This window comes from Pezoporus wallicus, unplaced genomic scaffold, assembly GCF_028554395.1.
Source record: "Pezoporus wallicus isolate ANWC-B61680 ecotype Strahan unplaced genomic scaffold, APGP_CSIRO_Pwel_v1 contig_5261, whole genome shotgun sequence".
NCBI lineage: Eukaryota > Metazoa > Chordata > Aves > Psittaciformes > Psittacidae > Pezoporus > Pezoporus wallicus.
The window spans coordinates 8,404,289-8,620,000 of record NW_026642423.1 but is presented as its reverse complement, the minus strand read 5'-3'; the positions used below and the strand labels follow the sequence as shown (position 1 = coordinate 8,620,000).

At 43.5% G+C, this 215,712-nt stretch overlaps 9 protein-coding genes across 33 annotated transcripts; 6 read left to right on the top strand and 3 right to left on the bottom strand.

Annotated features, from left to right (window-relative positions):
* The first annotated feature begins 26,355 nt into the window (after positions 1 to 26,355).
* STEAP3 (STEAP3 metalloreductase) lies at positions 26,356 to 47,683 on the top strand. Of its 2 annotated transcripts, none has more exons than XM_057430241.1 (5): positions 26,356 to 26,377; positions 38,221 to 38,704; positions 39,145 to 39,672; positions 41,206 to 41,370; positions 47,324 to 47,683. In XM_057430241.1, the coding sequence occupies exons 1-5, from the start codon at positions 26,358 to 26,360 to the stop codon at positions 47,612 to 47,614; spliced, it is 1,488 nt and encodes a 495-aa protein (XP_057286224.1). In that variant the 5' UTR covers positions 26,356 to 26,357; the 3' UTR covers positions 47,615 to 47,683. The 2 variants fall into 2 exon arrangements, with proteins under 2 accessions (XP_057286224.1, XP_057286225.1); XM_057430242.1 differs by lacking the exon at positions 26,356 to 26,377 and adding an exon at positions 26,458 to 26,601.
* On the bottom strand, positions 41,870 to 73,434 carry CUNH2orf76 (chromosome unknown C2orf76 homolog). Of its 5 annotated transcripts, none has more exons than XM_057430249.1 (6): positions 73,404 to 73,434; positions 71,548 to 71,700; positions 69,776 to 69,826; positions 66,031 to 66,068; positions 65,819 to 65,900; positions 62,587 to 62,772 (listed from the first exon to the last, which is right to left on the bottom strand). In XM_057430249.1, the coding sequence occupies exons 2-6, from the start codon at positions 71,678 to 71,680 to the stop codon at positions 62,696 to 62,698; spliced, it is 381 nt and encodes a 126-aa protein (XP_057286232.1). In that variant the 5' UTR covers positions 71,681 to 71,700; positions 73,404 to 73,434; the 3' UTR covers positions 62,587 to 62,695. The 5 variants fall into 5 exon arrangements, with proteins under 5 accessions (XP_057286235.1, XP_057286232.1, XP_057286234.1 ...); XM_057430251.1 differs by having other exon boundaries at positions 73,401 to 73,429; XM_057430248.1 differs by lacking the exon at positions 73,404 to 73,434 and adding an exon at positions 73,134 to 73,261.
* A 388-nt stretch (positions 73,435 to 73,822) lies between these two features.
* Positions 73,823 to 76,977, top strand: DBI (diazepam binding inhibitor, acyl-CoA binding protein). The gene is made up of 4 exons (XM_057430253.1): positions 73,823 to 73,861; positions 73,988 to 74,105; positions 75,887 to 75,949; positions 76,675 to 76,977. Exons 1-4 carry the CDS (start codon positions 73,853 to 73,855, stop codon positions 76,746 to 76,748), a joined length of 264 nt encoding a protein of 87 aa, XP_057286236.1. The 5' UTR covers positions 73,823 to 73,852; the 3' UTR covers positions 76,749 to 76,977.
* Positions 76,978 to 85,288: 8,311 nt separating this feature from the next.
* Positions 85,289 to 87,189, top strand: TMEM37 (transmembrane protein 37). The gene is made up of 2 exons (XM_057430246.1): positions 85,289 to 85,390; positions 86,355 to 87,189. Exons 1-2 carry the CDS (start codon positions 85,370 to 85,372, stop codon positions 86,925 to 86,927), a joined length of 594 nt encoding a protein of 197 aa, XP_057286229.1. The 5' UTR covers positions 85,289 to 85,369; the 3' UTR covers positions 86,928 to 87,189.
* A 6,640-nt stretch (positions 87,190 to 93,829) lies between these two features.
* On the bottom strand, positions 93,830 to 112,596 carry SCTR (secretin receptor). The gene is made up of 13 exons (XM_057430225.1): positions 112,552 to 112,596; positions 108,553 to 108,688; positions 105,774 to 105,884; positions 101,738 to 101,841; positions 101,344 to 101,441; positions 100,539 to 100,671; positions 99,140 to 99,293; positions 98,988 to 99,048; positions 98,377 to 98,446; positions 95,626 to 95,717; positions 95,393 to 95,531; positions 95,175 to 95,216; positions 93,830 to 94,182 (listed from the first exon to the last, which is right to left on the bottom strand). The coding sequence occupies exons 1-13, from the start codon at positions 112,594 to 112,596 to the stop codon at positions 94,006 to 94,008; spliced, it is 1,362 nt and encodes a 453-aa protein (XP_057286208.1). The 3' UTR covers positions 93,830 to 94,005.
* A 3,852-nt stretch (positions 112,597 to 116,448) lies between these two features.
* On the top strand, positions 116,449 to 140,826 carry CFAP221 (cilia and flagella associated protein 221). Of its 5 annotated transcripts, XM_057430237.1 has the most exons (26): positions 116,449 to 116,511; positions 117,201 to 117,227; positions 117,686 to 117,784; positions 118,713 to 118,884; positions 119,341 to 119,441; positions 120,420 to 120,506; positions 120,617 to 120,712; positions 121,200 to 121,300; positions 123,690 to 123,793; positions 125,908 to 126,067; positions 126,713 to 126,836; positions 126,923 to 127,034; positions 127,255 to 127,363; positions 127,948 to 128,035; positions 129,739 to 129,828; positions 131,177 to 131,272; positions 132,726 to 132,816; positions 133,828 to 133,955; positions 134,399 to 134,479; positions 135,449 to 135,556; positions 135,699 to 135,872; positions 137,335 to 137,493; positions 137,916 to 138,010; positions 138,524 to 138,613; positions 138,818 to 138,937; positions 139,557 to 140,002. In XM_057430237.1, exons 4-26 carry the CDS (start codon positions 118,746 to 118,748, stop codon positions 139,678 to 139,680), a joined length of 2,577 nt encoding a protein of 858 aa, XP_057286220.1. In that variant the 5' UTR covers positions 116,449 to 116,511; positions 117,201 to 117,227; positions 117,686 to 117,784; positions 118,713 to 118,745; the 3' UTR covers positions 139,681 to 140,002. The 5 variants fall into 5 exon arrangements, with proteins under 5 accessions (XP_057286220.1, XP_057286221.1, XP_057286223.1 ...); XM_057430238.1 differs by lacking the exons at positions 117,201 to 117,227; positions 117,686 to 117,784 and having other exon boundaries at positions 116,459 to 116,511; XM_057430240.1 differs by lacking the exons at positions 116,449 to 116,511; positions 117,201 to 117,227; positions 139,557 to 140,002 and adding an exon at positions 140,222 to 140,826 and having other exon boundaries at positions 117,451 to 117,784.
* A 21,523-nt stretch (positions 140,827 to 162,349) lies between these two features.
* ESYT3 (extended synaptotagmin 3) lies at positions 162,350 to 195,154 on the top strand. 4 transcript variants are annotated; one of them, XM_057430067.1, is made up of 23 exons: positions 162,350 to 162,676; positions 168,729 to 168,770; positions 169,655 to 169,789; positions 170,324 to 170,400; positions 176,762 to 176,828; positions 177,424 to 177,513; positions 178,551 to 178,606; positions 181,247 to 181,307; positions 182,323 to 182,496; positions 183,014 to 183,096; positions 183,552 to 183,600; positions 184,236 to 184,325; positions 185,192 to 185,254; positions 185,349 to 185,417; positions 186,966 to 187,031; positions 188,151 to 188,237; positions 189,000 to 189,149; positions 189,678 to 190,120; positions 191,283 to 191,372; positions 191,875 to 192,006; positions 193,380 to 193,485; positions 194,034 to 194,083; positions 194,950 to 195,154. In XM_057430067.1, the coding sequence occupies exons 1-23, from the start codon at positions 162,392 to 162,394 to the stop codon at positions 194,984 to 194,986; spliced, it is 2,502 nt and encodes an 833-aa protein (XP_057286050.1). In that variant the 5' UTR covers positions 162,350 to 162,391; the 3' UTR covers positions 194,987 to 195,154. The 4 variants fall into 4 exon arrangements, with proteins under 4 accessions (XP_057286050.1, XP_057286049.1, XP_057286048.1 ...); XM_057430066.1 differs by having other exon boundaries at positions 181,187 to 181,307; positions 186,969 to 187,031; XM_057430065.1 differs by having other exon boundaries at positions 181,187 to 181,307.
* CEP70 (centrosomal protein 70) lies at positions 194,363 to 207,081 on the bottom strand. 9 transcript variants are annotated; one of them, XM_057430088.1, is made up of 16 exons: positions 206,946 to 207,081; positions 206,386 to 206,485; positions 205,956 to 206,079; positions 205,461 to 205,641; positions 204,977 to 205,146; positions 203,728 to 203,787; positions 202,979 to 203,078; positions 202,496 to 202,638; positions 202,065 to 202,139; positions 200,878 to 200,980; positions 200,009 to 200,179; positions 199,225 to 199,371; positions 198,536 to 198,704; positions 197,861 to 197,975; positions 196,842 to 196,921; positions 194,363 to 196,454 (listed from the first exon to the last, which is right to left on the bottom strand). In XM_057430088.1, the coding sequence occupies exons 1-16, from the start codon at positions 206,952 to 206,954 to the stop codon at positions 196,393 to 196,395; spliced, it is 1,809 nt and encodes a 602-aa protein (XP_057286071.1). In that variant the 5' UTR covers positions 206,955 to 207,081; the 3' UTR covers positions 194,363 to 196,392. The 9 variants fall into 9 exon arrangements, 6 of the variants coding, with proteins under 6 accessions (XP_057286071.1, XP_057286072.1, XP_057286075.1 ...); XM_057430089.1 differs by having other exon boundaries at positions 202,496 to 202,584; XM_057430092.1 differs by lacking the exon at positions 196,842 to 196,921.
* Positions 206,940 to 215,119, top strand: FAIM (Fas apoptotic inhibitory molecule). Of its 5 annotated transcripts, XM_057430099.1 has the most exons (6): positions 207,595 to 207,664; positions 210,005 to 210,054; positions 211,280 to 211,415; positions 211,768 to 211,996; positions 212,670 to 212,719; positions 214,885 to 215,119. In XM_057430099.1, the coding sequence occupies exons 2-6, from the start codon at positions 210,011 to 210,013 to the stop codon at positions 215,032 to 215,034; spliced, it is 609 nt and encodes a 202-aa protein (XP_057286082.1). In that variant the 5' UTR covers positions 207,595 to 207,664; positions 210,005 to 210,010; the 3' UTR covers positions 215,035 to 215,119. The 5 variants fall into 5 exon arrangements, with proteins under 5 accessions (XP_057286085.1, XP_057286084.1, XP_057286083.1 ...); XM_057430102.1 differs by lacking the exons at positions 207,595 to 207,664; positions 210,005 to 210,054 and adding an exon at positions 206,940 to 207,048; XM_057430101.1 differs by lacking the exons at positions 207,595 to 207,664; positions 210,005 to 210,054 and adding an exon at positions 207,183 to 207,278.
* The last annotated feature ends 593 nt before the right edge of the window (positions 215,120 to 215,712 follow it).

The window sequence follows — 215,712 nt, the reverse complement described above, 5'->3', positions numbered from 1 at the left end:
ACTGGAGATGACAGTAAATGAGATTCAGCAAATCTTGCTCTGGTGGGTTCCAACACCATCACTCCACTCGTCTGCTTCAACCTATCCCCACAGTCACTGCCATGCAGCTGGCAGAGGGGAACTGGTACTGGTCCCCCAGCACCTCTGGCTTCTCAGATCACATCCCACAACTAGACAAAACTGCCCCAACAGGGACTGGCTTCTTGCAAAATAAACTTGTAAGCCAGCATCCCTGAAGCCCAGCATGTAATGCAAATGCAGGAGGAAATCAAATTACACTGGTCAGAGTCTCTGGCCTGGCCATGGGATACTTTGCCCCTGGAAATACATTTGAAGTCAAACAGTTTGTCTTTTCCTCTGATGTTTAAAAGCAAAGGATTTCTAAAGCTTCCTGATGAAGAACTGTACTCACCCCACAGGGCCTGGGAGATTCCAGGGTGAGGGCAGCCAGCAGAAGTGGGAATTTAGGCCTCAGAGCCCAGACTTTGCCACTTTGGGTGATGGTGAGCAGAACGTGGTGCATCTTGCTAGAGAACCAGCCCCTAGAGGGAAGCATGAACTAGGCTTTCTTAGCTGGTTTCCCTGTGTCCTGGGCTCAGCAGTAGCAGTCATGTTTTTTCCTTTGTGGTAGCTGGTGCAGTGCTGTGTTTTGACTTCCAGTCTGAGAACAGTGTTGGTGAAGCTGATGTTTTCGGTTGTTGCTGAGTGATGTTTACCCTGACCAAGGACTTTGTGAGGCTCATGCTCTGCCAGGGAGGAGGGGAAGCTGTGAGGAAGCAGAGATGGGGCACCTGACCCGGGCTAGCCAGGGAGGTATTCCATACCACAGCACGTCATGCCCGGGGTGGGGGGTAACTGGGAGTTACCCGGAAGGACACGGGCTTCCAGGTGGGATTCGTTTCCTTGGCCGGTGGTATCGTATTCTGTTTCCTTGTTATTTTCCCTTATCATTGTTGTAGTTGATAGTAGCGGTGGTGATTTGTGTTGTACATTGGTTGCTGGACTGTTCTTGTCTCAACCCATGGGAGTTGCACTTTTTCGATCCTCCTCCCCGTTCCTCCGGGAGTGGGGAAGGGGAGAACCCCGGTGGGGGGGGGGGGGGACACGACACGGACCTCGATTGTTGTCAGCTCGGCACCACTCACTGAGAGTGAGTGAACAAGTTACCTGACTGGGTTTAAACCACGACAGTTCTTTTTGGCGCCCAACGCGGGGCACGAGGGGTTGAGATAAGAACAGATCTGACTGGATTGATAGCCACTCGTCACAATGCTGATTTATTGGCTCTCAAGGTTGTTCCTCTTGATCTCACAGTTTCAGTATATCGTATCTTACGTCCATCCGGTATTTTCTGTATTAGTGTTTTTCAAGTGTGGGGCTTGGGCTAAGGTTTTTGTCCCATTGTACTTTATGGTAATAACTTGTAATACAATAGAATCATTGATCATGAAACTGATCTGGCTTATGTTCCCAGTGTGGTCACCACCTTTATACTTTGGGAGGTATATGATGGAGGTGCTTAGCAATTACACATCTTTTTTCTCCTTCTCAGGTGCTCAACCTGTGAAGGAGACATCCTTTTACCCTCCCAGTCGTCCCCCCAGACCATTTACATTTGAGAGTTTTGAATTTTTTGAATGGCCTTTTAATGCTGTTGAGACTTGTTTGCTGATGGTGATGGGAATCACCATGCTAACACGCATACAGAGTGTGTTTTGCCCACTACTGATTTCAAGAGTTAAGCAGAGTCAGGTTTGGGTCTTGTCTGGGGTCAAATGACGATGTAGGAGGACCGAGAGATTTTCCCTGAGGCTGGACAGCCATGAGTGGCAGGGTGTGTGGGATAGTATGGGCAAGTATCTAGGTCAGTGGGCCCCTCCAGTACTTTGAAATTTCACCACCGAACAACTGCAAAATCCAGAAGAATTAGTAAAACACTTAAATGAGGTGTGTGGTCATTCTGGCCATACCAGAGATGGACAAATCATGGCAACGTGCTGGGGCTTGGCCTATGCTTACAGGGCCTTGTTCGACACTATCCAGCACCTACAAAAGGAAAAGAATGTCGGCGGATCTGAGGGCAAAGCGACAGTCGCTACTCAAACTTTGGCTGCAATGAACAGCACAGCTACCCCAGCGGCAAATACAGCAGCTGCTCAAACTTCAACTGCAACAGACAGCGCGGTTACCCTAGCTCCAAGCACAGCAGCTGCACCAACCCCAGCGACAAGTACAGTCGCTACTCAAACTTTGGCCTCAATGAACAGAGCAGCTACCCCAGTGGCAAGTACAGCAGCTGCTCAAACTTCAACTGCAACAGACAGCACGGTTACCCCAGCTCCAAGCACAGCAGCTACACCACCCCCAGCAACAAGTACAGTTGCTACTCAAACCACAGTGATAATCACTGCAGCCAAACCAGAGGACCACTTTGTACCAATATCGGTTGCCCCTGTACGCAAGAGAACAAGCAAAAAGGAGGCAAAAAGGGTGAAGCGAGATGAAGAACCAATGAATTCACCACCCGGTCCAGAATCTGATCAGGAGTCATCATCACATGACGAAGAAGAAGATGAGGTAACTTCTCGACCTCGGACCTCAACCGAGCTGCGGAATATGCGAAAAGATTTTACCCGTTAACCAGGGGAACACATCATCACCTGGTTACTCCGATGCTGGGACAATGGGGCCGATGGTCACGAACTAGAAGAAACAGAAGCCAGGCAGCTGGGATCACTTGCTAGAGAAGGGGGAATTGACAAAGCAATCGCAAGAGAGAAAACGTCCCTCAGCCTTTGGAGGCGGCTCTTGGCAGCTGTGAAAGAAAGGTTTCCGTACAAGGACGATGTTACGAGTCGTTCGGCCAAGTGGACTACTATAGACAAAGGCATCCAGTCTCTGAGGGAATCGGCCATCGTAGAGATGCTCTATCACATCAAGCCGAATAACGGGGATACACCTATAGATCCAGATGAAGTTGAATGTACACGACCCATGTGGCGAAAACTTACACGGAATGCACCGTCATCATATGCCCATTCATTGGCAACAGTAACCTGGAATGACATAGTACCACTAACAGTGGATGAAATGGTTCATAAACTCCGAGAGTTTGAAGACAACCTCACCCCTTCCATCATCTCAGCTGTGGAAAAACTGTCCCAGGACCTCAAACAATTGAGGGACGATCTATCTGATTTATCCAGCTCCTCACGTGTACCAACACACGTCTCAGTTATTAACAAAAGGCGTCCTATTGTTCAAGAGAGGAGATACAGGAGGTATACGCCACGGGGTACCCTATGGTTTTACCTGCTGGATCACGGAGAAGACATGACAAAGTGGGATGGAAAACCTACTTCAGCTTTGGAGGAACGGGTGAGTGAACTGAAGAGGGGAGCAAGGGCCAAGACTGATCGTCCCATGAGAGCTACGGCTTCAGTCTCTGGTGAGCAGTTTCCCAGATGGAATTGAAGAGCTGATTTTGCTCCAGCTCCTGTGATAACGAAGAATAATCCTTTTCACCACGACTTAAGTGTCCAAAGCTGTGACGACCATTAGAGGGGCCCTGCCTCCAGCCAGGTGGAGGTAGGGGACAATTGGATTTACTGGACTGTGTGGATCAGGTGGCCTGGCACATCAGTCCCACAGAAGTATAAGGCTCTAGTAGATACCGGTGCACAGTGTACCCTGATGCCATCAAGCTGTCAAGGGGTGGAATCCATCTATATTTCTGGAGTAACAGGAGGATCCCAAGAGTTGACTGTGCTGGAGGCTGAAATCAGCCTGACTGGGAGGGAGTGGCAAAAGCACCCTATTGTGACTGGTCCAGAGGCTCCATGCATCCTTGGCATAGACTACCTCAAGAGAGGGTACTTCAAAGACCCAAAAGGGTACCGGTGGGCTTTTGGTATTGCTGCTTTGGAGACTGAGGAAATTGAGCAGCTGTCCACCTTGCCTGGTCTCTCAGAAGATCCCTCTGCTGTGGGGTTGCTGAAAGTTGAAGAACAACAAGTGCCAGTTGCGACCACAACAGTGCACCGGCGGCAATATCGCACCAACCGAGACTCCCTGATTCCCATCCATCAGCTGATCCGTAGACTGGAGAGTCAGGGGGTGATCAGCAGGACCCGCTCACCCTTTAATAGCCCCATATGGCCAGTGCGAAAGTCTAATGGAGAATGGAGACTAACAGTAGACTATCATGGCCTGAATGAAGTCACACCACCATTGAGTGCTGCCGTACCGGACATGCTAGAACTTCAGTATGAACTAGAGTCAAAAGCAGCCAAGTGGTATGCCACAATTGATATTGCCAATGCATTTTTCTCCATTCCTTTGGCAGCAGAGTGCAGGCCACAGTTTGCTTTTACTTGGAGGGGTGTCCAGTTCACTTGGAACCGACTGCCCCAGGGGTGGAAACACAGCCCTACCATTTGCCACGGACTGATCCAGACTGCACTGGAACAGGGGCAAGCTCCAGAACACCTGCAATACATTGATGACATTATTGTGTGGGGCGATACAGCAGAAGAAGTCTTTGAGAAAGGGAGGAAAATAATCCAAATCCTGCTGAAAGCCGGTTTTGCCATAAAACGGAGTAAGGTCAAGGGACCTGCACAGGAGATTCAATTTTTGGGAATAAAATGGCAAGATGGACGTAGACAGATCCCCACAGATGTGATCAACAAGATAACAGCAATGTCTTCACCAACTAATAAGAAAGAAACGCAAGCTTTCTTGGGTGCAGTGGGGTTCTGGAGAATGCACATCCCGAATTACAGTTCGATTGTAAGCCCTCTCTATCATGTGACCCAGAAGAAGAATGATTTTAAATGGGGCCCTGAGCAGCAACAAGCCTTTGAGCAAATTAAACGCGAGATAGTTCATGCAGTAGCCCTTGGACCAGTCCGGACCGGGCCAGATGTAAAAAATGTGCTGTACACTGCAGCTGGGGAGAACGGTCCTACCTGGAGCCTCTGGCAGAAAGCTCCAGGGGAGACTCAAGGTCGACCCCTCGGCTCTTGGAGTCGGGGATATAAAGGATCTGAGGCCAGCTATACCCCAACTGAGAAAGAGATACTGGCAGCCTATGAAGGGGTTCGAGCTGCTTCGGAAGTGATTGGCACTGAAGCACAGCTCCTTCTGGCACCCCGGTTGCCCGTGCTGGGCTGGATGTTCAAAGGCAGGGTCTCCTCTACACATCATGCAACTGATGCTACATGGAGTAAATGGGCTGCACTAATTACACAACGAACTCGAATAGGAAATCTCAGTCGTCCAGGCATTCTAGAAGTCATCATGGACTGGCCAGAGGGCAAAGATTTTGGAATGTCACTAAAGGAGGAGGTGGTGCACACTTAAGAGGCCCCACCATATAATGAACTGTCAGAAAGTGAAAAGCAGTATGCCTTGTTTACTGATGGGTCTTGCCGTATTGTGGGAAAGCATCGGAGATGGAAGGCAGCTGTATGGAGTCCTGGACGAAAAGTTGCAGAAACTGCTGAAGGAGAGGGTGAATCGAGTCAATTTGCCAAGGTGAAAGCCATCCAGCTGGCCCTGGACATTGCTGAACGAGAAAAGTGGCCAGTACTTTATCTCTATACTGACTCATGGATGGTGGCAAATGCCCTGTGGGGGTGGTTGAAGCAATGGAAGCAGAGCAACTGGCAACGCAGAGGTAAACCCATCTGGGCTGCTGCCCTGTGGAAAGATATTGCTGCCAGGGTGCAGAACCTGGTGGTGAAGGTACGTCATGTAGATGCCCATGTACCCAAGAGTCGGGCCACTGAGGAACACCAGAACAACCAACAAGTGGATAAAGAGGCTAAGATTGAAGTGGCTCAGATGGACTTAGATTGGCAACATAAAGGTGAATTATTTTTGGCCCAGTGGGCCCATGACACTTCAGGCCATCAGGGCAGAGATGCAACATATAGATGGGCCCGTGATCAGGGGGTGGACTTAACAATGGACACTATTGCCCAGGTTATTCATGAGTGTGAAACATGTGCTGCAATTAAACAAGCCAAGCAGTTAAAGGCTCTTTGGTATGGAGGACGATGGTTGAAGTATAAATATGGGGAGGCCTGGCAGATTGACTATATCACACTGCCACCAACCCGCCAAGGCAAGCGCCATGTGCTTACCATGGTGGAAGTAACCACCGGGTGGCTGGAAACATACGCTGTGCCCCATGCCACTGCCCGGAACACCATCCTGGGCCTTGAGAAACAGATTTTGTGGCGACACGGCACCCCAGAGAGAATTGAGTCAGACAATGGGACTCATTTCCGGAATAACCTTATAGATATTTGGGCCAAAGAGCATGGCATTGAGTGGGTATATCACATCCCCTACCATGCACCAGCCTCTGGGAAAATCAAACGGTACAATGGGCTGTTAAAAACTACACTGAGAGCAATGGGTGGGGGAACTTTCAAGCATTGGGATACACACTTACCAAAGGCCACCTGGTTGGTCAACACCAGAGGATCTGCCAACAGGGCTGGCCCAGCCCAGTCAGAACTTTTACATATTGTAGAGGGGGACAAAGTTCCCGTGGTGCATGTAAAGAATTTGCTGAGGAAGACAGTCTGGGTAATTCCTGCTTCAGGTAAAGGCAAACCCACTCGTGGGATTGCTTTTGCTCAGGAACCTGGATATACTTGGTGGGTAATGCGGGAAGATGGGGAAGTCCGATGTATACCTCAAGGGGATTTGATTTTAGGGGAAAACAGCCAGTGAACTCAATTGTATGCTGTTGCCTGCTGTGTAATGCTTTTATAGCCCATCAACTAGATGTCTCCAGGTCACCAGCGACTGGCCCTGACTTCCCTCCAGCCATCATCCCAACAGAGAATGAACTTGGAACATCATGGACCGAATGGACTCGGCAGCATTGTAGGGATTGGTCCATGCACTAAGAAAATGATCTTTGCCTCTTGGTCTGTATGTATATGGATGTATATATATGGGAGAGCGATGGTATATTGAAAATGTGGGATCTGAGCACGACGTGAATGGTATGGAATAAGGGGTGGATAGTGTCCTGGGTTCAGCAGTAGCAGTCATGTTTTTTCCTTTGTGGTAGCTGATGCAGTGCTGTGTTTTGACTTACAACCTGAGAACAGTGTTGGTGAAGCCGATGTTTTCGGTTGTTGCTGAGTGATGTTTACCCTGACCAAGGACTTTGTGAGGCTCATGCTCTGCCAGAGAGGAGGGGAAGCAGGGAGGAAGCAGAGATGGGGCGACTGACCCGGGCTAGCCAGGGAGCTATTCCATACCACAGCACTTCATGGCCGGGGTGGGGGGTAACTGGGAGTTACCCAGAAGGACACGGGCTTCCGGGTGGGACTCGTTTTCTTGGCCGGTGGTATCGTATTCTCTTCCCTTGTTATTTTCCCTTATCATTTTTGTAGTTGATAGTAGCGGTGGTGATTTGTGTTGTACATTGGTTGCTGGACTGTTCTTGTCTCAACCCATGGGAGTTGCACTTTTTCGATCCTCCTCCCCGTTCCTCCGGGAGTGGGGAAGGGGAGAACCCCGGGGGGGGGGGGGGGGTGGGACACGGACCTCGATTGTTGTCAGCTCGGCACCACTCACTGAGAGTGAGTGAACAAGTTGCCTGACTGGGTTTAAACCACGACACCCTGCTCTCTCCAACCAAGACAAATCAGGCCCATCTCCAGGCTTTGGAAGAGCGTTCTCTAACAGTCTTTTGGGCTATCTCCTCCACCCTCACTAGCACCACTTCTGCTTTTTTTGTCGTTGCTCCCCATCTAATAACGTTTTCCCTACTTGAGCTGTGTTCTCACCCCAGTCCTCCCTTCTCCATCCTCTCTGCTCCACCTCCATCTTGATTCTCTCATACTCCAGTTCCCATCCCAGCTCTTCAGGCTCCGCACCTCCTCACACTGTGCCCAAATCCAATGAGATGTGTCCCCTACAGCAAACCTAGCCCCTGACTCTCATTTAACACTTTCATCCCTCTGCTCCACACACCTCTCAAATGGCAGTATCCTGACATGGTCCATCCCTCCTGCAACAGAGACCACTGGAAGACAGTCCCCAGGCTGAACCCAGCATCCCAAAAGGATGGGCAAGGAGGGGGAAAGCCTGGTTTATCCCACCATCCTCTGGAGCAGCGCACACAACACACAGGGTCTGTGTTGGGCCCTGGCAGAGTCCCTCGGGAAAGGAACTGCTGGGCCCTCTTCCCTCTTTCAGGTTTATCGCTTCACCCAGACTGGGTTTTTAAGCAGGAATGGTACACCCTGGAGAGCACCTCTGCAGTCAGACTTGGGGCTTCCACTCCAAAGCACAGAGATTCTTCTAGTCAAAACACTTGACTAGCAGTTTCTAGAATATAGAAAAATCATCTGCTTTTCTCTAAATTTATTCCCAAGAATAACTGCATTCTGTTAGCTGAAGATTTGCATTGCTGCATACAAGCAAACATAGTATGACCATGTATGGTTTCCATACACAAGCTGAAAAACTTCCCTGCAAAGAGCTAATGTTTGATAAAGTTATAGTCAGATGAAAACCATAATCTTATAATGAAAAATGTTTAGAAATCTTAATTAGACATCACAGTCGGTATTACAACACGATAAGGACTAATTTCTACGTCATTCTGTATCACAGAGAATTCTGAAAACAATGTTCGTATTTAATTTATTATTTACTCATCTGAAACTCCCTTTCAAATCAAATCAATGTTAGCTAAAAGTAATGTTTTGCCACTAAAATGTGATCTTCAGATTTGTTCTGCTTCCATCATTTCAGTTATGCTTTTCACAATTAGTTTGAATGATATCCTGCAAATCTTACCTTGCTCTACAAAACTGCTCAGCATCTCCCATCTCCTGCCTCTCTGAACTCATCTGTTTTCCCTCTGCTGTTACCTCATCAAACTGTGCAACATGGTCATCTCTGCCTCTTCTATAATGCACACTGACCCAGAATGAATAGAGGGAAAATGTTAGTGAATGTGATTCTTTTAACTGGGATTTTATGTGTGCTCTCTAAACAATGTCTGATGCAGTGTGTATATAGATCTGCCTTTGAAAATGTCATTTAAGGGAGGTGCCTGGAGGATCCCCATTCTCAGAGTTTGCTGACACCGCCGGCATTTCACTACAAACACATTTAGACAGATGGGTGGGCTGGATGGTTTTACTGACTCCCAGCCAGGACTTCTGCAAAAGCTGCATTTGCCTGCTTAACACTTATAAAAACAGAAAAGAAGAGGCTGGAAAACATAATAAGTGATCCATGTGCATTACTGAGCAGTTTTACTTGCTTGCACATTGAGGCTGGTGCAGTGGTACAGCCCTATGAGGGGATGGGGGGCTTGCAACTGTGGAAGCACCTTTGTGAGCCCCACAGAGCCACCACAAAATCCCACCTTGATTCCTGTCCTCATTAACAGCAAAATACATAGAGCAAATGTGCTGAGTGGGCTTTTCTCATTGACTTGTCAGAGGGGTTGTGTACTACACAATGTAAAAATCAAGTTCAGCTAGTTCAAAGACGTGGGATCAGATCCCCATCTTGTCCCAGCTGCTCTGCTCCCAGGTTCATTTGATGTCTTGGTTGTTTGCTGACAGCCCGATGGGGTCCACGGACACCCTCGTGGCTGATTTCAGTACCATCCTTGTTATTCATTATATGCAGTTCTAGACTAAGGCAGTGTTTTACAGGACACATAAAGCCAACGCAAGGGGCTTGTCCCAGTTAAGGAAGGGGCTGTGACCCTGCAAACACCAAATCCCATCACTCTGTGACTCCAGCACAGAGAAAAGGCAGATGGCATTTTGGATAAAGGCTGTACAGCACAAGGACCTGATTCCCTGACCCCTCCTCAAAATCCTATTGTATATTCATCTACATATTGTGTGAATATATATATTGTATATTCATACTGTGTTATTCAACCATGCATGAATTTCTCGCCCACTTCAGCCTCCATGGCAAGGCATGTGTTCTGACTCCATGTGACAAGGCTCCCGGTGCCACTATTGGTGAAGCCATCTCCTAAAAATACCAAGTCAAATCCATCTTCTGACTTCGTTTGGAGCTTCCAAGGAACTCGAGCAGAAAAAGTATCAAAGCAAAACCTAAGCAGGACAGCAAGGTTTGCACCAGCGGCTACAGTCACACTGGAGGGCACAAAGGAGGCGCAATTCTGCACAACCAGAAGAATGACAAAACACAGGACATCACCACTGTGCCCACAGCAACTCAGAGAGGGATGCAACATTACCTTTTGCTCTTTCCAGCTCCGGGCTCTATTTTATACCCCACTACTGTTTGCTGCTGTTGGCTTATTCAGCTCCCTTTCCACAAGCGTTCAGGCTACGGGGCTGCATTGTGATCCCACTGTGGCTGCTTGCTTATAGGTGATACTGTAACACAAACGGGAAAACCTCAATGTTTATTTCTTCCACAGGTATTGCTTGTGGGTTTAGGGTGATGAAGGTATGACAGATAAAATTGCCCTTGACCTCAGTTCAAAGATCCAACTCCAGTTACAGTTCTCCAGGCAGGGTGATGTACATGCTTGACAAATCTTGGTTTAGGTGCTTCAGCATCGAAGTGAGAAATAGCTTGAACATATGATGGAGAAACGGGAAACATTTTATACCGCCAATAATTTGAGTGTTTATTTCCAAAGCAGCATTTTAAAATTAAGATCTAAGGGGTCAAGTTCCTGATCATTTAGATAGCCTCTCTCCTTGCAAATGTCTTGCAAGAATTAAAAAACAGGACTTTGAAATAAAATACTAATAAAATAATAAAAACAAACAAATAAATGCTGCTGCAGTGACAAGACATTTCACTGGTCACTTTAGTTTCATGAGTTGTGCTCAGCTCCATGGCCAGGCAAACACAGGAGACAGCTGTGACTCGGCTGACAGGACCCTGAGAACAAGAGGAAAGAAAAGGAGCTTTTATTGTCCAAATCCCCTGCATTTTGGCCTCTTGGCACACTGGTTGTCAGCAAAGGGATTGAGAGGCAGAGGGCAGACAGCAGGCTGCTCCAGAAGGGAGGGAGCTGGGCACAGGTAAGCACAATTCTCCAGCTGTGGTAGTAAGGTGCCACAGAAAGACAGGATCTGTTGTCGAGATGTCACTGGAGAACTTCTCCTGGACTTAAGCCTTGTTTTAAGAAACCAAAACACCTGTATTGCTGCTCAGGAGACCGTGACATGTCTGAAGGCTGGCAGTGGCACCAGTCGCACGTCACTCAGCCTGTACGCAGAGCTGTGAGAGGCTCCCTTTGAGTGACAGCTCTGCAGCAGGAGCTGAGCTTTAAAACCTGCCCCCAACACAGGTATAAAAAGAGAGACAATGCGCTGCAGATTTGTCATTGCCTGTTGCTCATCTGTGTGAGCTGCTTGCACTTTGCTTTAGCACAGCAATATCCTCTGGGGTCTCCTTATAGAAATCCCTGGGGAGCCATGCCTCCTGCACTGTGGCCATTCCCACCCCAAAACCCTCAGCACCTGCAGCAGGGCCGCTGCTGAGTCTCAAATCCTCCTCTCCTTCTCCCAATATCTGTAAGAGATGTTGGCCTTAAATCAGTGCTGACTTAAATGTTTAATTGCCCATGCAGAGCTCCTCCTCCTGGTTTCATCAATTCACTGACAATTTGGGATGCTTTGCATATCAACAGAAGCATACATATCAGTGCTACATTACACGCTGGCCATCAGGGGTTGAATTTGTCACAGCTGCATCCCGTGTATCACACCGGTAATCCTTTTCCAAGTTAATTGGGCCAGCCGTGCTGCACACGCCATTCCATAAAGCTCTGGGTTTACCTTTCTGGCAGCATGAACCAGAAGCTGGTTTTGCTCTTGCAGATGTCCTTACACTGGCAGTGTGGAGCCTCCTGAGCTTCTGTCAGACACCCTGGTACACTCACAGCAAGCAAGCCTGACACAGTACAGGAAGCCTGGAGGGCTGGGTATCAGGATGAGCACACACCACTAAAAATAGCTCAGAAACTTCAAAACCAAGGCATCCACCTGGACACCAAGGAAGTGACTTTCTTCCTCCTGGGGATCGCAGGCAAACAGTGTCCCTGCAGACTCACAGGGAGAAGAAGGATAGTTCAGAACACTCACATCACTGCTGTGATGTTTGGGGGGATGCTTTGGGGGAATACCTATCCATAGCCTATAGAAAGACCCCAAAACCAAGCCTTTAAATCAGGCACTTGTAATCAGACAGCACGAACAGTCCCTGCTTTTATTTACTGCATCCACCACTTTGCTATTCAGTACATAATTGTATTTAGTACTTCATATTAGAGAAAAAGAGTCATGAAAAACAGTGCCAGAACACCTCCTTACACTTCTCAGGCTATGTTTCATGATAAACTTGGCTGGCCAAGCCTTCACCTCAGCTACAGAGAGATCCCAGCCCACACACAGCCTCTCTGCTGGGCCTCTTGGCAGTGGAATTACACCCTTCTTGGTGCAGGCTGCCAGGGTCCTCACTGCCCAGTGAGATACCCTGGCATCACATGTGTTGTGGTGCTGTACTTCGACATCACACCTCTCACCAAATCATTCTCAATTTCCTCAGAGTCCTCATGTAGTGCCAAGCAAGTTAATTCAAGCTTTTAAGTGTCTGTCAGAAATAGTCTTCTCCTCCTTGGTCACAGATTTTCTCCCCATATAAAGGCATAAAAGAGTATATTTTGAACACACTGATGCACATCCATAGGTGAACTGTATATCATCCTATAAATTGGGAATTAGATATATAACCCAATAGCACCGAGACAGAAAATCCACAGAGGTGAATCCTTTTTTCTGTTTCTCAATGCATTATGCTTGCTTAAATCACAATGTCTGGTAATCACCCCTGCCATGTTTCCAGTGGTACCAGCACTTACAATGTGGTCATGCTAACCTGCAGAGCTGGGCACCTCCAGATGCCTGCAGAAGGACTGTCTCCCATGCCACTTGGCCAAGCAGTGATGTGACCCGGTGACTCTGACATGGCTGTGGAGGGAAGAGGGGAACTCCACTATGGGGCTGCGAAAGGCTGCATCATATCTTTTCCCTTCCAAACCCATCAGGACCCCAAGTGAAGCGTCTGATACCTATCAGTGCTTTGAGACTTGGTGCAGGCAGCTGAGAGCCACAAGGGCTATTGCAGCCACTCCATGCTTCTGATGCTCGGCCATGGGGATCCTGGGCGGCCCACATTTCCTGATCCTCACAAGCAAACTCTGCAAGGAATGATTACTAGTCCATTGCAAAGGTCATGCTCTATGAGGGCTCCCTGTTCATTGCACTGAGATGTATTTTCTTTACACTTGCATTTAGCTGCCAAGGCTCCACTATTTTCATGCATTGTGTTTCTGACAAAGTGTTTCTGTTGGTAAATACCCACCACTTGGTGCTACGCACAGCCTCAACCACCCTCCCTGCAGTCGTGGGAGACGAGAGGATTCAGCTAAATCCACACCCAGCCACCTGACTGGGTGGTTTCCAGGGACAGAGGGGATCCCTGGACTGCAGAGGAAAGGACACGCAGGAGCTCAGCCCGTTCTCAGATGCAGCATCTGCTCTGCAATAGAGGTGGCACATGCACTTGACTGTCATCCCCACTGCTTGATCTAGCACTGGGAAGTGGAATTCCTCAGTGTACTGGGTGGTTTCGGTTCTGAGCAGGCGAGTCTTAATATGAGCAGGAGGAGAATCAGCGCTTTAAAATGGAAAGCAAAGATGAAGAAATGAGCGCTTTTAAGCTGCAGCCTGCAAAGCCCAGTGATGGGGTGCCAGGGCACCCTAGGGATTAGGACACTTCCTCTCCTTTTGCCGATGCAGCTCCATGAGCAAGTGGGGCAGCTCCTACATGACCTGCCCCTAACCTCACTGGCTCTGCAATAATTTCTCCTGGAATCTTCATTTCCTCTCCTGTCATCTTGCTGTTAAGTCGCTTTTCTGTCCTTTGATCCTCTTTTTTCCTCTTCCAGCTACAGGATGCACTGCTTTCCCCCTTTGCCAGCACAGAGGCCTTGTTCCCCAGCAGTAGCAAGCAGAGATGCTTGTGTGGAGTGCTGGTGACATGTTGTGGCTGGCCTGGTTAATCACACATATTCCCAAGAGCTACCCAAGCTGGTCAGATCTGAGATCTGATCTAATACAAAATACTCATACTGCCCCCCAAAACCTATGCAAACCCTGGAGGGCGGTGGTTGTCCATGTGCTATAGGCTTAGCCTTTCTACCTGATACGGTTAAAGGTTAAAAGGATTTTACACTCTTATGCATAGCTATATACATGCATGGAATATTACTTAACACAGTATCTTGACTTTAAAAACATTTTGACTTAAGTTTGAACCTTATGATATTTACATATAAAATTCTCAATTTACCACTCCTGGCAGGCCCTACAGCTCAGTAACAATCTTAATTAAGTCCCTGATAGGGCTTGGTGTTTAAGGCTATGCTTAAATCTACTGACTTAATAAAATTAAATATGCGTAATTATTTATTGCTGACTAGTGTAGACACATATGTAACCTATGCTGTTCACACTCACCCTATGCACTTCTGGAGCCAGACCCTGGCTTTGTGTTTAACTTGTGTATTGTCAAATAGAATGGGGGGGCAGGTTCTTAGATACTGTAAGTAAGATAATCATTTAACTGACATCATTGGACTGATTTGAGGCAAAAGGACTTCTTGCATGTTAAAGCACATGAATAAATTGTTATCAATTTATTTATTAATTGTTGTCAATTTTTCAGGCCTGTGTTTATGAACCTTTCCAGTTCAGAGCCCAAACATACCCCATGTCAGCGGGTCGGGTCATCTGCAGCACCTGCAAGTGCTTCCAGAACATATTCAGGCTACAGCATAGCTGCACAGCTGTACAAAGAAAATATTCCAGTCCTTCCTTGTGTCCTTATGCCAAAATGCTGTTTCAGAACTGCGATACCAAGTCATTTAAATACTGCCAGTTTATGCAGCATCTCATTTATCCTTTAATATTATACTTGCTTTTTTCTCTGAAGAGTTGTGTCTAATCACATCAGGATTTTCTTCAGTAATTCTGCCTCTGGGTAAAGAGTATTTTTTTATACAACAGGGATGGATCTACATGGCTTTAAGAGGCAGATTCTCCTAACACTCAGGGCCTGGCTTAGAGGAGGCTCCTGAACTGATTCTGTCAAGAAGAGTTTGCATTTTCTTCAGGGCGAGTTAGAAAAGGGAAAAAACCTAAATGGATTTTGACATTTGTATTTCAAGTGTTATCTGTCAAATATGCCAGGACCAGATCACAAATTTCCTAAAGACTGTTGTGGCTATCCAGCCTACCAGTAGCAATCTAGAGCTCATATACAATCCAGGCAGAAAGGCACATTGATAGAGTGCGATGACAGATTTCACATTAGGACAGAGGAGGAATAGGGGCAGCTAACAGCATCTTTAAAATTGCACATGGGTCTTGGATGTAAGTGAGGTCTGACAGGCCAGTCTGCAAAAAACAGAGAAGAAACAGAAACCAGAAGGTTGCCCAAGGCCATGTTACCTGGAGCTGATCAGTGGCTTCACCACATGGGTCCTTTGTTCCTTAAGTTTCGTGCTGCTGTGCACAAAATTACTCTCAGAAGCCTTGACCTTTCACTTCCTATTTAAATGTTATTTTGGATCAACCAATCTCTTCCAGTCCCCATTTCTCTGAAACCAGCTAGGGGCAGAGACACTATGCAGGGAAAGGCAAGTAATGCCACTGAGGGCTGAAGGATGCTGAGGAGCAAAGCCATACCAGGACAGGTATTCCCACCTCCTGCAGAGCCCCAGCCCCAGAAATGACTGCAGCATCAGCCTGACTACCTGCTCTGGCAGGACAAATGGCACTTATGGAGGATACCCAAGAGCAGCCTTGCATGGGCCAATTCAAAACGAGTGGCAGCAGAGGACAGAGGCTGCTTAGGTTTTACATTGCTTCATCTCTTTAGTCCCCTAGGTTTGTTATTGATTCCCCCTGTGACATTATGCAAAAACCCCCATTGACTAAAGGACCTTGAGGATGATTTCTGATACTCCAGCAGCATCAGATTAGATCAGCTTCAAGGTGATCTGCCAGCTCTGCCTCTCCATCATACAGTGTCTGGTTGTTTCCAAAGCACTCTATTCTAACAGTCTGATTTAATACCATGTGAAGGGGAGATCTACAGGTCCTGTTATTATATGAAATTAAAATTCATTATGCTGGTTACTTTTCTAGTTTTAATGTATTGGCGCTACTAGCAAAACAACCAGAGTCCACCAAATACAAGATGCCATGTGTTGTATTAGCTACATTGATTTGTAGATGAGGAATGCACAAACTGATGCACATTGTACTCTATTTTGAATGCACAAATTGAGGCACATTGTACTCTAATATTATAACAAAAATGCCAGTGAAATGGAATACTGTGTAGAGAGATGTAAATTGTTCCAGGGTGTATTAATAGCCAGGCTGAACTGGGAGGAAAATGGGTTGGTGTATTTGCTGCTGAATGTTTTTGAGATCCTGTGTGGTAGATTGATACAGGTCTGTTTGACCACGAGTGATGTTATCCTTACCAAGAACTCGCTTGCCCCAGGTTTTCCAGGGATTGTCAATACCCTGAGTCCTGCTATAGGTGCTGTCAGCCATTTAATTATGAATGCTTAATCACCAGTGGTGGATTAGCCCATGGTCTCCTCCAAACACAAGCATGTAAGTGCAGCAAAAGCTGAGCTTCAGAGCCCAGACAACAAGCTCCCACACAGATTTAATTTCCCATAAGGCTACTCCTGCACAATGAATGCATTTCAATCACATCCAGGTGAATGGGCATGGGCTTCAGTAGGTGTTTGCTTCTCACATAGTGAGTCTTTCTTCAGATATGGGTTAGAGCCCACAGGAAATATCTGGCAGTGGACTGCACTTTTGCAGGGTTTGAGAGATCACTTGCCTGTACACTGAATCTTAAAAGCAGTTGACACTGAGCACCAGCCATTCTTTTCCCTCCCATTTTAATTCCAAACTGGTCCTGGCAGCTCCTGGCCCAGCAACCTCTAACTTGCACTGCACACAAACATTAAGCTTTTGTAATCCTTGCTCTCCAGTGGGTCAAGATATTAATCACTGACACCACAAACAGGAATCACTAGCCCCCACAAGATCGATGGAGTCCCAAGAGAGTAGGTGGGATGGTGAGGTGACATAGAGAATGGCTCTTAAAATATAGCTACCATCTATTTCATAGTTTTGATAGATTTGAATATCATCTGTGTACCTGTTATGAATAGTTTACTAAATTTAAGGGACTTTTAATACCCATGTTTTATCTGCTATTCCACTTCCCTCCCAAAATCTAATATATTCTGAATCCTGTGTCACAGCTAACATAAACAGCTCCTGTTTCTCCAGTCAAAAGAGGCAAAAATAACCCATCAATAATAAGGACTATAAAGGGTAGATTCATTTTTTAGCATCAGGATGCCAGAACCAAGATATAGAAATAGATGTGAGTGCTATGGCATGGGAAAGCAGAATAGAAATGTTTCTCTTTTTTTTAATTATTATTATTATTATTTTGGAATCAGAGGGTTTTACAGGCACCATATCCACTGGGAATAAGCCATACAGGGCAGTAAGGGGCAGCCAGGGCAGGCAACCCTGCACCTTCCAGGGCTGCATCATCATCAGCCCAGAACTGGCCTTTGGGCTCACCCAAACAGACCTTGAGAAGTATGCGACCTCCAGAGAGATGTGTCAGCAGAGGAGAGTGCACCCACAGCCTATAGGAAAAAAAGGGCACAGGATGAGCAATCTGGGACATGTCACTGTCACTGGACCCAAATACCATCTTCTCTGAGTTGCAGAAATGGCCCCTTGCTCAAGATCCCAGGGCACAAACCCTGAGGAACAGGACTGACTGCATAGCTTCAGGAAATCCCTTGCTTCACAGCATCAGCCAGGCTGAAAACAATGGTGACCACCACATATGCTCCAGGTGTCCGTCTGTCCAGCTGCAAATACACACAACCCCAGTTCACATGAATAAGGCAACTCCAGAAATCCTCAGCAAGGTCATCCCAGGACATGTTGTAACCACCTCTAATGCCATGCTAGTGGGTCAGATAAATATTAGTTTTCTCACTAGCTACTTTCAAAACACCCAGATCAGTGGGAAATGTGCTCTGCAGCCCACCAGGGAGATATCAACATGTTGGGTAGCACAGAGCTTGCTCCTGATGGTAAAGAAGAAGAATAGGCACCCTTGGGGATGAAGAGATGTCCAGCAGCATGCTGCGAGCTGGGTACTCAGCACCCTGTACCAGCCATATGGGCTGGGAGATAGTCCCGGCCTGCTCCGCCACCACTGAGCTGAGCTGGGGACTCACAGAGGTACTTCAGTATCTGTTTGAAAACACAGTGAAGCCCTTCCTGTTGATGGGCACATTTGCAGTATAGTTATGTCCTCTTTATTTCACTCTGAGGTTTAATTAATATATAAATCAAACGCTTATAAAACTCACAAATGCTTGGGAAGATGTGAAATTTAATTAGTTTGCCCACACAACTCCATATGTCAACTGTTAGCTCAATTACTCCTTGCCATGAAATACTGACTGCATTTTCCCATATTGGTAATTTCCCCTCTATCTCAGAGTCGTGGTTAACAACACCCTGAACTCAACGCACGCTCTTGTGTTAAATATTGAGCACAAGGAGCAAGAGCCCCTTTATCCAAATCACTGCTGGGTTTTGCGCAGAAATGAGATTCTCATGCAATACTGGGCAGATTATAATCTCTGGAATGTGGGGCAGGTTATTGCTCCTCTCTGGGATGCGCTACCAGACCAACTTGCAGAAGGTGCACCACCATGCCCATGCTCTCACCTAGAGCACTGGGGAAAATACATCCTTGTCCGGGTTTTCTCTTTTCTCAGGATGGCAGAGGAGTGGAGCTGGTGCCAGTCAGGCAGGGACCAAGGCTGGGGATGAAGCACATGGCAGGGATGGGTGAGAATGGGCAGGCAATAGATAGGCTGTGACTGGCTTATGCACGTACAAAGTGCAGGTGTGCAGCAGTTAAAGATGTTCTCCCATTTTACTTTACACAGTTCAGATTTATAGTTTCATAGTATAGATTCATAGTATGGAATCATAGTTTCAGATTTAGGTGAGAGCCCCATTTCCCCATGCACTGTGATGGTCTCAAAAAAACCCTGTAATTTTGAGCATAAAGCGGCCATGGGGGGTAGTTGCTGGTGGAGGGGGTGTTAAGCCATCCAGAGCTGCAACACAGACACAAAATAGAATCATTTTCATGCTCTAACTTTTCTTCAGGCAATCGGCTTACTTCTTTAATTCAAATTGGCTCTTCATACTCAAGTCTTATTTAATCTTATTTTTCAATTAAATTCAATTGTCTGTGATCGTCATAACTTCCTATACTTCCCTGCATGTCTAACATGGACAAGCTTTGCCTTTGTTCATTTTCCTTTTTTTTTTTTTTCAAGCTGGTGATGTGCTTAACAAAACCCTCTTCTGGCAAAGACAACTGGGTAAGAGCAGAGCCACAGCTTGGACAGATCCTGAAGCACCTCTGTGTTGCCCATACACAAGGAGCGGCTACTAAAATGATGCTGCTGGGAGGGGGGAGTATGTTTTTCACCAGTCAGCTGCTTTTGCTTGACATCAGGGTGTTCGTGGTCCCAATGGGCAGGGAGGAAACCTAGAGACATGGGATTGTGAGGCTGGAGCAGGCTTTCCACCTTCATTGGTCAGTGTCAGGTTAGAGGGAAAGGAGCACCCCTCTGCTCTTTGAAGTGACCCTTCAAAACACAGCTTTTACCTCTTTAGCCTTTCTAGAGGGATAAAAGGAAATGTTTCATGAAAAGCATGTTGTCAAACATGGGTTACAAGTACCTGGGGGAGTTCAGACAGAAGTCAGACTCCTGATTTCAAGTGTCCAATATTCAAGTGTATTCCAGTGCCTGCTATGGAGCCACAGGGTAGCTCCAAGCTATACATGATGTTTTTTCTTGAGACACCCTTTGACAGAGACTTCCCCAGGACTCTCAGCACTCCAGCCACACAAGCACAGCCCACATTGGATCAAATTCATCCCTCCTGCACCAACTCTGCAGTCTCACATGGGTCTCTGCAGCCAGATTCTAGCCCTAATCAGAATGGGGGGACCTGAGGAAAACCAGGGCCATTCACCAGAGAGGGAAAGCAGCTGTCAGTAGAAAGATTTTTAGGGACAGTTTTGTCATCAGCTGTGAAGCACCCAGGGAGCAGGAGAACCAACCACCTTAAAGGTGGTAAAGCTGCCATCCATCAAGAAAACTGTTGGCAGCGGGCACACTTCAGACAACACTTAGAAAAGGGATAATGCCAGGAAAGCTGCAGCAGCCAAAGGGTAAACCTTAATACATGCAGAGGTGATGTATATTGTCAACTACACCTTTATCTGCCACTTCTCCTATGCAAGTGTATAAAAGACAGCTGGGAACACCCTGCCCTGCCCAGCAGCTGCCAGTCCTGGCATCTGCAGGAGAGATGCTCCCGAGGGATTTGCTCATTTATCGCATTAAGGGTGTTTTGCTGCTGTAGCAAACCCTGGCTGTTTCACCACTGGTATCATCATGATGCTTTTAGCACTTCTGGAAAGGTTACAGACACCAGAGGACCAGTGATCAGGTGAGACATTCAGTTTCTGCCATCTTTTTTAAATACTAATAAATGCTTATTCTCTCTGGCTATGATGAACAGCTAGAAGCAGTCCCCAAGTGTATTTCAAAAATTGAAAGACCAGAAGGCAAAGAAAAAGGCCACCAATTTTATTATTTTGCATAAGCAGAGTATAATTGGAGAGCAGACGCTGTCTGTAGCATTCTGTCACTGGGGACTCTGGATTTCTAGTAAGAAATCCATGGGAGAATTAGATGTTGTTTTGGTGGTGTTGTAGCTGATTTACAGGGATGCACCTGGAATCAGAATCCATGTCCTGAGTCACTGTACTTCACCAAAAGCAGAAAATATAGACACTGTTTGTAAAACCCTGGAGAAACTGGGTCTGCAGTGGAAACAGTGATAACCCCTAATTATAGCAGAGCTTGTGGGGACTGTGATAATTAGGAGTTTCTGGTGTTCTGGAAATCAAAGTGGTTTCTATTCTTTTCTTTAATTAATTCAGGCTTTTATCTGTGAAAGTAGAGATGAATAAAGGTTCTGCCCTGGGCAAAGTGCAATGGTGCTTGTGCGGACCCTGGAAGGGTGAAGCCACCAGAACCTGGGATTTGGGCAATGTCCCTTGCACAGCAGCATCCCCGGCCTTTGGTTCTCAGTATTTTGGGAACACGAAGGGGAAAGGCCAGAGGGAGACATGCCCTGAGCAGGACTCCACATCACACATGTATTGCAGGGACCTGCTGCATGGGGATGTGCGTCCGTGTACCTGCAGTGGAGGGCAGACTGCCTGCCAGCAGGAATTCATGGGCAGCAGATAACAGACACCCAGCATTATCTCCTTCCCACACTGGAAAGGGTGAGTCAAGCTGGTCTAAAAATCATGGGATTGTTATGTTTTGTTGCTGTTGTTTAAATCAATGTTATAGGTTCCTTTCATTTCACCCTGGGAGGGGTTGATTTTGAGAGGCTTTCTCTGGCAAACCCCTAGGTCTGGGAAATAACTGAATATCCATATGACTGTTCAAAGACGACAGTAGTGTGGAATTTGTGGTAGAATCATGTGATATGACCAGATGCTTCCATGATGTGAATTTGCACATGCAGGGATAGAAAAAAGTTTTTAGCAGTAAGTAAAACCACCAGCTGAGGGGACGACTTCCGTGCTGGAAACAGGAGCATCTGCCACCCACTACAGCTGAAGGAGGCAGCCCAAATCTGTATGTTGTAATTAACCCACACAGCTAATTAATCAAATCCATCCCTGACAATGTTATCAAGACCTGCCTGGAAATGATCCTTTATGTCAAAGTCTATTTTAAGATTCAATAAATCAGGACTCATTCTGCATAAGCCATGCTCCAGTCTAGGGATCTCCATGCCTCATCATTTCCCACGCAAGGAATTCTCCTGCAGGCTCCCAGCCCACGGGCTCGACATTAGAGCTGTGCCCCAGAGCAGTTTTATCTTGGAATAAGCTGTTCCCCTGAAAGAAACTGCGTTTCAGCATCTACCATCATGCGGTTTTGGTCTTTTTCTCCTTTTCCTACTAGATGGCGCCTGCATGACAGGCGGAGACGAGCTTTCGCAGCGCCACCGTGGAGTATCTCTAGCAGGTCTACTTCATGAAGACCTGATGGAACTCACCGAAAAGACAGGCAGCTGAAAGCGATCACCTTCCTGGAGCTGACTAGGAGCAGGAAGCAGTTTTCTGGTAGCACTGCTTTAACTGAGCTGTCCCATCCCCAGGGGATGCTGGCAGACCCCTGGGGAGGCACAGTACCCAGCCAGAAACTGAATTTGAGGTAGCCCAGGTGTGCATAAGCCCTCTACAGACACTTCCAGCACAAGCACCCCCCTGTGTTGCCAGGGTGCTCAGGAGGGTATTTCCCTGGTGTTTCTGGATCGTCAGCAGAAAACACACAGCCGATAGAGGGGAGCAGGGAATCGGTGTGCATGCAGACCCCCATCAACTTTTACCACGGTACAGCCACCATCACCCCTGCCCAGCCCTCAGGTGGGAGGAGGACTGTGGGGATACAGACCACCCCTCCTCACCTAGGATACTCTGAGAGGGACACGGCAGTCCTTTGTCCTGCCTGCTACCTGCCCTCTACCTGCTCCCTCCTTGCAGCTCCATGGGGATATATATAGCCAGGTCTGTCCCCAGTGCCATCAGGATTCAGGAACAGCCTCAGTACTTCCAGATAACCCCAGCAGGATCAAGGGACAACACAAGCTACTGTTTGTCACCCAATAAACACACTATTTGCCCAACTCCAGCATCACAGAGCCATTGCTGCTCTCCCTCCACCCAGTTTTGCAGCCCCCAGCTCATTCTCCCTGCACATGCTTCCTGTTGCACAACAATGGCAATTTCATTTCTGGTCTGCACTCGATGGCAATAACTATATGTTACTAATTCCACCTCACCTGTGTTGGACGTGTGCCCTTCCAGCCTCTCTACCAGCTCCTTTCTGGGCTCCGTAGGTTTGGCACTCAGACCACATGCCAATCTGGAACACCATGTCAGCAAACCCACCTGACAATCCTGTTGTGCTTATAACCCAATTTCCCAACATAAACATCACAGGGCCCCAAGAAAGCAGCTGCCAGCTCAAAACACAGCTCTGGAAAGGCCAGAGAAAGAGCTATATTTACTGACCACCCTTCCAGATAGGTTTGGTTTGCAAAGAGTAAGTTTGCCAGGCACTGTCCCTGGATTTCAGGGGAAAGCGAAGCCCATTCCCTTGTCATGGCATTGGGGGTGACAGGGTGAGACCATGTCCCTGAGCTCAGCTTTTGACAGTGTACTTGCTCAGGTGCAGCTCCCACTGCTGCATTCCTCGTGGCCTCCAGTGCACACCAGCTCTTGGCAGGCACATCTCTGTGATGCACCTAGGGGAACTGGTGAGGAAAGCATCACAAGGAGGCTGAGAGACTACTGCCTTGGTATCTGGATACAGCAAAGCCTGGGCATGCACTGGGACAGGGAAGGGCGTCCCACATTGTTGATTCGGAGGTGAGCTGGCCCTGTGCACCCCTCTATGCAGCCACTTTGGATGGTTTGAGCATCCCAGCAAGAGCGCCAGACACAGTGTGGGATGTGGAGGCTCCCCATGGCTCCCTGGCCTGGCAGCCAGGAGCTGCCAAGGTTCATCTGCTCACCCATGCCATGCTGAGCTGGCACATGGGCACCGGTGGAGCCTGCCAGCCCCAGCCCTGAGCAGATCCAAAGCAACTGTTTGGCTCCGCAGCGGGGAAGGCCAGGGAGGAGGGGGCACAGGTGGCTTTGTGGCTGAGGGGACAGCAGGGGCCCAGCCAGCTGGGCACTGGGGGACAGATGGTGCTGCTGGAGAGTCGTAGCTCTGACCACAGTGATGAGCTGGGAAGGACTACTGCTGGGAGAAGGAAGGTCCATCTGACACAGGGAAACCTTTGCTCAGGACCAGCAAGAGGATGTGGAATGAAACCAACAGATAAATACACAGAAACACTGGCCAAGTCCAGCACAAGCACTAAACACTGGGTAGCTCTGGGTAGAAATGAAATGAAGCCACCTTGCAAGCCCGTAACAGGTCACCCCATCAGACTCCCAAGGGCATTTCCAGAGCAACCAATAAAGCCAGTCACAGACCAGGAGCTGGGGAGGCTTTAGCTACCTACCGAGGCACCTGCAGGAAAAATGGAGCTGCAGGACTCAAACCATCCAGTAGATGGATAGCCTGGACAGGGCTCTCGACAGGTTTGAGAAGAGGGAGACATATACAGTGTGTGTTCATTTTGAATCACTTCTTTGTGACAGAGGTGGAAGAGCAGAGGATGTTCTGGTGAAAATGGTGGGAAAAAGAAATCCATTTGCTATTCTAGGAAAATGAAGTGAAATAGAAAAAAGTAGATTTCAGCGCTTCAGAATAAAGGAATCCCAGAGGGCTGGTCATTACCCAAGGAAATGACCATAAACCTGAAAAATAGCCTTGCTTCATGCAAGCGAAAGGGACAGAGGGAGACCAAAATGGTGCAAATACAGCGTTGCAAAGACCTGAAAGATCAAAGCAGAATCATGTAAGTAGTTGTAATGACCAGAGCAAACAAGGCAATGACTATGGGCTCTATAAATACAAGGCAAAATTTGTCCATTACATAATGCAGGAGTGCAGGTAACAAGATACAAAGTGCAGGAGAGTTTCTTTCCTTCAGTCTCCTCAAAGGGCTGATCGCAGTGTATAAATTAGGTATCATTAAGATACATATGACGAGGCAGGGGCCACAACAGGGAAGAAGGGGGTAAGGAGTAATCCAGGTGTCTCAGCTTCATCGAGTCACAGATGGACTTCACTGAGGCATGATGAAGTACAGACATCCCAATGATCCTTCTCCTAACCATGCCAATAGGTATTCTCGCCTCTCCAGTATTGCCCAAAAACCAGGGAACTTGCAGCATCTCAGAGTTTGCAGCCTGAACATCCTTAGCCTCTGAAACTTTCTCTTATACAAGGTCCAGCAACCAAGAGTCAACAATGCACCCCCAAGCAATCCCCATGTCTTTCCCATGTTAGCAGGTTTCTGTATCTCTCACCCCATTGATGTGATAGTGGATGTAGGAAGTGATGGGAACACCAGGCTGGGAAAGACCAGGCTGGCAGTGGGCCCCATCTGCAAACAGCACAAAGGCAGGAAAGGGGGGACATCTGCAGCAGTCAGCAATGAGAATGGGCTGACATGGTTAAAATCACAGCCTGCTTATAAAAGTTGTGGCTGCCCCATCCCTGGCAGTGTTCAAGGCCAGGTTAGATGGGGCTTTGAGCAACCTGGTCGAATGGAAAGGTGTCCCTGCCCATGACAAAGGGTTTGGAACTGGATGATCTTTAAGGTCCCTTCCAACCCAAACCATTCACACAAGGCTCAGTTAAGAGGGGCTGCACATCCCTCTGCACAGGCTTCAAAATCAGATCACACCAGCATCACCTCAACTATGCTGTGGGTTAGGGACAGATGAGACAATTCCTTCATGTCCCTCCCTGTTGCTCTAACAGATAACCAGTGTTCCAGAGGTATTTTATTTTTAATCCCTGTGGGTTTGACCCAGTGTTTTTACCTGAAAGCACTACTTTCAGTGCCAGCTCTCAGCAGCCTAACAGCATGGTACCACTGGTCTACCAGAGCAGGACCATGCAGCTGATTAGGGGTGCGTGCAACATTCAACTCCTTTCCCGGTGCGGTGCGGGGTAAAAACCATTATCTGCTCCACACCCCGTGGCACAGCTTTTAAGAGCAAGTGCACAGCCCCTGATAGCACGGAGAGAGGCGCACCAAGCCGCACCCTCCCGCGAAAATGAAACACTGGCTGGCTCCGAAATGCACTTCTAAATAGAGAATTAAGGTCTGCCTTCAACTCCCACTTGTAATGGATACCGCCTCCCCTTGCAGCCCTGGCAGCGATGCCCTCCAGCCCCGGTGCGTTTAACCTCGGCACGGCAGTGCCACCCGGGCAGGCGCAAAGGGGAACCGGCCTGTCGTCGCGGCCAGGGCTGCTGCGCTCCTGCTCTCAACCCTGGGCCGGGCAGTGCTGAGCTATGCAGTGAGCCTGGCTGGGCCAGGCTATGTCACGCCAGGCTGTGCCGCGCCGGGCCAGGTTGTGCCATGCTGTGCTGCACCATGAGGTGAGCCCGGCGGTGCACAGCTGTGCAGGGCCAGGCTGTGTCGTGCCGAGCCGAACTGTGCCGTGTCGCGCGGAGCCGTGCCGTGCAGAGCGGTGCGGTGCTGCGCGGGTGCCTTGGCTGCCGCCGCCGGGCACATGGGCAGGAGGGCGGAGCACGCGGCCTGACATCACCGTCTTCGGCTCACCGCTACCGGACGGCTCCGCTCGCCCTCCCGCCGCCCAGAGGTGAGCACCGCGGGGAACGAGCACAGCGGGATTCGCCCTTGGGCTGACGGCGCGGCGGGGCTGCCAGCGGCCGGGGGCCAGCGGCGGCGGGGCTCGAGCAGGCAGGCGCCGGGCCGCTCCGGGCGTGCAGTGCGGGGCGGGGGTGGCGTGGCTCGGCTCGGCTGGGCAGGGAGGTGCAGGCGGGGGTGTCCCCGCTAGGGATGACTGTCCGCTCGGCCCCGGGACACGTCCCGCCGGCTCCCCCTCGGCGGCGATGGGGAGCAGGTTCCGGTCCCGCTCGCGGCCGCTCCGCCACTGGGCTCTGGCAGGGGGTCCGAGCCGGCAGCTGGAGTGGCCCCCAGGGCGGTCTTGGCTGCGGCCGCCTCGGTGCGAGTGCTGGGTTTGGGGCTGGGGCCAGGTCCCGGCCAGAAATTTCCAAGGGCGTCGGTGTGTCTTAAATGCTGTGATCAGAAATAAAAGGCCGGTGGGATGCCCGTCCCTGGCCGGTGCACACGGCTGCCGTGAGGGGTGTCTGCTGGAGGCGTTTTCCAGGCGTTGCCGAACACGTCCGTGCAGGTGGAGGAAACCCGCTGGCACGGGGCACAGACCTGCCTGAACCGGGGTAGGTTTTGCTGTTCAGATAGACCCGTGTTGTGGTCCTGCTGAGTAGGGCGGGGTGGCACATGTAGATAGATGTGCAAGTAGGGTTGCATCCCTCATGCAGAGGGCAGTTTGCACTTAGGTTTCACTTTTTCATTCTCAGCTCTACATATGCTCTGAGGAGGTGAGTGGCTTTATCCAGCCAGGGGGAAATCAGCACTGAGATACAGAAAACCTGGGGAAAATCTTGGCCAGGGCCCACAGTCCCTCAGGTGACCAGGGAGCAGACATGGGTTCTGTAGCAGTGTCAGAGCTTACACGAGGTACAAGGGTTGAGTGCTCTATGGGGGGACTGCATGGGAACCGTGTTGGAGTACAGAAGGATGGAAGCTGTGAAGGAACTGGAGAGCTGACTTTGTAATAGGACCATCCTACAGGGTGTAATGTTTGCCCTGGGGGGTGCACGAGGCAGTGATGAATAACAGAGAGCTCAGGGGAACATTTGGGATTTTAATGCCTGCACCCCACTGAACCAAGCAGGGGGACGGACTATTACTGAGGACCCCAGATAATGTCCCTCAGTGTAGTCTAAATAAAACTAACACAGAGAAAATTGCCTGCCGTGGCAAGAAACCAAAATTGAGACAGCGGGAGAGGAAGGCCATTGCCTCCCACATCAATACTCCTGAGGGCTGAGGAGATGCAGTATTTAAATCTTGTTAGTCCTCCATCAAGCTTAAGTTTTCTCCTCTTCTAAAATCACATTTACTATGAAATAAATGTACAGAAATACAAGATCCCATAGTCACTGCACATATTTGATTTCCTCCGTGATTGGAAAGAAGAAAATGTTGATGACTCAACAAGTCTTTGTTTAAAAAAAAACCACCAAGCCCCAGGAAAACAAGTATCTGGAAAGCATAATATTTTTTTCTTTTTGCTTGTTTACTTTGCTTTTTATTTTTGTTTTTGGTTTGTTTTGCTTGTTATTGTTAGGAACTGTGCTTTGACTGTGACCTTGTAACATCACACCCATAAATAGAAGCAGGTTTAGATTCAGGGGAAACACATTTTTTCCGATGGTGGAAGAAGTAGGCCAGCCACACCAACTCTCTTGAGAGGCAGGAAAGGCACCAGCAGCTGTGGTAGGAGATGTCACATACCAAGAAATAATATACATCAAGAACTAGTGTATGTCACATACCACAAATTTGTAACTATATGTTTCCCAACACTGATTAAAATTAGCTTTTTGTCAAGCCCATGATAGAGGAAAATGCTTATTATTTTCATATTTTAATTTACTGCTTCTTCCTAGAGTAGTTTTCCCCACAGCCCTCCAGTGGATTGAGCAGTTTCCCATCGTCATCTAAGTTAAAGTGAAATGTAGCATAACTGCAAGGATAAAACATTTTGAAAGCACGACGTGGGAGCCTACATCACATTTCCAAAAGCCCTTAGGTACTCTGGGGCCTAAATCACTTGAACATTTTGATGAGTTTGTCCAGGGTTTAAGGAACTGAAACAGAAATTCTTCTGTCCTTTTTCCAGGTTCTCAGATTTTCAATGAGTCTCTCTAAAGCCTTGATTGTGGTAACACGTGCATTTCCATTTAGTTCCTATGAGTACACCATTGTAGTCTTTGGAAAAAATGTTCTGAGAGCTCCCCATGGACCGCAGGCTTCAAGAATCAGGGTCTGTACCTAATGTTTTCACCACTGAAGTACGCTGATACCATGATCATGTGCAAGCACTAATAGATGCCAACATGTATTGCTTCAGGTACTTAGAGTAAGAGCTCGTTTTGAAAAAGCACATTAAAGAGCATCAAAGTGGGATCCCAGATGGACAGAACTGACCAAGCTGACAGCATTAATTACCTCTGCAGCAGTCAGCACAGCTTTGCACAGGATGGCTCACCTGAGTAGTGGTGAAATAGGTGGTGTTTGTCCTCATCCAGCACACGTGGGTCCCATTAAGTTGTGGAGGTCCTTGGGGGGAAGGCACACTGTGCACACCTGCTTGTGTACATGTGCAAACGTGCACTAGAATCCCTCTTCCTGGAAAAGGTACCCTTGAGTTGGAAGCTTCTGCGGCTGCTGCTTTATACCAAGGTATTCTCCTTCTCAGACACCTCTTCTGCTCAGCACAGCAGGTATGTCAGTGGCATGTCTTGAAGCTGCCCAAGGGAACGTAGTCTGCTCAGGCAAAACAAGTGCTATATTCACAAGGCAGCATGATCACCATATTCTGTGGTCCTTTCCCAGTGAAGCCACCTGATGTCTACCCTTGCTCTTCCTCCCATCTTCTCCCAGGTCAGTAACATTTCCCTCTTCTTCCTCTTCCTGTTGGTATCACCCACTTGAAGGAGCAAAGAAAAGTAGAGAGAAGTGTAAAATAGATGGCACTCAGACAGCAAGACATCAGTGGCTCAGTGTCCCTCAACTGAAGGGTCCAGATGTATTCATCTCCCTGGGCTGACCTGCAAGATCCCTGCCAGTACAAGGGAAAAGGTGGAGTGATCTCTGCTCCCCAGGATGTTGGACCAAAGGCTTACATTTCTGCCAGGCACAAGCAAACAATGGGGGTAGGAAGGGGAAGGCAGTTAGCTGATCTCTATCTCCCATATGTCTCCCAGCCACCTGGATCCCCAAACAGGATCATGTGGTCTGCTGGTTGCATTTGCCCCTTCTCTCCCAGCCGCTTCCCAGGAGCTGCTGGGAAGTGCAGAAGCAGCAGAACGTGGCCCTACATTAGGACCTTTCCTGGGCAGAGCACCCCATTTTCACTCCTGTGTTTATTCAGAGCTGGCTCAGAGCTGCTTCTGTGCACTGTGTGCTGTGCTTGTGCTCTGAAGGGAAACAAGAGATCAGTAGGAGCTGGTCTGACCCTGTGCCATAGATTGCATCTTCCCTCCACCCCACGCTGCCTCCTGGGCTGTCTTCTCCCCCCATGTGGTCCTGTGCATCTTCTGAGTCACCAGGAGAGGCAAAACCAGAACTGTGAGGGAATGCTGGTCTTGGAGACCCTTCTAACAGTCGCTGCAGTGAACAAATAGCCAATCCAAATATTTCCATGCACACACAGCGGAATTCGTCTGTGTCTTTCCTGGAAAGCAACAAAGAGGTTTTAAACAGCTGGAGCCTGCCAGCTCCCTGCAGTGACTGCTGAAGTCAGGTCTTACCATCTCTGAAGCCCTCAAACTCCTGGCAGAACAGCACACGCACTGCCCGGAAGAGAGCAGAAGAGATTTTCTCCAGCTCAGGAGCTTCTTTCAGGCAGGAGCACCTCCTCCCATCCTGTCTGGCTGCAGGGCATTATTAGATCTATCTGAGAAGCTTCCACCATTTTGGCCTTCTGGCTGCTTCCCTGCTCTCCCTGCATTTTGGGGAGGGGAATGCTCGGAAATGGGTGAGATAGCTGTTAACTTGGTAAGAACAGCAAGTGAATTAAGACCCCAAAAGAAAGCAAGAGAAGCCACATAAGACTTAAGTAGAACACCTGAAGTTGTTGTAAAACCACCCCTTTATGTCACTTGCTAACTGTGAGATGACAAGCAGGAAAAATAACCCATCCTGTATGATATGTCAGCATCAGCACTGCTGTAGCAAAACCCTGTTTTGGTTCAGCTGTGTGCTCTCCATGGGCTTACAATGAAGACTCTGGGCTTCCCAGACTTTCAGATTCCCATTTTATGAAGTTTCATTGCAGGGCAGGTCCTTCTCAGGCTTCTCATTACTCTGTCAACACAGCAGGCACAAGCAGCAAGATCTTTGTGTGGAAGAGCAGAGGAAACTCTTCAGACAAGGACTTTCCTGCAGAGAAGTGGTACTGCAAAGAGGAGCCCCTTGCCTTCAGAGACAAGTGTGGGAGAGGAGAGTTTGGGGACTATCTATCATTGAGTAACTATGCTTAGTTTTGTTGAAAATAACAGGGCAAAAGTTTGTTTTCCAGTTCCACGTCACAGGCGGGTGTTTTTTCTGCTCAGCATTAATATTGCCTGTGTAATCTTGGGAAATTGTCCCTGCAAAGTGACCAGAGACTGATATATTTCTATAGGAAAACTGTACCCAAAATCTCTGAGCATCTGTGGGAAAAAGAGGTTATTTTGCCTCCATGGGAAAACTTTGGTAGCCCTTTTTCCTCCACTTTCTCTGTTTTGAAAGATGTTTTTGAATTTTGGCGATGGTGAAGAACATCTTGTGGTTAAGGACATGCCTTTGGCTTCACCGCTGGCTTCCAAAACCAACATCCTCAGTATCAATGTTTAAACCGGAGGGTGTATGGAGCAGGGAAGGTCAATGCCTGTCAGCCCATGTTTTCATTAGTGGGTGATGGAGAAGGGAGGCACGTACTGAATTTGTAGGTGATACTGAGCTGTGAGGGACTGGAAATATTTTAGAGGAGAGACTAAGAATTAAAGATTGTGGTAAATGGAAATCTGGTCCAAAAAAACAGGTCACGTGTTATGCCCTGTGTGGTAGGACTGACCGTGTGGACGCTGGGTGAGTGACCAGCCAGGCACTGGCCATGACGAGCCAGAGAATGGGGTGATGGGCACTGGGGCTCATGAGTCAACAGTGTCACACAGTTCTGCAAAAGCAAACAGCCTGCTGGGGTGAAGAAAGAGAAGTGATACTTCGGGGAAGTGGCATCTCTGCTCCAGCTGGTGCCTTTCAATGGCTCGACTGGAATATGCAGCTCTGGGAGTCCTCTAAGAAAAAAGAGAGCAAGGAAGAGAAGCTGAGTTTTGGACACTTGGCAAATACAGCTCTGAGGAAAGAGTTGGGTTTCAGTTGTGCAGGAAAAACTGATGGAGATGTGAAACCCATTCTCCAGATGCAGAATGTGTCTGCAGAGAAGGGGGCAAATGATTTGCTGTGTCCTTTGGGGGTACAAGAGGAAGCAATGAGGTTGATTGGATAAACATATACAGAGGGAAGAAAGCTGGGCTCTGTAGGAGCTTCAGTTTTAACAGAAACACTTTCCCTGGGCAGGGGGAGGGATGAGGACCTGGGAATGCAAAGTTCATCAGGGTGGAGAGCAGTGTCAGGGGGACATGTAGCAACCCGACACGTCCCACAGCAGGTTTGGGGTCACAGCAACCTGGGGAGCCTGCAGCAGATCTGTCCCCACAGTATCACAGGGGACAACCTCAGCACCCAGCAGTCACGGTACAACCATCTCTCCCTGTTCCACCTCCCCACCCTGCAGTACAGATGCAGGGTGAACCCACCTGTTCCCCATCACTGCTCCATGCCCCATGTGCCCCACGAGTGAAGAGGAGGAAGGATGTTGGCAGGGGGAGCACAGCTGCCAGCATTTCCTCATTCTTAAGGCCTGGCAGGTGTCCTGGGTAGGTTTGCAACACAGCTTTTCTGACTGAATGCTGAAGGGTGATTTATTCCCTTTGCCAGTTCCTGGTTTGTGCTCTTGGGGAGTTCCTTCTGCTTTGGAATGAGAAAGAGGAAAAGGGGCAGCAAGCCTGGTTTTCCCCTTCCCTGCAGAGCAGAGGGCTTATTTCCAGTCAGCCTGGGCAGGACCAAAACGTTTCCTGAAATGTGCACCAGAGCTGGGGTTAAAGCAGCTTTGGATAAGCCCTTTTCTTTTTTAAATCTGTTCCAGTCCCAACAGGTACACAGTACTTGCTGTGCTCCTTGAAGGGGCATTCCAAGTGTGGAAAAGAGTCTGAAATGCTTTTATTTTCCCTGGTAACAAAACAGCTGTAGACAAAAAAAAAGTATTTCTGCTCACAGTAAGACCTGAATTGAGACTTCAGGCACTGAGTGCTCCTTGTCTGCTGGGGCTTCTCAAGGGTTAATGCAGCAGGGAGATGCTTTGCAAACAGAAGCTGTAGGGCAGCTTCATGGTTCAAAGGTCTCTCCATGCAGACCAAAAGTCCTCTGGGAGCAAAGATCACTCCTGTTCCTCCAGTGTGTGTGTTTGTGGGGCCATGCTCCATGGAGCTGGGTGGCAGTCATGGCTGGCAGCACCCAAAGGGACCATCCCGGTGCAGAAAGCACAATGTTCCTCTGCAATGACTTAGCCAAGTCCTTTGCTACATAAGCTGATTCTTCATGCAGCTTGCTGGTCTTTCAACACACATGCTCATTAGGGGATGTGGGTGATAATAATGTGCTTTATCTCAAGTAACTCCCGATGCAGAAGCTGAAGCACAGAGCAGGCTCTGTGATGACCTGTGGTCAGGCTGAATTCACAGTGACTCAAGACTCAAGACAAAAGCTAACCTTGGGGGAAGACACAAAAGCAGTTGTGTTAGCCAGGGTACTGCTGGGTCAGACTGCCTACATGAGGCTGAGCTCAGAGACGAGCTTCTGTGCAAATGGGAGCCAGTTGCACTGGGCAGGACCACTACATGGAGCTCCTTATGAGATTGCTGCCCTGTATTTTGGCACAGTTTGACTCAGCTATATGTTTAAGACACTGCCTTTTTTGTGAGAGTTGGGGTAACATTGTCTTTTATCTGATAAATCTGAAAACCAAGACACTAAAATGGGTCTTGATTTCTTTTGGCCAGAACTGAAGCTTGTGCCTTGCCCCAAGTCCATCCTTCTTCAGGGTTTGTAACTCAAGCACCTCCAGACTGCGAGTTGCAGGAGACAGCTAGGCTATCCTGCTGTACCAGAGGAAGTGAAAGGGGCCCAAAAAGGTGGTCTCGTTGTTAAAGATGTGGTCAAAAATATCTGGCTCTTCCCAGGCAAACTTGCTGGAGTCCTTTTCTCATCAGTATCTCGGTCCCCCACGTCTGTCAAAAGAGGATAACGACTGAGCCAGCTCCCCGTTAGTGGTGGGGGGTGATCTGCTTGGCAGATTGACTCTTCTGTGAGCCCAAAAACACCTGAGTGGGCTCCTGCAGCCCAACTCCATCCCATCCTGCTGTCCTGCTGCAAAACCTGAGCAAGGGCCCTCAGTGTGGGCAGGGAAGCAGAAAAACCTTGTTTGCCTGGCGCCGAGCCTAAGCTAACAGCCTCAGCCAAGCCTCAGGTGCAAAACACATCGAATTATCCGTGTTTTTCTTCTGTGAGAGCCCCTCCCTCCCTTCCTCTGCCTGGGCAACAGAGATTTGACTGCTTCTTTTCACCCAGCTTTTGTCTGTCTGATCCCATTCTCTGGGGCAGGCCAGGCCTTCTGGCTGGTTTTGGTAGGGTGTCTGGCAGAGGGGAGCTCCTCATCTTGCTCATTGCCATTACTGCTATTGTCCTGCAAATAATAGCAGTAATTGCAATGCAGTCAGTGAACCACACACAGGAACAAGAATGCTAGAGCTGGACATAGCATCCCCATGCAGTGATATAAGGGGTGTCGTTAATAGCCTAGCTGAAGGGTAGCTTTACACTGCATTAGATACTTTAATTAGGGTATTGCTTCCCAGTTAGGCTTGAAGGTAGTTTACTTCCAGAGGGCTGTGCTTTAAATCATTTTGTTGCTTCCTTGGTGAGAAACCGATCTTGAATTGCATGTGCTGTAACTCAGAAGGGCTGCAGTACCCTTGATAGGGAAGATCAGTAAATGAGGTTTATCTAAGGCTGCAAGATGATAAAGATGTGTCTGAACACCATGGTATTCACTCTTGACCTCCTTTGCTTCCAGGTGGCTCTGCAGCATCCTGGCCGCAGTGCTTTGCACTAGCTTTGGATGGGTTGACCTTGCCATGAAGAGTTAGCTTTGGAAGGGAGAGTTTTAAGCAGGTAACACATTGCCCATACATGCAGAAAAAGCGGTGTAGACATGGTAAGCCAGGGGTGGCAGCAGGAGACAGGGGGTCTGCATGCTCTGCAGAGATATAGTGAAAGAAACTGTTGCCTAATCAGACACCCCATTTCCAGGAATCTGTTAGGCAGAGACCACAGCATTTATCTTGGCAATGTGCATTTACAGTGAAAGAGAGATTTTCTCCTCCTTCCTTGGGAGGATTTTGGTGCATGGCAGTGATGGCAGGTGGCAGCCAGCAGCAGGGACCACGCTGTCATCCTACCAAGGGCTGTACATCAGGGATGGGTCCTGCTCCAAAGCTCACACAGTCAAAGCATGACAAATAATAACACCAAGATCCACATAAAAGATTTTGAGGCTTCTTACTTTTCAACTATCCTGCTGACTTCAAAGGCCATTTACTTCTGTCATCCTTTTTAATCAAAATAACTGGAGACAGCAAAGCTGTTTATCTCCAAACATTGCCAACATCTCTCTACATGTTCAGTGTCAGTTACAGGACAGAGAAAACACACTACAATAAAATTAGCTTGCAGCAAAATTCATGTCCCAGTGGGAGCACAGAGAGTGCTTCTGAGGTGCTTTAGATCGATTATGAAATGTGTCTGCAGGTAACAACCACTTTTTCACCCTGAATGTTGATTTCTCTCCCCTTGGCTGAGAGCCAGAGATGCATCTCTCTGTTTTGAGATAACAGTTTGTGTATACAGGTGGTGGAAAAGGAGGTGGGGAAATGTGTAGGAAAGAAAGCTCATTAGGCTGAACAATAGAGTTGGCCCTGGAACAAATAGTCCTGGTCACAAATAAATTTAGGTGCAACAAGGTTTCTAAGAAGTAAAGCAGTGAGCTTTTGATAAAGACCCTTATAAGAAGGAGCCAGGAAAAACAACCCAACATCTTTTCAGATAGTGCTGCTTTACTTTACACTAGGCGTTTTGCAGCGTAGCTGGTTGTGGACAAAGGACTGGTGTTTCCATGATGCACTCCAGCAATTGACCAGAGCTCCATTTGTGAGGTTGCTCTTCACCTTGAGAAGGCCCAGGTGGTCCCTTCTCCCTCCTCACCCATGTGTTTTTTTTCCAGGCTGACAGCCCTTTTCCAGACTGGGAAAGAGTGACACCCACTCTTTCCCTATGGCTTTTTTCTAGGCTTATTCCCTTTTTTTGTTTGCAGTGGAGTGAGCAGAACTGCAATGTGCTGTTAAGTATGGATTTATACAGTGGTATAGTAGCATTTTCTGTGTTGTTTTGTATGCTTTTCCTACTAATTCCTAGATGACTAACATCCTAGTGACTGGCAGGGGTCTGTGCACAGGCAGCTGCCTGGGTTAACCAACCTGACACAGCCAGCATCACCAAATCAGCCTTGCAGCACTGAAACCTTTCTGCAGGTCTGGAACATACTTCAGAGTGAAGTATGAGTAATTCTGAGTTTAACAGGACTTTCTTATCTAGAGCATGAAAGAAAGTCTATGTGATGTGTCAGGAGCAGAGGTAAAGGGGAGAAGTCTGCATGTCTTTCTTTGGCATTTGTTTTCTCCTGGAAGCACTTCTTCCATGAACATCTTTGGTCTCTGGGACAAAGGATATTTGGTGAGAGGCAAGGAGAGCAGGCAGACCTCTGCCACTGAAACACTACTGTCACTGAAGCTGTGATTTTTTTTGTATCCAGGATAGTGAATCATACAGTTTTACCATCCATCTGTTGAAGGTGTTTTGTAGGCTTTTCATGAGGAGCAGGACTGAGATTTTCATACCTGTGCAAGAGAGCTTCTCCTCCAGTAACTCAGGCTCTGCTTGATACGTGCCTGCCTGGGAGCACCGAGCTGGTATTGCCAGAGTAATACAACCTCAGATCATTTTTCTGAGTGATCTTAACAGATTTACAGCTCATTAAAGTGCACATATATTTAGGGGTGAGGGGCTTATGCCCATAGGCAGCTCTTGCCCTGTGTCAGTAGTGAATTTTGGTGCTCGGGCACTTTGAATGAGGAGATACTTCCGCGAATTCTTCACCAGTAATGATTGACTGGCCTACGTGATCATCACGCAAAAACTTTATCTTCTCAATATTCAGTCCTTTTCCCAGACCGCTTATGAGCATGTTGAACAACACAGATCCTCGGGGAAATCTCTTGATAACCTATACCCATTATGAAAATTATTTATTTCTTCTTACCCTTTGTTTCCCATTGGTAACTATTCACGCAGAAATGCCCTTCCCCTTTGCACCACTACTGTGCCAATGGTGAAAAGCCTTGCGTGAAGAACTTTTCCAAAAGCCCATGAAAAATACAGCCTGTGCCACGAACCAGGTCACCCTGTCAGAGTGGTCACCTTCACTTTGAAAGAACTTGACTAGCTATAAGGCAAGACTGTACTCTGCCAAAACCAAGTTGTCTTGTTCCCCATTCCTTAAGGGCAAATTTGCCATTCCTTAAGCCAAGAGGCAGATTTGAACAGCTGGTGGCAGCAGCCTGGCAGTTCCCTGAGCTTGTGTTGACCTCCAGGCCTGCCTGGTATGCTGTCTGTGAATTTATTGATCTGATTTAAACCTCTCTGTGGCTCAATATCTAATTTGTTAAGGAGAGCAGAGTGTTACAGGGCAAAATTCATTAATGTTTGTAAAGCTCATCAAGATCTTTCATGAGCAAATCCCATCATATTTTAATATATTTTTTAAATGTCATGAGTAAATTCTCATTACTCGTTGAGGAGCGGAAGCAAACAGCACTCGCCAGACCCAAATATTGAAACAAGCAGAGGCTGTAGCTCTCTTCATTTACCTCTTTCAGGACACTTTCATTTCAGCTGAAACACCCTGCCTAGATTCTGTTTCTGCAAATCAGAAGCAACCCATCTGGTTTTCCCAAATGCAGGCTCAGAGATCCCCATGGACCCCTGGCTCTGGGCTTTATGAAAGATGCCTGGTAGCTTCACGGGGGTCTGAGAGTTGCTGGCCCTGGTCGCTGTTAGCATTGCCCTGGCTTTGCAATGTGAGATGCCAGCATGAAGAACAGCAAAGGATGGATGAGTGTATCCAGCAGGTCCTGGATCACACATATCCAAGAAACCCTCCTAAAACCCTTTGCTTTCCAACCCATCGTGGTGCTTGTATATTATCACTCACTTGCTGGTGGGTTTGGTACCCACCAAGTGCTGGTGGGTCCTGGGCTACTGGGACCAAAACCACATGCACTTTTGTTTAAGTGGCCCAAGTGACGTTCTTCCCCATGACCGCAGATGTGGTTTGGATCTCTGTTAGAGCTTCACAATGAACTTGCATTTCCCTTTGTTTTCCTGCCAGGATGTCTGGAAGAGACATGGCCAAACCCCTCCTGGGCCATCAGACCACGGAAGGTGACCCCAGCACCACACCTGCGGCCGGCCGCACCATTGGGGTGCTGGGGAGTGGGGACTTTGCGCGGTCATTGGCCATCCGCCTGTTGTGCTCTGGGTTCAAGGTGGTGGTTGGCAGCCGCAACCCAAGGCGAAAAGCTGGCCTCTTCCCTTCCGCAGCAGAAGTTACCTTGCAGGCTGAGGCGGTGAAGAAGACGGATGTCATTTTTGTGGCAGTTTTCAGGGAACATTACTCCACCCTCTGTGACCTGGCTGATGTGCTGGTGGGCAAGATCCTGGTGGACGTTAGCAACAACACCGAGATCAACCATCGCAAAGAATCCAATGCCGAGTACTTGGCTTCCCTGTTCCCAGCCTGCACTGTGGTCAAGGGATTTAATGTGGTTTCTGCATGGACACTGCAGTCAGGTGCCAGGGATGGAAATAAGCAGGTACTGTTTTCTTCTGACAAGGGCCAAATCCCAACTTTCAGCAGCTGAGGTCTGGTAGCACCAGCAAATGGCCTTAGTCTCCAGCAGAAGGGGCCTGAGTGCTAGCTGTGGCACCCAGAGACCACCCCATAGCTTCCACATTTCTTTGCTCAGAAATTAAGTACCCTCACTTACTTCATGCTCTGTAGTCTTTCGAGGCTCTGCCTAAATGAAAAGTATTTATTTATTTGTTTATCTAAACACAACCAGTAAAACAAACTGGTGATGCACACATGAAAGGAAGCCTATCCATGAGAGAGGGCTTTGGCAGCCATGGTAAATTCCCATATGAAAGCCTGCCAGGAAGCATAACATAGGCTCCCTTAATATCCTTGCTGCCGCACTCAGTCCCAGCAGCCTGATCTCTCTTTGTCCTGTGTTTATGTTTCTGTTCATTGCAGGTTCTAATTTGCTCAAATAACCAAGAAGCCAAGCGCACCGTAGCAGAAATTGCTCAAGTCATGGGATTCACCCCTGTAGATATGGGCTGCATGTCATCAGCCTCTGAGATCGAGAACATTCCACTGCGCCTCTTGCCAGCCTGGAAAATCCCCATCTTTTTGGCTCTGGGGCTTTTTATTTGCTTCTTCACTTACAACCTGATCCGGCAGGTCATCCACCCTTACATCAGGGAGCAGAAGAACAAGTTATACAAGATCCCCATCGAGGTGGTCAACACAACACTGCCTTGTGTGGCCTACGTCATGCTGTCTCTTGTCTACCTGCCTGGGGTGCTGGCAGCCTGCTCACAGCTCTATTATGGTACCAAATACAGGCGCTTTCCAGATTGGCTCGACCAGTGGCTCCAGCACCGAAAGCAAATTGGTCTCCTCAGCTTCTTCTGTGCAGCTTTGCATGCTGTGTACAGCTTCTGTCTGCCCATGCGCCGCTCCCACCGCTACCAGTTAATTGAGACAGCCGTCAAGCAGGTAATGTGGGTACTCTTCAGGTCAACACCTGTAGTAATCTTCTACACACATCGGGATGTCAGGTAATCGGCTTAGTACCTTGGCTTTTGCATTCATTTTCCAAAGTATGGGTGGGACAGTGGGAATAAGCTGTTACCTATACAAGCTCTTCCTCCATGGGGCAACCGCACACCATGCATCAGGCACGTACCTATCTGAACTGAGAACCAGCCATCTTAGCAGGACCAGGATCAAACTCCCCTGTGCCATAGCTCCCCAGAAGCATGAGCAAGCCCTTGAAACCAGCCGTACCTGGCACCCGGCATGTCTGAGACTGGTGCAGAGGCAGGAAAAATGCTAGGAGAAATCCAGTACTGGAGGAAGCAGAGTACTCCTCAAATTTTCTTCCTAGATTTTGGGATAGCCCTGTTTGCTCACACTGACATTCACAGTAGGTGCCCGCTGGAGTGACCAAGTCATAATTAGGGGAGTGGGAATTGTTTTGTAGAAGGTGTGTCCTCACAACTTGCCTCCAGGAGTTTCACAACAGGATGGTGAAGAACTGGTCATAGTCTAAGAGAAGGAGGAAATGGAAAAGGACTTTACTGCCTTTTTGAGACTCTTGTCAGTGTCCATCCAGTGTGAGAGTGCTATCTGCAGACAACTCAGCCAGCTCTGTAATTCAGCAGTATCATGAGGAAATGGCATTCTGCCCTTCTCCTGCCCCTGGCTTCTTTCTGCTCTACCCCACTCTCTCATGTGATGGCACAAGCTTTGTGCAGCTGAGTGGGGAATCTAATGAAGGAACTGCCCCACAATCAGTCTGCTTTCTCTACTGGGATACCTGCCTCAGGAGGAGGGAAAGGGCTGTGGGTGCAGAGGGGAGCAGGATGGCTGGTTTTGGCAGCAATGCCTGTCCAAAGCATCCCTCAAACAACATCCCCAACCTCTCAGCTCCAGCCTTGAGCAGGTCCTTCTTCACTGCCACAGTCACACATTAATCCCAGACAAACATCCTGTGTTCATTTCCCTCTACCTCCTGTTTTCTAGCAACATCTTTGTTTAGTAAATTAAGCCCATTTAATGGGCTGAAGAGGACAGTTCTAAATGCTCCTCTTTGCCATGCAGCACAGAACCCATCTTCCATTAGCATGAATAATTTCCCCCCTAAATGCACTTAAAACAAAAGTTATTAGCAGAGTACTGCATATTCAAGCATCTGTATTTGTTTTCATGGCTTTAAACTGACTTCTCATTCTGATTATTTTTCCAAATGCAACTTTGGGGCTTGCTGCTGTGGTTACAGGCTATGGGAGCTGAAAGCATTCAGCAATTGTTCCCAGTAGGCTTCAAATCAGGTCTAGCTTTGGCCAAATGGTGGTGGGATAGAACAGCATTTCCACACCTCCCAAATAGACAAATAGTGCTGGTGGCATGAATAGGACCAAATGTTCATCAAGGAAACCTGCTTCCAAAACCAAAACAAATACAGATAAAATTCAGCTCCTCTATTCCTAAGCACTCCATTTTAACAAACCTTCATTGTCATTCCAGGCTGTGGAGAAGAAGATGAATATCTGGGTAGAGGAGGAAGTCTGGAGGATGGAGATTTATATCTCTGTTGGAATAATTGCCCTGGGCTTGCTGTCGTTGCTTGCCATCACTTCACTTCCATCCATCGCGAACTCTCTTAACTGGAGAGAATTCAGTTTCATTCAGGTAAAGTTGGTATTTACCGATGCCAGAGAGTGATTTTGCAAAGTCTGGCCCTCACACAGACCACAGAGGGTAGAAGTTGAACTATCATCCCAGTACATCTCTGCTCCAGCACGGCAACTGCAAGCTGCACACCAGTGTCAGGGGCAAAGCCTGCCACTCCACACGTCCCCGTGCACCCTGGAGCCATGGACACCCTGCTCAGGAGGTGACACCGAGAAGCAATAGCAGAGCAGAGGGATGTGGGTGTCCCGGGGGGGCATACTGCTCTCCTTCACGGCTCACCCTGTCTGCATGGGGTGCTTCTCTCAGGGGGAAAGGTAGAATGTAATGTGCCATGGGCACCCACATGAGGATTAGTGGCAGGCTTAGCAGTAGAGAGTCTTTAATGTCTTGGTTTCTCACCCTGCATTTGGCAGTACTACTTAGAGATCTTGAGAAAAAAACAGCATGGGCTTTGCCTGTGTGACACCCACCTGCGGAGTCCTTTTCTGCCTCAGTGGCTGGGAGCAGCACTGCCATTCATAGCTAAAAACCTCCTTAAGTCACACAAAGTAGAAAGGCAGAAAGCCTTAGGGTTATTTTGAGATGGCAGGGTTGTTCACTTCCGTGGGTAAGATTCCCCTTGGAGCCAGTTGTTTATCAGTCATGCACAACATGTTGGAGCTGCCGTGGAGAGTTTGCACCAGGCTGTAGAGGGCAGGCAGGTAACCTGCCATGGAGATGGTTGGCTGGAAGACACGGATCTGCCCTTGCATTTCAGACAGAGTGAGTTTCTGTAAAGGAAAGCATCTGGGAAAAGAGCAGGGGAAGGTCAGGTTTGGCAGAGCTTGTATGCACCCAAATACTCAATAGACAGGTTCAAAAATGCTTAGGCTGGTCTATAAAAGTGCCAGAGCCCAAGAAGCACAGAGAACTGAGTATGATTTGAATGAAAAGACCATGTCTGATACTAAAAAGTAAATTAGGAATGTAATTTTTCTTTCTCCAAAATCAGTCAGTGGTTTAGGAGCCTTCTTTCCACTTGCAGCAATGTCCAAGCTCTCAAGAGCCAAATTCCCTCAGTGACCTAAGTCCACTATGTGGGACATTCACAAACTCCAAACTCCGGGGCTGCAGCATTCCAAGGGATGTGCTTGGAACCAGGCTTAGGGCTAACTAAGGATAGCAGGGAATGACTCCTCAAGTATTACCTGCATATTAGAGAGGATTTTGAGGTCACATTCCACTCACCATGTCACTGTCATATCCCATAGCCCTAAAATCCCTTGTTACTTGTATCTCCTACATCACTGCTGCTTTGCATGCACCAGGCTTCTCGCTCTGCTGCAGTGACACCATGAGACACCCTAACATGTGTGAGCTCCCACGGGACCCCATCCCCGTTATCTTCCCTGCAGACCCTCTCTGTGCATCACACCAGCACACACCTAAACTTTCAAAAGGGGAGGGCAGGGTTCACAGGTGCAGAGGTGAATATCTATCATGCTGCCTCTCCTGTTGAAGCTCTTCCATGCCATATAAATAATTCAGTACTCATTAGAGCAGGAGTTTGAAGCCTGCTCCCTCCAATTCCCCCACAAATGCCCCAATCACCAAACAAGCAAGTCAGTTTTTGTCTTTTTTCCCCTCCTGCTGTGGGCTAGCAAGTAATTATTTACACTGATCAGAAAAGCCTCACCAGGAGAGCTTGATCCCAGGAGACTGTCCCTCAGGGAGACAGGAGACCCAGCTTTAAACCTCTCTTTCAGATCGGACAACAGGAGCATACTAATTCTTGCCACCATGTCTCAGGGGAGAGCTGCAGCTGCTGGTTCGTTGGATAAATTGATCCTGGCTTAGGCATCCCATACCAGGAATCCCAAACAGTCTTTCCTTGCAGCCTGGAGTAAGGCATTAAAACCCCCTGCATTTCTTTTTGCTTACCCTGGCAGCCCTCCAGCACTCCTGGAGGGTGATGGCATTGTGTCATGAAATATATAAGTTGTCATAGAATCATTTAGGTTGGAAAAGACCCTCAAGATTATCAAGTCCAAGTCCACCACTAAACCATGTCCCTAAGTGTCACATCTACACATCTTTTAAGTATTTCCAGGGATGGTGACTCCACCACTTCCCTGGACAGCCTGTTCCAGTGCTTGACAACCCTTTCAGGGAAGAAATTTTTCCTAATTTCCAATCTAAACCTCCCCTGCTGTAACTTGAGGCTATTTCCTCTTGGACTATTGCTTGTTATTTGTTGGGGCAGGTAGGGCTGCCATCTCCTACCAGTGCATGTAACACAACTGTTGCATCTGCCCTGTAGGACCTTTTCCTACATCTTTCTAAGGGTATGTCAGCACTGGGACCAAATACACGATGGTCAGCTCCAAAATAGCTCTTGGCTGCCCTGTATGGGAACTGGCTGGCCTAGTTCATGGAAAGATACTCATGCCTATTTCTATCCCTGTGGGATAAAGCATGACAGTGCAACATGAGCTTCCAGCTGATCATATGCAGAAGAGGCACAGCTGGTATTGTGCCCTACTGTGGAAATGTCATATCAAAAGAGCAGGTTACAGATCTCTTAGCATGTTAGCTTCCGGTTTTGGTTGGTTTTTTTTATTATTTGGTTGTTGTTTTGTTGTTTTTTTTTAATGAGGACTCTTCTAAATTATTTACTCTTCAATAAGTTTCTTGAAGAAATTAAAGCAGATACAGCTACTGCTCCCAGCCTCTAGAGGTTAATATTCACGTAGTGTGATGTGATCCTCCCTGAATTAATGCACAGCAGCAGCATGTAAATACAAAAGGTGAAGCGTGAGGCTGCTTTCTCAAATATTTGGGATGTCTAGCACTTGATCTGCTTACAGTGGATCAGAGGCATTGTGGCTTCCCGTGCCTGGGAAAATGAGAAAGAGAGGGAAAATGCAGAGCACAGCTGCCCCAGCCATACGTTTTCCAGAAAATACAGCAATTCATTGTCATCTCAGTTGAACAGCCTGGAGTTTTTGAGACACTGCACCAAGAGCCACATTCAAGAGAGGGCTGGGCCTTAATATAAATTCAGGAGCCACTTTGGTTCCCTCCTTATCTGAAGCTTCCCAAGTCTGACATTGTCCAGAAGCAGTGTATGCACCTGTACTAGTGTCATGGGATACTGCCATGCTCTTAAAATATACATCTGTTGCCTGGTGGACTGAAAATCCTGTTTGGATTGTTGCTAAGGTTTTAGAAACAAAAGTGATTAATTTTTGTAGTAGTTTCTGCACATATAAAAATTTCAATTAAATATTGTTAAATTGTTCCCCGTATGTCCTGTTTTGATTAACAGAAAATGTACAGAATCTAGACACTGGATAACAGGAACGATTCATATGTAATTCAACTTATAGGAGACATCTTTAATGTTCCCCAGTGATTTACAAATCAACTCTAATTGGCTGAGAAGCAAAAACGTGTATGATTGCCTTCACCTTCCCATCCTGAGAAATCCTCCTGGAATTTGAAGGTTGAATTGACCTGGTTTCTTTATTAGCTTATGTATTTCAAGATATAAAGAATCTGTCATCAGACCTTTCCTAACCCTCCTGTTGATGGACTGTTAGCGAGAGCCACTTCCATGGAGCTAATGACTTCATGGGACTGATGACAGCAGAAGTCAGAAATGTATCTGAGTCAGGAAGGGCTGCTTGCTTTGGATGCTGCCTAGACATTTCTAAATGAGGCACATGTGACTGAATCACCTTCACAGGGAGTCTCACAGTCACCAGGGAAATGGGGAAGATAGAAGAGTTAATACATAATAGAAAATACATGCAAAGCCCACATTAGGAAGATACCGTTTCCATACAGCTGTCTTGCAGAGGGCCTTAACACCTTACATGGGTGGTGGCACCACATTGCCCATGCTGTGACAGTACAAAAGAAACCCCTGCCACTGTTTAAAACAAAAAAAGTAAGATTCATAGCCAGGATCTGCATGGGGAGGATAAACGAGAGCAGAGCTTCAAAACTCAGTGCAGTGTCAGGGCTAAGCATGTTGGCAAATCAGCTCCCATGGGGTGCTCAGCAGGCTCTGCACTGCACTACACAGAGTATATATTGAGCTACATGTACTGAGCCAGGCTGCCATCAGCTAAAGTTTTGTTTCTCATGCACTTACAGCCCAACCTGTACACAGCTGACAGCTTGCTTGGTGGGTGCAGCCATGGGACCCTGCTGACCGCAGGTCCTTCAGCCAACATCAGCACTGGGACCCTTCCCAGGTACCCTCTGCTCTCACCAGACAGCCCCTGTGTGTGTTACAAGTGGATCAGCCCATTGCTGCTGTCTGAGGAGCTCCCACCACTGTTTCCAGCCACCGGCAGTTTATCCACGTTTTTTGACAATTAGCTTTTTTAGTCTCATGTGCCCTCCCATCTGCACACAAAGATGGGTCACTGAGCACCTGTGATGGTTTGTCACCTTTTGTTCCAGTAATTCCCACTCCAACTCTCCCCCATTACCAGCAGCGGTTGAAAGAGGAACTGCAGAGGAACAAATTATTTCCAGCTCTGACATGTCTGCTATGCATAGAGCCCTGCTTGGGCTAAAAAGCAGCCTCCACCCAGGGCAGAAAACATCTGTTGCCCTTGGACTTCACTCTGTCCCATTTCGTCTGCCCTGCTTTACATCTCTGCTCTGCCAGATGAGGCTCAAGCTGGTATTTACAGCCTTTTGCCACCCAGGGATTGTTGTTTGCCTGTTGGAGAAAAGCTCAGAGTAGCTCAGTATGTCTTCCCTGGACATACCTTGAGGAAGACCATGCTTCTTGTTGATCTCTGCAAAGGCGCACCAAGCCAAATATTTTGATTTGTAAAGGCTTTCCTTCCCTAAGTTAGGGACATCAGCAGCAAAATTTTCCCTGTCTAGGCATCTTGAAATTTGGTTGTTACTGCAGGCTTAGACCAATCATTCAAGGTTGGGCAGCAGAGCAATACTCCTGAGTTTTTATATGAAAACACAGCACCAAAGGCTTACACTTCAAGATGCCTTCAGAAGCGAGTACCTGGCTCCTGCTGAGTGCCAGCAGGCAAGCTCGGGCCACCATCTCTGATGGTGGCAGGAAACCACCAGTGAGGGGACCACAGTTTAAAACCCCTCTTGCAAGCAACCTTTAAAGGGAGCTGGAACCATTCAGGCAAAATATTGTCTCTGCGTGCTTGGGAGCCATGGTCTGAGCTGAAAATGGGGTAAGTTTGTTTCTGCAGAACAGGGGCTGGGCTCTTGCTGCTTCCTTGAGTGATAAAGGGCTCTTGACTCTCCATTTCAAGAATCAAGTCCATCACACAGCCTGATGCATGACAGACTGAGTCATGAACCAACACAGATCTCTAGGACAAAGAAGGAAAACCTTGAGGGCTGTTGCCCGTCTCAGAACAGAGCACTTCTGTCTCCACAGTCTCATTTCCCTGTAGATGATGGCAATTACCTGAAGGTATCTTTGCTCTGTGTGAAGCTGCAGCTTCACCAGCGTCTGACAGTGCCAACTGCTGGTCCAGAGCCACGATGCTGAAGCTTCACCCCGCCAGTCAGCAGCCTCTTGCCAGCCATGGACCAGCAGGCAGTGGAACTGGCAGCTGCAGCTTGGGAGGAGCATTTGCAAGCTGCCCACACTTATGTGCTTGACAGGAGCTGGGGGCTGCTGCTTCACATGGAGGCAGACCCCACCTCTCAGCCAGGTTGGCAGCATCTTCTGGGAAGCTCCTGCTGCGTTTCTAATATTACACTTAACCTCTGATTACAAAAAGAAAACTGCAGTCTGGAGTGCTACCCAGGAAAGGCTTCCAGTTGTGTTTTATTCTGTCTGAGAAATGCAAAAATACTCACTGCTTTCTCTGTGCTACATACGTTTACTAAATAGTGTAAAAAAATATAGGAAAATAGCCAGGCACTAGATCCTCTGCTAACTACCACGTGTTCCTCTTCCCTTTAGTCCACCCTTGGATTTATTGCCTTGGTAATCAGCACTCTGCACACACTCACATACGGATGGTCGAGGGCCTTCGATGAGAACCAGTACAAATTCTACCTGCCTCCAACCTACACGCTCACGCTGCTTGTCCCATGTACTGTGATTCTAGCAAAAGTCATCTTCAATTTGCCCTGCATCCAGCAAAGACTTCAGCGAATCAGGAGGGGCTGGGAGAAGGGGAGATATGTGAAGTTTGTTCTGCCCAGCGCAACAGGGGAATATTCAAGTGGGGAGACCTCTAGCAATGTCTAACGGAGCCCTGGCTATGACAGAGGATTACAAAGCACTATCAACATTTATATAAAGATGTTTCTTTTTTTTTATATATATGTATGTTTTGGTATAATTGTGGGAAAATAATAAAACCTGGTGACTTTAGAAAAATGGATGACCATGAAACTAGTTTAGACTGTAGTAGTTAAATTATATTGCCAATTTGCTAGGACAGTTATTGCCTTAAAAATGACTGTGAAAGCTGAGCTAGCAGCACTAATACATGGGAAACTGATGGGCTCCATTAGTCAGATCAGTCACTTGAGGTACTGTCTGGCAGCTCCCCAGGCCAGTACTTCTCAGTTGATTCCCTAGCTGCTCTCATAAATTTCAATGCCTTTTATTTTTTTAATATGAAGTGGCACAGTCACTGCAAGGTTAAAACCTCACCTTTATGCCCAACAGAAGTAAGTTTTGCATCTCTGCTCTGCCTACATGACTTTCACACCCACGTACCCTTTCCCATCAATGGCAAAGGGATTATTTCCATGAGCAGAAGCAGAGTCAGGCATCTGCACCTACCTGAGGAGCTAGCTCTGTCAGTGAGTCAGCATGGTGCTTTTCAGATGGACACAAGCCCAGATGGACAGATGAGCCAGCTCAACATCCCCACAATAACTGCAGCTCCACAGCCTCTAGAAAAACGCTGGTCAAGTGTCTCCAGGTAATGCCTGTGCCGACATACTGTCCAGCCAGTCACGGTCTCTTTGAAGGACTGAAACCAATTCCTGCAAATGCAGAACAGCATTTCAAATGGTGCCCTTTGTAGGCGACTGATCCTTAAAACCTTTGACACAACTGTTTGTGTAACTTCTGGTTATGGAACACCGAGAAGCAGCTTGAGGAATTTTTCCGCTACCTTTTCCCTACACATTTTTAATGTGGATAGGGGGTTCAGTGAAGTTAGCTTAAAATGTACCAAAACTGGTTTTGTACTTGGAGTTTTTCTCTCTCTCTGTATATATGTACACACAGAGATATATATATTATTGCAGAACATATAACTGGAATGTAAACTCTTTATATTTTTATTTTCTGTATTGCCTACCATGTGCCTCTGGGATATGTAAGAACCAACTGAAAAGCTGTAAGAGTAAGGCCAGTTTTAATCACTGGCATCCATAGTTTATAAAAGATATTCTGAACTGATCTATATAATTATATCAGATCTTGTTTGAGTCTTTCTTCTCTTCTCCCCTTAAATAATACTATTACTTTAATGGCAGTAGTAGAGTTGTATGATTACCTAAAATTTATGGAAATAAAGCTTATTACTGCCAGAAGCTGGTAGAGTCTCATTATCAAGGTAATAAGTGACAATTATCATTATAGAATAATAGAATAGTTAGGGTTGGAAAGGACCTTAAGATCATCTAGTTCCAACTCACCTGCCATGGGCAGGGACACCTCACACTAAACCATGTCACCCAAGGCTCTGTCCAACCTGGCCTTGAGCACCGCCAGGGATGGAGCATTCACAACTTCTTGGGCAACCCATTCCAGTGCCTCACCACTCTCACAGTAAAGAACTTCCTCCATATATACAATCTAAACTTCCCCTGTTTAAGTTTTAACCCATTACCCCTTGTCCTATCACTACAGTTCCTAATGAAGAGTCCCTCCCCAGCATCCCTATAGGCCCCCTTCAGATACTGGAAGGCTGCTATGAGGTCTCCACGCAGCCTTCTCTTCTCCAGGCTGAACAGTCCCAACTTCCTCAGCCTGTCTTCATATGGGAGGTGCTCCAGTCCCCTGATCATCCTCGTGGCCCTTCTCTGGACTTGTTCCAACAGTTCCATGTCCTTTTTATGTTGAGGACGCCAGAACTGTACACAATACTCCAGGTGAGGTCTCACGAGAGCAGAGCAGAGGGGCAAGATCACCTCCTTTGACCTGCTGGTCACGCTCCTTTTGATGCAGTCCAGGATAGGGTTGGCTTTCTGGGCTGCAAGCACACACTGAAGCTGGCTCATGTTCATTTTCTCATTGACCAACACTCCCAAGTCCTTCTCCACAGGGCTGCTCGGAATCTCTTCTCTGCCCAACCTGTAGCTGTGCCTGGGATTGCACTGTAGGACCTTGCACTTGGCATGGTTAAACTTTATGATGTTGGCATCGGCCCACATCTCAAGCATGTCAAGGTCCCTCTGGATGGCATTCCTTCCCTCCAGGGTATCAACTGAACCACACAGCTCGGTGTCATCAGCAAACTTGCTGAGGGTGCACTCAATCCCACTGTCCATGTCAGTGACAAAGATGTTCAACAAGACTGGTCCCAGCACCGATCCCTGAGGGACACCACTCGTTACTAGTCTCCAGCTGGACATTGAGCCATTGACCACAACTCTTTGCATATGGCCATCCAGCCAGTTCTTTATCCACTGAGTGGTCCATCCATCAAATTGATGTCTCTCCAATTTAGATACAAGGATGTCGTGTAGGACAGTGTCGAACGCTTTACACAAGTCCAGGTAGATGACATCAACTGCTCTACCCCTGTCCATCAGTTCTGTAGCCCCTTCATAGAAGGCCACCAAATTGGTCGGGCAGGATTTCCCCTTAGTGAAGCCATGCTGGCTGTCACCAAGCACCTTGTTGTTTTTCATGTGCCTTAGCCTGCCTTCCAGGAGAATCTGCTCCAAGATTTTGCCAGGCACAGAGGTGAGACTGACTGGTCTGTAATTCCCCGGGTCATCCATTTTCCCCTTCTTGAACATGGGGGTTATATTTCCCTTTTTCCAGTCATCGTAAATTTCACCTGACTGCCATGATTTCTCAAATATGATGGACAGTGGCTTAGCAACTTCGATCGCCAGCTCACTTGGGACCTATGGATGGATTTCATCAGGTCCCATTCAGGTTCTTAAGATGGTCTCAAACCAGTTCCTCTCCTACAGTGGGCCTAGGGTCTTCATTCTCACAGCCCCTCCATCCACTTTCCAAGACTTGGGTGGTCTGGTCAGAGTATTTGCCAGTGAAGACCGAGGCATTAAGAACCTCAGCCTTCTCCAAATCCTGTGTAGCCAGTTTTCCTGAGAGCTTCTGGAGGGGACCCACATTATCCCTAGCCTGTCTTTTGTTTGCTACATACCTGTAGAATCCCTTCCTGTTATCTTTAACATCCCTAGCCAAGTTTAATTCTAACTGGGCCTTAGCTTTCCTAACCTGGTCCCTAGCTTCCCAGACAACATCCCTGTAGTCTTCCCAGGCCTCCTGTCCTTGCTTCCACCTTTCATAAGCCTCTTTTTTCCCTCTAAGTTTCCTCAGGAGCTCCTTATCTATCCAAGCAGGTCTCCTGGCCCTCCTGCTGCACTTCATTCTAGTTGGGATGCAACACTTCTGAGCTTGCAACAGGTGATCCTTGAATATCAACCAACAGTCTTGGGCCACCCTACCCTCTATGGCTATACCCCATGGAACCTTGTTTAGTGGGTTCCTGAAGAGTCACCCGTTGCTTTTTCCTGGGGGCACCAGCAGTGATCCTCTACTAGTGCATCAGCTGCTTGTTCATTTGGTGCGGTGCGCATTTCCTCATTAGTCCCCTGCAGAACTGCAGTTCTGAGGACATCAGATTTAGGAGGAAACCCCTTCCTTTTAATTGTCCTCTGCCTCCTTTTTTTGTTGGTTTTTTTTTTTCTTCACTAGCTCCCAGCTCCCTGGATTACTGCTCTCCTCCTTTTCCGTATGCGCTATGGTGGATGCCTGTAGCCCCTGCACAGTTTGGGCCTGGAGCAAGCAGTCCCGCTTCCTCTCAGCTCCCCTGACACCTTTTAGCTACTGACAGGGTGCCACAGCTCAGCCCCTGCTGCAGTAGGACCTCCACCAGGGCTCACAGAGTGCAGCCCTGCCCATTGTGCACCCTCCCCTCACCAGACCAGTGCAGGCACTCTCTACACTCCGAGCTCTGCACTGCAGCCCCTCCTCTCATCCGCTCTATCTGGTGCCGACGCTGCCGCCCCCGCGGCAGCCAGAGCAGAGCTACCAGGTTAGGCCCTGGCCCTGAGGCGACCGCTCCCCACCCAGCTCGCTGCCCCCTCGCGCTGCTGGCGTCAACTGCCCAGCCACACCCTGACCGCCGCTCCGCGCGCTGTTCCCGCGCTCCCCGGGGCGGGTTTTCCCCCCTCAGGGCGGGGCCGTCCCTCCTGGCACCGCCCCTGTGAGTCCCTGCCCGCCTCAGCGGAGCCGCGGCTCCTGGGCAAGGCCTGGCGGGGGCTCGAGGCTCCCTGGGAGGTTCTCGCCGCTCAGAACTGAGGCTCCGGGGCTGGACGCTCCTCTCTGGAGCTGCTCACCTCGACAAAGAAAAAAACCAAACCATTGCTGTGACCTGTGGTGCCAGGGCCTCAATTACAGAGTTCCTGTGCGTGTGGGGTGGCACAAGTGCGTACAGACATACGTTTTATCACCTGAGGCAGTGATACTACACAGTGCTTGTAGAACAGGATCAAACAAGCTTAATTAAGTGAACAAAAAGTGCTGTTGGTACAGAGTTCAAGGAAGAAGGTGTTCCAGATGAGGGTTTATGGGACTGGAAAGAAAAAGGGAGTTTAATACTAACAATTTGTTCTCTGTTTCTTAAGTCACTCCTCCATAGAAGTGGCATACCAGATCAACCAACTTCGGGATCTGCAGCGCTGCATTTTAATGAGCTAATTTGTAAGCTGATATTAATGAGTTCATTTAAATTCCTGTGCTGAAGATTAACCTCTGTAGGTACAGTTCTCTTGCTCCTTCTGTTTTATAATACAAAGCTTTTAACAGTGCAGTTGTTTTTTTTTGTTCTTCAGGGACTTACTTACAAAGTGATAGATCAAACTACAGTTAATCTTTAGGGGGATGCACTTGCTTCAGCACCTCAACATAATGTATTTCCTCCAGTCCCTCCAACATGGCCAGCACTGCTGCCATGACCTGTTACAAAGAGCATGAAAAGCCTAGTGGTATCCTTGAGCTCAGATTTCATGCACTGGGCTAGCAGGACCTGCAGGCCTCACCTCAGGTTTGAGGAACAAGATAAATTACTCCCGCACAGATTTTCTTTTTACCTGTTGATTTTCTGCCTTAATAAGCAGCATCAGTTTCGCAGAATTTCTGCAAAAGGTTTTTTAGTGCAAGTCAGAACCATGCATATTTTTAAGCTGAGCATACAATATACAGCAGGAAGATACCATCTATGATTAGGGACAGTCCTTGTTAGCAGGGCATGTGCAGTACTTTCATAATCAAAGTCTAAAAATAACCATTGTGTTTGGTCAGTCATGAGGATCATATGTTATAAGCCATAGTATTACTGGAACCTTTCAAAGACTTAAAGTGGCACTACTGTACTCCTAGAAAGATAATCTGCTTTAGATTTAGAAACCTCAACACTGGAGGATCCACTACAGCTGCTCTTCAGCTGGTTAGTTACTCTTGTTATCTGTCTCCTGTATCTGATCTGCAATTAGCTAGCTTCAGCTGCTGCATGCCAGCCTGCTGGCTTAAAGAGCTATCTACAATCAGATGTCAGCTTTTAAGTAGCTGTCTCATTCAGTGCTCTAGAAAACCAAGTTGCTCTGCAAGATTCAAATCTGCTTTCTGCAGAACCAGGATTATTTGATTTGGGAGGGATAGGGCAGGGGAGTAGTGTTAAGAAATGGCCATGATACTAACTGCTAGGATATTAAGCTTTCATTTCCAGATTGGATTGCTGCTTTGACTCTAAAACAAACTGATGTCCCCAAGTTGGATGGACACAAATACATGCATAGAGCCAAAGATGTGACCTCAAAGTAGTGTGAAAAACAGACCAATATCACACCTTCCATTTTAAAAGTCTCTGTTCACTGGAAGAAAAAAAAAAAAAAAAAAAAAGAGGCTTCCCAGACTGCCCTTAAATAATATGTTCCTTAGGCTTCAGGTTAGAAAGGAGGATTAAACCTTTCCAAGATGTGGAATGACAGCAGACAGCAGTAGTTCTTACAGTACTTGCTTACATTCCTGGTACATGACTCTAAGTCACCTGCCAGGGAGCAGAAATGGACATACAAAGGTAAAGTCTCATATTAATCTGTCATACTGAGCTTTTGAATGTATTTATTACCAGTTAAAACTCCCACTTTTCTAGGTAGCTGCTTTTGGCCCACTGCAAAGGAAAGAACTCTTGTTATCAGACAGAGAGGATGCTAGCAAACAAAAGGTGCAACCCATATCTGACTAAAAATACCGTATCTATAGGAAGATGAAAGCTCTATGCCTCTCTTCTTACCCACTGCCCAAACACCCACCTCTCCTCTCAGCTATCTGCCATGCACACCATGCTTCAAGATAAGGTCCTAGTCCCCAGTGAAGCAGAACTGGGTGCTGTTCAGAAGGAAGAGAAGCAAGGGTAACGCTTCCCAAACAACCTGCACCACCATGCTGGCTGCACACATACACACAGAATCAATAAGCAGTTTTTCATACACAACAAGCTGTGGTAAACCTCTAGCATGGCACCACTGCTAAGAGGGTAGAAGAAAAGAACTAAAGAAGCAGCCCAAAACAGAAACTTCCCTTTCTTCAATATTCTCCCTGGCATCTGCAAGCTGCTGCAAGAAAAGTGACAGGAATCTTAGTGAAAGCTCTGTCACACCTTGTCCCTGTGCAACAGCTCAAATTTACCCATTTAACCAGGCATCATCTGTTCACACTTCAGTCACTGGCAGCATAAAGCTGGGCACAGTGCTTGGGTTTGGGCTCTGAAACTCATATCCCATCTCAGCTAGCACCAGCTCAGAAAGCATGGAACAGAGAACACAGTGCAGTTTCTCCTTATCCCTTGTACTACAAGGAAAAACTAGCAGGAGTTTAGGGTCAGAAGCACAAAGAATACATTTGTTGTGTGTTTAAGCTGTGTTGCTGAATATGCTTTGCTCTGCTTTTCATGTGTCTATTCTGGGTCATTTACCTTGTGTTAAAAATAAAATGAAAAAAAAAAATAGGCACACTTAAAGTCTACTTAACAAAATCTCAGCAAATTAACACTGATCTTTTCCAGACAATTCTTCAAATGAATGTTCTGCAAATGCCTCCTCACAGCATGCAAAGATTAGATATGCTGGAACTCACTCTGCAAAGGATGCTGTCCAACAAGAGGAATTTAAGCACTCATACCAGTTCAATTAGCTGCTTTTTGATTTTAATATAAAAAAAAATATTTTCTGCAAGGAAAGATTCAGCTTTCATCACCAGAAACCTCATGCAGACTTTGCAGACTAAACCAATTCACAGATAAGCATGTAGACATATGTTGGCTTACAGATTGTGCAGAACGAAAGAACAGGCTGTGCTGACATCTGGTGGCTTTCTCTGCAGGCAAAGACACTTCATGGCAAGAGGTCTTAGCTTTTCACTGCTTTTTACATTCCTGATATAACTTCTTGCTTCCTTTCCAGATAGATACAAAGCATTATGGTAAAAACATTTTTGTTTCCACTGACCAGTGGACAGTGCTATCCTATGCAAGTCCTGTAAATCAACAAAGGATCCTTTGGTGTGCACTACTAGGGTAGTATAGATCTCTATTTCAAAGCATATTTCTTCATGAATACAAAAACTAAAAATGTACATTCACTGCCACTGGAAACGCTGCTATTGTGTATCAGATGAGGTACAAACCTAACCATTAAAGCAGCACTGCAGATAGCAGAGGTGGCAGCAAGAAGGAAAGGGAAGTGGCTGGGAAAATATGCAAAAGTGTTTCTCTAACTCAATAGGAAAGTAAGTAGTAAGGAAAAGTCAATGCCCTGATAACATGAAAAGTAGCACAGTTGTCTGCTGGGCATCCTTGCTTGAGTCATTAATCATCTGTAAATCTGTGCCAACTAATGCTACAAAAAGAAAGCGGTGGAAGGAGGACTAGGTACCAGCCAGGAAGACAGAGCTCAGTCCAAACTGCTTAGTAAGCAAAAGTGTGCACTTGCCTCAAGCATTCATAATGCCTCCAGCCAGCTGCCATTACTCTGAGGCCAGGATGTCATCAGTCATATGAGACCAAGATGCCATCAGTCATATGAGACCAAGCATGAGTATTGCATGTTCTGGCTTTTCATTCTTGATCTCTGGATACTGAGGATTTCTGTGGCTATTATTTTCCAAGGACAGAACCCACAGGTGTCCTGTCATGGCTGTGGTAACTCTTGGACTGTTACTTGCTAATTTTTAAGTAAATTAACTGTCAAGGGATGTGCTGAATACTCCCAGAGTCTGAAAGAGAAACACAACAGCTTACAGCATATCTCTGGATCACCTTTAAGACAGAATGGTTACATCAGATAAAGCAGTTCCTCAACAGTGGTGCATATCAGACCTTTGAGGACTTCTTTTTGCCATTGATAACTGTCAGCATTGAACTCTGCTATCTACGTCAAGCAGTTTTCTTAGCTCTTTCTTCAAGAGGCAACACAACTACCTCTGGACAGAAAAATACACAAAATCTGTTGCAGGCAGAAAGTAGTCATAGTAGTAGGGGACTCTACACTGAAAGGGACAGAAGCACTTGTCTGCTGGCCAGACCCCGTCTGAAGGGAGGTGTGTTGCCTACCGGGGGCACAGATCAGGGATGTGGCAGAGAGGCTGCCTGCTCTAGTAAGTCCCACGGACTATTACCCACTCCTGGTGTTACATGTGGGTGCTAGGGATATAGATAGTAGTAGCCTGGGGAACATAAAGAAGGACTACAGAGCCCTGGGGGAGGTGGTTAGGGGCTCTGGAGCTCAGGTGGTCTTTTCATCAATTCTCCAGGATACAGGGGAGGATCTAAAAAAAGCTAGGAGGATTAGCCAGGTTAATAAATGGTTAAAAGGGTGGTGTCATAGTCAGGGGTTTGACTTGAACACAGGACCCAAGTTCGTAGGCCAGGTCTAGTTGGGGCTGGTGGAGCTGGTCTGATAAAAGAAGGGAAAGAGTAGTTTTGGTAGGATGCTTGCCAGACTGGTCAAGGAGGCTTTAAACTAGATGTGTTGGGGAAGGGGGCATCATTCCATCCCAACACACCCAGTCAGTTGCCAGCACCTATAATAAATGCTCGGAGCAATGTAGAGATATCCCAGCCACTCCAGCCAATGAGCTGGCTTCAGTTGGAGCTCGGCTCAGATGCCTCTATACAAATGCCTGTAGCATGGGGAACAAACAAGAGGAATTAGAGATGTGTGCACGTCTACGGGGGTATGATATAATAGGCATCACAGAAACATGGTGGGATGGCTCCTGTGACTGGAGTGTTGGAATGGAAGGTTACAGGCTCTTTAGAAAAGACAGGCCCGGCAGGCGGGGAGGGGGAGTTGCCCTTTATGTTAGAGATAGGCTGGAGAGTATGGAACTCTATCTGGGGTCAGGTGAGCAGTCCACAGAGAGTTTGTGGGTCAGGGTTAAAGGGAATATAGCTATGGGAGACATTACTGTGGGGATCTGTTACAGACCGCCTGATCAAGGAGAACCTGCGGATGAAGCACTCCATAGACAGATACGAAAAGCCTCACGCTCACAGGCCCTTGTTCTCATGGGTGACTTCAACCACCCTGACATCTGTTGGAAGGATGGTACGGCCCGGCACAAGCAATCCAGGAGGTTCCTCAGTTGTGTAGAAGACAACTTCCTTCTGCGAGTAATAGAGGAGCCGACAAGGAGAGGTGCCATGCTTGACCTTGTGCTCACCAACAGGGAAGGGCTCGTTGGAAATGTGTCTCTCCAGGGCAGCCTTGGATGCAGCAATCATGAGATGGTCGAATTTGAGATCCTCAGGACAGTGAGAAGAGCGTGCAGCAAGCTCACTGCCCTGGATTTCAAAAGAGCAGACTTTGGCCTCTTCAGGAACCTGCTTAGTAAGGTTCCATGGGATACAGCCCTAGAGGGCAGAGGGGCCCAAGACTGTTGGTTGATATTCAAGGATCACCTGCTGCAAGCTCAGGAGTGTTGCATCCCAACCAGAAGGAAGTGCAGCAAGAGGGCCAGGAGACCTGCTTGGATGGATAAGGAGCTGCTGAGGAAAATTCAAATGAAAAAAGAGGCTTATAATAAGTGGAAGCAAGGACAGGTGGCCTGGAAAGACTACAGGGATGTTGTCCAGGAAGCAAGGGACCAGGTTAGGAAAGCTAAGGCCCAGTTAGAATTAAACTTAGCTAGAGGCATTAAAGATAACAGGAAGGGATTCTACAGGTATATAGCAAATAAAAAACAGACTAGGGAGAATGTAGGCCCCCTCAGGAAGCTCTCGGGAGAACTGGCTACACAGGATTTGGAGAAGGCTGAGGTTCTGAATGACTTCTTTGCCTCGGTCTTCACTGGCAAAGGCTCTGACCAAACCACCCAAGTCTTGGAAGGCAGATGCAGGGACTGTGAGAATGAAGACCTTGTGGCCACTGTAGGAGAGGAACTGATTCGAGGCCATCTTAAAAATCTGAACGTGCACAAGTCCATGGGTCCTGATGAGATCCATCCGAGGGTCCTGAAGGAGCTGGCAAATGAAGTTGAGAAGACGCTGGCCATCATATTTGAGAAATCATGGCAGTCAGGTGAAGTTCCCAATGACTGGAAAAAGGGAAATATAACCCCCATTTTCAAGAAGGGGAAAATGGATGACCCGAGGAATTACAGACCAGTCAGTCTCACCTCTGTGCCTGCAAAATCTTGGAGCAGATTCTCCTGGAAGGCATGCTAAGGCACATGAAAAAAAACAAGGTGCTTGGTGACAGCCAGCATGGCTTCACTAAGGGGAAATCCTGCCTGACCAATTTGGTGGCCTTCTATGATGGGGCTACAGAACTGACGGACAGAGGTAGAGCAGTTGATGTCATCTACCTGGACTTGTGTAAAGCGTTTGACACTGCCCACACGACATCCTTGTATCTAAATTGGAGAGACATCAATTTGATGGATGGACCACTCGGTGGATAAAGAACTGGCTGGATAGCCATATGCAAAGAGTTGTGGTCAATGGCTCAATGTCCAGCTGGAGACCAGTAACGAATGGTGTCCCTCAGGGATCAGTGTTGGGACCGGTCTTGTTCAACATCTTTGTCACTGACATGGACAGTGGGATTGAGTGCGCTCTCAGCAAGTTTGCTGATGACACCGAGCTGTGTGGTTCAGTTGATACCCTGGAGGGAAGGAATGCCATCCAGAGGGACCTTGACACACTTGTGAGGTGGGCTGATGCCAACCTCATAAAGTTTAACCATGCCAAGTGCAAGGTCCTACACCTGGGTCAGAGCAATCCCAGGCACAGCTACAGGTTGGGCAGAGAAGAGATGCAGAGCAGCCCTGCAGAGAAGGACTTGGGAGTGTTGGTCAATGAGAAAATGAACATGAGCCGGCAGTGTGCACTTGCAGCCCAGAAAGCCAACCCTATCCTGGGCTGCATCAAAAGGAGCGTGACCAGCAGGTCGAAGGAGGTGATCTTGCCCCTCTGCTCTGCTCTGGTGAGACCTCACTTGGAGTATTGTGTGCTGTTCTGGTGTCCTCAATATAAGAAGGACATGGAACTGTTGGAACAAGTCCAGAGGAGGGCCACGAGGATGATCAGGGGACTGGAGCACCTCCCATATGAAGACAGGCTGAGGAAGTTGGGGCTGTTCAGCCTGGAGAAGAGAAGGCTGCCTGGAGACCTCATAGCAGCCTTCCAGTATCTGAAGGGGGCCTATAGGGATGCTGGAGAGGGACTCTTCATTAGAGACTGCAGTGATAGGACAAGGGGTAACGGGTTAAAACTTAAACAGGGGAAGTTTAGATTGGATATAAGAAGGAAATTCTTCCCTGTTAGGGTGGTGAGGCACTGGAATGGGTTGCCCAGGGAGGTTGTGAATGCTCCATCCCTGGCAGTGTTCAAGACCAGGTTGGACGAGGCCTTGGGTGATACGGTTTAGCATAAGGTGTCCCTGCCCACGGCATGGGGGGTTGGAACTAGATGATCTTAAGGTCCTTTCCAACCCTACTTATTCTATGATTCTATAAGGTGACAAAACCAGAAAAAAAAACCAAGATGCCTATTCCAACAGTTTATGAGTTCAATGCCAAAAATTATTAAAATGCGCTGTTTCCATACCTTTAGTGCTGTAAAAAGCAGCACTACTTCATTATTTCTGTGCCAAGAGTGTTCTTCTTTTTTGTGTTTATTCAGTTACACTGTTACCTCTTCTTCCTCTTCATGATAATTCCTAATTTCCTGTCTTCTCCTTTAGTAGCTATTCTTTCATACCTCCAAAACTCCAGTCTCTCTGAAGTGATTTTTCTCCAAGAAACACCCAAGCCCCACATTCCACTACCCCTACCCCCTTCCCACCCCCTAGCTTCCAGTTTGACTGCCTTTCCCTGCTATAGTGTTATAACCCAGGAGAAGTTGTTATCATATTAAATCTTAACCATTCTATGATTCTATGTTGTTCATAACCTCTGCCGGGATACCAACTCTGCAGGTGGTTTCCTTCAGTAGAAAGAGGATTTTGTAACAACATGGGCAAAGACATCTGTCTTTAGTAATTTATTAGCCAGTGTTCACAGATTTCATTCAGTGCTCAACAATCCTGGAATAAAACCTATTTTGACACAAGGTTATACCATATCCCACCAAAAAATGTTGGAACAGCATCTATTTTAACAAATTCTTAGTTATTATCTATGGTTTTGCAGGGTTTATTTCAAAGAAGCATTATTAAAAGCCAAATTTAATTTAAAAAAAAAAAAAAACCAAAAAAACAAAACCCGAAACCAGTAAAAAAACACTTCAGGAAGAAAACAGTTTATAAGTATGGCCATTGAGATCACTACAAAAGGCTCTACTGTGCAGCTGCAGAAAGGAGCCAACAAAGTGCCACTGCCAGGGTGAACTGAGCTCACAAAGCAGTAGTTTAACTCTTCCCTTGGAAAGATAAGCTAATCTGGAGTCCAGACACATAATTCTTGAATATTTGCATTAAAACATTTGCCATTTTGTTGATGCTGTAGAATTACTCTTTCACTGTGCCACACTCGAGGTGGCACTGAACCTTTGTAGCTGTACTAGCCCAGAAAGGATAATTTTTAAAATTGGGTGACTCTTTCAAACACAAATGCCTTAGAGAAAGGGGACTGAAAAAACAATCCAAATCTGCCTGAAAGGGCTGGAGACCAAATTCAAATCCCCAGAACAGGAGGAAAAGAATGACAGTGCTTGCTCAGTCTTAGAGCCCAAGTGTGCTCACAGACGTCATCTAGATGCCTTGATAGGACAGTCTGAGTCGTCGATCTCTCCAGTATGCCATCTACTTCTTACAAAGTTACCTTCATCATTGTAAATTCAGCAGAATAAGGCTGGTATACTCTGGAGCACAATGCATTAGCTTAAACTGAGCTAATGCATCTGAGAAGATGAGTACAAACTTGTATTAGCCTGATCAATCTGTAAATATGACAGACTCTGTAAGAAGTTAACTGAGACACAGGCCCATGTATGGGGGGGCAGGTGCCAGCGACAGAAAGGAAGCCTGGACAGAAAGAGGAGGCAAGTGGTAAGTTCTCCTCACAAATCCATCAGCGCATGCATAACAGCATCTAAATCCCAAGAGAACAGTGATACATGACTCCTCTCACAAGACAGAGATATAATCGTCCGTTTAGTTGCAGATGACAAAGTGGTAAACTACTTTCACAAGAGAATAAAACTTTATTTGAAGCTGTTGTTGGTGAGTAACACCAGTTACCAAAACCAGCCTAAACCAGCAAGTTTTCAGGAAGGATGAAGAAAATGAGGTGGGAACAATACACAGAGGTTTCTTTAGCCCTACGTCTGAAGTAAAGAGAACTTTTACGTAGATACTTTGGAAATCACATACCTGCTTTTGCTATCACATGTCAATTAAAAAAAAAAAAAATTAAAGCTCTAGGAAACTGTAAGCTTACTTCTATGGAAAGTCTCTTGTGGAAATGGTGGTGTCAGCTGACACCCAGAGCTGAGCGTAGATGTGGACATCTAAAGCAATTGCACATGAGGTTTTGTTTGATTCAGCAGAGCCTATGCTCAAAAAGCCTGCTAAGGCAGAGAGCCAGCACCACTTCTACTTCACTGAAGAGAGCCTTAACGGCACAGTGTCCCATCTTGGTACCTTCTAAATGCCAGTTTCATAAGCAGTATCTATCTAAAGGTACTTTACTGGATGCATGTTTGGTTTCTTTCTTATTCTTGATTTGGTTGATGTAGTAGGGAAGCCTGGAATTTCCAAGAACAGAGCAACAGAGTATTTGTCTCATGGAAAGCAGAAAAGAATCAATTCCAGTCTTCAAGACATGTGGCTCCCAGACTGTGCCTCTACTCACAACAGTGCAATCATTCAAGTTCTATTCTTAAAACTGAAACCATGAGATTTCACTCCCTTTGGAAGAATGCCCAATTCCTGCTTATGTACACTGATGGCTTGGCACAGCTCAGGTTGATACGTCTTACATGAAGGTGTCTCCATGAAGTAAAGTTAGAAACAGGCGAGCTGGTCCTTGAACACAAAAGCCTTCCAACAGTCGTTTTCCCCTTTCAGCATGCTAAAGAGGACTGAGAGAAAGTATCAAAGAAAGCATTCACCAGTGAAGAGCATGGAACACTTGCCAGTCTGCACTATTTAAACAAAAGAGACCAAACATAAAATGTGAGGAGTAAAGCTCTGACTTGAAATAGGGAGAGTCTTGTCTCAAGCTCTCTAAAATACCCAGTGATTTGGCTGCAAAATGTTTCAATTTTCATTAGAAGTCAGTACTGTGATGAAACCTTACTGTGTACTATATACTCTCCATATGTAGCTAACATCTGATGTAGGATCACACAAAAAACATGTCACAGGTCAGAAATTGCACTGCCTGCATCCTGAGGCAAACAAAGGAAAAAGAAATGTGAGAAAGAAAAAAAGTCCCCCAGTTTTACTTCTCTCAGCATATTGACAGAAATTAATTTCTATAGGAAGGGAATTGCACTGTTTGCAAAGCAATCCTCTAGGATTTATTGATCTTTAAGAAAAATCTCATTAAGCAGAATAAGGAAAATTTACAACAGGTATGGGAAAACAAAACAATCTCTTGGGATCTTCACCAGGCCGAAACAGGATTAGCTTTGTAGTTTCTGTAATCTTCCTCACAGAAGAATGCTAATTCAGTCTCATTTGCTAGAACAAATAAAAAATAAATATTTAGCACAGCAGTAAATGAATCATCCAGCAACCAGAACCTTAGAAAACAACTAAAAAAATTGAATTTTCAGTCAAAGACAATTATAAATCACCACACACTTCACCCCCCTTATTTTTGCAAAAAAGATTCTAGTATTAAAGATGTCATTTAATGATGCTGCAAACCAAATAAAAAAGAAACAAACAAAGAAAAAAACCACACAATAAACCCAAGAACCTGAATATATAGAAGTAAACATGTACACAAACCTCCTCAAGATTTGTTTAACACAGCCTTCACAGAATTGTTTGTATAAGCATTCAACAAATTAAGTGACTGCATTTCTAACACCTTCAAATGCTAGAAAAATAATGAAGCGTGATTTTACCTTTCTTTTGTGCATTTTTCTGTTAGGAAAGGGAGAAGGAAACTATTTTTTCTATTAAATTAGCCTGTAGGTATAATAATTTAATACTTAGAGGATCAGTAGAATATTTTACAGATCACTTTACATTCTCCCTCATGACACATCAAAATATGTGTCTGAAGAAGTTAATTTTTTGCCCTGATGATGATTAATTCATGAGGCTTCAACAATATGCAAAGTGAAAGACACAAATTGGCTTCTCCAGCAATACCTTCAAATACCTCTAATTATTCACAGGGGATATGGTAGAGGTAAAGGACCCACAAAGGTTCAGAGCAGTCACAATTCTTTCAACCCAGTAGGTCAAGGACTTCCTCTTCTAAAACAATAAGTCAGCAACATTACTAATTCAGAACAGAGACAAATCTGATGGAAAGCCTTCACAATTATTAAACATGGAATTCTTTAAGGTGCTGAGCCAATAAGTTCCACATTTGTTTTTTAAATTAAACCTGAAGTTAATGAAGTCTGCCTGTCTTGTAAAAAAAGGAAAAAAAGAGCAGAAGGGGTTCAGAATCTCAACTAGAAAACAGACAAGACTGTTTGCAATGAATACTGAACACTTGATTAACATACACCCTGCTTTAAAAAAAAAAAAAAAAAAAAAAAAATCAGGCAAGCATTAACTTTGCTGGCTAGATAATAACTGTAATAATAATCACTACCACAGAGGCTTTCCCGAGGATACTTATCTAATGTCCTCATAATTTATAACTCTCTAGCCCAACCCTGTAAAGTGCCAAGGGCAATCAACTACAGCTTAGAAAAAAGTGTTCTCTGTGTCTCAGAATTTCCCAGGTTTTCTAACAGCAATTTTCTGCTTTAGTCTAGGAAATCTTGTCCAGACTAGATATTGGAAAAATGTAATATGTCAAGAGGAGATTTCAAATTTTCTTACTGATTTAAATGAAACTGTACAAAATGCAGACTAGAGTAGTATCTGCTATCAGTCCTCATTTCCTTGGTTCCACTATTTTCCACTTCTTGTTGAAGAAAAGTAAAATCTTCAAGATTTTACTATAAAGAACCCAATCCTAACTTATCTAATTCTTTTGTCAAGATACACTGGAAAAATACCAAATTCAAAATGGCAAAATGGCACACTGCATTTTACAGAATGAGAGGTTTTCTTTTGTATTACAAATACCCAGTATATACTAATGACTAACTGCTGCTAGTTATTCTGAAAACAGCTTTACATTGTTTTCTGCCCTGAATAAGCCACCACTTTCTTTGTAGAGAGACACCGAACAAGCTGGTCTACTCTGATTTCCTTTCACTGTAAAATTTACTCTGATGTTTTGACATGTTTTTGAAGATCACATCCAACTCTTTCACTGTTGTAGCTACAAACCTAGCTTCAAAGATGGATATATAGACATATATTTATCACTACCTTTTTAAAAGAAGGCAGCTGTAGACAATGTAATTTCTAATTCAACATTTAGTACTGTCATCAGTACTGAACTGCATTACCTCTTATGCCTTCGGTAGATAAAAATCATGTTTAAATGAATCTTCTGCTAACTAAATTACAAATCTGTAAGACTTGAATGCCAGTAATAGTCCTTCCTGAGGAACCTTTTTATTCTCCCCTCCAGATAAAAAGACCTAGTTTAGTACAGCCAGAGAATAACTATCATTCATATCATAGGAACACCCAAAGACTTTAGGAAAGGTGTATTTAGGCCAGTTGCAGTGCTGCCCAGAATAAAACATTAGAGAGACATCCCAAGTCACTTAAAATCAGAAAGTAAATGGGAGAAAACAAAAGAGCCAAGAAACCTGAGAAAGAAATCCCATTCACTAGCTGGGGAGCAATCAGAGGGCATTGGGAGTAGGACGGAGCTCTCTCTGTGAAACCCCTGCACTTAGAGCACAGGCACTTATGTGTTCCAGCTAGGCAAATCAGATTCAAATGAGTGAATGTCCATATCAGGGTGGAATGGAACTACATCCCTTAAGTACCCTGCTGCCACAAAGTCATTCAGCTACATTTATTAGAAGCCCAAAGGACATCCAGGGACCATCAATTTTATCATGACAGACATGTCTTTACATTATTACCAAAAGACATGCCCTATATGTAGTCCCCTGTCAAAATGTGAGAAATCAGGTCAAGCTTTAAGTCTTTGCTATGTTCAGCACATTCTGTAAACGATACTGCTTGAGTTTTCCTGAGCAATCTGGCTATCAGGCACTGTATGCTTCACATTAAACAAATCTAATCTTATTTCATTATTCCATGCTGGTTCCATTACTTACATTTCTAACCAAAACATCAGCTTAAATGTTACTGATAAGACTAAGCAGACATGGTACTAATAACCTATCTGTCAATCATTTAAAATTACTCTCAGCAGAATTATAAGCGTACCCTCTAAAAATCACAATTTGCATTCTGAACATTTGGAGTGCAGATACCTGCTGCCCTCAGTCCAATGATCTGAATGCACATTATCCCCCCTTCTTCCCTGAATAATTATCAAGTAGTGTAAAGAGCATCAGGAATAGCATTTACTTTTCAGCAGGCTATCCAAACATAATCAGCCAGTTATCAGTTTAATGACAACCACAATGAACAGCACCTTCAGTCAATACAAATGCACACCTACCTATTCCAGCTGCTTTCAGCGTACTGTCTTCTTTCAAAATCAGTTTGTCATCATCTTCCAAACTCACTACAAGTTCACCAGTCTACAAATCAGAGAACCAGAATACAAAGATAAGAATTCGCTGACTGTCTCTTCCCAGTCTTGTTTGACAGTGCAGAGATCTGCCTGCACTAAAGCATGTAAAAGGGGAAGAACACAGCTAATAATCATACCTTAGACTTGTGTGCTTGGTGAATAATCTTCATTGTATCTGAAAGAAAATACATTTTCCTAAAATAAGGCTTAATAGGCAGGAAATACTGAAAGTTGTACTTGGGGAAAAAGAGACAAAAGGATAAGGTTTGAAATCTTTTATTACTAACAATTTTGTGTATTAAACCTAAAAGAAAACATCTTAATTTCCCAGTGCTGCAGCCACAGTCAAACCAGTCAATCCAACATTACACTACCACGTCCTATTGGGCTTCTTTCTGCTGGGTGAATTACAACTAACTAATGACCATCCCAATTGCCAGTCAAAACACACCAATTTAAATGCCAGTTAGGGTGTTTTAACCTAACAGGTTTTACACATGCAACTGGGGCAGGACAAACCACATTTATGCACTGTCAACTACTACAGTTAATTTGATAAGCAGCAAGCGATTAACCTAGCCACTTCAGACCTTTCCTTGAAATTTTCCTCCTCATGAAGAAAGCACCCATGGTAGAAATTTTGTTAAGCAAGTCTATTTTCCATGACCATGTACAGCCTCTCCTCTTCTTAATGCTATACCCTCTTTAATAATATTTACCTCTGATATGTTTGTGCAGTGTGGCACTTTAAGAAATTATGCTAAAAAAAAAAAAAAGAAATATTGCTTTCTTCTGGCAGTGTGGGCAGGGCTTTGTTAACAGAAGGGAAAAACAGGGGAAAATAATGTGGTCACTAAAGCAACCAGCTGAGTGCAAAAATCCAGAGGAAATGGAAGTCAGAAGATGCCCATGTAGTGCTAAACAAAAAAACCCAAGCAAACAAGAGCAACTCCAGACAGATTCCAAAGCAAACGTTTGAACAAGTTCAGAGTAACACTCAACCCCTTCCGAGCAATGAAGCAAAAACCTGTTCTGCTTGCCTGTGCATTTGCTGTTCTAGTTCGTTAGCTCTGTTTCTAGTTTCTGTTCATTAAGTGAACACTATGTGTTGAAATACTCTGGTAAGAAAAGGATTTAAGAAAGTTAAATATAGGCTTAAACAAATTTCAAACTATCGAGAGCTAGTGTTCAGATGTTCAGAACAACAGAGATCACATTCCCAATTCAGAAGTTTGCTTCCATACCACTCCAGCCCATTTTTAGTATTCTATTTAAAACATTAAACAAGGTAAAGATGACTCTGTATTCCCACTGCAGAGGTCACTGAGAAGGCAGGCTTAGCACAGAATTGTAGAATAATTAGGGTTGGAAAGGACCTTAAGATCATCAAGTTCCAATGCACCTGCCATGGGCAGGGACACCTCACACTACACCATGTCACCCAAGGCTTTGTCCAACCTGGCATAATAATTGCAGTATTAGAAGCAAGACATACATTAAATAGCAGTTATCAGGATCCATGTTGCATAGAAGCACTGCAAAAATACCAAGCAATCACAGAAACAAAATACTGCAATCATGAAATCTTTCTACCACAGCAAATACAATCCAGCCTTTGCCCGTTAGTTTTAAGCGTCTTCACTTACTTTGTCACATTCCCTTTAATCTTTGCCCAGTCATTCTCTGAACTATTTTCTCAATTTTACTTGTTCACAAATGCAGCAGTTTACCATGTCTTCATCTGAGCTACTAAATGGCTTTTGTAACTGTTACAGAGATGAAGCTGCAGTCTCTTCTCATCCTATCTAAAGCCATGTCCTCCAAACAGCCTTTGCTATTTCATCCCCATTTAGTTCCATTCAGTCATATTCCCAAATTTTTATCATTCCTTTTCTCATAATAGATCTTCCATGACAACTGATTAAGAAATAGCTTTCTAAATCTGATTCTGTGAACTATCTATCATATTGATCCACATTCACAGAAGGAAAAAAAAAAAAAAATGAGAAGCAGCCTGTAAGACAAGTTGACACCCAGGCTGCCACCATCAGTGAAAAGATGGCAATGACAGGGTACGAAGATGAGAAGATTGACTAAGAAGAGTTTGACCAAAGACAAGAACGACATGTGTAAAGAAATTAAGAGAAATGTAAGTCATAAGCTTTGAGATGTGAGTTAGAGCACCAAATGAAGAGGAAAAATGCAATGGTATTACACATGATGCTGAGATAACAAAATGGTGCTGAATTCTGGAGAGAAGGAAGCTTAAACAGATAAAGTGAGACATAGCCAGGTCCAACTGAGATTTCTGCCACTGCCAAAGTGGAAAGAAAAATCTGACTCTCACTAGCACAATTCATGCAGAAGTCTCACTGCCCCTTCATCACCAAAACACAAGATGGACAGTAGACAACAAAAGAGATGGCAAAGACATGAACCTGGATGATGCACAGACTGAAGGAAAGGTGAGGAATTTGGCTATGATTTTTCCCATGTGTAAATCTCCACTCAGCTAGCACTGTCACAGTAAAAGTAGGCCTGCACTAACTGGTGTAACAGGTTTTAAAGTTCTGCAGTGTTTTTCACACACATTAGTCCTACACCTGCAATCAGGTGGTAAGCCACAACATATGGCTTGGGAAAAACTAAACAGATGCTCTAAGTGATGAAAGAACTGATACAACTGATAGCTGCAGTTCTAGATAAGACGCCCTCATTTAGCCAAAGCCACAGATACTAGAGGGAGGAAGGGCACCTCCAAGTTCAAACTTACAGTTACCTAGATTTATATTTTAAGAACTTAATATATTAAAAATAATAGTAACGTTCAAATCCTTGCCACTGATATATTATGGATCTTCTAACTCTTTATCTGCCTTCATTTTGCACTGTTTCATCATCAGCAAGAACACAGAATGAAATGCTTGGCTTTTCTTGATTTTGCTTTTTTTTTTTTTAAAGGCAAATAGAGTCTATTACCATTCACATGTATTAAGTAGGTTCCTCATTCAATTCTTTGAATCACTGTAGAGGAATCAGTTTGTCAACTCCAAGAACATGGAAGATGAAGGATCACTTGCAGCAAAACTCCAAGGGAATTTTTAGAATTGCCAAGTTTAGGAAAATATAAGTTACTGACATCCAAATTAACAAACTCCCAGAAAGGCAGTAATTTAATCTATTTTGAAAGTATATTCTGTCCCAAACAGATGAATTGCTTATGTTCATGCCAGTCTTCACAGACAGCAAATATACACACAGCTTTACATTAGAGGATAATGACAGCCTAAATTTCACACCAAGCTATTTCATTCCATCAGCTTGTACTTGTATTTGTATTTAAAAAGCTTTCATATCTACCCTGAGCACAGTTCCCCTGCTTCTCCTAAATTGTGTAAACTATTTAAGTATACAAGTCCTAAGCATTTTCTATTTACTGTCTTCAGTTCTTGCTTCACTATCCTTTCTGACTTCACAATTAGTAGAGACTGAAATATGTAAGCACATGAAGAACTACAATTTCAAAGCACCCGAGATCACAAGTTGCTTGCTAGAATAAAAACAGAGTTAAAAGGCACTTATACATGTAATTTAAAAGTAATACCAATACCCATTGGCATCAATTAGCAAATAATATATAACATGTAGCCTAATTAAAAGATTAATATAGAACTTCAAAATAATGGTGAAGTTTTGTAGACATGATCCCAGTGGCATAATCCCAGCTACAAGAGCTGGATAGAGTTGCAAACGTAGGCAGGCACTACCATTGACATGAGTATTCTACAGCAGTTACCCTTTAAATTCTATAAAAACTGGTATAAAATGTTACATCTGCATTTTACAGAAATTAAAACAAAGAGGGAGAGAAACAACACCTACCATACTTGTAATTTTTAAAAGGAGGAGGAAGACCTGTTCTTGAAGACACATCTGTTAAAATAAAAACACAAAGTTAATACAAAGTTGTCTTTTTTTATTTCCAACATTTTATTTTCCATTATTGTGCAATGTATGCATCCTGGACATCTTTTACATCAAAATAAATCTGCAATACATAAGACTTGTTTGAGAATCAAATACTAAAACAAAACTTTTGGCTCAGATTCTATAGTAACTCCATATCTGATTAACTTCACTTAAACACGAAGTCCCTCTAAACAAAACAGCCCATGAGGACAGTGAGTGGATGCAATCAGGACATCATCACAGGAGTCTGATCCTTCAGAAATCTGCCAGGAACATCCTGTTAATGGTTTGCACAGCATCTCTCTTTACCTTATAGGAACTGCTGACAACTGTCATTCATAACTTAATTGTTCAGTAAACACAGCCATTTGAAACAGCTAGGAAAAGAAAGCCAAACTGTAGAAAATTAACCCTCTAGCCACATGCAGGACACAGACCATAAGCAACTGTGAGAACACCAACTTCTTTCCCGGTGCCACGGTTCCCAGCGACACCCAGGGATTCAACCAGGGCCTTGGAAGGTCTAGCCAGCCATGGGGTGCTTGGCAACAAGGTGGCTGAAACTGTAATTACACCAGTAGTTTAACAATTTATCTCAAACTCTCCCTTCAAAACAGATTATAGTAAAGGAAAGAACGTATCTTTTGGACCAGGAACAGCATTATCCATCTGTGGAATGAGGTTCCAAAAAGTCTTGTTCAAGACACCAGCTTTGTCTCAAATAACAGTGAATTGCAGTTCTGCACACATCAAAAGCAAGTTTCTTAGCATTGTTTTTTATTTTCTTATTCATAACAACAGCGGTACCATTATGTTCTGGAAATGTTTCTAAAAGCATCCTAGGATCTTGCCATGCCTATCCCTGTCTAGAAGTACAGAAGCGGCTAAAAACACAATACAGACATGGAGCCCAAGACAATGTCCTAGGAGTTGCTCAGATGTTATCAGCTATAATAATTCAAGACTTGTTTAATCTGACTTCATGCAAAAAATCCAATTATGTTATTTTGCACCTTTTGAATGTCTCCGTTTAGGTGGGTAGAAATACATCTGCAAGACTAGGGCAACACCCTACCTACTGAATCACTACATGGGCTAGTCTACATTAATCTTTAGATACACTCTCACATTCAACAAGGCTTCTAAAACATAAAGCCCACTAATGAGTAAATCTACACCACAAAGCCCAAGACAGAAACAGAAACTTAGAAGCAAACATGCGCAGTGAGACTTCACAGTGTCAAAAACAGTTTTTCAAGATCCTATCTTCTCACAGATAGCAAACAGACTTGCATTCCCACATTCCACATATTGGTGTACTTCCTATGAACCAAGACTCTCTAAATTCTATTAATTTACTTCTGTTAATTTATGAATAGCTGCTTGACAGCATTACTCAAGAAGCCTGAGGCACTGAGCCGAATGCAGCAATGTCCTCCTCTCTTTCTGACTAAGCGTGGGGATTTGGGCAGGAAGAGCAGTCTATCCAAATTTAGGCATGGCACACTGACCATGGAAGCTGTTGTTAACTCCAGACTTCTCATCCAAGAGAAGAAAGCACACAAATCTGGCATCTCTACCAATGCTGCAGAATTCCCATTCATTTGCTCCCCTCCACTTTCTTGTGCAGAGACAGCAACACATAGGACTGAAACGAACTGCCTTGGGACTGAACTGCCCCTTACCATTCCGCACAAAACTAACGAACTGCTTTACTGTCTGATCCAAGTTGACTCCATGATACACCACAGGTCTGAAATTCCGGTGTTCAAAAGAACGAACAAGACGAACTGTGATGGTTGAGCTTTCTGCTGACATGAGAATTAATTCTGAATAACCTGGAAAACATTAAAGAGAGGGATTATTGCCCTTCCTCCATGTATGACCACAGCTAGAAAACAAGGTGCAGGTGGGCCTCATGCAAAGATTAAAAAATGGCAAGAAATGCAATAGCTTTATGCCTTTCAGGACATCACTTCTATTATTTCTACAGAAGCAGTAACAGGCTCTCAAAACAAACAGGGTTACCTAGGATAGTACTGATACTGCACACCAAATAGCCCTCTATTTGTAGCTGTGCTGTGTAATATAGCACCAGACTTCCGATTAAACACACAAAAACCTTACAGTTAAATGCAAGTATGTAGTTCGGTGTTTAAGTGACTGAACACTCTGCTGGGCAAGTAACTTTGTGCTATAAAAGAATATACTAACATGAACAGAACCAAAACCTTTTTAATATACTTATGTTGTAGAGAACATAATACCTTGAAAAATGCTCATTTTAATTTCCCTACAGGAAGTGGAAAAGCCTCCCCCATGTACAAATAACTCTCTACATAGTTAAGGGATTTCATTTAATTTATAATAGTAGTTCTCTAGAATGGCTCTACAGGGCTTATACTACTTCAACAAAGCACAGAATCTGTAACAGAATCCCCTTATCAACCCAAACCCTTCTTCAAACAAGCCAATGTGTGGCTCCATTGGGCTCTCTCTGCAGGAAAACAAGCTGTTTCTCATCTCTACAATCTTTTCTATTTTTGGTGCTTGGTATCCCTTAACAACCTCACTTTCTGGTCACAAGCTAAACTGCCAGGGCCGCTGCAGCAACTAGCAAGGACTGCAGACTTAAGTGCTGCAATATCAGCCAGGGGTACAGCACAACCTCTGCATTGCTTATCCTTTAGCAGCCACTTCAGTCACCATTTCCAGTCCTGCAAGGGATTCTCTTACCTATCGATCCCTCTATGTTCTTTTTGTGTGTGTCTTTCTCTCCTCACCCCACCCTTGTTGCGCGAGGGGAGATTATTTAAACTCCGCACCATCATACAGATATCCAAGTACCTTCCAGTCTGTGCTGTATTTATCCTAGCTGTATCATGACAAAGCAAACCGGCAATACTTTCTTTAAATACTTTCTGCACTGTGGGGACACAGACCTTCCACATCACAGGGCAACTAGCTTTTACATCCCCTTGGTTAATAATTCCCCAAGGTCCAATTCCATTTTCATTGTAAATAAACTGTGATAAATAAATGACACCAATAAAGAGAAGATGGCTTACACCTGAAAATAACTAGATTAATATTAAACACCAAAGATCGGTATTTTCTTGATGCTATTCTACAAGGGCGTGAGATGTATCAGCGTAAAGGGGACAGCATGCAATTCACTTTCTCCTGAACAGCATTCAAGATCGTTGCAGGAATACAGATTTGGGAGCACAGACAACTGGAAATCGCCGATTATCACATTTACTGTACAGACCCCACAGATAGATCCGATTTAGGGCTGCGACGAAGCACTACCCTGCGCCTCCTCAGGGCAGACCCTCCTTGGGACACCGACGGCCGATACCTCTTGAGAAGAGACACCTCCGCCGGCCTGCCCCGCTCCTGCCCTCCGTTAGCGGCACCAGGACCGCGGCGGAACCCTGTTCACCCCAGCACATCTACTCAAGGCCAAGCACCGGGCCCTCGGCCCTCACAGCAAAAGATCCCGCCCGAAACGCTCGCCAACATCCCGCAGCCTTACTACAGACTTCTCGCCAGCACTTCCGGGTCCCTTTCCTCACCCCACTTCATACAGTCCCACCAATCACATCCTTACAGAACCACGCACCGCGCAGCGGGATTGGCTGCTAGGCACCCCGACCCGCACCCCGACCCCGACCCCGACCCCGACCCCGACCCCGACCCCGACCCCGACCCCGACCCCGACCCCGACCCCGTCGCAGAACCGCAGCAATCCTCTCCCTCCCTCCAAAGCCCAGCCTTTGAGCAGCACCTCGGTCCACCACCCGCGCCGCCTCTGCATTGGCCCTTTGCCTGCCTTCTCCCCGCCTCCGCCGAGCTTCGATTGGCTCCTTGCTTGCCGTGGCGCTAGGATTGGCCAGCGGGCGCTCTGGCGAGAGGTGAGGCGGCCGAGCGGCAGGGGTGGAGCGCCTGGACGGGGCGGGGTGTCGGGAGTGTGGTGGACTTGTCGCTATGTCTGAGGTACGGTGCTGGGTCGGTGGGGAACGAGGGGTCGTGGTGGGTGTCTCCTTTCCCCCTAAGTGTGGTGGCAGCTGCAGCCTGCGGGTGCTCACCCTAGCCTCTCCCGGGGGCCTTTTCCCTCTCCAGGCTGCGTTTCAGAAGGCTGCCGAGGAGGTGAAGCAGCTCAAGTCCCAGCCCACGGACCAGGAGATGCTCGACGTCTACAGCCTCTATAAACAGGCTACGGTGGGCGACGTGAACACGGGTAGGTACCGGTTCTGTCCCCTACCGGGCAGGGTAATGGTGGCGGCGGTTGGGCAGCGCTGCTCCGCGACCCTTTTGGGCTCTGCGCCTGTGCTTGGGGCCCTGGCTGGCGGGGGAGAGGCCGCTGCCGTCAGGGCCGAGCTGGAGGCACTCTGGGAGGCAAAACCTCTCCCCTGTTGCGTGTCTCGCTTCCTGCAGTCCCACGGGTTAGCCAAAATGACTCCGTACCGACTTGGCATAGATTTATATGCAGGCAGGCATAAGTTGAACCGATAAGGGTTTGTGCAACTTGTGGATTTTAGATTAACCCAGCTGCGGTCTTCTAAATCGTACAGCAACAGTCTGAGAATCGTTTCTGTTATTAGTTTTGTATGAATATTAGGTTTGGGACTTCAGAAGTCCTCTATCATCAAGTAGCTGCCTAGGTTAAGGAATGCTGCCTGAATACAAACTGTTAGCAGTTAAACAGGCGTAAACAGCGAAGCAAACTATATAAGTGCAGAACTGCTGTATGGGTTGGAGGGGGGCAGTTTGTTTAAACTGGATTGGCTGCTAAAAATAGTATTGGAAAGCCAAAACAGAAGAACCGGAGAAAGTTTTTATAGTAGCTGCAATTAAATATCATCTCTTGGAAAAATTGTAGCAGAAATATCCCTGCAGGTGTCTGTGCAAAATTTCTCCTGCTACTTCTGTTACTACACTTCTGCCAGCAGCAGCTCAGCCTAGGAATAGTATTTAGAATAAAGTCTGTCTCTATTGACCTTGTGTAACGCTTGAGTGACTAGAATTAGAAAGGGGAAAAGGTCATTTGTTTGGAGTGCTGGCCTCCTGACCCAGTTGCTGGTGAAATTTATTGTGTGTTGCTTGGATTAAAAGCTGGCAATGAAGTGTATGGGACCTTGCAGTCTCTTTCCCAAGATGGGCAACATGGACCTTGGTTTTAAGATATGATCCTTTTGGTGTGGCTGGACCTTGGCATTATTAATGTTTTTCAAGGTGAAATGGTGCTCTGGAGCTGTTAATATACCAACGTTTCTATAATTTGCTGCATTCTTGTGTAGCAGTGGATAACATGAATTGCTGGAAAATCAGTCTGTGTAAGAGTAAGCTAATAGGCTTCCTGCTGCAGAGAAGCAAAGCTGCCAATTAGCTCCTCAGGTCATATTGCCAAGGGTATTTTTGTGGCTAATGTCCAGTTCCATTTGTTAAGCTTAAGAATTGTCTTTAAGGAATCACTCGGGAAGGGAGAACTGAGCAGGGACTTTACATGAAGGTAGTTAAAGTTCAAAGCTGGCACCCCTAAATGACAGAACAAAATAAGACCTATATGTTAAACACATAACATTAGCTGGATGATAATGGGTTCTAAGCTGTATGCTACTAGCTTTTGTTTTCATGTATCTGTGTAAGAGACCTTAGGGCATTTCTGCTTTACTGTGGAGCTGATGTTCTTTAATTGGATAGCTGTCACACAATAGCAGTCTCTTCAGAAAGTAGAATAAAACCATATCACACCACTGCTGCTGTTTTAAGGCAACTGGAGAATATCTCAGTTGCCACCAATAGCGTTACAACAAGCTCTCTTGAGGTGATCTCCTGACCACAGGTTAGTAAGTAATAGCTGCAAAGACCAATTGTTTTATTTTATCTTAGTTAAGAGCTAAATAGCCTTCAGGAAAGGAGTGGGTACTACACTACAGTAGTAGTATAGTACCTATTACAGTACCTACGCCCAGACCACACAAACTAATTCTTATCTATTGCTTCTCTTCTCTCTTTCAGACCGCCCTGGCATGCTGGACTTCAAAGGCAAAGCAAAGTGGGATGCCTGGAATGCATTAAAAGGTAAGTGTCTACTTAAAAAATGAAAAATAAGTAAATAAAGTCACAGACAAACTAATCAGAAAAGGTGTATGTGGTCCAGCAAGAAATAAAATAGCATTGCCTTATAAGACAAGAGTTCTGGAACTTCAGAATGCTGTGGTAATAAACTCTTTTGACTACTTCTATGAAGCAGGAGTAATCCTGAAAAATGTAGCCTGTGTGAAAGGGAATTAAGGTGCAAAATGCCCAGCTGGCCCAAGATGTTACACAAAGGAGAACTGCCACAGCAGCAGAAACCCAAATTGTTTTCCAAGTCCCAGCCTAGTACCCCAGAGACCAAGCTATCCACCCAGTTGTTTCTTTTAAAGCTTTCCTAACAGGGAGTTGCAGCTGTGCTCTCCTGTAAATGAGGAGCCAAACAAGTGATCTTATGTATGAAAATGGGATTTTTCTGGTGTTTTAAGGACTACATCTAAATGCAGCCAAAGCTGACTGAATAGCTGTCCTGTAATAATTTTGAATGGAGTTAATAAGACTAAACACTGTTACTGTCTGTACAAATATAACTTTGCTTTGAAACACTATTTCTTCATGACTGCTGAATACATTTGTTTAAAACTCTAATACTAGATTTGCAGTGAAGTGACCTTCTTGGCTCCTTTGCACTCTGGTAGCATGTGGTTACGTGCTATAGCAAGGAGTTTGCATGTAAAGGTATCTGACTGCTCCTGTCTTTTGTCCTTCAGGAATGTCCAAAGAAGATGCAATGAAAGCTTACATAGCAAAAGTGGAAGAGCTAAAGGGCAAATATGGCATCTGAGGACTGGATATAGCAACAACTTGAACACCTGAAACATGCCTTATTTCTAATATTGTGGAAAAATGCTTTCTGAGAATGACAAATAATTTTAAATACCTAGTATATTGCAGTCGGTTACACTCATGCCTGTAGTTCAGGGGAAGTTATGTAACCACCTAATGTACTGACACGGTATAAATTCCTTCTGGGAACAAAATCTGGAACTCATTAAAGTGCATTTGGTACTTTAGCGGTTGTGATGGTCATCCCTCAATTGCCATGTTGCAGCTGCCGAAGGCCCTTTGCAAGGCGCAAGGCAGCCTCTCCAGTCCTTGTGCCACTAGAGGGGGCTCAGTAATCTGTTTCGTGTAACGCACAGCATCCAGACCAATCCGGTGATGCCTGATCCTGCTTTAGCTCGTTTCTCGCGTAGATGAATGGTGACTCGCAAAACCTGGAGCACCACGAAGATTATCGTGAAAAGGCTAGGTCTAGTGCTGTGTGTACTAAAACAAGACGCTTGATATTGGTTGCCTGGGATTTTCAGAGATTCACTCAACAATTGCCAAAAAATCTTTCATAAATGCTTCTTAGAGGTATTATTTCCCAACAACATTAGGCTTCTGCAGAGAAGGCAAACACTGCAGCTGGACGCAAAACCTTTGTAAAAGAAAAGGCTCTGCAGACATCAGTGTCGATGCCCTTGATACTTTGCTGCTGTAGACAGAGAGTACTGGTGCTGCCATATGAGGCTACAGTGAGGAGCGAATCAGCTGTATATAAGCTGTCTTAACACTAGCAAGGCTGTTCAAACAGGAAGTCTTACAGTCGCCATCAGCAAGTTTTACTACAAAGCCTGCAGTTGTGACCACCTCTAGTAGGCGTTTACCTGTTTTGGTCTATCCTTGTATAGTCTCCTGGAGCTGCTGATGCAGAAAAGGGAGACTGCTTTTAGTGATGTTGAACTGTTCCAGAATAGAGCATATGAAAATCAAGTCCCAGATTTTCACAGGAATAATGTGTTCTAATTCCAGCTGTACTGGTTAACCTCTGAACAAGTGAGGGCTTCAGATAAGCACTTGATTTATAGAAATACATAGGGATGAAACCTGTTGTTACATATCTGTTTAGGTAAATACATAGTTCTGTACTAGGTTACACAGGATTTGCTGTGTGTAGTATCTAACTTGTACTTTCTTATGCCACTGGTAAGAAATGGAGAGATAACTTCTTCTCACATGCTTTCAAAATTATAAATCCCTCCCTTTGCTACTTTTAATGGGAAATGCTCTTGGAGCTACTTGCTCATCCTTAAAAATTTGTTACAATAAAGAAGGGTTTGTTCCCTGTTCTCGTAAGGAGAAAGCTGGTTTATTCTTGTTCTTCTGGGTAAGGTAAGTATTTGGGGGATTTTTCCCCCTCTCCTTTTCTATATCTGCTAGTTATTTGAGATAGTGTTGATTACATTAGAGGGGTAAAAAGAGGGGTAAAAGCAGATGTTCAGTGTGAGAGATCAGTTTAGCTCTTTGCCAGCCCTAAATTCCACAGCCAACTCCTTTTTCACAGCTGTGTTTTGTGAAGCTGTTTATCCTTGGAGGATTCTGCCAGCCTGTAGCAAACTGTAGTTTATACTGGCAAATGCTTCCCCTTCTCTTGTTTGCTGGAAGCTGATGCACTGTGAGCATGCTGTGCTTTGCTAAGATGCTTTCTGTCAAAACTGGTGTTTTCAGAATTTTTGATTTCTAAAGCAGTGGAATTGGGTTCTGTTTAAAGAATGGTCTGGGAGTAACAAGTTCTGCATCCTAGTCCTCATTTGGTTTTATTTCCCCTGTGAGACTTGTAATTGTTACAGTGCTATTTTCTCATATCCATCTGATGTGAGGAAAACATCACTATCTACACAGTACTAATCCTAGAGAGGCCTTGGCCAGGCTGTTATACATTGTCTTGTATTAAATAATGCTATTATCATTTAATTATCACTGCTATAATATGTGTATAGCAGTGACTGAGAGGTCTACCTTGGATGTCCTTATTCAGGTACTTCTTTTTACTGTAGTAACACCTTTTTCCTGCTTGCAGCTTCATCTTTCCTAGGAAAGTAACAACAGTAGTTTCACTATTTAGCTTGCCCTTTGGCAATGAAATCTATCCTTTAGCTATCAGCTGGGCATCTCAAGAGTAAGCTGAAAAATTCAAGTTGTGGAAGTAAGAGCTATGCAGTAAGAGACCATATGAAAGGGACTAAGGCAGAGACAAAGGTACTGATATTTGCACACAGTGTTCATGATGAGAAGCAGCAGCATGGAAATTGGCTGCACAGCTATTAACTGTGGGTACTGCCACTGCAGGGGAAGTGTTGGAAAAGACAACTCAGGGGGACTGATTGAGTAGCAGCAGGATGAATGTCTATAAGCAGATGGGATGTCGGACTGTCTGGAAATGTTGTTGACTTCCTGACCACGTAGTGCTTGCTAGTATGAGTGTGAGACTCCTGGGTTGCATAAATAGCACTTTGGCTATTTAGTGATGCTAGGGGAAAGGTGGTTTAAGGACATCTGCAAACAGGTTTGTAGGTAGAGGAACTGCCTCTAATAAACTTTTTTATCACTTTATTAAAGTGGTGAAAATAGACAACCATTAAGGTGTACAGCCTCTGCATTTGAAACAGAAGTGGCAAGCCTCAAACCAAAATACAGCTTCAGAACTGTTGCTCTGTCTGCACTAAAGTCCTCTTGATTGGGGAACAGATGCTTTTGATGGCAGAGCAGTGCTGCAGAACAGGGGATTGTTCTGACACCTGTTCAGGGAGTTGTTATTTCCTCTGTATTCTCAAAGAAAAACCAGCAACATCCTGATCCTTGCAGTTCTTGCGAAGGGGAAGAGATGTGTGCTGAAACAAGCGCAACACACAGGAGGTCAGAGGCTAGCTGGCATATGTGCACTCAGATCTGGTTTGCTGACTTAGCGGAGTGTGCAGAATGGAATCTGGACTTTGGATATGGCAATAATAAATGTTAACTTGCTTGTCTGATAAGACAGTGCTCCTTCTATCATGTTTCTGCTATTAGTTCTTGGACAGAGAAACTAGTTGGTTAGCACCCAGTGCAATTAGGGATAAGCTCTAAAGGGTTTGTTGTTTTCCTTGGGTTTTGGTTGCTCTTGGCAAACATACATGAAGGTGCAACTCCTCCAGCACAGATTTAAGAAATCACTACTGGTGTGCTGCTTAAGGCCCATAACTTCACAGAGTTGAAAAGTCTGGTTTTTGTGTTCAACTAAAAAGCATTCCCTGGCTGACTGCAGTGTGCACCTCTTTCTGTCACAATTCTTCAGTCCTCATCTGGAGTGATCTTGTTTCACAATGCAAGTGTTTTAACCTTTGAACTTATTTGACTGTGATGAGACTGCTAAAAATAAATGACAATTGTATTTGCTGCTGTTTAAAATATTTGCTCTGTTCCCTGAGTGTTCAGAGCAAACAGTATTGGGCAATAACACTTTGGGTCGACTAGCCATTTGAGCTTGGTGACTAGGCGTCTGAGCCATCTTATATGTTTGGTGGGATTAATTATAAATTGGGAGAGACAAAAAAAAAATCTGTTTTGGCTTGACTAAATTCCTGACTCACACAGCTGGCACCTAAAAAGGGTTATTCAGTCTTACAAACTGTCAAAGGTGCTTAGAGGTTAAGATAAGTTGACATAACAAATTTGAGAGTTGCAATAATAAACTCAGAAGTGTAAAAGTTGATAGAATCAAACAAAAGTTAGAATCTGATTATTTTTTTCCTTCTGCCCTCAAGTATGTAAGCTATCTTCCAGGCTCACATAACGGCTCCATAAATTAGCCAATCTTCAGCTGCTCATTTAAAGTGCAAATACAACAGCAATCCATTCGAGGCATGAGTCTGTCATTTATAGAATGATCTTATATTTCCTCTAGAACTAGCACATCTGTGGAAGTTGTTTGCCTAATGCAGCCAGAGAGACATCTTATTTGTCTCCACCACAGTGTGCAAGGCACTGACTTGTACCATGTTCCCCAAATGGCTTAGATGGATGTCACCTCCTCCTAACAAACACCACTCGTGAATGAGTTCTGAATCTGAAAGGTAACATACTTGTTATTTTTAAATCTGAGTATTTAGCTGCATTGGTCTGATTTTTTACTGAGAGAAGAAATGTATATCTGACAGCAGAGAAACCAAATAATGTGATTTCCCCCAGCTTATGCACTACTGAAATACTTATCCCAGTTTTTCCAGTAGTGCTAAAAGGGCTAGAGTTTTATTTTCTGTAGTGAATTTATATTTTAAAGCATCAGTTTGTCTTAATGGACAGATGTAAATATTTTGAGGGATGTTCTAAGCCAGCGTGACTATTACCAGAGGTCCCTGAATAGAGCTGAATCCAAAACAGTGAGTGAGCAAGCACCCGACATTGGCTCTCTGCAACATGCTGCTGAGGTAGTCCAGAAACTGATCAGAAGTGAAGAAACAATTTTTCCAGGATACGAATTGCATTCCTTTAAGTCTCTTCTTATTCTTTGGATTAACTGGGATAGGGCTTAAAGTCACTGTAATGGACCAGCATATTACTGGCATGTTTCTAACCCAGCTATGAGTGCCTTAACAGGTACTGTTTGATCTGGATGAAAAACAGGATCCCAGACCTTGGTGGTGGGTGTTCTCGCTACATCCAGCAGCGAGTGGGAGAACCTGGGACTGGAAGGGCATGTGGTGGCCTCTGGCTGGGTAAGCGGTCTGCTTTCAGTGGCACAGGAGAGGTGTCCAGACGGGGCAAAGTGAAACCATCTGGCCTAAGAGCTCTCTCCTCTTCATGTGCTTAACTGCATCTCTTTCATGTGCTGGGAGGAGACAGCTGTCCACTTGGCTTCAGTAACTTGCAGTGGTGGGAGGAAAATCATGACCTAAAGTAGTTGTGATAGGGGGTTGGTCTGAGCTCTATGGGCCCTGGGATAACCCCAGCTCCCCTTGTTAATTGTGCTGCCTTGGGCAATTGCTGAATTTTTTCCCCATTCCAGAAGCTCTGTTTGAGCTCAGCTAGGTTGAACCAAGCAGAGCTGAATACAGTCTCTTTAACTTGGATTTCTGCCATAAAAAAAAAAAGGAAAATAAAAATCTATAAAAGCATGGTGACACAAGGCAGCTTGTCTCGTCCTTCTTCCTTGTAACGTTTTCTACATGCTCTCTTTTTGAGGAAGACACAAAGAAAACCATTTTGTCCCTCATAGGTTTTGGGCATCTTCCAAAGTCTCAAGTCTGAGATACTGAAGATCTATTTGTCTCCAAGATCTAGTCAACTTCTGTTTTGAAAGACATCTTGAAATAGGGATTTGACAGAGGTGAGGGCTTAAATGCCTAGCCAGATCAGTTGCTATGCCAAGAGTTGAAGAGACGATCAGAAAGAATTTTATTCAACAAAAAAAATGCATTTACAGATGTAACCAGTTTCAAGATTAGATGAACCCAGTTCTGTGGTGTTTGGTCACTGGTGTTTGCTTTACCTTGAAGTGAAATACTCCTTTAGGTAACTGTTCCCTAAGCCCCTGGTGACCCTCAGGCTTCAGTCCTGACCCTTATTCAGGCTTGCTGCCGGAGAAAAGCAGGAACAGATTCTTCAGTGTTAAACTTCTCATGCCTTTAAATGAACCAGATAAAACTGTCCCCATGTTTTACAGCAGTCCCTGATAATTTCCATTATTTATGAACACATTTCCTACAAACTTTCTGTCCAGGGATAGGATGTGAAATACCCACTTAAACAATGAAGAAAAGGGACTTTCTAAACAAAATAATGAAACTGGCAATATACCAAGAACTCAACAGAGCTGAACCAAAAATACATCTGAAGTACTTTAAAGGTCACTTACTGTGTTGTTATGACGTAGGTAATGTATTTTTCAGGGGAGGGGGGAAACCAAAACAAACTTTTTTTTCTCTTAAAGCACTGAGCTCTTTCGATTGTAAAACACTGATTTTTCACATGATTTTCCAAAATAATAACCTTGAGGCATTTTCCCACAATTTGTCTTTTCAAGCAACTTTGTTGTTTTTTTTAAATCTTGGAAAGACAGAGCTTGTCTTGTTTTGTTATGAGACAATCAAGATAAACTCCTTTCCCTTTGAAAAAAGGGTGTACAGTTCTAGCAGGCTTCACAAATCCAGACACTTTTACCAGAAGGTAAAGCAACAGCAGAAACTAAGTGCTAATAAACTGTTACTGATTGATTTACACACTGTTACAATCGTCCTGGGTGACTTCAGCAAAGAGTGAATCTGAAAGTACCAATTCAACACTGCTATTGATTACAGGTCGAGTTTAATTCTGGTGTATATTTTGTATTTAGGAAAAGTAAATTAAATACAAAATATTAAAGCAATTTTGTATTTGCAGCAAAAGTGCCATCCCCAAACCACTCTTTTCCTCAATAACCCAGCTTAGCAGAAAACTCTGCATCTGCTAAGGGATCCAAGTAGGACAGGGAGCAGGTTTGGTTTCAAAAGTAACCACTTTATCATTGGACAAAGCAAATGTGTTTGCTCATCTGAGCCTTACCACTGGCTTTTACAGGAAAAAAAAAACATCTTGTTCAGTGGGAGACACCTCACTGTTAAAAATGTTATTTTTTTTTCTTTAATTGCTAAAGTCATGGGGGTGACTCCTGTTTAAAGCAGATCTATACATAATAATTTAGCTAACTGGGGGCCTTGCCTAATGCATTGCAGGACTGAGCCCATGTTACAGAAAGTGTAAGTCATGTGAAGGTTTTGCCAGATAAGAGTCGGTGTATTCTGTCTGGCCCAAGCCTGCGTTTGCTTGGTACGGTTAAGTGCAAGCAGCATTTGTTCTGTTCGTGCAGCACATGAGACAAGACTTCCTTGTGGGTTTTGAGCCAAAAAAAACCCCATAAATATCATTACATTTGGAAGTGGAAGGGTGCAATAGCAAATTGATGTAAACAGTCTGAACTCTGCAATATGGAAATGCTGTTTAACCTGGGGAGTCCCGGATGTTCATAAACCTATTCATCATCTGATGAACCTAAAATGAAAGGGATTTGGCAAAGCATCAAGTTTGCTAGCTTGGATAACATGTCCAGGAAACAAAAAATGTTGCAGACCACAAACCCACAGAAGAAGTTGTAACAACAGACCTTGCAAAAATTTACCATGTCTTGCAAAAGCAGAAAACCCCCAATTCAGTGTTTGATAAAAATATAATCTAATAAGATATACAGTGGAGACCATCAACAATTGAACCAAAGATTTTGCGCAAAGAGGGAAAGAAAAAGGTCAGAATGTATCATCATATGCATATGAAAACTGCAGTAAACATGTTTTGCAGAGCTCTCACTCTTACTAGAAGTAGTGTTACAGAAAACACCCCCAGCCAAATCATAGCAGACACGTGTATTTTTAAAGGAAGCATAGAAAGCCCTCGTGGAACTGTGTAGAGATTAACATAAAGAGCCAATCTGTATAGACAACTGATTTGTTCAGAAATGGAAGCTGGAAGAAAGGTGAAGTTATGATAACTTCTACCACCCTGTGCTGGAGAAGGAGATCCTTCAAGCTCTGTTCAACTGGAGAGGGAATGGTTGAATTCTGTACGAGGTTGAATATGTACGAGGGAGGCCCAGAGCAACAACCTGTGCGTCTGTCTGCTGGACCCTGTGGAGTTGCTACAGACCTCTCGCCGGAACTGAAATCAGAATTTGGCAGTAGAACACGAGTTTCTGATGACACAGCAAAACCCAGCTTCCTTGGGCTTTCTTTTGTAAGCTGCTTCTGACCAAAAAAAAAAAAAAAAGTAAAGCAATTAGTAATTCATTAGAGGATGGCAAAACACGAGCGAGAAAAAGATCAAGGACATAAAACTTTACGAGCAGAAACTTTTTTGCTGACGGTACACGTAGAGAGATACATAAGGTTAAGTACGCCAGTACCAGATAAGAGTGCGCGCACAGCCCAAGGTGAGCAGCTCACAGCAAGGACGCCCTGTGTTCGAATAGTTTCGGCGGCACAGCAGCGAGTTCAGATCCTGCGGGGGAGCAGGAGGGGTAGAGCAGGATGGCGTGTTACTGTATCCACTGGAGGCTTACTACTGGGTATCCTCGCATCGCACCGTCTCCTTTGTGGCCCGCTTCTGGTGAAGTGCAGCACCCGCCCCCCAACGGGCTGTGCACAAACACGGGCTGTGCACAAACACGGGCTGTGCACGCCGGGGGGATGAGACAAGCAGGTTTTAGGGCTCGTTCCCCGTCCCATGCCGGCCTGGCATCGGGCCGAGAAACAAACCTGGACCGCTCCGGCAGCCGGTGACACACGGGCAGGGGGTGAGGCTGCTGCCCGGACACTCTCCCAGGGCAGCCGTGCTCTAGACCTGGCCTGGACGAGTCAGTGCCTCGGGCCAGGGCAGCGCTACCTTCCCTGCTATGGGCCCGTCCCGGCTCCGCCCGTCGGGGCCGCGGTGCTGATTCAGCTGCGGGAGGGCCCTGAGGGTGCCGCGGTCCCGCGGGCGGGGCGGGAAGGGGGGGTGGCGGGCTGCCCACTGCCCTCCGGGGACATAAAAGGCGGCGGCCGGAGCCCGCCTGTGTCTTCCGGCGGCGGCGGCACCATGACCGCCATCGGGGCGCAGGTACGTCTCTCCCTGCTCCCGCCGCCGGGGCAGCGCCCGAGAAGGGGGGCTCGGGGAAAGCTCCTCCGGGTACCGAGGCTGCCCATCTCGGGGAAGCTGCTGCTGCTCGTCCCTGCGTGGCTGGGTACGCCGCGACCCTTCCCGGAGCTGCGGGGCGCAGCCGGCTTGTCCCTGGCTTTCCCCAGACGGATAGCAGCTCCCTAAGTCCGTAGCTCTCTCTCCCCGTCTCCGTCGGGGCTGCAGCTGTTCTCGCAGCCGCACCCGGCTCTCTGAGCACCACCGCCTGCCGTGCGGAGCTGGAGGGCGCTGCGGGGTGCTTGGCTCGGCTTTTAAGATCTCGGGTAATCTTGGAGGGGTTCGGTGAGGAAGCCGTGCGTTGTCTTAGCGGGTCCGCGATGGGTGCATCTGGACAACCCAGCCCCGGGGAAAGCTGAGCCGTACCGCCGATGGGTGAGGAGCCGGGCCCGGATCCCGGCTGCCGCTGGCAAGGGCAGAAGAGAGCCAAGAAAGGAGAGCCCGGCTGGCGGCAGCCCGAAATGGCTGTGGGAAAAGAAGGGCAGTGCTGGTAATTGGGGGCTCCCCTTTTCTCCTCCGCCGTCCATCCGTCGGCTCCATTCCCCCAGGGGCCGGTGGTTTCCTCCAGCCTTGCTAGAGCAGCAGGCTGTGCGGTGGGGGCCGCGGGGCTGGTATCCTGCTCAGCTCACAGCCTTTGTGATCTGAGGCCGGGCCTTGATGTGGAAGCGTTCATTGTTCATGCAGCCGGGGAACCGGGAGAGCTTCACCCACCCTTCCTTTCTCCCAGGTACAGTTTGTGACTGCATCACCTTCCCCTGTGAGAAGGGGGTAGGTGTGCACAAGCAGATCTTTTCAAGTACTTAAGTCCCATAGCTTTGTACCTCTGGCTTCATTTCACCCTTAATTAGTGCTGTTAACCCAGGTTTTATTTACTCCACTACCCTTTAAGGCACAGAGGCTGCTGGCACACCGGAGACCACAGAAATCCTTCTTTGAGACACTCATCAGGAGCTTGATCATCTTGTGTGTGGCAATAGCAGTGGTCTTGTCGTCCATCTCTGTCTGCGATGGCCGCTGGCTCTTTGCAAGGGGACAGCTCTTCGGACTGTGGCACTTCTGCACCGTTAGCAATGGCAGTGTCCTCAAGTGTGTCACTGACTTCAGCCTGGCCGAGGTGGAGGGGCTGAGCATGGGGGTGATTCCTGTAAGGAGCATGGTGTCCTTTGCTGTTGTGGTTGCCATATTTGGCCTGGAGCTGCTGATGGTGTCCCAGGTCTGTGAAGATGCCAATGCAAGGCGGAAGTGGTCAATGGGCTCAGTTCTCATCCTTGCCTCGTTTTTGCTGTCAGCCACCGGTGTCCTGAGCTTCTCCATCCTTGTAAAGGATCACCTCACCTTCACAGGCTTCACACTGACGTACTGGTGTGAATTCATTGCTGCCTTTCTCTTCTTCCTTAACGGGATCAGCGGACTTCACATCAACAGCCTCACACACCCCAGGAACAGGGTAGGCAAGATCTAGGTGCAAAGGATGTACTCCACCTTTGTGTAATCAGTTTTGCCAATTAGACTGGAAAAAAGAGTGTCTAATGAAGCTTGAAAAGGACACCATGTCTTAAATTGTGTGCAAAGTGGGGAAGCATGAGTCAGTCTTGATGGCTGTAGAAGACTTACCCACCCACTGGTCAGCATGAAGGGCTGCACAACAGGAGCAAAGCCAACCGGGACTGGCTGTTGCAGTGCAGTTTCTGGAAGAGTGGATTAAAAGAGGGTGTTCTGTCAAACATGTGGAGGGGTAGCAGTCTGTGATCTACAGACACGGGCTATTTTGAGGCTTATATGAAGCCTGTACTCTTATCGGTTTGGTCTTCCTACGATTTCCCCTGTACTCTGAGCCTGTGAATAGTGGCATAACTTTGGTGTGTGTCGTGGCTCTGCCCTGCCCTGGAGACAAATGATTTGTGGCTGGTCGTGCTCAGTGGCACAGAGTATTGAAAATCTCAACAGGATCTCACTCCTCCACTTATATTTCAAAAGAGCAGGCACACAGGTCTTGATCTGGTTACTCATTTTGTGTGTCTGCTGGCATGTTCCCTGTATCTGATCTGTTTTTCTGGGACACTTCTGACAGAAGCAGAGATGTAGCTGCCCTGGGACCAAGAGCAGGCTCTGGGTGTGATGCAGGTGTAGAAGGAAGGATTTTGATGTATTCCTTGGGCAGCAGTGTATGTTCCTGTGTTCAAATCCTCTACTCGCTGTCACCACTCCTCTGCTATGCTTGTAGGATGTGTGCCAATAGGTCACCCAGACTGGTTCCCTTTGCCCTTGCAGAGTTCACTGTAATGGACTGTTGCTCTTCCTGGTTTCCTTCTTGTCCACTTGGGAGAAAAGGGACAAGCTCTGCAGGGCTTCAGGTGGGCGTTGTGGCTGGGCAGACCGTGCTGAGAACATCAAACCTTCTGGGCTGTGTTTTGGTTGTCAGGGCTCCCTGCTTGGGCAATAGGAAATCTCATCCTGGAGCTGAGCCTCCTGCAGCATTTCTTCTGGGAGGTGAAAGCTCTAAATCCTCGTGACCAAAGTCCCACTCTTCCCCTGAGTAACAGTGGGCCTGGGAGGAGAAACAGTCCATGACAGCAGCTCTAATCTGTCACAGCTGGTGGAAATACAAAAAGTCTTGGTCAAAATTACATTAAGGCTGGTTCTCCTCCTGCCAGTGCCTGAATTGAGATCTCTGAAATTGCTGCAGCTTTGAAGTTCCCCATGGTGTCTGATGTAAAAGGGGAGACCTCAGAGGCTGGTTACCCTATGTATGTCCTCCTGTCTTGCATTCAGCTCTCTGTTGCCCACCAGTAATAATGTCTTCCGAGTATTTCAGGGTTTCTGGTTTAAGCTTGTATTGTGTCCACTGGTAAATCCAATTGTGTTTGTGTTCTAGGATAAATGTTTCTACATGTTTCATTGCTGTAGCTTGTCTGATAGCTGTTGAGCAAGGTTTTCATTTCCTGTGCAGCAAGTTTGCCAATTTTTCACCTGAAACAAAAGGGTCATAGCACAAAGGCCAAGAAAGCTGTGAAAGTGAGCCACGAGTAAACAGATTTGTCTTTGAAAGCTGAGAATCTGAAGTCCTGCCTAAACATACATCTACACTTGCCGGATGGGCTCCTGTGAACTTGCTTGCCTTCATGAGGATAGTCTCCATTCCTTCTCAGATCTCCATAACTTTTAAAGACAATACTCCTGTGCCTGTTTTGTGATGCAGTTTCAGATCAGGCTTGCTCTGGACACTGTCACTTGTGCTTTTGCACATGAATCTGCCCTTCTTCCTGGTGAGATAATGCACAGAGCTGTGCTACCCAGGCAGCTTCTGAAGCTCTTGCAATGGCTGGGGCTTTATTAGGCTTTCTTGACCTGCTTTTAAGGACAAGGACTTGTGCCCTTCACCTGCCTCTGGAAAACTGGACTGTGATTGTGTTTCTGTGAAGGTGCTTTTGATTTGTTGAATTGCACTGTTAAAGATGTGCTAGTGGGCTGAACTTGGACAAGTTGGTGTGAACAGTGCTGTGAATTTAGCAGAGCCACTCACCTGAGAGGGAGTCTGCAAGTTCTGGTCCCAAACTGTTGCACTTTGGAGTTACTAGGTGGTGTAGAGTGCCTTAACCAATAACTCAGTTGTGGTGCCTAGGGGTGCCTATGTCAGGCGAGACAGTTCACCTACCAAAGGTTAAGGGTGTCCATGGCTTGTCTGGAAAAGTGGGTGTAACCTCAAAGTGTCTTCTTGCTGACATCCAAAACTGGAAATCAATTCTTCATGTGCTAGCAGGAGGCTGTGGCCCCAGTCCTTTCCCTGGGTGAAGGCAGTAGCCAAACTATCCCAGCCTGATGCCTCCCACTGTGGTTAGAAGCAAGCAGTGAAATTGGCCACTGAGTTCACCCAAGACTTGGTGCAATTATGAACGATTTTAGGATGCCTTCTGCTAGCTGAAGGAGAGGCCTTTTGTTAGGGGTAGGGAATCCTCTAGGGAAAACACAATAACTTTTTTCCAACTACTTTTGTATAGTACTGCTTGACTTACTAATGCTGGGAGAAGATCTGTTTTGATAGCTAAATTCGTTGTCTCACATATATTCTTATATAAAGCAACCTGTGCAGCAATGGGTAACTGTTGATTTTCTGAAGCCTGTGGAAGTGTCAAGCAATATTCCTGAAGTTTGTTAAATAAATTTCTTCAAAATAAAAGAACTGTAATTCTTTCTTTTTATATTTAGATACTGGGGTGCAGATTTAAGGGGATGAGTGGAGTTTACATAATCTCCCAGCTGCCATTCCGTGTGTTTACCCAGATAGACGATGAAGAAATGAATGCATGGTGCTTTGCTGAGCTCTGACCAAGGGAGCTGTGGCTGCTGCACACTCCCCTCTCCTTTCCCCTCCAGAGTGTCCACACCAACCCAAGTAGCCAGATCTGCTTTCTTGTCTTGCAAAACAAGATGGGCAGTCAGCTGTGCTGCTTCATGGGAATTACAGATAACCGTGCAGGATCTTAATGATTTCCTGTTGTTCCATGTGCTCTGTTTACCAGCTAAAGAGCTCTGTCCTTCACCTCCCTTTTCCCACACCGCACCCTGTGTCTGAAGCATCCTTTCTCTTTTCCCCAGCTCTGCTTTTTTGGCCTGCAGAAGTGGTGTATGAGTAAAAATGTACTTATCCAGGTTTTTTTCCAAGCTCATTGTACTAGGAGGTTTAGTTAAATGTCAGGAAAACATTTCCATTCTTCATCACTGAATTAGTTTATGTAATCTCAAGTAAGTTAATTAGCACATGGTGTTCTCTTTCTGATGGGAGAGATTGTTGGTCTGTCTCAGATGGTTTAATATCTCTTAAAAGCAGGATAATGAATGTTACCTCTTGTTAATGAGCTGTTTAGACTTACTCAGTTACTAACTTTAATTGGAAGCTTGTGCACAAACCATTGTTTGCAGATAAGAAGGAAATAACAGTACAGGGCATGCTAGCTAGAGAAATATATTGGACTGTTACTGGCATGTTTATTTTTAAGTCTACAGTACCTTCATCAGCTGTGCTTGGAAGGACATCTGGTCTGGGGGTTGAGCCTTGATTGCTTTTATGAGTCAAGGAAAGGTGATGACCAGAGGATGTCTGTCTTCATGGGCCTTCTCTTTCCCTCTGCTGGGGTTTATGTAAGCAGGTAATGGCCCTTCCTGATCTTTCATGTCAGCTTGCATGCCTAAGAAGGTCCTCATCTCTGGGTGAAAGAAAGGTGCACCGTGGCGGGATGTCCTGGAAGGGGTATTGGCTGGATTCCTGGGGCCTCTCATCTTCTTGTGGCTCCAACCCCTTTGAACTGCCACCATCCCTTTTTGAAAAAGCTAATTTCAGCTCCCTTGATACCCAGTGAGGCATTGCACAATGTAATAATTCACTGCGCAACAATACTGCTTTTTGCTTCTGATAGTTTTGCTGGGAACTTCCTTGTTCCTGTGTTGGGAGAGTAAATCCATTAATCATTTCCTCTTAAACTCAGCCTCAGGTCTTGAACTGCTGATGCTCAGGCTGCTGGAGCTGCTGCATGCAGCACTGGTTTGCAGAGCTGCAACTGGCTTCTCAGGTGACCTGGAGTGACAAACCAGAGGCTGTCAGCAGTGACCCTGAACAATGATAACTAGTTGTCTGAAAGATGGTCCTCACGTCCTGTTTACTGGCAACAAATGTCACTGGATGAGCTCATTGCACTGAATGAGCAAGTATTAGAGAAAGGGAAGTGGTTGGACTCTGAATATGGAGTCCCTGTTCAGTTTGTGTCAGTAGTTGAAGGCCACTGATGCTGGAGTCTGCATGCCTTGCACCCATTCATCTCCCACTTTTTGCATAGCTTGCTGAGATTTACTTCTGTGTTTCTCTTTATCTGCTTATAAAAATGACAGCACTCCCAAAGCAAAGTTACTCTTTTCTTTAATATTTTTCAGTACAGTTTGTCAAAAGAGATGCCCAGCAGGGAAGGATGCTTTTGCAGCCCTTGTGCAGAAGATGGGTGAGGTGAGACCCACACCACTACGGGGGTGTTTGACAGTAGCTTTCTACATCCTGGTCACAGTATCATAATGCCTGGGAGCACCTGCCTAAAGGGTATGCTCTTCCCAAAATGATGAGGATTCCACGTGGCAGCTGACATCTAAGGGATTTTATGGAGCCTCAGCTCTTCATCCAAATGAGGCCGGTGCTCAATGCCTGAAGAATTCAGAATCTGGGAATGCTTCCTTTTTTTCCTCTTTTTTTTTTTTTTTCCTGTTTCAGGCAAGTTAAATAAAACCAAAAAGGCTGTGTAAAACAGTGACTTATGCTAGAACTTTTTTAAAAAACAAAACCCAGGATCTTTTTATTCTGGGGCATGTGATTTTCCTGTGTTTCAATAGGACTCCCGTACAATAAAGTATCAGCCTGGGCTCTACCTGACCTTGTGCCATCAGTGCTGGTCCTAACTACACACTGCACAGCTGAGCACTGGCTTGTGGGAGAGCCAGTAATTGCATCAGATCTAATTAATTGCATGTTACTGTATCTCTGAATCTTTATTTCTTCATTTATGCCGGATGGAGGCACTTGCATTTAAAACAAACAGCTGCTTTGGCTTGACTGATAAATGCTTAATTCTCTGGCAGGTAACATGCAAATTATTAAACAATTCTTGGTCTTATTTGAATGTCAGAGAGAAAATTAGGCTATTGGCTTTATCTTTTTTGGAAGTATCTGACTTGCTAAATGCTCTGGGACAGTGAACCCCCAAGAATGTTGGAGGCTCTGCTTGGCTTGGCTAAGTCAGTTGGAAGTGAGACCTTTTACCCAAACATACCCCCAAGGGGCATTCACTTCTCCCTTGGTCATGGGGCTGATCCTGTTTCTGCTCTTCCTTCCACTTGCTGTGGCTGAGTTTTAGAGGACAAAGTAAACTCAAAACCTTGACGTTTCCAAAAACTTAAGTTTAAAATAAACTCCTGGAAACGGTTGCCAGTTTATATTTAATTTTTATTTCTTGGTTTTAAAGAGGTTCAACTCTCCCACCACTGCTGGGTGATCTGCAACAGTAGGCAAAGCCAATGAGGCAGAGGAAGCCGGAGCAAACACCAAACCCTCCCTTCTACTGATGTGTCCTCCCTTGCTTGACTGTCATCAGTGCTGCTGCCTGCAGTGCAGGCATAGGAAAAAAGATATTTTTCCTGAATCTCAGGGTTTGAAGCAGTTTTAATAGCACTCAAAAACCTGCTTCTGCACAGGTAATTTGACTTTGAAAGTATGCTTTGAATTTCTCTGCATGTTTGCCTTCTAGTAAAATAGCAAGAGTCTACCACAATGGCTTGGTGTGAATAAATGCTGTCAGGGCAGTTTTGGCAGAGCAGTTGGGGAATGCTGATTGTTCCGCATTTGACATACCATGCATGGTGAGGAGGGAGAAGCATGATAAGCACCACTTGCTTTCTGTTTAGCCACCTTTGTCCTTGTAGAAAACCAGGCAAGAATTGCTTCAACTGGGGAAATGCAGACAGAAAATCAGGTAGAAGGCTTGATTGCATTTGCCAGATGGTTTCTTTTATACTTCGTCACTCAAGCCAGAGAAATTTGCTTAACAGTTTTATACTTAAGAGCATCAAGCTGTAACAGAAGCTCAGGTAACTTGTTATAGCATATTGCAGTTTACAGCTTTCAGCATGCTGAGTGACTAAAGAGACTTTTGCCAAACACTCTGTTGTTCTTCACACGATACCTTAGACTGTCCAGTTCAATTGAGTTTTAAATGTCTCAGGGGCTTTCACTGATTCCCTTCAAAGACTACCTGAACAAGTCTCAGAGGCGCAGACGCAATAGCAAAGGGCCATCTTACTGAAGTTTTCTTGTCAGCCCTTGGAATGTGCTACAATGGCTTTTTTTACCATTTCAACAAGCTACAAAGATACAAATTTGGACACTTATTTCTGAGGTCTCCACTGTTAGAAGAGGCAAAGGAAGAAAATTGTCTGAACCTGCCACTGTCACTGGAGCAATGGCTGTACAATCAGAGAGGAAACAGGAACTTAGCTGTGCTTTATGTTCTCAGTGTCCATCATCCATCAGCACAACAGAAAAATTTTGAATTTTAGGGATTAATTAATCTTATGTTTCAAGCCCATGGGCTGTGTTAATGGGTGGCATGTAACCTTAATAATATAAAATTGAATGTCCTCCCAGCTTCAACAGCAGAAAAAATAGAGAACAACCAGAAGTCACTAGCCTGGCTTAGCCTGGAACATGGACAGCCTCGTGGAAAATGAAAAGTCACTTTGAAGTAGAAGTAGCTGAAAAATACTGGTGTGGAAAGAAACACAAATGACTGTGGCCAGAAGCCCAAGAAAGAGCATAATGTTTTGGCCTATTTTGCCTTGCAAAATAACTAATGTGCTACACAGGATATAAATGAACAGATGTGCTTCAAGAACCATTGATCTACAGCCAAGTCCCACTTTTGGATACATACACAAGACTCCCAGTACAGTCCATGGGACTTAGCCATGTGTATCTGAGCATGGGGGTATCCTCCAGGCATACAGTGTTAAATCATGCTTGATCTTTGGAGTGTTGCTCTCCTGTGCCCTGGTGGGCTCGACCTCACCATCTGCGCCTCTTGAGTTAAGCCACTTCCTCCGTTACTCGCTGAGGCGCTGAGATGCCAACGCAAGTGTTTGCTTAAGTGCCACTGTCTCCATTTTCTCTGAACTTCCAGCTGAACCTAGATAGAGAGGTCACAAAATACTTAGTTCAGCTAGTCTACCTTGGAGACCCACATTGCAGAGAGCAGTGTAATAGGCAAAAGAAAGCGGGCTACCTTTGTCAAGGTTTGGATTTGTTTAACCCCTCTTTTAAGGGGTATGGATAGGGCCTGTTTCTTGTCACTTTCTAGTGTTACTGTTGTTGCAGCCACACAGTTTTCTGTTAACCTGTTTTCCTGTTCACAGAGTCTAGCTGGCCTTAGCTAGTGTTTGGTTTAGACTTTTCCAAAATCTTTGTTATTAATTATAAAATGGGACATTTTGGCACTCTAAAAAAAAAAAAAAAAAAAGCAGATTTTCCTCAAAACAACTTTTTCTGCACCCTGCTAAAGAATCAGTCAGAGTATTTCAAACCCCTCCTCCCTTTCAAAGTGACTTGTCTTCCAACCTTAGTCACTGTTTTGGTTTTATTTACTTTCAGTAACCTCAGGATCTCCCAGGTTTGGATATGTTTCCCCCCACCTCTACCAGCAGCAGTATTTCAAAGTGCAAGTTCTACTCCAGAAACCTGGGAGTTATCATATGACTAAAAGAAAATGGTCCTTCTTTGAGAAGTTTTACCTTATGAGAGTCCTAATAAACTTGGAGTGGGTACAGCTTTTGATAAATTCCCACCCAAGGATCAAACACAAAAGCCAGCCATTAGCGCAGTACTTCAGAATCAGCTGATTGTCAGTGTGCTCATGTACAGGGTGGTACTCCCACCCTCTGTTCCCAGAGAGTAATAATGCTGTATCTGATTTATGAAAGAGCTGCAATAGTTGAGAGGTGAAGTTTGCATCTGGCATACAATTAGTTAAGCTTGTCAGGTCTAGGAGGTGTTTCATGAGTGACTTTAGGTAGCTAGGAAGAAAACCCTGAGATAAAACATGTAATTCATTGGAGGACATATTCTACTGATTAATGAGGCATGCTTGAGCCATAAAAAGAATGTTATATACACAAAACTCACCTCACCATTAAGAAAACAATAAAGTACAGCCACAACAAAGCCCTGAAAGATAAAAGAACCATGGTCACAGAATTAGAACTGCAGTGTCAGATTTTGAACAGGGATGAGGCAGCTCAAGGGCAATCAGACAGCTTGATTTTGTCACTGGGACTCTGCTCTGTGGCAGACGTACATGTCTTTTTCTTATTTTAAAGAAATAAGAGCTCGTCAAATATTACCTGGAATGATCCAAGAGCCAATTCAAAAAACAGCTGAATTTCCATTGTGCCACTGCTTGCATCTTCAGGGAAAAAGGCAAAGATTATGTAGTGGACCCCGAAGAGAGGGATGAGGAGGAGTGTTGACTTTGCAAGCCTCCTGAGAACAAAGACAGAGGGGAAAGCTGACGTAGAAGGAGCAAGAAGAGCTCAGGTGAGCTGATGTGCATGAAGTCAGGACGTAAGGGACATACTTGTATTGGCTGAAATCACTGCTGTGTCCTTCAGGTGAGCTGAGCTTCCTCATCAAGATTCTTAAAATGTTGACAAAAAGAATGAAATTAATCTGGGAAAAAAAAAAAGAAAAAAAGGATGGGAAAACCCCCTCCAAAGCAAAATCACAACCAAACAGCAAAACCAAGTGCCCAGTTTTTTACACTTATGTAACTGCCATGTATCAGCAGAGCAATTGGGTGTTTAGGCTGAACAGGCAAAATAAAGAGGCTGGCCTGCCCATGTCCCTGTCCCCATCCCAGTTCCTGTCCCTGCCTCTCCAGCCTGTCCAGCCACCCCTGGGTTTGGGTGATGGCTGCTTTCCCTGCCAGTTTGCTGCAGCTTTAGTTATAGGGACGATCAGGGCATATTATCTGGACAAATGACCAAAGGGCAAGGAGACCAAGTACATCAGTAGGATACCTTATGTCTGGGGTTCAGACAGCCTCTACACAGTCTGGCCCCACTTTGGATTCCAGCAAAAAGGCAGTGCTGGATCTACCACTTGCTAAGTGGGCTGAAAATGCTGCTTGCTGTCTGCCAAAAGACACAGCATGGTTTGGGTTGATGGAGGCAAAGTAGTTAAAGGTGAGCATAGGAGAGAGTCGATACTCAAGCTCTTCCTTTTGCATTTTTCCCCTTCTCCAAGGTCTGTTATCAGATAAAAATGCTGATTGGCTGCTCAGTTTGGGTAAAGATGAAGCAATAGCTGTTTCTGCGCGTTTGACCCTCAGGCAGAGAGCAGGAGCCCCAGGGGAGACAGAGCTGGCCTGAGCATGCCTCTCTCCCATAGGCAGCTTGTAGCACTGGGGATTGATTTGGATTTTATCTGCCCTTTGCACCAGGGCTCCCAGCATCATCCTGCACCCGCACAGCCTGCAGACCTGAGCCCCTTTTGTAACACCCCGCATTGTAACTCTCCCCTGGGCCTGGAAACACCATCGCAGTGATGCATCCTCTTTATGATGGCTTGGACGTGCCTGTGGGTGTTGGAGCAGGGCTCTGAGGTGGCGAGTTTTCCTAAAAGGAGTGGGTCTGCTGTAGATGGGACAGATCCAGAGTGCCTCTGTGTTCCCTAAATTATTGGATGAAGAGGGAGCAACTTTGCCTGTGTGGTCTGGGCAGCTGAGAGTGTCTGGAGAGAGCTGGGAAACATGGAAGGAAAGAATGAAATATTTTGGGGCTACTGTGGGGGAAGGAGGCTCAGGCCTGAGGATTCTGTTTTTTTTTTTGTTCCACTAGGCCAGTGTAGGCTGAACAGGACTATTTGCTGATGAAAAACTACTGTGGAAGGGGGGACAGTGGGATTCCTGATGGGAGGGATTGCCCACGAGCAGCACAGCAATGAATGTTATCCTAGGAGTACAAAAGAGTTTATCGGTGTTGATTTTCTGGCCTTTGAACTGCTAAATACTGTGTGCTGTGAGGAATAAAGAGATTAGATCTGAATTCTGAAGGACTGGCTGTTTGTTTGTCTGTGGCTGTGGGCTTCAGAAAAGCCTCTCAGGTAAAGAGACAGAGTCATGCTGGCGGCTCTTGCTAAGCTAGATGTGATCAGGATTTTGATGAAACTTGGAAGAGGATGGGGGTGGTGGCCTTCAGAAGGTAAATGAAGATTGTGCTTTTTGCCTTGCAGGGTGCCTGGGCCTTGTTGGCATTTAACTGTTGCTGAGTAGCTCCTGGAGCATCAGGGTTATAACATTAAGGAAAATAAATGCTGTGACCTCATTAAGTTGATCCTGAATCATCTGTGTGGCCTTCAGCTTGTTCTTGTGAGGTGAAGGGTTGCTCAGTGGTAAATGGGAGCAGAACTTTAGATCACCATCTCTGCTGCTTGGGTTGCCAAAACAGCATGCAAGTGTTGCAGTTTGTGTTTTGGAAACATAATGGCTCCTACTGGCAGCTCAGAAACCTAGACCAACTCTTGGGTTCTTGCCTTGGAGTGTCAGCAGGTTGCTTGAGAGTATCTAGCACTTTGCATGTTTCTGCACGTGGGCTTTGGCTTCAGATAGATCATTGCAGAGTGGTCTGCCCCAGAGCATCTCCATTGGGCAGAACAACTACCTCCAAGAGACAGCTTCTGCCCCATGGTACCTAAGGCTCTGAGTAGCAGCAAATATTCAAACCACAGGTGCTGATTATTGTATGTACCAAACTGCTCTTGACGTTGCTACTGTCTTGTACTGGGCAGATTCACATCAAATTTGAATGTGCATGCTCATTTCAGTGAGTAATTCCATAATAGTGTAATTGCAGGCCACTAACATACGGTGCGGGCAGCATGTGAGCTGTTTTCATTGTTGAAAGCAAAAGTTAATGATCATGTAAGGCACGTTGGTTTTGGCTTTGCTGAGAGGGGCATTGACCAGGAGACACAAAGGCGATTGTACTGAAATGTACAGTCCATTTCTTTCTCCTCCAGAGCCTTCCTTGAAACAGTCCAAAACAAGCTTCCACAAGCCAGCCAAGTTCATATGAAATCAACAGGATGTGGAAACCCGATCTTCTTCAGGCTCTTGCTTCTTGGGAGGACACTCTAGCTTTCCTTGTGAACTCAGCTTCAGGGCATTAGTTACTGACTAAATCCTGCTGAGCAGAAGTTGCTTAAGCAGTATGTGTCACACCAGTTCAGGCACATGTCTAAATCAGTTCATTAGCACCCTTCTAAAGCATGTTGACTTTGTAGTATTTGAAAATACAGTTTGAATCTGCATGTCCCAGAAAAGACTTACAAAAATAGACAAAACTACAGGGCCTCTAATGATCCACCAGGTATTGGCATTAGTGTTGATGTCCCAACACCTGTAAAAATAGAAGAGAAGGTGCAGTCAGTTATCAAAACACTGGTGTCTTTTCAAAGAGGTTAAGTGTGTTTTGCACTTCAGATAGGCCACTATTCCCTTCTACAAAATTAATTTCCTGATCTCCCTTAAAGATACAACATTTCTGATGAAAAAATGTCCACTTGCACTGGATGAAAGTATACCCTGCCCTTCGAGTACAACCCCTGTTCAAGATTCTGGAAGAGAGAAGAGAAAATAAGAAAGTTTTACTGATCAAAAAGTCAAATACAGATGCTGAAAACGTTGTGGTCTGAATTTGTACTTGAAGGCCACCTCCTACCCCTGGAAATGCTCAGATCAAATCTGAGGCTCTTTCTCAGGCTGCTCAGCTGGACCTCTACTCCCACCCACACTAGGATCCAGGCTCACATCACAACAGGGTGGTGGTTGGTTTGCTTGCCTGCCAGTGCCTAGAAATGAGCAGGACCATGTGGAGCAGCCTGTGTAGGGGCTGCATGCTCCCCATGGTGTGCCACCTTCCCCACATCCACACAACTTACCCAATATTTTCATGGAGTTGCCTAGCAGTTGCCCACGCAGCCACAAATACAGATGGGGCACCTGCAATTGGAAAACCTAGTTACTGCTCCACAAGTCCATCCCAAATATAAAACAAACCCACAGCTATTCTTACTGAAAGGAAAACCAGTACCCCATCCGAGAGCGATGAACCACCAGAGGAACTTCTTTTCTGAGAAGAAGGAAATAACCAGGAGAGTGTGGAGGTACAGTCCCTCCACGAGGAGCCAGCTGTAGTTAGACATGATGCAGTACTGAAAGAAGACCATGGTGAACTTACACCCAACCTGAGGAAAGAGAGGATAATTAGCTTCTGCCTGGGTTTGCATCTACCTTCTAACAGAGAGAGAGTTGTAAATAAATCTTGGAAATAGAGATTTTATAGCAATTAGGGGACTGAATGGGTGACCTTGAGACAGGTGATCACATGATAATAAAGCTAGGTTGGCATTTGTAAAAGCATTAATCAGCTGCCTCACCAGCAAGAATCAAAGGTGTCATGGGCATGGGTTTGGGTTACTGTCTCACTTAAAGGAGGTTTCACCTTACTAGTATCAATAGCACTAATACCACCTTAAAGAAGCACGTGAATGTATTTGTCAGTATTTTTTTCCTAGAGAAAAAAGGGTCAATAAAGATAAGTTCAAATTTGCTCAAAATATTCTTGGTCAGCAACAGAAATGCGGCAAAATGGGGGGGAGTGTGGGTAAACCAACCAAACAAAAAAAGGCCTTTTTGTGATGTGGGGTTTTTGCTTCTTTCCCCCCCCCCCCAATTCTTATCTTTTGGTTTAAAGTATTGAACAACATTTACAGTGCTCACTCGCACTCCCAATTTTCAAGATATTTTGCTGCCAATCAAGAGAAAAAGACAAAAAACAATTCAAAATTTGGGAGGTTCCTTTTCTTTTCCAGGCTTTCCCAAGATATGAGTGCAAACCCATATCTTACTATCAGGTCTCACCCTGCAGTATAAGTCAGCAATAAATGTGTTCTCATACTTTTCCTGCCAGCCCCATCTACCAGGGTCTAAAATCCGTGTAATAATCTCCACCCTGGTTGTGTATCCTGTGTTCAAAGCCTGAGATACCCATGTTTAGGCATTTCTGGGTCAATGTGCTGAACACCTAGTGTCTTCTGCAGCCATCTAGTTAACACAGTCGAACTGATGAATGCAGTAATCTACTTCAGACTGACCTGGATGCCTTCTGTTCCAATATTTGTAAGGGCATCTATAGCCTATATGAGAAACCACACCTGGGTTTCTGTGTGTGTGCTCCAGCCTGGGCTGGTTTTGCATCCTCATGCCTCCCTCACTCATCCAGAATACTCCCAAACAGAGAAACCTCAGCCAGGAACTACCAGGATGTGGCATCAATTGACAGACAAGGGAAAAGACATACCTCTCTTCTTCCATAACCCCATATGTTGAATAGAAAGCTGGGATGGAGATTTCCTTTCCTGCACCCTAACTACTGCTAGGATCCTCCAAGGAAACTGAGGCATGGAGCAAACTAGAAGGAAGAGGGTTACCATGTATGCTCCACAGTAATTTATGTCTTCAGAAGAAAACAAAACGGCATCCTTGATGAAGTTGGATGAGGCTCGCAAAATGAATGATGTGAAGAGGTGCATGTGGATATAGTTCCTTGTACAGCGAAGTCTTCTGTTGCAAAAAAGAGAGAGGTCCCGTGAAGTTACATTCCTAGGTAACACAAGTAGCTTGTGGCTGTAAACAGCAGGTTTCAACCCTTATTAATGCTGAACTGACAAATTAAGGACACTGTTTTTCTGCCTGTGAAAGGAAGACTAATGAATTTCCTAAAAGGGATATCCTGGAGAAGATCTTAAAAAGTTGAAGTCACATATGCTCCACTTAGATACTTAAATAAGCTGAACACTGCCAGAAAAATTATGGTTTCATGCTGATATGCTTGTTCTAGCCTCCCTTCTTTCTGGAGTAACATGAACCAAAGGTGTTTATCCACACCTGCGTGGATTTATTTGGTTTGCTTGCATAGTACACTTGTGCATGCAACGTTTTCTGTTTTAAATCTCCACATAATCTGGGTCCAGAGGCTATGCAGCCAGAAGACAAGTTTGAAAAATAGTTGGGGTTCCTTCTGCCCTTCTGACACTTACTGTAAGGGAATTTTTTTTCACTGGATAAGTAGCAAAGTACAAATTCCAGGTTATAAGGTTGTGTGAAGATAAAGTGACAGATTGCTGCTGTCAACTTCAATTTTTTACTTGCCCTGAAAGCCAACAGAAGGATCTTGTGTCTGCTGAGATGACCAGAAGTCCTGGCCAAATGCAAACCGGAGATGCTTTTCCTCACCTAAAAGAGATCAGGACCGCTAAGGCTATCATCAGCGTCACGAGGGAGGTGCAGTATCCAATGGTGTACATGGTCTTCAGAGTCATGAAATAGGAGCGCTGCAGAGGAACATATATTCACACCTTTACCTTTGACTGCCTGGTAGAAATCAGCCCATACAAAAAGAAAGGTGTCTGTTCTTATTTAATAAACAAATTTTCTTGTGAAATCAGCTACTGAAGTTTTACCCTGAGCACCCCATTCTGATAATTTGGAGGAAGCATTTATGCTGAAAAACACTTTTAAGAGTAACCCCAACGGAGCTAAATCACAACCTCATTTAGTCTCTTCATAACATATTCCTCCCCCAAGGCTCCAGAGCAGCAGATCTTTGGTCATAGGCATTCATACTCACTCTTGCCTCATTCGTTGTGTCATTGACATTGTAGCCACAAGCAATATCAGGTCTTGGGTATGGGTCAGACCAACCTTCACTTGTACAGTTTCGATAGACAAAACCTGTGTGGTAACAACAGAAAAAAAAGACAAAACCAGCTATGATCATTTCAAATTGTATCTTTGGTCTCCTCAGGGGTCAGTCACCAACCTATAGGGTTGCTCCAAGAGTAAAGAGAACATTTTTCCCCCAGGCAATACACTCTGCATAGCTGGAAGTGAAATGCAGCTGAGCTAATTATGTTGATACTTGCCTAATGTACGGGTTATGATATTGTTTGCCCACTCAGGGATGACTGTGATGGATGTGTTTTTATTAATTGCAACATAAATAATATTGTTCAGTACATCTGGTATTTCTTTGTCAGTATTCCAAGATCAGCAAACACATGACTTGCTCAATCACAGATTCATACTCTGCAAAACTGGTACTTTCCTGAACGCTCCCGCCTCCTCACTGTGGTTTGTTACAGTTGAAAGAGAACACAAGACTTTAGATGGTCACAGCTTTTTCGTGAGATTTCAATGAAAAAATGAAAGTTTTGTCTCCATATGCAGGTCTTGGCATTATCTTACACTGTTGATTTCCTTGCTTACTTGTAAATTAAAGGCTAGGATGGGATTCCCCTCACTTAAGTTAGACTTCTGGAAACTGAATGTTTGAGTCCAACTGTGTCCCTTGTGGCTGTCTTTCTAGTCAGTGGAGAAAAAGAGGCATTTGTGGAATTCACCTCATAGACATCTGCAGAGGACAGTTTGTCTGACCCACTTCTGCTGGGATGTCTGACTTGAAGGCTCATAAGGCTGAGTGAGATGGATCCCCAGCAAGTTGTACGTGGTTGAATAAAACAGGTTTGAGCATGTCCATATTCATGTCTGGGACTAAAGTGGAAGTGGGAAGTCCTGCCCTACACACCTTAAAATCTCATTGGAATCAAATGACCCTAGCGGGCAGGCAGGTTATGTGATGAAGAGAAGAGAAACTTTTTACAAAGAAGTAAAACCAGTACCTGCTATCCTGCTCACATTAGTCTGTCAAGTAGGAGCCACACTTTAGAAACATGGAGTGAAATCCTGGCTTTGCTGCAGCAATGTCAATGCTAGCAAGACTTAGAGAGGACCTGAAATCAGCAGCCCTTCTTGGTAGAAGCCTTGCCAGAAGGCATCATAAAAGTCCACTTTTTTTCCCACACATTTGGCCCTGAAGACTCTAAGGCCATCCAGTTCCTGCCAAACATTCCCGCAGTTTTGAGGGAATGGAGGTAGATGCATGTGCAGCAGTGTTTGGCCCTGGTTTATGCTCTTTGAAGCCCTGCTGAGACTGTTGGGACAGAGTCAGGGCTCTTACCTCTGGGCTAATTCTGGTGACCTGACAGCATGTCTGCACTTGATTTGAGCTCACCTCTGTAAAACTGCAAGGCACAGCAAACATGCTGAGGCTTCCAAATGGAAAGAGCTGTGGGTGTGTCAGTAACAGACCATTATTCTGACGCTTTTATGAACATCTTGTTCCAGTTTAGCATCTTTCAAAGGGCCAGGCTTGCTTTTTAAGCCAGGTTTTCTATGTCCTGCTGCAGTGTAGCAACAACAGGAGGGAAACAGCTCTCCCAAACAGTTCTCCCCAACCTGTCTTGGCACTCAGCAAGAGAGTCATAAGGTGGTAAATTCTTTGCTTCAGCTTCAATTATTAAGACACACATACTTAACTCAGAGAGAAGTGTTGTGCTTGTAAACATGTCCATAACTGTCTTTTACCTGAGGATGTCAAAGTATATCAGACAGAAGACATTAAGTTCTGTGCTGGTGTGTGCATGTGATTGCGTTACATGCAAAGGATGGAAGATTATGAGCAAAATTTTAACAGTGGTACTTGCTTATGGGTGGCACACACACTGGGGAAGCTGCAGCATGCCCCACTCAGAGTTGACTTGGGGTCTGCAGTCCATCTAACAATCAATTCTTGGTGTTTACTGGTGACTTCGAGTCTTCTGGAGGTGCCTAGGCAGGGGAGAACATTGGCTAAAGGTATGGCTGTGGAACTGGGGACATCTGATGTGGCCTTCTTTGACTCCAAATCCCCACAGTCATTGCACCTTTCCACATTTCTTGCCTGAGACAAAATGTGCAGGTCTGCATGTGAACTTTGGTTATGTTACTGTTAGGTTACAGATTATTTTGTTTCTTTGGTCTGTTATATGGGAAGGGGTCAGACAGTCTGGGCTGCAGATGCAAGTCTAGATGTCAGCACAAAGCACAGAGACCAGGGTTTGGTCAGAGCTCAGAGCTGTCTATGTCCCTTAATGTATGGTTCATTGGCATTTGTGGCTGCCCATCTGCTTTGTCAGTGGTGAGGAGAGAAAACTTTTGCCTTTTTTCCAAGCAAACAGATCTCTGTTTTTCTTTTGCAAAATTGCTTCAAACAGGGCAATGACTTTAACAGTAATTAAACGCAGGAGTCACAAGCTACCCGCGGTATAAAATCAGAGGAGAATGTGGCTATGAGAATAAGAATAAACTATTGCTGACTTTGACCCAAAATGCCAGATCCAGAGACTGAAATAAGATGCAAATTCCAATGAACCACGTCTTGGGTTTCTGTTTTGAACACTGTCACTCTGATTATTACTTATCAGAAGCTGTTCAGCTCCTAGCCTCTCAATAAACAGGGCAACTAAAGTTTAAAGATGTTAGATGATCTCCAAGATAACACAGTGCACACTTGACATGTAATTATGACCTTTGGATGTACAAATTCCGGTTTTCCTCCCCGGTAAGGTGGCCAGAGACAGTGTGCAGTTCCCTCTAGTGGTTGTACCAGAAGGGTTTTCATTCAATGCTTTTAAGAGCTGGTATCACTACTCAAAGATTTGTGAGCATATGACAGATCGATGATATCTTCAGCAGTGATCTGTGTCTTTGTGTAGTTTATCCTCTGTCTTTAAACCAGATTATAGGACCTGATGGGCATCTACTGTTTGTGTGTACAGAAAGTAGCACAGTATTTATTTTAATCTGAATGTCTCATGTCTGCTTTTATTTAAAGAGTGCTAAGTGCTTTTCCTCTGTCTTCTCTGATATTTATTAGACAATCTAATACTTTGTCTCCCATTCCTCCCTCCATAAAACGAATGTCTGCTTTTCTGTAAGTACTAGACCTTATTAATCTGTGTCCTATAACAGAAGAATGCAAAAGTCTATTTAAATTTGAATCATTAACTCGCTCAAGAAAAATCTAAGTATGTTTCTTGGGCATTGCTGAAAAGTAGAAATGAACAGAAAGCAGACAGAAACTCCTACTTAATGGCTCATGATTACTGCAGAACACTGGGAATAAATTTCACTTCACTTCTATCTTAAAAATCCCAGGAAAAGGACAACTGTTGCTTGAGCTCATCTCTTTCTGAGTAAGTTGTTTGGTAAGCCACGACATCTGAGTTTCTGTGAATTTGTGCCACTTTTGGGGACCCTTTCACAGCCAAGGGATTAACACTCTGGTACAGATTTCCTCTTGATGGAAGCAAAAAAGGGATCTTTTACCCCAACCTGGCTGGCTGTTTTGCCAAAACTTGTGTGAACTTAATGCTGTGTGAATTTTTGTCTGTGTCAAGCTCAGCTGAGATCAGCCACTGGCTCTGGGAGTTATTAATACAGAATACATAAGAAATGTATATATAAAATACATAAACACAGAGGCTGAGTGATGAAAACTTTTTCCCTTAAGAAATCATGCTAAAAACTGCTTTTCAGGACATTTACTTCCTGCGCTTTTTTCCACCTGGTTAAGAAAAGCAAACACTTAAAACACTTTGCTACTTTAATTCCAGACTTTCCCACATTCAGTTTAGTGTTGGAAATGGAGCTGCTAAGTGAACATTGCTCTTTAAAAGAAGTAGGGACACAATTTCACTTCAAGTTCAGAACTGACAGTGGCATCTTTGTAAATAACATATTTAATAAAGCATGCCTGGGCAATAAAAGCATATCTTTAGTGTTACCTTTTTTCCCAGTCAGCATCTGGAAGAATTCAGGGCACTGAGCATTGACAGTCTGTCCCACAGCGGATGAAGGCCAGCAGCTCATATTATCCCACATTCCGGCACATCTGACTGAGAGGGCAACAGCAAAACACCATGCAGCATTTCCAAGTTATGAAACACCATGAAACTTCTCCCAGCAGTAAACCACAATGTAACAAGCAACAAAGCACAAGACAGCATCTCTCAGGGACCAAGACAGCTACAGGAACAAAGATGATGAGTACTCTGAACAGCGGAGTACCTGGATGACACAGAGCAAGACCTGTTAAAACCTGTTGACACCTTGATAGGGCAGAACAGGTCTTGCTTGCTTCAATCACCACCCCTCCCCCCCCCCCCCCCCCCAGCAAGCTGTAGGCCTGTCCCATTCTGGTCCTTGAGTCCACTGATACATACTAGCCAGACAAAGAGCAACTTGGGTCATTGTGATCTTTTTATCAGCCCCTTGACTATCCATCTGTCTTCTAGTAACTATTGAATGGCCCTGGAAAGATGAAGGAAACCAGATGTGAACTTTTTAGCTCATTTTTCAGTCTTTCTAAAGCTTCCACATATTTTTTTTCATGTGAAGCTTTCTAAAGCTTCCACATATGTTTTCTTTACATAATCCTTCTGTAAACAAAAAAAGATATAACTTGATTAAGAGTTTAAACAGCTTCAGAATGATACTGGGGAAAGGGCAGAGAGGAACAGTATCAATGTTATCCTTTTATCACCATAAATACCACTCTGCTTGTTCATCTCTTTCATTATGCCAAGACTGTATTGAAATGAACAATGCCAACAGTCTGGGCTTGGCTGCAGGGCTCAATGGCTTTTCTACTGCAGGAGAGCAAAGCTTTGCCAAACTTTGTCAGTCCTTGGGACTCTAAAGGGAAGGAATTCACATTTGCAGGCCAGGGCAAAACAGAGATATACACCAATATTCTGGCAAAACCTGCCCATACAGTTTTTCTGTCCAAGGCCAGACCTCTGATAGTATGACACAGCTGCTGGACCCATCTCAGAGCAGCCACTGAACCTAGAGCCCTGCTGGGCTCTGCAGGCACGATCCTGTGGCTCCCTTGGCCTCCTGCACTTTCTGCCAGCTGAGGCCTCTAGCAGCTGCAGGGGCTGGCTGACACTGCTCAGATTCACTGCATTTTCCGCAGCCAAGGCTGGCCTTGTTGTGTGTGATCCCCCTTCTACAGTCAGGGTGCGAGGGAGGCTTTGTGTGCCCTTGGCTTGGCTCTGTTGCCTTTTAGCAGGACTGGTAGAGATGCATCAGGCAACTGGTGTTCAGTGGAGCACAGCATGATGGTGATCTCAACTTTGACATCTTCCTTAGGTGCTACAAGCTGGAAGAGGTAAATTTTGGTCTGTGGTGCAGAGTTTTAATAGAGAAGACCTACAGCTGATGTCCTTTGTGCTACAAACTGCAACCCTGGCCTTTCTTATTTTGTTCTTCTCCAGACATAGTCTGAAATCTAGACTAGGTCCTTGTTGCCTCTGCTCACTGTCCTTGGTTTTAGCAAAGCCTTCTTTGTGTGGTTTGTACCATGACAGGGAAAAGAGAGGCCACTGAGGCATACAAGGACCACCCTATGCCTGACAGGTCCTGTTGTGTGCCAAATACCCTGCACACTCACTGAAAGCAGAGGGGAGAAAGTGCTGAATGCTGTCTTCAAACACGTCATGCTTTACAAGGCCAGCCTCCATTATCCCAACAAAGATATTTACATTTCTAGAAGTGTATTGATATCCTCCTGCACAGCAGTCCTAGTGCCTGAAAATACAGAGCTTTTCACAGCCAGGACACTTCAGCTCCGGTGCCCTCCCTCTGCCTGCCTCCTTCTGACTTCACGGGCATAAAGTCCCCAAATCAGACTCAGTGCACAGAAATACCTGGAAAAATTGGTGTTGGGATGGTCTCCTCCCAGACGGACGTATTTTCAGGTGCATTATTTCCCAGAATTACTTCATAATTCACCAAGGTAACAAGTCCTCCTTGAGCAATGACCAGCAAAAGGAAATTCCTGGGCTCTTTCTTTGAGAACCATTACTTGGGGAAAGATGTACATCTTACCATTGTTTATTCCTCTGGGGTTTCACTGCCAGGAGGTGTGTTTGCAGAGTTACAGAGACAGAGAGGGGCATAGTCATTCTGGCCACTTTCAGCTTAAAGCCTTCTGCCATGTGGGTATCCCTGAGCTCATGGCAGTATGCCTTGTTTAATCTGCCTTATAATATTAAAAGAGCAATTTTGACAGCCACTGGAAATGCTTTCTCAAAAATTTAACAAACCTGATAGTTTTAACTTCTCTTTCTCAAGATTTTGGAGAGTGGGCACAGAAGGTAGAATTATTTGACTGAACTAAAACAAACCCCTGCTAATTTATGCTAGTGCTGGTCCGCACCTGCACAGTCCTGTGAAGTTTAGTTTGTTTGCATCCTTGTCCAAGGTGAGAAGAATTGAAAATCCTCTGCAATATGTAAGATTTTGTTGCTGATGTGCTCTCTAGCTGTGAGGACTGCAGCTGAGCAGCTGAGTTAGCTCCTACATCTATTGCTGTCACAGTAAGCTCAAAATCCCACTCTGGGAGCCTTATAATAGATCTTACCCATTTTTCTGCTCCAAAATGAGAGATGCATACAAGGTGAATGCTTTCTATGGGAAGGAGTGTGGGGTTATCTGATTTTGAGGCCATCTAGCTCATCTGAAAGCACTTTTTGCCATACACATGCATTCAGCCTTTACCTGAGCTCAGGAGCAGATCATTTTCTGTCGTTCTGTTCTTTGCCTCCAGGGAGAGAGTCTCAGCACAGTTTTCTTCCTCTCTTTTCAGGACGCTCAGGAGGTCACAGACAGGTGGGACAGCTCTGATCTGCAAATTTTAAAAGCATTGGAATCACTTTTTTCTCTTAAAACTCACATCCCTTCAGCAGGGTTTGCTGTTCTTATGCTCATGCTCCCTATGCAACCCTATCAACTGATTCTGGGCAGTATTTCTGGGCAATTGAAATACAGTCATTTCTCCTAAGTAAGTCTGCTTTTTTTTTTATAGTAGCAGCAGGCAAGCACAGATTGAGTTTCTGCCTTGTCTTTTTTGCTGACATTACTGTTATTGAGAAAGATGTGTTATTCTGCTAAATTAAGTACATGAGCAGGATACTCCTCCAGAAGACTGGAGAGACATCTAAGGCACTGCTGGATTCTCCTAGAGCAACAAAGAATTAATTACTTGCCCCTGGCAGCATTATAAATAGACCTGGTGGGTCATTTTTCCAGGCACAAGTGATCCAAATATGTCCATGGGTTGCAGACCACCAAAGCCTGTTTCACTGCTACTGATCAGGAAGCTGCAGGAGCCAACCTGAAAACAAAATCTCACCCATATTTTTGTGAGAACCTAGGTAGCAATTTGTCCTAAGGTAATTTTTTCACCTACCCATCTTGCCTCATCCTCCTTTCTCACAATCTGGTGTAGGAAATGTTAGTTTTAACTTAATCCTGATGTAGTAATTAAATGCGCAGTTTATGCTACATGTAGCTGGACCAAAACGAATGCAAAAACCAGCTACCAACCATTAAAATGCCATATATAAAAAAAATCATTTGCAGGACAAGCTCCCTGTTGTCTTGCAGTCTTGCAGTAAAAAAGTACTTTCACCATTTCTGTTATGTTACTAGTTTCTGTTATTTTTGACAATAAAAATACTGAATATAAGCAGGTTCTCATTATAACAAGTGAGATGATTCCTCCCTCATGAGCAAACCCAAAAATCTTTATAAATTCCCACTGTGGAACTTACATGTACACACACATATAGATACATACGTGTATATGCACACATGCTTAAAACATTAAAAACAATTCACCAGGATATATTATTTGAAAAGTATCAATTAGATTTTTTTAATGTACTTGGTGTGGAAAAGTCAATCCAGCAGCATCATATTACTACTCAACATACTCAATCTTGTAGCATTGCTGATCACTTCCAGATTAGATTTAAGAGACAGAATGATCTCTGAAAACCTTGTAATGAGAACTATTGCTTTTCTAAAATTACATTTTAGCCCAACAGACATTTTGGCTGGAATTATTCTGGGTATTGTATTTCTGAACAAAGTCTGATCTTTTCAGCAGTGTATCATGCATCATCTCCTCAGTTGGTTGTATTTTACTTGATGATCTTTCTTCCTCGGCTTTGTGTGTCATGAAATAACTAAACTAAAAGATATTTAGTAATGATAATGTATTACCATTAATGTAATGAATTTTCTGGAATCACACATGCAAAGAATTCAGGAGAAATAAGCTATCTTCCAACACCAGGATTTAAATGTTTTTTAATTCTTGTATTATTTGAAGAAATTAGATTTTAAAAATCCATTTAATCTTAATAAAAATAGAAATATCTGACTGGAGCAACATGTCTAAAGACATGTAATTGCATTTAGTAGTTCCAGTTGTTAGCTGAAGGCTGAATTTGATAATTCCTAAAAATGGACAGATTTTTTAATTGTGCATTGTCAATCTCTATTTTTATGTATTTTATTACCAATAGTAAAGTAATTGAGTACATTTTCAGAGTTCAAAAGTACAAATGTGCCAGTTAAGACCTACAAGATACTTCTGTGGTATCTCTGCCCAAAAGTTGCCTTGAAAATACATTAAAAACAATATTAGTGCTGAGCATTTGAAGTGGCCAACAGAACCGGTCTGGTTTCTACACTGGTTATTCAAGATGATACTAACATACGTGAAAATAAATGTTAGCAATCTCATTAGTAACACTCTCAGAAACAGGAAAATTCTTCATCTTAAATAAGCCTATACATCTTGTGGGCACCATTTTCTTTTGAGGAATGTAGGTCCTAAGAAAGCTTTCATTCTAGAAAGAGATTTAAAGCCTATGTTATTTCTCTACAACTAGAATGAGGCTACAGGCTTTTAGCACATTCATCTGGGAAGACCACACTGCTGATCTGATACAGCATTATTTTCTTACATAAAATGTTTTGTTCAAGCAGGAATATGGTATAGTTAATGTCTTACAATTACTGTTTTACCCTGCCAAGTGATGGACATGCCATTCTCCTGATCAGATAAATACTACTGTCAGTTAAAAGATGTGTGGGTAATAGGATTTTAAACCCAAAGAAAGCAGTGAGCCCCCAGGTGCTGATTTAAAGACCTTGTTTTCCACAAGCATGGTCCCTCAGTCAGTCTTTGCCAATGTGGGCATCTGATGGGGCAGGCTGGGTATGACTGGGGGCATTGCAGGTCCAGCATGGCTGTTTTCTGAGCAATGCAAAATCCCACTTCCTACACCACGGGCAGATAACCCCGCTCTGCTACTGACTATACTCAGTGTTGCTCCTGTTACTGTCCACAACTGGGAGCAAGCAGTCTGTCCCTGAACCTTGAAATCAAAGATGTAAATGGGCTCTTTTGCATGCAGCTTCTTGGTCTTTTCCTAAACAGTTCACTGAAAGAGCTCCCAGCTCACAGGCTATCAGATTTTGATGAGAGGGTAAGACAACCTTCTTTTTGTTTAAACACAATATCAGGTACCAGAACCATTTCACATAGAAATCGCTGTGATTACTAGCTATCTAGATAACTAGAAGGGTCAGAAAGCTGCAGTTTGTGATACTGATAGCAACAATTAACTACAGCTTTTAACCTGTGAAATGAATATTCTGATATAAATAATATTTACAGCCACAGAATTCACAGATATTTAATTTTAATATAAGTGGGTTTAGTTTAATGAAAGGATTTAAAGGAGAATAAAAGATGCCTGGCAAGATCAAAATACATATTTTTAAGGATTAGAAAACAACAAGTGGAAGGAGACGCTTTCAGTGGCACCTTGAACAATCATATCTGTTTATAGAGTTCATTAGGTAGTACCTAACTATAAGAAAGCAAAATGACAAGAAAACCATAAAAGTCAGTATTCTTACTGTGGAAGAAAATCAAAAAGCAAAATGTTTGCAGATTGCATTTATTATGTAATTAAAATGTCTAGATAAAGCTCAGGTTTTCTCAGAGTGTGAACCAAATCCCCTGCTGGGACAAACAGAATGATTTTTACAGTAGTTGTAATGAAACAGTAATTTTTTGCATTTGACGAGTGTTTGATCCTTTCCCAACATCTCACACCCAAGCTGGATGTATTTCAGTTTTAGTTTTGTATGCTTTCAAAATCTGAATAAGCTGAACAGCTCCTGGAGATCACAGACCAGGTTCTGCTGTCCCTGTGGACGAGTCAGAGCTCAGCAGTGAAAATTTGCCAGTAAACATCCTAATAAAGTGATAAAGCTAAAAAGAAGAAACCAAACTTTGTGGGTCAAACACTGCTTTTCATTCTTTCATTCTGAGTCAACTTAGCCATTGGTAGTGTTGCATTCCCCTTTAGGGGATTGCTTGCTGGTGTAAATCAGCAAAGTTTTTCTAAATAACATAAAATCTTTTCTTTATCACAGAACTTGCTATGTTTACCAAAACACATTAGTAATACTGCTGTTTAAATAGGTCGGGAAACTGAGGCATCCAGCATCCAGCCATCTGGTCTCTGTCAATTTGTGCAGGAAGCAGCTGAAGTGAGAATAAAATAAAAAATATTCCAGCTTCTACACAGACCTTTTTAAACAAAGACAACACAACTTCACAGAATACAGATGCACTTACTCATATGACAGGTGATTCCATGCAATTGAGAATAAATAGCTCTGAACACTTACCAGGACAGCTGAAATCCAGAAGATGATCATCCAGATGGTCCACATCGTCAATCACAGATTGTTTCCTTCATCCCTCACACACCAGAGGACACTGGGCTGTCTGTATGCTCTGCAGCGTGGCTCCTAGCTTCTTTCACTTCATCCCTTTCCCTCCCTCCTTTTTTAATGTCCCGGCTTTGACCATCCTTAGCCAATGTTTCTCTCCAGCTGCTGAGCCCTAGAGAGCATCAACAGTGACAGCACCCTTCCCTGTTCCCCCCCCACAAACTCTCCTCTGCAGAAGCCTCCTGTCCCAAGAATAACAGCACCTCTGTTGAGCATGTCCCTACTATTGCCTTCCTCCCTTCCTGGCTGTTATTCACTGTTATCGACGGATGTTGCTGGGGAATGGCCATTCCTCATGCTCCCATGATAAGGGACAGAGCAGGACACCCATGTAAGATGTCAGCCCCACAATGGCAGAGGTAATAAATCAAGAGGAAATACAGCCCTGGAATAAGTGCCCTGCTGAGAAACAGAGTTGGAGGAATGTGATTAAGGCTTTCTGCACTGCTTCTGCTCTCAACAGCACTGCACATGCCTCCCACAGTGAGCACACATCCCTGAGAGCCAGAAATGAGGAGGCGGGCAGAGCCTGCTGCAGGTGAGCTGGCTACCTGCGCCTTTAACAAAGCCCAGGCAAGCAGAGGTGTTGGAGCTGGAGACGACCTTGAGTGTGGGCTAAGCACCAGGGAAAGGGCAAATGGAGGGTTTGCTTTTCCCACCCATGCCAAAGAGGACTATAAGTGTTCCCTGGACTTCACCCTCTCATACAACATCCAGAGAAACAGCAAGTCTACATTTTGTCCTGATGCTATAGGTTGCAAGCTGTCATCATGTTTGGATCTCTGTGTTACCTTGTTAGTGGGAGGGAGATTTCAGCTATCCTGGGTTCCCCTTAGGCAGTTCCTCAGCAATTCCCTTCCCTGGCATCACAGCACTCTTTGTTTTTCCAGATTTTGTTTCTGTGGCAAAACTATTATAAAGGGGCTGTGTGCTTACCCTGGTTGTGGGGTCCCACCTTGTTAGGTTCACTTGTGGCACAATAATGAGTATGGCTTCAATAAAGTGCCAAAGTTTACACATGCACTAGTACTCTTTCTCTCCTGTTCTTTGCTTGCCTTGAAACATCTTCTGGCGTCTATTCCAATTTACCAGTGCCCATCATCCCAGATGGGTCGGATAAGAGGAGGAGCTGTCCAGAATGCAGGTGTGCTCCAGATCTACCAGTAAAGTCAACGACTATGGCCATAAAACATATAGTTTGTTACCTGTGCACTGCAAATTCAGCCATTGGATTAAGGAAGTTACCCACTGCAGAGCACAATGAAGGAATCCAGTTTCCTTTCCCATGCCCACTCTGACCACAGTAACTCTAGCTCATCTCTATACATGCTCCTTAGGACTGTTGAATTGCAATGCTCCCTATTTCCTCACACACCACCCTCACCTCTCTCCTGTTGTGGTTTAACCAGGACATCCCCACATCCCTAGAGCAGGAGTAATTGGCAGCATTTGCTCTAACTCCACACTATGTCTGTCCCAATTTGCCCTTTTGCATGTGCTAGCTGCCCAGCTGCCATGCTCACACAGCATCGTTTCCCCTGAAAAGGGCAAATATTTCAGTCTTCCTTGCCCCCGTCCACACTAAACTTGTAGTAACTTTCATTTCTTGAAGAGCAATGTTTTTCCACAAACTTTGTTTGAAACTGGTTGAAGGGTTAAACAAATTGTTAAAAGGGGGTCTGAGAGGCAGCCAGACAACGCCATTATGGTACTCTGAAGAAACCACGTTGGCAATGCTGCATTATCTCAGTGGGGTGCCAAGTCATTCTCTCTCTTTCTTTGGCTGAAGGAATATTTTATTATTCCATTCATATTGTAACAGCTTCCCCTGAAAACCACCACTCCTCCTCATGTTTGTGTGTGTAATCGAGGGAGCTTTGTCCCTGAATATACTTCAGAATGTGGGGCATTTTCTGAAACAGGCAATGGAGCTTTGGAGATGATGTTAGATTTAAACACCAATGGTGTGAATGAAGAGGCAATATTTTGTGACCCTCTCATTACATTCATGTGCAGGCTGAGTATTTGAAAGAAACTGGATGCAAAATTAAACCTGGAAAATTCTCACCTGTGTAAATCATTGCTTGACTCACAGTGCAGCAGAAGTCAGCACAGTGGGACAGATGCCATGGGTTGGGAAACCTAACAGCAGCATCAGACTACAGAGAATTATTACCAAGAATTCACACAGACTGAAATAGGGTGCTTGTCTAATTGAACAACTTAGCATTGCACTTGGCTGTGTGCATCTACTTTTATTGCCACACAAAAAATGTAGCATTTTGCAGAGACACTACCCCTTGGGCCAGGGAGCCCTCTTCAGGCAGCCCAGTCACCACCACGACCATCATCATCATCAGTTATCACTATCACTATCATAATCGAATGGTTTGGGTTGGAAGGGACCTTAAAGATCACTTAGTTCTATCCCTCTGCCACAGGCAGAGACACCTTCCACTAAACCAGGTTGCTCTAAGCCCCATCCAGCCTGGCCTTGAACACTGCCAGGGATGGGGCACTGCAGTAGTCCCCTGTGAGAACTCTCCAGCAGATCCATTCTGCAAGAGAAAAGATTGTCAAACCATCTCCCCAGCTTGTTGGGTGGAGAATAAACTGTCTGCCTTAGTCTGTTTAGCCAGCTGAGGTGATGGATGGTTTGGAACAGTGCTAGCTTACTTTCGCCCCCACTGTTTGAAATGGTCAAATCTCCACCAGAGGCAGACAGCTATGCACATGGAGCTATGAGGAAGAGGTGCAAGCACGCAGGAAAGGAAGGCTGAAACAGGAGTTTTGGCAGGCAAGAGATGTTTCAGGTACCTTTCTGAGGGGTGACGTTCCTTTAGAGTGATGTAGCACATTGGACACATGCAGATGTGAGGTGAGAACCAGCTCTGACAGACAACATGCTGTGAAATGGTGGGGTAGTGGCTGTGGCAGCTCATGCAACGGCACTGTAGAAGCAGATCCTGAACTTTCTCCTAAGCCCATTTTGAATGCTGTCATCACTGATCATCTCTCCCCAGCCTTATCAAGGGTGCAGGTGTTATTCTTTCCTAATCAACAGCAATTACATTTTACTAAGTATGGGAATCACTTTCAGGGACATGAATTTTATGACATGAAGTTTTTCTTCATTCCTTTTTTATTTAAATTGAGCGTTGCACTACTTTTGATCACATTCTACCTCCATGTTATAAAGCTGAAAGAGAATAATTTTATTTATTCTTAGATAATAATTTTCTTTATTCTTAGTCTTGCCAATCTGTCTGTGCTTTCCCGTGTCATCTGTATATGTAAATGTGAAATAAGCTGTGGGTGGTAAGAGCAATACAATGACAAAATGGTATCAGGGGTATGCTTCACAGGGCTGCTTTTTACTACTGAAAAGTGAGAATGTATAGGTTGTGGGAAGAAGAGATGGTCTCTTTTAAAATACTGTAATAAAACTTTCCAGGCCTGTTTTGAGCCAATGCAGCCGCGACAGACGCTGCACAATGCAAGCTGGCTTTGTATCACTTCACCTCAGAGAAGCAGCTTTATCTGAGCTTATCAAGGAAAAACAATTTCTGGGTTTTAAGGAATGATGATTTTTTTAAAAGAATGATGCCACACTGTGGATCCTGAAAACGACGCTTACTACAAAAAAAAAAAAGTGGGTTCGTTTTTATTTTTTGTGCTTTTGCGATCAAAGCCAGCTGAACTGCAGCTGACGGGATCTCCCCCCTTGCCCCGAATGGGCGCACTCGAGCACTGCGAGTCGCTCCAGCACTTACCACCCCCTCCAACAGCGAATGGTGCGGTCCAGTTGGGCTGCACGGTTGCCTGGCAACCGGAGCTGCGCGGCGCGGTGCTGAGGTGAGGGCTGGGCCGGGTCGCGGGCAGGGCATCGGGCCGGCGGGAGACTCTGTGAGGAGGGGAGCGGGGTCAGCAAGGGCTCCCTCCGGGCAGGGAAAACGAGTAGGGCAGAAGCGCGGATTGTTTCAGTCTCAGTCTCGGCTTGGTGCTTCCCTCGCAGTGGCGGAAAGAAGGTGGGGCGGGACGTCCAGCTCCCCGCCGACAGCGCTGGAGGTTGAGGCGGATGTGGCACTGGCAGGGAGCCTGTTGGGGAGCTGTAAGCCCTTCTGCCCGCTAAGCAACTCTCCTAGTCTAATTACATAGAGTAGACCTTAAAAGCGCGTTTTGTGTTGCTCACAAAGCTCGTCGATGCTTTTGCAAGTCTCACGCAGTATGTAATGGCGTTAAACTGCACCCCTTTCTGGTGGTGAGGTGTGCTAGGAGCTCTGAGACACCGAGGGATTAGAAAACCCAAGTGCTGACAGAAGAAGAGTGTTACCCAGGCCTGAGGGCATTTAGGGTGAGTTTGGCTACTGCCTCCAAGGCAACCGGGATTGTACAGGATTCTCCTTTGGGGACTTTGCAGAAAAAAAAAAACCTTTTTGTTAAGGATAGACACAGGTATCTGAAAAATTTAAGATCATCACTCTATCACTCAAAGATTCCAGGACCTTGGCAAGTAAACATTCATCCATTATTCTCCTTTTGAGGAATACTGCAGTGTGTTATTAAAGTTGGTGAGTGGATGGTGCCATCCCTTTAAATTACGGTTTAGATTACACCAGGAATCCTTTGCTAATATAAGTCTGTCTACAGCTTTTCAAAAGCTGTATTCCTGATGGGGAGTGCTGACCAAGAGAAGGAGGGTGGCAGTCATACAAGTTGAAGTTGAACAACGCAAGTGGAAAGATTGTAAACCTCGTGCTTAGAATTTGCTTTAGCATGGTTTCATCCGAGTTTGGTTGGTGTCACTACCTCAGCAGAAATTTACTGTTGTGCAAAATACAGTTCCTCTTACAAATCTTCTGTTGCAAATGGAAAATTTGTACTTGGAGGCATAGAGTGGAAAATATTCTTGAGGGCAGGGTTCTGGTAGCACATTATTTTAAGCTTCTTATTTATTATTTAGTACTGCACAAGACCATAAATCAAAGCTGCACTTTATGAGTTTGAAGCACCTCTCAACTTCTGAAAGATCTAAAACAGGCTAGAAAACCAGACAAATGCTGGAGATGAGACCATAAAATGAATCAGGGAAGGTGGACCTCTTCAGTCCTCAGAAGTCTTGATCCGGGTATGCTGGGCATCACTTTAGTTCTCCCTTCTGCCCTTCTTCCCTTAAACTTTTAATGATCAGTGTTAATTTTAAGTTGGGGGCCTTCAAGGTCATTCAAGCATTAGGTGAGTTCAGTTGCCCATTGATATTAATTCAGCACCATCCTGAGCTGCACACCCACCTTCTCTTCATGAAAAACAAAGACAAAATGAAGAGGTTTCAACCCCCTTCTTAAGGGCTGAAAAGGTCAGCATGGCTTTTGAACATGCTTTTTCCAAAAATAAGTTCTTTGGTTCATGGGAGAGCTAAGACCTATATGCTATTTTTATGAAGATAATTTCTTGTGGGTAGGTTGTGCCTGGTTTCCTTATTGCGTATTTGCACTTGTCTTTAGAGAAGTTTATGTTCTGGTAACTGTGCTTACTTAACACAGGTTCTGTAATAACCAGGCCTTCTGGATTTACAGTTATCTTCATTAAATAACCCAGATGATGCTGTCCAAACAAAAGATTCAGATGCCAATATTCTTACCCCTCATATTAATATTTAAAAATAAAAAATTAATCCCAAGTTAACAACCCAAGCACTCATGAGAGATTGGAAGAATATTTCTGTAGAAATCAGTCTGGATAGCAGGTTTATCAGAAGAACCTTATCTCGTTTTCTGTGATGGGAGATGTGAAGGAAGAGAGAGATGTTTCACACAGTCCTGAAAGGCAAATGTCCCTGATAAGCCTTAGAACATGCCCAAAGTGCTAGGGCTTGCAGTGGGAGCAATGTTTCATGGAATCACTCAGTCCTTGTACTTAGTACACACAGAGAAACCTACTTCAGTAGGAAAGAAAGTAACTCCCTATCCTAGTGTCTTTAGGCAGGTTTAGGTAACAAATGCTATCAGAGCAAGGGAAGACATTTTGATCATTATGTTATTTTGATTTTACCCCAGGTGCTGAGGAAACTGACTCCATTTCTGTCCAACATGGATGTAGTTCAATCAGCCTCGACAGAAATCATGATTGCTGAAAAATCCTTCAAGAAAATACCCAGTGTCCTTCTGGACAGCCTAGTGGAGGAACCTAAAAAAAGACATGCTGTTCCCCATCACCTTCTGGAAACAAGTAAGTTTCTGCTCTCTGACTGTTTCCCAACCTTGGAGCAATTCAAGGAGACACTTTGTTATTATTATATTTTTCTTGTAACTCATAAGCAAAACTCCCATCCTGCTGCTTAAATTGTGTCTTCCTGTGAGCCCAAATCATAGGATAGATAGTCAGAATGACTAGAAAGAAATATATAGTGGCTGTGAGGATTCTGGATGACCCTCACATTTTGGGGAGGCTTGTTGAAGTCATGATGATAGGAGGAAACTCAGACAGAATCATGACTCTGCTGGGGTAATAGATGCTGCCTTAACTTTCCATTTAAAGAGTCATGCCTACTTACAGGAGAAATAATCCGTTTTTTTTTCTCTATAATACATTGGGTGCAGCATAAAATGTTTTATCAACATAAGTAACATCATGTGCATTTCATCTGGTGTCCTTTTCTCCTTGTTTTATCTTCTATCTCTATAGAAATTTATTCGGAACATCACGGGAGCAAAGTTGTACAGGCTGAGCCTGCTGTGTTACACTATGGAGGGTATGAAGTTGGAAAACATCACCAACAGACACTTGTAAGTGTCCGAGCAGGGATCCTCTTGGGGCTCATAAAAGGATAACATAAGCTGAGTAGACTGCTTGTGGTTGTGAGGCCTTTTGCCCTCTAGACTGCTCTAAAAAGCAGCACTTAAAATGAGTGGCCCTGCGGTAACGAAACAGATGAGTACCATGCTCTGTGTATCACTGTCCTTTACCTTTGTCTGTTCTACCTTTCTGCTTCCTGTGTCTGCAAGTACTGTTAGTGAATGTGACTTAGACGTCATGATTGAAGGATTCATTCTTGAACTCCGTAAGAGACTGTTCTCAAAATGTACTTGGGTTGTCATTGTGTCTGCAAACCTGTTCACTGGTGGGAAAATTCTGAACGCACCTCTGGTCTTCTGCCAAAAGCAATTTAATCTAAGGGAAGAAACAGTGCATGGGTTTGATTACCTTTCCTAGTTTGAGTATTTCCTTTACTTCTTTCTTCTTTCCCTTTGACTGCCTTCTTTTTTCATGTTGCTGTTTGAGGCAGAGGTTGGGTGATTATGGTGGACTAGGTTCTCCAGATATAATGAAAAAAAACAAGATGCAAGAGACTTTACAGGCTGAACTGACACCATCCAACAGTTTGTTGCTTTGTGATGCAAAACGCACCCATGGAATATTACAAAATGTCTGTTGTTTCAGACCTGTGTAAAAGCGAAGTCAACAGGTTGTTTCATTTTTTGCACATAAGCAAAACAGGACCAGAATTTGATTCAACATCAGCACTGTCTTTAGCAAGACTGTTATTCCTAGGTAAGGAATTGGGGCTTAGTTACAAAGACTCAAAAACCAGGATGCAAATTTTACTTAATTTTCTTTTAAATTCAGAGCATATTCAGAATTATTTCTCCTAAAGTAAAAATTGTTACTTCTTTGCTATGGATAGTTTTACAAAAAGAACAGTTGGCATTCTCAGTTGACCTCATTGTAAAGTGTTCTGTGGTTTGTTTTCTTTTGTTCTACAGAAGCTAATAAATACTTCTGTTGATGTAATAAACCTTCACATAATACCACCGCAGACAAAGTATTTTCAGATCAAATACAACAAAACAGTAAGTTTCGGAAGGCCTTTACACTGCTCTTTGCATGCAGCACTGGTTTTGTGTCATATAAGCAGCTTTTTACATTTTTTACTTCTGCCTTATTTTGGGTCATTTTCTAGTACCGGCTTGTCCCTGGCTTGTCGTATGTGGTTACTATCGATTTTTGTCCTGATGAGTGGCGGTACTACTATGACTGCATCAGAATTCACTGTCAGGTGAGGATTTATTATAAAATATATATATCATTGTAATGGAATGAAACAACTATTAGGACATGATGATAAAGTAAAGGTACAGTTAATCTCCTAGAGCCGCATGGATTTACTCCCAGTAAGTCTGGATTGGAGTATTTCATTTTAAGCATTTAAAATTTTTCTCTCTGCAAACATCCCGAAGCTGTGGGTGGAGTATCTTCCTTATTCTGTTATTCTTTGCCAGTAGTTCAGTCTTTGTACCACACTGATGTAATGTCTTAGTTGAACAGGCTTAGAGGAACTCTAGAGAGTTGCTGAAAGTATGGAAATACAGATGGATTCTGAAAGTGGGTAGAATATCAAAATCCTGAGGTGCAACACAGTGATGATCTCAAAAATGTTTTATGCCCACTTACTGGCCAACTGCTACAGAAACATTTTCTTTTCATAGCATTTATTCTTTGTAAGAAATAAGTATTTACCTCTTTTATTTTTTATTTTTGCCCAGGGAGATGATACATTAGTTGTTCCTGTGCATGCTTACCCTGCTATGAATGTTGTAGAATTTCCATCATTTATAAATCTGTCTGATGTACCAATTGGTCAAAGGTGAGTTAAGGACAGACATCTGTCCACATGCACAAAATCTGCAATATCTCCTTTTTCTCTATTTGTACAACTTAATGTCTTGGAAGCTTTAAGGAAGTCAGCCTCCATCTGGACTGCAGAATAATTCTGTATATGAATAGTTTCAGGCACATGTTCACAGGAAAGTAAACGTTGTGCAAACTAAACATATACATAGGTGTAACTGGGGTATCAGTTGATCTGAATCTGTGCTGACTCACTTCACTTGTCATATGTGAAGCAATATGGCTGCTGTTTGTAACCTGTACACTCCCAAGTGCTATGTCTTTTTAGCATTAATAAGCAAATGGATCTTCCTTTCAAGATGAAGTACTCTGGAAATGAAGTTATGGTAGGTGTGATAGCAAATAGCTAGCCTCATTCCAGATTTTGATCAGTTATTAGATTTGCTTCTTCTGTTTAAAAATAGTTGATGTGATCTTTTGATGTGGAGCTCTAAATAGAGATTTCATCTTACTCTGTCTGTTGCAAAGATGTAACATAGAGTGTTCTCATGAAGTAATCATAGTAATTGCTAATAAGAACTGGGAAGGGGGAGAGGAGAAGGGAAATTCTGTTGATTAGGATATCGTTCTGTAGTATATTGGCTATATTAGTTGTAATTATGGTGGTACGTGTCGCTGTAAAGATGTGAGTGAAATCTAGGAACTGAAGATCTTAGCAGCTAGGCTTTTTTTCTTAGCCTGTGAGTTGAAAGTAACTCATGAATTTTACTGAAGGATAGAAATAAGAACAGACAAAGCACCTACAAGGAGCATGCAAAATTCTGCAGTAAAAATGAGCCCAGCATTGCAGAATGAACATTTGTGTCTTTGTTCATATTTTTCTAGTCCCCCTTAATCTGCTAAACTCTAGTGAATATACCAAAAGTGATGTTACAGCTTTCTCACGGGGCTGGACATAACTCCGACTTTCTGGGTGTCTCTAGGCATGATGTGATTCTATTTATTTCCTACATTTTTACAAGTGTTGAAATATACAGAATTTTCATACTCTCAGAATACAGAGAAGAGATTAGACAGAGTACAAAATACATTTTTAAAAAATGGGAAAATTTTTCAATGCAACAGGGATGGTCAGAGATGACCTGAGGGAATTTGGAATTGTTCCTGAAGAGAAAATTGATGGTTTCTCTTAAAACCTAAGGTTTTAAGGTAAAACCTTAACTTTCACCAGTACTTTTCATCATTAGTCTGTTAAAAACCATCCTGAAAATGAAAGCTCTCTGAAATGCTTGGGACTATACAGAGCTCAAGGGACTATGGGCTCAATCCATAGCCCACTGAGATAAAGGAAAAACTGCCTTTTACTTCCAGTAAGTGTAGGATAAGTCCTATGTTCTAACACCCAGCTTTCTCCTTAGGGACAGAAGGTCCATCATGCAACAGCCAGCATAACTGTCTTGGCTTTAAGGCATTTTGGTTACCGTACAAGCCACACTAAACCTTAAATTGCCTCCTCAGTCTGCTGTTGCATCTTCTATGTGAACAGGTCATATGGAAGCAGCGTAAAAAGCACTTTATTATTATAGTTTATTTCCTTAGGCATTTCAAAATGTGCTTTCCAAAGGAACAACTGTATAACATGCATTCTTTGCTAATCAGCAGGATAAGATTTCAGTCAGGCAGTTTACAAGAACCAGAAACAAGCCTAGGTAAATTGGTGTTGATTTGTAAGATGATGGATGATACTACATCAATGCTTTTGTATTTCAACTTGATACATGAAAATAGATACATACAAAAGCAAGACAGCTTGAAAAGATGTGTGCTAAAACCCCTCACATAACTTGTGTGAGACATAAAGGGCTTTTATGAAAATCATGCCATTGTATCATTATTTCCACAGTGTTAAAATCCAGTCATTCTGATGTGTTGCAGTTTTCAACACTTTTGAATATTGCACAGCGTTTTCTCATCATCTTTCATAAGGAGAGCCACAGAAGACTGATTTCTGGTTCTGTACTTACTGTTGCTCTCATTTGGATTGTTGGGACTTGCTAGATACTGCAGTTTGTAAGAGTTTGAGGATACGCATAAATAACTCCTAGAAAGTAATTCTTTTATTTTTACTGTAATCAGATTCTGTATGGGTAGGAGAAAGTAAGTCAAGATGTAAAATAGCCATCATTTGAATCAAGATTTAGCTCTCATTTCCTCACTGAGTGAAATGTCTGAAATACTTTGCTATTTTGGAACAACAAGGAATGACTGTTACCACACTAATAAGTAACCCATTCCTCTGAACACAGATAAATTCAGTGCATGTTGTGTATAATGTAAATTTCCAACTTGTAATTGATGGTCAACTGTAGTTTTATTAATTTATTCCTTCCTTTCTCTCTTTTCAGTAAAGAGTGTGTTATCCCATTGCAGTGCAGCTGTCCAATAGATTTTGAATTCCACATTGATTTAATTCAGCCTCACAGAGCCTTCACTGTCCAGCCGACATATGGTAAATTGAACTTATTTAAAGTTCTAAATGTTAAATGCATACTTATGAAGTGTGGTTACTTGTGACAGTGTATTCAGTGCTGTACAGTAAAAGTCTTTGCTTCAGAGTGTTTCCAGGTACATGCTGGATAATTAATAAGAGTCATATGCAGCCTCATAGCAAATAGCCCTCTGTGGCTGGTAGATTTTTTTTTGTCAGTGCCCAGCTGCAGACCTCTGCAAAATCAGTCCATCCGGCCTCTGCATTCTCTTCTTTGCCAGCATAGCCTTTTGAAAGGAGAGGGGCAGGAAGCCCAGCCTTCACCTCTTTATCACACCTTTTCCCAAGGACTGTCTGGCTCCTACCCCATTAAAGGAACATCTGTCTTTATGGAATAGGCATGCATCAGATTACTTGATTGGGGGTACAGGAAATAAGAGGTGACTTATGCTCTATCAAACATGCTCCCATACCTTTTTTTCACTAGTGGTCTGTAAGAATTTGTTAGAGTTGTATCTGATGCTTCAGGAGCTGTTACAGTGAAGGGCACAAAACACACCACTGCAGGTGTTTCGTGGGAGGGCATGGATGTTAGAGTCAGTCTAGACCTCTGTGTGCAGGCTTTACAAGAGGCAGGGACTTTTGGAACAGTATGCTCAGCTATTTTCATGCCTAATGCTGGAGAGGGCTCTGTCTTGAAACAGACATACCTTTGCTGGTCTGGTGCTATCATTGTTGTATGCTGGCAGAAGCATATAAGTAAGTGCCCAGGTGTTCCAACAAAAATGTTTATGCAGACCCAGCTGCATAATTCACCTACGCAGTCTGGTCAATTCCATGGAAATACAGAAAGATCTAAATAAATAAGAACCTTAAATAAATAAATAAGAACCTTAAATCTGGCACTTAGCACCATTTGTGACACTGGAATTTAAACTTTGATTATTTATGCACTGCAATAAAAATTGCTGTTGTTTTAGTATGTAAAATGGTATTATTTTTTGCTGTGTTGACAGATGGATTTTAATTTTTTAGAAGTAGTAGTTGGATTCTATCAGGCATGTGGTTCCCAAAGATGAGCTATGCTGCTGCCTTGATTAGGGTCATTCAGGATAATATTCTTTCTTATTTTGTGCTTAAAGAAGTTTTGATATATCAAAGGAGGACAAGAACAATATTACAATTGAATAAAATGAGGGAGAAGTTGTAAAATTCCTCAGGAAGTTTTTGTGGTTTTGCACAGTCATAGGCAAAGTAGCTGGAAGTAATTCATGCTTTCTAAGTTGGTTTAGTTCTTGGAAGAAAGGGGAACAAAATATGCCAGAAAAAACATCAACCCAGTAACAGAGAAGTCAGAAACTTTAGTAGCTGGGAATTCTGAGGCAGTGAATGATACCTGAAAAGCACTAAGAAGTTTTAGCGGCTATTCAAGCTGTTCTGTTGTGAGATATGATGAAACGATAAAAGAAATTCCACACACATACACAAAGCCCCAAAACATCCCAATGAAACTAACTGGTGTTTAAAACAGCAGGATACAGAAAACCAGGCAATGGTCACTTTACAGAGATGAAAATTTAATATTTCTGATGAGCTGAATAAATTTGTTGCAAAATGCTGAGGAGCATCAGGGCCTGTATCCTGGAATTCCACTGGATGTTTAGGGATATGAAGGGTGGTTAAAGTGGCTGAGAAAATAATGGAGTAGGTAATAATGAAAAAAGGCCAAGTAGAGACAGGTGATGCATCAAATCCAGATGATTCCCCAGCTTGGAGGGAGGCAGAGGAATATGTTTATAATGCTTTGTTCATGAAAGCAGGACATGCCAGAGACTTAGGACTGGCAGAAGCAAGTGAAGAATTTCTACATATAAACAGGCAATCGTTTTCACAATAGTAGGAAATATTATAATCTTACTGTCTAATCTTTCTGCTGTTGCAAAATATCTCCCATTATCTGGCAATGCGTAGTTCTTGAAAGATGCTTTGAGACCTGAAATATTTTCCAGGCCTACTGCCATCCATTCAAATATTAATACTCTTTTTAAAAATAAAAATGTAGTCCAGAGACAATTTCAGCATACTTAAGTGGGCTCATGTTAGATGGACTCATTGTTTTTCTCCTCTAATCATAGGAATCATTCCAGGCAATGGGAAAGTGGAATTAACTGTGAAATATTCCCCAGTTGGGTATGGAACAGCACAAATGACAATGCAGTTACGGATTTCACAGTTTAAGTCAAAACCCTATATATGTGTATTCACAGGAACATCAACACCACATCTGGGTCTAACGTATGTGTAGCTGACTGATCTCTGAGTATTTTTGCCCTGTGCTAAAAGATACAGCCATTTGTTGTAATCATTTCAAGCATTTGGATCTATGCATTTATGTAATTTGACTGTTAGTACAGGTACCTGCTCTTCTACATCATTTGCTCAGAATGCCCTTAATCTGTATGAAGTGAAACTGTACCAAAATAAACATAGTTGTAGAATCATTGAATGGTTTGAGTTAGAAGGGACCTTAAAGATCATCTAGTTCCGACCCCCTGCCATGGGCAGGGACACCTTCCACTAGACCAGGTTGCTCAAAGCCCCATCCCACCTGGCCTTGAACACTGTCAGGGGTGGAGCACAATGAAAAATAACATACCCTTAAAGAAGTGTTGATCATCCTCAATTTCTATTGTAACTGTTCTGTGTTATTCTTATTGCTGAGGCCTTGCAACATACAGGGGATTTTGAGCAATGAAGTCTTTTGGGCTGCACTTATTTTTTTGTGAACTCTGAAGAGTAGAAAGCTTGCTTCCAAGCGTAATTTGGGAGATACATTTACAGTCTCCATGTATATCTAAAGGGGGTGTAAATGCATGTATTAGACTTATATGCCATTTAAAGAGTACTTACAAGAGCAATATATGTCCTACTGACACCTAGAAAAGAACATTTTGACAAACTACAAAGTCATCCAGAGAAAAAAACTGCATCTGCAGGAAAATTTGTGGTGTGGAGAAGAAACCAATTCAGTCGACCACGAGCAAGGCCTACTCAAAAAGTAAAGGTGTGAACAGATAATAATTACAAGTATTTATCTGGGCTGAAAATATTTCTTGTTTGTATTTCTTCCTATTAATTTATATCTTGTAGGAAATTGAATACCAGAACCTCAGATTCCCCACAGACTTGTCGAATCCATATGCTGTAGCTACTGTTTTGAATCAGGAACCAGGCAAATTGAGGATTAAAGACTTGAAAGAAGGTAATGTAATTAAGCAGCATAAACTTGGTTGTAGCATTATTTGTAGGTTTTTGATGAGGAATTCTGCTCCAGAATTGCTGAGGTGATGTTACTGTAGTTTCTGTAACAAATCTTACCTTAGCTTTGCGTCTTAATGAGTTCAGTTATTGTAACAGTGGATTTTGCAACTAAAAATGCAGTCTGGTCTGAGGTGTGATATTGTTTTCTGATATTCCTGCAGTCCTTTCTCAAGGCTGTGAAGGCATAAAAACAAGACAGATGAAGGAAACTCTATTTCAACTAAAAGTTAAACAAAATATTCAGGAAGAGGAAGCAAGTCATCTGAAATGGTAAGTATTAGTTAACCAAATTAACAAAACTCGGGTTTGCTTAACCAAGGCCTCTATGAATGATGTATGCAATATCCTCTAGTGCATAATGCTGACATTTCATGTCCTGATAGGTTTGTTTTACAGTTAAGTTACTGTTGTTTTCTTTCCTTTTTTTTTTTCCTACCTAAGTGCAGTCTTAGCAGTAATCCGTAGTAGTACTCAATGAGGTCTTTGATTATGTTATAGTTGTGTTCAGAAAGACACTTGCTGAAAACCTTGTTCACTTAACCTTGTTCTAAGAAATCTGATGTTGTGCCCTTAAAGGCAAAGGAAGCTTTTGATAGGGTTGTCAATAAATCTGAGTTAAAATGTATAATGGAGTGAACAGAATTGCGCATGTACATCAAACGGCATAAAGGAAAACACATAGTCATGCGTGTAAGCATACTGTGGTTTCATTTGCAATCCACAGATCTGCCCTTTATGCTAAACATTATGGATCCCTGGACACCTTAGGAAGAGAAGAATAAGTCTGTTAGCCTTTAAATAAAGTAAATTGTGCATTGAGTAAAGCATTTTTCTTGTCTCCACTGTAAATGCAGGCAAGTTCGTAAAGGCCAAGATCCAATCTCTGTGGAATTTAAAAAACAGATTATTGAAAACCGACAGAGGGAAGAACAACAATACAAGGTTAGTTTTTCTGGGCTTTTTTCTACAAACTTAAAGAAAACCCTTATACTTTCAGATTACACAGTGCACTAGTGAATTCCATCAAGTTCTTTACATCTTTACTTTTTCTTCATACATCCATGCAAACCTGTACTGGTAGTACAGGTTACTGTAGTTATATCTTTATTGTGCCTGTGTATCACTGTTTCAGAGGTGTTTTTTATCTTGGAGGTGGACAGAGAAGGATAAGTTATTAATGGAAATGTAACTAGATGTTTGCAGATTTGCACTCAGCCACATCACAGTGCAACATTGCAGCGTAATCCTGTCAGCACCATGGCTAAATCCAACCTGCTGTTTATGTTGTACCTCTCTGAAGAGATGATGTCCTGAAAGGCTCAGTCAAAGGCCTAAACACAGTCAAGTACTCTCACACAGAGCCATGAGGAGGTAATTCATCAGATTGGTCTTCTGAACCTTCACCTTCTCTCTGGTTTCTTCTGGTCATCCCAGATTGCAAGTCATCTTCCATGGAGGTGACATCATCAATGCATGGTGGTAGGAAGTATTTTTCCCCAGGTGGCACAGCCTGCAGGGACAGGTGGGGCTTGTCCCTCTTATCCTGCCTCCTGGATATTCAAGTAGCTTTTGATATCCCACTGATTGCCAAGAAGCTTTTTATGGGAATAAAATTATTTATAGATATGGTAAAAGCTTAATTTATACAGTGAATTAGGCACAGTGAATTCATTCAGACATTATATTTAATGCAAAGGAGAAAGTGCGTAAAAAAGGGAATCTAAGTTGTGAGATTGATGTATCACTGAATTAGATGAATATTGACTTTGTCTAGAAACATTTATTTACCTACATGTTGACCATAGTGGATCTGGAGATCTTTGCCTGGTTTCACAGTTGCCCCCATGACTTTCTGATAGGGGCATATTTTTGGTCATGCTGTCAGTTTTTTCACCTTGAGTGTCATTAGGCTTCACAGAGTATTTATTATCCTTTCATCATTTGCTCGGGTGGCCAATCTGTTATACAGCCTGGGAGTGGCTATCCTGGAGACCTTTAACTGGTCTGTCTTCTGTTGTACTAAAACCTCAGTCTATGAAAATCATGGAAATTTGACTCTGCAAAATAAAGCCAAGTTCTCTATTTAAGACATGACGGTATGTTGGAAATGAAACAATAAGTGAGTAGGACTGGGGTGAAAGAGGCACAATGAAAAGAAGCACTCATATTCATCCATCATGTCTGAACACTGAGGGGGTCTCAAAGAAGTGAAGTGATATCAATAGTAAACTGTTTCACACATGAGCAGATTAAGGAGCTGGAACCATTGGAAACCATGACGGGAGATGTTCACAGAACATGGAAAAGCTGCAGGAAATTTATGTAGCACTGTCATGATCTGTTTGAGTGCTATCTTTTGGTATCAGTTCCATAACCCCTCTCTGGCTGAATCTGTCTATGCAAAGCAAACTGTATTTCATTAGGGCAGAGACCTGAGTGAAACCCAGACCCAAAAAGACATTATTTAACTTTGTTTGACTTGCTCAAGGGTTGCAGTAATCACTGTCTAGAAGGGAATGAAGTCTGTGTTTTGTCAAGCACCTCCCAAATATTACAGCGTAACTTAATTCTACTAGTCATAAGGGAGGAAAGAATCCACTGGATGCTTTGTTCTGATGTGATTGTTCTTCCTGATTATAAATTAGATCCAGAGAGGAGATCCTATCATAGAACAGGAATTACAAAGGAATGAAGTAGAAGTTTCTTTCAGGCGTGTTATCCGGCCTGTTGACCAGGTTTGTTTATATGTTGTTATTGCCTGCTATATGTTATTATCACCTACTAAGCTACCAAACAGATATTTGGCACTGCACATTTTTTCTCCTAATACTCCTATTTCTATGTCAGTTTCTTATTTCCCATTTTACTTTCAGTACAGTAGCACTGTGCTGCATGCATAACACATCTTCTGACATTCTACTCTAATATGAGAGACAAGTGGAAATTTGCACGCCTAACCTCAGATTCATGTTGCTTCTTTCTGAAAGTTCTCTTAGGGGTAGCTTTGTCATGCTTAAACGTAAGGTTAAGCGTATCACAAGGTTTACAACCTTTACCGGCAGGTCAGATTGACAGGAACCTTTCTGGTACTTAAATTTTTTTGTCCTTCTCTGTGGTGTGAGGTACTTCCTAAGATCCATTTCCTAGGATTATTTGGAGTTTTATTTAATAGATAACCTGCTGCTGAATGAACTTCTAATGGTAGTAACACAAACTGCCTTCTTGAGGAACAGAATAGCTGTGGAAGTTGTCTTTTGCTGTACTCTTATACCTGTTACAACGTGCTGAAAATTGTTTGGTGAGGCATGGCATGGGGTTGTGTGGGGCTGGTGTTCTAGGGTCTTCCTAATCTAAATGTTGGTTGAGCAGCTGCTTTCCTCCTGAGAGGTACTGTACTCTGGGAACACTGGTGTCTCTTCTAGTGCCATGTTCTGTTACAGTTTAAAACTAGATCTTTAAAAGAGATTAATGCATCAGGAAGATTTACTTGTGTTCAAAGAGTATTTCAACAATTTAAGACATTAAATATAGACACATCACCTCTTCCTCAAGTATGTCCAGAGCCAGAGATCACTACATATGGGGACATTTTTCTGGGGAATTATTACTCTAAATTTATCCTTGTCTTTTGCCCTTCTCTATGTGTGTACTGTCTGCCATTATTTGAGACAGGATGGGCCACTGGTTTGAGCACTTACAGCTCACATCCATGAAAGATGAAGTGTGGATTTGGTAGAGAACTACTACATTCTCTCCAGTGTCTGACTGCCCATGTATTACACTGAAGTAATAGTATGTGGTTGTCATGTATGTGGATGCAAACCATGCCATGTTATCTCTGCATTCCCCATACTGCATCTGAAAATATTTGGTGATTACCTCCCGTTAAGCCCTGCAGTGAAGGCTTCTGGTTAAATGCCAATACTGCAAATGCTTCCACTTGACTTAATGTCAGTGTTTAGAAACAGCATACAGATTCAGGCAAAGAAATGGCTCAGGCTGGAAGAGATTTCTCACTGATTGTAAAAAGGTTGTGATTTTTCTTTTCTGTTTCTTTTTGTTTTTTTTTTTAATACCATGCAGTATCCAAGTGTCCATCCTACATTTGACCTGCTCCATAATGACCCTTGGGAGAACAGAAACAGGATGTTCAGGAAATTCCAACAAGCAGCATACAGGGTAATGTGAACAACCAGAATGCGGTGTGATGACATGATGCCTTGGAAATAGCACAAGAGAACATGCAAACCAGAACATAAGGAGTCTTCACAGCTAGCCAGGGATTTGATAGTTTAATAAATATGTCCTTGCTTCACCAGGAAATAAGGATCTGGAGTAAATTTTGTATTCTGTGGGTGCTCCTGCTGGTGCTTAATATTGCAATCAATGCTAAGTAAATACAAATGGATTTAGTTTGTTTTTTTTTAAGTGAAAAATACTTCTACATATTAAAGAACAGATTTCAAAATGCATATAGTTGCTCAGTTTTGGACCCCTAGGACAAGAAAGACATGAATAAGCTGGGGTGAGTTCAGTGTAGAGCCACCAAGATGGACAGGGTCCTGAGCATTCCATTTGTGAAGAGACACTTACTCAGCCTGGAGAGGGAAAGTGGAGGGAAAGAACAGTACCTTCCAACAGCTCTGATGAAGTTCTTGATGATGGAGCTAGTATCTTTGGAGTGATGCATGGTGGGAGTATGGGAAACAATGGGCATCAATTCAAATAAGAGAGGTCTAGAGCATGTATAAGGAAATCCTTTTTTACTGTGAGGACAGTCATTCATTGGAGCACATTACACAGAGAAGTTGTGCAGCCTACCTCATCCTTGGACGTTTTCAAGACCAGACTGGATAAAGCCCTGAGCAACTTGGTCTCTTGGTCTTATCTTGTCACTGACCTTTTCTTGGAGCAGGAGGTTGGACTAGGACCTTCCAACATGGAAGCTAAAGATTAACCAGTAAAATCACTTAGCTCAGTGGATTTAAATATTGTCTTGCATCTCTACTGCTCTTTTTCCAATAAATCTAAATGTAGCAAGCAATATGGATGTTTCCTGCTTTCCTAGTGTTCAGTTTGGATAGTGTCCAACCTATTCACAATCTTAGGCTCCATACAGAGGTCCTGAAATTAAATACTCTTTCCTCTATTGCACAAATAAGGAGGTAGTTAAATGACCCCTTCTGGTATTAAAACCTAGGACTCCTCATTGTGATATATGGCACTAAGCAAATTTCACAGTGCAGGTTAATACTTATTCTCTTCATTCATTAGGCCACAAGTATTCATTTGGCCCTGATCAACTGACTACCTACCCACTGTTAAATCTGTATATGCCAATAGACACAGCTGAAGGATTAAGACCTAGCTAAAAAAAGTCTGATTAATCTGTAAGACTAAATGAAAACTTGAACTGGTTTTGTTGAATAATGTCATGTTAGTTGAGATCCATTCTACATCTCTCCTTTACCATTTTCTCTCTCCTGATCAGAAAACTAACCATAGTTAAAAAATCTGAGAGATGGCCAAGTGGGCTCTGTAGAATAAATACAGTTGTAATCGATGTTTCTTTCTACAGCTGTAAATCTTACAGTGTTTGGCTGAATGTTAAACTTAAAAATCATTCTCTCAGATTGTTGTGCAGAATCGGCTAAATCGCTTACTGCTTCTGTTCCGTGGGCTAAGCAGAGAAGCCAGAGACTTGGAGGAAGGCTCTGTGTATGGTAAGGAATAGAACAAGTTGATATTTTGGCTATGAATTATGATAATCCAGGTTGTACTGCAGAGTGTCAGGTGTGTTACATATAAAGACAGAGTCCTTAAAAAGGAGTCTTCCAAAAAAAGAGAACAGTGTGACAAGGCAGAATCATAGAATCACAGAATGGTTTAGGTTGGAGGGCATCTTTCAAGGTTATCTAGTCCAACTCCCTTGCAATGAACAGGAACATCTTCAACTAGATCAGTTTGTTTTTTTTTTATAAGGAGTTCTCCTCCTTATAATTTTCTCATACAAGTGCTTTCAAAAAATCACTTTTCTTTATGGTGAAATGAAAGTGCTGGCCTGGATAAGTCACTTGTTCTTTAACAGCCATAGAAGGAAACTGGCCTTGAATGGCAGTCATAGTTGGATATACTGGGGACAGAAGAGAATTTGTGCTTCTTATTTCCCACTCCCTTGTACACACACAGTTTGACAACTGCTGAAATGTCTTTCCATGTCAGGCCTTTTCCTGCTTCTGCAAGTAGGCATTTTATAATTCCCAGAATGCAGAAATTGCAGGGATGCTTCAAGTAGAAGGCATAACAGCAGTTAGTGTAACAGAGGCCTTCTGACCTGTCTCTGCCTTGCTGAGCAGAATGAGATAGAAGACAATGCTGGAATAAGGGAGGTTTAATGTCCTTTTAGAAAAGGGGAAATTAGATCTGCCTGATAGTCAAGATATTGTGCCTGCTATATTGTAGATGTAGCATTTAAAGTCTTTAGGAAATATTACCTTTTTGTATTGAATTATGTCTACTTATATTTGTATATATTCATAAAATTATATTTATGAATTAAAAAATCAATATATAAATATCAAGATATAAATTAATAAATTAAAATTTATATTAAAATTACTAGACATAACTGTCTTAGGAAGATGTTAAATATATTTTGTGCCTTGATTCTATTTTTGAAACACTGTATTGACATATATTAAAAAATCTTAGTATTTGCTTTCCATTCATGACAGAAAGCAGGAGTTTCAGCAAACCAGAGAGGAGTGAAGAATGTAAGGGCTTTTCTTCCAGCATAACTGAAGATCGTATATTGCCTTTTGAATTCCCTTTTTACAGTTCCTACGAGTTGCAGCAAGATTTGGTAGGTACGGTAATGAAATGATGGCCCACACTCAAGATGATAGAATTTTGGTGCAGACATTGGCCTCAGGCCCAGTACTGCCTTTATTAAAGTTTCACAATGTGACTGGTGTTCTGGGGTTCTGACAAATTAATTCAGGACTTCAGATTTACTAAGGCTGCTGCTGAAAAGAGTAAAAGATCTTTGCATTCTCTTAATGGCATTCTAAAATTCTGAATAATACATTCATGATCAGAGTTAGTTAACATCCATGATTTTGCAGAAGGAAAGAAATGAGAAATAACAGAAATGCCAAAGTCCAAGACAGGACACGAGAAATATCAAACAAAATGTTAGCATAATTATGTCCATATGTTTTCAAGTAGCTGTGCTTATGGATTGCTGACAATGCAAAAACAAAGACCCACCGTATTACCGGGTTTTTAAATACTGTATTTTTTCAGGCACCTGATGCTCTTGGCCTAGTTCCTATTGAATCTGTAGATGTGAAAGTGAGACATGTTCTTCCTTTTTACAACTTGAAGGTGAGCCAGAACAGCTTCTTCAGATGTATCATGTTTCTCTCTTTCACCAGTCCAGTTAGACATGGTTTCTGCCTGATTCAGTGGCTCCAGTCTGCAGCCCAGTAGAAATGTTGTCTTAATATGGCTGTATGATTATCATGCTTTTATTAAAAACAAATTTTACCTGCTTCCATAAGTAACAAGCTTATAGCCAGCAATAGTCTACTCTCCAGATAGAGGTGAACCACTTCAGCTGAAATTATTATATTTCAACCAACAAAATCCCTCTATGAATAAAGAGTTTTGTGAAAGTGGTATTATAGAAGTGTCCTTCCTTTTAGAGAGTAATGGAAGTCTATTTATTTGGCATTCAGTTCTGCATGATTCATTTCTTCATTCCTGCAAACATCTCTTTGAAATATATAATTTTTTTTCAGCTTTTTGAGTACAGAAACTTTTTTTTTTCTCCTGACTTCTAAACCCTTTTCTCTCCAATTTTTGAATAACAAAAGTTCAAATTCTGCACCCCATTGAAGTCAAAATATTCCCCCAAGTTCAAATCAATACAGATTTGGGCTCAATGTTCACTTTTTCTCCTTTTTTTTTCAGATGGTGTAACAAGTCTAGAAGCATTCTTGTAGCGTCTTTTATGCTTATTATGCATTGGTTCATCTGTCACTGTTATGTATATTACTTTTGTCCACCACATTGAGTTCAGAATATTTGAGCAAAACCCTATAAAATCCATGATATTTTATAGAAAAGTGAGAACGGAAATATTCCTTTCTGCCCTCATTCAGCTTGTCTTGGTGAAGTATGGCTTCTCAAAGCTTTGTTATAATACACCACATTCCAGAATAGTGATCCAAGTGTCTTTTACCGCAGAGGTGTGATGTGTGTGATAAAGCTGTAATGCTCCATTCCACCCATGAGTTAATCAGTAGTGATTACTGCCATCTCCTGCAGCACATCTTTTTTATTTGCACTTAGGTTCCTCAGCATTTCAGCATTATGAAGTATCAGCCATTCTGTACACACTATGCAGCCACAAGCTACAAACCTCAAAAACTTTCCCGACCACTGAGGCAGGGAGCCCAGGTAACAAGTCATCTCAGATACAAACTTTGTTGAATTCACTTCCAACCCTACATTCTTAAAATTATTTGATTCATTTTGTCTCAACATTTTATGCCAAAGGCTTACTATACTCTGAAAACATTTGACGTCTGTGTTTTTCAAGGATGAGTTGATTCAAGTAATTGGTTCTCCTGAGGGGCACCTTCACCTGGTCTCCCAGAAGGCAGATTTTCACAAACCATCCCCAGAAGTGGCAGAAAGGGATATCAGCCTCTTAAAGCTGGTTCCTCCCCAAGCTTTAGTCTACCCTACAGAGAGCATCCCACTTCGTATTTTTGTAAGTAGAAGTTGACTTCTGCAAAGAACCTAAAAACAGAGGGGAAGAGGGGTTTGTTTCATCAGAAGCCTGATGTGGAATTGGTGGGCAATTTTCTTGCTCAGATTGGTGTATAAATCTATCTACAGTGAGAGTAATTCCCCACGGTTCAAGCCCTGGTAGGTAGAAGTGACAGAGCAAATCGCTCTGAGAGGGGAACCATTTCATTTTAAGGTGGAATTTGGTCAGTTTAGGAGAGGAATGATAAAGCAAAGTTGCCAGTGAACTGGAGACCCTTCTAGTCTCACACTCCACAAATGGTCACTGATCCCAGGATTCCCTGAAACACCATGGGGCCTCTCCCATCTTCTCCATTTGTTTCCTCACTTGGACATTAGAAGAAAAGCCATGATTTTGGCATCTCAGTCCTTCTATAACCTCATGCTCTTGCCCAGGTAATGGGACAGGTGCAGTCATTCTGTTCAGCTAGAGGACTGCAATTCTGCCTGATCCTTAGATAAACTGAGAAAAGTGAAGTCAAGCTCTTTACTCATGTTGTCTCCTGCCACCTTAGAGTTTCCAATAGTTCTCATAGTATCTGAAAACCACATTTCCAAGTTATTAGGCACAGAGATTCAAAAAATCACAGCTGCGTGTGTGGGAGGATTTTCTGTTAATTGTCATGTAAATTGTGCTACTTGGCATAGAGTGCAGAAGGTATTTCCTGACAGTGCGTCACAGCCTGGAGGTCCCTGAGGTGTCTCTGAGCAGACAAAGACAGATGTATAGCTCAGTGGAGTGCTGTGCATGGGTACAGGCAGCATCTCCAAGCCAGCACGGCACTGTGTTTGACCTGGGTGGCTTTGTCTTTCAGCAGTACTTAGCTGCAATGGGCCAAAGCCCAGAGTGCTGGTATGGTGATCTTGGAATAACATATATGGTATAGGCTTATACTCACTGCATGCAGCCAGGACTCCAGTGAACTTAGTGATGAGATCCTCTCTGCATCACTTTCACATCAGTTTCATCTCTCTGTCATGTCAGTGTAAGAGTCAGGCACAGCTTGATCCCACACTACCCAGCATTAGACTTTACTCAGAAACAGATGCTAATGCAGTAAAACAGATGACAAAATGCTCACTAGCTTCCACCACAGCAAAGTCAGTTCCCATTCTGAACTGTTCAGAGAATCAGCAATGGATTTTTGAGTAATCAGGAAATATTTTTTTCTTCCAAACTTGGAGTCAACACCTAAATTGCTGTATTCTAGACAGCAGAGAGCATGGATAAACCAGGCAGATTATGGGTCTGTGATGAAGGAAAGAGACAGGAAATGAATGGTCAGACCAAATAGAACAGTCACAATGAGACGCAGGTGTGAATCTGGGGAGACTACATCATTTATAAGAACTGAATTTTCATCAGTTTAGTTCTTTATGGTGCTCAGAATGATTTTGTAAGATAATCTCCTCTTTGTTTTTAGAATCCTACTCCAGGATTAGTTCCAGTTTTACTTCCTTTGGCCTATTCTGAAACAAATATTGAATATCATCTTTGCCCTCATCCAAAATACACCTTTACCAAGGAATGTCCCAAAGGATCCAGTATTCCAGTCACACAAAAGAAATTTTTACATCACAAGGTATGGCCTTTTGAGTTTATTGTATCAGTACCAGGCTTGGGTATGTTCTTGCTAAGAAATTGTTCCAAGTAATCTAAAAGGAAGCTCAAGAGTCATCCTAGATAGAAAACATTTTCAAATATAAATTATGCAACACCTAAATAGTCAGTACGTGGGTCAAAATAACTTTTAGTCTTTATCCGTGCCTCTTATTTATCCCTGAATATTTCTCTGCTCTTTCCTTCTTTTCACTGTCTGTTGTATTTTCATGACCTTGCAGTGGAGGAAGCATCTTTTAAATATGGAGAACTTCAGCTTGTCAGATTCAATTCTCATCCAAGAAGTCAGACAGTCTGTCCCTCAAGCCTCTCCCCCCACTGCATACACTGCACACACTGCATTATGTATTAGAGATCTGATTGCTGTAGCACTTGTCATTTCAGGATGTGATTTCTGGAGTAATGGAATGGAAAAGATTCTTACCAGTGGTGTATTCTACTTTTTCTAACACTCCCACACGGATAAGTACAACACCTAGGTAAGAAAGGATTTGAGTGTACAGTGCCTTTACCCAGCACTAGTTTCTGCTGTCTCTAACTACATTGACCAGTAACTAGTCCCACAGATAAAAATGGGACTACAGGTGGAATTCATTGCTGCTCAGAAATTCAAAGCCAATGGGAAAAATCCCTGCTGACCTCATTGAACGGTGAGTTAAGAACATTATTATTAGAGGATATACCTAGCTCTGGAAGAATTCCAGTCTGGACTTTCAATAATAACTCTCCTGAATACTTTTTCGTTCAGTCCTAGAAGACCCTGGGAGCTACAAACTCTTCTCTGTCCTGCAGAAGTGTAAATGGTAAAACCTTTAACATATGGGCATCTGTACTCAGTAGTAGCCAGCATGTCTCAGGCTCATGTTCCCTCCTGTCACAGCAGTTGCTGACTACATCATCTTCATTGTAATTACTACTATGAAGCTTCAAAATATAAACATTTAGTGCAGTTACTCTCTGCCCCTCTTAAACTAGTACCATTTCCATCACAGGGATCCTTACAGTTCAGATATGCTTCCAAGAGATGTACCACCAATGTTGTGTGACTTACCAGAGAGAGACAAGGAGAACATAATCGACCAGTAAGTTTCTCCTCTATTCTGAACTAAATGTGGCTGATGATTATTTCTTAAAGACTTGTATGGATGTACCTAAACCTGTCCCAAGAGATCCCCAAAGGCAAAAGCACAAAGTCGCTATTACATAAAACATACTTTCATTTTTGTTGGCTAAAAAATACTTTTAAAAGGATCAAGCCAACTGTTCTTCAACTTATTAATTTTTAGAGAGACAGATGAAACTGAGTTCAAAATGACTCTTACTCCAGAGATGGTAAAAGCTGAATTTCCACAAATTGGGCAGACACTCTCAGAAGAAAGCAAACAGAAATCTGCAAAAGAAGAAAGGTAGGCATGCTTTGAAGTTAGGGGAGAGGAATGGGAGGAAATCTGAAGACAAGCATCCCTTTCAGAATTATGTAGAAAGTCATACTGTGATGCTCTAGGGCCATCCTGTTTGGCTTTGTAAAGAGGGAAACAAAAATATTAGTACACAGTGAAGTCCCAGTCCTTTCTTTTGTCACTAGAAGGTTCTTCATTGTTATGGATAGGGTGATGTTTCTCTAGAGGACAGAAGCACATTGCTCCTTTACAGCAGTTTCAACATTTTATCTTTAAGGCAAATCAGTTTTTTCATGTGGATGCTCTTGTTCTGGCTATTACATCATATGTTCCTTCATAGATAAAATGTAAAACTCAATGTAGTATGGATTTAGCTTTCCTAGCTGGCCAAGCAAAGAGTGAATGTTTGTTTCATAGTTTCACTCCTTTTCCAGTTCTGCATAAGTAGTGAAATACCCTCCGTGTTCATTATATATATATATATATATATACACACATATATATAAAATAAAGGAAAAGAGAGAGAGAGAGAAATTATGTGTGTCTCTTCCTTTGTTTTTGTCAGCATTCCTAAGTAGCTTCCCTGGTTATTATAAATACAAATGACATTTTAAACTTCTTGCAGAGACCTGCACAAGCATCCAGACGGACATTTTCTACTCCAAAACAATGAGCTCAGAGAGAAGGTTCAAAAACACGTGGAGGAAATGAAGCTGAAAGCACTTAATAAAACCCTTATTCTGGAATAAGAATAATTTTACAAAGCCCATGGCTTGGCACTGCTTATCCTATTAATGTGTGAGGCTGCCTATGTCCCTGCTACATGTACTTACGTTCAGTGAGGTCAGCAACTCCTCATGCAGAAAGAAGAGAACCACCAGTAATGCCACCTCTGTCAAGGACGTTCACTGTGACCATTACCCCCAGCACACAGTAATTGCTTCAGCGAGAGTCCTCAGCCATGTGCCTGCTCATTTTGTCCTGGTACAGAGGACCAGAAAACTGCAGTGCTACCATATAGTTTGGTAATTAATGTAGAGCCCAATATTTACAAATAAAAAGTGAAAAGTCTTCACGACCAAATTCTTCTGATTTTGGGGTTTTTTTAGTTGTGTCCTGGCCTTGAATTTTTGCAGGTAAGTCACTGAATCTCAGACTTGACTGGGGATCACACACTTGAGACTTTAAACAAAAGGGAAGACTTGAACACAGTTGCTGTCCATAAATGTCCAAGCATATCTCATTAAATGTTCAGAGGGTTAAATCAATTTATAGTTCTTTTGGCAATAGGGTGTATGGACTGGGTGAATGAACTCCAGAGCCTTGTGAGAGACCCGCAGTGCTCAGGGTGTATTCCCTAGGAAAGCAAATACATCAGCATATTGTGTTTTAGCTGAGATGTCTCTTGCTTTCTTGTGGGCAAGCTGGACATCAGACAAAATTGGTTTTATCCATAGTGAGTTGATGTCTCATTTTGAAGTGTGCTCCAGGCTATTTGTGCTGAAAAGCACAAATTTTCTGAACCAAAAGGCATGGAAAATGCAGGAATACATACTGCTTTCCTACAACCCATATTTCTTTCCAGACACTCTTAAAACCCCTAAGAAAAAAAAGTTTATTTCCGGTAGAGGAGATCAGTGTAGGCAAACCATCCAGGGAGATAGACAATGGGAAAGTAGGGTGAAAATAATGCTAGAGTAGCCTCTGTTATACTAGCTACATACTATTTTTGCACACTTCAGAGAAATAATTAGCAAAGGATTGTTCACAATGCAGGTCTGGATATGTGCAGAATTTCTCTGAGTACAAACAACTGCTTAAATACATACACATTGCTTTTTTTCTTCTGCTAGTCATTAGGAAAGCAGTTGATCTTTTAAGAGTTTCTTAAAATGACCATGGCACAAACATTTTCACAGTTGACAGTGAAAGCATTCACAGTTCATAATTCATAGTTCATAATTCACAGTTAATAATTCACAGTTCAGGTTAAATCAAACAGATAATTCTTAGGACCTGCTAGCTATCAGCTAAATTTCAATGTCTAGGAAAGATGGAACAGATGTTCAGACACTGGTGATCAACCAAAATTGATCTCTTTTTTCTTACAGTAGTATCCTCTTTCCTCCATAGTGTTTCCTCATTATCCCAATGAAAATTAGTCATGCTTCTCCATTCTCCACCAGAGACATAAGCCTTTAAATAAATGAACCTCCTTGCTGTTTAAACAGCTCTTCTTTCTGCATTTTAAGTTTATTATGGGCCAGGTTTCAGTGTGCAGAGAAGGTAAGAAAAAGCTGTTAAATTGTTCCTAAAATCCAAGGGGATAGCTAGGAATACACAAACTTCAGTACAATACTTCCCTCCAAGATATCTCATAATACAAGGCTGACTCTTCTCAAGGTGATAAGCTATCAGAGGCAATCCAGCTGTGTCTAAGAACATGAAACTTGGCTAAATAATTAGAAGTCTTAGGTTTTCACATGAAGCCACTTAAGTGTTCTTCTGGTTGACTACTGAACACTTTTAGAAGCTGGATATAAACTGTAAGAATATTGTAAAAATTCTATAAGAATTCTGTAAGAATATATAAACTGTAAGCATTCTATAATATAACTGTAAATTATAAACTGTAAGAATTCTAACCTCCAGTTGGTGGTTATTCAGAGTTCTATGCCTATTCAGTGTTTTAAGGAAAGGACTGTGGTATTAAAGAAAATAAATCAGAGGAAAAAGAAATGATGTAATGGAAATTGTGGTTTTGGTGTAACATTACCCAGCACACTGTAATATTTCTGACAGTCATTTTTTATCTGGATTATAATTTATAATTTATAATGCACTGAACCAGAGCATACATTCTGGAGTGCATTTTTATATTTAAAAGACATATATGCAGATGTCTCTGACAGACTGCTAATAGCTGTTAATAAACACTCAGATGCTCTATAAGGTCTTTTTTAAGGATCAGCTAGCAATTGAGTGAAATGTCAACACCCAACATCAGTGCTGTTTAAAGCAGTCTTAGTGCAAACTTCAGCCTTAGGCCTTTGTTTTTACAAACTCTGGAAAACAGTCTATTAAGGCATCTTTTAATGTGCTTTGTTATGCCTCTATTAAAGGTACAAATCCCTCTCTTTTAAAGGAAATGTATCATTCAGTTCTAGATTAATATCATGAATGTGCCAATTGAGTTCACATACAGATTGCAAACAAAGATAAATTAAAACTATATATATATATATAGGCATATTTCCATACATTCTAATGTTAATTTGTGGGTTGCCTTATTTCGGGAATCAAAGAACTGCCTTCTTACTGAGCTAACTGGGAAATTAAGAGTGTAAATTGATATGCAGAATGTGACAAGTTTATTTCCATTCACTGCAAATTAAATTGCTGCTGCTTCCCTTGTTTGGGAAGGATTAATTGGCTAAATAACCATGGAACAGTTTTACCAGTTAACATATATCCATCTTGCCTGAAAAAGCCTGTCTTATTAGCAAGGTTAATAAACAGTGACTCATTCTTTAGCTTTTCTCCCTTTTATTACATAAGAAATGAACATTAACCTCTAAATCAAATGAAAGGTGCATTTTAAGATTAAGAAAACATTAATGTTTTTATGTGGAAATGATCTGTGATCTGAAGAGCTAGTAACTGGGTTATTAATCTCACTGTTCCATGATGACAGAAAACTCGTCTAGGTCTATAAAATGTAAATTAATTTTATTTTATAAGAAGGCTGGGAGAAATACAGCAGTGTGTGTCTGATGTAAAGAAGCGGGTGAAACTGTATTTTCAGCTCATAAGAATAGTTTAATTAAAGAAACCCTGATACCTTTTGAATTATAATTCAAGGTTCAATTACTCCAAACTCCAGTTGAAGTTTGTTTTGTGGTCTGAGCATTTATTTGGACTCTCTTTTGCACAAGTTTTCTTGTGTTTAATAAGAGCTGTGCTCACACTGCATCATTTGCTTTATGGAAACACTGAGAAGGCTTCTCTCCATCTGTTTAACTGTGGAGGATTTTAATTCTTGCTGAGATCTCTTCTGTTTCTTCAGTTTGGTTGGAAATAGCTTAGGATTTATCAGGTGAGATATACACAGTGGCATTTCCTTAGAAAGCTGGATAAAGGTAGAGAATAAGGAATTCTCTGTGTGCTTAGTGTGGGTAAACTTGTTTGTAAATGTAATTTTGAAGTGCTGCTTTGCAATCACTAAGTACATAATTCATAAGGTCCCTGCAGAGGCACCAAACAGCTGATGTGCTAAGGGCTTCTATGACCTCTGAAAACCATACCTGTCACTGGTGTACCTAGGTTTTGCACACAAGTTACTTTAAGGCAGAACTGGTTTTGAAAATGATTTGATCTCATTTGATCTCATGTGTCACCCTTTGCACTGAGTACCAACACTGCTTGCTTGGATTAAGTCCCCTTCTTCAAGCAGTTGCAACTAGCAGTATACAGTGATATGAAAACCTTCTCAATTTTTTTGTTTTGTTTTGTTTATTTCTGAAGTGTGAAAAGCATTCAGAGAGAACTTTTTAAAGCAGTGAGCAGAGTCTACAACTGTTTAGTCTGGTGGCGCAGGAATCAGCTTTTCTAGCCTGAGAAACTTCTTTGGCCTCCTCCAGCTTTACTTGTGCTAAAGATTGGTCACTGGTAGCTGCTTTGGTGTAGGCCCTGGAAAGCCATCAAGAATCCAGTGTACAGTCACAAACAGTTCTTCTCAGGACCTTGTGACATGGGGTATTGTCAGTGGCAGGGTCTCAGCATGTGCTTGAAAGAGACCTGTCATTCCCAGGAATGGGTCCCCGTTCATACTGCTCCCACAGACTGAAGGACTTTGGTCAGAATTGCCTTGTGATTCTTCATTTTTATGGATGTCTCACGTAACGTATCATTTCTATGAAGCTGGAATTTGTCAGAAGTCTCCCATAAATACTGCTGTATGGCTGTCTTTCATTGGCCATGTCCTTCTGTGTCCTGTAAGAAAGTTAAACTCATCAAAACCAGACTCAGCCCAATATCATGACAATAACTTGAACCACAAAAAGGATCCAGAAATTACAGGATTTGGAAAAAAATCAAAACCAACCCCAAACAAAAACCAAAGCCAGCCACATCTGACAGGACTATCTTGTGCCACTTAACACCTGCAGAAGCTAATTGGTTGTGAGGGACCTCCCAGACTATGTCTGTATGACCACAGCAGGGACTTGCAAATTAAATCAAACACCTCCTGTAGAACTCCAGGTGATTTCAGAACACCTACAGGAATAAATTTTCCAAAGTGCTAGTGCATCAGAAAAACATCTGATGAGCTGCTCGCTTGTGCCAGACAGCGTTTAGTTCCAACACATTTATATTTTACCGTCCAAAGGTTAAACTGCATTTGAGTGAGGGCTCTCTAGGATGAAGAACAACAGCATGCCCTTTAGCCATTAAAGAAACAAAATTTCCAGAACCCAATGTTACTGTTAGTTGGGCACATTTTTAAATGGTTACAGTTTTTCCCACTTCCTTCCTTCCTTTCCTGCTACTTCAGTTAGGGTCCATGAGTTCTTAATTGCACAAGAGACTGAGTTAGCAGTGCATTATTTTTCATCAGTTGATTTTTTTCTAGCTTCAGAATTCTGAACCAAATTATACTTCCGTCACCAACTCATTTCTGGTTTATAAAACTTTCACACTGTGGAGTCTCCAATAATCCAACATACATTGCCTACAGATCAACAATGCACCTTGTTACCTCAGGGATACTGGTTGTGTTTATTGTTGGCTGAATTTCAGAGCACCAGATGAAGAAATCAAGGCTTATTTCCCTTGAGTTTGGATTTGCATGATTAGTTATCTGTATGTTACGCTGAAAATGGACATCAACTATCAAGAGAGATTTGCTTTCAAACAATTCTCTCTTTGCTTCCCTGCCTCTGAAGCACCTTTCCCTGCAGGCAGCATCGTGTTTTAACAAACTTGTTACTTCTGGTAGCACAGTAGACACAGATGTCTTTGTGCAGGTACTGGTGGTAGTCACGGACAATCATTTTATGTATTGGTACAAGAAAGCCAGATACAGCTCAGGATGCAGACAAATGTTGTTGACAACCACTATCCGGCCCCAGAGCTAGCAGGCAAAAAAGCTTTTGATTCTTCATGTAGCTAACAGACCAGAGAATCTCAAATTCCTGTAGTTCAGTGCTTCCTACTAATAACCCATCCATGTCAATGTATTTCCATCCACTGCTGGAACGCAGCAGAAATTTTAGTAGTTTGGTTATAGTGTAGAACAGCTGAAGAGGAACAAAGCAGCTATGTAATATTTATGTAGTTATGCAATTAAAAAATGTGTTAGTTAATCATCCACAAAAGAGTAATTTATAACAGCACCAGACACTGTGAGACTCCAGGCTGTTACTGCTGTGCCCTAAAACTGGTATTTATGTCCTGGTATCAATAAAGATGAACCAGCTTCATCTGAAGACTGGTTTAGCGTCTGGTCCTGCTCTTAAGAGAATAATCGAGCCTCTGAAAAAATCACCAGTTTTAGATATATTTGATTCTTTCTGCCTGTCAGTGTTTGAAATTACTGGCTGTCATCCTTGATGCTTTCTGGTCCAAAGAGGGTACAGTAAGGGAGCAGGAGGTCCCAAGACAATTCCGCAGAATACCTCTATAAGAATTAAACTGTAAAAAACAGAGTCTGTGTTAACATTAAAACTACTTTTCTGCCATCTCCTTTGGAGTCTCAAACTGTGTTGGTTGCACGGTTTGAGAAATTCCTGGTCACATGTGGATGTGGTGTGATAATTATGGCTATGTTTACCCATTACTGGATTCATTATCCTGATGTATTATTTAGAAGACTCTGTTTATACCAATAGGCAGATAAAAGGAAAGTTAATTTTGCAAAAATTACATACTGAATTTTCTTCAGAAGCTTTGAGTTTTGGCTCTGATCTGCCTTGGCTGAAAACAACATGTATTTTGTTACCTCAGTGGCATCTGCATTAGCCCTTTTGGGCTATGCTATTTCTTGGTACATTAAATATTTGCAATTGACATAATCCGATATTTAAGGTGATAGATTGGAACATGGTGCTTGAGAGACCACTTCATCCTTCTAGGCTCAGATTACACAGGAAGTGTTTGACAGTAGCCTGCTTTCCTTAGAAAGCCTTGACTTCTGCTGTTAAATGCTGTTAAATGTCCTCTGTTAAATCTTGTGTGCTTATAATGGCATCAGATGTTGCTGCGAATCACTGAGAGCAGATGGCAAAGAATTCAAGTATCTAACTCCCTTTGTTGCCCCTGGCATCAAAATATCTTCATAGATTTGAGCCCAAGGAGCTGTGCCAGCATGTGAACAAATGAATCTTTAGTGTCAGACTTTGCAGCAACTTGCTGATTATGGACCGTGCTGCTTTCAGTCTCTCAGACCCCACAGGTTGTTTGTGTTTATTACTCTGGAGTGTGTTAGACTCCCGAAGGGACAGAGCAACATTATTAATTTATATTAATCACTTTAAAAATAACCAAAAAGCCATGGAAAATATCAACAACTATCCTATCTGCTTTTCCAACCCCACAAACACACCAGATCACAGTGAAATCTCCTTTAAATGAAACGTGGTGACATAACTTTGTAAGTACCTTGAAAGATATCAAAATTTCTCACTCTGTATACTGATGATATCTCACACAGGAGAAGTAAAGCTATTCATGTACTTGTGGGAAAAGAGTTTTGAATTATTACTGTTACTATGGTTATTATTTAAGTGAGTGTCTGTTTCAGGAGTTGAAGATTGATGTGCAATCAAACGTCATTGCTAAGGTGAAGTTTATGTATTAGATTAAAATAAATATTCAAGGAGGGGGGGGATAGATAGTGAAAGAAAGTGCTTCCCAAAAGGTTGAACTGAGAGTAGATAAAGTCCATGAGAGTGGCCTAGTTGAAAAAATATTTTCCCAAAGGATCTCTTCATTAAACCAGAGTGATCCAAGTCTGATAAGAGGGTGATAAAGAAAACCAAAGAAAGAGTGGTATCAGTAATGAAAAGAGGTGCCTGTGTTTGATCACTGGATTTTTTGGCTTAAAGTGAAAGTTACTCAGTGAGACTGAACACACTGATCATGCAAGAGGTTGTGGTAGTCTCCCTTATCCTTAAGACAAGTGAATGTACTAGTCTGTCTCTATTAAAGTATGTAAATGTGAGCAAGTGATGTTTGCCATCTAATTTCAGGCCCTTGAAAGTAAAGAAATCCAGACATGATGACACAGAGACAAAAATAACTAATTACATTGGCATTTATTTGTTTAGCCTCAGGCAGAACTCAGATCAGTTTAAAAGTCATTTTTATACAGCTCAACACTGGAAAGTCTTACATACTTTTATTTGGTTTTTTAAAATTTCTGCGTTTGCCTATCTCTTATCTTGTTCCTTTTGAGTGTTTGCTGCACTTGCTATGTGTAACAGAAACTGTGTCCATAACTATCCAACAGAAGTCCAACAACACAAAGCTTTCCATTGACAGCAATGGAATTATACCTTCTTGGCATGGAGCACTCTTGGAAGGCCTACTTAAAAATGATACACCTGAGGTGAATTCTTACGCTGCCAACAGCAGAACAAGCCTGATGTTTCACAGAGAAACCCCTAATAATGTTTTAATTTTATCACTCAGTGTTGTATTGGAGTTACTGGTCCTTTAGACTCACCCATAGTAGCCAGATCTCAGAAAGCTACTTGGCTGTAATGGACTTTCCTTCAGCTGGAAAGATTCCTGGTCACTTGTAACGCTTGAACTACTGAATGCTTTAAGGAATGCTGCCTTTTGCAAATGTTCCTCAGAGTCTTCAAATACATTCTACCTGTGACTGACATGTAACATGACAGTTTTGCATTTTCTTGTGTTGTACGAGACACTGCCATGGAGATATTTTGGTTTTTTAGAAGTGTCATTATCTGTTTTCTCTTTTCTTAAAGATACAACTGTACTTCTGGTTTTCTTCAGCAAGAACGGCCTGACTTTTTCAGACCCATGGGGACAAGATACCCTTTTTCAAACTGTTTATTTGGGGACTTAACAGTTTGGGGGATTCTTAGCCTCTTTTCCTTGATGAAATTAGCAGTGCAGCTCAACCCTAAACACTTCAGAAATCATTACTGAGAGTACCCATATCATCACCTTATTCGCATCTCCAGGTAAGGCTTTAGTTCACATTGCAGAAAACAGATACTAATTTACATAAAATCTGCAGCTGTAGACTGGAACAGATGTCTCAATGGCTGTTGGCAATCTCAGATCAGTTATGCTGATTTAGATCCTGACTCTGACTAGCGCTCAATTGCTAAAAACATTTCTGTAGAACTGTATTAGTTTCTACCTAACCCTGTTAGCTGCATTCTCTCTGCACACGATAGCAAAAAATGCTATTGATATTTTGTGTGACCAATATTAAACACAAGAGGGATATGAACTTATGGACTGCATGTGATTGTGTCTGCAGCCAGGCACCCAGAATTTCTAGTCAATTTTAGAATTTGGCTTGAGTGATTTCGTTAGAAAGCATCGATTCATATCAGAAAACTACTTGATAAAAAGCTGTCTGTCTCTGACCTATGTATCTAATCCATTTTGAAATCTTTTGACTTAATGTACTTTAGTTTGTCTTCAGCTACTTGAGTAATGTAAGAAGGAACAGCTTGTTTCCTTTAGAATGGAAATACTATTCATGAAATAGCTTTTCCAGGAGTGAGTCACTGATGAAAAGAGGAAGTTTATTTAATATGCTCCCATGAAAACTGCAGAAAGAAAATTGAGTTTTCATTTGACTAGAAGAAAATGGAGAGTTGACAATGTTGGGCAGCAATAAATATGGGATCTTCAGCTGCCACGTGAAATAAACTCTCTACTTTTGTTCTGATTTTGATGGCATTCAAAGCAAAATATGTATCTGGATTATGAAAGGGTTAGCATCTCAAACTGCAATGCCAAATTGTCTTTACTAGAAACAAGTACAGTATGAAATATTTGATCCAGTCACATGTAATTAACTCTGAGGCAGAGCCATCTCCATGGTAGTAGGGAACCTGGCAGTGAGAGTGCACAGACTGCATGTCCAGGCAGTGGGACATCAGGTGTCCACTCAGGGAGTGGGACATCAGCTGTCCACTCATAGCAGTTCTTTCCTGAGCATGTTCAGGGTCTAGCCTGGCTGTGAGTCTGAGGTGGAGCCAGACACCACTTCTGCTCGTGCACATCAAATGTGCCTCTGAACTACATGCACAGGCATAGAAACCACCTCCTGTGAGGCACTTTTCACCCCAGCAAGCTCAGATCACAAATCCTGCTTGCCCATGCTGGAAGGTAGTGCTGCTATGAGAACATGTGAAACCCATGGGCCAAGTTCAGCACTTGAATTCAACTATATTCATTTCAATTCATGGTTGTCTGGTCAGCACTGCTGGGGCCAGTCCTGTTTGGATTTGCTCACTTCAACCAATAATTGTCATAATAGGTTTAATTATAGTCAGTCAGAGGTTTCATTAGGAGCATTCTTATTAGACATGAACTCTTATTAGAGCCTTAGTTTTATAGGCATCTGCAGTCATGAAACCATTCAGTAAAAAGACCATCTCTTTATGTCTGTTGAGTTCTGGTTGACTCATGACAGCTTCCATTCAGCAGAACACAACTCTTTTTTATCTTTCTATGCCTTTCCAGCATGCTACTGCTAGATTCAGGCCTGCCCTCCAGTGGATGTATTTTCTGCGCTTTGATCTGACTTAAATTTTCTGTAAGAAAAAGCATTACTGAAAAATGCCAAACAAAATCACAGTACTACTGGAAAAACTGAACAGATTTCAAGGAGATAAGTTTAGTGGGTCTTTGCTCTGCTCCTCTGAGCAAAAGATTTTGTGGTAACAAACATACTAGAAACAAATGCAGGGAGTGGAAAGAAAAGATGGTTTTCAGCTATAAGCTAATTTACAGAAGAAAAAGACTTAGACAAAGAGACGGGGCTACTATTGTGTTTTCAGTTTGAAATCAATCATGACTTTATTGGTTCTCAGAAGAGGAACATTATCTCAGTGCTGTGGTTTAAGCCCAGCCATAAATCAGACCACACAGTCTCTCTCTCACTCCCCCCCTTTCCCCCCCACCCCCACTCACAGAAGGATGGGGAGGAGAATCGAAAGAATGTAACTCCCATGGGTTGAGATAAGAGCAGTCCAGTAACTAAGGTATAACACAAATCACTACTGCTGCCACCAATAATAACAATGATAAGGGAAATAACAAGGGAAGAGAATACAACCGCTCACCACACACCGACCAATACCCAGCCCAACCCCGGCAGTGAACTAACCGTTCCGGGTAACTGCCCCCAGTTTATATAGTGGGCATGATGTGCTGTGCTATGGAATACCTCTTTGGTCAGTTTGGGTCAGGTGTCCTGTCTCTCCTTCCTCCTGGCTTCCCCTCCTCCCTGACAGAGCATGAGACTCACAAAGTCCTCGGTCAGGCTAAACATTACTGAGCAGCAACTAAAAACATCGGTGTTATCAGCGCTGTTCCCAGGCCGAAAATCAAAACCACAGCACTGCACCAGCTACTAAGAAGGAGAAAAAGGACTGCTACTGCAGAACCCAGAACACTCAGTAAACAGAATCTCAGACCTTTTCACACTCATTCTGTTGTGAACAGCACATCCCATCTCACCAGGTTTTGTTGGTAAATGGTGTAGGACAGCCTTTTCTTACAACTGTTAGCCTCCAGGGCCCTTGGTACTCTGATCCTGCCATTATTGAAAAAGCATGCCCAGATAGCACTTTATTTGAAACAAATGGAATATTTTAGCCTTTTGCAAAAGAATTCACCTAAAAAAAAAAAAAGGAATTATACTGGACTCAGTTTCTGTCTGTGATTCCCATTGCCATCACAGTGGATGTCACGAAAAAGCAGAGCAGTTCTGCTGGTGGAGAACTACAGATAGACCTGGTTTGGCATCTGGCCCCCCAGCCACTATAAATGGAAGCATGAGGGAGCTGAGTGTACATCTGGGAGTATAGCTGGCCCCACATAACAGACACTAATTGTGATGAATGGTTCAGTGGGGTGGACTTAAGCCTTGCCTTACTCCCCTAACAACATGTAATGGAAAGCACCATGCTATGATCATATCCTGTAGGAGGATAAGTGGACTTCTCACCCGACATTATTGCTTTGCATCATGGGGCCATAAGAGTGGCCATAAGGGTTCAGGCCAAGAGTTATCCCAGTATCCATAAGCAACTACTTAGGGGAGAGTAAGGACAAGAACTTACAGTACTCCCCCAAAGCTCTCCCAGCCTCCAACTGTTCTCATCTTAGGGATTTCCTGAGCCTCATGTGTTAAACCTCAACAAACTTGTTGCGGTTTAACAAAACTCAGTATATGTCCATTCTCTCCTTGAATCCACGTGATTTTTTGACATTCCAGTTTCCTTTGGCAAGGGGCTCCAGAGTTCTGTTACCACAGCATAAAGAACCTTCTCTCATGTTTTCTCCAAAGATTCACAATTTTTCTTTTATGTGGGAAAGAATGATAGGAACATTCCTGCCTTGGAATTTTCCTGACTCTTCTCCCTTTCTCTCTCGTGCATTAATTTTTTTCTTTATAATATGCAAAAAACAAATTTTATAGGCATTATCCTGAGTAGAAGAGGAGATACTTTTTTTTAAATAAAATAATCCACCTTTCTCTTTTTGCTTCAACAAGCTTTTTGATAGGCAACTACTGGAATCATGAGCCTCTAAGGGATTGGAGACTGATCAGAAGGTAAGAGAAAAAACATGGAGCTATGATATCTCTAAAAGAGAAATCCTTCAGTGGAAGATAACCAAGCTCTCATAGAAAAAAAAAACAAAGAGAAAAATATGTTTATAATGATAGAGTATTACTAGTGTCATATTAGACCAGCCTATATTGTGAGAGACTGCAAATGAATGACTTCAAGGAAAGATATGCTGTGACTAGCAATCCTTTACTTTTAAATCTGGTGCTTGCTACAATCTGGAAACAAGGTTTCCACATAGATCACAATTGTGAGCCAGACAGGACCAGCAGCAGCAAACGGCTTGCACTGCAAGCATCGTCTGTATAGGGAAAAAATACTGATCACTTTGCTAGTATGGCAAAGTTTGTCTCCAGTAGGTCTTTCCTTTGTATACAGTGGCAGAAGCAGTTCATCAGGTATGACAGCTTGCTTGCTAGCCAGGTGAAAAATGGATATCTTAATTGTTGTGCCAAAAAGAGATAAATATAGTGAACAAAGCTAGCTCCAAGCCACAGAACTGAGGGCACCCAGACCGAGGGATGTGAAGTACTTTCCCCCATGGTTCCTCTGTAACAGTGTGTACTACAGCACAGAGATACAAATTCTTCTTTTCTGGACAGCAGGTAACTCATTTCTGTATTGATTTTTTCCCAATCTCAAGCCTTTTCAGAGTCTGCTAAAACATACAATAAGATAGCACTGTACAAAAAGTAAAGAGTACAAAAATTAGCATAGCCCCTCTGCTAATAATGTTTCCTCTGCTAATAATATTTCCTGTCTGGGTTAAAGAAACTGTCTCAGACTCTGACAGTACCCCTCCATCCTTCTCTGCTTGTGAGAAACTACAAACACTTGTACCTTCTCTCTGCAGGGGGAGAATTTCATCTCTCATTTACAAATATTTCCTCAGGAAAATGTTCTGTCCCTCAAATTTCCTATGTATTAAATTTGACCTGGTAAAGGATGGTTATAAATAAAGGTAATTAGCCTGAAGTTCTAGAAACTGAGTGGCAGAAGCTAGCTGATTTTCCAGACAAATGTTTCCTTTTTCTAGTGCAAGTTCCCAGTGAAAACATAAAAATTTGATGTCCAGAGCTCCAAATGCTACTTCCTAACACCTGTTTGTGAGTGTTTAATATGCAACAGTGAATTTACCCTAAGAATGAACAGTATTTGCTATCTGAAATGGAACTCATAAACGAACAAGATTGGAACAACCACTACGTTTTTCATAAAGAAAAAAAATATATATTCATTTAGAGGTTGCATTTTTTTTTTCTTTTTTAAACCTTAGAAGGGAGCAGTGAACAATTACTCCAGTTAACATAAGCCCAGATGTAGTGCTGGCTTCCCCGATTCATTAACACTCTCTCTCTTGCTCTCTGAATAAGACCAGGGCCACAAATACCATGCAAACATTGGCTTGGAAATCATAGACCAGCTAGGATTCCTCATTGTATTACTGACCCAGTTGTTTAACTTCTCTACTCCAGTTTCTGCTTTTGGAAATGGGCTTTAATAGCATTAGTGTTATGTATATTGAACTGCAGGTCAGACAATCAGTTGCTCTGTATTAATTTGGCTCCATTACATGTAATGGAGCCATAATAGTTTGCAACAGCCAGTGATGTGTTTCTAGTCACTTACTCTCATATTCTTCAGTGTTAAGTGCTTTCTTACTTTCCAATTAAGTTATCTTTTTATCCATAATGGAGGACATCTCTCCTTGAGTACCAGTCTCAACATACAACTTATGCTTTTGCATACCTCCTATGCACTTTTATCACTTACCAAAGCTTTGGATGAAGAAGTCTTTGGGAAGTATTTTCTCTAGGACATGGCTTATAGTGCCTCACATACTAGAAAGGGTGCTTGCATCTGCATGCAGATGTGAAGTAGGAAAGACCTGGAAAATCTGGGCTACTTTGCAAGGCCCTTGGTACTGTATTGGTGACAGTGAGTGACCTGAGCAACATGCTCAGTATCAGGTAGGATGCCTGAATATTAGTACAGCGCTGTAGACTGTGTCTCTACTGTTGTCACCAATGAAATACCTAGGTAAATCTTAGGTAGATTCAGGACTGTTAACATTTAAACCGATGCCAGCATCTCGGTCCTGGCCAGCAGAGGCCACTAAGAGATTGCAGAAGAGCTGTTGTACAAAGTGCTGGAGACCTTTATCAGCGTGCTCACTGATGGAGAGATAGCATCTGGGCTATGGTTTAGGACTTCTACTAAAAGGAAGGAATCTTCTGAGGATTCTCAAACTTTCCAAGATTTTTAAAATAATCTTGGGATGAATATTGCTTTTGCCACTGATCTGCTCTCTGATTGGGCTGGTACTTGCCAGCAATGAGCTGGAGCAGGTGCAAAGGGAAAACTCTTTATAAAAAGGATATTCTTGTGCACAGTGCTATGGGGGACTTTGTAACTGCACTGTGCAGTTTGGTACAGTTAGACAAAGGCACACTGTCAGCATGCTTATGTCAGGGTTTAATGGTCAAGCTGAGATGTCACCTGTCATCCCTTTTGGAGGGATAGCGGTAAAAGCTTGTGTCTAGCCCATGAGGCCCAGCTGTCTGTGTCACAGGGATGCAGTGAAGTGGCTGAGGTGTGCTTTGAATCTGCTGAGTTTACTGTAATCTCGTGTTCCTCTTGATGGGGATTTTGTGTTTGTGAGCAGCAGTGTTAGCTTACTCCAAAGTTGTCTTCTTTCCACAAGTTCTTCTCAGCCACTATGTGTTTTATAAAACCTAACACCATAACGTCTTTCTCCAGTTCAAACAATTCATTATTCTGTGCCTAGCCTTATTCAGTTCTAGGGTACCCATTGCTGCAAAGGGAGAAGTACTGGGTAAAAGAAACCAATTTTTTGCTTGGTAAACTGCTTCCACAGAACTGCACAATTCTGTCAAAGTCTTGAGCTTGTTTGCAGGCTGCAGCTGGTCACGACAACCTAAGAAAAGTCATCTGAAAATTCACTCAGTGCATGTCTTCATGTGCAAAACTCTGTCACACAGCAGTTCTGCTTGCTCAGGGAGGTTTCTGGACACTAATGTCTTCAGCACTGATTCTGCAGTGAACAGGCTTTTCACTGGCCTTTCTGGGGCTCCCACAGATTCAGGTCTTCATTTTAAAGCATCAACTTTTTGCTGAAAACACACCCTAAAAAGAGTAGGTAGGAGCTCTTCAAAGGCAGCTATTCAGTCAGGTTGTATATATTTTCCATTCTCAATGAAAAGGCTAGGCACACTAAGCAGAAACTCAGCAGGAGCTGGGATGTGCAGCCTGGCATAGAGGCAAGAGGCTGTCATTGCACCTTGGCAATAACTTGGCTTGAAGAAAGTGGCTTCTGACTGACTAAATTCCCAACCCTGCACCAGCCTGGCTGTGCCATTGCAAACTGTGTTTGTGCTGTCTTTGGCAGCCCACACTCCAAGTAGGAGACAGAAGGCAGGTGTTCCTCTGTCAGGATCCATTATGATGAAGGGATGTCTGAGCAGCAAAAATGAAAACAGCATTCATCACAGTTTCACATGCATTGTTCCTGCTGCTACTCTGTTGGTCTGAATCTGATCTGTGTCCCATGCCGCGTCAACCACAGACCACAGACATGAAGAATCTTCTGGCAAAGCTGTACTTTAAATATGCAGTTATGACGGAGCCCTGCAGCAGAAAGAAAGGAGCAGAAAGTGTCAGTTTTTACCTCCCTCCTTTCCTTCTGTGGGGGGAAGGTGTAGCAGATGATCTATCCACTACTTCTTCGAAGCTTGTGTGTAAAGAAACTAGCTTTGTAGGGATGGTGTTGTTAGGTACAGCATAGAATCATTGAAGCATAGAATCATTTAAGTTGGAAAATACCCTTAAGATCATTGAGTCCAATCATTAACCTAACACTTCCAAGTCCATCACTAAACCACTTCCCTGGACAGCCTGTTCCAATGCTTGATAACCCTTTTTGTGAGGAAATTTTTCTGGATTTCCAATCTAAACCTCCCCCTGATGTAACTGAAGGCCATTTCCTCCTGTTCTATCACTTCTTACTTGGGAGAAGAGACCACCACCCATCTTGCTACAACCTCCTGTGGTTGTAGAGAGTGATAAGGTCCAGTTTATCAAGAAACACTTTTGTTTTGTGACACTTCAAATGGAAAGTGTCAGCTAAACAAGATGTAGCCTTCCAAGAAATGTAACCAAGAAAGTTTCTCCTTCCTGGTTTCACCGCTGATGGGGAGATGCCAGTGGGGACAGCAGTTCTGTAGTTCATGAATTATCTTTTTCCCACTGCTTGACACTTTTAATGTGTTTCACAAAGGTTGAGCACTTGAATTCCATAAAGAAGAGGTTTCTGTGACCTAGTCAAGTCCTTTAAGCATTTAAAATACAGCAAGATGTGAGTGGTACAGATTACAGGCTAAGCTATAAATTATTAATAAGCTTGTTCTGGAAATTCATCCCACACTGAAAGGCATTTTTTACAGCCTAATGTGTTTCAGTAGCCTGTACCAACATGCTCTTTCATTCAGCAAAGTAGAAAAGGATTTAAAAGGTTGTAGAGACAGTTTTTTTTTTCCTAGGAATTTCTTGCTTGCTGTTCTCTAACTGACATAACAAAATTTATGAAATATTTTATCCTCCAAGTAATCTGTTGTGCTGTTTTTAGATGAAAGACATTGTATCTTGTGCTCACAGATCCTGTTGAAGATGCAGTTGTTCAAACAGCAAAATAGAATAAATTAATGTTATAACAATGGCAATATTTAAACCAAACAGATTTAACAGGCTGTGCTTCTGAGATTAAAATATATAGTACAGTAATAGAAGTTGTACTCAGCAAAGACTTATAAAAATAAATGGGAGTTCCTGTGGTTTGTTGCAGTTCTCTGCTGATTCTGTTAGGTGTGAAATGCAGTCTAATTTCAGCAAGATTTGATTTTCAAGCAAAAATTATTTTTCCTCAATCCAGATCATAAATTTCCTACCAAATCTGGACTGCATACTGACATCAACGGTGGGATGCAAAGCCATCTTGTGACAGCGTCCAGGGATCTGACCTGGGCGGACAGGTCCTAACTAACCCTCCGATAGCTCTTTCCTGCAGCCTGCCTTCCTGAAGTAAAAGTGTTCAGCAGGTGGCACCAGCTGCTTACGGGTCAGCGGAGGCCCCGAGGTGACACAAAGGTATGACGATGCGTCTTGTGAAAATCTGAGTCGTACCCAGAGCAGGAAAGTGACAGCTCCAGCTCGCACGCAGACCGACTCGGAAGTACCAGAAAATCGTGTCCTCACCGTAAAGCAAGTTCATTTTTTTCCTCCCTCTGTTATTGTTAGAGAGTGCAGTTTGCATTCTTTCGCTTTCTCGTGCCTCATCAGTGCAGTTATATAGTTTGTGTATCCAAAACACAGCTTTTCTCAGCGCTCTGCTTACCCAGATGTCCACTGTGCCTCTCAGTGCCAGAGCAGTGTGGAATTTGCTGACAGGAAGGACGAGGCTGAGCAAGGGGTGCTGGACCACACCACCCATTACCTCCTGTGGCGGATACTCTGCACCCTACTGCACTGCCCTCGTATTAATGGCCTTGATGTAGAAAGAACAGGTGGATATATGGAATAAATTGCTGCTCCTGGTTTTGTTATATTGCCAAAAGTACCAGCTGTTCAGTGCCTCTCTTCACTGACCACGGCCATAAAAGCAGTGAGAAGCCACGAACTAGGCAGAGAGAAGGCACAGAATGGGAGAGTGAGCACAGTGGTGCAGAGAATTTAAAATAAAGAGTAATCCCAGCCTGGCTTTGCACATATTCCCAACTAAAGCACTGGTCTTCAGTCCTACGCTCTTCATTATTTTTCACTTGAGAAGAAATACCATTAGCTTTACCACTCCACAGCAGGTTTATAGATAACACTATTTAGCCCTAGATCAGTCTTGGTTTAGCTAGTCAGTATCCCACAGATAGGCCTGAGGTTGGTATTGTTTTATGCCAATGGAATGATTCCCAAACCAAGATATACGTACATAATTATTTTTATGATCATATTACACTTCTCCAGCCAGAATAATATACCTGGCTGAACAATATAACATGGGCTCATTTGAGCTGCCCAGCTCACATTTAATTTCCAGACAGAACCAGACAGAATGAAGGAGCTGCAGCTTTCCCTGGAGAAGTGCACTCTGGACTCAGTGGGAGTGTTTACCTGAGAACAGAGAGCAGGAGTAGATACAAGGCTTTTGCCCTATGATGGCAAAATCTTGGTATGGCTTTGCTTGACAGGGTGAACAGTGCGTGGATAGAGAGTATGAACTCAGAGGACACTAAATAACAATTTCTTGTCAAGTGACAAGGAGTGCCAAAAGAGGCAACTGCTTTAATCAGGTCTTGATACAGAAGTCATTCTGTTACCGCAAGGAGTAAGGTTTTATCCTTACATAAGTGTTTTCTATTTTGCTGTGGATGCACAGAGAAAAGACACAGTGCCCCTGTAATATTTGCTAGCATTAATGTGGGAATTTCACACTGATCACAAACCTTGAAGCCACAAGAAAGTTAAGTTAGAAAGTCATCTTCAGTAAAGCCTTTGATGTCTCATCGGTATTTCTGATTAATTCCTTTGCAGATTTTCTATAGTTAAAAGAAAAAGCGTTGGCAGTGGTTTTTCATAGCTCCCCACCTTTAAAATGGGTTGCCTTAGTTACCATGGCCAGCTTGAGAGACAGCAAATTTAGTACTAATACATTTTCAAAGCTTTACAGTTTCTGTGAAATCCCTGTGTCATAATCAGCTATAACATATACTTTTACCAGTGTTAATAGGCTACACTGGTGATATCTGTAAATCAGAGGTGAAGACTATCACAGGCCAGAACAATAGCCGTGGGTCGTTACCTTGGTGACTGTCCTGTGTATATTGGAAGAAACAGGTTGTGAATTTTCCTGTAACTGAAAACAAGATTGGCTTCAAGTGGCTCAGGTATTTGGTGATTGAAAGCAGCCTGCTGCCATCAAGGTCATACTTTCGCCTGTAGGAAACTGGTAGGTCTTAAGTTGTCCTCTTGGTTTGTGATTCAGTATTTCCTCTGACATTTATGAAAATTGCAGGAAACAGTTATTCTTGAAAGGGCCACTACTATCCATCGTAAACAGAGGTCTCAAAGGCTATAAGAATCATAGGATCATAGAATTGTTAGGGTTGGAAAGGACCTTAAGTTCCAACCCCCCTGCCATGGGCACAGACACCTCACACTAAACCATGTTGCCCAAGGCTTCATCCAACCTGGCCTTGAACACTGCCAGGGATGGAGCATTCACAACCTCCCTGGGCAACCCATTCCAGTGCCTCACCACCCTAACAGGAAAGAATTTCCTCCTTATATCCAATCTAAACTTCCCCTGTTTAAGTTTTAACCCATTACCCCTTGTCCTGTCACTACAGTCCCTAATGAAGAGTCCCTCCCCAGCATCCTTATAGGCCCCTTTCAGATAGCGGAAGGCTGCTATGAGGTCTCCACGCAGCCTTCTCTTCTCCAGGCTGAACAGCCCCAACTTCCTCAGCCTGTCTTCATACAGGAGGTGCTCCAGTCCCCTGATCATCCTTGTGGCCCTCCTCTGGACTTGTTCCAACAGTTCCATGTCCTTTTTATGTTGAGGACACCAGAACTGTACACAATACTCCAAGTGAGGTCTCAGAAGAGCAGAGTAGAGGGGCAGGATCACCTCCTTGGACCTGCTGGTCACGCTCCTTTTGATGCAGCCCAGGATACGGTTGGCTTTCTGGGCTGCGAGCGCACACTGAAGCTGGCTCGTGTTCATTTTCCCATCAACCAACACCCCCAAGTCCTTCTGAGCAGGGCTGCTCTGAATCTCTTCTCTGCCCAACCTGTAGCTGTGCCTGGGATTGCTCCAACCCAGGTGTAGGACCTTGCACTTGACATGGTTAAACTTCATAAGGTTAGCATCAGACATGTTATCATGGGCACAATATTTGGTTTGAGAACAGCTCTCTGTGTTACCTGTTGAGATAAAAGTAATTTTTCACCTCTACTCCTCTTTTTCTTTTGTTTAACTTAAAAATTTTTAAGTAGCATAAGGCAGTGTAAAGAAATTCTATGCTATTTGTGTAATTTGTTTAAAGTTCCTAAAACCTCTTTATTTCTAGAAAGGACCTGTCTTTTCACAAGGTGAAGGGCTGGCAGCAAAGGAACAAGCAGTGCTCAGGAGAGTGTGGCTGTTTCTGAGCTTGGGCTCCTGCGGGACAGTGCAGGATGAGACGCAGAGTTCTGCTTTCATGGAAGTATCTCCATCACGAAACAGCAGCCGTGGGCTGTGCTGGAGGACTGAAAGTGCCCTGTTAATTTATTCAGCGGGAGGTCTCTTATCCTTTCCTCTGAATTTAGGGGTTTGTGATCAGCTGAATGAAGAATAAGAAAAAAAATAAAGAAACAAAAACAGAAAAAAAGTCAGTTTATGAAATTATCCAGTACGTATTTCACCGCAGCCCCTCTGTTTTCCGTGCTTTATAGTCTGCCACCTGTTGGTGCTTCTAAAATGCATAGCTCTCCGAGTTTGAGCTATCTCAAACTCTTTAAGAGTAGTAATTTGAAGGAGGAAAACACTGGATCACCTTTTGTTATAACTTCTCCTGGTAGCAAAAGTAACCTTCTAAGCTTCAAATCACTTAAAAAGCCTCCCTTTTTTTTCAGAAGCTTCTGGTTTTCAGAAAGGTCAGACTTTGGAGCTGAGGTTATCCACGTGAAGTTTCATCCCCTGGCTGAGATGTCACACTGAAGATGTTTTACAAAGTTTTAAATGGCAGTGAGGAAAAACAAATAACAAGTCAGCCTCAGCCTCAGTCTTTGATCACAGAACAAAACCATGTGTGGTTTTGCCTGTAAACAAATCTCCCGATGTGTATAATCGTGCAAAATAACCATTGCATGGGGTTTTTATGTATGATATCAAGAAGGCAGCTACTCTAGTCCTTAGATCCACCAGCTTCTGGTCTTTACAGCTTTACAAACAGAAATGCCCTCTGGGCCAGCCTCTCAGTCCACTTGCTCTCAGTGGTTATAGGAGTTGCTGTTTAGCAAGGAGGCCCTGTCCCTCCTGCAGTCCTTTACCCACAGCCTCCCCCCAGCACCCGCAGCTGGTGTATCTGTGATGTTAGGGAGGACATGTATGGGCCTTGTTGTTTGAGAATGAATCCAGTCCCATTTTGGACCTGTCTGCCTTGCAGCCTCCTTCAAGTTCTACAGGTTTACTGGGCACTGTGTAAAGATGCACTTTCTTAAATGTGTTTTATAATGACTTGCTTTTGCAACACCCACAGGAAGAAGAGCATATTCATCCTCATTTAACAGAAGAGAAAGATTTGGGGGATTGTTTCCAAAAATGCCTGTTAACAGTAGATCTCTCATGCATGAGTTTGTCTAATGCAAGGTATTTAAGTCTTGATTTTTTCAGATGCCTGAGTTAATTTCTATTCCTGATAAGTCATGCGAAATGATTGACATACAAATGAGGATCACTTGTGGTGGTGTTTGATTTATTGACTGACCCATAATTAAATATCAATTTCATGGCAAAATGGAGGCCAAACCTAGCTCTCCCAGTCCTGGTCAGCTTCCTTTCTTTTTGTTTTGGAGGCTTGTGCCTGGCTCATCATTTGTTATCTTGTGCATCCAATATCTAAGAGGAGCCACAATCAAAACATCATTCACTGATGTTCCAGACTTATCCACTGAACAAAGAGTGGCATTTGCCTGATCCAGGGACAGCTGCAGTAGAAAACACAGAAACACAGTGTCGAACTGTACGATTACAGCCTCTCTTTTAAGGTCTGTACAGAAAGTTTTAGAATTAATATTGCTGGGAGTACAAGCATCTCAAAAAGTGTCTCATGGTGCCCAAATAATGCTTCACTCCCTAATTCATAATTCTCAGTATCTCAAAATTCACCCCCCCCCACCCCCCACCCCCCCAATATCCCCATCAAAATCAAAAGAGGAGGGAAAAAGACTCTTATTCTTCCAAGCAGCAAGGGTGGGTGGGTTGCTCTGGGCTGCATGGCTGTTCAGAACCAAAGGCTGTTTATGCCTCATATCCTTCTATATTAAGCAGCAAGCAGGATTTGGTTAGGTCTTCTGAAAGAACTGGACCATAGCAATGTGTGGAGCAATCCAGGCCCCTCTAGGGTCAGCCTGTTCAGTGCTGGGTGACCCCATATCTTGCAGCAGAGGTGTCCCGGGCAGGTGGGAAGTGAAAAGACGCCTTTTCAGCAGCAGTCCATCAGCTGGTCCACGCCTTGCCGTGCCTGTGATGGGTTTCCCCACTGTCACCCCTTTCCCTGTTGGACGCTGTGACCTCCCTCTCACCAGCAGGCTGCCCCTTGTGTGCGCGCCCCCGCCGCACGCTCGCTGGGGGGCGCCATAGCGCGGCTTGCCCCTCAGGTGCTTCGCGCGCGCTCGCTGGGGGGCGCCATAGCTCGCGGGGCGGGGCGGGGCGGGGCGGGCACTCGGCGCTGGCGGCCGGGCTGGGCTGGTGCCCCGTGGCGGGGTCGCGCCTCCCCGCCGGGCGGGGACGACGCAGTCGGCAGGGGCGACCCCACGGAGCGGGGGGCTCCGTGCTCGCACCATGCATCCCGCTGCTCCCTCCCTCCCCGCTGCCCGGCGGTCGGGCTCCCTGCCGCGGCTGCTGCTCTCGTCTGCCGCGCGGACGCTGCTGTGGCTCGGTCCCGTCTACCTGGCGGGGTACCTGGGGCTGAGCGGCAGCTGGGTGCTGCTGGGGCTGGCGCTGTGGCTCTGCTGGGGACACAACCGGCGGTGGAAGCGCGACCGGCTGGCTGCCGCCTTCGCGCTGCTGGAGGATGAGCAGGAGGCGGTGTGCCGGGGCTTGGCCGCCAGGCACCTGCCCGCCTGGGTGAGTGGGGACTCAAGCGGCGAGAGCCCCGGCAGCGGGCACGCTGTGAGGTGTGCGGCGGGAGGCTCCGGGCTGCGCAGCCGGAGCAGTATGGGGAGCGGGGTGCCCCGTAGCGAGCAGCCGAAGGGCAAAGAACAGAGGTAGCAGCGATGCCTTGGACCGAGCGGTAACGTCTCTGATTTTGAGGTCTTGATCAGTAAAGTGAATGCTAAACTGGAAGTTGTTTTAGTCGAGGAGATGCGCATGTTGCTGTAACCATGCTTATAGAAGAGACTGCTGTATCTCTGGAGAAATCTTGTTTCAAATATCTACTGTTGCATTGCAGGTATTTTGGTGTAGACGTTACTTACTTTAGACCTTCTCATCCAGAAGTTTTTTTCCCCTTCTCTTTAGTGTCATTGGAAGAACATAAAAATCAATAAACATAGTATTCTCTGCCTCCAGAAACAATATTTAGAGCCATCTCTTGATTGTATGGAGAGCCAACTCCTGTTTGTTCTTCACGTATTTTCCTAGCTACTCTAGGTTTTAAAATGAAGAAACTCAAAAAAATAGCTGCAGGTTTTATTCTATGTCTTTGGTTATTTGTTGTGTAGCCTTGGTTTGATAATGGAAAAGAATGAGGATTTTTTTTTTCCTCCTTCATAGTCATTTGCTTAGCATTTAAAACATGTCAGGGACTGGTAGGGAAATGCCTTTCTTGTAAGAAAGAATATCAAAGAGCTCTATTTGTAAGGAGTGTTGCATGGAGACATTTATAGTCAGCAAACTGTTTTATATAGCCTACAGCACTTGGCTTTTCTTAATAGTGTGGGAAACGAAAGCAGTTGGCACTTCTGAGAAGTGAGGCCAGGGTCTCCTAGCAGAGCTGGTGCAGCTCCCTGCATATGTTCCTTCCCGCTGGGCACAGAAGCCTGTGTCTGAATGAAGTTTCTGCTTGTTTGTATTGACAGAGCATTTAACATAACCCTGAGCATTAACGAGTGTGGTGGTGTCAGTTCTTGCCCTGATCCTGTAAGAACAGTGTTGTATTTTATCCTCAAGTGGCCTGAATCCTGCTAATGAGAAACTGAGTTTCTTAGTGTTGAAAAATCAGCGTCACCCCCCACAACACTCTCTCTCTCTCTCCCTCCAGAGTTCTTGGGTTTTGTGGCTGAAAGTGTCAGGCTTTGCTAGTGTGTGGGCTGGTGGTCGATGGAAAGGATCATTGACTCAGCATTCAGGAGGCAGCGCCATGAGCACTGTGTCTCCCAGGAAGGATTTTGACAAACAGAGACTCCAGCGGAGCCTGTTCCGATGATCAGGGTCTGGAGCACCTGAAACGTGCATAGAGGTTGATAGAGCCTGGGCTGTTCAGCACCCTTCAGGAGAAGGGAAGGCTTAAGGGGGATCTCAGCGCTGTCTCCAACGGCCTAGCACATACTCGTAGAGGTGGTGCGGTCAGACTGTCTTCAGAGGCCTCGCTCCTGACTTGTGAATCCTTGGAGTTGGCTGCTGGAAGACAGGATGTAGGACCTATGGGTAAAGGGGCTGCAACTGTGTGCTTTTAGTCTTAGCATTTGTCCATATTGCCACTTCTCTTCCTTTTCTATGGTGGTAACTTTTATTCTCCATCAGTGGTGTTTGCTTCCACACCACATTTGTGCTTGATAGTCTTTTAAACTCCTCAGTTTTAGATTTTTCTTCTATCCCCTTCTTTGATTTGATCATCTGCTTCTACCCTGTGCCTGTCTTGGGGGCTGAGTCTCACCTCCTGTGTGTTCAGTTTATTCTCTGTGGTGTCATCTTTTTTTGTCTTTAATTTTTGCCTTTCAGTGTTCATGAACCTTCAATTGAAACAGCTCTAAAAATGTCCCTTGTGTTCTTCTCTCCTGACATGCAGAGGTGGGAGTAGGAATGCAATTCAGGCTCAGGGAAGCAAGGGCTGGATGTGCAGTGTTGTAATCCTAGAAAAGCTTCTGGAGTTGTGAAGCAATGGCAGTGTCTTAGGGGACTGGTAAATAGTTGTCTGCTCATGTGTCCTGTGGTAAAATGAGGAGGGTCCATCCAGTGAAGAACTAAGAGCAATCACTGATTGCACTGCTTGGTTAAAAACCGTTCTCCCTTAGAGCAGCGCAGTGAGTGGCTCCTTCAGATGTGACTCGGGTTCTGCTCAGTCCTGGTATCGGCTGTTAGGAGATGCATTCATATTGCAGCCTTTCCTTCAGAGGGGGCGCAGGGAGGGTTTCCCTCATCGACTCAACCATCTGTTTCAGGGAGCTTGCACAGTTCTTTTGCAGCACCGGTTTCTTGGCTGAAACCAGCCAGTAAGTTTGGAATAGAGGCGTTCCTATGCTAGACATCTTACGTGGGCAGGCTGTGCTTCCTCAGGAGACCAGGCTGAAAATCTGCTCACGTTGAGCAGAGCCAGGTCTGTGACTTGGAGAGGTGACTTCAGCCTGTGCTGCCTTTAGCAGGACTTCTGTAAAACCAGTCAGTGCCTGGCACAGAGGTAGCTGGGCTTCTACCTTCATTCTGGCTCCTTCATTCTGGTGATGGTGATTTGTCTTGTGTTGCTCTTGCAGCTTTTAGCAGGTTGCAGGTGAGAATGTCCGAGCATGCTGGATTTCTTCCTGATGTTAAACTCCTTTTACCAGGATGAATTGATATTACTGGGTACAGAGCAGTCCTTTTAAAACTTTGCCAGTTAATTCCTCCTTTGACCAAAAGGTTTCTTTATACTTTTGTTTTTGCCCCTGCACAGGGAGCTAAAAACCCTGTATGTGTGTCCCCAAAAAACCTAACAAAACAAAACCCCAACCAACCCAAAACCCCCAAACAAAACCCCAAGCAAACACATACACACACCCCCATGGATAGATTCCTGTGTTGAAGAGAATGTCACTGTTGTGTCAGACATGGGTTTTGCTGTTGCTATAATTGTTGGTGTGCCCTGCTTCAGGGCAAGGTGGAGCCATGTAGAAACTTACACATTTTCTTTACTTGATGGTAATTGGCCCTTACCTGATGGTTTTGATCTTCAAAGCTCTTTTCAAATGCTAAGTAATTTTTGCATCATTCCAAAAATATTGGCAAGAAGTAGTCTTGCTTTTGTAAGTGGGGAAAACTGATTTTGATAGTGTGACTTGCCCAAGGCTTCAGGATTAAGTCTTCTTCTGGGATAGTGTTAACTTAGGCAGCTCTTTGTGGCTGGTTCTGGGCTTAATAGGAAGTGTTCTGAGCTTCTCTTACCTGTGCTGTATTGATGACAAACTTGAGGACAAGACCTTGCTGCTAGCTCTCACCAGTAACAAGGGTCAGAAGTGAGTCTGAAGTCCAGAGCATGTGGTTAAAATACAGAACTGTACATGGTTTGTTTGGGTTATTTTTTTTTTTTTTTTTTTTTTTTTTTTTTTTTTGGGGGGGGGGGGGGGGGGGGGGGGGATGTCCCAAAACATACAGTAAGTTCTTGGAGTAAACTGTTGGGATAAGAACAGAGCTTGGTAGTGTCACTGAGCCAAACTAGAGCAGAACTCTCATTCTACTAGTGGGACATGCATGTAATAAGAATACCCTGTGGGTGAGAAAGGCTTTGCTCAGAGCTTATGTCTTACTAGACAGTGGATAATACAGATGTAACACCTGGATACCAAGCTCTGCTTCTTCTGCAGAACTGCTCAGCTGACCTTTGGTATTGGGAACCCATGGATATGTGGGAACCCATGGATATGTGGTGGTGTTTCATAATAGGCAGAAAGCTGGTTTTCACCAGAAACCTGTAGTTGGCCGATTTGTGGTGTTTGCCTCTGTGAGAGCCCTGTTGTGTTAGCCAAGGAGCTCCTGGTGGTCTTTGGTACCACAGAGCTACAGCAACGCTATTCCTTCCATCTGTCAAAGGAAACTGAGGCATAGGGTGCCTGGGTAGGAGCTGTGTTGCAAACACATGCATGAGGCAGTGTCAGGTGGGATGGAAGTGTACCACAAATGGCTGCTAATCCTATCACAGCAATCTGAGGTGTGACACAGGGATATGTGATTCATCGTGGTTGCTTTTGGAGTTTGCCGTGGGCTGTCTGGTTTGACCAGTGTCTGTGTCCCAAATAGTGAATTCAATTTTGCTTTTTCTCAAGGTGGATCTAGCTGCTGCCTCCTTCTCACAGTTTTTGCCTGTTTCCTGATGCTTCTGAGTGCAGTTCCAGGTCTCTTAAGCCACTAGTTTGCTTCTTGGTTGCCTCTTGCAGTGGCATCTCTAGCAGCTTTGGCTTTAGTGAATAATCCCAGCCATCTTTTGTGGCTTATGTTGTGCTACATTTCTCCCCTTAACTCTGGTGGATCTCACATGTGGGCTGTGACTTTCTCACTGGGATGTGGTGAGAAAGTCATAGCTTAACTGTTGCCCTGAGTCCTGGTCTATCCTTCCTTCTGGGTCACATCTCTCTCCTTGCTGCAAGGTCTTTCGAAGGACAGCTTGCGGTGCAACTTCTGTAACTTCTCTACCCTTCCTGTGACTGATTCAGAGCTGTGGTACGAATACTGTGGAACACTGGCACTTGGCAGTTATGTAGGAGCTGGGGACCAGCTGCCTTCAGGCTACCCAGGATTTATGTGTCCTGGCAGAGGACTGTTTGGTGAAAGATGAAAGGCTGGCAGGTGAAGTGGAGGTCCCCAATTAGCAAAATATGCCTTACTGTAAAATGTCAGCAGTGTTTTTTCAATATTGATCCCTCCTGGTGCTGTATTCTCACTTTATCATACAAATAGAGCTGGGTAGGCTGACATTTCCTTGCGTTGTCTTATTTAATGGAAAAGTTGCTATTTAGAGCATCAAAATAAATTGCTTGTAAAGAATATGGTAATATCATTTTTTAATGCAATAATTGAAGATAATTTGAAGCATTATTTGAGCAGGGGAAATGGGCTCTGAAGTCATACATGAAACTGGAATAAAAGGCAATCTACTGTTCATTCCATCTGAACATCTCTGAGCACCTGTCTGAAAGCTGCAGAGTTAAACAGCAAGCCTTTGACTGAAGAGTGTAATTCACAGTTCTTGTGCAAGGCAGTAATGTGTTGTCCTACCCAAAGACTATTATCAAGCTAGATGATAGTTGAAGGAGTCTCTTTGTATTTGGGTGCTCTTGTGGAGCTGAGCAGAGCTTGAAAGTCCCCTGCTGTGCTGTCCTTCCCTTCTGCAATAACCTGGTACCAGCTCATAGCACTGGCTGAAAATACCACATCCATGACTTTAATGTGCGATTGTAGTAAGGTGATTGTGGCTCTTCACTCAGCAGCTTCTTGATGAGGTTTGAGAGATCAGTTAGTTACTTGTGAGTGGCCTGATATCTGACTGTCCTGATGGTAATTAAACAAGTCATCACTTCAGGGAACTTGGAGGATTTTGTAATGGGCCCATACGCTTCCTGTTGGCATTCAATGCATCCCACTTGAAAACATGATGCATAAGTGACTACTTCATTTTAATCTGTCCTTAGCCTCTTTAAAAGCTCTGAGATGTGAAAACACTGGAGTGTTACACATGATAGTGTATGCTAATAGGCTTGAGCTCTTACAGTGCTGCTTCTGCCTGAAGCCATTGCCACTAAGTTAATATTGGTGGGGAAATGCTGCCACAACCAATAAACTGAGTTCCCCAAGCAGGTTCTTATTTTCCAAAGCACAGTGTCCTGGTTGAGGTGAGCCAGTACAGGAAACAGGACCCGCACAGCTCATGATCTTGAAGGGAAGCAGGTTCTTATGGCTTCCCAAGGCATGATCAAGAGAAGGATGAGAAATCTAATGATGCTGCATGCCATGAACAGGATATGATACTTGCTTTAATTATATAAACGTGCCCAGAGGCATGCTGGTGTATCAGTGCACGTGTGTTCTTTTGTCTTTTACTGTTTTTCGAGGTAGTAAATTATGAAATGTATGTATGAATGAGAGCAGAGGGATCTCGACTTACTCTGAAGCTTGTTCAGGCTCTGTGGTATGCTTTGCATGTGTTGGAGTATGCAGAAACAGATAGCATGTGGCATTCACTGTTTTGTTTTGCTTTTTTCTTTGCATCCAGGTTCACTTCCCTGATGTTGAACGAGTGGAGTGGCTGAACAAGGTGAGGAGCCGTCTGCTCTGAGCTGCATCATAGCACAAACTGTGTGGGCCACGTCTGAGAAAGTTATCAAGTCACTAGAGTGCAGCTCAGTCATATGAGTGTCTGTACTTAAGTCTTGTGGCCAACTCTATACTAGAGTTGCCACTGAGGTTTTGGTGAGAGCCAAATGTGTGCCTGGTTGGTGATATGGGTTTGATGAATTTGACCACAACACTTCATTCTGAGATTAAAAAAATAAAAGCAAGTAAGAGTGTGTGTGTATGTATGTATACCTGTCTGTATGCGTATGTGTGGCGGTATTATTATTTTAGCAAAAACAGTTGCATTTCCTCTTAACCAGAGAGGTCCCCAGTGAGGTCTGAGGCAGGCTCTCCTATAAGCAGATTTAGTCCGGCTCTGACTGGAACTGGACTCTGGAATTCAAAGCAAAACGGTTGAATTTGCAAATTAACACCCAGTAACTATCCTGGTTTTCTTTTTAGCAAACTTTCCTCTTCATGAAAAGCTCATTTCCGCTCCTTTTTAAATAAACCTGACCCCAGGGAACTTTGTGACACTTTAGAGCAATTATGAACTATTGTGCTTTAGCAACTTTAACCCTGGGCTTTGCCGGCTCAGCCCTTGAGGTTAGAAGCAGTCAATAGACTATAGTCTATATAATAGTCTATAGTGTCGAAAACTCACCCTTCAGTTCCTAAAACAAATTCCTTTGCTGAGGAGTTGAGATGGATCCTTCCATAAGGATGACTTAACTGCACAAATGTGACTTGGTAAAAGAACAGACGTTAATAGCCAGGTGTTCTGTAACGTTTGTGTCTGTTTCTCAACAAAAGATACCATATACAAAGAATTCTCAGACTGTTTCCCCTTTTGCTATTCTTTAGGTCCTTGTACAGGCTTGGCCGTACTTTGGGACAATCCTGGAAAAGACATTTAAAGAAATTGTTGAACCAAAAATCAGAGCAAAGAATGTACACCTGAAAACATGCACCTTTACCAAGATCCACTTTGGCGAGAAGGTAGTGTAAATCCTTTGCAGCATTGGCAGGTCAGTCTTTTCTGAAAAGCTTGGATGCAAGGGGTGTCTGATGTTAAGCTCTTTAATAGCCCGAAATGTTTAATAAAATGGTATTGGTACAACACTGCTGCCTCCTTTGTTCCCTCCTCATGTTGACTTGAGCATCTTCACCATGAAGGAAGAAATGTATAGGAGACACACACATTCAGTCCCACCAGCTGTCAGTATCATGGGACTGGAGATGGGAAAAGGGGCATGTATCCACATTTATTTTTGTAATAGAGGAGTTTTCAGTGCTTCCTAAAGCTTGCAGCTTGGACTGCTTGCAACCAGCCTTGGATTTGAGGACTGCAAAAGCTGCTCACACTGCCTCTTTAAGGGAAAAACTAGTATAGTTTACTTGTACTTCACATGCAGTTGTGCAAAGTCTTTAATGAATGCTTCTGTAATCAAATTGATTGAAGTTAGTAGGACTTTTCACTTAGGCTTAACTTCAAAGATATTAACTATGTCATATCTTGTTTCTTTATTTCAGTGTCCTAGAATCAATGGAATAAAAGCCTATACCAAAGAAATCGACAGAAGACAAGTTACCCTAGACCTGCAGATATGGTAACATTATATCATTGATTATGTAGATGGTCCTTAACTCACTGCCCATTTGGCACTTGCATGTGAGTTGTCATGCTGGACTGAACATGCAGGCCACTAAGATCAGCATGAAGTGCAGAGGTCCTTATTTTATATTGAACTAGCATGATACAAGATAATCTGTCCCCAGCTGGATGTCCTCAATATTTAGAGAAGTGAGATGTTGTGCAGCAGCCTTTAAGTCAGAAAGCAGTGTCACCTGCACAGGTCTAGGTGTTACCTGCTCTGGCCCATCCCTGCTGCCATGGGTATAGGAATGTTCCCCTTGCCTTTGCCATTCATGGTAGTAAGAACCCAAGTTTTGGAATTGTATTTTCTATTCTGACAGCTCTCAGGCATGGAGGCACTTGGTCTGTCTTGTCCCACTATGGTTCCTGTTCAGTGCAACCTCTCCAGTTCTTCCAGAACTACTCATGCTATTTATTTTTCAATTCCTTCCCCTAGATTAAGCCTCTTGTTTTAATCACCATTTGTTCCATGTGCCACTCTGCACATCTGCTTTTTTGATTACAGCTGTTCTCTGAGCAGAAAACTGCCTCTAGCTCTATTAGCAACAACAACAACAAAATTAGATAAAACATTTCATACCTCCCAGGCTGTTTTGAATGAGCTTGTGTGTTTTGTTAACAACAGAGGCAATGTAGAGCTAAACTTTCTCCTTGCTTAGCCTGGAGAATGGAATTACTGGGGGAATTGCCACCTGCATGCTGCTGTAGCTCTGTAAATTTAGCAGTTTGAGCTGCCTAATTTAAACTGCTTTACTTCATGGTAGTGCCAGAAAAAGGCAGTTGTGAAATTGTAGTGTCTTGGCAACAGCACAGAGCTGCTCAGAACTGTGCCTGCCGCTTAATGTGGCAATGGCATGGCAGCATCCCCAGCCCTGGCAGAGCACAATCACTCCCTGCAAAATGACATGCTTGATTTTTCATCCAGAACATGTTGTGCTTCAGTGCTGTCAGTGAAGTGCTCTTTGTAATAGCCAGACCAGTTGAGGAGCATTTGGCAAATCATTTCTGCTTTCCATGTTGACATCGAGGGATTTGATGCCTTCAAGGCCCTGCAGGAGGTTGCTACTGCTCACTGTTAAATTACTTCTCCAGGCTGCTTGTCCCACATACTCATTTTCACTGTCTTTTAACAATCCTCTGCAGAGGGATTCCCACACCTCCTCATTCCTGTCCCTCTGGCAGACCCGTCAGCATCTCCAAATGGCCAGACACTTCCTGTTCCTCATCCTGTTGATAACTTAACCTGAACTGTCATCTGATAACCCAAGTATTCTCAAGGGAGTATTCAGACTACCTTGTCTGTCTGATGGGCTCTGTGGAGGACCCAGTTTCTCTTACATTAATAGATTAAGATCAGCAACTAAGCTGGGAGTTGTGAAATCTACAGTGTCCACAGGAGGTATGTAGTCCACAAATGGACAGAAGCAGATCTATGAGCATATGAATAGTGGTGCTTTCCTGCCTTTTCCTGGATTGCCAAAGGAACTTCCTTTTTTTTTTTTTTTTTTCTTTAATCAAAGAAATGGACAATTTCCACTTTTCTGGAGTGGAAATAATGAACCAAATCCCCATTACAAAATAGGCTCTCTTAGCTACCTGAGTATCAGTGAGTGCTTGCACTGGTGCAGCTGGTGCTGGGAGAAGAGCTGCTTAGAGGGGATGGACTTGAACTGCCCGATGTGACTCTGCTGCCCTTTGCACTACCTTTCTTGCCTCTCTGCCAGCTGCATCCTGGTGATGTTTAAATGGCTGGGTCTGTTCAAAGAGCTGCGGCCTGGCATCACAGTTCTGGAGAGGAGAGCAATGTGCTGTGGGTGCCAGTGCAATGCTGGTGCCAGTGCAATGCTGAGACCACAGTGACTGACTTTCCTCCCTGGGGTTAGGTTTCAGAGAAGTGTGGCTATGTTGCAGTGGGCATTAAAGGATTAACATGTCTCCATGTTATAAACATGACTCCTTCGTCTTGGTGCTTGCTAGCTGTAATTTTCTAGGAGTTCCCTCACTGGTGAACCCATGTGAGCTGGCCTTTTGGCTGCTTGGCTGGCTCACCACTGACCAGGGTGGCTGCAGCAGGGAAGGCTGAGCAGCTACTTCACGCAGGATGCTGTTATCCTTGTAGACAGCACTCCTGCCTTAGCAGCTCTTCCCCAATCCAGTGCCAAGTTACCCTTTGTGTTAGGCAGTGTCTTGCATTCAGAAATTTCAGTGTGCTCTGTAAATGCTTCTTGCTTTCAGTTTCACTATCCTCATGCTGGGGGCTCCAGAGCTGGATGCAGTATTGCAGGTGGGGCCTCATGAGAGCAGAACAGAGGGGCAGGATCACCTCCCTTGACCTGCTGGTCACGCTCCTTTTGATGCAGCCCAGGATACAGTTGGCTTTCTGGGCTGTGAGTTATGTTGAGCTTCTCATCGACCAACACCCCCGAGTCCTTTTCCTCAGGGCTGCTCTCAGTCCAGTCTCCACCCAGTTTGTATTCGTGCTTGGGGTTGCCCTGATCCACATGCAGGACCTTGCACTTGGCTTTGTTGAACTTCATGAGGTTCACATAGGTGAACATGATGTGGTGCTAAATGCTATGGTTCAGGGTTGTGCTGTGTGAAGAAGCACTTCCTCTGTGTTAAATTTGTCATGTGATGTCACAGATTACATCCTTTACATGGGAACTGTGAAAAATAGCACATAGAGATCCCTTTTATGGTCAGTAGCTGTCAGCAGAGCCAGTGATGCAGTAGATCTGGTATGGCATGGAACAGAACTTGAGAAGCTGCTTTAATTAAATCTGTTAACAACAGATTGCATGTCTGCAGCATCAGAGCATTGGAAATGGTTCTGTAAAGCACTGCCTCATTACAGTATTTGCTGCCCCATGTGAAAGGACTATACTTGAGTTTTTGGCAGGAGAACCAAGGCACTGAGGTGATTACTTGTGAGGCACAGAGGCCTTTTGGCAAAGGCAAGGAAGGAGGCTATAAATATTTCAAAATCTTTTGCTTGGTCCCTGAGATGATGCACACAATTGGTGGAATTAAGCTGTGTAAATTTTGTCACAGCTTACAGGACTGAACAGATTACCCTCAGGTCTTTTTGTGCACAGTTTGTCATATACCTGTCTGAAGGTCCTGGTGACTGTATTCTGTGCATGTATCTGCTTTCCAACAGATTTACCCAATCTACAGCTTTCATATGACACATAAGAAAGAATCGGGGTTCTTGCAGTGGCTAAATGAAATATGAGATCCCTGACAGACTGGGATTTGAAATCCCCAAACCTGAAATACAAGATCCCAGCTGGAAATAAACTGGCAATACTCTGGGGTCTCTAAACTATTTGCCCCAGATCCAAATCATGACTCTGTCCTCTGAGCATAGAGGGCTGAGAGTTGCATTTTCCAAATGAATTAAAGTTGAAGCGTTCCAGAAATGGTCTCCAAAACTGCATTTTTCAAAGGGGGAACTTTTCAAGTGCACCTACTTGATCTCCTACAGCTGCTTTTCTTCCCACTAATTCTGCAACTGCCTGAGCTACTGTGTAGCCATGTAATCATTGGCTATAAGTTTCAAAGTATTTGAAGGCACTGTTACCTCCCAAAAGAATATATTTCAATCGATAGAATCATAGAATAGTTAGGGTTGGAAAGGACCTTAAGATCATCTAGTTTCCAGAAGAACTGTTTCACATTTTCATTTCCAGGCTCTTCTGTGGCATTTACAGTGCATAAGAAGTCATAGAAGAATGGTGAAAAAATATAAAATATAAAAATATGTAGGCATTGCAATTTCCTCTTAGAAGAGACTCTCTGGACTTTCTAATGGACAAGTTTTAGAACAGAAGACAGTTTCTGTCACCTAGTGCAGAACTGGAGAAAGTAATCAAAAGAAGCACAAAAGTTAAGAGCTTTGGTGGAGTTTGAGTTAACTAAGTTTGTAGGATCTTACAGGAGCTAAACACAATTTGGAAACTTGTCAGTCTTGAGCAAAAAGGGAATACTTGCCTCAGGAGTCAGACTTGATAGGCAAAGGGAAAAGGCAGAGGTGGTCTGTTTTTTCTTGGTACTTGGTCACGCTTTCTTCTCTCTCTTATTTGTCTAATACTGCTTGCTCATTTACCCAAGTCCAAAGTCAGGCAGACTAAGCAATAGTGTCTGCTTTACAAAGCACTTGAGAAGGGTGGACCAGACGGCACTTTCTGCATGTGGGCTGATGAGAAGGTAGGGCTTGTGTGGAATTACTTTACAGAGGGAGGAATTGCACATGCCTTTTCTAAAGGAACACATACATACCCAGGTTAATCAAATTTGTCAGTAGGTGGTCTTGTAGCATCCGTGCTTTCACCCGTTGTATCATAACTGAGCCTAGCTTTTCCACCCAAGTACAGAACAGACACAGATACACCCATTTATACAAGCTTCTCCAGTTCACATCCATGGCACAGGCATGCTTATCTGTATTACCTTGTGCAACAGATGGTGTAGGAGAGACATGGGTAGCTCTTCCACCCTTCACAGATGGGTAAAGTATGGTCTTCTTGATAGTGGCAGAGGGGCTCAGCTCTGCACGCTTTTGAGTGTCAAGGCTTGAGTTTGGCTCAAGCATGCTCTGGGGGAGAGCAGCAGAGAGCACAGCAAAGTTACGCTGAGCAGAGGTGGCAGGCGAGGGCATGAGCAGCCTGGACTGGAAATGAGGAGCAAAACTAGTGAACAAAGCATGCATCCTTTTCACTGAGCACCCTGGTGTGGGGGTGATGCCTGTATGAAGCAGACTTAAGGATAATTGAAGGCTCAGGCTCTGACAAAAGAGGCAAAGACTTCTCAGACATCTTAAAACACAATTGCATGTATTGTAGTGTTACTGGAGAAAAGAGACATCTAGGACTGGGTGGGAAGAGTTTTTGACTCTGTGGAAAGCAATGAAGGTTGTAAATTGAAACACCCAGCTATTATTCATTGTGTTGGACACAGGCAATGGCTGAATTAAATCCTCTTGGATTAATTACTGCAAATTGAAGAACTCATTTTGCTTTCTCATTTAGACTTCTCTTGTGACAAAACTCTATTAGCACCCAGTGTAATGGGCTGTAAGATAATGTCAAATTTGTAGAAACTAATAAACATAAAAATAAGCTTAATTACGTGACTAGCTCATAGGGAAGATTGTGTTAACTTTGGCATGGCCTGTGAGGTTGGTTATTTAAGAAACAAGAATGTTCTAACATTAAAGGCTTTTATTTGTGTGTTATGAGCTTTTAAAATTCTGTTAAGTGACTATTGTAAACAAATATTTGAGAACTTTGCTTGCAAAAACGGAGACAAATTCACCAGGTTACTCATTCCTGACATTTTTCTGGGGGAGAGGTAACATGTCTGTGTGCAAATTACAGGGTGAATTCTTGGCAACTGCAGCACTATTTGCCCGTATACATGTGGTCAGAGATACATCTTGTCCTTTGATTATGGGCTGAAATTACGCATGCAGGTGGCAAGCGCAGCACATTCACTGTGCTGCGGTACCTTTACACCCTGCTTTACCTGCAGTGTGTTTGTGTGTCTGCATCCGGAAGGAGCTATTTCTCAGTGGACTGAAAAGGAACCTGGTAGCTCCCTTCAATTGTTTTCTGCCAGCAGCATCAACAGATCTGCCAGGTTCTGCTTCCTGGGGAGTGGCTATCGGTTTCTGCATAAGGTGATGTTTGTACTTTATTTAAGTCTAAGGTGGTTTCTAAATTGCAAAAGTACCACACTCAGCATTCATTTTATTTAAGGCCTGATGTTCTCCATGGCAACTGACCAAAATCTGATCCAAATCATTGCCTTTTAATTCTGCCTCAAGGAAAGCAGGTTATTTTTAGTGAAGAATTTGTCCTTCAAGTGGACAGGGTGAGGACCCCATATGTAATGGTAGGATGGCTCTGTATTAGCTTGGGAGCTGGATCACCAGGTGGTGGGGTGGGATCAAGCCTTTGGCAGAGAAGAGAGCAAGAGGACAATTGCTACCGCTTTGAGACTTGAATGAGCCTGTTGATCCCCTCCTTAGAGCAAGCTTGCCTCAGCTAATGGCTGGTGTTAAGAATGGAAAAGGAACAGTGAAATACAGATTTTGATTTGACAATTTGCAGGTAGATCAGTCACAGCTGACTGCATCCTTTCTCTTGTGAAGATCTGACCCTTGTTCAATCTGCTCAACTTTCCTTTTTAAGCTGCTTGAAAATCCATCTCTGCCTATGTGGTCATGTTGTCAGTCATTAACCGAATTTCATTTATACTCTGTGCAGCCTAAAATTTTCAGACTGTGGAATAATGTGAGAATTTTTTTTCAGTTACGTAGGGGACTGTGAGATTCACATGGACATATCCAAATTTAATCTTGGAGTGAAAGGCGTACAGGTGCGTGCAGTGCTAATGTCTGTTCAAGGCTCTGTGGTGCAGGAGTTAGCATGTACCAATGGGAGCGGGGGGTCACGACACTTAACTGGAAAACCACTGATGAGTAGGTGTGTAGTAATCGGTTTTATCTCCTTTGGTTTTGGCTGGGCAAATGTTGTCTTCCATGGAAGGCACCCAAATACCTCTTTTAAGTTTCTTAATGTGACTTTTAAATAGGGTCAGTGCTAGAGCATTGAGTTCATGTGGGACAGCTGCTGCCACTGGCACTCAAAAGAGTTGCAGGTTGGTAGAGAACTTCAGAAGAGACAGATTTGTCAGGGTGTTCATAACTGGGTCCTACATTGTTGAAAGCTAATAAGCGGATCACTACATTATACATCAGTCAAGGTTGCAGAGAAGCTCCACAAACTTGGGAAGCATCGCCTGATATCCATAGCAGTGATTTGGGGGGGGAGAAGGTTATTGTTGTCATTAAATTCTAAATAAAATTACTTCAGGTGGGGTTTTTAAAATTATCTCAGTCACTGAAAAGCTCACAGTTTTGAAACTGCATCCTAAAAGTACCTTCAGACTCTGTTTTCCTTGCTATTTGCAGTTGTATGGAACATTGCGGGTGATACTGGAACCTCTTCTAACCGATGCACCTTTCATTGGAGCAGTGACCTTGTTTTTTATGCAGAAACCGGTGAGTCTGTAGTGAACTGCACTCCGTAGCATTCCTGCTTCTTGGTCTATCTTGGTGAATGGATAGGTCTTCAGTGAATGACACAAGCTGTCCATCACTGGTAACCCAAACTGTGCAACTGTTGAAGGCATTTGAATAGCAAATTCCTGATTGTTCAATGCTCCTCCTGAGCTCCGAGAAGACAGGAATGACTTTGCCCTGTTGTTTTGTAGTAGTGCCTGAAAAGTTACTTGCTTCACTCTAAGAATGGGAGGACTTTCCAATGGTGACAGCACAGGAGCCATTTCCTAGGCCTTTGCTGCAAGTTTCCTGGCAGGTGGATTTTAATTCTTCCCATTCATAGATTTTAAATACACTCATCTTGGGAGACCATTCAGTCATGCTTGTGCTTTGAAAATTTAAGGTCACTCGCCTTGTAGTTGAATTGTGGTTTAATAAAACATGAGAAACCTTCTAGTCTTGTAAAAAACTAGTTATAGCACACAGCTTTGCTTGCTTGTGGGTTATGGTCTGCTTGAGTTCATGGAAGTCATACATTTTTGATCTTGGATGAGGTGTTTTTGTATTTGGATATAGTAGTATTACTTTAGCACATGAAAAAAACCTTGTGTGAATAGAAATACAAACTCCTGAAGTCAGGTAGTGTTTGTAAATCCCCCTGCCTCAGGGTATAGGCCAACCCCTAAGTGAAACGATGAGGAAACAACTTCAAAGTCTAGGTAGAGGTGTCAGATTTACTATGTATAACCCTAGGGCATCTGCCAGTGGCCATTGCTAGGGGCTGAATGCTCTCTTTCCCTGTACTTGCAGGACAAGTCCAAGTGATACCCTTATGTCATGTATAGCAGGTAAAATAGATAAGGGAATAGATACCAGCTGTTGGTCTCAGTGTACAAATGCAGTCACTGGGGCAGATTTTGCTTTCTTTAAACAGCTGGCTTTGTTTTAAAAGCATTTGCTTCCCTTTTAAATTCTACATTTTTTCTGAAATAAATTTTAATAGTCCTGTATAATTTTTCTCCCTGATCTTGTTGTAGCACTTGGAAATCAACTGGGCAGGCATGAGCAACCTCCTGGATGTTCCAGGGATTAAGTGAGTTTTCACTTTGCTTCATTTTACTCTTCCTTAAAAAAACTTTGGAATTTGGGACACCTGTGTTCTTCAGTAATCATCAAAGCTATTCTCAAGAGCATTGTATAAAATATGTTGTGCTGATACTCATCCCATTGTATCTGGCTATGGAGTTTGTAAGACCTGAGGAGTGTGCTTTTTACAATCTGTCAAGATTGCTTCAATCACTTCATTGCATTTAGGGTGGAAATAGTAAATCCTCAAAACAACAACGTTCTGTAAACTAAAAATCAAGCCCTTACGTTTTCCACGTGCCAGTTACTTGCAAAGGTAGATGAGGTAGACCTAGGTGACTGGCAGTCTGAGCTTACATTTCTTTGCCTTAAAGTGAAAAAAGTTAAGGTATCACAGAGTTGCAGTCCCTGTGACACACTGCGATACAATCCATGATAAAGAGAACTGCACCACATTTATAACAAGAAATGTTCTTCTCTTTCTGTGTAATCTGCTCACCCTTTAAGATTCTTCAGAAAATGTAGCAGTTCTTCCCCAGTGCCTCTTGGGTTGATCTTGTACATAAAACTTGCAGAGCAAGGATGAAAATCTTGGTGGCTTTCAGTACTAAGCTTCAAACTGTTTCTCCAGATTGGAGGTTCACTTTATCCTTGTTCCTTAGTGCAAGCAGAAATTTCTGTTACGGAAGAACAAAATACATTTGTCTTTCTCCCTTTAAATGCAATTGCAGACACTTCTGTTCCCCTTTCTTCCTCTGCAGCTCATGGTTTGCAGATTCATAGGAAGTGGCTGGCTGCTTCAGGTGCCAATTTATGCATTAAAGGGTCTCTGAAGACCTTTGATGTTGAGTAAGAGGAAGTTTTCTTTTTCTCTTAATTTGAGGCAAGAGTGGCCTTTTGCCCTGAAGTGAGTCTTGGGAGCTCCAGTTTTTATCAGGGAAATTAATCTGTCTTTTCTAACATGTTTTCCTTAATCCTTGCAGGGAGAAGGTGTGTAGGTGTTCCAACCTCCAGCCTCTCGTATAATGAAGTGCAAATTTGGTGTCCTAAATTTTCACTCCATGGTTCTCTCACAGGGATTTGAACACAGAAAGCCTTTCTTGATCATCAGCACTGCACATGAAAGCCAGGAACAAAACATGCCTGACCACGAATAGGTTGAAGTACAGGTTAAACAAGAGCTCCCCCTTTCAAATGAATTGCACTTATTTAAGAGTAATGAAACTGGATGCAGTCGTCTGTCCTCATGTACAAGCTGTACTTAGTTGGGTGTACCCTGAGACTCAAGAGAAGGGACAATTATGCGACCTTCTTGTGGGTTGGTTGGTTGGTAGGTTTTTAATGATAGGAAAGCCAACAGCCTGACCAAGGGCTTTCAGGCTCCTGGTTTCACATTTGGAGTAGGAGAGGACTTTCCTTCTGTGTGAATCTAGCCTCATCTGAGAGCTGTGATAATTTTGTTGAGGTCTTACCTTGAGAAGTTACCTTGTAAGCACTAGGGTTATCAAGAGGATGAAAGTCTTTCAGATGTTTAATGCAAAAATAAGCCAAGCTATTTTGTTTTGAATGTGGCTGGCTTCTCCTTCCATTTTACAGTAAGGTCTCTGAGCCCCCTGTGAAATGAAGAAGCTTACTTATTCCCTCCTTGCCTTGTCCGTCACTGGTGTTGGCATTCCAAAGGAAACATATAAGGCACATGAGTTTGTATGACTTGTTTGGGGGTATGACCACCTCATCATATGGCCTATGCTTCCATTCACTATTTACAACCTGGTAGATCTAAATTCCCCTCCAGCCCTAGTAACCCTAGAGTGGAACATCCCTGCATCAAGTGGGCACTTGCACGGTGTGTGCCACAAGGCAATGACACTTATTTGCAGAATGATAGGGAATAGATTGAAAGAGATCTTGAGAGACTGCCCCATGCTCATATTCTTCTTTGCAGTGGCTCAGCTGGATACGGATTACTGACAGGAGACAGCCTTACTTTCTGCAGTGATCCACATCCACCCTTGGGGGCTGGTTTTGGTGCTGAACTGCCCATTTCCTCTTATTCTAAGCTAAGTCACAAGCATGACTTTCTGCTGCCTGTGTGCAATTGTATGTAGGCACTCATAGAATCATTGAGGTTGGAAAAGACCCTAAAATCACCTAGTCTAACCATAAACCCAAGACTGCCAAGTCCACCACTAAACCATATCCCTGAGTGCCACATCTACACATCTTTTAAATACTTCCAGGGATGGTGACTCCACCACTTTTCTGGACAGCCTGTTCCAGTGCTTGATAACTCTTTGGGAGAAGGTGGCTGCCACATCCCTGCAAGTTTTCAAGGCCAAGGGGCTTTGAGCAACCTGGTCTAGTGGAAGGGGGGTTGGAACTAGAACCTGATCTGTAGCAGGGGGTTGGAACTAAATGATCCTTAAGATCCCTTCCAAGCCAAATCATTCTATGATTCTATGAAGGCAGGCAGTATAATTCATTTTGCAGTGCTCATTTATTTCACTGTGCCTCATTCTTTCCTTCTAACTGAAATTCTGATTGATTGTAGACATTTAGGTTGCTTTTTTTCCACTCCCACATGCAGTGTAATGTCAGACTCACTAATTCAAGACTTCATTGCTGCACGGCTGGTTCTACCAAACAGGATCACAGTGCCTCTGAAAAAGAACATGAACATTGCCCACTTGAGGTTCCCCATCCCGTATGTGAGTTGGTTTCCATTTTGTTTTTTTTTTTCTTCCCATCAGAGGTGTTAATCTGCCTGAATTTACATTTGCTGCAATGTGGATGCATACAAGCCTAGTGTCTTAGGCTCCTGTATCAGCTGTTTCCACCTGGATTGTAGGCTTTCTGTAGCCAGCATTTCAGAAATATAAAAGCAGATGTTGGGTGTTTACAATTTAGGGAGAGGTGGGACTAGAAGGGCCCTACTCTATATGGCGTAAGAAGTTTGTTTTGACACTGAGTCACTGACCAATTGAAGACTTTAGTCACCTTTGAGAATACCACAGCTCTTCAGTTAGAGAAGGTAAATACACAAGCAGTGAGTGTCAGGATACTTAGTTTTTTTATTAACACTGTGAAGGTGTGTAAATGGGCAGCTCAAAGGGTGACTTTGTTACAAGAAAAATGATCAGGGAAAAACCCAAAAACCAATGTGAATGTTTGACATAAGCAGATCTTCAGTTTCTTTCATCCATAAAATACCTAATTCACTTATTAATGGGGGTAAATATAAATGAATGGCAAAGGGATGCTCCCTATTACAAACTTATATCACCAAACTGAAGTTGAATGGCCACTCCACAATAAAATAAGAACCTGTTGGTGGGTGCTTAGTTCCTCCTTCAGTTGACAGGAACTGATTTTTACTTTTGATTTACTTTATTTTTTTGTTTTTACTTGTAATCCCATGTGCATAAGCATGCTTCTGATTTAAAAATAAATTGAAGAATATCTTCTACCCAGTTATCTAGGTTGGTTTGTGTATCTGTTTAAGGTGTTTGTTTTGAATTGGGTTTTATTTTACTCCTATAGGTAAATGGTGAAAAAATGTTTTTATACAACTGTCATTAGAAATATACTGCATCAAAACATGTCTTTGCAAAGCTGTCATGATGATTACCCTTGCTGCCTGAAATAACTATTTTTAGGAGTTAGCGTATTATAATTATTCAAAGATCACCTTTTCATGAACAATTTTGTATCTTCTTTATTTAGGGAGTAGTAAGGGTTCATCTGCTAGAAGCTGAAAACCTTGTCCAGAAAGACAGTTTTCTTGGTGCAATTAGGGGGAAGTCGGACCCGTATGCTCTTCTTCGCGTTGGCACGGTGCAGTATCGAAGCAAGACAGTTTCCCGAGATCTTAATCCCATTTGGAATGAGACATTTGAGGTACTGAATCTTTTGACCTTTCCATCTGTAGGATGCACAGCCATTTACATCTCTGTGCTTGGAGGACCTTCTCTTAGCTGACTGCACTGGAGCAGGTGGACTTACTTGTTACTTGATTGAGGCACTTCTTTCCCTTAAACAAATTCAAATTTACATTGCAAACTTGAAATGTCATTCAGGTTGATCTGATTTACATATGTGGGTTTTTGGAGGAGGTGCAAAGCGCTGCTTTAAGAATCAATCAGTACAGTAGTCTGTACAGCTGTAATCCGTTCTAGTATTGATTCTTCTCTGCTTATTAGGAATACCAGTTTGAGAGGTTTAACTTGCAGTTCAAAACCAAGCAAACTGGTTTTGAAATATTTTCACCTATAATCAATTGTATTTCCTACACAATTAACCATGAAACAGCAGGGAATGTCCTTAATGTGTTAAAACAGCTGTGAAGTGTTCATGTCACGTATATAAACCTATGTGAATGGGTTTTAATTTTAATCAGCACCTCCTTCTCTTCCAGTTTGTTGTTCATGAAGTGCCTGGTCAAGACTTAGAAGTGGACTTGTATGATGAAGATCCAGATAAAGATGACTTTATGGGCAGGTAAATTAGAGGTTACTAGACCCTTGTTGCAGAGGTTACTAGGGTCTAGTAACCTCTGCAACAGAACACTCCGATTACTCATACTAGAAATTTAATATTGAAGGGAGTTATTCCCTTTGTCCACATATTGATACCAAGTTATTAGTTCTTAGTGCAGCTAACTTTGAACAAGGTGGAGAATGGTCCAAGACTCCTTCAGGAAATCCTAGGAAGCCATTAAAAGGCTGGTTACACAACTTGAAATTTACTTTCAACTTACTTTAGTTTTGGAAGTATTTCAAGTAAGTGAGTATTACAGAAGTGTGTGTTCCAGCGCACATGCACACAGATAATGCAGAGAAGGTGTTATTTGAAACAGATCTGAGTGTGGGCTTTATTGGTGGTGGCTTCTCCCCCCAAAAGCAATATGTTGTATTCCTAAATATATACTGAAATATTTGCTTTTTGTATTTCAGCTTGCTTATAAGCCTGGTGGATGTAATGAATGACAGAACTGTTGATGAGGTAAAGATCACAGCTCTATATTTCTATATCTGGTTGGCAATATATGCTTACATGTATTCATCTGCGCTCTCCCTCTGCTACTGCATTGTTTCTGTGTGCTTAAAGATTCCTTGCACACTTGCACTGGTATCTTCACAAAGAGAAGATACCTTCACTCATAAAACTTCAAGTAGCCATTACAATAATTTTTACAATGAATCTGGCAAACTCAGGCAGCCCTGAGGTTATGCTGAGCCAGCAGTGGGGTATCTTATGTTGGTGTCTCGTGTCCTGTAAGTACCAAACGTTTTGTACAAGGCTGCAAGTTAGTTTGGTGAAACAGGCTGATTGCTGGGGGAAGAAATGATTGTCTTCTTGTGGTTCATTCTGTTACCCAGCGCTCTGCAAACAGTGCCAGGGTGCCTGTCTTGTGCTGCTGGTTGGAAATATCCATGTGCTTTGCACGTACATGGTATCTTGTTTTTTCTTTTCTGGCTTGTGTTTCTGAGTAGATGGACATGCTACAATCTAAGCATCAAAAATGCAAGCTAAGGCGCTCAAGATACAATTCGTATTGTCTATTGTTTGTAAGTCTCAGAATGCAAGATTTATTCTGCCTCACCTTTCTCAAGTTACTCTTTGTCATTTCCACTTAGTGGTTTCCCTTAAGTAAGACAACAAGCGGACACCTCCATTTAAAGCTGGAGTGGCTTTCACTTGTAAATGACCAAGAAAAGCTACATGAGGTGAGTATATTTTCTTAAAGGATTCCAATACTCTGAGCTCTGTCCATCCAGTGATCAGCAAAGGAGTGTGTGAAGTTAGGGACACGAGGCAAACTCACAGGAGCTTATTTTTCTATTCTATAAATCTATGATTCTTTTTTTGTCTGAAAAAGTTTTGATGTGATTTCACCTCTCTGCCCCTCCTGATGAGGAATGGCATTTTCTTGCCCCATGTCTCTTGGTAATTAAGGAGTAACTCAAATCTGGCAGCTCATTTTACTTGAATTAACAAACCTTGAACTTATTCACTGCAAAGTTCCCTTCTTTGATAATTTTTCCCTTCTCTCATCATCTAGGATCTGTGCAGGACCCCTGTCTATAACCTGTACCACTCACAGACAAATAACCCAGCACTGGTGCTTGGTAGGGCCATGCTTCCCAGTGATGTCTTGTTTGTCCAGCAGAATTGCTTGGATAAAGCCCATCTCCCAAGGATGCTGCTGCTTCAGAATCAAGCAAAAGCATTTGAGTTCCACTGAAGTGAATAAAATTTGTTTCCAGGCTTTGTTCTGCTGACACTGACGTGGACGTATGTGGCTGAGCATATTTTTAGGTGTCTTGCTGCTCTGGGGAATCCAAGCAGTTCTGCATTAGAAAGATTGAAAAGCATTAAGGCCAGTGAATTGCAAAGACTTGCACCTTTTCTTACTGCTCTGCTTAAAACTGTCATGCTGTTTTGGCTTGTGCTCATCTAAACTGCAAGTTTTAGGAGAAAGGTGAAGGGATGCTCAGCTTTCAGAAACTGTTTTGAATTTGTATTGTGCTTTACATTGTCCTTGATGGGTGATCATGCCTACCTTGTGTTTTATCTTTCTGGGCCTTCACAGGATAAGAAGGGTCTGTCTACAGCTATTCTGATAGTCTACTTGGACAGTGCCTTCAACCTTCCAGTAAGTACAAATCACGTGCAGGCAGCCTTCACTCCTAACCTTTCATCAAAGCCCACAAATTTAACTGGTTTTAAATACTCTTTTCATAATTCAGAAAAACCACTTTGAGTATTCAAATGGGGAATGTGGAGCAAAGAAGATCAAAAATAACAAGTACCTCAAGGTAAAATTTATATTCTTCTCCCATGCTTGCAAAACAACATTCTGGATTATGCGGTATCGTAGCAACTGAAACTAGCTGTGGTTAAGAAGAAATAATCTTATCACCACCAGAATCAAACTGACTGGGGTTCAAAATAGTGATTGAAAGCCCACCCCCCACCACAGTGAAAATCTAGAAGGTCTGAGGGGGAATCAGAAATATCTGACTGTGTGTGGGGCTGTCTTTATTTTTATTTTATACCTTGGACAGAGAGCCTCCAGACATCAGACCAAGTAAGTTTCTTCATCAGGGTTTGAAGTGACAGGACAACAGATAATGAACTCAAACTTAAACAGGGGAAGCTCAGGTTGGCTATAAGGAAGAAGTTCTTTACTGTAAGGGTGGTGAGGCACTGGAATGGGTTGCCCAGGGAAGTTGTGAATGCTCCATCCCTGGCAGAGTTCAAGGCCAGGTTGGACAAAGCCTTGGGCAACCTGGTCTTGGGTGAGGCATCCCTGCGCAGTGGAACTAGATGATCTCAAGGTCCTTTTCAGCCCTAACTATTCTCTGATTCTATAGTACCCTTTTTGACTGATACAGGGCTTCTTCCCACGCTGAGCTGTTCCAGCGTGACCTTCCATGTTGGGATGGGAGGAATATGCTTTTTTGTGGTAACCTTCCTGTCCACTGGAGACCTCATCACCAGATTCCTTCCCCTAAGTTTCAGAGGGATTCAGAAGCCATGCTGTCACTCATGCCCTCTCTCTCTTTGCTTCTGCTTACCTTTTTTCCCAAATACTGCATTTTGCTACTGTGATGTAAATGGTGGTTACAGGGAGCAGTGTCTTTCTCCTCTTTTTCTTGAACAAGCTACACACATCACCACAGCTCTGAGCAATGGATAAAGCTTCCTATTCTCTCTGAGTAGCTCTCCTCTTAAATGCAGTCTTTTTAGATAAGTTCCCAGCACTGTCATATGCGTCACACTTGATAATCCTTAATTTTGGACTTCACTGTATCCACTTTGTATACAGTGTTGTGCCAAGACCAGCCTTAATTTCTATAGCATTAGTGTAAAGAAGCGCAGTACAAGAGGTTCAGTATTATTGCTTCTGGAAGGAATTCTTACTTGATGCCAAAGACTTGCTTCTAATTGCTTCACAGCAAGTTTCCTGAGCCTTGGAAACCAATTCTGAGAGTTCTGTTTCACACAGGAATGATGAAGATTTCCACTGAGCCTTCAACTCTGTTTCCTTCCAGCTTCTGACAAATTTTTAACTGCTCACCTATTGAAACCTAAATACATAAAACTGTGGCTTAAATGTGTACTCTAGGTGGCAGAGAGTAAGACTGTGCTGTGTTTTGGCTGGAGTCTCTCCTGTGTACTGCACTCTTCAGATGTCCCACATCTGAAAACTAGTGTCAGCTTTCCAGCAACTTATCTCACTAAAATTAGTGGCTTGATATTGTTTCTTGTAAACTATAAATGTATCTTCTTTTTCATTTTTGGCTGTTGTTTTTTTTTTACTTCTCCTGCTTTCTTTATTTTTTTCTCCCTTGTATTGACAGAAGATGGAGCGAGAACCTTCCTCCTTCGCCCTGCTCACAGTAGGAAGCAAGACTCAGAAAAGCAAGGTGAGGCTGTTTGACTCCTCTGCTTTCCTTAAATACTTTCTATTTTATGGGTGACTATCACCAAGTAACCCCTAGGAAGGGTAGGACCAGTGAAGCTGATGTGAAGAGCTGTAGTTATAGTCAGAGCTGCAGAGGCTAGGATGTGGGGGTCCACTTCAGCATGTGGAAGCATCACTGGGTTGTGCTTGATTAGTGGGTGCCTGCCCAGCTGCTGTACAGGTGTGTGGTTTTGTGTTCATGGTCATGAGGTCCTGTAGGTCAAGATACTCTAGTTCTTTGAGGGTTGAAGAGTCACAAATGATAGGTCTCCAACCTGGCTCATGCTTTCTCAGGGCAGGGTGTCATTTTCATCAGAGGCATTTGCTTCCTCATCAGTCTCCTGGCTCCTGTGTTTCGCAGTTCTACTGATTTATTTTTTATTATTTATTTATTGATTTTAACCTGGACGAGATGTAGCTAGATCTCCTTCACTTCACTTTCAGTCAATTTTTCATTATTTAATACTTACTTTTGCCTGATGAGCATGAGCAACAGCTGAGTTCTGTCTTCCTAGCAGCTGCTGTGTTCATGGCCTGGCAGAAGCAGCTGGTTTATGGAGCAGCCTCAGCTGCAGCCCCTGTGGGTGTTTTCCATGCTTTCATCCTTGAAGTGGATGGTGCTGAAGCTGTACACTCTTCCCACAAGCTCTACACCCACCAAACCACCCCTCTAGCTTTCCTACCCTTCCCTGCCAGCTCGCTGCAGCTTTGGGAGCTGGCTGTGGGTGCCTGCAGGCTGGAAGCAGCACCCTGGCACTCTCTTGGTGGAAGGGTGGGAGGGAGGGAGCGGTGCCTTGCTGCAGGTAAGGTAGGCTGCTGGTCCAGGCTGTGCTGGTTGGGGCCAGCTGCAGCTCACCAGACTTGTTTGTCGGCATTTCCATGCCCCACAGAACTTGTTCTGATTTTGCCAGAGACTTTGCTTCTGCACAGTTCTGACCTGGAAATTTCATTGTCTCAATACAACTAATGTGTAGCATCACTGAATAAAACAAGAGGGTTACCTCTCTGGTAATCAGTGTTGTGGTATTCTTTGCTGTTTATAGAATAAGCTGATATATTTGCCACAATCTTCTTGTTGCAGACCTGCAATTTCAGCAAAGATCCAACATGGGGCCAGGCTTTCACCTTCTTTGTCCATAGCGCTCATTCCCAGTCACTCCATGTTGAGGTGAGAGAAAAGCCTTTCCTTTGAAGACCAAGTGCATAACCTTAGGAAGAAACCTGTCTTGTGGTGGATGTGATTTCAGTGCTGGTTGTTTCTGTATGCTTGTACTCCTACTTAAGAGGTGGAAGAAGCACCTGTTGTTGCATGGGTGATTCTCTGTTAGGTGATGCTGGTATCTACCTTTGCTCTAGGATCATGTGCAAAGGAGGTTTTATACAGGTCTGTGTACAGTAAAGCCATGAATATTTTGCTGTCAGAAATTGCAGCCTTCATAATTCTCAACCAGAGTTCAATCTCTTCACCTTGGTATTTCGTCTCACTAAGAAATCCTGTGTCTCACCAGCATACATTGCAGTCACAGCCAGTTCTCTGGCAGTTCACTTGGCCACAGAAATGGATTTTAACTTGGAAGGTATGCTAAGGATAATAGGCTAAAACAAGCTATTACCTAAAAAGCTTGTAAAGACCAGTTGTCATCCCTGGTGACTGGGACATTTTCCCCCAAGTAAGTAAGGAAAGTCAAGTAAATGCCAGGGCCTGATAAAGCAGTTCCTTCTCTGCATAGGAGATGTGTTTTTTACTCAAACATGCTAATTTGTTACACTCCTGAAATAGTGGCATCACCCATTTGGAAGTAACCATACTTAATAGTATGTCCTGAAGTAAAAAAGTTAATTCTGGTTTCTGTCTGAAATACCTTCTTGCTTTGCTATTCCCGGTGGTAGCTTTCCAGCTTGCCATCTAATAACTTCCCCCCGCTCCTAGATAAAAGACAAGGATCGGGACAGTGTCCTGGGAACTTCAGTGATATGTCTCTCCCACTTACTTACGGACCCAAACATGACTCTGGATCAAAGATTTCAGCTGGACCATTCCAGTTCAGACAGTTTCATTAAGATGAAACTTGTGTTGCGGGTAAGTTCTTTGCTGTATTCACTCGGCTTCCTCAATGGAAACACCCAGTTCTAACAAGAAAAGAGATGGGGAGAAAGGTGGGGTGTGGAGAAATGCAGCTTTGCTTCACAGATGAGTAGAAAACAAAAGTGTGACAAGGACTTTAACTGCCATTAAGAGTGCATGGTGGAGCTGAGATGTATCCCTGAGGCTTCCTAAAACAGTGCAGTACCATTGCTGAAAACCTTCTCATAACAATAAAGAGTTGGACTGAGAAAAATCAAAGCTGCTAAACAGTAAAGGAGGCAGATGCTTAGGAACTGTTTTCTCATTGTGCTCTGCGTTAGTGTTTAGACAGCGTTAAATACGTACACAGTAGGACAAGGGAAGGGATCACCACAGCTAATCCCATAGGCCTTGAACTTTCATTTCCAATGGCAGATTCATGCTGTTACAGTTTTGTGGTGAAATTTCATCCCAGGCCATAATGCTCACATTAACCCTGGTGCTTTGGGAGCAGCACTCATTTCTCTCCCCTGTGATTTTTAGACCTTGAATGTTGAAGAACCCGATCCACAAAGAGTCAAGGCTGGTGTCAGTGCCTCAAAGCAAGGACCTGTGCGTGTCATTGAGAAGGGCGGAAACCAGCAAAAGTTTGTCTCCGCACCAGACCCAGAAGTCTCAGAAGTACCTCCAGTGAGCAAAGACTCTGCAGCACCTGAATCCCTGCTGAAAAAGGACAGCAGAGAAGACCTGGACACAAAGGACAGTTCAGCAGCATCGGTACCAAACGAAGCTGTTGTTGGCCCTGATGAGGCAGAGCACAGCCAAAATCCAGAGCATCACACATCATCAGCACTGCATAGCAGAGCAGCGGTAGCACCCACACTGCCAGTCGTACAGGAACTGAGGCTTGCGCCCAGTGTTGCTTCGCTGGGTTCTCTGCCTTCTTCTTGCTTTGAATTAAGTAGCAGCAATCTGGAACTTCATAAGTAGGTGTTCTTCCAGCTGAATTGTTCTTGTATGGAAAGGTTTAGGGTTTATAGTTTGCTGTTGTATATGGTTGAATTCATGACTGCTAAGTCATTTGGAATTTTGTGTCAAATCACCTTATGAAGAATTGACCTAAGTATTCCAGTCAACAGCAAAGTAAATTATGAGGTTACTACCAGTTCAGGTGTAAAGTGAAAGTGTTTCCTTCTCTGGCTCTCCTAAGAGATGCTGCTTATGTTTGCTTTATATTGTTTAAGAGGCTCTTGCACAGAATATCCTTGGTTCCATAATGCCCATGATTTTAGCAAAAGGGTATTGGAAGTCGGAATATCCCATTTCTCTAAAAATATAAAATCTCGATAAGCATTACCTGGTTGCCTAAAGTTTTGGATGCTGTGTTTTATCCAGAAACTTTTAAGACTTTCAGAATGCTGTGAGCGAAGTGTTTGTGACTAGGTGCTCTTACGTGTGTGTCCTTCCCACAGTGCTAAGTGTGAGGCTGCAGGTAGTTGGCTCTGTCAAGGAAGATGGAGAGCGGGGTCTGTTTTTCCTGGGATGCAGAATGGAGTTAGTAGAATCCTTAATGAGCTGAAGTAGCAAAGAAGGTCCACCTCAATTAAGAGAGCATCAGGGCAGTTATAAACCTGAACATCAACCCCGGCTCCAGCTGCTCAGTCTCGCATTTCTGGACTGGCAAATTCTCCAGCTCTGAACAGGGCCTCATTTAGAAACCGTTTTAAAGCAATGGTTTTGGATTTGAAGCCACTTTAATAACATGCAGAATGAAATATAAAAAAGGTCCCATTTTGCAAATACTGACATACTTGAAGGAGCTGCATAACGTGCTCACCTGTACTTTGCTGCTCCATCTTACAGCAGGCCACGTAGGTGCTTTTTTGGCTGTTTGTACTCAGGGACTGAAATGGGGTACTTGTTACGGAAGGCAGGCTAGGCAGTGCTGGCACCACCAGGAGCGCTGTTTCCGTGGCACCTCTGTGGTCCAGCTGCTTTCTGGACATCAAACCTTAGGATGGCAGAAAGAACAGTGCCATGAAAATCAGTTTTAGTTAAAAATGCAGCACCAACATTGTCTCCTGTTTTGTGCGTGTGGTCGGTTAAATAGCTGTGTTTAAAAGCTTTGATTGTGCAATTGTCTTACAGTGGGACTGAAATGCCTCTGGGAGAGATTCAGCTCACGGTGCGGTACGCTTCAATACGTCAGAGTCTTGTCGTGCTGGTGAATGGCTGCAGGTAATGCTGACAATTGCTTGCTATGTCTGTAAAGGAAAGAGCTCTGAGCTTGTCAGATGGTCAGCAAAGCTGGAGCAGAACCTTGTGCTTTGTAAGCTGCCCAGTTGAGATGCACCAGCATTGGGTGGCTTCAGTCTGTGCAGCCACACTAAGCCCAGCTCTGGTCAATGGAGTGCAGCAGAGGTAGCTTAGCTTTCATTGACCCAGTACTACTTCTGACCAGCACCAACAACTGGTGCATGCCTTGGAATGTCATGATAGGCATCATGACAAGGACTGGATACCTATGACTGAATTTGTTAACATTAATTTAGGAATCCCAGGAAGTGACCACACACTCAAGTAGTGAAAACATTGTTTCAAGTTGCTTATGTTCCAATTCCCAAGATAAATGTTTCTGGCCCATGAAGGATTAGTCTGATTCTGAGAGACAAGGTATGAAGATATGAAGACACAGTGCAAGAATGTGCCTTGCTTGTCAGCATTGTATTTCTTTTAACAGAAACTTAGTACCCTCTTCCAATCGTGGAGTAGATCCATATGTTCGTATATACCTGCTTCCAGATAGAAGATGGACAAGCAGGAAGAAGACTTCTGTTAAGAAAAAAACTCTGAACCCCCAATATGATGAGAAGTAAGAAAATGTTAATTATGATTGTTGCTGAAATAGCTATGATCTCTATGTAATGAAAGCGCATGCATGAAAGTTTGTGCCTGGTGCTGCTAAGGATTGTCTTGTGGACACTTACAGGTCTTATGGAAAACCCCAGCACTTTGTGATTGCAAGTACTTGGGGCTGGCCTTGGTCTGTCTGCGGTAGTGTCTGTTCTCACCCCTTCTGCTATCCTAGCAGGGGCAGCCTGCACTTGTTGTTTTGCACGCAGCCATCCCCCTACCCATGTTTAACTCCCTGTTATTGCAGAGGCAATCTCTCCATTTGGATGCTTCACAAAGCCGCTTTCTCAGTTTGTACTTTTTTTGCCTGACACTTCTCTGACAGCTTTCAAAAAATCAAAGGCAGAAATACAAAGCCTTTTGGGACCGGACCGTTCTTGAGACAGACAGATGGATGTTCTCATCGAGACCTGATGGGAGCAGAATGAAATGCTCCCACCTCTTTTCTGACAGTCTCATGTCCACAGTTCCCCCACTGAACTGGAACGTGTTTCCTATAAAACCAAACATAGTAATGCTTAGAGCTCTTTTGAGAAGCTGTTTTAACCCCATATTTAGAGGAAAGTACACGTACGTGAATATTGGCTGATCCTGGGTGGCTCAGTTTTCCTATGTTGGGTCCATCCTATACATGTCAGTATAGATCAGAAACGGAGAAAAGATTTTAAAATACTTCATTTTCAACACTAGAGTGGTGGATTACTGTTCTCTTGTAACACCACTGATCTTGTGCCAGCACAGCTGTTAGAATAGCATCACTTTTTCCTCATCCTCGGTATTGACGTGTCTTGTACATCCTCAATTAAGTGTAATAGGTGGAGCAATACTTAGCTCCAAAACACATTACCTGTTTTACAACTCTGACTTGAGGAAAAGCTATTCAGGTGGGCAGAACTTCAGTGATTTAGCGTGGACAAAACTCACTTGACATCAGATGATGTGTGCCAGAGGCATGAGTCGGAGCCATTAGGAACTTAATTGCCACAGATTTCAACCTTTGTCTTCTCTTCATGTGGTTTAAACTGACTTTGTAAACTTAGGGGGTTGGCTCAGCTACTTCCTCTGAGTAATGCAGGTTGCACGGAAAACATGCTGATCTTCCACAAAGGGGGAAAATGATGGTAAATAGCATCTCATCATGGATGCATGTTTTCCTCCTTCCCCCTGGCACAGTGAGCAGTCTGAACAACAGTGTCATAATCTTGTGTGAGGCCTGGAAGAGATTTCTTACAATGCAAATAAAAATTGCCTTTTCATTACCATCCTTCTCTGGCCACCAGTGCTTATAGGATTTTAACTGTTAAGTCTCTCTTTTCCAAACTTTGCTTTTAGGTTTGAGTTTTTTGAATCTTTGGAAGATGTCAAGAAAAGGACGCTGGACGTTGCGGTGAAGAACAGCAGGCCATTCATTTCACAGGACAGGAAGGAGCTGGGGAAAGTAAGTTTAACAAAGCTGCTCTACTGGTTTAATAGAGCTGAGCATTCTGAGTGGCAGGATTCTGAAACATGGTTCTAGTGACTAAGCCTCAGAAGTAGGACTAGCAATCCAGAAACAATTTCTTCTGCCATATTTTCATTTGAAGTCAGGCTGTACCCATGTGGAAGCTTGTATGGGCTCAGACGACTTGTGTGCTGCTTCATTTCAAAGGTATGCTTCTTAAGTAAAAACGTGTTTCCTGGGATCTGCTGCTGCCTTATTGGGGAATGGCTCCAGTAGCACAAGCTCAGAAAGACAGGTGATTAAACCCAGAATTTGCCAGCGGTGCTTTAATCTTTCTGTGTAAACCGGAATCACTTCTTCAAGTTGTGATACTAAGAAAGCCAGAGGCAGTGCTGAGGCTGGCTAGTGCCCAGGTCCTGGGAGCTCAGGAAGCTCCTTCTCCTTGAGCCTAACCTTAAGTGTGTCTGATGTGGGAGGAGTGCTAGCTTAGCTAATCGATTTGTATGCTGAATAACATACACAGAAAGAAAATGTGCTTTTTAAAGGTGCGGATTGACTTGTCGCAGGAGGACTTGATAAAAGGCTTTGCACAGTGGTAAGTTTTCATCTCCATGCTTTTAGAGCATGACACCTGTTTTGCTGGAGCTTGTGCACCTCTTGTTGGGGTGCTGGTAAAGGGGCCCTGTGGTTTGGCGAGCAAGAACATATGACCCACAAACACAGGACTAACTTGGAGCTAATCTGGTAGTTTTATCTAAATTGTCTGGTAATCTAGTTTCTTATGCAATACCTGCCCTGTGAAACAACTATAATATGTCAATTATACTCTTCAGCATATTTTAAGTTACCATGAAAGGCACTGGGAAACATAAGTAAAAGAATTATGTTTATTAAAGCAACCTTGTGATAAATTTTAACTTGGATAAAGATCTTAACTAAATTAATAGTCTGATCAGCAATATATATATATATGATAAAACTTTAATTACAAAGCATTTACAGCAACTATTATAATAAGCCACTTGCAATTTTGCTTGTGTGTTCATTGTGGTTCAGTTAAGCATTGGAATGAGGCAAAGACTGAGAACCAAGGTTTGTTTTTTTTCCCCCTTCTATGTCTGTAGTTAACAGTGGTAGTTCTTCCTTCTTTCTGCTTCAATGGAGCCCAAGAAATGAAGCACGGGTAGTCCAGAAGCCTGCCATCCATGCAGACAGGATGGGAAAACCAAGTTCCCTTGGCCCTGCTTGCCTGTGTGCCTCACAGAGGGATATGGCAATTACAGAGCAGGAGGAAATGACTCATTCCAAGTTCCTGGTGAAGGCTGACCCCATCCCCGCAGCTCCTTTGCCATGGTGCCTGTGGAGCACAGGCCATAAAGCAGCCCAAGTTCTCCCTACTGTGCCAGTTAAAACATTAAAGAAAGTCTGCAACAACTGTAATTACTTGTGTCTGTCTTGCAGGTATGAGCTGACAAGGAGTAGGAGCAAGAAAACATGATTTCTTCTCATGTACATAAGTTACTGATTTTTCAACTTTGTAAGAATGTACATATCTCCTGTAATTAACGTGTTTTGAACAGTCACTGCAAATCTGAAGCAGTCTTCAGCTCAGGACATGTAAATTTAAGGATCCTACTCAGAAAAAAAAAACCAAACAAACAAAACCGCCCCACATTGGGATAAATTGCCCCTCAATAAGGAGTTCTTTATTTTTGCTATTTCTGGCACCTCTCTCCCAGAGAACCCTCAAATATGGATACCCTCTTAAGGAAGTGTTGTGCCTGGAGATCCTTCAGAGTGTCAGCTCAGTGTTATTACTTTGCTTGGCAGTCTCGTTTCCCCAGGATCCTATTCATGTTGTTTTAACATGAAAGCCTTGTACTTCTCACAGAATAAATTTTAAACGGCATTCTTCATCTGAAGGCTACAGAAGCCGTTGGAAGAACCTGTTTCAGACTCTAATGGCAACTGTTTTTTGAGAAACTAAGTAATTGCTATTCCACTGTTCAAAAGTATCTTGGCATATTGTGGCTGCAGATACGTATATAACGAGCTTCCAAGAGGAGGGAGATCAGTTCACCAAGTCATTAAGGTTTCAGTTTGTGATGCCTTAACGTATTTTGTTCTTTATTGCAGTACATTTCAAAATCTTGTAAACCTTGATAGTAAAGTGTTCTGCCTGAGGAACAGCAGAATTTTGTAAAGTAAGCTTTCTTAACAGCAGAGCAAATTATACCAAAACTATTTTTGGAAGCTTGGTGTATTGTTTCTGTACAATAAACTTCTGTCTTGCATAATGATCTTGATCTATGCCTTTCTAAAACTGACTTTTGAAATATATAGCTTCAAATCTGTGCTAGGCAGAAGCCCATAAACCACCACCTCAAACAAGTTTCAAATACATTTGGCTTAGATTACACAAATCTAGTCTGCCTCCATCCATAACCATCAATACATAACTCACACAGTAAAAATCTGCTCACATCCCAAACTGATCTGAAAATGTAAACAACATTTTAAAATAGGCTGTCCAGCAAACCAACACAGGCCATTGATGGAACTGTTATGGCTAATGCAGTTAGAGCACCTTTATCTCATGCTTACTGTGTCAGCAGCATTCAAAATTCTTAGCGGTTAGAGCACATCTGGCCTTGGGTTGGGTTCAGTTTCCTGGGCTGATACAGAGCATACCGGTTCTCTTTCAAGGATGGCTGATTGGAGTTATAGTGGGTTTTTCTTAAAATGACAAATTATTAAGAAAAATAAGAAAAATGCAGCAGCTTTTAATTATGTAAAAAGTCTTTTGGTTAGGGTAATAGAGGATAGAGGTAGCTGTCATGTCATAGGCACCATTGTGTTCTGTCACAGGTAAGATGATCTTGCTAAAGAAGACCAGAGTAACCCTTAACTAGCTGCCAACTTCAACTTTCGTACTGTAGGTAAAATATCATCCAGCTTACAGATCTCTGAAACAGAACAAAAATCAAAACAGTAAGGTGTGTGTATTGAGAACATCTTTGAGTTCAGCCAGAGTTCTAAGATGCTAGAAATACAGCTAGCAAATAAAATCAACACTTCACATTTTCTAATGCTTTTGGAGAAAACCCTCAATTTAGCTTCTCTTACGAGTAATATGATTGACTCTATACAACCCCTTGTTCAATAAAAATGATATATTTGAGTCACTTCCTGAGAAAAGATGGAAAGAGAGTGAGGCAAAAGTTGGCACCTTGCCTTGCATCCTCCTTGTGCTTCAGTGCACCAGCAGTAAACAAAACATCTGTTAGCTATTTAAAGTTTTAGGATGAAGTGTTGGCGTGAAGATAATTACAACTGTTGCAAATATTACTCACCTAGAAGACAGAGCAAATCTTGAATGAGAGCTTGAAATGGTGGAAAGAAGCACTCATGTTCTTCTAACTTATTGATTATACTGAAAGGTACAAATGAGACTGTCAGATAAAAGGTGCCAAGACATTTTTAATTCATCTCTTTGCTAGTCTGTCATACTTTGCCATGACTTTTTAATAACTCTGCTGCTTAATAGCATATAAAACCATGTACACCAAAAATGTGGGTTTAAGTTCTGAAATTGCAGCCAACTATTAGCTGACAAAAGAGGAGCTCTAATTTCACTCTTCATGCCCTACATACATCCTTTCTTCCTTACAAGGCACCAGGTAATTTTTGGACTGGAACATCAGTTCGTGTATGCTAAATATACTGCCTGGGGGGTGGGTGATATAACTGCCTTAGAGGTGGAGCAGGAAATATCTGACAAGCAGCCATTCCCTAGTTAAAACTGTGGTGAGTGCAGGAAGGCTGAGGGAGTCAATATTACTAACTCAGCATATGTCAGGCTCCCTACCTGCCTCTGTTAGTATATTTGTGGAGCACAGGCTGAGTGTGAGTTCATATAGTCTGCTACCAAGTGTGTGTATGTGATCATCTGCTGAAGATACAACAGAATTTGTCCAGTTCCCAGAGTATTTGCAGTCAGCTTGAGCCAACTCTCTTAACAACCTGTACATTACAGCTGAAACCTTGCAACACTTTCTCCTCCCTACCCACGTGCAGTATTTGCTTTGTCTTCTTATGCAACATGCATCCTATGAAACATTATTTGATCACCTCATCCATGCAAGCCAAGGAAGGGTTTTGGAATCTTCTGACTTTTCTCTCTGCCGCCTTTATCCTTTTGAAAATATTCAGGATTTGTTTCATGGAGGATCCTAGCAACTCCTTTACTGTTGCAGCTTGCTGACTTTGCAACCAATAAGTGAAGCTTCTTTCAGTATCCATTCTAGCCTGTCCTCTCAATTAGGAGATTTGATGTTTGCAGGAGGGCCGCTGGTGGAGCAGCTGCATATACCTGTGGACGTCCTGGGTCCCCAGAAGCTGCTGTACCGGCTCAGTCACATCCTCATTAATTATGTCACACAGTTTCCCAACAGTATCCACTACCACAGTGGGTGGAGCAGAGCTGTCTATGGAAAAACAAACACTTCATGTTCCTTGTAACAGTGTTAACAGGGAAGTTTTTTTGACACAATCCAGTTCTTGCAGGTGCCCAGATTTTATTTGGTTTTCCCACACCTAGTCATACAAGTTCCACCATTCACAGAAAATTAAGTGCCTGTGGTCAGAAATAAACTAATGTTAGCTAAGTTTAGCAGCATAAGATGGAAGTTTCTGAGGACTGGACATAAATACACTAGAATGAATCACTGAGGAGAAATCTACAGCAGAGGCCGAGTTATTTTTTCTAAAACTTGTTATCTTTAGATAGTCAAGAATTAAATCAATTTCCTCTGTTACTCTTTTGTTCTGTGTCCCTCGTATTCCTCAGCAATTACCAAAGACTTACAAATAATGGCGATTTGCTATTTAAACTGCCAATTAACCTATTTTTATCTTTCCAGTGAAGAATATACCTGGTTTACACATTTCCTATCATCTCACCAAATTTTCAATGGAGAGATGAGGCTTTTGCTTGTCTTCTCCCTTTGGAAATGGTGTGAACAAATGCTAGGTGGCAAGTCTTTACCTAGTTCCAGGAGCTCCTGGAGATTTCTCATGGCGTTGGTCATTTCCCCAAGCTTTGTGTAAACCTCATGCATTCGTGGATAAATGCCACTGAGAGAATTCACGTCAAACAACTTCTGGAAGTGAGAGACTATTGCTAACAGGGTTGGTACGGATGGTGTCTGGCTGTTCTGTAGCAAGCAGAAGGAGCGACTCGTCAGTGTTACTGCTTCACAAAGCAAGGATTCTTTTAAACAGTAACAGTCTTAAAACTAGTCTATGAAGAAAAATGGGTGTAACTGCCCTTATTAAACCACGGCATTTCAAATATTCTCAAATCTGAAGACATACTGAAAAGAGAGTTTTCAGACACAAATATCCAGCAAACTAAAAAAACTCTGAAGTTTTCCTCTGTTGCCTAGCAAGTACATTTATGTATTCTCAATGCTGACTGAGAAACAGACAGAACAGGATAACCTGAGACTACGGGGCAATGCAAATTCCTCGCTGATCAACTGACTTTGATTAAAGCAGTCCTCCCCGAGGTGAATTTATCCATTATATTAAAATAGTCGCCGACTATTGAATGTCTTCAAACAGCTATTTGTTAAACCCCGGGAGGCTTTCAAATGCAAAAATCTAATCACCATGGTAAGACCACATTTGAGATTTCCACAGTAACATGTGATTATAAACCCCTGGAAGAATTACCTTTTCCTTATTTTCTATTTCTTCCAAAATGGCATCTACTATGAACTGGAGGTCTTCAACTCGTATGGACTCCCTGTTGTCTTGTAGATCTTCAGTATGCCAGGGTGCCAATTCCAGAGACAGTTTTCTCAAGGACCTATGCAAATCCTTTTAAAGGACAGGAGGGGACACAACTTATTTTAGTAACTGCTTGAGGGTGTTTTTATTACAGAAACAGGGAGATTTTCTGTTTCTCATATGCAAAAACATTCTTATACTGGAGATAGTACGAGTTTAGTTTTCATGGAACTTCAGCATAGTATCTTGCTTACATTCTTACAGCCTTGCTTAACCTGGTACTCTACAATAAAGTACGTCAAATATTACAGTTTCAGTGAAATAAGAAGTGCTGGTCACAGAGAGTTTGGCTTTAACCAGAATTCCTTCACTTGTATTTTGATCAGAAAGTTACTGTTTGGACAAGACAAAGGGGAAAAAAAGAATGGATCGTCATTAATGCACAAAGCACATCAACTCTAAAATTTAAGTGCCTTCTTAGGTGGTGAACAAACCCATTTAGATGATATACACAGAGGAATACCTCTGGTGTGTAGGAACACTGCGCATTTTTCACCCACTATGTTTTAAAATGGCATATAAATAGCAGAATCATTTTTAAAATTTAACACCTAGTCAGGCAATAACAAAAGCTGCACACAGAAAAAAACCCTACATATAGGAAGGGACCAAGGAGGGGTCACTGGATAATAGGAAGAATATAAAGCCAAGTACAAAAATGCATTACCTTCAGGGCCATTAGCTGATCTGCCCACATTTCTATAGTGGGTGAAAGGTGCTCAAATCCACATTCCTGTTCATTCTCTTTAATGTAATTTTGCACTGGCCCTTTACTGCGCCTGTATATTAACGGAGGAGCTCTTGGGCTTCGCAAGATAGAATCAATATGGGACAAAACCTTCAACAACAAATAACAAATGTTATTCTTCAAATATGTACAACATTTTATCATAAAATCCCTCTCTACCACAGTCATGATGGTGTAAATGTTAAATTACAAATAGCTCCAATAAGTTATTATCAATGAATTTTACAGAAGCATTCAATATGTAATACTTTCAAAGATTTAAAAATATACTAGCTGGAAGATACATAAAAGCAACGCAAATATACTCCCCTTTGGGGATAGGTAACATTTATACACTTGAGGCATTGTTCTTTTCACAGTTTACATTTTGCTAAGTTTTATTATGTTTGCTTTTTTTTTTTTTATTCAAAGAAAAATAAAAGCCACTCTCTCCTCAGGCATGTTTAAAACAGTAACATAAGGATCTGTACTGCACAAGACCTCGAACAAATCCCCTGTCCTGAAAAGACCTCAGCTAAATCATTCATTTGATGGTTCCCAACCTAGCTTCTGCTTTCATGCTGTATTTTCAGGTAGTTTACACTAAGATGTAACAATTAAGAAAATTAAGAACAAGCCTACATTAACTGCCAAATCCAGAACATTACGCATCTCATGTGGATGACTTCAAATGAACTCTTAGATTCAAAATAGCATGCTTCAGTTTACATGCTTAAACAAAACTCGTGTGTTATATTTCACTGTAGCAATAGTGCTAGATACACAAAGCACAGATAAAATCTGCATACCTTTAAGTACTGTTGGCAAACTGCCTGCAGCCTATCCACCCCTGCGATACTCTCAGATTCTTTCTTTTCTTCTGTTCTTTCTCCGGTACTACTCTCCGAAGATCTACATGCCAAATACATACAGTGGGTTACATAAGTAGCCTTACAAGGAGGTACTACTTTCAACTTGATTAAGAACCAAGTATGAAGTACACATACACCTACAAAGTAAAAATCTTCATTATATGACACCTGCCAACAGAATTTCATCAAACCAAGCTAGCTGAAAAATGTAATACCTATGTAAGCATCATTAATTTATCTCCAGTCTCCAGGCTGAGGTTATTCCAGACTGCATGCTGATTTAGAAGGGACACCACCAGCTGCACAGCTGTTCCGTTACAGAGGTTCTACTATGGCTGAAGACTTAAAATCCAGAATTTTACTCAAAAGGGTCAAATGCTATGCTCACAGTGTTTATCTGCTTGAACATCTTTCCTGGCTTTCTATACATAGCTCACTATTCTTCTTGTCAAATCTGAGATGACTTTCTATAAAACTACCTTTAAATCCCATCCACTGCAAGAGAGAAAAGACCATGTAAATATACCTGATGTAAAATGAAGAACATTTTTAAAGTTTAAGCAAATGATGTCTTTTTCAGACTATAAAATTTTTATCATTCAGTATACACATGCACAAATGATTAAGTGAAATTACAGATAAAAACGCTCTGTCAACACTGGATTTCTAATACCTTCAAGGTATTTTCTTAGTAATGTTTCAGAAAAAATGAAGTCAATTTCTAAGAATAATATGGACATAACATCAGTGGCTGCAATGTTTTGTCAACTCATACTTTCTCATTCATAATCCACAATGTAACCAGTAGATTTCTTTACAGCTCATGGAAGCAACAAACACCACAGTCTGGTCTTGTCCATATGGCCACTCAAATCCAATCCAGAAAGACAAAATGAAATAAAAAAAGACACACTGCTGTGCCCCCCAAACAGACCACACCATCATTTCAGAGATTCACAGTGTGACTTTGGAGATACAGTAGCATTTGCTGGTTATAGGCAGGCTCCCAGAAATGGGGATAAGGTACATGCTGTATAAGCTGCTATCTACATTACAGGGTGCAGAGTATCTTTGCCTTCAGATGTTCAGAGGATTCATGGAAGTTACTGAAGAAATATACTTACTTGATAGTTTTCTTTAAAGTTTTCTCTAGTTTCTTCACTTGGTGCTTGTAAAGTTTTAATTCTTGTGCAGTTGGTCTGTTAGCAAGAAAAAGTACCATATTGTATGTCTTGCATTTGAAGGTAACTATAAAACTCAGCCAAGTGAAAAGAGTAAGCAAGCTTTGCCACTGCCGCAGCAGCATTCTGCAAATGAAATTCTGCAGCATTTCCACAAGGTAAGAGAATAAATGGCAAACTAACCATCAGCAGTTGCCGTTACTAACAGCGTACAGAGGGAAGGGTGACTGTTGCTGACATTTCTTATTTCTACATATCACTTTAAAAGGCAGATTCCATACTACACTTTTACAATGATGGTGCTTTTGGCTTCTTTCTCTGTAAAGCAGTCTGCTGAAGTGCCTTTGCAAAGGATGATGCTTATCCTTTCTCACCTTGTTTCCAAATCTTTCTTGAGATTTATATTTTCAAGCAAAAGCTGCTCATTCCTGGTTTTTGTTTCAATAAGTTGTTTCTGAAAAGACTGCAACATAGGCTGTGTTACTTCTCTTATTTCACTCATTCCATAATCAACAAGCTTTAACAATTTAAAGTATGTATGTGTTAAAGAAGAGCTCCCAGTTGCCCATATAGCAAGACAGTGTGGATGAGGAATTAAGATCAAGAGCCTGCTGCATTAGACGACAGTTGGAGAACCTGTGATTAAGGAGGTTATACAGTCCTCAAGCAAAGACAACTCACAAAATAGCACTGAATCTTTCATAAGACAGTGAACCCTACCCAGACAGTGTGCAAGTTAGGAACAACACATGATTAAGAACAAGGGGATAGGCATCAAATACATGTATGTTTCTACATGGCATTTTAAAAGTTACCATTTAGAGATCTGCACAGACTTATTCTTAGCAGTTCCATACCGTGAGCAGTGCTCTGTAATTAGGAGTAGCATCTAGATCTAAGAATTCTTCCTTGCTTTTCACTTCTTTCGGTACCTGATCTTCATCTCTTTTATACTGCCTATTGGGAAACATAAATTGTTTCAGTTTACTGTAATTTCATTACCTCAAAGATCTATGTTGGTTTAGTTAGCAGTATATATGGTAATATTTCCATAAACTGCAAAGTAAATAGATTAGAAATTTTGCCCTAAGATCCACTGCTCCTCTCTATTGTTTCTGGGAAGCTGTTTCATATACTAATTAAGTACACTTATTCCTGGAGAGAAATTCCCATACAAGCAAATCACATTTCTTTGTTCACGATAATAATAATCTCAAATGATAGGAACACCTCAGGTATCTCAGCTTGTTGCTTTGTACCATTTAGGCACCACAACAAAGCTGAAAAGCTGGTAGCCTGCTTGTTTAGGGAGATGAGTTAACTGAGTGCAGCTAATGCAGTAATTCTGCCTGTGAACCATGGCAAAAGAGGAAGGGAAGAATAAAAACCCAACTTCCTAGCTGTCCCAGCCTTCTGCATGACCAGCTGCTTAGCCTGACTGACAGTTATTCCCTGGATGAATCTAAGCTTCCATGACCATTACAATTCTTTGCTGTTTCTTACATGCTAGTGACATCTGGAACACAGAAAATTTACCATTATAAGATTAAAGAACAGTAAGGAGTACGAAAATTTTGAACAGTAGTACAGAACAGATGAGACCTACCTCAGCTCCTTTTTTATTTCACTAATTTGCGATTCATAATAGTCAATTAGACAAAGGAACCTAAAGAAAGGAAAATGGCATTACTGAATCTCAGATATTCTCCAAAACCAATAAAAATTATGCCTGGAACAGGCCAGTTTGTACATCTGCACTATGCTCCAGAAGTGACTGCTTCAAGAAGGTTCTCTCTCATACCAAACATGGTCACAGTTTTTCAGAACAGAACAGACATTAACCACGCGCTAGCCTAAAAAGCAGCAAAATTATTCAAGAGGAGAAAAAAGCTAAATTCTCCTGAGAGCCTCATCATCTTGTGACTGTTTCCCCAGCAAGTGTTAACAGTGAGTCACAGTCTTGAGTGCTAGGGCTCTGCGACCATTGCAGGAGGTGAAAGCACAGGTCCCACACAGCCCAAGAACATCCATCTCTGAAGAAACTAAATATGCTTTCAGAGTGGTTGCAAAACCTAGAGACACAAAAAACTGAACAGCTGAGAAACTGAATTTCCTTTTGAGCATTCTGAGATTGCCTGTTTTGGAGAGACATGCGAGAATGCACAGGGAACCAAACTCAGTGATCCTCCCTCTCATAGAGTGAGGGCACAAGAAAAAGGCTGTGCACGCACAATCCCTTTTAAATACTACTCAGGAAAACATTGCTAGCCAGGCCTAGGAAATCAGCTGACAGCAGCCCAATAAAGTGTGGCTACCTGGGGCCTAAGAGCTGTCAAATCTGATTACAGCAGAACTATGGAGATCTTACTGCAAGAGACACAGGCTTGGAATACTTGCAGAACTTTCCCTAAAGTACCTGGGAAGCCTTGCAGCAAACCTTCAGTCTGCAGTTGCAAAGACCACGTTCCAGAACTGGAAGGGCTCTTTCTGGTGAGGCTGGGGATAGTCTTTGTTGTTTTCTTCTTTGGTTGTTTTTTAATTTACATTTTTAAACGTTAAGAGTCCCAGGATGAGATCACCCTAACAGATACGGAGCTCCAGAGTGGATCATTCCCTTCTCTTTGCTGACACCTAGCGTGTGCGTTTTGAATTTCTGCCATGGCTTTATACAGCTCACATTGTTTTAAATCTCTGCACTGATGTACCTGTGCAGGAATTCATATTTCAGCCTGCACTCCTAAGGTCTCCAGCCTTTTATTTCTTTTCTTAAATATAAATATTGAGAACAGTTACTCTAAAATCAATTTCTTCATTTAATGTTATAGGTCGATCACCAACATAAGAAAATTGCTTACTGCTGATCTAGAAGAGACTTGGGAGCTCTTTTGCAAAAACGACAAAACATTTTATTTTGAGTGGCAACACGCCGCTGCTCCTCCAGGCCAACTTTGCACAGCTCCTTCTGCAAACGGGCAATTGTCTCTTCCTGTTCTTGCAGCTTCTCCTGCTGATGCTGGTATTTTGCCTGTGAACAGATAATGGGAGAGTTATGAAATTATTCTAACCCACAAACTGGAGACAGTACTGTACGTGTCCAGGTAGGCACTTGGTCTCAAGGAGGCTCAGTTTCAGCCATACCGAACAGGCAGTGAAAGAAAGATACAGGTATTTTTCAAAGTTACTGCTAGAAAATTTTGTATAGATTGAAAAATCCTAGCTATAAACAATGTACTAACTCTATGGCCCAGAACTCATGCTTGGTTTGATCAATGCAAATATTTTTAGAGCTTTTAAAACAAGTCAGAAGTTTGAATCCTCAGACAGCACTATCTGAATTACCTGTGAAGCCTGCTGATCTTTTTGAAGTTCTCTGACTTGATTCTGTTGCTGGCAAACTTTAGCTATTGTCTCATCTTCCAGCTGGCAAATTTTGGACTTAATGTTTTTCACCACATTTTCCAAATCATTAGCCCGTTGTTCTTGTCGAGATGCCCGACTGCTTTCCTGACGGATCTTGTCTCTGAAAAAACAAATAAATCCTTAATTTAAATTAAACTCATTTCACTAAAGACAGTGAAGAAAGCACAGGCCTGACAATATTATCTGATGACGCTCAATAATATCCTGTGGCAGCAGGTATGTGAAACAGCGGCAGATGAAATAACAGAAGAGCACAAAAGGAACTAGGCCAACGTTGCTGCGTACTGGCCAATAATCTTAGGAAAACAGTTTGAAGCTGCTGGTGTAACAAGAGCTCCACCTGTCAGGAGTAGGACACTGATAATGCTTTTCCTGTGCACTAGCAAGTAAGCTCCTTCCACTGCTTATCCTTACCTAAGAGAATGATTGGTCTCCATAAGCCCCTGCATCATTTTCTGCTGTCGGTCAGTGTTTTCCACCAGTGTTTTTAATGCAAGTCTTATTCCTAGAGAAGACTGACTGTCTAAGACAATCATATCTGGAGATACATAAAATAAGCAAAGTCATAATGAAAGGCTTTTAATCACAGAATCATAGAATAGTTAGGGTTGGAAAGGACCTTAAGATCGTCCAGTTACAAACCCCCTGCCATGGGCAAGGACACCTCACACTAAACCATGTTACCCAAGACTCAGTCCAACCTGGTCTTGAACACTGCCAGGGACAGTATCTGAAGAAGATCACATCTCGGCTACCCTTTGGAAGTGACAGCTTTAGAGATGCCTTATGAACTTAGGCTTACTATTTCAAAACACAAAACCCTGTATAGTTAGCATTTCCTTACCTGCTGTATTTCTGCAGCTTTGGGGGGCAGCAAGACTCACTGGTTTCAACCCATGACGCATTAATAGCTTATTTAAGTTTTCCCATTCAGCCTTCTCCTGCTGCAGGTGGGAGAAGGAGACAGAAACCCAAGTTCTCAAGATCAGCTCATGGTCTCCTGCCTTTCCTATTGTGCAGGCAGCAGCAAATACCAAATACTCCCAAATAAAAACAAACCAACCCCAAGCCCCCAAAAGCCCCAGTCACTGTAGGAGGGCTTGTGAGACATTCCAATATGATCTGAAACAAGTACTGGTGTAAAGTGTATTTAACAATATCCAGAGCACTCAGTTTCCCTCAGCACTACCAGAAGGATGTGCAATGAGTGAAGGTTTAGAACACCCAGCCCTTGGTCAACCCCAACGCGCCAGGTGTGCAGCCAGCCTCAGTCCCCTGCCCCAGCCGCGGGAGAAGCCCCCAGAGTGCGCGGGCGCCTGCCCTGGGGGTTTACTCTTTGTTTTCTTTCTCTTCCGTTCTGACTACCGAGCAGTAACAACATCCGCCTCAGGTTCGCCACGGTACCTCTATCATGGCGAGGGCCGTCCGCTCCCGGATCGCCAGCAAAGAGGGCCGGGCCCACCGCCGCCGCCTGCAGACAGCCACCGGGATACAGGAGAGCAAAGAGGTTAGTCACCGGGATCGGCAGCCTCGCCAGGTCCCTCTCAGCGACGGGGCACAGCTTCGTACAGGACTGCCTGCAGCGGGAAGCGCGGTGGGCCAGGGAAAGCGGTAACGGCCCGCCCGCCCGCGCCGGCGGAGGCGGGAAGGAGGGAGGCGGGCGGCCGCGGGGCGGCGCTGGCCGCACGCCGCCATTTTGCGGCACGGGGAGCCGAGGGGGAGGAGAGTCCCGCGCAGGTAGGAGCGGCGAGGTGCGGGGATGGCTCCGTTGCTCGTTCGGCTGCCCTCCCGCCCAGCCCGCCTGCGGCGGCCCGATCCTTTCTCAGGCACCGCGGAGCTCAGTCCTTTTCCGTTCCAACACTGCCTGGTGGGAGGTCGGGCCCGCGTGGGCGGAGGGAGCGTCTCCCGGGCTCCTTGGAGACCGCCGGGCCGTTAGAGGAGGAGGAGGAGGAGGAGGAGGAAGGAGAGGAAGCAGACCAAGCAGACCGTGTGTCCGGCGTATGTGCTTCCGCCTCTTGCCGCTGCCCCGGCCCGGCGGAGGAGTGGGTCGAGCTGGGGTTGTGTTGCCGGGGGGTCGGGCATCCGCGTGTCTCCGCGGGGTATGGAGGATCAAAGCGATCGCAGTAAGCTGCTTGACGAGGGTTTAGAAGTGTGGCTGTCAGAGCTTAGATAAAAACAAACAAACCCCCCTAATCTTTGCTGGCAGTAAATGTGGGTGGTGTGGTGAAACTTGACGTCTGTGTGATTCATACCCTTGCTAGTGCCCCATCCCTTCTTGTCTGTTTCTAGGCATGGATTAGATGGATGCAGAGCCGTAATTCTAGACTTATTTTTCAGAACAAGTCATTATGGATAAAGAAGTAAATCTCATTTTGGACTGCTGACTGTTTAACGGAACATGCAGAGAGATGCCTGGCGTTCGGCAGTCAGTGCAAACCCGTTTCCTTGGATGGGAGCCAGCCAGGGGACGTGGGAGGGCTGGCTGCAACAGGCAGTGTACGGCTCTCCCTTCGCACCTGGGGTACCCGCTGCCCTTCAGAAGACATAGAGCTGGCCTAGAGTTTGAGTTCAGGTTTGAGTACTACAGTGCCATGATTTGTTAAAAAAAGGAAGTTGTATGTTCTGGGATGCTTCCTAACCCCTGTGGCATTGATCCTAATCAATCCTAATGCTAGTTTCATGCGGCAGGGTTGCATCCTGCCAGGGGTAATGCCATCGCTGTGGGTAGCCTGTAGACATGCTCCATGTGCCAGCTCTTCTGGTGTTTCTTTTTGTACCTGAGGCCACTTGTTGTGTTGATTAGTTGGCAGGGAGAAGCTGGGTCTGTCCTGAAAGCCTGGCTCCTGCTCCTTTGAGGAGAAGGAAAGAGGGAAGTACCAAAATAAGAATAGCTTGAAAGCAGCCCTGAAGAGTAGGACTTGGGGGTGTTGATTGATGAGACGCTCGGCATGAGCTGGCTGTGTGCACTTGCAGCCCAGAAGGCCAACCACATACTGCTCTGCATTGAAAGAAGCATGATCAGTAGGTTGAGGGAGCTGATTCCTGACCCCCTACTCCACTGTATTCAGCTCTGGGGCCCCCAACAGAAGAGGGACGTAGACCTGCTTGAGCGAGTCCAGAGGAGGCCACGAAGATGCTCTGAGGGCTAGAGCCCCTCTGCTATGAAGACAGGCTGAGAGAACAGGGGTTGTGCAGCCTGGAGAAGAGAGGCTCCAGAGAGACCTTAGAGCAGCTTCCAGTGCCTAAAGGGGTACAAGAAACCTGGAGAGAGACTTTCTACAAGGGCATGTAGTGACAGGACAAGGGGGAATCACTTTAAACTGAAAGAGGGTAGATTTAGATTAGACATTAGAAAGAAATTCTTCCCTGTGAGGGCAGTGAGACACTGGAACAGGTTACACAAAGAAGTGGTAAATGCTCCATCCCTAACAGTGTTCAAGGCCAGGTTGGATGGGGCTTGGAGCAACCTTGTCTGGTAGAAGGTGTCCCTGCCCATGGCAGGGAGTTGGAACTGAGTGAGCTTTAAGGTCCCTTCCAACCCAAATGATTCTGGGATTCTATGAAATATACCCAGCCTGACTTCCACCATGTGCCAGAGGATGAGAGCCTTCACAGAAACCAATCCTTAATTTTAGGAACAACCAAAACAATCTCACTACTGTGAGAATTAAATCCTTGGATCCTTAGAAAAGTTTTAGGAACAGTAAAACCTAATTTTCAGTTTATGAACAGAAATGTGTGTACTGACAAAACCACAACAGTAATACTACAGTGTACTTGAGCATGTTTTAAAATAGGAGCTTAAGACAGGGTGAAGGAGGTTTAGTTTTTAAATGCACCTCTGCTGGTGCATTTAAAGTGGGTCCTCTGTTCTGCTGAAGAGAGACCCTAGAACTTATAACTTCACTTTTAATTCATGTTTTACTGAAAAGTGCAATTCATAAAAAATTAGCTTATTTGCACTTACTTAAATTATGCTTACTGATATGCACAGACAATGCAGATAGCAGTGGTTTAATAAAATTAGTTAGTTGGCCGTGTTGCCTGTGCTATATTGCTTTCCAAAAAGTGGCAACAGTCCCTGGTTTGCTTCAGTTTGTGACTGAGATGGGCAGCTCTGGAACTGGTTCCTGTTTTGGTCAAGTTCTTTGTTTTTAAGCTCTTGCTCACAAGTTAGGAAAACCATTTTTCCATCAAGTAACTGAGAAAGCTGATGTGCTGATAAAACTAGGATAAATTGCACCTTCTGATTTTGTAAAAGAATACTTACATTTGCCATTCTGTCTTAAGAGGAAAGAAATATGTTTGTATGTCATCATATATACGGCAGTACATGATAGTTCATGACACTTTAAAAGATGTCCTTTGTCTTGAATGGAGTAAACGGGGGAAATCTAGGCCTCAACGCTTCTCTGCTGCTATTCTGCTCTTCTTTTATTTCTTGCTGCTAATTGGATTAATAGGTTACTATGGCATCCCGTGAGGAGATTACTATCTGTGAAGATGAAGTAAGGTAAAAAAATCACTGTGGTATGACTTTAAACTGAAAAAGAGGCATTGTGCTATGGGCAGATTTGGAAAGATATCCATAGTCCCAGTGGTCACTTCTGACTGTGTCTGAACTTTAAAGATTACTTAAATGAAAGGATTATCTTGCCAGATCTCTGCCTTTGTGAGTGTTTCTGTGTGCAGAGTTGCATTGCTGAATGATGTACATAATGTATGAGAAAGATGACAGAGAAAGCTGTTAAAACGGGTAAAAGCTAAACTGGTCATCCTGACTAGTTTTCAAGTTTAAAATGCTAAAACGCTTTCTCAGAGACCAATCAAAATACTGTATTTTAATGCCTGCCAAGACATTGCAGAACTGTCCAAGAGCATCTGAATTCCAAGTGTAATTTTGTAACCATACTGTCACCTGAAGAGGAAATTATAGAGGTTAGATGGATATACATGTCTTTGCATGATGTTTGTCAAAGTGAGTCTGTTTAAGTGTCTGTTTATATTTTGTGATATTTTGTCATATTTAAATGTTTGAAAAACATGAAAAAAGAAGCAATTATGTAGGCTTATTCTTTCAATTCTCACTTTTCATCTGTAAAAAGTGACTTGCCCTGATGCAGTAAACTTTGAAGTATAAACATCAGTAATTTCCAATTTGATACGGAATTTTCCCTGGCTTGGATTCCTCCTTCTGTCTGTCATGTGTTAGGGTTTGATAGCAGTTCTTCAAGGATGTCTGATGCCTAAGGGAGAGGATCCTTTACGGCAGTGTGCACATGTATAATTTATTTATTTTAAATTTGTCAGATCATGAAATGGGGCTACAGCTCCTATTGTCTGGTAACTCTTAGTGAATTTAATTAGATAAAGCAATGAAAATGGTTGAATTGTAGGAGAGAGATTTAAAAAACCACATTTTAATCTCATAATGACATGTCTCAAGCTGCGCATGGGGAGATTTAGTCTGGGTATTAGGAAAAATTTCTTCACCAAAAGGTGATCAAGCATTATTGGTACAGGCGGCCCAGGGAAGTGGTGGAATCAGTGTCCCTGGAAGTGTTTCAAAAACATTGAGATGAGGCCTTTAATGACATGGCTTAGTGGTGGTTTTGGCAGTCCTGGGGTAATGGTTGGACTTGATGATCTTACAGGTCTTTTCCAACCTGGTTAATTCTACAATTCTACAATTGAACTCTTTCAATGACAATTGATTTACTTTACTGTTTTTTCCATAGGTCTCTCTACAGCCACTTAGAGAAGATGACAGATTTGGTGGCTGTTTGGGAAGTAGCTTTAAGTGATGGTGTTCATAAGATTGAATTTGAGCATGGGACCACTTCAGGAAAACGTGTCGTCTATGTTGATGGAAAGGTGAAATTGCTGTGTGCTCAAAATCCACTATGATACAGATTATATAAATGCACTTCCATGCAACAGGCATCAGAACAAACAAAAAGACTAATAAACGCAAGCGAGGTGTATTCAGTTGATTAACTTTAGCTGATTTCTTTTTTCAGTTACAGTTAAGGTATGAATATTCATGAAGTGCTTTGCTGTCCTTGGGCAGAGGCATTGTAGATACAGAAAATACCATGTATTCGTTCTTTCTGAAGTAATAGTTAAGTACTGAGCTGTTTCCCAAGTTCTAGTTAATTTTTCTTACACTAAAACATGCATTCATATTTTATCAATTAATACCCATTGCCTTTATTTTATTCTGCAGGAAGAAATAAGGAAAGAATGGATGTTTAAATTAGTGGGTAAAGAAACATTCACTGTTGGAGCATCCAAAACAAAAGCTACTATTAACATTGATGCCATCAGTGGCTTTGCATATGAATATACTTTGGAGATCAATGGGAAAAGTCTCAAGAAGTATATGGAGAACAGGTCGAAAACAACCAATACTTGGGTACTGACTTTGGGTGGTGCAGACTATAGAGTTGTTCTAGGTAAGTAAACACTGAATGACTTTGTGTTGCTGCCTTTGAGTAAACTTGTATGCATTTAATAACTGATAATGAAGAGAAAGCACAGTTCAGTGACTAGAACTGTTGCAGTGTAAAATCCTAGGTCTGGAAGTTTAGGATTAGACAGCTTGAAAAATAGTGATCTTGTTACACCTGTGTGAGCCTATGGCAGCATGGTCTAGATTTAAAAAAAAAAAACAGAAAAGAAAGCCCTAGCAGTGTAGCGAGACAGTTGTCCAGGTAAAGCATGTTAAGTAACACTGCTGATCTGGAAGAAGATGTTAGAGCTTCACCGGATGAGCAGCACTCAGATAATGAGCAGAAATTCCGGAATTTTTCTTTCTTCAAATTTTTCAGTTAAAGAATGTCAGAATATCTCTGACAATATTCAGAACAACCCAGAACAGTAGCCAGGGCTAGGGAGAGGTAAACATTTATGTTGATAGCAAAAGTTGTTTGCCAGTTGATGCCAGAGCCCCCCCATCTCTCCAGTATGAGAACAAGCCCTGTAGCCTGGGTACTGTGGCTAACAAGGAACTTGTTTTGGGAGCTGAAAGTAAAATTCCACAGTAGATCTTTAAAATTCTTAGATCTTCTTGTCTGTAAGGGAAAAAAATACCTTGTTCTTTCTACTTTTTTTCTGTTTCCTTCACAGAAAAGGACACGATGGATGTGTGGTGCAACGGTCAAAAAATGGAAACAGCGGTAGGTGATTATCTCCAAAGGTTTTTCACAGGCTATGGCTAGGTAACCAAAGCTTAGCAAAGTGAGCTGCAGAGGGGCCCATTACCTCACTTTACCACAGAGTATGAGTGTACACCTGTACAGGCAGTACACTACGAGTTTGTTCTGAATGATCTTCACTGTATCTTATAACTGACAGTATTTGAATTAGGATGCCAAACATAAGCTATTTAAGGGTAAACAATGATTTTGTTTACACTTTTTATACAGGCAAAATAAATCTGGGTCAGTTGTCCAGGGTTTTCACAAGAAAACCTTCATGGGAATGGAAGGGACTTGAGCATAATGCAGAGTGGAGAGCCACCTCCTCCAAATCTGCTCATGTTAGCAGTGACCGAAAGTTAAACACATTTAGTCTGACTCTTTTTTTTTTTCCATCTAGAGATGGTCCCTAACACAAGTGTTAATAGTCTCATTGGAACAAATACAAGTTTTTGTCTTTCTGTCACATCTGCATCATTTGTTAGGTTGGGTTGACAGCTAGAAGGTTTACTCTATTTGGTGCCTTTTTATGCTGTGTTATAAATGGCTTTTAATATGCATACTGTGCGCTTGGCTGAGGAGCCACTGGCACGAGGCTACCATCTGCGGGCTTATGACTGAATGCCTCTAAGTATCCCGCCATCGCTTGTTGTGCTATTGCGTCATCGGTCGCTTGTGATTGGCCCTGGAGATGACTGTCCCGTTCAGAATGCGTGGGTGAAGGTCTTCCCGAATCTTCGTCAGCGAAGACAGGCCTTCCTTCAAAGGAGAAGGAAAGCTCCTACATTCAAACCCGGGCTGATGGAGCTTGTCTAGCCTTGTATGGTCTTCCATCAGAGAAGGACACTCTTACAAAACCTACGACCTGTGGACTTTGCTGTCACTGTCCTAGGTAACTTGGCCATGGCAGTTAAACCTCAGGGGTAAAAGGTGGGACCATTTCTGCGCAAGCTGCGCTTCACCTTAAAAACCCACTGCGCAGGCTGGAAGGGCTTACTCTCACTTGTCTGTATGGACAGACGAGGATCGAAACGGCAGGTGACAAGGTGCATGGGTAACTGCAGATCCAACCTTGCATGTGGGGCAGACCAGCGCACGGGTAGCTTGAAATCGCTCAGGAGATAACAGTCCTGGTCAGACACTCCCTGATTGCCTAAGCTCCCTTTTTTTCGATTTGCATACCCACCTGCCCTCGGTCATCATGCTTGTAGTAAGCGTGGTTAAAGCCCTTCCCAAATCTTCACTCACGAAGCCAAGCCATCAATATGCATACTATGTAGGCTTTCCCATCCTTAAACAGTGTGCTTTCTCACTAGAGAGTTGTCACTGTGTTTACTACTGCCACAAGTAAGCCCCTGGATGAGTACAGACTAAAATCAACAGGTTTCCTGTGCTTGAAAACAAGATGAAAAGATTCACCAGATGTTTCTGTGGTAATCAGTGGAAGAAACATCCTCTCTCAGTGAATCAGAATTTCTGTTGATGGTTCTCAGCCTTTCCCATGATGTAATAAATGCACTAGGAGATATTCTTGCAAGCTACATGTACAGGTTTCATTGGCAAACTGTGCTTGCTTTAGAGTAGCACACAGATTTTTCTACCCTCCCAACGATCATGACAAAAACACAGCCATCAGTGGCAAAATCCATAATGGGAAATAATGTAATTGCAGTGGGAGCTGTGTATCCAAATCACACAACTGCTACACTCCAGTCAGGGATCTCTTCATCCTGCTGTAGGTGGCACCACTGAATACTTCATGTTTTACTGCCACTTCAGCCTCAGTTGTGTGGTACTTACTGATTGTACTGCACAACTCAGAAGGAAACTTTCCTACTTTTGTTTTACTGACATGGATCAATGATACTGATTCACAAGCTTCAGTTTTACCACTTCTGATTATGTGAAATTTTGATTGCCACCTAATAGTCACAGATCTTTAACTGGACACCTCAACACAGCCCCAGTCTGAGATTCCACCGTTTTGTTCATCATTTGCACTGTATTTGTCACAGGTACTCACAGCTGCTGTAATTGTGGGAACCAGGAGGGATCTTGACCTTGGAAACAGTCTGATGTGCTTGAACTTTTTACTTTACTAAAGTAGCACATGTCTGGTTTTATTCTTGTCTCTTTTCTCGCAGGGTGAGTTTGTAGAAGATGGGACTGAAACTCACTTCAGTGTTGGTGATCACAGCTGTTGCATTAAGGCTGTCAGTAGTGGGAAACGAAAGGAAGGAATTATTCATACCCTTATTGTGGATGACAGAGAAATCCCAGAGACTGTGGAGTAACCTTCAGTTAACGTATTATTGTAGGACTAAGATAAGGAATTTTCAATTACTGTGGTAATTATTTTAATATGTACTACTTGGTACATCTGGTTTGTGCTGGGTTTATTTTCTAGTTTCTGTATATGGAATTATTCTTTTATGGACCAGTTGAAAATTATTATATACAACCTCTTACATGCCCATTTTTTAAGGATTCTATGTATATGTAAGTATATAAATATATACATTATATCACCAAGTGCAGAGGATACTGGTGAGCTTAAGTAGAAATTATATACTAGAAAATACCTCGCTATAATAAAATGGAAGATAAATATTTGGTAAGACTGAATCCTTTAAACTGTGGGTGTACATGGAGGGAGAAGGAAGCATGTGCTGGGCACTGGAGTAAGCTGTTAAAGTTTTCTCAGTAATAATTTTTTCTATTAAAAAACCATTGGTAATCAGTTAAAAAAAGAAAATCCACTTGCAACCTTACTGAAGAGTTCAGAGTTAGACTTTTATAACTTAATTTATTTTGGATGGTCCCTAGCACTGTGACTGTTAATCTTGGGAGTTGTGGGTGCAGTACAAATGTGCCGGAATTCACAAAACCATAGAATGGTTTGGGTTGGAAGGGACCTTAAAGCTCATCCAGTTCCAACCCCTTGCCATGGGCAGGGCCACCTTCCACTAGAC

Bases quoted from the DNA above. Each gene is read 5' to 3' on its own strand.
- STEAP3 (XM_057430241.1), top strand. From the start codon at position 26,358: ATGCTGTGCTGCACCATGAG. The intron at 39,673-41,205 runs GTAATGTGGGTA...TTGTCATTCCAG, and splicing joins TTGAGACAGCCGTCAAGCAG to GCTGTGGAGAAGAAGATGAA. The intron at 41,371-47,323 runs GTAAAGTTGGTA...TCTTCCCTTTAG, and splicing joins GAGAATTCAGTTTCATTCAG to TCCACCCTTGGATTTATTGC.
- DBI (XM_057430253.1), top strand. The intron at 74,106-75,886 runs GTAGGTACCGGT...TCTCTCTTTCAG, and splicing joins GGTGGGCGACGTGAACACGG to ACCGCCCTGGCATGCTGGAC. The intron at 75,950-76,674 runs GTAAGTGTCTAC...TTTGTCCTTCAG, and splicing joins TGCCTGGAATGCATTAAAAG to GAATGTCCAAAGAAGATGCA.
- SCTR (XM_057430225.1), bottom strand. From the start codon at position 112,596: ATGTGGACCATCTGGATGATCATCTTCTGGATTTCAGCTGTCCTG. The intron at 99,049-99,139 runs GTACTGGTTTTC...TTCCAATTGCAG, and splicing joins GTTCATCGCTCTCGGATGGG to GTGCCCCATCTGTATTTGTG. The intron at 95,217-95,392 runs GTAATATTTGAC...TTTATCTTTCAG, and splicing joins TGGCTCTTGGATCATTCCAG to GGCTTTGTTGTGGCTGTACT.
- TMEM37 (XM_057430246.1), top strand. From the start codon at position 85,370: ATGACCGCCATCGGGGCGCAG. The intron at 85,391-86,354 runs GTACGTCTCTCC...CTACCCTTTAAG, and splicing joins TGACCGCCATCGGGGCGCAG to GCACAGAGGCTGCTGGCACA.
- FAIM (XM_057430099.1), top strand. From the start codon at position 210,011: ATGGCATCCCGTGAGGAGATTACTATCTGTGAAGATGAAGTAAG. The intron at 210,055-211,279 runs GTAAAAAAATCA...TTTTTTCCATAG, and splicing joins ATCTGTGAAGATGAAGTAAG to GTCTCTCTACAGCCACTTAG. The intron at 211,416-211,767 runs GTGAAATTGCTG...TTTATTCTGCAG, and splicing joins TCGTCTATGTTGATGGAAAG to GAAGAAATAAGGAAAGAATG.
- CUNH2orf76 (XM_057430249.1), bottom strand. From the start codon at position 71,680: ATGTCAGCAGAAAGCTCAACCATCACAGTTCGTCTTGTTCGTTCTTTT. The intron at 69,827-71,547 runs GTAAGGGGCAGT...TTATTTTAACAG, and splicing joins CGTTAGTTTTGTGCGGAATG to ATGTGTCTTCAAGAACAGGT. The intron at 66,069-69,775 runs GTAGGTGTTGTT...ATTTTCTTTCAG, and splicing joins TTTTAAAAATTACAAGTATG to ATACAATGAAGATTATTCAC.
- ESYT3 (XM_057430065.1), top strand. From the start codon at position 162,392: ATGCATCCCGCTGCTCCCTCCCTCCCCGCTGCCCGGCGGTCGGGCTCC. The intron at 162,677-168,728 runs GTGAGTGGGGAC...CTTTGCATCCAG, and splicing joins CCAGGCACCTGCCCGCCTGG to GTTCACTTCCCTGATGTTGA. The intron at 191,373-191,874 runs GTAATGCTGACA...TTCTTTTAACAG, and splicing joins GTGCTGGTGAATGGCTGCAG to AAACTTAGTACCCTCTTCCA.
- CEP70 (XM_057430088.1), bottom strand. The intron at 200,180-200,877 runs GTATGCAGATTT...TTGTTGTTGAAG, and splicing joins TTTGCCAACAGTACTTAAAG to GTTTTGTCCCATATTGATTC. The intron at 199,372-200,008 runs GTAATGCATTTT...GTCCTTTAAAAG, and splicing joins ATCAGCTAATGGCCCTGAAG to GATTTGCATAGGTCCTTGAG.
- CFAP221 (XM_057430237.1), top strand. From the start codon at position 118,746: ATGGATGTAGTTCAATCAGCCTCGACAGAAATCATGATTGCTGAAAAA. The intron at 131,273-132,725 runs GTAATGTGAACA...TCATTCTCTCAG, and splicing joins TCCAACAAGCAGCATACAGG to ATTGTTGTGCAGAATCGGCT. The intron at 137,494-137,915 runs GTATGGCCTTTT...TTGTCATTTCAG, and splicing joins AGAAATTTTTACATCACAAG to GATGTGATTTCTGGAGTAAT.